This window comes from Lissotriton vulgaris, chromosome 5, assembly GCF_964263255.1.
Source record: "Lissotriton vulgaris chromosome 5, aLisVul1.2, whole genome shotgun sequence".
NCBI classification, from domain to species: Eukaryota; Metazoa; Chordata; class Amphibia; order Caudata; family Salamandridae; genus Lissotriton; species Lissotriton vulgaris.
In genome coordinates this window covers 1502796269-1503084626 of record NC_141693.1, presented here as the reverse complement: position 1 = coordinate 1503084626, position 288358 = coordinate 1502796269, and the positions used below count along the sequence as shown (strand labels likewise).

The 288358-nt window shown below is 46.4% G+C and overlaps 2 protein-coding genes across 3 annotated transcripts; one reads left to right on the top strand and one right to left on the bottom strand.

Annotated features, from left to right (window-relative positions):
- The first annotated feature begins 15265 nt into the window (after positions 1-15265).
- On the top strand, positions 15266-41035 carry BYSL (bystin like). Its single transcript, XM_086923522.1, has 7 exons — positions 15266-15684; positions 20110-20266; positions 33016-33154; positions 34336-34469; positions 34751-34911; positions 39692-39794; positions 40325-41035. Exons 1-7 carry the CDS (start codon positions 15408-15410, stop codon positions 40671-40673), a joined length of 1320 nt encoding a protein of 439 aa, XP_086779648.1. The 5' UTR covers positions 15266-15407; the 3' UTR covers positions 40674-41035.
- Positions 41036-107215: 66180 nt separating this feature from the next.
- Positions 107216-278763, bottom strand: CCND3 (cyclin D3). Of its 2 annotated transcripts, XR_015296027.1 has the most exons (6): positions 278503-278763; positions 265984-266199; positions 238250-238409; positions 230771-230913; positions 109713-112813; positions 107216-109650 (listed from the first exon to the last, which is right to left on the bottom strand). XR_015296027.1 is itself a non-coding variant. In XM_086923521.1 (5 exons), exons 1-5 carry the CDS (start codon positions 278698-278700, stop codon positions 112646-112648), a joined length of 885 nt encoding a protein of 294 aa, XP_086779647.1. In that variant the 5' UTR covers positions 278701-278763; the 3' UTR covers positions 107216-112645. The 2 variants fall into 2 exon arrangements, 1 of the variants encoding a protein (XP_086779647.1); XM_086923521.1 differs by having other exon boundaries at positions 107216-112813.
- Positions 278764-288358: the final 9595 nt, after the last annotated feature.

Sequence of the window (288358 nt, the reverse complement as noted above, 5' to 3'; positions counted from 1 at the left end):
AGTGGTGAAAAAGAGACGGTATTGGCATACGTCTTAAGTGACACGTTTTTGGATGATTTCACCCTTCCTGAACTCATCTTCACCCTCCAACCAAACAAAATGACTCCCATAGACTTTAATGGGATCCCTTCCCTTAAAATCTTCTGTTGAAAAGTAGAATTCAAAGATGACCAGAGGTAGCCAGGAGGTATAACACAAGTAGAGGGTTTATTGGTTGGTTCAATAGAAGTATGTTACAAGTTTCATAGAGGTCCCACCAGGAGCAGCAAGGTTGCTGCTCAGCCCACTCTCTCCAACTGTCACTCTCTCCACACAAGCAGGCACACAAACATTCCACTCTCTCTCTCATCATTGCATTCCAACATTCCACGCAGTCATCACATTCATTCTAGCTGAGCAGTTAAGAAGAGGATGCACTTGAGGGAATTAAGGTACAACATATCCCCTTCCCTTGGCAACAATAAACAACAATAATTGCGACATTGCAGCATAAAAATAAGAATGAACATGCATGTAACATCTCGCACAATAAATATGAAGAGTAAGGATGATAATACAGTGAGAGAGAAGTAAGACGTGAGTAAATAGCAAAAAGCAACTAGAAAAAAAATCAACTTGAATGAAGGAAGTGAAAGTTAGCAAAGATTCACGTGTGAAAGTTAGCAAAGATTCGAGTTCGAAAAGATACAAGATAGCACTTCCAATTCCCTTGGGAAAAGCAATAGAAAAGGTTAGAACATTGCATGTAAAACAGCGTGTAAAAGCATTCAAGTAAAGTATGATGAAAGTAAAGAGAGAGGAAAAACAGATTATAAGGGGATAATAAGAGAGGGTAGAGAAAGCAGAACAATAAAAGTAAGTAAAAGGTGCAAGGCGAAAGCGTAACTGAAAGCTGGGGAAAAGGGAGACCAAAAGGTCTAACACCCCAACTACTTTCTACACACGCACAATAGAGGAGATAGTGTAGGACTGGGAGAGTGAAGAACTCCAGGAAGATGTAAATACCTATGCACTCATCCTCTTTTGCAGGCCTCATATACTAATATACTAATGTACCATTGCGCATAACAAACGAAGAGTGGATACAGTGCCCATTGCGCATTTCAACTTAAAAGTGGGTGCACAGCCCAATTGAAGTATGAGTACACTGCCCATTGCGCATTGCAAATAAAGATGGGTACACTGCACATTGCGCGTTGTAACTAAAGATGCGTACACCGCCCATTTCATATTTCTACCTAAGGTACTATTGCGCATTCCAACTAAAGATGGGTACACTGCCCATTACGCATTTCTAAATAAAGTATGGGTTCACTGCCCATTGCGCATTTTAACTAAATATGGGTACACTGGCAATTGTGCATTTTAACTAAAGATGGGTACACTGTCCATTTCATATTTCTTCATAAGGTACGATTGCGCATTCCAACTAAAGATAGGTACACTGTCCATTACACATTTTAACTAAAGATGGGTACACTGCCCATTGCGCAAGTAACCACTGCTAGATAACAATCTAAATGGTAATGCAAGTGTAACACTACTACTAAGCACAAAAGACTGTGTAGGGTGAAATCAGTGTAAAGGGTGTGCGCACTACCCCCACTGAAGAATGAAAATAAGTGTAAGAAGACCAGCTCCTAAACAACAAATACCCTAAAGAAAGTGTCTGATACCCTGAAGGCATCTAAGTCGGGAAAAACCAATAAGATAAACTCCCAATGGCGCAAAAATGAGATTTAAAAAATTGACCCTTAAACACGCCAAATAACAATAAGGCGAGGCATAACTTTCTATGAGGTGTCACAGGAAACCATAATGTAAGTATTAAGAAGAGTGAACAGCTCACTGCTGTGAGATGTCACTAACATTGTAGTATAACTAATAAAGCATACATTACAGACAAAGAAAGCATGTAAACATAGGAAGTAACCACAGTGCAAAACACGTCAAGAAACACTGTCCATTGTAACACAATTAACTGAAACAAATAAAGTTGTCACTGTAGTTCCATTTTCAAGGATACTTCTCTGCAATTGTTGTAAGCTAGTCCCAAAGGTGTTTTGCTCCAGTGCAACATGTCTGTTTATTAAGCTGCGCTACTTGATTTCCACAGAGCATCTGAGCAGGCAGGTACTTGAAGAATTAGCAGGATACGATGTCCTGATGTTGTTCGGAAAAACTTTATTGTCCCCCAAAAGAAAAACAAACGTGGTTGGCAGAAGCAGCAGCACGGAGTGAACACCAGAAGATAGCGTGGCTTAGGTGCATGACTCTGGTGGAAACACAATATGGCGGCACGCTTTGTGACGCCGCGCCGGGTGGCTCACAGTGCGTCGGTGCACACAGGCGTCCAGGAGCAGCTCTGACAGGCATGGAAGCAGAGACGCCTCGCGAGGAAATGCAGTTGAGAGGATGCACTTGAGAGAATTAAGGTACAACAATGTTGAAAAGTAGAATTCAAAGATGACCAGAGGTAGCCTGGAGATATAACACAAGTAGAAAGTTTATTGGTTGGTTCAGTAGCAGTATGTTACAAGTTTCATAGAGGTCCCACCAGGAGCAGCAAGGTTGCTGCTCAGCCCACTCTCTCCAACTGTCACTCTCTCCACACAAGCAGGCATACAAACATTCCACTCTCTCATCAAGCATTCCAACATTCCATGCAGACATCACATTCATTCTGGCTGAGCAGCTAAGAAGAGGATGCACTTGAGGGAATTAAGGTACAACACCTTCCTCATCCTCCCAAAAGTATTTCATCCTATTGATTTAATGGGCGCACCATTAGAAATGATGGGGCAGATTGACAAGCCCCTTGCGCCACTTTTCCCATGTTAAAAATGACACAAAAGTGTTGCAAGGGGCTTGTAAATCTACCCCTATCAATCTTACCCTCCATGGAGTCTAAAAGATCGAGAGGGGTTGTGCAGCGGTCTTACATGACTACTTCGGAGACAGCAGACCATAATCCCTGTATGGGAGGGTCAAATTTATTCTGAACCTTAAGAAGTTCAATACGAGTCTCAAGGAGAAAGGTAAGGAGTTCAAATGGACTACTTTTTGTATACAAAGGGTATTTACACCACAGTCTTTTGAGTTTGTGTGGGAATACTAACAATAGACATAGGGCAATCGTAGGTTCTCTGAGTGTGGAAATAAATTAACAAGGTAGTCTGGTTCTAGACATTTTCATGTACTACACAAAATGTCTTGAATTGTGATGGCTCCTTTAACTGAAGCTTGTCCAGGCACTTCAATGCATTCTAGATCTGCCCTCAAACCTTTTTACTTCTAAATGTCCATAATGCAGCTGAACAAACGTGTCACCTTTGTGTCCTAAGATCAAACTGTTTCATTTGACTAGGTATTCATTTTTGTGTGTTTAAGGGTAGCTTCCATTTCTGCTGTCTTCATATATTTCTTTTGCATACTCGAGGATAGAGTTTGTTTTGGCTTCCTCTGTTCTATCTGTTTTTGTATGAGGGTGGGGTTAAAAGCCAATACTTTGTCAATTTTGTGTATATGAGGGAAGCTTGAACAATTGCTGTCTGCTGGACCCATTATGTGTCTGAAAAGTTTCGATTACTTACAGGGCTGTATCCTTTAGGTGTGAATGAGGGATATCTAGGATGCTTTTTCCTGACTTATATGTGAGTGAAATCTGCACAACTCCACTATTGGAGAGAGAGAGAGACAGAGAGTGTGTGTGTGTCTCTAAAGGAAGTCTGCTGCATGGGCGTAGGAAGTGTGGGGGGCGCAGGGGATATATCCCCCCCAGATTTAAGGAGTGGGGGGGGACACTGGCGGACAAGGATGGGGGGGACAAGGGGACAAAAGAATTTCCCCTCTCCCTTCTGTTATTCACAGGGCCATTAGCGCGCGAAAGCGCTACCTAATGGCTCTGTACTTGACTTGTGACCTGCCTGCAGTCAAAGAGGCCTCCCGCCCTCTTTGTCCTTTGTTATGCTGCAATAATTATTGGCCGGTGGTCTGGGGGGCGGGGGCGGGGGGTGGGGGGGGGGGGGGGGCAGAGAAGGAAAACAAACTCTTGTCTCTTTTCCTTCATGCCCAGAGAAGGCAAGAACAGTGTCCGCTTCTGCGCTGCCTCTAGCAGCTGTCTCGTCCCCTCTCTCCATCTCTTTCTGTCTCTGTCTAGCTCCTCCTTAAGTGCTGATTTCAAGAGACAGCTGTTACGTACTCTCTCTTGACTCTCCTTTTCTTTATTTGTTCCCTGTTAAATGGATCCAAAAACGAGAAGAACACTTTGCCTGGAAATGTCCCCATTTTCTGACCGTTTCCTGTTCCAAAGTACAACCTCGGGATGGAGAGAAAAATAGTATCAAAATATGAAAAATAATTATATATTCAAATAAAACAATACAGAGTGCTCGCAGACAGGCCAGATTGGTGTTATTCGCACCCACACACATTAGCACCACGTTAAATAGTTTGCCAGTGAAGCTCTACTTTCTTTTTATCGTCTTTCTTTGACTAACATTGTTTTCCCAGGGTGGGGAAGTGCACAATTCCTAAAGGGACTGCAATGCCTTGTTGATGGGTGGAGTGGAAAGCGTTTAATATTGTCGTTTTCAACTGTTTTAATGATTTTAGCATATAAAATCTGTACCGCAGCTCTGTGTTTAGAAATGTGGTCTTTTTTAATCCAAACTGCTTACATTTTGTAAGGATATAAGCAATCGACATTGAAACAGGTCCGTTCCTGGTTCTGTAGTAATGTCCAGAACTTATCAGGCAAAATCACTTACTGATTTTTGAATATTGAGTTTAAAACTGTTACGGTAACCATGGTGTTCCTGCTTACATTTCACATGCTTTGCTCATCCTTTCATTCGCTATGCGTGTTTGCTTTTTTCAGGGTGTTATAACTTTTTCAGGCAGCATTTTACTCTTGTCTAATGCATAAATTGAATTGAGTCGCAGCACAATTGGGTTGTAGCTGAAGGCAGTGCGAGTTTCTCCCAGTTGGGCAGTATGGTGTTCAGTGTGGGAGAGGATGTGGCACTCTGGCCAGAGCTGCCAAATTTGGAACTGGAGAACCATGTTCAGCCTTCATGACCAGTCCACCAGACCACCGTCCTGACACAGTGCATTACGATGCTACACCTTAGAAGGCCCGATAGACCGTAGAAGCCCTGGTGTTTAAGCACCAGCAGGTGGACCCTAACGGTGGCAAGTTAACCTTGACGGCCTGTCCACCACAATCCATGCAGCTCACCTCCAGTCTTGTGGGCAGGCATACAAAGAAGCACACACTAGAGTGACAATGACTGTCACTGAGGTCACAAGACCTTTTAGGCCAGTCCACCTTACCCATTGGTGCCTCCATTGGCCTTTTTCGGCATAGTGCAACTTACCAGGGGTTGGCAATGTAGGATTTGCATGCACACCAGACTTAGGGGGTGATTATAATGGAGGTGGAACTGCTACATCACCCGTCAGTGATGGTCCCACCTCCATCAGTGATTGTATCACCGCCCACCATATTACAATGGCAGGTGGTTCCCTGGCAGTCGGCACGACGGATCACCACGCACCGAACGGGCTACTTGAGCCCTCCTGTGTGGCAGAGGGGCTCGTAGTTCCTACAATGCTGGTAGTGCCTACCAGGCACTGCAGTAGGGATTATGATGTCCTTTACCCACCAGCCTATCCATGGTGGTTCGCCCGCCATAGAAAAGCTAGTGGAAAAGGACATTGGGGGCCCGTAGCGGACCCCTTTACCCCCAGCACCCAGACATGGGACCTGAGGGGCACCTATGGTGCCCCCTACATATCACTGCACCATGTGGCACTGCCACGTAATGCAGTGATATACGTAAGATGTCCCATTTTTTACACTGCGACGGGTGATGCAGCCAGCATCGCCTGCCCCAATGTAAAAGATAGGCATTGCGATCACCATAGCGGCAGGCGCATTAAAATGCCTATCGTGAGGCCTCCGTTTTGTAGGCGAGCGGTCCCATTCTCCAATTCGATGGCGGGTGGACTGAGGTCCGACTGCTATCGTAATCAGTCCCTACGTTTTGGGTAGAAAGAGGGCAGGGACTTTGAAATGAGGTTGACCATGTGACCCTTATTTTGGTCATATGTAATGTTTCTGTGCTACGTCATGGGGAAGAAAAAAGGCTTGAGTCCTTGTGTCTTGCAGAAAGGAGAGAAAAGGTTGTATCTGCTTTTCAGGAAGGATATACAATGCAGAAAGGACCAGACTAGCCACTCTGGCATTTCCTTTGTGGGCTGCAAGCTAATGAAGCGTAATTTAAGTTGGTGTCTGCAGGTGAGGCCCAACTGCATTATTTGTTAGAGACCGGTACATTATTTAAACCATCAGACTGTAAAACCAAACAAGAGAGAGAACGGCATCAAGAGTTGTGGGCAGAAGGAGGAAGGGAAATATGGAAAACCGAGAAAAGGGAGAAAGCAAAGATGAGAAAGAACCTGGAAGACTGAGATAATGTGGAGTGAGAGTATGTTGGTGGATGAAGGAGGCAGGAGCTGAAATCAAATAGACAGCCTTGGTACTCAACAACCCAGCTCCGCCACAGATTCCCTCACTACCACTCTTTTATAGTGCTGCTCGAGTCTCCATAACCACTCTCTCAGATGCATTTAATTCGTTATATAGCGCCACTCATACCAGTGCAGGGTGTCAGTACATCACTCACACTACACAGAGGCAGTCAATCATAGGTGTGTAAATCTGTGTACAGGACATGTTACATAAATCTACAGGGTGTAGGAGTCACATGTCATCCATACTTGTAGACAGTATTGTTTGAGTGTTTGGTCTGGATGTTGGAAAGTAGGTTAATAGTGGGGGCAAATGTATATCTGTCCCCGGAAATAAGGCCACTACCTCAGCTCAGTACCTGTCTTCGAAAATTATTCCCATGCTCAACCCGTGGTTGCTTGGCTGTGAGTAGGCGGGCTTAACTTCAAAGACAGGTATGTAAAGCATTTAAAAACACACATTCAGTAAATAATTAAGACACAACACACAATAAAAATCCAACACCAATTCATAAAAATAGGAAATATTTTTCTCTTTAAAAGGAAAAAAATCCAATGTGGGGAACCTGGGATGTGACTTTTTAAAGATTTAGCACTATATAACACATAGAAACTTATAGCCCCTTTTGATACATCTGGTCACGTTAGACCTGCTCAAAGTCAAAGTTTCAGGCTTACCGCGATGACGCCCTGCGGGGCTACTCCTTGCGGTAGGTCTCGGTCAAAGTTTTTACCTTCTGAATTAGAAACTTTTCTGGAGCTTTTCTTTCCGGGGTCCCACGTAGCTCTCACCCAGCCCTGATTCGGTGAGGGTTCGCCGGCTTGCCTTGTGACGAGCTCCCGGTCAAACTTCTGGAATTCCAACCTCCGAAGCTTTCCAGCGGTATGAGCCAGGGATCCAGGCTGGCACACAGTTGATGGTGGGTGGCTTGGCTCTTGTGGTTGGTCCCGGTCACCTTTCCTACGTTCGGAATTAGAAACTTTTACAGAGCTTTTTCTTGCGGGTCCCTCAATGCTTTTCACTAGGCTGGATTCGGTGAGGGTTCGTCAGCTTGGGTTCCCGCCTACGCTTGATCAAACTCTGGAAGTCAGACGACCCCTGGAGCTTTTCAGCAGAAGGAACCTGGATGGCAGGCCAACTCATGGTTGATGGTTGCCGGCTTGGCTGGCCAGGGTGAGCCGGTCCACTTATGGAGCTTTTTTCCAAAGTTGCTCCAAACTTCTCCAAACCTCTGGAACTTCTTCCTGAAGTTTTCCAAAGGGTCTCAACGTGTCCAAAACTTACTCCAAGGGTCTAGAATCTCCAAGATGGTCCTTGAAAGGGACTTCCATTCCCACAATCCACTTGGACAAAACTCTTACAAATTCACTTGTAGTTCTCCAGGCTGGGGATTCTTGGTGGTGGTGGTTCAGGTGAGATCTGTTAACCTTCAACTTGCAGGGAGTCCACTCTTTAATCCTTTTGAAGCAAGGTAGTCCACAGGGCTGTAATTCCAGATTGTGCAACAGGTACAATCTTCAGAGTCCAGGGCCTGGCTGGTGCAAATCAAACTCCTCAGCAGGGACCCTTCGTCTCCCAAGTTAGAAGCAGCATCATCTGAGAGGCTCTGTCCCTCTAAGATACTTATTCCAAGTTCTCTGGGTCAAGAAGGAGGTCACTCCTGTCCAATGAGGTGCAGGGCAAAGCTCCAGGGTATGACCACATCCTTTAAAGTATGGCATTATTTTCTCACAGAGAGCACAATTTCTCCAAAATGTTATCATGGCTGATTTTCCAGCAGAGGGAGCAGAACTAACTAAACCAGCCTACAGGATGGCTTCATCTACCTAGGTCCACCCCTCTTACATCTGGGAATTCCTCCTTAATCCCCCTATCCGGCTGTGGGGCCGGGAAAAGAGGTGTAAATGAAAGTGATTTCTCCAGCTTGTCTCCTCCATCCCTTGAAGAGCATTATTTACTACCCCTCTCCCTGGCTCTGACATTCCCATGCCCAGCAACCTCTCCTCCCAGAAAGGCTTCCTAACTCTAGGTGTCATTTATCACCTCTTCAAATAGCCATTTTAATCCACTTACCTCGGACCAATCAAGGCAGAGCACTAGAGGGCTGAATTGTGGCTTACAGACAAGAAAGTCGTATAACTTCTTGTCTGTACATTTTAGAATACATTCAACAATACCACCTCGTTGCATTTATCATTAACATTCTTCTGAGTCCTTTAATCCTAGTTTTATGGCTTTCCTTTCTCCTGTTATTAATTAATAACCTCTTGCAATGTTAACCTATGGGCTGGAGAGCTGTAATGGAAAAATGACCCGGCCAATTTCTCCAATACCAGGGCCTATATAAGGACCCTGCTTATACCCACAGAACCCCCCACCCCTGGAATACCCAAGAAAGACTTTAGGGGTTCTAGTTATATCAAAATATTGCAGAGCCTCACTTCACAGTGCTCCTAGCACAAAAGTCAATTTTGGAAAGCACTTTACTACAATGTAGGCAGTGAAATGTGCAATTTCACTAAACCCAGGGCATATAAAACTCATTTTATAAGGGTCCTCCTTGTAGATACCCGACCCCCACCCCTGGGACCCCTGAGGGAAACCCTGGGGATACCTAATATGCCCCAACATTGTAGTTTATCAATTTGTAAGTGCCCCACACCCAGAAGTCAAGTTTGGGCACAATTTGCACTTTAAAAGCAGTCCTGCAACACAGGCCTGTTTTTAAACTGACCTCAGGCTTCAGCAGTGCACACATGCAAGTGCAGGAAGGGCCCCTGGCCTCTACATTGCCATGCCCTAATATATACTAGGGACTTAAAGGTAGTTTTAATCCCCATGCCCTATTATCTACAAGGGCCTTGTAGGAGAAGTCATGCTAATCATAGGGGTAACCTAACCCATGGTGCACCCTGGTGTATGTAGGTGTTTTCACTGTATTTGTAAGTGTCTCTGTCAGCATAGCACTGGCCCTGGCCCTGTGCCTGGTTAGGCAGAGCCCAGGGTCAGTCAGAGTCAGGTACCACCAGTACCGGTCAACAAAAGGTTGGGGAGTGCCCAGGACACAGGATGGCTTTGCAACACTAGAGAAGCAAAAACTCAGAATTTAAAACATAACACCATGGTTGGGGGTTCTCTTTAATAATCAGAATTGATTTCCATCCTAATTAACCCATTTTCCAACATTAGGATAATGAAATACTAGGTAAAAAGCATAATGTTCTAATCTATACCTTGCATTTTTCATGCTGCTCTTTGGTGATGTAATAGCTCACTGTTCAATGTTAGGATTTTAACTGATAAACTGCAAATAGCAAAAGAACCTCTCAGACAAAAGCAGTAACTCACTGACCTATTTACATTATAATCATTTTGTGATCTGCATGGTACACGTTCTTTGTAGCAGGCTTATTAACACACGGTGGCTACCTTACCATGAGTCAAAACTTCCACTAGCCAAACCTCTGATCTCTCTCAATAAGGAACATTAATCACTGAAGTTATCTTCAAATTTTTATTGTTGCCTGAAAATTGCTGGTGACCAGAAATGCAGCAGCAGGAACTTTTCAAACCATAATGCACTTGCAAACATGACGCCCTCACCCGAAGTCGGAACCTTTGTTTGCTTGGTGTATGAAGATGGAAGATTCATATACATGTTTTCTTAACATTTGGTCTGATTACTATGTGAATGTAAATAACAATAAAGCATACATGCAAACTGTGACTACATGCCTGCTTATCTCAATATTTCACGTCAGATATAAGCGATTATATTTGTTTAACGGACGGTGATTTGTATAGGGTCACTTGAAAGTCCACAAGGTTGTCCCTGTCCCCCCCAGAATTTTAGTGTCTCCTACGCCCCTGGTCTGCTGCCAATTCCTGTACCTATTTTGAGTGTGAAAGAAGTTTGCATTACTGTCACGTGTGCTTTACATGTTGTTTGTTTTGAGAAGTTTCCATTTCTGCTCATCGCGCTGCTGCTATGTGTGTAAAGAAAGCTTGCAGTGCCAGTGCTGTATACGTTTTATGCCAGTGTAAAGCTTTCACGGCTCTCCAAGGGAATCTAACGTTACTGCTGCTCTGTTTTACCTGTTTGCCGTGGGAAGATATTTTCCATACCAATATTGTGTGTGCAGGTCTTTAAAGTGAGGCATGGCAGCATGGGGTGCTGCTACGCATGATACAATATAACTACATCCAGAGAAATGCATTCCCATTCCTGACACAAACCTTCCAGAGTTATAGGGCAAGTACGAAGTCCAACAAATGTATCCAATATAGATGTACCACGGGAACGTAGGTACGTTCACTCAAAATGCTTCATGTCTGTAAAGACGACTCCATACTCAAGCTGTCGTCAATAACTTTATTCTCTGTCAACAACACACCAGGGGCATGTCTGCTCGGCAGGCAGTCAGCCCGTTAATCACCAACTGTCAAACACAGCCCAGCTGTCAACATTCCAGCTGAGGGCTGTCCAATCACGCGCTGGGAAGGCACGCGCAAGGCAGGGTAATGGAAAGGAAGAAAAGACCAACACAACACATCTCCCTCCCTAAAAAGAAAAGAGGGTTAGACAACAGAACCCCCCCCCCCCCAAAGCAGTAACATTTTCAGAATTGTCAGTCAAACACGAAGTCTTTGTATTTGCTGGGTTTGCACCGAACTTGGCCATAACTGCTGGTGTTTTCACTAGCTTCGCCGACATCTTCCATGGGCCAACTACCATCATCCATGGTGGATGCGCGTTCCTCATTAACAGTGTCATTCGTTTCCTTTGAGTGGGCATCACTCTCCACCGTCGCTGGTTTCATATTCCGAGTCGGTGCCACTTGTTGTTGCCCTTACCCGTGGCTCCACAGGGTAGTCAGAGTTGAGTGTCCTGTCCATTCCAATATATTCTATTCCTTTCCGATATTTCTTAGTCGTAGTACCTGTACTTCCCTTGGGCGCACCTATGTTATTGTCCTCATCTTCCTCCTCTTCATCCGACCAGTCCAAGTGGTGTATGTCCATCTCATAAATACGCTTCCTTTCCTTATGTTCCATTTCTTCAGTTCTGTGACACATTGCCATCCCTGAAGCATGCCAAACTTTCCCATCACTGAGTGATGCAGTTACCAAACACTTCTACCACCTCCAAGGGCGAGGAATATCTGTCTTCCTCTTTGACTATGTGTCCACTTCTTTTAATCTGCACTTTGTCCCCTTCTTTTATGGACATTTCTTTGCAAAGCCTGCTCTTCTCATGTGTCTCTTTGAGAATAACTTGTGTGTTCTTAATTCTTTCCTTAATTGTTTCCACAGACCATCTTGATGTTCTTGCTTGTTTTAACCATCCGATATTGTCCTTTGAAATGGGTGTTCTTCCTCTCATTACTTCAAACGGGCTTGCTAATGTCTTTTCGCCCGGAGTAATCCTGTACCCCCATATCATTTCCTTTACTTCCTTCCTCCAACATTTCCCACTTTTGTTAGCAAGTTGAATGGTTCCTTTTATTACTCGATTAAACCATTCCACAGCATCATTTCCTGCTGGATGATAAATTGATGTAGTTTTGTGGTTGATGTCATTTCTAGTAATAAACTCCTTGAATTCCTCCGAGGTGAATTGGTTGCTATTGCCACTTATGATAACTTTCGGTATACCTTCCCTGGTGAACACATTGTCCATGAACGTTATAATGTCAGACGTGCCTACTTTCTTGCACACTTTTACTTCTGGCCATTTAGACAGATGGTCCACCATAACTATTATGTACTCTTTTTCATCCTGCCATCTTATTGGACCTGTTATGTCCACACCGATCCTCTCCCAAGGCATGATTGGGCACATCAAAGGTTCTAATGTTGGTTGGGATGTAGTTAGTGATATATAAGCACTTTCGCAATCCTTTGGTTTTTCAATTTCTTCTCTAACTTCATTCTTTTGCGTTATAGGTATGTTCCGTACCTTGTGTAAGCAGGGAATTGCATTCTCATTAAGTTTAATTTTGTTTTGAAATTCTCTTAGCTTACCGATTTGCCCATTGAATTCACTTGGGTATCTTTCTAGTATCTTCTTGTCTCGAGCTATGTCTTGTTGTACTACTAATACTGGCTCTGAACGATTTGGGTCATGGGTAATGTCCAACTTTCCCTGATCTCTCCATCCTAATACTGACGGACCAGTAGCTGCCACATACAATTTACTGTTCATTTCTCTCTCCTTGAAGATGAAGGGCACCTCTCTGTATCCCAGAAGTCCAACAGTCTACCCAGTAAAAGTTTTTAATGTAATGTCTGGTTTCTCCAACTTATTACTCAAAACTTTTTTAAACTTTTCATCCCACACTTTGTGGTTGACAATGGTGCATGGTGACTCTGAGTCTGCAATTAATTCTAGTTCAACTCCTCCTATTGCTACTTTGCAAATTGGTTTCTTCATGTCCCTTTTATTTTCTTCATTGCTTTCCGTTGTCTCTGTAATATTTAATATGCAAAAATTATACTCCGACTCCTCAGATGAGTTTTCCTCTTCCTTCTCTTCCTCCTGCGCACACTTTACTTTCATAATTCCACTTCTTCTGCATGCTTTTTCGAAATGTCCTACTAGCCCGCATATGCTACACTTGGTGTTCCTAGCTGGGCAGTTCCAGTCATTAGCTAAATGCCTGTTACTGTTACAACGATAACATCTAAGGTCACCATAATTTCTCTCCTTTCTGAATCTTCTAGTAGTGTCTTTATCCTTGCTACTTAAATTGGTCATTTTTTTCCTCGTTGAACTCACTTTTGCCATTAGACTAGACTCTTCAGTTTTTCCTTTACCCTCATTGATTACTTCCTTTGCGCATCTACCAGTGAGTTCCGCTTTTTTTACAATGTCTATTACTTGTTGTAGGGGTTTCTCGCCTTTAGACCACAAGGCATCCTGTATGTTTTGATTAGCTGTACACATAACAATTTGGTCCCTAATCAGGTCATTGTGTAAAACCCCAAATTTACATGTGAGTGCTATGTTTTTTAATGCTGCCACATACTCATCAACGCTTTCCTCTTTATTCTGCTTCCTCCTGTAGAATTTGTACCTGTGTACTGCAACACACACCAAAGGCTTGTAGTATGCATCCAAATCCTCCATGGCATCCTCAAACACATTCCTGTCAGCCCCCTCATGGCCCTTCTTTGCAATGTTATTATACACTTTTAGACCACCTGCCCCTAAACTGTGTAACAATATTTTTTTCTTTTCAACTGGTTTTAAAGTCTCTTCTTCTTTGTCAAATGTAGTTATGTAGTTGCAAAAATATTCTTTCCATTCCTCCCATTTTATTTCGGGTGTACCTTCTCCTTTCAAAAATGGTTCAGGTGGCTGGCTGTAGGTTGTACATATTGCTGCTTGCCATGCTTTAATGTGTTTGTTTATTTTCTTTTCCTTTCTTTATATTTTAATCTGTCCTTTCCTGCACAAGCTATTATGACAGTTACTTATAATTAAATGTACTTATCACTCCTTTTTTTTATTTAAACAAAAAGGATACATTATTTTAAGCTTCCAATGAGATCCGCTTTTACAATCGATGTATTACGCGTTGCACGCATTAGATAAGCGTGTTTTTCATGTCGTTTATGCACTCAAGATGGCGCCTAGCGCGATGTCGTCATACGCGCCGCAACGTTGCTCGCATTCACCTCACAAAGCTTATCACCTCAAACGATGTCAGTTTCAAAGCGAGTTTACTATTAGTTGACGCCGTGTTGGATTTGTGGTTTCCTACTCACGTAGTTATTTATTCCTCTCATAATGTTCTTGTTACACTCGCTCCTTTAACTATTCACAACTTTTTTCCTCTTCAGTTCATAGCTCAGTAGACTTGGCACTACTTTTAAACAATCGTTATTCCGCTCACAACCACTGCCTGAAATTAATGTCGTCAATCACCATTTCCTTTCAAGTCAGTCAGAACACGGCACTGGATGCGAGTGTAACCTTCCCTTCACTACTAGTTAAAGGTTCACTGGCTTTAATTAGTTCAGTTGAGTTGCTCCGATTTTCTTTTCTTCCAATTAGTACTTAAACATAACATTTCTTTTCACGTTTCCTTAAATTATTCCTCAAATTTGCTTTTATTCCTTATTTACATTTCTTATCAGTACCTCAGATAGGGTTAAAGTGTCCACTTCCTTCCCTTTGATCTGCTTATTCTTATCTTCTCCGTGCTACTAGTCACGCAGTATCTTTTATATTCAATAAATTAACGCAGGTTCGCTGGCGTGCTGTCACCTCGTCGCCAAATTTATAAACACGACTCCGTACTCAAGCTGTCCTCAATAACTTTATTCTCTGTCAACAACACACCAGGGGCATGTCTGCTCTGCAGGCAGTCAGCCCGTTAATCACCAACTGTCAAACAAAGCCCAGCTGTCAACATTCCAGCTGAGGGCTGTCCAATCACGCGCTGGGAAGGTACGCGCAAGGTAGGGTAATGAAAAGGAAGAAAAGACCAACACAACAATGTCCAATACAAATAAGCATTTGCAATGTATGCAATAGGTCTCGTATTTACGCGAGTTTAAGCGATTGGCATTGTAAATGACAATGCGTTTTATTTATGTTTCAAAAACCAAAACAAATAAAATGAATTGTCATTTACAATGCCAATAACTCAAACTCCCTAAACGCGAAACCGGTTGCATTGCAAATGCTTGTTTTATTAGAACGCCGAGAGTTTTGTCAGAGTCGCAGACATGCAGGGGTGTGTTTCTTGTCTTGACGTCAGTGCTGTGGGCGGGATTAGGAGGAAGGGAGGAATGATTCGCTGTTTGCCGACAGTGACGTTATCAGAGAGCGCAGGGCACGTGTGTTTAACTGGGGCAAACGAAGATGCCGAAGGAAGGCCGTAGCCGGGGTAGAGGGGGCTCGCGGGCCGGCGCCGCCGTGCGTGGCCCAGGCCTAGACCTTGCCCAGCAGATACTGCAGGCCGAGGCTCCGCGTGAACCGCGCGCCGGCCGTTGGGCCCAGCCCTCTGGTCCCGAGGAGAGCTACGTGGATGACAAACTGAGTGGACGCATCTTGCGCCAGGCTAGGGCGCAGCAGAGAGAGCTAGAGGAGGAACATGGCCCAGGAACAGGCCCCCCCGCGAGAAGAAGCACAGTGCTGGGTATGTTACTGCTGTGACTTTATAATGTAACAGTTACTTTAAGATGGGAGCTAAAAAGGAATGAGGAGATATTAGGGCTTAAAGAGGTATGGCAGAGCTGAACACGTGTTGCAGATTTAAGTTCTACTTTGAAGGCAGACTAGAGAGGAGGATCAGGGGCCAGAGGGCTGAATATGTGATTCGGAGATAACTCGTCCACTGTCAAGTGAGCGTCCCCATTCTTTAAGAATTCTTACCGTGCATGAAATGTTTCATTGTGAGAGTGTTGTTGTGCATTATTTCTGTAGTATGTAAGTTGCTTAGCAAGGGTTTTATAGTCGGAAGAGAAGGTGGCGTTACCGCCAGAGCTGCCAGCTTTGAAACTGGAGAACGAGGTTCGACTCTCCGAGCCGGGCCAGTACCCTGTGATTCTGGGCAAATTACTTAATCTACAAGTTGAGGAGCACAAAGTTTAGAAAATCTAAAGAGATTTTTTCGAACTCTCAAAGTTTATATATTATTTATAATGGAACATATGACAGCAAAAACGTCTACAGATTTTTTTCAGATTGTTTTTCCATTGTCTTTATTCGCTCAGACTTCAAGTGTTTGGATAAAATAGGATTACATGTCTGTCCAAAACAAACAATCAGGCTGTTTGTTTTGGACATGCCAATCTGTTTTATCTAAACACTTGTTCCATTATAAATAATATATAAACAATATATAAACTTTGAGAGTTCAAAAAACTCAATTTAGATTTTCTAAATGTTGTGCTCCTCAACTTGTGGAGTTGTATGTATTGATTTAATTGTTTTTTTTCGGTTGATCCAAAGAGTGAGCCAAACTCAGACATTTGGGATAGACAGCGTGCAGGCGAAGTTTAAACCATAACTGTTTTGCTGCTGTGATATAAATCGCCTAATCTCCCTGTGATTAATAAACTAATGTGACCTTGTGTAATGTAACCAGTGTTCATGCAAAATGCACAAGTATCTTAGGTTGAGTTCGTGCTATGAACAAAAAGGGAAGAAAGGGTGGGGTATCCAAAGAGATGTGGTCAAGAAGCTAGGAATCCTGTTGGAGGGGTATCATTTAAAGCATGTTAACTGAAGTCCTTTGGCTTGGTCAAGTTGTATCCTGACCACTCTTTGGGCACCCCTCTGAGTTTTGTTATTGCGTTCAAATATATAAACCAAATAATAACCATGCTTCTAAAAAAACATAAACCTATTGGTTTTGCTAAGGCTTGTTTCTAGCAAATAAAGGCATAAACCATGTTTTTTTAAAATTAGAAGTGAAAATGTTTCAGTTAGCAAATATGAAACTAAATTAACAATAGGGTCTATGCATTGGACTAGTGGGCTTTGAAGTTGCTCAACTTTCATCTCTTGCTCTGTTTCACAGCTGTCATCATTGTCTTTTCACTGTAGACTTCTTCATGTTCATTTTTTTTAGGTCTCGGCTAGACAGCGTATGTGCTGTCTCAAAGAGACGTGTGATATATGTGGGCTTACAGGCTGCCCATTTCCTACCATTTGTAAACTTCAGTGTCACTCTCTTTTCTTTTGAAGCAATTATTCATTCAGGCGTCATGTCCTCTTCTTTTGTTTGGCCCTCTCATAGCACATGGACCAAATACATGTCTCCATACTCTATTTTGCCAATACATGTTTTTCTCATTGTTGCTTACCCGCCTCCCCATACCTGCCTGCTTGACCTGTCCTCCCACTACCTCCCTTGTTGCTGTTTTCTTTTGTGGACGAAACAATGGTATTGGAATACTTGTTCTTTCCTCCATATTGCCATAGTGCTAACACCAGCCAACGGCATTGGAGCGCTTTCAGTGCTCACCAGTTACATTACACTGACATTCCTTTTTGTAGGCGTGGGGAGCACAAGTGATTTGCACAGAATAAAATTGTTCAGCCAACCCCGAGATTCGAACCTGGTTCCCTTATCGGTAGCTCTGGCTGTTATGCCAAATCCTCGATTCACTTCAAAGTCCCTCAACTGTTTCTCACCCTCACTTACACATTTGTCCAGCAAGACCCTGTCAACACTGAACAAACAGATTTTGGCAATGCCCGAGTGATTGGCCTTTTTAATGTGAATGTCTTTTAGGCTTGTTGTGTAGCAGAACACCTGCCGCTCAGCATGGCTGATAGTCACTGAAAAAAGTTTTAGGATGCCAGTGCAGGCCATGTCGTAGCGCTTTGTTGTGTTAGGAGGGGCGAGACAATCAACTCAACATAGGGGACGAATGGACTTTGCGTCTGCTCAACATCCTTTGATTCTGGGCTTTCAGTAACTTTCAGCCATGTTGAACAGCAGATGTGCTGCTAGACAACCTGGCTAAAAGACAGTTACATGTTTAGTCACTTTTGACAAATTGATGAGTATTTTGCGTGTTCAGTTAAGGGTATTAACATAGGGCCCTTTAAGGACCAGTTTCAAAAGAATTAGCTCTGGTGTTAACCCAGACCGTTTGTTGATTTTACTAAAAGTAGACCTGAGAAGACACACTGCTGTAAAGCCCTCTCTTTAGTTACACCAGAGTTGAGTGGTGTTGCAGCATAAGGATACATTGTCAGAGCGATTTGCTAGACAATGTGAACATTTGTTTCAGTAGAATGCTTAACTGTCCCTCAAAGATTTGAAGAACCATTATTAAAACTGTTTAGGTTCTTTTTCCAAACTTTGTCCCTCAAGAGAATTTGGTGAGTCTGCGCCCTGGAAAAGATATGCAAGCTCTTTTATTGAGATTGAAAGTTGTGGCCTCCAGCAGGCACATTCATTTACAACTCCCCAACCTGCCCTACGTGGATTGTAGAATGTTGCTGGCTGGATAAAACCGATCTTGTTGGAAGCAACTGTAGCTACCTTACTGTAAAGCGGTCAATGAGTGGAATCTTATTGCCATTGTAAAGTGCATCCTGCAAGTTACTAGCTTATTTCTGCTACAAGAGCATTAACCCACCTGGCCATATTATACTAGTGTTAGATATTGTGATCTTCAAATTACACACAGCTTTGGCAGAAGTGCTCAGAACCCTATGTTACTGTATTGTGCTGCAGCTTGAAACCTGCAACTTACACAGTTCTGAACAAAAATAATCTTAACTGACTGAGAGATTTCAAATGTATCCTAGGCTTCTTACATACAGCAGTCAGTTGTCTCAGTGCTTGGTCTTCTTCCTTTGCTTGCATTTCCTGTTTATACGTGTTTCTTCCCCTTATCCCTCCTTTACTGAGTCTCCCTCTCACAATCACAACCTACTTTTCCTTTCTCTTCTTATTCCATTCCTTACTTCCTATTTTCCCATTTCTCATCAGTGCACATCCACCCTTCTCTACCCCTTCCCCTCACCATTGTTCACCCCTGCGAAAGAAGTGAATAGACAGTTCATGAATGGGAGGTGAGACTTGGGATAAGAGGGGGCAGGAGAAAGGAAGATCAGTCTTCCATCCTCCTACCCTCATCCCATATTTCACCTCCCTTTCATGCGCTGCCACTAGGTTTCCATCCATTTACAATGCCCTCTTCGGCTCCCTTGCTTATACAATACCCTTTTTTCTGTCGCTATCAATACTTGCGTCAATCCTCTCTACCATTCACAAACTTCCTCTTCTGTCCCTTCTTACCTTATTTCTCTCCCGTTCACACCCAGAACTTGCTTTACCCGTCCCACTCATACCCCATTCCCCTCGTCATGTGTTCCTACACCATCCTCTAATCATCCATCATGTGCCACATTCTTTATCTTTGTGCAGCTGCCAGTGCCCTAATATCCTACAATCCACCATTGTAATCTGCAGACCCATGGCAGACCCATGGTGCCTGTTACCATCTGTCTCCAACCCAAGCTGTGGCTTGGAAAAGTTGATGTGAAGCAGTGACTGGTGGACTGGGGAATGGGAAGTAGTTGGTTAGTTACCTCGTACATGATGACCAACCTAATTTCAACATTTCATGTCTGAGCTAGGCTTCTCTATGGGGTCCCCATGCACCGTTTGCTTTATAATTCCTGGTCTGGAAATGTCTTGTCTTCCTGTCTCCCTATTTCATTTAAATTTTGGGCGACGGGGCCACCCTCTTCTCGCATGCATGTCCTAGACAAATGTAGTGGGTGTTGCTTGAAAAAAGAATCCTGGAACTCCAACTGCTGTACTTTGCTGCTGCTGTATGTGCCCCTTTTCCCAGCATCAGCCCCGGGCTCCTTACTGTACATCGGCTGTCTTTAAACTGGCTGAAGACTGGCGAGATTAATGCAGAGTCTGTAATCTCAGTGGTTCAATAACCCCTACCCCTCTGATATTTATTGACCACAATGTAGGACCCGCATTAGATATCAATCCAACACTGTCGTACCTTCCTATAGCACCCCGTCTCCATGATGTATAATCCCTGACTTTTTTTATAGTAATCCTTGGCTCATGTTTCAGGTACTGGGGCGAAAGAAGATTCTGACTCAGATGATGAGTGGCCTTCGCTGGATAAAGCAGCAAATATGGATCAGGGGGATTACTGCGAGGACCTGCAGGTAAACCCCGAAGATGAGGCTGCCATCGAGATGTTCATGAACAAGAATCCACCTATCAGGTAAAGAGTAAAATATTTATTTTGTGTGTGGTGCTCCATATTAAGCTTATACACTTCCAGATTCTGCCCATTGTCTTCCAAAGAGGATCATTCTAAAGAAACCTGTGATTTCCGCCTCAGAACCAAATAATTCTTGGAAGACCTTAGACATAGTGTTGCCAACAGGACATGTGCAAAAACAACAATTGATGGACGGAATGTTGCACAATGGCAAAACATTCACCTCCAGTCACGATCTGGGTTTAATCCATTGTTATTTTCCTCACCACACCACCCCAGTTCAGACATGGCCATATGCAAATCAGTCTTGACCCTGTGCCTCATGGGAACAGTCCAGCCCGAACTGCCAAGCCATGTCTTTCCTGGACCGGAATCAAGCATCCTTTGACCGTGTAAGCGGGACTGAGGAAACAGCGGAGACGTTGGGGTTAGATAATCTGGGTTTTATTGGTTTTAACAGTTTTTTTTTTCTTAATGGACTGGGTCGGTAATACAGGAGTGACGCTTCCTGTTCTTTCTCTGGAGATCCTCTCCCTCGTAGTCCTCCTTTTCGTTGCCGTAGCCTCTCCAGGATGTCCCCAGGCAGGTCGGAAATCAGTGTATGGTGAGAAAGAAACAAAGACTGGTCTTAGTCAGGAGTGAGAGAGAGTTTTGGGGGTATTCGTCAAGGGGGGTCCCAAAACGTGTTTTCCCCATGTTAATTTCCATAGATCGAATAGACTTGGCTAACGGAATTACACCAAACTTTGCAAAATTGTAGGGACTGGTACGCAGAAGTGCCTTTTCAATATTTGGTGAAAATTGCTCCAGTGGTTTTTACGAAAATTAGGTTCAAAAACACATATATATCTATATGCGTGCTTACCAGTACGCGTACCGGGGAGCGCACCCGGCGCAACACGGAAGTTCGCGAGCGGAAAGCTGATTGGCTCTCGGGTGTATGTGAACATTCCAAACGGTCCGGAGAGTCTGCCATCTTGTATCTCAGTAGAACAGAGACACAAGAGGTGAAAAACAAAAGGGGAAAACTATAAAAGGGGGCAGAGTAGAGACCCCCTGACCCCCTAGGTTTTATCAGGGCGGCCTAGGAGGTCCCCGAAGGTCATAAAAACTAATTCTTTTGGTGAAAATTTCGCGGAGTACGTGCTGGGTGCGATGCCATGTACGCGTACCCTGAGCGTACCATGGGGAAACCCCCCCCGCCCCCAAAAATTCTATTCGGGCCCCCTGAGCAGGCCTAGGGGGTCAGGGTCAACACTTCTAACCAGGAAGTGTTGGCATTCATCTTGTGCTAGGTAGACCGAGGCACAAAAGAAGCAGAAAAACAAACGTGTAGAATGCAAAAAGGGGGGCAGGGTAGAAACAACCTGACCCCCTAGGGCTGCTCAGGTGGTCCCACAAGGATAGTAACATAATTAAACGTTATCCGCTAATAGAATTAGCATTAAAAAAACCTTGCGAATTCACTGAAAAAAACATGGGTTTCAGGCCTTATATAGTTAAGAATTAGCATTAAAAAAACCTTGCAAATTCACTGAAAAAAACCATGGGTTTCAGGCCTTATATAGTTAGGAATTAGCATTTAAAAAACCTTGGAAATTCACTGAAAAAAACATAGGTTTCAGGCCTTATATAGTTAAGAATTAGCATATAAAAACCTTTGAAATTCACTCAAAAAACTAAGTTTTAGGGGTGTTATAGTTAGCTGGACATTTCACTCATACAACACCATTGAAATTGCTCCTATATAGTTAGTTGTACTAACTATATTTCGCGCACCCGCAATGCACTGCTGATGATGTCACATATTAGATCATTCATGACATGGTCAGTGACATCACTGATGACATCATCCAGTGAATGTGGTTTGCTTCGTTATTTAAATATGCATTATATATATAGCAATTTGCATTGAAGAATGAGTGGATATATATATATAAATACATATTTGGATGGAGGATTTAGTAGCAGTGTAATTAACTGTTTACTTGACTATTTTATAGTGTCTCACCCCTAAAACTTAGTTTTTTGAGTGAATTTCATAGGTTTTTTAAAAGCTAATGATCTATCTATATATATATATATATATATAGATATATAGATATATCGATATATAGAGATATAGATATAGATATATATATATATATATATAGATATATATAGATCTATCTATATATATATATCTATATACAGTGCATGGGGTTAAAACCTTTCCTCCCTGCCCAGCCCGCTATACGCGAACGTACCTGGGAGAGCCACACTTCCTTGAAGTGTGGCTGGGCGGTGCGCCGTGTCGTTGGCCTCCTGGCTCCGGTAGAATTCGGGCTGGTTCCTTCCTCTTCCGTCCTTCTACTTTCAGTCGACTCTTCCAACTCTCCGTTTTTGCCTCCTCCGGGTGTAAGACACACCTTGTTCTCTGCGCTTCATGGATTTACAGGGTCAGCTGCCGTTGCGTCATCAAACGGGGCCGGACTTCTGGAAAACTCTGCCCAATTAAAGAAACAGGGTTCTGTTTCGGCTTCCGGCCGAAAGAGAGGAGGGTAGGCCCGGTTCCAGTTCTCTGGCTGCTGTTGAGAGAGAGGTGAGAGATGTCTATCGATGGTCTCTAAGGGCAGCATTTTCTTATCCTTGAGACCGGGCCGGTGCTCCTGGTCACACACTACCGCCCCCTGGATTCTCCCGATTGGGGAGAGGAAAGCGTGATAGGTAGTCAGCATTGCTATTCTCTGTGCCTTTACGGTGACATACTGTAAAAGCAAAGGGTTGGAGAGATAAAAACCACCTCAGGACTCGGGGGTTTTGGGAGATGTTGTGGCTCATCCACTTATGAGGAGCATGGTCTGTGTATAGGGTGAATGGGTGTCCTTCCAAATAATACCTTAATTTGTCCACAACCCATTTTATTGCGAGACACTCTTTCTCGACTGTTGGATATTTCAATTCCCTGGGAAAGAGTGTCCTACTGATGTAAATTATAGGATGCTCTATTCCTTCAGGGGACAACTGAGAAAGGACGGCCCCTACCCCATACTCTGATGCATCTGTGTGTAAAATGAAGGGACGGGTAAAGTCCGGTGATCTTAACACGGGACTTGTAGTGATGGCCCTCTTTAATGAATTGAATGCACTCCACATGCCGGAGGTGGGATATTGAAATGTCTTAGGTTTGGCATCTTTTTTTAGGGTGTCTGATAAAGGGGCTGTTTTTTCAGAGAAGGCGGGGATAAAATGACAATAGTAACCGATAAGCCCTAAAAAGGCTCTCATCTCCTTCTTGTTTTTGGGAAACGGGGTTTCAGCAATGGCACGGACCTTCTCTATCTAGGGCTCAATCACTCCGTGTCCTAGTAGATACCTGAGATATTTAACCTTCTTATAGCCTATGTGTGATTTCATAGAATTTATGAGCAGTACCGCATCTTTTAGGGCATTCAGAATGATATGCATATGCTCCATGTGACTTTCCCAGGTTGGGCTAAATATGATGATATCATCCAAGTACGCTAAGCTGAAGGTATGATAGTCCCGTAGGACTTCGTTCATCAGGCGCTGGAAGGTGGCGGGGGCATCATGTCAGCCGAAGGGGAGTACATTGAACTCATATAGGCCGTCTAGTGTTGCAAAGGCTGTCTTTTTCCGATCTTCCTGTCTTAGGGGAACTTGCCAGTAGCCTTTGGTCAAGTCTAGTGTACTGCTGAATTGGGCCTCTCCGAGTTTTCAGATGAGCTCGTCAATGTGGGATATTTGGTATGAATCAAATGAGATCTGGTTTAAGGCGCGAAGTCCATACAGAACCTGGTGCTTCCGTCTGGTTTCGGAACCATTACTATCGGAGAGGACCATTCGCTTCTAGAGGGTCTGATTTCCCCGAGCCTCAACATTTCCCGGACTTCTTTCTGTACGTCCCTTCTTTTGGCTGCGGGTATCCGATAGGGTCGTTGTTTTATCCCGGAGTTGTCCCGATTTGGTGTTCGATCAACAACGTTTTTCCCGGGAGGTCGGAGAACAGAGGGGAGAAAGGCTTAATAACTTTCTGTAAGTCTTCTTGCTCTCCCTTTTTTTTTTTTTTTTTTTTTTTTAAGACCTTTATGGAGAGTAGCTGCAGAGGTGATAAATACAGTGCAGGGCCTACAACCCACAGGGCCGGCCGCTTCAAACATACCCGCCATCAAAATTGTTCGCTTGTACACAGCCTTATGGCCGACACCCTGGGGTCCGGCAGTGTACCATAAAATCGTATCCTATATATCACACTCCAATCCGTGTTTAACAGTTGTTAGGTCTATTATTTTATTTTTTCTGTGTCATGAACCATAACTCGAAACTGTGGTCAAGATGAACATTCACACTCGTTAGCTATTTCCATGTCTGCTTCTTCCCACTGGTTAATGCCATTCGCGTATAGTGATGTAACCAAGAGTTGTGTCACAAGTCTGGTGCAACACTTAGTCCCTCTTTTGAGCTATTCCACCCACGCCCTCTAGACACCCTCCTCTTCTTCATCTGAGCACACATTGTCATCTTCCGGCAAGGGGTCACATAACTCTCCTCTGTACACATTCCAGGCGGACCACACTTTGTTCCATTTACGGGGCAGGCCCTAAGCACAACACCGCCCTCTCCGTAAACATTAATAAGTCCATGTTCCTACTCCACATGGACACCGTGGGTAGTTCTGAGGCGCCCCACTTTTGTGCAATGTCTCTTTTGGCCACCATGACAGCCAAAGTGGCCCATATGAGTCCATACCTAGTCAGATCGTTCGGTTCCCAAATATTTAAAAGGCACTTGCGTGGTTCAGGTAGGAGGGAAATTTGAAGTGTTTGTGAGACAGTGCGCATAACTTTCCGCCAAAATTCCATTATGTGGGGGCAGTCCCAAAGTGTATGGAACAGCGTACCCTCTTCCCCCGCAGTCGCGAAGACAAAAGGGGTGTGGCTCTCTGTGTATCTTGTGGAGCATGCACCGTGTTTAATAAATGCGATGTAGGATTTTGAGTTGTGCTTATCTAAATTTCGCCGAGATGCCCACTTCTTTCGGGGATGCCAGCGCCTCATTCCACTCTGAGTCGTCAATATCGCCTACATCTCCCACCCACTTCTCTCGCAACGCCAGCGTGAGGTCTGTCAGATTATTGAGCAATTTCTTGTATGTGAGGGAGGTTTCACCCTGCTGCATGTAATCAGTAAGCAGTCTGTCTTCCAGTGGTGAGGAATCTGGTACTTCGGTGCCTAACGGTATCGCCTGCAGTAGCGCATGTCTGATTTGAATGTACCTATAGGTTTCGTTCGGGCCTAATCCATATAGTTGCTGAAGCTGGGTGAACGCGATCACAGTGTCTTTCTCCCACAGATCTCCCACCGTGGAGATACCAATACTATCCCACTGCGCAAATCCCTTACTGTGTCTCAGGCGCCCTAGGGCTTTCGTGTCCCAAAGAGGGGTTAGTTTGGTGATCTTTCCCTTCCATCCCAGCTTTGCCTGTGCTGCGTGCCATAAAGTGGTCATGTGTTTTGCAGGCCCTACCAGTCGCGAGATTTGTTGTTTATTGTACAGCGTTGACAGCATGCAGTCTGTTCCTAGCTGTGCCCAATCGGCTCTATATGCAGGGTCATCTCTCGGCGCGTGTATCCACTGGTTTACAATTTTGAGTTGCGCCGCCCAATAGTATAATTGTATGTCTGGTAAGGCGATACCCCTCTCGTACTAACTTCTGGTCAATTTGTCATGTGCAATGCGTGCCGGACCATAAAGTGGAGACCAACGCTTTGACTTATTTAAAATAACGCGGCGCGATCAGGTATGGTGTATTTTCCAGTGCGTACAAAAATCTTGGGAGCGCCATCATCTTGTATAGGGCCACGCGTCCAAGAAGGGTCAACGGCAGGGTCGCCCAGTGCTTCACGTCCGCTCGAAGACGTTCCAGGGGAGGTCTCAGGTTTTTTTCGAAGAAATCTAGGGCGTTATCGGTGATGTGGATGCCCAGATACTTAAAGGAGCCCGATGTCAGCGTGAGTGGGCAGTCCGGTGCCAGCACAGGCCTCGGCCCTCTCAACACGTAAATCACTGACTTAGACCAGTTCAATGTATAACCCATCGTCTTCCCGTGTGCGTCATAGAGTGCTAAAAGCGCCGGGATGCCCCTTTCGGAATACGTTAAATAAATCGGCATGTCGTCAGCATAGAGGGACACACTGTCCTCCCAGCCCTCCGCCCATCCTTGCTCTCCATTTATCACCCGAAGATCCAGGGTAGATTCAGATGAAGGTTTAGTAGGTATGGTAAGATGGTTACTTTTATGGAGAGGTCCTAGCCATTTTTTTAAGGTGTTTATATGGTAGGTCTGGACCTTCTGGGGAGTAACTGGGATCTTGTAGCTCGTTCTTCCTATTGTTCCTATCACTTTATAAGTCCCCATCCACTCTGCTTGGAATTTTTTTGTACTGGAGGGAAGCAAGACCAAGGCCCAATCACCCACTTCGAGTTTCCTCCAACGTTTACCCTTATCATAGAGTGCCTTTTGTTTTTCCTGGCTTTTCTCTAAGTTAGAATATGCCAATTGCCGAAACTTCCCTATTTGGTTTTTCAAATTTTGTCTGTAATCCAAAATATTGCGCTTCACCTGCTTCTTCTGTTTCCCACGCTTCCTTTGTCATTTCAAGAGGAGTTCTTGGTTGTCAGTCTTATAAAATTTCAAATGATGAGCAACCAAGGCTGCTTTGGGTCTGTCCTCGGATAACGTAAAGAGCTAGGGGAAGTATCTGGTCCCACTCCGTTCCATTCACTGAAAGAATTTTTTTTAGAGTGGATTTGAGCGTGCCGTTGTACCGCTCGACCAGCCCATCTCTTTGCGGGTGGTACACTGATGTTTTAATGTGTTTTAGGTCCAACCGCTTGCATACCTCTCGCATCAGCCAGGAGACTAACAGAGTGCCCTGATCTGTTAAGATCTCTTTAGGAAACCCCACCCGGGAGAATAATTCAATAAGCTTTTCTGTTATCACTCGGGAGGTCGGGGTTTTCAGGGGAAAAGCCTCTGGAAATCTAGTAGCGTAATCAACAATCACCAGAGCATAGAGATTACCCTTCTTGGTTCTTGGGAGGGGGCCTATAAAATCCATCCCCACTCTTTCGAATGGGGTACCTATGATAGGGAGCGGTTGAAGTGGTACAGCTGGTGGGCGGTGAGTGTTCTTCCTTTGGCAGACATCACAGGTCTGACAGTGGTTTTTGATTTCCTGATCAATCCCTGGCCAATAAAAATGCCTCAAAATGTTCTGAGTGGTTTTCTCACTCCCTATGTGTCCCGCTAAGAGGTGAGTATGTGCATAAAACATGATCTGTTCCCTAAAGCATATGGGTATCAGTAGCTGCAGGGAGCTCGTGTGGGTACATTGCCTATAGAGAAGTCCTTCCCTAATAAGGAAGCGAAGAAAACTGGGATCTGAGGAATCTTGTGTACTGTGAGCCTGCTCCCAGGCATTGAACAGGGTCCGGTTGTTTGCTTGGGCGAATTTAAAACTTCTGTATGTGGCCCAAGGTTCAGGGGATAGCAAGGCTGGTGCGGTATGATTACTTCTACCTGTCTTTTGTTTACCGGGAGGCAGTTTGAGAATGTGAGTGAATAAATCTAAGAAATAAGGATTATCCGTTCTGATGATGATTTCCTCGGGAAGGGTCTCTAGCACTCCTACCCTCACCGTGCAAATGTTTCCCCCATCCAATTCCTACGAGACATTAGCTATCTGGTAAGCTTTCACGTCCCCATGGACACATTTTATGTATACCCAGGAATTAGGTATTTGGTTAGGTTCTACAAACACTCCTTTTATTACCGATTGTTTACAACCAGAATCGAGAAGGGCTTTAATCTCCTCCCCGTTCACCCTCACTTTTACATGGTATGCTCCTCCTAGCTCAGCCGAATAAAAGACAGTTTTGGGGAGGGATCCCACTTCCATGGGTTCCTGTGTAGTTTTTCTTTGGGGGCACACTCGCAATATGTCCCCAGGCCCCACATTCGAAGCATTGTAGGCCTCAAAAACTGGGTACCTCCGGTTTCATTGGGCGAGGGGGGTATATTTCAGTCCCGGGTCGTGCTTTCTTTTCCGTTTTATCGGCCGGTGGACGAGTAGGCTTCTCAATTTCCTAAGGGTGCGGTCTGGGCTGAGCTCTGGCCAAAGAAGTAGCCGTTTCTATAGCTTGGGCAGTGGTCAGGTTGGAGTGTTGTAGGGCAGCGCCTCCAGATACTGCTCTAAATATGTCTTGTCCATGATGTCTTCCAAAGAAGAAACTGAGGGGGAAAGCCACTTATCGGTAGCCATTTTTAGGCGAAGAAACTATGTCCTGGGATTTTCTCCTGGGGTTCCCCTCTCTTTCCTAAAGCGTACTCGATAAGCCTCTGAATCAAGACCTAGGTGATCGAGGATAATCGTTTTGATTGTAGCATATGGGGTGTTCCCCGAGGCATTGGCCACCTGATATGCCCCCTGGGCCTCTGCTGACAATAAGGGGGGGCGGCCCAAAAAAAACGGCAATTTCTCTATGGGCCAACCGCACGCCTGGGCGGCCCTCTCAAAATTGAGTAGGGACGCGTCGGGGTCTTCTCCTGGGATATATTTTTGGAGGGATATCCCCGAAGGATGGGGGTGGGGGTTTCTGGGTTTCCAAAGTGTGGGGGTCAGAGTATCCGTTATCATCTTTTGTAGATCCTCGATTTGGGCTGCAATCGTTGTTTTGAAAGTTTCTCTATCGGCTTGGGCGGACGCGAGCTGTTGTTCCACAGCCCAACCCAGCTGCTCCTGGCCCTTCACTAGATGTTGTAGTAAGTCCTCCATCTTTCCTCTACAGATGGCTACCTCAGTGCCCGCATTCTCCACCACTGTAAGCAGGACCGAGGAAACAGCGGAGGCGTTAGGGGTTAGATAATCTGGGTTTTATTGGTCTTAACAGTTTTTTTCTTAAGGGACTGGGTCGGTAATACGGGAGTGACTCTTCCTGTTCTTTCTCTGGAGATCCTCTCCCTCGCACCCCTCCTTTTCCTCGCCGTAGCCTCTCCAGGTTGTCCCCAGGCTGGTCGGAAATCGGTGTATGGTGAGAAAGAAACAGACTGGTCTCGGTCCGGTGATATATATAGAGGGAGGCCCCCGCGAAGCTTGATAAGGTTCTTTTAATGAAACACGAGTACTTGCCAGCAGTCACCACCAAGTAACAGGCTTCCAGTTTTAAGACGTTGCCAGACGCGTTTCAGGATAAACAATCCTTTCTTCAGTGGCTTTTTGCAGGAATGAAACATCGCGCTAAACAGTTTTGATTTTAAACACCTGCCCATGTGGGCGTGGCGCTCCCACTACCTCTTGGTGTTCGTAGTTCATTACCCATGTGGGCGCGCTGTTCACTCCTTCATATTCACAAAATAAAATTAAATTTAATATATATATCACACACACACACAGGGTGAGGAGTCACACGGTGCAGCAGTGACTGTGACTGGAATGGCGTCTGTGAGGTCACGGTGGTTTAAAACCCTTCCTCCCTGCCCAGCCCGCTATACGCGAACGTACCTGGGAGAGCCACACTTCCCTTGAAGTGTGGCTGGGCGGTGCACCGTGTCGTTGGCCTCCTGGCTCCGGTAGACTTCGGGCTGGTTCCGTCCTTCTCCTTTCAGCCGACTCTTCCAACTCTCTGTTTTTGCCTCCTCTGGGTGTAAGGCACACCTCTGCGCTTCCTGGATTTACTGGACCGCTGCCGTTGCGTCGTCAAAGGGGGCCGGACTTCTGGAAAACTCCACCAAATTAAAGAAATGGGGTTCTGTTTCGGCTTCCGGCCGAAAGAGAGGAGTTTCGCCCCGGTTCCAGTTCTCTGGCTGCTGTTGAGAGAGAGCGAGAGGTGAGAGATGTCCATCGATGGTCTCTAAGGGCAGCGGTTTCCTATCCTCGAGACCGGGCCGATGCTCCTGGTCACAGACCGGTTTCTGGCTATCAGCCGTCATCAGCCAGAATAGCTTGATTCCAGTGGCATGGAGAGCACGTGACTCACATCTGAGCATACCCGTCCCACTCTGGGTGACAAATGCAAAAACAACAATTGATATACAGAATGTTTCACAATGGCAAAACATTCACAGATCTGGGTTTAATCCATCGTTATTTTGCTCACCACACCACCCCAGTTTAGACATGGCCATATGTAAATCAGTCTTGACCCTGTGCCTCATGGGAACAGTCCAGCCCGAACTGCCAAGCCATGTCTTCCCTGGACTGGAATCAAGCGTCCTAGGACCGGTTTCTGGCTATCAGCCGTCTTCAGCCTGGATAGCTTGACTCCAGTGGCGTGGCGAGCAAGGGACTCGCGTCTGAGCATACCCGTCCCCCCGGCCTCCAATTTACTGAAACGTGTTCCGTCCCCCTCCACCCACCCCAAATTAATAACAACCAGGAACAAGGTTCATAAAATGGTTCCTTGTATCTGGTCCGACGACATGAACCCCTATCCTACATATAGACAATTGTGTGGGTGAGCAAAGTCTCACTGGAACTCAGCAGACAACTGTGAGGGTGAGATACTTTGCCATTGTCGGCTGGTGAAAAAATAAAATCGACTGAGGTGTAAAACAGAAAATAACCAACAAAAAGTTTAAATTAAAGTATGCAAAAAGTCTAAAGGAGTTTTGCTAGTTTTGGTGGAAGGAAAGGGGTTCAGCACATTAGATGGCAATTGGATGCTTGAATTTCTTTTCATGTTGAAATCATTTTTTACTAAAGAGCACTGTAAACCGATTAAAATTGAGGAAAAATCCCAGTCATTCCCCGTAGTTAAAATCAATGACACTGCATCACAAAATAGGACGCTAAACGCTGTTAAGCATTTAACTCTATGGTGAGTGGCCTTAAGGGTCCTCCATTCTTGATTACTTTTGCAGACGATTCTCGTTGTGCCTTCACACTTGCACCTTTGCTCCATACCTGGCTATTCCGTTTTCAACAACTTCACAAAGGAAGGATTATGCTGCTGCAAACTGAACAAAGTCTAAGTGTTTCACCACCTGCTACCAGGTAGGGAATCATAGACTCCATTGTTAAGATTGCTTTATATACTGAAACCAGTTTATGCAGAATCTTGTTGAGAGCCACTATCTTTCTCTTATGGCCCTCCATATTATTTCCTGTGGAAGACTCGAATGCCTCCGACTCACTTAGGTGTTGCCTACTAGACATTGCATGCGCTGTCTGTTGCATGACATATTGCTAGCTTACAGTGGGTTTAGACCCTACTATGGATTACCATTGGTTGTCATTAGTGTCACTCATTTATATGCTTCTTATTTGTCAGTTTCTGTGGGTTTTCCTTCGTCTTTTGTTTGTACCTCCCCTGGAGTATGAACACATTACTTGGCCTACCCACTGCTTGCTTTTCATGAACTACTTTTTTCTTTTTGTTTATGCTGTCCATGAGACTACAAGTTTTCCAGCTGTTCCCGTGTACTTCTCCCCTGCCACTCTCCATGTTTCTCTCTCCTGTGTGATTCTCCCTCCAGCTCTGCTCTGCTCTCTTCCCTCTGTGTTTGCCTCTGCTTCCATCTGTGTCAAATCTGCCACCCCTTCGTGTTGCTTCAGCCCCTTCATACCTTGTTTCATTCTTATATCTTTAAAAAAAAGACCGAAACTGTCCCCCCAGTTTTAGGTCTTGCCTAAGCAGCGCTTGCACTGTCTTTGAGACATGCTATATTCAGGATATGGGCATAAGGCTCCGCCCACTTTCCACCCATCTTTTAGTTAGCTCTTTTCCCTGTCCTTTGTAAATGGTGGCCTTTTGTTGGTCAATAGGCTTAGTAGTCCCTCCTTAGTACCTACCGCCTTGTCTCTACTTGTAACCTCCTGTGAGGACTCCCCTTTCCATGTGTTACTCCCTAGGTTTTAATTAGTCTCGGAGCACTATTTTATTTAAAGGGCTTCAGGCAGGACACATGCTTGGTCCTGCAGTACCATATGTGGCCAAAAGAAGTCCCAGGACCTCTTTTGGCCACATAAGGTACAGCACCATTTAAACAAAATCATTCCTGCTGTACAGACGCAAACAAAAAGCGTTTATTAAGGAATCGGACATGATTCTTTGAGGTTTGATCTAGCTCTTTCTGGAGATGCATGTACTCTGGCACAACTGACAGTTCCTGTATATAGTAGGAACTGCACCCATCCCAGTAGAGGACATCGAGACGGTCCTAAGAAATTGGAGGATCTCGGAAATAGTGAATTAAATCATTCACTGACTTGGTAACCCGATCAAACCTCTGATAATTCATATGTCCTGAGGAGAACCGCTAAAAAGTCTTTCACTTCTTTACCACCTCTGTATGTACAAAACGTTATGAATATTTAATGACTCACTTGTATTATATTTGTAAGTTGACTACCTTGCTTAAATGATAGCACATCACTAAGCTATTGTATGGCATTTTGTAAACCAATGCTTAATGTTCTTACAAAGAGTAAAACTGAAAGACATGTCAGTTAGGCACCACTGTTATCATGGTTGCTAGTTCCTTGAAGAAATAGAGTTTCTACACATTAGGGGCAGCAAAAACAAAGGTTGCTCTATTTACGTCAAAGAGAAGCTTCTCTACTGACCTAGGGAATAAAACCAGACTCCTCTTAGACTGTGATCAATGCTACAGGACCAGACAGGAAGGCATAATTATAATTCATAACTCATAGATTTATATAGTGCGGCTTATCTCTTTTCTACTACAGGCGGACGCTGGCTGATATCATCATGGAGAAGATAACAGAAAAGCAAACTGAGGTGGAAACGGTTATGTCAGAAGTGTCCGGGCGGCCAATGCCACAGCTGGACCCCAGGATACTAGAGGTCTACAAATGTGTAAAGGAGGTAAATAACTCGAATATTGGAAGAGAGTGGCTCTTAGTCAAGAGTTTTTCAGTTGACTGTGTGACATTTGATACAGGTGGTTAGTAGCATTGTAGTGGTTGAGGCCCAATTCCTCTCGACCTTTCTTGGGCCACCCTCTTGTCCAGCTATGTCTTTAAGCCATCTGCACCGGACTTTTTCCCTTGGTGGCTGTCATAGAAGAGCTGCACATGAAAGAACATGTGATCTGTGGGTTTCATAAATAGAAAGCCATGTTTTGTTTTCTATAGGAACATAGTGTGTTATGAAGATTTGTAGAGCGCAGTATCACCTGGCAGGGTATCCTGGCGACGAGTCGGTGAGAATTTAAGCACACCTACGGCCTAGTGGGACTACTCGAAAAAATAGGTCTTCAGCTTCTTGCAGAACTCAAGAAGTGAAGAGGCTCTTATGTGTAGCTGCAGGTTGTTTCACTCTTTAGGAGCGATGGAGGAGAAGGCTCCAGGAACATAGTGTGGGTGCTTTGTAATTCACAGTTTGGGAGCAAGGTCTCATATAAGAGGATCGGGATATTCCCAGACATCAGCGAGGTTAAGTAGATGTGGTGTGCCAAGATGTGGTGGGGAGCAGAACTAATGCAAGTACAAAAAAAACAGCCTGAAGAAAGTTGGAGCTAGAACAATGAAAGAAAATTAAAACGGTAGAGTGTAAATTGAGGCAAGCAGAAGCTGCAACTTAGTATTTGACCTGTTTTCTTCACCTGCATCGTTACTAGGGACTCTTAACAATAGGTAGTGTGGGTTACATTTTTTTTATATATATGCTGTTACAGTCCATCTTATTGTAGAATTGAACTTCTTGGGCAATGTCTTCCCAATTGCATTGTGCTGGATTCTTTCGCATTACTAGCCATTGCTTCTAGGTCAGTTTCTAGTCAGGAGTGTCTTTTGATTGTTTGCATTTTTTTATCGCGATACCATGGGTGTCTGGTTCCAGATTTTTTTTTTTTTTGCCACTTGTAGCCACGTCCTACTGGGGACCAGGTTGGTGAAGATACAACTTTTCATACTGGTTGGGATGTGCCGCTATCTTCTTGCTGAAAATGTATTCCTTTCCCCTTCGGTAATGGAAAGTGCCTCTTCTGCAAATGTCAGATCATATTTTTGTTTTCACCTTCGGTAATGCAAGGCCTTTTTCTGCAGGTGCTTTCAAAGTACAGGAGTGGGAAACTCCCCAAAGCCTTCAAGATAGTGCCTGCTCTATCCAACTGGGAACAAATTTTGTACATCATGGAGCCAGAAACATGGACAGCCTCAGCGATGTATCAGGCCACTAGGTGAGTATAAAGGTGTGTTGCAGTATGTCTTTTTATAGTTGCTGCTCTAAACATAGAAGTGGCGATTCTTGGCATACTTTCTGTGACACTTCTTCCCCTAAAGTCCTTTCCTGGTCCTCCTAATACTTGCACATTTTTACATTGGTTTGTTTCTCCAACACAGAAAAGAACCGAGAGCTTCCTTTCGAAGTATAGTTTAGTAACATGTATAATACTCCAACAAAAGTCTAGAAATCCTCTTTTATAATGTGCACATCATTAACTTTGCTGCTTTCTTTTAGGATTTTCTCTTCAAACCTGAAGGAGAAGATGGCACAGCGTTTTTATAATTTGGTCCTGCTCCCCCGAGTGCGGGATGACATTGCAGAGTACAAACGTCTCAACTTCCACCTATATATGGCCCTCAAGAAGGCACTTTTCAAGCCTGGTGCTTGGTTTAAAGGTTTGTTTATGTGAAACCCTGCTTCTGAAGTAGTACTGTTGAACATAGTTCCCAGTCACTGGTTTTCACACATCTAGCACACTTAATTAGTGGCCCTTTTAAATGTCCTAGTATTGTTGTTTGAAAGAAACATGAAATGAGTCTATAGTGCGAATTGATTAAAATCTAAACTTCTGAGCTGAAACTAATGTTGTATGGACAGAAGACCTGCTGCTGCAGTTTTGGTGTTGAACATTCATGCCAATTATATTAAATAGTGCACAGACTCTCTTTTTTTTTCTTTAAAAAAAAATATATATATCTTTATTCGCATCTTATTGTTCTAAAAGTCTTTTCTTCCTGTGTCCAACGGATTTCGGCCCTTAACAGAGACTTCTTGCTTAGTATAATGTTGGTATACGTATCAGCCGAAGAGACAGAGAACCTTGCCAGATACGGGCTCAGAGGCCTGCATATGCTTGGACACGACTTGCTGCCGACAGTTCTGAAGAGGGAACAGTGGAATTTTGACATTTAAACATAAGATATTCCTATATTATTAGGACTAGACACATATAGCACAAGAGGACATGGTAATTTTGAAAGTTCAAAGAATGCTACAAATCTTGCTAACTCACGGAGTTTCTTTGGCTGATACATATGCCAACATTATACTAAGCCCTGAAGAAATTTCAGCTAAGGGACGAAACACGTTGGCTACAGGGAAGAAAAGATTTTAAAAGAACAAGATGTGAATAAAAATGTTTTTATTTAATTTATTTTGTGATGTCCATATATTTAACTAGATGAATTGTAGGTGCTGACCATCTTTGTAGTTTACTTTATGGAGCTGTGTTCCTGTGTGGAAGATTAGGAGGTAGATCTTCCAGATCGATGCACCACTAGCTTTAACTAAAAACCTTACTCAAGTGTTAAGTGTGCATTGATTGCTGCAGCCTTATTTTTAGGTCTCGCCTGTCGATGCGCATGCGCATCGAGCAAGGCGAGACTATAGCGAGTTATCCACACTTTATCTGCACTGCAAGGAATCGTGGCGATTCCTTGCAGTGCCCGTGACTTTTAAGGTCAATGCGCATGCGCATTAAGCTTATGCGCATGCGCATTGACCTTAAAAGTCACGGGCGCGTGCATGTCCCCTCTCCGCCCCCTCCCCCGTTCCGCCCCCTCCCCTGTTCCGCCCCTTCCCCTTCCCGCCGCTCGCCATATGTTCGCTCGTTCCCTCCCACTGGCAGCCTGCGGCCACTGCTGAGAAGCTTGTTTTAACTTACAGATCCGCCTCTCAGTCTTGCTCGCCTTCAACATTCATTCTCTCCCCGCTCCGCCCCCTGCCCGCCCCTCCCGCCGTGTCGCATTTCTCCTCCCCCTCCCCTCTCTTCCTTGCGTCTTCCGGGCCGTGTCGCACCTCGCCTGCACGTTTTCGGCAAATCTCTTTTCTTTAAAATAAGGTTGGTGCAAACCCTTCTGGTGCAGGACCGTGTAGACTCGTCACTTTAGGACTACATGAGCATTGTTTTCATACCTTCGCTAGGCTGCCGTAACCATCACTGTTCCAGGACCCTCTTACCTTCCGTCATCTGCGATCTGCAGGGCCCTTCTATGATGCCGGTTCCCTTGATTGAACTAGTGGCCCTCCTTTAGTTGCTCCCAATGTACAACTTCTCATTACATGGTACGCATGACCGTCTTGAGGATCGAGCAGAACACAAATCCTAAATGCATCAAATGATGCTCAGAGCATAGTCTGCATTAAACCCAAAATTGGAGGGAAGCACACATCCCAGACTGCCCACAGTGCAATGAAGCCATTCGATTCACACCAGTGCTAGTAGCATAGCATGTCTATCCTTCCAGTGTGCGAAACTTGCTTGGTGGGCGTTGCCAGTGCACTCCTCTGGCGCACAACACTGCTCTGCGCCCTGCGGTGCTACAGAACTCAACTGCTACGACAGCCCCTCTTTCGTCTTCCTGCCGTGTCGCACCTCTCCCCTCTCCGCCCCCTCCCCTGCCCGCCCCCTCCCGCCGTGTCGCATTTCTCCTCCCCCTCCCCTCTCTTCCTTGCGTCTTCCGGGCCGTGTCGCACCTCGCCTGCACGTTTTCGGCAAATCTCTTTTCTTTAAAATAAGGTTGGTGCAAACCCTTCTGCTGAATCCCCTCTGCCTTTTGAGCGTTATGCCTAAACTCCTCATGTGGTGCAGGACCGTGTACACTCGTCACTTTAGGACTACATGAGCATTGTTTTCATACCTTCGCTAGGCTGCCGTAACCATCACTGTTCCAGGACCCTCTTACCTTCCGTCATCTGCGATCTGCAGGGCCCTTCTATGATGCCGGTTCCCTTGATTGAACTAGTGGCCCTCCTTTAGTTGCTCCCAATGTACAACTTCTCATTACATGGTACGCATGACCGTCTTGAGGATCGAGCAGAACACAAATCCTAAATGCATCAAATGATGCTCAGAGCATAGTCTGCATTAAACCCAAAATTGGAGGGAAGCACACATCCCAGACTGCCCACAGTGCAATGAAGCCATTCGATTCACACCAGTGCTAGTAGCATAGCATGTCTATCCTTCCAGTGTGCGAAACTTGCTTGGTGGGCGTTGCCAGTGCACTCCTCTGGCGCACAACACTGCTCTGCGCCCTGCGGTGCTACAGAACTCAACTGCTACGACAGCCCCTTTCCGTACAGAATTCCACCGATCAAAATGGTTACCCCTATGCTATGGTGCTCGGTCACCTGGCCAAGCTTGTCCCTGTGTCCCATCGTTGACCATGTCCATCCCCCTGCTGTAGAATAGAACCCTCAGCATTCCCGCGGCCAACACCTGTTGCGGCCTTGAACTCTCAACATTACCATGTTCCACCAGCTTCCTTGGTACAGAACTCTCTGGATTCTGTACCAGACTCATTTATTAGTCAGAAACTCACACCCACCCACCCACTCACTCTCACCCACCCACCCACTCCACCCACCCACTCTCACCCACCCACTCTCACCCACCCACTCTCACCCACCCACTCTCACCCACCCACTCTCACCCACTCACTCTCACCCACTCACTCTCACCCACTCACTCTCACCCACTCACTCTCACCCACTCACTCTCACCCACTCACTCTCACCCACTCACTCTCACCCACTCACTCTCACCCCCTCACTCTCACCCTCACCCTCACTCACCCTCACTCACCCTCAACCCCTCACCCTCACTCACCCTCACTCACCCTCACCCACCCTCACCCTCAACCCCTCACCCTCACTCACCCTCAACCCCTAACCCTCAACCCCTCACTCACCCTCACTTTCACTCACCCTCACTCTCTCACCCTCGCTCACCCTCAATCACCCTCACCCTCAACCCCTCACCCTCACCCTCACTCACCCTCAACCCCTCACCCCCTCACCCTCACCCCCTCACCCTCAACCCCTCACCCTCACTCACCCTCACTCACCCTCAACCCCTCACTCACCCTCACCCACCCTCACCCTCAACCCCTCACCCTCACTCACCCTCACCCCCTCACCCTCACTCACCCTCACTCACCCTCAACCCCTCACCCTCACTCACCCTCAACCCCTCACCCTCACTCACTCACCCTCACTCACTCACCCTCAACACCTCACCCTCACTCACCCTCACTCACCCTCAACCCCTCACCCTCACTCACCCTCAACCCCTCACCCTCACTCACCCTCAACCCCTCACCCTCACTCACCCTCAACCCCTCACCCTCACTCACCCTCAACCCCTCACCCTCACTCACCCTCAACCCCTCACCCACCCTCAACCCCTCACCCTCACTCACCCTCACTCACCCTCACTCACCCTCACTCACCCTCACTCACCCTCACTCACCCTCACTCACCCTCACTCACCCTCACTCACCCTCACTCACTCACCCTCACTCACTCACCCTCACTCACCCTCACTCACCCTCACTCACCCTCACTCACCCTCACTCACCCTCACTCACCCTCACTCACCCTCACTCACACTCACTCACCCTCACTCACCCTCACTCACCCTCACTCACCCTCACTCACCCTCACTCACACTCACTCACCCTCACTCACCCTCACTCACCCTCACTCACACTCACTCACCCTCACTCACCCTCACTCACCCTCAACCACCCTCACTCACACTCACTCACCCTCAACCACCCTCACTCACCCTCAACCCCTCACTCACCCTCAACCCCTCACCCACCCTCAACCCCTCACCCTCACTCACCCTCAACCCCTCACCCTCACTCACCCTCAACCCCTCACCCTCACTCACCCTCAACCCCTCAGCCTCACCCTCACCCTCACTCACCCTCAACCCCTCACCCTCACTCACCCTCAACCTCATGCTAAAGATTTACAAAAAAAACCATTAACAATTCTAAAAGCACTAACTCTAATGCTGCGAGACCTATTGCATTTCTAATGCTTGTTTTAAATCACTCCTTTACAATTATGTTTCTGTTCGGGAAAATTGGAGAATGTAGTTTAGCCATGATTTTTCCATTAGTTAGTAACTGGTTTCATGGTTATGCTGTATGTTTTTGTTTTTTTGTTCATTGTGTGTAGATGGACTGGTGAGGTGTACTGTTCTTTTGTAGATATTGTGGTAACGTGAAAGTTGAATCTAGTGGCTAAACTGCCAGGAAAAAGTATGGATAGATTATACTATGTTTAGTCTGTTAGACTGTAATGAATTTTACCAGTTCTTCCACTGTTAGTACACTCTGAAACTTCCAGTAGAGCTCACTGAGTTACTCTTTTCCTTTGCAGGTATTTTGATCCCCTTATGTGAGTCGGGCACCTGTTCCCTGAGGGAGGCTGTGATCGTGGGAAGCATACTTACCAAGTGCTCTATCCCAGTCCTGCACTCTAGGTAATGACCATGGTTCTACTCTTTTCACCCTTATTAATGGAATTGGCACCTTGGCCACCTTCAAAAATATCTCCCCTCCGAGAAACCGTACTCCTAATATACAATTGCATACAGGGTACGAAAGTACACACATGCAGTGGTAAGAGCAGCATAGGCAGTATGTAGTATTTTTAGAGAGACTTGGTAAAGGTGTAAAGCTGCTTGTTTGTGAACTGGCGTACAGACGTTTACTAGATACTGGTCTGGAGAGCTACTAAAATTATGTAATTAATCTTTCTCTTACATGTGCATATGTATTGAGGTTTCAGCAGTAATGATGAGATTAGAACAAATATTATTGAAAATGCCTTAAACATATATAGCTTATATCTAGGTTTGGTGGGTGTCTCTCACTTGTTTGTAAATGTGGACATGCTTGGGCAGACAATCCAGTGCCAAGTTTATTTCGGTGTACATTGGTCCCCCAAACTGGTAGCAGGAATGATGGGGTCTGTATGCTAGTCGTAATGGCTATTTTCTCCCTCCCTCAGTGCTGCCATGCTGAAGATTGCAGAGATGGAGTACAGCGGAGCCAACAGCATCTTCCTGCGGCTCCTCATAGATAAGAAGTATGCATTGCCCTTCCGTGTGGTTGACGCTTTGGTTTTCCACTTCGTGGCTTTCCGTTCAGACCAGCGGACGCTTCCTGTTCTTTGGCACCAGTGTCTCCTCACTTTTGTGCAGCGCTATAAGGAGGACTTGTCATCTGAGCAAAAGGAGGCGCTACTAGAACTACTACGAACACACTCCCACCCAACAATCTCTTCTGAAGTGCGTCGTGAGCTGGTGAACTCTGCCTCGAGAGATACAGAAGGTGCCCAGCCCATGATGTTTGAGTGACCAAAGAACTATGTGCCTATCAGACTGCAAACTGATCCATTATCTTCATGCTCTTTGGCGACTCAAGCTCTTGTTTGTGGTGGATTTGTTGAGCCGGCTGACCTTGATCTGACTGCTACAGAGCTTCGACCTATACTCCTGTTGATATTTTGAGATAATAGCCGTTCTTGGGTACGAAGTTGTGCCCCATCTGTGCGTGAGGTCATGCTAATGATTAAACCAGCAGAAGAGCTAGTCGGGGAATCTGTCTTATCTCATTGTACCCGGTTTGGTTTTGCACATTTGATGTATTCAGTTTTGCAAAACAACTTGTAAGATCTGTGGAAATGCAATGAGGCAATAAATGTTTGGACTGTTGGTAAGAATGGTGTCAAGCAAGACTGAATTCTGGAATTAGTGAAAAAAACAGGTTGCGTGTTGGGGGGCAGGAGGTTACGCTGTACAGGGATCAGTTTCTCGCCTCCTCTCTTATATAGCCCTGCATAATTTCTCTTGTATACCTCCCTGCAGCATACTCCTTTTTTTTCTTCTTCTAAAAGGCAGTGTCGCAGAGGCAGCATCGCTCAATTCTGTAGCTCGGTTTTCTCTTTCACCACCCCCACGTTACCCTGTTCCATTAATTGGAAAGCTCTAACAAATCACTGTAGTTCTGTTTTCTACGAAGGAGTTCCTGCAAAATAGGAGCTGTAACTGTTTCGTCTATGCACATAAATAGCTTAAACTGTAGGCTAAGGTTCTCGGCTAACTCCACCCATCTAAAAATGCTTACAATTTGACTTAAACACTGTCTTGGGGCCAGATGTATCAAGCAGTTTTACCCATTCTGTCTATGGGAAAATGTGTTCATACTCCTGGCCCTTGGTCCTAGAATGCAGACCAATTCAGGTGAAGCGTATATAGCCTCAGCCTTCCTTTATTTGTCACATGTGGACAGACTTTTAATTGGTTAGTGTGAAATGTGTTTGTTAATTAAACTGGGGTGGAAACGAAAGCTGGGGCCATTTTATTGAAAATGGTATCACAAATGTCTTTATTGTTACAGTATGACCCTGGAAGCATTGCTTGTGATTAAAGATCAATCGGTGACTAGTTTGAATAATTAGACTGATTTTATATGTGAATCTAATCAATTGATGTGAAAAACAGTTTGTTACAAGGGAGGTGAGTTCAGAAAAAATATCAGCGTTTAGGGTTATTCTTTGGATGAGTGTTAGGGTGAGAAATGCACTTTCTTAACTCTTGCATTTGAAACGTGTCAATTCTGTTAACACCGGTGAGAATGCCTTTTCCTTTATTTTAAAATGCAGCATCCTGTTCAAAACATCAACACACAAGTAAGGATTGGGAGTCTTTAATTAAAAATCATAACATGACCTCAATTCAGCAGCCAGTCTAGAAGCCCCCTCACTGTCAACCATTTGTTCTCTTTTTGCTGGTAAATAATCACGTGTTGAACTTTTCACCGCGCAGTCACTCTTGTTTGATTTCAATGCCTTTTTAAACAAATATCACAATTCAATGTCTGAAACCTATACGACAACCATTTTTAAGAGACTGTCCAGCACACAACAAAATTAGTTTTCGATTCAACGCAATATCTTAAACTTACTAGAACTGAAAAATTTCAGATGTGAAAGGTAGGCAATCTTATATTTCAGGTCTGGGTGCTAAGATTTATCACAATAAATAAGATACTTGCTGTAATAAAAATAGATTATTGATTTTTAATAAATATTATCCAGGTTAGACACATTATTGAAGTAAAATTGCTTAAATGTGGATTTTGAAGACCAGTCCGAACATTTCATAAAGTCTTCTAAGTGGACACCAGCTAGTATGGACTTAAAAGCCATAGCGCCTCTCATTGAATGTGCAGCATAGATAACAACATCATTGCTGGCTTCTGACATGATCCACCTGGCCACAGTGGATCCCAAATCCAGGGCGAAAGCGCTTTGAAAATAAATAAGCAATTGTTTCCCATTGCTAGTTTTGTACTTACCTCAGCATGATTCACGCTGTGAAGCATTGTTCTAGGCATACGTTCTGGAAAACTCTAGTATGAGATGGATCTAGTGATTTTTTTTTTTTTCTGCTAGCAATATTGAAGATTACCCCCCTAGGGAGAGAAGTCTACCTTTTTAATATCCCGACCCAAGCCTGAGCTCAAACACTCAACAATATGAGATTGAAGACTGGCAATTTTGCTTAAATTTGCTTCTTGTGTAAGTTTACAATGACTGGCCACTGATATGAGAAACGTAATACTATATACGTGTGCCACAATCTATTGTATCTTGGTTCACGAGGCATGTGAGACGTTTACCAACTATGGATGTTGCCCAACAGGAACATAAGAACTGTAATTATTTAACGTTCTGTATTCTATTCCGGCTTATGCCAGTTCTGAAAGAACATTTAACTTGATTGATGGTGGCTTTAATTCAATCGAAATCCTGTCCCAGACACCAGCTTTGCCAATGTCTCTAAGCTGAGCTGTAGCATTAGCAGGTACTATCTGCCCAAACGTATTAGATGTAAGAGACCTTTTATTCTGAAATTTGCCATCTACTCCAGGTAACCAGCTGAAGGTGCTCTTCTAGAATTAACAAGTATTTCACAGAAGGAGGGCTGGGCAGTTACATGAGAGCTTTAGAAGTATCTGGTACCACACCTCCACAGAGGGACCACCAAGACTGCTTCTGTTAACTGCATGTGAACCTGAGCTGTACCGCTTAAGGAAGAGTATGTCTGGTAAGACTTGTTCTGGTCTGTGTTTGGACCCCATCTCCGCTCAGGGCACTTCGCATTCCTCTCACTGCGGCCTTACTTTCCAGTACCTTTCTCTGCCCACTAATTTACCTACCACTTTCTCCGCTCCTCCCAATGGGGAACCAAGACTTTTAATGTCATGTGTGCCTATCAGTTAGACGTTGTTAGTTAAGAATGCCTTTGCCTTCCGTGAGTTTTTAGAATGTGGTCAAATTGATTTTGCTTTTATAACGGAAACCTGGGCAGATGGTTCCTTGGACCCTGATCTAGTTCTGGCCATAGCAGCAGGTTTTAAAATTCACAAAGCAGGTAATAAAGGTGGCGGCAGCAGCATTGCTCTAATTTTCAAATCAAGTTTTAAAGCTTGTATTTAAGCGCTGCTGGAGTACCGAGATTGTGAAGCACTGTAGTTTAAAATTAATTTAGATAGACAACACTCATTTAGCGGCATTTTACTCTTATGGCCACCTAGTCCTAAGGCCTCTTATATTGATAATCTATGTCTCCTAGCTCGCAAAGCTGTACATCCCAATTTCTCTGTGTTAGGTGACTTTAATTTTCACTTGGATAATGTCACCGACCCGGACACTGAAGTGCTTATCGATCAGATGGCCAGTGTGGGATTATGCCAACTTGTAAAGGGTTCAACACATACCGCTGGGCACGGTTTATATGGGATCTTCTCTGATGATCCTCATCTAACATGGATTAGATCCATGCCTACGATTTGGTCCAATCATAAGTTCATTCTCATTGCTGCATAAGAAATGCCCTAATGTCCTCGGTGAATCCTTTGTCAATTGTTCGTGGAATAAACTAGAGGCTAAATAGCGAAACCCCCTTCCTTTAGAAACCCTACCATCTAAGGCCAGTGACCCCAATCAAGCGGTAGCTAACTACCACTCCTGGCTTGACTCGGCTATTATGCAATTATCACTCTTCCCCCCCCCCCCCCCCCCCCCATAGCCGATATTCAAGGTGTTCACCTTATGAACCCGGGTATAATGACACTCGTAGAGCTCAAACAGCAAATCAACTTCATCACCTCTGCCTGCTTTTTTATCTTTAAAATGTCAAGGAAGATACTTCCCTGAATACATATGGATTTAAGGAAAATGGTGGCTTCAGTACTGATAGCATCTAGATTATATTATTGTAATGTTCTTTTTACCAGCGCCTCTAAACTTAGCATCCAAAAGCTGCAAACCGCTCAGAATTCGGCAGCAAGAGTTCTCCTATGTATCTCCCACTTCTATTCTGCTTCCTCAATTTTATCTCATCTGCATTGGTTGCCGGTAGCTAAACTAATTCAGTTTAAATCACTTTGTATTGTCTTTACATGGCTGAACAATTTGGGGCCAACGCATCTGGCAAACCATTGTAAGCCTTCTACTCCAGCAAGGCCCCTCATGTCAGCTGAGCATGGAAATCTTGCCGTTCCTAGATAAAATAATTTTTTAAAAATTAAATACATGGTTTTTAATTTACCGCTGTGCTTGGCATTCAATGAAATTGGGGATATTAAGCTATTCATTTTACTGCATTTTTACTTTTAAGGGTCAGGTGGGGTGGCAGGAGCTTCACATCTGTAACAGCTAAACTGTGGAACTCCTGACAACCTCGCTTAAAAAGGAGACTAACATGTTAAAATGTAGACCGCGTGTAAAACATGGCTTTTCAAGGCATCATTTTCCAACCTTAGTCCAGTTATATCTGCACGTTTATGGCAGCGCCTAGCCATCCAAGGGTATTTGTCGCACTTTATATATTCTCCATAATCATAAAGACCCAAAGAAGAGCAGTCAACTGGTTTTGGAGAAAAACATCATTGCATTCGCCTTTGGATTCAGCCTCCAGATGAAGAACTGGAGCAGTTGCCTTTTCATGTGTGAGGTGAACCAGTCATGGTAGGGAACCCTTTGGTTCATTGGCCCCAAGAAGAATTTTTGTTACAGTATCCAGTCACTGTTGTCTTATCAATATTTTGGAATTCACGTTGGAGCGTCCCTGGTAAGTGTAACACCAGATAGACCTCATTTAAATAGAGTTTAACCATCCAGTTGTCTAGTCAAAGGTTGTCCCTTCTAATTTGAAATGTTACTTCAGTCACGAATTGAACTCCCTAAGATTTACACCCACCCTGTGGCTTTCACCATTCTTGTCACCTACACAGATATATATTAGCGTCGAGGGTGGGAGTAGGATACCTTATTTAGCTCAAACCTCAGCCAAAGGCATGGGAACCCTTTACAGGGTAAGCACACAATAATAACATGCAGTACATAAAGGGTAAATAGTAATGGGGGAAAAATGCATACAGTATACAATGGAATATAGAAAAAATAGTAGCACATACCAGGGTTACATAAAGTGCCAATCGAAATAAATAGCAACAATTGTATAAAGGAGGAGTCCGAAGGACAGTAGGATACAAGGCACTGAAAATCCTGAGGTAGATATGAAATTAAGCTGCCGTGGAAGGGAGAGTAGATGCATAGATATGTCTGAGGTAGTGAAGGTACAAGGCATCTTGGGGCTTGTATTCAGGGCAACTAGTGCTATACAAAGTAGGGATGATATCAGTAGCACAAGGTACTTGGTGAGGAAAAAATAGTACACAAGGAATAGTGGGATGTATGAGCAGAATAGCAGCGATACCCGAGCTACGTAAAAGTGTAAACAGCCTAGCAGCTAGTAAAACGAAGAGTGTGATCAACGGTGTGCATAAAAGTACTGAGATAGTTAAGGAGGGAGGAATCCAGGTGAGGGGACTAGTGGCACAGTTATCACGGAGGCAGCGATGCGTAGAATAACTGGGGGTGGGGGCAGTGAAGCAAAGGTCCACGAGTTATGGCAGCGAACTGAATGGGGGGAGCGAGGGGCGTGGCCAAGTCTTCAGAGAGAGGAATTTGTTGGATAGGAATTTTTTTCACTACTTTCTTGAAGAGTGCTGAGGATGGGTTGAATCTGATCTGAGTGGGGCGAGAATACCAGCTATTAGAGGCCATTCCGGAGATAGTAGTTTTCTGCTTGAAGTTTTGTGGTTTGGGCAGTAAGGAGCTCGTACTTCTGGAGGATTTGTTCCTGCCAGACAGGGACAGTTTCTGGGACCAGTACGAAGGGGTAATGAAGTAAAACTATCTCAATCAATCAATCAATCATGCATGCAATTTTGACGTGCATTCTGGTCTCAAGTGGCAGCAAATTCAGAGCACGTAGGTCAGGGGTGATGTGATCACTTTATTTGGATCCCGTACTGAGCCTGAGTGCAGAATTAAGGTTGGCCTTAAGTGGAGCAAGTGGGGTTTTCGGGAGGCCCACCAGGGTAGCACTACTGTATTCCAATTTCGAAAGCACAAGTGTCCGAGTCTCCTTTATGAGGTCATCCGTGGCAAGTAAAGGTTTTAGTTTTCCAAGGATATGTAACTGATGGTTGGTTCCTCTGGTGATGGCGCTGATGTGTTTATGCATTGAGGTCTTTGTCCAGGGTGATACCTAGGAGTTTGACAGTCGATGTGTGGGGTGCAATTAACGGCAGAGAGAAGGGGCTTATATTCTTTGATGTTGGAGGTGGCTGCAGCGATCAGTAGTTTTAAGGACATTGAATTTGAGATGATTGCGCATCAGCCATTGTTGAGTTAATTTCAGGTTGTTATTAAGGGTGTGGATGTCTTCAACGGAGGCTATTCTCATGTAGAGATGGCTGTCATCGGCATACATGTGGTAGCAGATGTGGGAGCATTCGAGGATATTGGTTAGAGGTTCTATGAAGAAGTTTGAACTGGGTCGGTGAAAACATAGAGCCTTGGGGGATGCCCAGCGATAGTGGGGACTGCTCAGATAAGGTGTGATAACAAGGAAGCAATGCGACCTGTTGTGTAGAAAGGAGGAGAACCAGTTTGGCACATGACGGAGAGAGACCCATCCTATGTTGTAGAATGTCGAGCTGGGTTCCAAGATTGATGGTGTCAAAGGCTGCTGACAGATCCAGTTGGATCAGGAGGCAAGAGTCATTCCAGTCAAGCGAGTGTAGGGCATCCTTGATGATATGGACCATGGCAGTGTCCTTGCTATGACCCGATCGGAAGCTAGATTGGTACTGGTCAATAAATTGGATTTGCTCAATGTGATTGAGGAGCTGTAAGTGCACACATTTTTCTAGGTGTTTGGCCCGAGTAGGTATGCTTGAGAAGGGGCGGTAGTTGTTAGGATCGACCTGGCCAGAGTTAGTTTTTTTTTTTTATTGGGTTAGGGGTAACCTGACCAATTTTGAGGCAGTCTGGTAGGAAGCCCAAGGAGAGAGAGGCATTGCTTACCTTGGTCCACAGAGGGAATAAGAGGTGAATGGATTCATTTAGGAGTTTAGTTGGGAGGGGATAAATGAAGTGGTTAGAACATTTCAAGGAGGTCAGAAGATTGCGTGCCAATCTCCTCAACTGTTGTGAAGCTGGACTAGGAGGCATTGTTTATAGGTGAGGAGGTGGCTATGCGTGAGAGCTTCCTTGTCCTTGGTGGGAGGGAGTCATAGGGGTTGGGGCGGTAAAAGACTTGTGTCTCCTCCTTTGAGTGTGGGTTGGATGTCATTGGCGATTATCGTTTTCTTAGCGAAAAAGGAGGCAAAAGTTTCACAGGTGGAGGGGTGCTTCGGTAGAGGAAGCAGGATCGCTTTTGCTGGTGGATTTTCTGATGATTCCGCAATTAGTATCCATGTAGAGTTAATTTTGGAAGAACGCTGCTTCGGAGTACCTAATGTGCCTGTTGGGGTCTGGGGCCACAAGGGTGTGCAGAACACAAAGCCACGGGGTACAGTCTCGGTTAACTATTTTTATTGTGCCTGGTCAGCAAAACAAAGTTATAACAGAGTCTATGGGGTGGGGTAGACTAATTCCTCGTCCTTCCGTATCGTGCTGTCCTTGTCACATGGTCAGTTGTCCTGCTTGGTATCGGCCTATGGCTCCCGGGTCTCTGGGCCTCAGAAGGGAAACAAGAAGGTACAAGGGTCGGGATCAGTCTGTGCTTTGATACGGGGTTTAGTGCTACCGCCACCAATCAGTGTGAGAAGGAGGGGTTGGTGAGGAATGATTTAACCAAATGACACACCCCCTTTAAGTGCCTTACCTCCCGCCTCCCCCACACGCCCCACCAAAACGCCCCTTGTAGCGGCACTTGCCTTGAGCCACGGCCCGTTTCTCGGACCGCAGAGTAGGGACCAAGGGCGTCTCCTCCTTCCGCTGGCCCACCGGGTTTGAAAACGGTGTATACAACACTCTCCTGGCTCCTGCGTCTCTCCGCCTCGTCTGCTGGTCCTCCTCCCGCTCCTCGGCACTCCACTCTCTCCTCCACTGTTACTCCTCTGCTGGTCACTCGTCCTTCTCCCGTGCTCTCCTCCTCTTTGGTTCGATTCCCCACTCCGCCCTCCAGGTGCTCGGTTCTCCTGCCTCCAACGCTGCACACCGTCCGTTCCTCCTTCTCTCCTCTTATTCTCCTCACTTCCGCTGGTATGTGTGACTCCACCCCCTCCAGTCATCTGGTGACTAGAGTGCTGGTGATTTCCGGGTTTTGCTGTTGTGGCATGGAGGAAGTCCACATCTGTTCTGCCCCACGGGTGTCCTCCTGCTCCTCCTCCTCACAGTGCCTATTGTAGGTCTGGCGTTGACGCAGGAGTGTGAGGTTGGATGAGGAGGGAGTGCGTCTCCATGCTCTTTCAGCAAACCTAAGGAGATGCCATTCTTCATTAAGATCACTGTTGAACCAGATGTTGGATGGTATTCTTTTTATTTGTTATGGGTCAATGGTATCCATCATAATTGACATAGAATTGAAGTAGTGATCAGTGAAGTCTTGGACTACTGTCATGGTAGGCGGTGGAAGCAGGGTTTTAATGTGCGCAGTAAAGAATTCATGTGACTGGTGTAACAGGTTCATTGTCTGGCTTTCTTAGGTTGGCCCTTGGAGGTGACTGCTTTTTTATTTAGGGAGTTGATGCAGTGATGGTTGGTCCAATCACAAGAGAATAGTCAACAAGTAAGGTGTTCTTGTTAGCTGTGATGAGGTCAAGGGTTGCTCCTTTCTCATTGGTCAGACCGTTGCTGACTTGGTTGTGGTCCTCGAGGAAGGATTTGAGGCCATTCACGAGCGGGTCATTGGTATTGTTCCAATGGATGTTGAAGTCACCAAGGAAGATCTGGTTGGTGTGATCGTCATTGGAGGTGGTAACCTCCATGATCTGTTCGATAAAAGAGCAACTATCACAAGGGGGGTGATAGAACATGAGGAGGGAGCATTTGGAATAGATGGTGATGAAGAGGTCAATCTTAAGATACTCACAAGAGGGCAGAGAAGAAGTGGGGGATTGTTTCACAGAGAGCGAGGCTCTATAAATACAGTCTAGGCTATCCCCCAGTGTGTTTTGGGCTAATGATTCCATACTTGGGATGGACCCAGATACCCAAGGAGTGGTTGGAGGAGTAATTCAACCAGATTTATATGATGATGTCGAGGTCTTGGTTGAGTATAAAGGCGGCTGTGTGTTTCACAGCAAAACAATTAAGTAGTGCACGTTTCAGGGATGGTTTAGAAAAAGCCACGTTAGAGAGTGTGAGTGTGAGAGAGAAGGGGCAGAAGGGATGTCCATTTGCAAGCAGTGTCTCAATTGGCGAGTGTTGTAGCCACCGCCGCCATTATTTGTTCACATCAGGGCCTGCCGGGGTCCTCCAGTATACCAAGTAGGCCAACTCTTGGGGTTAGGTCTACCATCTGCCTAAATCTTGGAATAACATTTGCTCAATGCCCTGCCAAAAACCTGCCATCAGGGGCCATACAATGTGGAAAAATATCAGACTTGTGGGAACACTGGAAACCGGTGGGTAAGGGGAGTTTCCAACTTTCCATAAGCATTTAGGAGTAAAATAAGTGCCGTGGAGGTGGTGCAGTTGGATCAGTCGCATCCTGGAAGAGATGGCTATTTTGCAGGGAGCCATCCATGCATCCCACCAGTCCACGTCCTCCAGGAGGTCCACCCATCCTTCCCATTTCTGTTTGCGTGACAGGAACACCTCTGGCGCATTGTTCACCAATGTATGGTATATCTGAGACACAGCACCTTTACAGAGGCGGCCCATGTGGAGTTTGGCTTCTAGGTGATTGTGATCGGGCAGTTCAGTAGGGACCTGGATGTGATATGATGGAGCTGTAAATACTTATGAAACTGCAGGTTAGATGGGGAGAATTGTCGCTGAAGCTCTGGGAAGGATTGTAGGTAATCCCCATTTCCACACATCATCCAAAGTGGTACTCCTAATCCTGCTACTGGGAATGTCAAAGGGGAAATGTTGGCGAGTATACATAAATCTGGGCAGGAGCATCATAACATTTTTACTAGACCCGCAGGTCTAGTAACCTAAATAATCTACTCGACCTAACCTGTAATACACTTAACCCGTGAACTGGTCTCAAATTGTGTGATCCTAGGCAAATATTTTGTCTTATGGAGCTGCCTTTTTCTTTATTATCACATTAGAGAGCACCTTCAAATATGCAAGTTCAGTATTTCTGCTGTACAAAAAAACTACAGACTAAATGTTTGCTGCATGTATAACTAGAATCGAGCCCATATATAGGGTACACGATTCCTGGCTTGCCTTTTAGTTCACTAATAGCATTGTCATCTGGGCAGGAGCAGTAATAATTCCTAGTTCATGTTTAAAAACTCACTTTTCATAAATATATTACTAAAGGATGATGTGGTAGTGCACTATCATTTACAGATAGCATATTTTCCATTGAAATGGCCACAAAACTTTCCCACTGACATGTAGTTTTCTTGATGATAACGCATAAACAGTTTTTGGAAATTGGGTTTCAGCAAACAATTTTAAAATGTGTACATCACCAAGTAAAGTGTTCGAAGTTGTCTTGATCCTATAAAAAATAGTTTTTTTCATCACAGAATTACAACAAGCATTAGAAATGCAATAGGTCTCGCAGCATTAGAGTTAGTGCTTTTAGAATTGTTTATGGGTTTTTTTGTAAATCTTTAGGGTGAGTGAGGGTGAGTGAGGGTGAGGGGTTGAGGGTGAGTGAGGGTGAGGCTGAGGTGTTGAGGGTGAGGGTGAGTGAGGGGTTGAGGGTGAGGGGTTGAGGGTGAGGGGTTGAGGGTGAGTGAGGGTGAGTGAGGGTGAGTGAGGGTGAGGGGGTGAGTGAGGGTGAGTGAGGGTGAGTGAGGGTGAGGTTTGAGGGGGAGTGTTCGAGGTTGAGGGTGAGGGGGTGAGGGGTTGAGGGTGAGTGAGGGTGAGGTGTTGAGGGTGAGTGAGGGTGAGTTTTTGAGGGTGGGTGAGGGTGAGGCTGAGGGGTTGAGGGTGAGTGAGGGTGATTGAGGGGTTGGGGTTGAGGGTGAGTGAGTGAGGGTGAGTGAGTGAGGGTGAGTGAGTGAGGGTGAGTGAGGGTGAGTGAGGGTGAGTGAGTGAGGGTGAGTGAGGGTGAGTGAGGGTGAGTGAGTGAGGGTGAGGGGTTGGGGGTGGGTGAGGGTGAGGGGTTGAGGGTGAGTGAGGGTGAGGTGTGCAGTTGTTTTCAGCACTTTAACAGACACCGCATCAAAAAAGGGTAGACTTTTAACAGAGAGGCTAACTGGTACCAAATTTACCTCATTTTGATGTAAACGATACGTAGATAAAACCAAGCATTCCTGTTCAAATGATTCCAAATAGTTGCCCTCCGACGCAGAAGCATGTAAGGCAGTAGATGAATGACAGGTGGGATGAACCAGAGGAGGACTCTTGAGCTGGGGTGGGGGAGAGGGTGGAACATGGGACAATGACTGTCAGAGGCTAAGCCTGAAATCTCGAGAGGAGTTGGGAAAACGTGTTTTGTGAACAAAGTGCATGGATTAGCATTTATGGCCAGAAGTAGTGATCACATAATGCTCCACTTGAACGAAAGGCTGCCCTGGTAATCGGCAGCAGCTATGGCCTATAATACACTGGCAACTCTACCTTTAAGAGCACAAGATACAAAGCATTCGCTAAGCTAATAGGTCTAACCTTGGAGACCAATTGGCTTTGTCAATGGATTTTAGCCAGGCTGAACGGCACCATGAAATGTGCAGCATGGCTAAATAAAAAAAAATACCTTGATGTGACCAGTTGCATCATTTAGTTGCTGTGCCCGCACACTTGCATGCCTACAAAATGACGCAGATAGTTTCAGGTTTTTTTTTCCGTTGTTCTTTTTATTACTGATCCGAGCTGGATCAACAAGTTAAAAGAAAATACGTATGCAAGTGTTTTGTGATTTTTTGAAGTGCAGGTGGCGGGAGCTGGTGTGGCAACACAGAGTGCAGGTGAGGGGAAGCAATGGGGGGTGGGCAAGAGAAGCAACAAGTGACAACAAAGGAGGGCAAGGTGGGGAAGCAACATGAAGGGCCGGGTGACAAACACAGAAAGCCGTGGTGGGAAAGAGAAGCAGGGGGCAAGTAAGCAATGTGGAGTAGATGGGGGAGAAGCACACGAGCAAAAGCTCAACGGGGAGGACACAAGAGTGTGTGCAAAAACATGGAGGCGGGGCAGGGAGAAGCACACAGGTAACAGATAACTACAAAGACTGCAGAGGGATAGAGGTACATGACGGAGACAGGTGGAAAACACGTACACTCTCATGGAGTGCTCAACCAAAAAGAAAAAAATAGTGCTTGAAAAGCAATTGGGGTGGGGGCAAAAAATCCAATCAAAAGAGATGGTAAAGAGACTTGGCTTCATGAGAGGGACAAAGACACAAATGACAAGCTGGGACACAAAGACGCTGAAAAACGAGGGTGACAGGAATGCCAACAAGTGGTAACCAACGGGCAGGCTTCAATCCGATATGTATTTTCATAGCAAACCAACAATAAGTCTTTTGCAACCAGAAAGCTACGATGTCTGGCAGGCACGACCAAAAACCGGAATATGATTGGAAAAAAAAAAAAAAAAAAAGTCTGTAACAAATGCAATACCGGTTGCTCATTTGCAACGGGCCATGGGGAAACTGGTCGGGTTTCGACATTCAAGGTGCTTAGGAAAAGAGCAGCCAGGGAACATAGAACCATCTCAATTCTTTCGCGCTCACAAACAGGCAGAGAAACACACGCAGAACCGGAGCTTGGCCCGTCTCAGCATTTATCACACAACTGCAGCAAACGGTATCAACTTCTTGTCATAGACGGAATAACAGAGAGTTACCAGAAGCCAGAAGGTACACATGATTGGTGGAAATGTTGGAGCCCGTTTCGGCCGCCGTCCTCGGATGGAGTACCGCGAGCTAGTGGGATCTCCGTCTGTCCTTCTCCAAATAGACACGGAAGCGGAGAAGGACACAGAGAGAAGGCAGGTGGTGACGGAGGAAAGCGCCAGGGTGGACAAGAGGAATGGAACGAGATGGGGCACACGGAAGAGGAGAGGGAGAAGATTAGCGGGAAAAAGAAAGGGGCAGAGTATTAAACACTGAAAGTAGCAAGAGAAAGAGGAAGGAAGGGCAAAGAAAACAAGTAGTGAGGGGGCGGAGCTGGGGGAGGGTGCGAGAGAGTAGGCAAGGCTAGCGGCAGGCAGGGGAGGAGAGGAGGAGGGGGGAGGTGGGGGAGGGCGGGTTTGGAATGACGAGCTCGCGAGGCGGTGTTGGCGGGGAGGGGGCGGAGCGGGGGAGAGGGTGTGTGTGAAACGAGACGGAGGGGAGAGAGGGGAGGGGGAGGAGAAAGAGAAATGCGACACGGCGGGAGGGGGCGGAGCGGGGGAGAGGGTGTGTGTGTGTTGTTAGGAGACGGACGTGCACGCGCACGCGCTTTTAAGGTCAATGCGCATGCGCATAAGCTCAATGCGCATGCGCATTGACCTTAAAAGTCACGGGCACTGCAAGGAATCGCCACGATTCCTTGCAAGTTAGATAAAGAGTCGATGAGCCCCTATAGTCTCGCTTGCTCGATGCGCATGCGCATCGACAGGCGAGACCTAAAAACTAGTGAAATATATTTGAAATGTTTGAACAGTTTACTTTTTATCTATTTCAGTTTTAGAAAAAAGCCTCACATCTTAGTCTTTCATTTAACATGCTTTGCACAGTGCAGTTGCCACACAGTTCACTTTACAAAATCCTTTAACTTAAGTCCCAGAAAGAAAAATAAATGCAATAAGGCAAGCTGACTTTTGACCTCTCTCTCTTAAAGCCAGCAAATGTGACAAGATAAGATTTAATGTAATTTTTGTATTGCTCTTTCACTTGGTGAGCAATAAAGATGCCTTTAAATCTTATCTTGTCCAATTTGCTCTGCTTTCAGAGACAGAGGTCAAATTTAAGTTTGTCTTCCTGTAAATTAAAGGATTTTCAACTCGCCATAAAGGGCGAGTAGTCCCTAAAAATAGCTCGTCCTGAATAACTCTCGCTAAACAATTCGAGTGGGTGAGTGGATTTTTCGAGCCCTGGTATAGCCATCTTGCCGGGCAGATTAATTGGGAGTTTCTCATCTCTGGAACTCCTGTTTCATGTTGGAAATATGGGTCGTAAGGTTAAGACTCCAGGCAAGAGGTTTGTAGAGATATAAACACCCACATATTGAAAGCTAAGCTTCCGAATAGGGATCGACTGGTGCCAGGTGACTACACTTTGATCGCCATAGAAGGCAACTAAGAGTGATTTGGGTCAACTCCCTTGGAGGCACAAAGCTGCTTCTGGGTAAGTATCTCTAGGGAGCGGGCCCCAAGACATGAGGATTGGCTAGAAAAAGGGTGTCATCCACATCCCATCTTCCATATGTTCCTGCCACTTCCACACATGCATCACAACGGAAGAGCTGAACCAAGGGTTCAATGGTTTGTGAAAAGCAGCCCAGAGACAGTGGGCATCTCTGGTATATTGGGAAGGTGTCCGACATTGTTCTGTTCACCCGCACTTGAGCAGTGGGGGCATTGTATAGCCAAACCCCATCCTCTTCAGAACCTTAAACAGATAACACCAGTCGAGTGAATCAAAGGTCTTTTCAAAATGTATTAAAAAGAGGGCACAAGGACCTGTAGTGTTGACGTGTAGGCCAGAGCTACTAGCACGTTTTGTATGCAGACCTTGTACTTCGGGCGGGCATGAAGCCACATTGGTCCGGGTGAGCTTGCTGTAGCCTATTGTCCAGTATTTTAGCATATATTTGTATCTCTGTATTAATCTGGGAAATTAGATGAAAAAAGAGCAGTGTTCGGCTCTGCTGCCTTAAGGAGGATCACTATTGTAGAAACATAAAGTTCAGGATTCCCTATAAAGGGCCAAGAGGTGGGGACCGACCTGGTCTCGATATTTATGGTAGACTCTTGTGGAAACCCATCAGGTCCCATGTTTTCCCAGGTCGGTGATCGCCTCAACAAGCTCCTCTAGTGTGAGAGGCTCCTCAGTCTGAACAGAGAGCCAACGGGAGTATTGGCAGCAGAATAATGTTTAGTGTTGCAATTACATTTATATTGCGCTTAATATTCCTAATGAGGTGTCAAAGTGCTATTCAGCGAGTAGCACGCTACTACGGAATCCAAAAAGGAGTAGTGGTGAATTACAATAGGGAAAGATTATTTAATTTGATCGGTGGGCATGTAAGTTGGATATGGAGGGATAGAAGAAGGAAGGGTCTGGAAAGTATTACTTTGGGGATCATAGCAGTAGGAGGTGGTTTGGGATGAGTGAAGGAGTGATGGGGAAGACTAAGTGGATTAGGGAGAAAAAGGAGGTATCAGATGTGTCTAGGAGGGATACATAAGGGAAGGGTTTAGAAAGGCTTGTTTGGGAGATCTGAATAGTAAAAAGGTTTGAGATTATGCAAGAAGGGATAGAGGAGGGAACAGGCCAGAAAGTGTTATTTTGAGGATTATAATAGTAGAATGAGGTTTGGGATGATTCAGAGAGCGAAGGGAGAGGATATATTGAGTGAGATAATTGGGTAAAACATTGGAAAGTCTGAATATATATATATATATATATATATATATATATATATATATATATATATTTATATTTAACTTTCTTTTTTAACAGGTGTACATTTATAAATATATAGATACACAAGTACATGAAAGGGATATGTCTGAGGTCCCCAATCTGTGGGGTGCAACCTCCAGGGGGCCTTTGAGTTCTGGGAAGGGGGGCATGCATTCTCCAGCCTCACTTGTGCTTGGGCTGGAATTCAAAACATTTGCTTTCGTTTTGGAAAAAGACAACAGTCCCGGTTAATTTTGATCATTAAAATGCTTCAGGTGAAGTTTAATTAATTTAGTCTCCTGTGCTGTGAAAAGCCTTAAGTGTTAGGGTGCCTGCTTGCCTGAAGGAAATGTAAATTTGTGCTATGAGTTAATCTGCAAGTGTAAAGGGTGCTTGGTAGCCGGCGCAGGCTTTGATTGATTAAATCACTCCAAGCTTTGTGATGACAAAATGTGTTTTTCTTGAGTGGTAGTGCAAAGAGTTAACAACTGGGCTGTGTAGTGCGTGCTTGTAATTGTATGTACACAGCCCTTAGTACCCCTAAGGAGGTGTTGAAAGGATAGATATGTAAAAAGAAATTGCATTACAAACGCTCTGGTATTACTAAACTCTATATTTTTGAAGCACCATTTTATCGTAAAACTATTTGCACATTTTGTATCAGTCTATCTCATACTGTGTGTAATGCAAGTATAAAATAATGATTCATTTTCACAGCGCTTTCTGTCAAAGGCTGTGACACCGTAGCAACAAAAATAACTCCAGTCCCTAATCTCCACTGCACCAAGATTTAATTCTGTGGCTCTCTGGTTACACACAGATCTCTGCAGTGCATTAACTACTAGAGGTTTTATAATGTACTACAGTGCATTTCCCACTGAGTAACAACTCTTTTTTTAAATTTATTTTTCATTTAAGCAGCACATTATTTTATATGTAGCTACCTGATGGTGAAAGACCTAACAAACTTACAGAATATTTTGGGACTTATTTACAAGAGGCTTGCGCCGCCATAGCATCACATTTTTTCGCGCTCTTTTGGCACAAGCATCTCAACCATACCTATGAGGCAGTGCAAAGTCACCCTGCATGGCCTCATAGACATGGAGTCCAACAAAGCAGCGCCAGTCACTGTGTTGGCTTACTCTACGCCAAGGAGGCATTCCATGAACGTTGCGTTGAGGTTCCCACACAACAGCCATAGATTTTGATGCTCCCCACACTTAAGTTATGAGGCAGCGCAAAGTCACCCTGCATGCCTTTGCATGGCCTCATAGATATGGAGTAAGACAAAGCAGCGCAAGTCACTGCGTTGCCTTACTCTGCGTCACATTGCATTGCCGTTACCGCGCAACACCTATAGATTTTGATGCTGCCCCAGGTTTACAAAATCATGTAAACCTAGGGTAACACCAAAACCTTAGGCTCCCCAGCGGCGGCGTAACAAGAAGACATTTTTTCTACCCTTTCTTGCATAAAAACAATCCGGCCTACATTGGTGCTAGGCAGCAATTTGTGTGCCAGCGCAAGGGGAATGGATAGGAATGCACCGTATTTCATAAATACGGTGCATTCCTGCCCTTTTATATTGGTGTAAGGCAGCGCAGCAAGAAGATTTGAGGCGCTGCCCTGCGTCAATTCCTCATAAATGAGGCCTTGTGTTTTTAGCTACACCTTTGACCACACTCACTCATCTTTGGTTTGCTAAACACTTTAATATTATTTCCCCACTGTAAACTTGATTTTCTGTGGGAATTGGGGGCGTTTATGGTTGTCGATGATGAGAAGTACTAGGTTCTAGACATTTTTGTCAGGAGGGGGTTCTTACATCTAAAATATTTTGACAAGGGTTCTCGGCATCAAAAAGTTGGAAGACCTCTGGTATATATGTATAGGGACGGTAATACATCAAGATTTCAGATGTATTTAATAGACTTTCAAGTGTTGTTGTACTTTAAACAAATTTATTTGTGTTCATTTATTTATATGTGTTTTTTCTTATTTATTTTTTCTTTAATAGTTCAACAGTGAAGCAAGCAATTGTAGATAGTTATCCTAAAAATTAACATATTGTGATGGATAGATAAACTGGGAACCATAAGCATCAAATAACTAACATGAAACTATGCGGTGACCTATATACATGTTAAGCATTGACTAATATAACCATAAGTAATACGTTCATTTGTTAAGTACCCCTAACGAATATCTATGTATTTATAAACATAATTTTTTATACAGAGGAGTACACATATCTAGACACATACATATAAGGAAATTAAAAGCTTATAGACACAGGGTATGCTGTACATCTATGTTTCAGTATGTAGGAAAGAAGCAACTCGAGTAGTCTTCTGAAGATGAACTAGTTATCAATGGATCTTATATTTGGTGGTAATGAGCTTCATCGTTGTGCTGCTTGAACAAAGAAGGATGTGCCACCTATGGTTAGGTCTCGCCTGAGCCAGGGCAAGTGCTGCTCTGGCGAGGCTTTTAGTGAGTGGGCATTCAAAAATCCTACCACACGCTTTATGTGTGACCTCAAGCGTGCGGTTACGCGCACAGTGACGAGCAGAGTATCAGAGCGTACCTGTATTCGGGTCCTTGCACAGGAACAGAAGACGACAGTTCCCAACGCCCCCTGCAGGATTCCCCAGAGTCAGTTGTTAAATAAACTGGGCTCCAGTAAACCCCACAAAGGGAAAGGGGAGTGGATAAAATAATAAAGAACAATGCACAGAAGAGACTGCACTGGACCTGTTCCTCTGCTCCTCTTGTAAGCCTGCCTGCAGACTCTATTCAGAGGAACCTGTTATGCACACAAAAAGATTTGGGAGAATACATTACACATGACCTAACTACTCTACTTCTATCTAACTTGGATTGCTGTAAATTTTACCTAGTTATATCCAGTGTCGAGCTACTCTTCAATTTGCCTGTTTATGTGCCTTTTTTCCTTAACGATGAATACCTGAAAGAAGCATATTCTTTACTAAATGTCCTCACTGTTCTACACTGTATATTACCATCTAACGGAATGACATCTTACCTAGTTAAGATTCTGGGCACACTGTATCTTCTTCTTCACTGTTGATAATCCCAATATTGTTTCTTCTTAGAACAACCTCTCTACACTACCTACAAGAGCTCTTGACTAATAAAGTGTATACAAGTTTCCAGACGGCTTACTAGAAGTGGTGACTGAAAACTTCTCCGTTGAATATCTTGAAACAGTCTTGGTATTTCATTACATAGAGATTCTGTAAATTATATTCTCTTTCTTACAGTCTATAAATGGCTAGCGTTTTGAATATCCACTTATCTCAGTTGAAGTATCGTCGGTAATTCTTGAATTGCTTCCAGCTGAAGAACTCGCTCTCTTTATCTCTGCTCTCCGCGCTCTCTTCGCATTCCTTCTTGCGCCACCTGCAGGGTGAAGGAATTCTCTCAGGAAACTGAACGCGTTTACTTCAAAAACTTAAACCGGGCTCTGGTATCGTCTTGGCTCCGCTCGCGTATTGCCTTCATACGCAGCGGAAAGTCTTTTCTCTGGAAAACTGGACGCGTTCACTTCAAACGTGAACAGGGCTCTGTATTGACTTGGCTCCGCTCGCGTATTGATTTCATACGCAGCGGAAAAGTATTTAGTTTAACTGAATTCAAGAATGCAGGGAAAACGCAGCCTGTCAGGGAATTCAATTCGGTGAAGTGCGCAGTAATTTTCGCCCGCGCGCATCACCTGAATTCAGAACACCTGTAAATCCTTGGAACACTAGAACGCCCACAGTTGTTTCAAAGCGGCGGCCATGTTGGAATTCCGCTTCCTTATTAGAACAGTCCATTTGTTGCTCTTTGGATAAGTTTGCAAACCAAACACAGCTTCTCTGGACTCACAAACTGCTATTCTATTTGCATGATGCAAAGGAGTTCTGACACAGAGGCGCCATCTGTCTTACCTCTCTCGTCATGCGCTCCACTGGCACACAAAAAGCGTGTGAATGCTGCAGCTGCTTTCACTTTTGCCGCTGCACACCCACTCGCTCCGCCCTCTCCGTCTCCTTAATGAAGACCGCTTGTTTTTTTCTTCTTGTAATCTTGCTTTCTCATGAATGAAAGAACCACACATTGCATGAGTAGTAACAGCGCCCGTTAGTCTGCACATATCGCCAGGCAGGCAAAACATAAACAAAACTAGCTTTCTTTGAGAGCAGCACAGATCACTTCCATGGTGTAATCTTAGTGATCATATTAAATGAAATAAACGGCACTGTATGTGGTGGTGCATAATATCCACTGCTTGTATCACAGTGAAGAACTTTTGAGGTCGATTACACAGAATCACGTTACATGAGAAAGAAACAGGGACAAGGAAAGACACATTTGTGTCTTACAGGGACAATTACTTCCAGACCTAGTTACAACCTTCAGCATTTTATTTAAAAATGAGAGACACATACCAAACAAGGTGATTATCTGGCCGTTACCTACACGGACTGTCCGCATATTCAGCCAAATATCCGTTGTTGATCTGTTAATGGATGTCAGTACTTCCAGGTCGCCTAACTACCAATCCCATGCCAGAACGTATTCTAGATGTCATCTAGGTGCGGATCGTAATGTGTACCGTGACATAGGATTGGAGCATAGGCTGCACCTAAGCCAATCCTAGCGTGCAGAACAGAATTTGGAAGTGCTGATTGGTTGTTGTTTTTTACATGCCTTTGTCCGATCTTCTGTAGCATTCTTCCAATAATTAAATCACGTAGACTCGTTAATTTGAACTTAAATTATCTTCTTGATTTTAAACACCCCGCCCCCCTAGCGAGAATGTGGTCTGACGGCTAGACGGGCGACTTTGGTGTTGGAAACTAAGGTTCGAGCCTCGGGGTTTGCTTCCACGTCTTGTGATTCAGGGCAAATCACTTAATCTCCCTGTGCCTACCAGAATAAACCTGAATGTGTCCTTATGTAACACGACCGGTGCTCATGTAAAGCAGAAAAGCTCTCCAATACATTTGGGTCGCGTTTGTGCTATATACATCAGCAAAAAAAAAACAGCATTGGCATAGCCATTAGGTATCGCCTTTGGGACCTTATAAGTGTTTAGCCATGCAACACTTGATGTTGAGGCACCAAGGATATTGTGCTGAATAACTTCAGAACAATATCCTTGGTGCAACAACATTAACTGTTGCATGGCAAAACACTTATAAGGTACAAGGTTTAGCCATGCAACAGCTGATGTTGCACCAAGGATATTGTGCTGCAAAACTAAATACGTATAAGGTCCAAAAAGCGAGACCTAAGGGCTATGCCAATGCTTGTTTTTTTCTTTTATGGTGGGATTTTGAGGTGATGTTCCAATCTGGAGTGTAAATTCCTTTGTTGAATGCATTTGGCGATTTTATTCCTGACGAACAGTGGCCCTGTTCCATGTATTGCTCTGTGGGTGATTCGAAGCAGCTGGAATGTGGATCTTGGGATGGGTTCGCTCCGCTTGGGGCCAGGGTGGAGTGCTGTACAGGTTCCAATAATACTCTGTAAAACTGACTCCATTTTCGTCAACTCCTGCCTGAAAGTGCCAAACCAGTCAGCAATTTCAGGACAATACTGGAGGTCATCTTCCCTGATGGCTAATCAATAAAGTAATTGCCCGCTCTTGATCTCCCCACTAATATACCTGTTGCATGGAGGCTCTACAGCAGTGCCTGGCCTCCTTTAGCGAAATTTATCTTAAGGACGCCCTTGAAATATGGAGTTAATGGTCAAGGATTTCGGAGAGGTTGCTCCCAAATTTGATGCTGCGGGTCTATCATCTGATGCTCTAGCATGGTAATTTGACTGTTTGGCTTCCTCTTGGCGTCTTAAGATACCTTAACACCTAGCCTCTAATAGTAGCTTTCCCAGCTGCTCACAGAGTCCTGGCAGTAGAGACTGTGATCTTATTGTGATCAAAGTATGCTTGTAGTTCAGGCGACAAATATGCAGAAGATGCAGTGTGCACCAGACTCCAGACTGAGCTGTGGACAGCATCCACCCATGCGAACTGAGCCATTACACAGGAATGATCAGAGATTCCCTGTAGGAGGATACCAGCCCTCATCAAATGAAGGAGCTAAGGGGCAGGAAGGAGAATTGTCTGTGAGTGAGGATGTATGGTGAGCTGCTGAGGTGTGCGTATACTCCCGATCTCTGGGGTGCCCTACACTCCACGCGTCACATAGGCCCAGGGAATCCATCCATGCCTCAAGCTACTTTGCTCAGGACACTCAGTTCATCGGGTCTGGGGATGCATTAAAGTCCATTAAAGGAAGTTTTATAGTTGGCCTTCCAAGAGACACACCAGCCCTGTGTCCCCTCCATGGTAGGAGCCCCCATCAATGGGAATGTTTTATGGAGGAGTTCCATTCTCAAGAAAGCCGAGGGTGCCCCGATTTACACCTGGATCAATGCTCTAAATATTCTGCCTGCATTTCCAAGATAGATTGCTTGGTAGAAAGGAGATGGGAGACCGTGCGCTTGAGAGAGGCCAACTCGCTCTATAGGGTGAAGACCCCACCCTCCACTTCGGTCACCCTTGTTGCCATATATCTCATATCTTGGCATAAAAGGGATACGTCGACCCGCACCAATTCTAGGCTCCATTGCTTCTTTGGAGGATTGGATAACCTGCAAGATAGTGTCTAGATCAGTGGAGGAGGGTTCCTGCTTCAGTGTTGAGACCTCTGCTGCAGGACCAAGCCCACTTGCTGGTTGCATGGTAAAAGCGTCCATCTTTATTCGATCATATGTATTGGGCATCGTGCCTTACCTTGTCGTTGAATGCAGTATAGACTATAGACCGTGACACAGGAAGTGGGGCCAAGATGTTAAATCTCCAGCCCCCGTAAGGGAGAGAGAGGGAAGCACACGGCCTCCAGTCAATGCCCTCCTTCGGTATCTGCGGGCCAACCCTCAGCACCCCATATCGATCAAACTGGGGCACAGCAATGGCAAATAGATTTAAATGAGATGCGGGATGGAGAAGAAAACCGGGAAAGGGGGTGAGAACAAAGGGCCGCTGATTGATGCTGTTTCCCTGTCTCTCGTAGCGAGTAAAACGCGTACGCCTGCTTGGCCATGGCCCCTGCGAATCCATCTTGCGTGTCATCTGATGCATTTAGTCTTCAGCTCCATAGGCCCATTTCTGGATTTGTGTCCTGTTTTACCTAATCTCGTTATGGAACTAATCTGTAAATCCAGGCACCTATCCACTCTACTCAAATCTTAAAAAAATAAACACACTGGTGCTTTTTCTTCTCTCTGTTGAAGCCCCTCTCTCCCAACTCTACCTTTTTTCCAAAACTCTGAAATATATATTATTTAATTACCTCACCGTTTCATACCACACCAAACGTTTGTAATCGCCTTCAATCAAGGTTCCAATTGTTTCACTTTACAGAACTGCCCTTTTTTGAGTGTTTCATTAACCCTGTCTACCATAAACTCTCAGCTTTTCTCATATTGGTTGGTTTTATTGATTTATTTGCAACATGTGATACTTAGTTTGATTCACTGCACTCTAGCAAACTTTTCATGGTTGGTATCACTGGTATGGCACGTGACTGTTTTGCTGATCGCATCATTGAGCTCCTCATTCTCCATTTAGACTTCCATCCCTGAGGAAGGTTCCACAATGTTCACTCTTTGACCCCCCTGCTCTTTTCCCTTTGACATATCTTTACTCTTTTTTTGGATCCTCTTAGCAGCTTTACAAGGTTGATACACAAATTGTCTTCTCATTTCCTACTTTCACTGCGCACCACCAATCTTTGCCTGCCTCGCAGCCACCTGCCAATAGATGGCTCTCCACTCCCTCAAGCTTAACTCATTCAAGATAGAGATAATTTACTTTCCTGTCACTTCAGCATTTTCCTCTCTTCTTAACCCTATCCATTTTATCCCAACACTCTGACACCTACTCCATCGACCAAAAACCTTGCCGTATTTTTTAACTCCGCCATGCACATGTATTCTTTCATATTGGCTCACCATAGCAGCCAGGTATATAGTATGACAAACACAAAACTAACCAAACATGAGCCTCCATACGATTAAGACACTAATCTCCATACTAGTCCTAAGCAACCTCAACTATTACAACAGTGTACTTGTGGGTCTCCCTAAAAAACTCCTCAAGGCCCACTTCATGACATTGGGGTGTTTGTCAAGGCCTGGATTCCTTGGCAAGACACAAACACTTCTTGAGGGAAGAAGGGCCACTTCCTAATTCCACTTCCGAGTCCAGGTTAGGGCCTGGATAATGTGGGGCAATAAAGCAGATCTAGAAAGCTTCAGTACCTTAGAGGAAATATCTAGAGTCCAGAAAAAAAATCTATGTTAAGAAGCAGATCTAATTAGCAGGACAGAAGACAAAGAATTAAGGGGCATATCATAAAGGGCTGCATCGCCGCTTTAGCAGCACTTTTTGCTGCTAAAGCGTTGATAATCTTAACGCCCTAACAGCATGGAGACGTTTTAATGCCTCTTCGCCATTTCCCTGAACGACCAGCTATGCATCTCTAATGAGAATCAAAGTGGGCATTCCTCCCCCAAATAACATGAGAAATGTAGCTAACCGACATTACTCCTATCAGCAAGCTGCTCGCTAACCTGTGTAGCGATAAGAAAAGTAGCGCTAACCGCGGTTATCGCTACTTTCCTTACACCTGCTTTCAGTCTGACTTAGCCATTATATCCAATGGAAGATGGATATAATGGCTAAATCTGCCCTGCACTATAATCAAGCTATCGCCAAACGTTGTGCGATTATCGCTGGATTCTCTGCAATAATCGCACATTTGGTAGCTTGCGCATGGGATTTTATCGCTTTGGAGATAAGCGTAGCTGAAACCACGCTATCTCAGCGAAAAAATCCTGCGATAGCCGGCGATAATTATCCTCTCACTAAGCGATAATTATCCCCAGCCCTTGCTGATATGCCCCTAAGAAACTTTGTGAGCGAAAAACAAAGTTAAAACAGCGAAGTTACGACACATTAGACAGTTCACCATTCCCTTATGTAGTATTGAGAGTTCAGAGATCTGGAAGAGGAAAGGAAGGTGTGACAGGAAGCAATATTCCCCTATTATGAATTGGAAGCGCTCTGTAGAACATTATTCTGTTAGATAGTTTAGCCTAAAGGAAAACTTGGTAGTAGATTAGTATGGCCACAAATGTACACTTCAAGGTATTTAGATTTCTCATTTTTTTTTATTGAGCCATGTGGTGTGAAGCGAGATGACAGCAACATAAAACACGTAAAGCTTTTTGTGCAATTCTATAATCAAACTCCAAAGGTAGTCGTGCCGCTGCAGAAATTTAGATGGAAGGATTTTTATTGCCCGTCACCGCAAGGAAAACCCTGGCAGTAAAAAAACGAGAAAGGCCCTCCTCATCATAGGAGATGACTCCCATGGCGAGGAAGGCATTGTTTTTTTTAACCATATAAAAAAAATCTAATTTTCTTTTCGAAAAGAGAAAAAAAAAGTGATAGCTGTACGTCAAACTTAAAGGAGCATTGACAGGAACCGCTTTGATGGCAGTTCCTGCCAATTCTTTAGAAATGACAGCTGGCTTGGTAGTCATTTCTCAATTTAACGATCAGGAACTCAGTCAGAGCAAAGGAGTAATTTAATTTGCACGCAGAAATAGAATTGTGCCCATGGTCGTAACTAGTCCCAAATATCCTTCATGACATAAACACACAACCGTACTCCGCAAAGATAGTTGGGGAAGAAGACGCCCCTTCCTCATTAACAAACACGTATCCAATGATAATTCATTCCTTACCTCCCAAAAGGGATACATACCGTGGTTCGACTTCTTTTCAGGCCCACCATTACTAATTACTTACTTATACACTCCAAAATAGTGTCCTTCAATGCAAAATTCCATTCCTCCTCACTGATACCTTGCAACTCTCCTCCTCCTAGAACTGCAACACAAAATTCATCCTGTTCACATCTAAGAAATTCAGCCAGTTAGTTCCTTGCTCCAAGTATGTATTGTACCTCATAATTAAAATCCAAGAGTTGTAAAGATAATGTAGCAATTCAGAGTGACGCATTTATCAAACCTTGTATGGGTATAACCTTTATTAGGTTTCTAATCACAACATACCAACACACTGGAAACCAACTAAAACTGCTGGAAATGGTTCAAGCACTGCACATATTCCAAGTCCCTGTAAATAATTGAATACCTCTTTTTTTTTTTTACGAGTCATTTGCTCTGGAGGCAAAATCAACAACTTTATTTCCTTTTCAATCTAGTTGGGATTAAACAGCATCTAATCCTTTCCTACTTGCAGCTGTTTTTATTGCACCAACACCTGGTTACAACGGCGCTTTACATATGTCCTTTTGATGTTGTCAAAAGCTAATTGGCATTCAGGTGGCCAATCAAACTTTCATCGAATTATCAATATTCTACAAATATGATACACCTTCCCTGAAAAATTATTCACAAATTTTGCATACAACTCTGCTAACCCAAGGATGCACAAAGATCATCATTATTTTGAGGTACTGTTGCTAATCTAATGGCTTCAACAAGATCTTTCTTAGGTAAAATACCTTTGGAACTTATTTCGTGACCCAAATATGTAACACTATCCTTGGAAAACTTGCACTTGGCAAATTCTGCTGTTAACCAATTTTTTCCAAGAAATTCCAAAACGTAACTCGGGGGTATGGGTGGATCTGCGGTTCAGTCAAGGAGCCAGGTTTTGAGGTCCTTCCTGAATTTCAGTAGTAATGGTGATAGCCTGAGGTACAGAGGAAGGGAGTTCCAGGTCTTTGCAGCGAGGTAGGAGAAAGATCTTCCTCCAGCAGTGGTCTTGCAGTTCCGTGGGATAGTGGCCAGGGTCAGTTCAACGGAGCGGAGATGTCTGGTGCGAGTGTAGAAGGAGAGGCGGTTATTGAGGTATGCAGGTACAGAGTTGTGGAGGGCTTTGTAAGTGTGCGTGAGGAGCTTGAAGGTACTTTTTGTTTTGGTAGGTAGCCAGTGAAAGTTCCTCAGGTGGCCGGTGATATGGCTCTGGCGTGAGATGTTCACGATGAGTATGGCGGAGGCGTTCTGCAGTTTCCTTTGGAGTTTCTAGGTGGTGCCAGCATGGAGTGTGTTTCGTAGTTGATTCTGCTGCTTATGAGAGCTTGGGTGACCGTTTTCCTGGACTCAGTTTGGATCCACTTGAAGATGAAGATCCTACTAAGTAGGTGGAGCATGAGGAAGCAGGAGGACGAAACGGCACTGCTTTGGCATTTAATTGAGAGCGAGATGTCCAGGATGATGCTGAGGTTTCGTTTGTGGTCTTTGAGTCAGGAGGGGGAGCAGAGGAAGGGGTTCCAAGTGCTGCGGGCCACCAGGAGCCATCCCAGGCGTTGGGGGTGGAGCCCAGAGTGAGGACTTCGGTCTTGTCTCTGTTAAGCTTGAGGAAGCTGTCCTTCCTCCAAGTGGCAACTGCTTTCATCCCATTGTGGAAGTTGCTCTTGGCAGCTGAGGGTTAGTCTGTGATGGAGAGAATCAGCTGGGTGTCATTGGCATATCGGACGATGTTGAGTCAGTGGCTTCTGACGGCTGCAGGCAAGGCGATGTATATGTTGAAGAGGGCGAGGCTCAGGGAGGAGCCCAGAGGCATTCCGCACCTGATCACTGTGGCTTTTGAGTTGAATAGTTGGAGTCTGACTCTTTGTGTTTGCCCTTGTGAGGAAGGATCAGATCCATTCCAGGGCTTTGACGTGGATGCCAGCGTCGTGGAGTCTTGCATAGAGGGTGTGGTGGGAGATGGTTTTGAAGGCGACTGAGAGGTCCAGGAGAATGAGGGTAGCAGTTTTGCCTCGGTCGAGTCTGCTGGGGTCAGGAGCCATTGGGTGCGGTGGCTGTGGGAGGGTTTTGGTTGATAATAAAATAAGAATAACTGGAATCTGCAAGCAACATTACGTTCAACCCTCCAGCTACTATGTCACAAATATTTTTTTTCCATACAGTGCAGCCTACCCATAAAACTTCTCAATGTATACTCAACACATATGCCTCTTCCATACTATTCTTAGAGTTATCATCCCAATCACCTGACCCCTTTACAAAACATTTGATTGCCCATACTTTTTTGTTGTGATATACACTTACACCACATCCAGAACGTTTGTAATCCAAAGCTGGACATTTTTAATCATGTGTGAAGTGATCTGCGCTCCACATCAGAAACAACTCCCCTTTTAACACTTGCATTCTTCGTTTGGTAACACTGAAAATCTCTCTTTGTTGTCTCTGCTGTATTACATTATTTTAATCACAACGTACCTATTTTATCCTTATCAGAATCACGGTTTAATACAAATCTACTTGTTAAATCTGCCTTACTATTTACAACAGACCTGTGCACACCTAATTCCAACCGGGTCAGGGTCTAGGATGTTGAGGAGAAAGTCTTGTGCTGAGAATATTGGAAGACGGTGGTCGATGAGGAACAATAAGTCCTCCAAAGGGCAATGTTTGTGGGGCTAAAGTGACCAACCAATCTTCTAAGAAACAGGATAAGTGTCGCTGAGTTATGAATTGAATATGTCCCCATATCACGGCAGCGATGCGATCAATCCAGATTGATCGCATCGCTGCCTATATTCTCAGCACATTGACAAGTGAAGTTTATTCTGTTCCTGATACCCCACTGATGTGGATACAACATATACTTCTCTCCGCTACTCTGAATCTACAATACAAATCCATCATCAGTTGGGGACTCTTGACCTGTATCTCACACAAGACTTTCTCCTCAGCATCCTAGACCCCGACCAGGTTGGAATTATCACCGGTATAGGGAGTACACATAATGTCTATCACGACTCGGCCCTGAAGAGTCGGAGATCACTGTTTCTCTGACGAAACACGTGTCTGCTGGCTGTTCTTTGTGCCAGCAAGTATTAAAAGAAACAAGAAAACTCACAGCGATCATTGTGTTTATGTGCAGAATATAAACATGCTCTATTTTTGACTTTGTGTGCGCACAGGTCTGTTGTAAATGTTATATGTGGTTGGTGTTCCAAACACAAAGTAAGGGGATAGTAGGGTCACCCCTTTCCTGTTAGCACCATAGTAACTAGTTCTATGTTCATTTGACCTCTGTATACCTTGCAGAGCGCCACTGGTTCCTTTATACTAAAACCCTTTCTCTCAGCATCACAAATTCTGCCTTACTGACAATCGTCACAACTCTGTTCAAGTCCCCCTCCCCATTAACTTAAAATCTGCCTTGTATATTTGTGTTATTACAGTGCATTATAATCTGGTCCCTGATTTCTTAAATGCAAATATATAGTTCTCCACTTTTTCATTGGCACCCTGTTTTCTATGATAAAAACGGTAGTGATCGATAGCTAAATATATAGTTGGTCAGAAGTATCTGTCCAAGTCTTCCAAGGCATAGGTAAAAAAAAAAAAAAACATTCCCTTCATCTGCTGACTGATCTTTGTTTTACCCAAATGCAATTGTAGACTTTAAGACCTCCTGGACTCAAACAATAAAAATGTAATAGGATTTCTTTTTCTTCCAGTCGGGTGAAAAACTGTCTTCTTTAAAGGGTGACAAAAAATTTACAAAATATTCTCTCCATTCGTACCATTTTATTGTCTGGTCACCCTCCGTAACCATAATGGGCTGTGGTGATGTAAAATTCAAGTTGCTCATCGTAGATGCGAGTGAATAATACAGGGCAATAAAACAAAGTATGTTTTCCTATTTTATAAAAGAGAAGACATTTCACTTCATTGGTTGTTGTATAGACCCCCCCCCCCCCCCCCCTGTTTTTTTGCCATTTAGTGAATCACGTATCTAGCACAACATTTACTCAAAAGTGCAATGCCCGCACATTCCTCCTCTGGTGCAGCGAGAAAAACTAAAACTCTCTCAATAAGGTTTTGTTTCCTGTGAACGAGCAGCAGAAGATGTGCTTGAAACAATGCTGGTATGAGGCAGCAGAGATCTAGCCTAACTCCTCACTGCTACTGGATTGGATTCCCTAGGAGAGGCGTGAGAGATTAAGTCAGGTCTGTCTCTGCAGTTTTTCCATGAAACTATTTAGAGAGAAGGGTATGACACACAAATGAGGGCTCTTCCTGTTCCGGGCCATGGTAAAGAGATCCACATATGAAACGACAATCTGGAGAATAGTATCTCCATCATTTCAAGGTGTAGTTTCCAGCGAGACGACAGAGCATCGGCTGGCACATTGAGGGCACTTGCAAGATGAGCTGCAACTGGGAAAATTCCCTATCACTGCACTCAAGGCCACATGTGAATCTCCTCCCAAACAGGGTTTCTTAGATCCACACTGCCCTCTCTGTTGGTTTAATGGACAGTAGAGGCATTGTTATGTATTTATTAACGCGCACAGCTACTCCGTGGAGTGTCCCAGCGCAAAACCAAGAGGGGTAAAACAGGTTGAACTAAACCAAGAGAAAAGTTTTCAGGTTTTTCTTGAAAGCCATGGGGTCTTGGGTGTTGCGTAACGCAAGGGGCAGTGCGTTCCAGGCCAACGCAGCTTTCAGGGCAAGAGAGCTGCCACCCAACCTTTGACGCTCAAAGCAGGGAACCTGGGCTAGAAGTTCAGACGCAGAGCGCAGATGTCTTGTAGGGGCATAGAAGGAGAACCGCTTCTGAAGGTCGATACGGCCTAGGCCATGGAGGGCACGATGAGCAAGGACTAGGGATTTAAATTTGATGTGTTCTGCCACGGGAAGCCAGTGCTGTGAGCGCAGGTGTTGTCTCACGCTGTTTCTAATAGGGATGTCAAGAAGAAACCTGGCTGCCGCATTTTGGACCACCTGTAACTTATTCAGCAGGTAGCCAGGGATGCCAACATACAGAGCGTTGGCATAGTCTAAACAGGATAAGATAAGAGCACGGATAACCGGTTCTTTTACAGCCCTAGGAAGAGGGAGAAATTTCCTGAGGGTTTTCAGTAGCCCAAAGCAGTTACCGGCAAGCTTCTTGACCGGAGTGGAAAACGATAGATTCTCCTCAAACCAACCTCCCAGGTTCTTAAAAGGTTGAAGGCATGGATAACTCGGGTGGCCAGATCGTTTCTCTAAAATTAGGTGGGAATTTTCTGTAGAGAAGTATCTCAGACTTCTTCTCTTTGCACTTGAGTTGAGCAGCAGCTAGCCACTTAAATACAGAAGTCAAACAATTTTTTGTGGAGGAGACGGAGTGTACGTTTTTACCCCAGGTAAATAGGAGATGGGTGTCGTCAGCGTAGGCAATGATTTTAACCCCCAAGTCCTCGGCAAGTTGGAACAGTGGGGTAACATAGATATTAAAAAGAAGAAGGCTAAGGGAAGACCCCGGGGGGACAGCTGTGGCCACTGTCCGAGGGGATGAAGAGAACAGCGGAAGCCAGACCTGTTGCATCCGCCCCTCCAGAAGGCCTTAAGCCAGCCCCAAGCAGTGCCAGACACACCAATCTCTGCAAGTCGAGAGAGCAGCAGTGAGTGTGGAACAGTGTTGAATGCTGTAAACAGGTGAAGCAGAATCAATGCTGCACTCCTGCCGGCATCCAGACACTGCCGTTGGCTTCTGAAATTTCCACCAAGGCCGACTCTGTGATATAAGAACCCCTAAACCCTGACTGGGCCAAGTGCAAGAGGCCCGAGCTTTCGATAAACTCAGTGAGTTGTTTGGTCACCACCTTTTTGCACACCTTAGCCACACTAGGCAAGAGGGAGATGGGGTAGTTCCCAGGGCTAAGAGGTTCAAGAGATGTTTTTTTAGTAAGAGAAGAATCTTGGCCTGCTTCCAGACTTCCGGGACATGGGCCTCCTGGAGGGACATGGGTCTCCTGGAGGGACATGCTAATGATACTATTGACTTCCAAGTTGATAGTCTCTGCAGCAGCTACCCGCAATCTGGCTGTGCAGGGGTCAGATGGAGAGCCTGATTTCAGGCCCTTTAGAATTTAAAGAGAGTTGGGAAGATCAATGTGAGTAAAGGCAGGCAGGGAGTGCATAGGATTAGAAAGTGAAGACGCCAGGGGCAGGGAACCAACTGTGGCCCCACTGCAAGAGATAAAAGCCGCCTGAATAGCGTGGATTTTATCCATGAAGAAGCTAGAGTAGTATCGCACCAGGCCTCTGAGGATGGAGACATGCTCAATTGGGCTGTGGGGCCCATGAAGTTCTGGACGATCAGCATCACCCCATGGTTTAAGAAAAGCCTCAGCAGGACCGGGAGGCCTATATATCAGGGAGTCTTCCAAGGTAAAATGTGCCAAGAAGTGAATGCTGAAATCAAGGGCTTCGCATTCCCCCCATGAGCTAACTTCACTTCTATGGAGGTCCCACTTATCCTTATATGTAATAGACACCCCCCTCCCCTCTGGGCAAACCACTATAGAGATCCTATAGCCATCAGGAATGGCCATGGTGACAATAGGATCAGATGTGGCATCTAGCCAAGTCTCCGGAATAAACAGGAGGTCCACTGGTTTGTCCGCAAAAAGGTCAAAAACAGCAAGATGGTGTTTCCTGAGTAATCAATCAATCATATAATTTGTAAAGCGCACTACATACCTGCAAGGGTTCCAAGGCGCTGAGGGGTACGGAGGAAGGGGGTCCTGTTGCTACTGGTCGAACAGCCAGGTCTTGAGTTGTCTCCTGAAAGTTAGAAGGTCTTCGGTTTGTTGTAGGATGTGGGGGAGGGTGTTCCAGGTCTTGGCGGCACGGTGGGGGAAGGATTTGCCTCCCGCTGTGGTTCTGCGGATGCATGGGATGGTAGCCAGGGAGAGGTCTGCGGAGCGGAGATTCCTGTTGGGTACGTAGGAGAGTTGACTGTTGAGATAGGCTGGGCCTGTCTTGTGGAGTGCCTTGTGTGCGTGGATCAGGAGTTTGAAGGAGATTCTTCTATCGACAGGGAGTCAGTGCAGGTTCTTCAGGTGGGGGGTGATGTGGTCGCGGCGCGGGACATCGAGGATCAGGGGTACAGAGGCATTCTGGATTCTTTGCAGTCTGTTGACGAGCTTGGTAGGGGCTTCGGCGTAGAGGGATTATGTTGAGGTCGTGATGTCGGGCGATGCGTGCGAGAGGCGCCATGTAGACGTTGAACAGCGTTGGGCTGAGGGAGGATTCCTGCGGGACGCCGCAGATGATCTCAGAGGCTTCGGATCGGAATAGGGGAGGCGGACTCTCTGGGTTCTGCCGGAGAGGAAGGAGGAGGTTCAGTCCAGGGCCTTGTCTCGGATCCCTGCGTAATGTGCGATGGCAGACGGTATTGAAGGCGGCGGAGAGGTCCGCCATCTCGCCGCTGTCCAGGAGGATGAGGGCCACCGTCTCGCCGTTGTCCAGTAGTATCCTGATGTCGTCTATGGCGGCGATGAGGGCGGTCTCGGTGCTGTGGTTGCTGCGGAACCCTGATTGGGAGGGGTCCATGATGCTGTTGTCTTCGAGGTAGCGGGTGACTTGGATGTTGACTATCTTCTCGATGACCTTAGCTGGGAACGGAAGCAGAGAGATGGGCCGGAAGTTTTTCAGTTCACTCAGGTCCGCCTTGAGTTTCTTCAGTAGGGCGTTGATCTCCGGGTGTTTCTAGCTTTCAGGGAAGGTCGCGGTCTGGAAGGAGAGGTTGATGATTCTGCGTAGGTGGGGTGCGATGGAGCTGCCGGCTTTGTTGAAGATGTGGAGTGGGAAAGGGTCATGTGCCCGTGGTCTTGATTGTGTCTTCGATGCTCACGTTGGCCCAGGTTGTCAGGGGGTCGTCGTCGGTGGGGTGAGGTTGTTCTGACGTGTTGGGGCCTGTTAGGGACATCCGGGGGTTCAAGGTATCATGGATGTTGGCGATCTTGTAGTAGAAGAAGGAGGCGAGGGAGTCGCACAGGGCTCGCGACGGTGGGGTGTCGTTGGGGTTGGAGAGTTCCTTCACGACGTTGAAGAGCTCCTGTTGGACTTGGCCCTTAGGGCGGGTTCCCCCCTAATCTTTTTGCTTTTATTTGTGACCCTGTGTTAGTGATTTTTGGGTCTCTGCGCACTTTTCCCTGGGTCCCAGAGTGAAAGTGCGTGCGTGTAGTATGGCTGGCCTGCCCTTCCATAGGAATGCATGGGGAATGTGTGTGTCCCTGGTAGTTCCTGATGCGTGGGGAGTGCAGGCTCGAATTTAGTATGTGTAAACTCGTGAGAGTGAATGCTGCGAGATGGTGTATGCGGCATGTATGTGTCTAGAAGGGAAGTGCTACTTCTGGACATCGAGATATGTGTGCAGTGAGGGTGCTGGAGCGTGATTGGCTGGAGCTGGCTGGCAAGCCTGGCTCCAGGAAGTCTGGATGGGTCTGCCCGGTGGTGAGTGGGAGATTAGCATGAGTGATGTGTGGGAGGAGTGTACCTGTGTCCTGGATGGGCTGGGTTTTCCCCACACAATGCTGGCTCCGCCCCCCTGTGGTGTGTCTAACGACCCTAGCCTCCCCAGTGAATGAAATGGGTGGTTGGGCCATCAAGAGTGCTCCAGAACCAGCTGCGACTGGTTTCTCCCCCACCCTGCACCCTTAGACAAAGGATTTACAGAATAAGAAGGGGCTGTGTCCCCACTGAAGTTGTTCTCTTTTCTGATCCTGCCAGAGGGGGCTGTTGCTGCTGCTGGGGCCAGGAGGACTACCACTTGGACTGTCTACCTGCCTGGAGACCCAGTGTGCTGGCTCTGGCCCAGCCTTGCCCCCCTGCCTGCCTCCAGCCCCTGCTGGAGCTGGTGCTGTGCCTACAGCACGGAGAGCGCTGCTCTCTGCCCTTCAGCGCTGGGGAGCGCTGAGATTCATTGCCTGGCGCTTGAGAGCGCTTTATTTGGCCCACAGCGCTGTGAGCGGAGCGCCTTTCTCTCGCTGCTAGCGCTTCGAGCGCTGTGATTTTGCTCATCGCCCTGAGAGCGCTGCTCTCCTGTCCGTGGCACTTGAGAGCGCTTCATTTTGCCCGTTTTGAGGATTTCATTGGAAGCCGGTGCCCACCCGGCATTGCCCCGTCCTGGGATTGTAATTGACCACGAGGGAGCCCACTCCTCGGATCATGGGACCCCGCCTGCCTATCTGAAGCGAGCCGCCGCGCTGCCCGCGGCGACCTGGAAGTGTTCCGGCCGGCCAGCCAATCACAGTGCGGCCCGGGAGAAGCAACCGGAAGTCCCGCCTTGCCGCCGGGAGAGAAGCGGCCCAGCAGCGAGGAGAGGCGGCGAAAAGGTACAGGCGGGGCTCCATTGCAGTGAGGAGAGCCCCGCCGCCCAAGAAGAGCCCCGGACCGTCTCTACAGGACCCGGTGAGTGTGGCAGGGCTGGAGGGAGGGGTGCTGGGACACATTGTCGGTGTCCGCCCCCCCCCCCTTTCCGGTAGCGCGAGATAGCGCTAAATTGCAGAGTGAAGCCACGAGAGGCTCTTGGGGCTGTGGCCCCTGCTCTGAGTTCCCCGTGAGGGACTCCAACAAAGCCCCCGTCAGTGTTGAGGAGCCCCGAGGCTCCTGGGGGCATTCCGTTCATCGAGCCTGAGAGGCTCAAGGCCATTCCTTTGTTCTGGAGCCCGGAGAGGCTCCGACCCGGCCTCATTGGTCGTCGAGCCCTGAGTGGCTCTCCAGTTGTTCTGGGGTCCCCTGAGAGGGGCCCCCCTGCCCACATTCGTGACGAGCCCCGAGAGGCTCAGGGGCACCCCTGTTCTTCGAGCCCAGAGAGGCTCTTGCCCCCACAGTTATTTTAAGAGCCCAGAGAGGCTCTGAGAGTGCCATTTGCTTTGCGAGCCCTGAGAGGCTTGAGTGCCCATTCTTGTCTGAGAGCCTGAGAGAGGCTCAGGAGGGCCAGTTCGTTGTTCTAGAGCCCAGAGAGGCTCCGCAGTGCCACAGTGGTGGTTCTTGAGCCAGGGAGGCTCCAACGTTGCCCTAACTTTCCCTGTACCAGTTGCCCAGCACTTTGTGGGCAACTGCCACGTTTAGACCCCCTGACTTTGGGGCACAGGGCGTCCTAGCCCTAGAGAGGCCAGTCACAGGTGGTGACTTATGTGATTCTGGCGCATTTATGAGTGATGTGCCAATGTGAGTTTTGCGCAATTGTTATTGCTACACCTCTGAATGTGTTGATACATCATGTGTTTTGCTTCTTTCCCTTTGCTATGTGTTTATGCTTAGGTGAGTGTTTTTCCTCCCATAGGTCCTGAGACTAAGGTCCTAGTTACCTGCGTGATTTGCCTAGAGTGATTAGGGTTACGTAGGAGGGGTTTACCCCTTACCAGGAAGTCCTGGTTGTGTGCTACATGCGCTATTTTGATGCTAAAGTCATTTTATGATTTATGTGCTGAGTATTGTTTTTGTTAAGTATTCTGTCTACAAGTGCTAAGTTCTAAAAGTGCATACCCCTGACAGTGGTCCAGGTGACCCTGTCCTGTACATTATCCCCTGTAAATTCTGCCCGTGCCCCTGGCACAATGTAAAGTGTGTGTTTTATCTAATGTGTTTTTACTATAATACAAAGGCTATTTTTATATATAACCTTGTGTGGAGTTTCCTTTGTGGTGGGCCTTGGGTGTTGTTGCTGGGGTGCATGCGTAAATACTTAACTCATATCGCCTCCAAGTTTAGCCTTGCTGCTCGCGCCACGTTACCTAGAGGGTGAGCAGGGGTTATCTTGGCGTGTAACTCCCTTGCCCTGACTTAGGAGTGGTGGTCTCTGACTGACTTTGGCGAAAGCCCTGGCCAGCCAGGGATCCCATTTCTAACATTGGCGGCAAGCGGTGAGGATAAGGATTTGTGTTTGCGCTGTACCACAGTGGCGACAGGCCACACTTCAAAGCTCTACATTTTTAGATAACCACATTTTGGGGATTATTGTGTTTTTGGTGAAGTTCCATTATTGCTTCTCCTGAAGAGTGTCATTTGATAATTGTGTCCTGTACATTTGTCCCCCGCCCTGCTTCCAGAGTTTGGTACCTGTGTCGCTTTTGGTCAGGTTGAGAAGTCAGGGGTGGTAGAAACTGCCTTACCGATCCGAGGGGAGGGTGTGTGTGGATGAATGGTGTGTTTTCCGGGACGCATGAGTATGAGTTCTCTTTGATAAGGAGAGTGTTGAAGTTTTGGAATTGTGTACTCTTACTTCAGATTGCTAGGTCCCTTGTGTTGCACGTGTCTGTGAGCATCCTGTCAAGATGGAATCTCCTTTTAACCTCTGTGGCCTGTTTAAGTACAGTGTGCATGAGTTGGTACGGTTTTGTGAGGAGAGAGACATCCCAGTGAGTGAGTCAGACACCCAGTCCAAGCTTAGGGATAACCTGATCCTATGGCAGAAGGATGACTGGGAACGTGAGCACAGTGAGAAAGAGAGGGCCCGGGCCGGACGCCATGTGGGTGGTGGGTCTGTGGGGAGCCCTGAAGAGTCTGATGTGGAGAGTGAGTTTGACAGTGGATGGGCGCCAGCAGAGAGCGAGTACCCCCTAGATAGGGAGTCCCTTGCTGGGTCCAGTGTCAGATGTAGCACCCCATCCCTTTCCCTGTCCCCAGAGGAGTGGTTGGATAGGAGAGAAGAGCGGGAGCACCAGCTGGCTATGGAGAAGCTCAGGTTAGAGCATGCCAGAGAGATGGCGCAGCTGGGTGTGAATGAGCGGACTGCAGAGGCTGAGAGGGTCTTGGCCAGGGAGAAGATAGCCCTAGAGTGTAGGTTATCCCCTGACCGCAGTCATAATTTTCTGGATCCCCCAGGGAGGGTTGAGTCCAGTGGTGGCAGCTATTTGAATCTCAGTGCAGAAAGTCCCAGTTCCCATAGTATGGTACCTGTTTCCCCAGAAGAGGAGTATAGGCTGAAGTTCAGGGGCAGTAGGAAACTGTCTCACCAGTCTTGGGAGGATTTTGCAGGGGACTGTCAGTGTGCGCTGATTGAGTGGTTAGAGGTTCCCACGGGACCTGATTATGACAAACTGTTTGATCTTATTCTCAAGGAGCAGGTGCTCAGTCGTTGTTGGTCGGAGTTGCGGCAACACTTGTTGAGGTGTGAAAACATGGATCCTTGGGAACTTGCAAGTGAAGCAGACCGCTGGGAGAGTGCCAGAGGTTCTGTAGAGTCATTAGAGAGTGAGTCCAACAGTAGTGGTACAGGTATCTTCCAGCCCAGCGTGGTGGAAGAGGCTCAGTGTAGCCCAGCTAGGTCCCAGTATAGTGAGAGGGGTGAAGGGGCTGACTACCTGGCTCAGTGGAGCAGGAGTCAGTGGGAGGCGGAGAGTCCCCAGAGGCCCGAAGCCCTATCTCAGAACCTGGGTGGTTTCTTGAGGGAACACCAGTTTGGGAACCTAGGCTGTCCTGTTAGTACACTTGAGGAGAATCTCCTAGTGCCTAGGGAACCTAGAGCATCTGTAACTAGAGCTCCAGGGGTTCCAGTGTCCGGCAGTGTCGCTCCAGTTGGGAGGGCACAGAAGTCCGAAGTGAGGAGTGATTGGGGGATGAGTTTCCCAGTGGATGCACCAGTGGACCAGGGTCTAGCCAGTTGGGCTAGATCTTCTTGGGGGGACCCGGGTGGCGCCACTTCTGGTCTGGGGGATCGTCACGCACTGTCAGGTGGACAGGGGACGGGAGATCTGCGCCAGACAGACAGTCACACAACAGATGTGTCATTTGTTAGCCTCAGGGGGATTGTGTGTGCATCCCCAGAAGTCCTGGAGTGCCAGGCAATTGTTCCACCAAAGGTTTTAGACCGGAGGTTGGGAGGCCAGGTTCAGCCTGACCTGAAGGGTAGGACGACTGTAACCAGTGTCCTGACCGGTTCTTCTTCCAGAGGAACTTCTCCAGTTGGGAGAGGGCAGACCTCTGGAAGGGGGTGCAGAGGGTGGGAGAGCCCACCTCTGACCCCGGTGCAACCTGAGGGGTTAAACCCTGGGTTGGAATGGCGTGCTAGGTGTACCCCTCGCCGGAGGAGGAGGAACCCTAGGAGAAGAGTTAGGGGGAGGAGAGCCTTCCCTGAGACTCCTGGTCCGCTTGAGGTTGTAGACCCTAGGCTGGAAAACCAGTGGCAGTCTGGCCCTGTCTTGCAGACTGGAAGAGTGGAGAGTGGCTACTATGGGCCTGGGGTTACTACCCCCCACTACTTGAGTAGGCAGGAACCAGTGGCACCTGGGTGGCCTTGGGCCTGGTCCTGGCCGCGGACAGCTGAGGAGTACCAATGGGGTAGCCCAGTTGGTCCTTACCGTAGCTTTAGGAGGAACCCTAGGGGGTTCACCGTGGCATAGAACAGGAGGGTGTCCCGGCAGTGGTGGGCCTGCGTCCGTGTTCTATCGCCCCAAGCAGGGAAGTCCATCACGGTGGTGATTGTTCTCCCCTGCGTTTTGGCTGGAAGGGGGTTGTGTTGGACTTGGCCCTTAGGGCGGGTTCCCCCCTAAACTTTTTGATTTTATTTGTGACCCTGTGTTAGTGATTTTTGGGTCTCTGCGCACTTTTCCCTGGGTCCCAGAGTGAAAGTGCGTGCGTGCAGTATGGCTGGCCTGCCCTCCCATAGGAATGCATGGGGAATGTGTGTGTCCCTGGTAATTCCTGATGCGTGGGGAGTGCAGGCTCGAATTTAGTATGTGTAAACTCGTGAGAGTGAATGCTGCGAGATGGTGTATGCGGCATGTATGTGTCTAGAAGGGAAGTGCTACTTCTGGACATCGAGATATGTGTGCAGTGAAGGTGCTGGAGCGTGATTGGCTGGAGCTGGCTGGCAAGCCTGGCTCCAGGAAGTCTGGATGGGTCTGCCCGGTGGTGAGTGGGAGATTAGCATGAGTGATGTGTGGGAGGAGTGTACCCGTGTCCTGGATGGGCTGGGTTTTCCCCACACAATGCTGGCTCCGCCCCCCTGTGGTGTGTCTAACGACCCTAGCCTCCCCAGTGAATGAAATGGGTGGTTGGGCCATCAAGAGTGCTCCAGAACCAGCTGCGACTGGTTTCTCCCCCACCCTGCAACCTTAGACAAAGGATTTACAGTATAAGAAGGGGCTGTGTCCCCACTGAAGTTGTTCTCTTTTCTGATCCTGCCAGAGGGGGCTGTGGCTGCTGCTGGGGCCAGGAGGACCGCCACTTGGACTGTCTCCCTGCCTGGAGACCCAGTGTGCTGGCTCTGGCCCAGCCTTGCCCCCCATGCCTGCCTCCAGCCCCTGCTGGAGCTGGTGCTGTGCCTACAGCACTGAGAGCGCTGCTCTCTGCCCTTCAGCGCTGGGGAGCGCTGAGATTCATTGCCTGGCGCTTGAGAGCGCTTTATTTGGCCCACAGCGTGAGCGCTTGATCTTTTACCCTGGCGCTTGGGAGCGCCTTTCTCTCGCTGCTAGCGCTTCGAGCGCTGTGATTTTGCTCATCGCGCTGAGAGCGCTGCTCTCCTGTCCGTGGCGCTTGAGAGCGCTTCATTTTGCCCGTTTTGAGGATTTCATTGGAAGCCGGTGCCCACTCGGCATTGCCCCGTCCTGGGATTGTAATTGACCACGAGGGACCCCACTCCTCGGATCATGGGACCCCGCCTGCCTATCTGAAGCGAGCCGCCACGCTGCCCGCGGCGACCCGGAAGTGTTCCGGCCGGCCGGCCAATCACACGCGGCCCCGGGAGAAGCAACCGGAAGTACCGCCTCGCCGCCGGGAGAGAAGCGGCCCAGCAGCGAGGAGAGGCGGCGAAAAGGTACAGGCGGGGCTCCATTGCGGTGAGGAGAGCCCCGCCGCCCAAGAAGAGCCCCGGACCGTCTCTACAGGACCCGGTGAGTGTGGCAGGGCTGGAGTGAGGGGCGCCGGGACACATTGTCGGTGTCCGCCCCCCCCCCCCCTTTCCGGTAGCGCGAGATAGCGCTAAATTGCAGAGTGAAGCCACGAGGGGCTCTTGGGGCTGTGGCCCCTGCTCTGAGTCCCCCGTGAGGGACTCCAACAAAGCCCCCGTCAGTGTTGAGGAGCCCCGAGGCTCCTGGGGGCATTCCGTTCATCGAGCCTGAGAGGCTCGAGGCCATTCCTTTGTTCTGGAGCCCGGAGAGGCTCCGACCCGGCCCCATTGTTCGTCGAGCCCCGAGTGGCTCTCCAGTTGTTCTGGGGTCCCCCGAGAGGGGCCCCCCCTGCCCACATTCGTGACGAGCCCCGAGAGGCTCAGGGGCACCCCTGTTCTTCGAGCCCATAGGCTCTTGCCCCCACAGTTATTTTAAGAGCCCAGAGAGGCTCTGAGAGTGCCATTTGCTTTGCGAGCCCTGAGAGGCTCGAGTGCCCATTCTTGTCTGAGAGCCTGAGAGAGGCTCAGGAGGGCCAGTTCGTTGTTCTAGAGCCCAGAGAGGCTCCGCAGTGCCACAGTGGTGGTTCTTGAGCCAGGGAGGCTCCAACGTTGCCCTAACTTTCCCTGCACCAGTTGCCCAGCACTTTGTGGGCAACTGCCACGTTTAGACCCCCTGACTTTGGGACACAGGGCGTCCTAGCCCTAGAGAGGCCAGTTGGCCTAGGGACAGTCACAGGTGGTGACTTATGTGAGTCTGGCGCATTTATGAGTGATGTGCCAATGTGAGTTTTGCGCAATTGTTATTGCTAAACCTCGGAATGTGTTGATACATCATGTGTTTTGCTTCTTTCCCTTTGCTATGTGTTTATGATTAGGTGAGTGCTTTTCCTCCCATAGGTCCTGAGACTAAGGTCCTAGTTACCTGCGTGATTTGCCTAGAGTGATTAGGGTTACGTAGGAGGGGTTTACCCCTTACCAGGAAGTCCTGGTTGTGTGCTACATGCGCTATTTTGATGCTAAAGTCATTTTATGATTTATGTGCTGAGTATTGTTTTTGTTAAGTATTCTGTCTACAAGTGCTAAGTTCTAAAAGTGCATACCCCTGACAGTGGTCCAGGTGGCCCTGTCCTGTACATTATCCCCTGTAAATTCTGCCTGTGCCCCTGGCACAATGTAAAGTGTGTGTTTTATCTAATGTGTTTTTACTATAATACAAAGGCTATTTTTATATATAACCTTGTGTGGAGTTTCCTTTGTGGTGGGCCTTGGGTGTTGTTGCTGGGGTGCGTGCGCAAATACTTAACTCATATCGCCTCCAAGTTTAGCCTTGCTGCTCGCGCCACGTTACCTAGAGGGTGAGCAGGGGTTATCTTGGCGTGTAACTCCCTTGCCCTGACTTAGGAGTGGTGGTCTCTGACTGACTTTGGCGAAAGCCCTGGCCAGCCAGGGATCCCATTTCTAACAGCTCCTTGCTGTTATGTGCGTTGTTGTCGAGGCGGTATTTGAAGGAGGTTCTTTTGGCGATCCTAATGAGGTGGTGGTGGTTGCGGATGGCGTCTTTGTGGGCTGTGCGGCGACTTCTCGCTGAGCCATATGTTCTCCAACTTCCGACTAGTGCGCTTTGACGCTAGGAGTTCTGGGGTGAACCAGTTGGCTCTCTTGCTGGTGTCTTTGAGGGTTGTTTTTTCAGCGGGGCTAAGGTGTTGGAGCCGTCGTCTATCCATCGTCGGAGGGTGCGCGCACCATTGTCGGGGTTGGTCGGTGGGTTGAGTGCGAGGTTAGTCTGTAGTTGTACTTTGATGATTTTGCCCCAGCAGCGACGGGGGATCTGTAGGGTACGGTGATATGAGACGGGTTTCCGGAAGGTGAAGTGGATTCAGTGGTGGTCGGTCCAGGTGGGTTCGGAGATGTGGCTGAAGGAGACGTGTGGGCTAGAGGAGAAGATGGTGTTGAGCTTATGTCCGGCGATGTGGGTTGGCGATGTGACCGAGCTGTTCCAGTCCGAGGTTGGCGAGGTTGTCTATCAGGGTGGCGGAGTTGCTGTTGTTGTTGTTCTCCAGGTGGAAGTTCAGGTCTCCGAGGAGGGTGTAGTCGGTGGAGGTCAGTGCGTGCGTGCTGATGAAGTCGGCGATGGCGTTGCAGAATTGCGGTCGGGTCTGGGTGGCATGTAGATGAGGGTGCCCTTTAGGGTGGTCCTGGGGTCCGTGTGGATCTGGAAGTGCATGTGTTCGGCGGTGCTGAGTGTCGTCGGTGTTTGTTGTGACCCTGATGGTTTTCCTGTGGACGATGGCGATTCCTCCTCCAGAGTGCACTTCAGAATGTTTGGAGACACACCATCGCTGTCTGAGCTGGTAAACTGATTTGTCATATGGTCTACCAGGTTGAGAACTTAAGTTTTGCTGCTTTCCACAGTGCGCAAATATATCAGTCTAGGAGACAGATGGCATTTTAAATTCGGAGGGAGAGACTGCCAGGAATTAAAACTTTACGGTCCACAGTCTAGTACTTTCAACTCTATCTGGTGGTATTATGGGAAAGACATAGGTTTAGCTTTGAGGAAGAACTTGGACTGCCAAATTTTCCTGTAAAGGCTGCAAGACAGAAATTGTGGGATAACCAGGGCTGGTCCATGACATCTGGCTATTTGTCTATAGAACCAGTGACCACTGTTTCTGTTCTTATATTTTACGGAGGTATGTTGGACCGCAAGATTTTTTCTTTATTTATGCTTGCTTATATTTGCATTTTCATTTGTTTTAATTGTATACTTATCGAGGTTGCCTGACCTCACTTATTTTCAGTTGATTTATTATTTGTGGTCAGTATCTTTGTTATGGGCACTTCTCTTGGTTGGCCCTTTTTGACCTTAGGTGGGACCAGTAAAATCACTTCCTATCTCCTGAGCTTGAGACACATCCTGGGTCTATAAAATGGCAGCCACAGTGGTAAATCCGAATCCCAAATGGAATCGAGACAAAAGTACTAGTCAACATTCCTCTTATTTTTTTGCAGGGGTGTTTCGACCTGAAGATCCTTTCTTTACATTATCTGGCTTTAACATATTTTCTTGTAATCTTATGAAGGTTGTCGTGCATCACCCATTTTCGATTTTACTTGATGCCTGTATCTTAGATTTTGCCTTTTTTCCTGTTGGCCTGTCTGTTAGCTGGGGCCAGTGATTTCACTTCTGGTCTCTGAAGCAAAAGACAAAACTAGAGGCCGAAAAAAGGCAGCTGCTTGCAGCAGGAGTGCAAAAAGACAATCTTGTCTTTGCTCAAGCACAGCCAGGGGTCAGCCCCTCCCACAGCTACATCACCATAAGTTTACTCTAGTGAGTCCATTTTGGAATGATTCTTCGGAGCAAATATGCTGAAAAAAGAAGCTAAAGCCAAATTCTTCACTGACAAATTACTCCGTTTGAAGATAGCGTCAAGTGGCTCCCTTCAAACCTAGCATTTCTAACCCCACAAAACTAATAATCAAAATGAAATCAAGATTAGGACTAATGGGATATTTACAGTGGAAAACTGGGATATTATTAATGCTTTAATTACAAGCAAAAACCATCATGTGCTATTCAGAACAGTGATATGACCTTCCCCAGACTCCGGCCCTATTCTTGAGGACAATGAGCCAATCTCAGTCATAAATTATATTCAATTGTAAGGGCCTACATACATTAGTAGTACAGGATTGATTATGTCATCTTAAATCTGCTAGTAAATTCAAGGCCCAAGTTTGCTGAACTACTTATCTCTTGGCCTTGAGATCTTAACCAAATCTTTTAAAATGTAGGAAACATCTTAAGACCTGGCTTTGTCACACTAGATCTCATCCACTATCAATCACGCTTGGGAATCTTATGCTACATGTCCTGAGGCAGTATATGAGCGAGAAATCAATGGGGGAGAATGAACCACTTGTCCTGTGTTTCCAGGGTCTAGGATAACGTGGAGCGGGCCATCTTTGTAAAAAAACCCTCATATGCAAACACAGGCGTAAGGCGGTATATCTTGGTTCTCCGCCATTCAGTGTCGCAACAGCATTAAAATTGGGTCTTTTCCTTAGTATGTTATGCTGACCTCCACACGGAGGAAGACCAACTGGTGTAACAGTAGTGGCCAGAAATCAGAATAAAAAGAGGGTGTGTTTGTGCTCGGTGGGTGAAAAAAATATATTAAAATTCCTTATACCTGGACTCTCGTATTTTATTCTACAAATCACAGGTATAGGAAGTTAAAAACAGAAAAGTGTGTCTGCAGGCCTAGTTACTAACCTTACGCACTGGAGAGTATGATCAACATGTTTCAGCCTTCTGGTATCTCTAGAGGCTTTCGTCAGGACCAATATTTTAAGAGCCAAATGTGGCTCCTAGTTATGTAAAAGTGGGCTACTAACCACTTTTGAGGTTTGTACGGAGATAAATTATATCTGTACCCTAAATCATTGAGACTTTTGGCTCCATCTCGGAACGGGGCCAGCTGGGCAGACCGGTGCTGCTGCTACTGGGACTTGTGCTGGCTCTGGTTCTTTGGGTCTGTATATGAGCGACAATGTGCTAGATAATCAAACCAGAATAATAGAAATGGAAGCAAGGGCTCTGCTCCCAAGAAAGAACGAAGTTGTAATAACTCCGTCAACAAGTTACATCTTTTTCACAGAGCGCAAGCTCAATTCTAAAGCTGCAGCTTTTCGTACCACAGCGATGAATGAAGAGTTTTCCTCTAAAGAAGACCAGCTGGATAAAGGATGCCTCATCCTGGTGAAAAGTCCAGGCCACTCGTTCTCAAATTCAAGATACAAGCGTTAATCAGTGTTATAGTATGAGGGTGTGAGGTCATCAGCCTCCGAGTGGTCATCATATGTGCAGCCACAATTCTTATCAAGCACTTCAAGAGAATCAAAATAGGAGTCAAACAGTTGATCCATTTGGGCAAATTTCAGCCTCCACCAAAGGTTCATTACTGAACATACCTTTACTTTAAGCTTCGCAATAAATAATCTTGGCCAACTTTGAAGGCTCTGAGGGTAGGCACTGGTGTCAGAGCGGAAAGAGGCTCCAATCAAATAGGAGATGGTGCCTTGCAGGTTTTGACTTTTTTATTTTATTTTTAGGGCCCTGAGCCTGTGGAGGTGCTACTTAAGGGTCAAAACCACCAAGCCTGCAGCATCATGCTCACCCTTGGGGAGTGGTCTAGATGGTAAAGGAGATATCCTACAGGTTAAGCATTGGCAGCTGGAAAGCCTTGACCCATGCAGAGTTCACCAATGGAGCAGGAATTTCTGGTCTTAGTGTCAGGATCTTGACCAACAAGCAGAAGTACGTTGTCAATACTCTAAACAGTCTAGGGAGCAGTACCATTTTCACAAGGTAGATAAGGACTTCTTTCTATAGTGTCTTTTTGGCAAGATTTTGGAGATTGTATGCCTGTGGGCCTGAATGTGAAATAGCCTGGCCTCAGCTCACTGATGGCCTCAAAGAAGATTTGCAGGTCTCATCTGCATGTGGTGTTCAGGATCGGAGCATGTCAGGCATTCCAGCCAAGGGCATTTTCTTGTAATACTTGCCACAGGGGTTTTGGAGGAGACATTTGACTAAGTTGCTGTTAAAATGCTGAGGACATTTGACAGTGGATCACCAGGAGCTCTGGACAAAGTCGATGAGATACAGAGAACGAGGAACAGGTGCCAGAGTACTGGTTACCCTCAATTATACTTGGACGTGGCCATGTCTAGTGGGCTGAATCATAGCCGACACCACATGGCACTACCCTGTAATTTCGCTCATGTGCCCTTCATTTTGCTTCTTTTAGACACCATGATTTCATATTAGTGGAAGTACACTGCAGCTATCTGGGTTGGAACCTTAACTGTGGCCTATGACAAATCTTCAGATTGGGGATATATAGGTGTGGTCCAGCGACGGCTCGTGGAGGGAGTTACGGTGGGGCAGGAGGGTGGGGAGGGGGAGGGGCAGGGTGGAGGTTCCTAAAAACCGGCATATGGATAATTGCAGGTAAGTAAACAATTTAATTAATAAAACGAATTTCGTAGTGCGCCTTGCATCGCAAAATGCAATGCAGTGCGAGCTACGAAATTCGTTTTATTAATTAAATTGTTTACTTACCTGCATTTATCCATATGCCGGTTTTTAGCAACCTCCGCCCTGCCCCTCCCCCTCCCCGCCCTCCTGCCCCACCGTAACTCCCTCCACGAGCCGTCGCTGGTGTGGTCGGTGAGGGATCTGTAGTTAGACAGAGTATCCACTAGAAAAAGTGTTACTGCAGGAAATTAACTTTCTTCTCTAGGCTACTTCTACCTGCAAATTCCTTACCATTTGAATCAATTCCAATGAAGAACCCCTTGTCAGGTGGTGGGTCTGAAGGAACGATTAGACGAGGGAATTCTGGAGAACCTGCTTGGGCAGGGGACTCTGGCCCGCTCATGATGATTTCTGCTGAGAATATCCGCCTACTGCGGAGTCAGGTAATACCTTGCCGTCATGGCACACTGGATCCTCTTAGTGGGCCTTATCAGTGCCCCTCCTGTTTTTTTAAATTACCTCTACCGTTGCCCATTAAGAGTTTGCAAGCTAGCTCGGTAACGGCCTGTAAACTGGACACTGTTGTAGTCTCGCCTACTCCATCTTCTCTTAATATTTTTCATTTAAACGTCAGATCACTATCTTGCCACGCCCTTGAAGTTTTTACTTTGATAACGGACGAGGCTCCGGATATCTTTTTCTTCACGGAAACCTGGCTGCATGACCAGTCTATGGCGGTTATGAACCTAGCCTTGCCTGTGGGATATACTATGCACTCCCTTCCCCGTAACGCTAGAGGTGGAGGTATAGCAGTTGCGGTGAAATCATGCTACCCCTGCATTTGGAAACCCATCTCATTGCCAGGATGTGAGAGTGCCCTTTGTAACATCTCAGTTAATCCCCACTTCACGTTTACGGGACTTCTGATATATCGGCCCCCTGGTCCCGATGGTGCCTTTCGCCAAAGCCTCCCGGAGGTGATCTCCTCCCTAGCTCTGAAAACGGCGAATTTTACAATCCTAGGTGACCTTAACCTCCATATGGACGTTCCACTCTCCAACTCGGTACATACCCTATTGGAGGATCTGGAAGCGCTCCAAATGACTCAACTGGTCCAACTACCGACCCATACGGGAGGCCATATACTAGATCCCGTTATAACGAATCTGGTAACCAATATTTCAGTGCAGCCTCCAAGACCAATGGCATGGACTGATCACCATTTGATTGAGATCCTTATTGCCACTACTTCTTCTTTCCCGGAAAAGAAGAGTCCAGCTAGTTTCAGACGTCCCTGGAGAAATTTGAATCTAGAGCATTTCCATCAGCTTCTGATGAAATACCATCCTTCACCTCCTACTGAAGTCTCCCGGGGCTATGATACTTTCTGTGAATGGCTCAATCAATCTTTAGATAAACTCATTCCGGCCAAGTGGTGTAAGACCAAGTCGAGCCCTTCAAACCCTTGGTACGATGAATCTTTGAAAGCTCTTAAAGTCTCCTGTAAAAAAGCAGAACGCGCTTGGCGTAAAGCGTATGATACTGACCTCAAGGCGGCCTATAGGGCTTGCACTAGAGTGTATCATCGGGCCGTTTGCACTGCTAGGGCTGCTTTTTACGCTCAGGAGATAAAAAATAGTACAAACCCCTCCAAGGTCATCTTCAGGGTATGTAAGGACCTTACCAGCAAGAGGACGGACACTGTTATTATTGAGCCCTCCTTGGCACATTGCGAGGATCTAGCCTCGTTTTTTGTTGAAAAGGTGGAGGCCATCTACAGGTCATTTTCTCAGCTTCCCATCAGGGAGGAAATGCCTACATCTATGGCCCCAAAATCATTGCTAACCATCCCTAGCCCGACCTGGGATGAGTTTTTAGCTCTGACAACAAAAGTTAAATCCGGCTCTCCGGATGATCCTCTGCGACCTGCTCAATTCCGGGAACTTGCTGAATGTTGCTATCCTGCCCTTCATGATCTTATCAACATATCTTTCAGCTCCGGCAGTGTTCCCAAGGCCTGGAAACAGGCTATGGTCATTCCGATCCTTAAGAAATCTACCCTCGACCCGACCAAACCAGAACACTACCGGCCCATTTCCCTTCTTCCTTGGCCAGCCAAGCTAGCGGAAGCTCATGCTAACCGCATTTTATCTGCTCACCTGCAAGAAACGAATCTACTGGATATTTCCCAGAATGGATTTCGTGCAGGTCATAGCACCGAAACAGCGCTCTTGGCTGTGGTGGAACACATAAGGAAGATTTTGGATCAGGGTCAGACGGCGGCACTGATCCTTTTGGATCTCAGTGCCGCTTTCGACACGGTGTCCCATCAGATTTTATTACATCGTCTGATGGAGGCTGGAGTCGGAGAGGCGGCACTTGAGTGGTTTCGCTCTTTTCTTAAGGATCGAGGTTTTAAAGTGTCCACCCCCCCTTTTGTTTCTGCGTCACGTCCTATTCTTCAGGGTGTTCCCCAAGGTTCGGCCCTTAGTCCCACTTTATTTAATTTGTATGTTCAGCCTTTGGCGGAGGTTGCCCATAGTTTTGGTCTCTCCTTAGTGTCATACGCCGATGACACGCAGCTGGTGGTGGCACTGAATGGAGACTCCAGCATGGGCGCCTCCACCTTCCAGTCAGCGCTAAAAGCTGTCGCTGGTTGGATGGCGGACAACCGATTACAATTAAATGCCTCTAAGACCGAGGTCATTGTTTTCGGTAAGGAAAGTGGTCTATGGGGAGATCAATGGTGGCCTACTGATCTTGGCCCTGTGCCTACCCCGGTGAGTGAAGTCAGAAACCTTGGGGTGTGGTTCGACGACAAGCTTTCATTCATTTCCCATACCAAACGCGTGGCTGGCGTATGTTTTGGTACTTTGCATGGTCTGAGACCCATTTTTAAATTTTTCGATGCTGAGACGAGACAGATCATGGTCCAGGCTCTGGTTCTTACCAGACTGGACTATGCCAACTCTCTGTTTTTGGGCTTAAATCAGGCCGAACTGTCCCGTCTCCAGAGGGTTCAGAACGCGGCGGCTAGGATGCTTGTCGGCCTCCCGAAATTTGTCTCAGCTCGCCAAACCATCCGCAATCTTCATTGGCTTCCGATTGAGCAAAGAGTTAAGTTTAAAGCCCTCTGCTTAACTTTTAAAATCCTCAACCTAGCCTCTCCCCCGATCCTTGCACAGACTATTCTGCACTATGCTCCTGCCAGAGCTCTTCGCTCTGCTAGTCTTAACCTTGCCATAGTGCCTCGTTTTAAAAGGGCTAGAGTGGGTGGTCGCTCGTTTTCAGTGCTGGCGGCCGCTCTTTGGAATTCTCTTCCAGCTCCACTCCGCTCAATTTCAGATCTGCTTCTTTTCAGGAAGACCTTGAAGACTTCTCTTTTCTCCATAGTTTAGTCTGTCTCATGTCCAGCTTTCTTAACCGTGTTGTGTTATTCAGATCTCCAAGCGCCGGGACGCCTCTTGGCTGCGGCATCCGCGCGCTATATAAAAAATAGTTAACATAACATAACATAACATAACCAAGCATGCACAAACAGCCATTTCTTTTAACCTCTGAATCCAATAAATAATGTTTGGCAAAGGTGTAACAAGAAGCCACATGACCCCTCCAAATTATCCCCCCCCCATCTCCAGTTATAATAAAGGTGGCGGCTCTGGAGGTTGGAGTGTAGCACCTTCTCAGACTGTCAAAGGAGGTCCATGCAGAGAGGAAGGTGAAGTAAGGGACACGTGAGAGGCTCAGGTATGCCTCAATCACACATATCGAAAAGTGTCCCTCAAACGTCCTTGCAGCAGTTACTGGAAGGCACAGAACTGCGGACAGAGGCATAGTCTTGAGTAGCAAAGAGATCACTTGAGAGATTCGACACAATGGAGGCTCCTTTCTTGGTCAGCAATGATGACACCAGCTGAGGCGGTCAGCTCTGATGATTTGAGATATGGTGGCTAACTGGTGTGCCTAAGCCCAGAGCCTCTACCCTTTGACGCACAAGATGAAATCCCACTCTTCCCAGCTTTTTTATATACATTGAATTCATGTAGCCTGTCAAGATCTGGATAAACTGACTAAGGAAAGGGATGATGGCTTTGAGTGCCACCTGAATCACCCTTAGTTTGAGCAGACTGAAGTGCAATACTTGATCTTCTGGAGACCAGAGTCCTCTCTGATCACCAGCTCTTTCTGATGAATAACTCCACCGGAGGATGGATGCATTAGTCATCATAGAAGTCATGGGTGAGGGGGTGTTGGGGGGAAAAAAGGTGCTACTCCACCATTCACTAGGCCATCTCCCAGTTTTGGAGCCACTGCCCAAGCAGGCACCAGCGGATAGCCCTCATGTGAAAGTGTGTGTTCGAGGCCAGGAAACAAACAGATTATGTAGATGAAGAGCCATTAGGACTGGATCAGAGCTCCATCCTGAAACATTGGGTTTCTAGCCTGAATGTACTGGATCCTGTGGTGGGTGGCGAGTACAGATGTTTCTAGTACTGCCTCAATGAACAGGAGGTACTGAGCGGGTTCTAGGTGAGATTTTGGCACGTTGATGAAAAATTTCAAGCCGAACAGCAGGGACGCTGCAACCAGTTGCCCAGTTTCCAGGTACAAGAATACAGAGACCTCATGAGATGAGCCACAGCCACCATCTTGGTGAAGGTTTGAGGTACTGGGGGGTTTGGAATCGTAAACTGGTAGCAAGTGGACCCTACTATGATGCACAGGTACCCCATGTACAAATACAGGATCAGTATGTGGAAATAAGTATCCTGGAAGTCGAGGTAAAAGTTCAAGAGCCTAAGGTCTAAGATTGGACAAAGACTGCCACCATTCTCAAGAACCGGAAAGTCCGAAGAATAACAACCATGCACACTTTTCTGTTCTGGTACCCACTCTAATGCTCCTTTGTGCAGCGAGGCTTTCACCTCCTGTTGCACTATTCAAAGATAGTCCTCTGCCTTAAGGAAAGAGGTCTTCTGAAAGAGTAGGGCAAACTACCTTTTAACAATCCAACCCATTAGTCTGATATTATGGACTTCCAAGCCTATAGAAGTGAGGATACCCATCCTGTCATAAACCGCACATGCTCTTTCAAGAAGAAGCTAAAGCAGCTTTCCAGCTGGTGCGGAGTAAAAGGAGGAGGGCTGCTGTTTCCAATGTCCCCTCTGTTTGCCCCTGCCTGGCTGTAATCTCCCTCTGGTGACTTGAGATCCAACAATTGGGCTGTAGCCATCCCAGTTTTGAATCTTTCCAAGGCAGCATCAGCTTTGTGTATAAAAAGATGGGCGCCACCTAAGGGCATGTTCATAAATGTGGTTTGGACATCTCATGAGAAGCCAGTCAATCTAAGTCACAAATGCCTGAGTGAGGCCAGCCCTGGTGGAGTTTATTGATGAGTCATCACCATCATGGGCAACCTCTGAAATGCTCCTTATGGTGGTCCAGGAAATTCAGGAAAGCCATGGCTGCCATAAAACAGGAAAATATCTCCCAAAGAGACAGGTTGCAATAAGGGAGCGGAGAGCCAGTCTACCTACCAAGAAGAGCTTCCCTATAGCCTCTAAATTTCTGGACTCCTTGTCCCAATTTTTTTATTACAGGATGAGGCTTGCACCACCAGACTTTCCGGAAACGGTGCATTCTCAAGAATGGTCGATCACCCGGAGCTGGTTTGTGTCTTGGCGACAATGAGTTTCACTTCCATGACTAATGTGGACTTTTTCCGCATATCCCTTCCTAGCTCCATCAGTGACTCATTTAAAAGCAATAATGACTCCGCCAAGGAGGAGGGCAAGGATCTTTATATGAATATTGGATTTTGACTACACAGAAAAATGGGGGTTATTCTAACACATAAGCTTCAATGCTAAGGATAACATGAAAAGAAACCACACCCACAGAAACTCGTTCCAAATATGTGGGAGGGGCATCAATATCTATACAAGACGAAATGTCAAGTCCAATCACAGTTTGCAATGTTAAGTAGTCTGCGGCATCAGAGGAAGTAGGGTGGCAGCAAACTGGCCGCCTCTGTGTCATGTGGTACCCCTTCCTTCTAGCATCTGCAAGTGATCAGAGTTTGGATCCAAATATATCCATGCATGGTCTGCCAGTAGAGCTGATGTGATGAGACATGAGCAATGCTGTACATTTGCTTCTCCTGAATCTGCTGGGCCTCTCCAACACTAGTGGTGAAGGGCCTACAGTGAAAATAAAGGGACACTGTGGCAGGTGAGGGACCTCCAGCCAAACTTCAAGTGTAGTCCCAAACAGTCCCATGGGAACAGAGGCACCCCAGAGGGGCCAAATGCAAACCAGAACATTGCTATGATGGGATGGAGGAAAAGGGCTAAACTAGCCAATGGTGCTGCACATTAATAACCTACAGTAGGCACCATAAAATGCCATCAGCACTGTAGGGCCCAGCAGGGGCGCTGGGACCATATGCAATGCTTTGGGCAGAATTATATCCAGGACCTATGGCTCAGAGGACATAGTCACTGGAGGCAAAGTGGGTCGAGCAGACGTACATTTTGCAATAGACTGATGCAACTCCATGATTCCTCTTTTTTTATGCATTTCATCCACTTTTCTTTAGAGGATTTAGAAGTCGAGGCATGCGATCTCGAGAGAGACCTTGATCTGAATCATAAATGGGACAAATCCACACATGCGTTGAGGGCCATAAAAAAGGAACAGTTTCTTACCTATAACTCCTGTTCTCTTGTAGGGGTATTTCCATGATAAGTCATAAGCACTTGAATAGTTCCGCCCACGTGCGGGGACCCCAGAGCACTTCTTTAGATATATCTTCTTACGCTGATTTTTTTCGCCTTTCTTCTGGAAGGCCTGCAAAGACATTTAAGATATAGACCATAATGTAGCCTAAATACATAGGCTACACTGGCCACATCTTCATCAGGAATTGCAAAAAGGTAGTCAGTATACTAAATTTGTGTAGTTGGTTGTTGTATTAAACACACAGAATAATCTTCACAAAATCCCTTTTTCCATGATGGAGTTGAAAGGAAAGGACAGAGTAGCCCCACAGGCTGCCACTATAGGTCTTTGAAAATAGAAGCTGTGCCTTTAAGACCCAAGAGGCCACCAGTATCCCATCATGCACAGCCAGTGGCAATTATTTCAGTTCTTTTGAGGGCGATGGGAAGAGAATGTATGCAGTATGTTATGGATCCCTGTGTCTATTCCACCGGGGAGGAGGGCGGGTTGCTTATGACTTATCATGGAAATACCCCTACGAGAGAACAGGAGTTACAGGTAAGAAACTGTTCCTTCTCTTGTGGGGGGGGGGGGGGGGGGATTTCCATGTATAGTCATAAGCACTTGAATAGATTAGCAAGCCCATCCCTGTAGAAAGCGGTGGAAGAGACAGAGAAAGATATGTAGATTTAAGCAGACAGGTTTCAAAAGGAAGCTTGCCCCACTTGAGCATCTGCCTTGGTATCAGAATCCAGGCAGTAGTGCTTAGTGAAAGTATGAATTGTTTTCCAGGTAGCAGCCTTGCAAATCTCTGCAATTGGAATATTATGAAGCAAGGCCACAGTAGCTGCTTTCCCTCTAGTTGAGTGAGCTTTAGGTTTACTAGCTAAGGATTTATTAGCTTTTTGGTAACAGAGGATGCAGGAAACTATATATATATATATATATATATATATATTTTTTTTTTCTCCAATCCTGTCGATCTGTGCTAGAAAACAGGCGCTGACTCCGTGGGGTCGTTTCAGAAACAAGTCTATTTTCTTATATATATATATATATATATATATATATATATATATATATATATATATATATATACTAGCAGCCCGTCCAGACGTTGTCCGGGTATGAATTGATGCCGGCCAGTAGTATATTGTTTTGTAGGATTTCGTTTTGATAGCATTTCTTATATGTGACAGGCCTGTGAAACGCTCCGATTCACAGTGCACTGCTGATGCACTTAAGAGTGCGCGTTCAGTAGTGTGTGAACTCGAGTTACCCTACTTTATTTTTCCTTGCAATATTATATAGCGCAAACTCGACAACATGGCATGAGCCCAATTTACATTACAGAAGAACACATTCATTTGTGGTAGGCACGGGAAGACAAAGCGATTTGCCTGGAATCACAGGATATTGAGCTGATGCCAATATTCGAACGTAGCTACCCAGCTCTAAAGTTCGCAATTCTAGAACTTGTGGCGGGAGGTGTGTCTAAAAGTGTATGTAGGTGCTGGCCATCAATGAGAGAGACCTGTGCATTTTTCAAATGGGTGGTGAAAAAATATGAGTATGTTGCTAGAGATGTGGGCCGCCGTGCCACCAATGTACTTACCGGGGGAGGGTGAACACCCATTATTCCGCAACTTTCTTTCCACATACCATCACTCTGCATACTTTCATTACGAAAGTACCATGACTCCGCAATGCCATTATAACGCATGGCATTACATTTTATCTGCTTTTACCACACATACATTTCCAACGAAATTCGTTGTAAATGCATGAATGGTAAAAGCAGTTTTTTTTTGTTGGGATAAGGTAAGTATGGGTATAGGGGTATATGTTTTGGGGTACTAAGGTATATGTTTTGGTGTTTGGGTATTTTAAGGGTTCAGATATAGTTTCGGGTTATGGGGTACAGGGGTAGTTTTAGGGTTTAGGGATAGGTATGGGTTTTGGGGTATAGGGGTATTTTTAGGGTTCAGGGGTAAGTTTAGGTTTTAGGGAGAAGTGTGGCTCACTGGTTAGAGCAGGCAGACCCTGAAGCAGAGGTCAGACCCGGGACCAGGGTTCAATTCCCGACGCGGCAGGGTCTTGAGCCCAAATGTCCATGGACTCGATAATTCTCGCTTCGGTGCCTGATCTAATCATGGGTTCACACTCTGCAACTCTGGGCATTAAGCTTGCTTAATCTCCACAACGGCCCCCCTGCGGCGGGATGCCTGTCTTTCACTTTGGGGATGCCCTGTAGGGGCTCTCTCACAGGGAAGAGCCAGGACGGGTTCCCAAGGCAAACGCAGAGATACCCCTTCGGGGGTCGATTCAGGCGCTATATAAGAAACATAATAGGGTACAGGGGAATTTGAGGGCTCAGGGCTAGGTTTGAGTTTTAGGGTACAGGGGTATTTTTAGGGTTTAGGGCTAGGTTTTGGGGTACAGGGGTATTTTAGCGTTCAGGGGTGGTTTTGGGGTACAGGGTTATTTTTAGGGTTCAGGGCTAGGTATGGGTTTTGGGGTACAGGGGTATTTTTAGGGTTCAGGGGTAGGTTTGGGGTACAGGGGTATTTTAAGGGTTTAGGGCTAGGTTTGGATTTTGGGGTACAGGGTATATTTATAGGGTTAAGATGGGTTAGTGTTTAAGGGTGTTGGGGTATTTTAAGGAGTAAGGGTGGGTTTTGATTATGGGGTGCAGGGGTATTTAAAGGGAGTAGGGTGGGATTAGCACATATGAGACATGGCATGAAGGGCGGACCGTACCACACGCCCCCAGCGTTTGTCACGCCCACAGCACAACGCAGACACGCCCACAAGGGACTACTTTGCTGGCACTGTTCTTTTACCTTTTAAATGTATATGGTGGGCGTCTGCATAGCCTATGTCCTTCTGCTGCAACTGCCCTTTCCAATGATGTATTGGGTGTTGTGATTGGTGCTGTGGTTCCTGAGATTACCCGCCTCAAAGGTTTGGGCTCTCTCTTTATTATATTAGTATGGATATATATATTAATGAGAAGTCTGTGAGTCAGTTTTTGAGTGTTCAGAAAATTGGCGCACAACTTGTTACGGTAGGATTTATTTGAAAGGATATTCTGGTAGGTGCTTCTTGGCCAGAGGAAAACCTTAACCTCTGTAATAAAAAGGACAAAGACCTCCTTTTCGTTTAATTTAGGCAAAAAAGGTCCAGAGCACACAATTCTGTATCTGTAGATTGGTTTATCTTAACGTAGTGTTGGTAGGGATAGACTGTACAAAGTGTATAGTTTTCAAAACTTTAATTCACCGACAGTGTTCCCCACCAATCAATCAATCATCGCATTTATATAGCGCACTACTCACCCAGAGGGTCTCAAGGCGCTGGGGGAGGGGGGTCCGCTACTGCTCGAACAGCCAGGTCTTGAGTTGCTTCCTGAAGGCGAGGTGGTCCTGGGTCAGGCGGAGGTGGGTGGGGAGGGAGTTCCATGTCTTGGCGGCGAGGTAGGAGAAGGACCGTCCCTCTGTGGTGGCCCTTCGGATGCGGGGGACGGCGGAGATGGCGTGGCTGGCCGATCGAAGCTGGCGTTTGGGAGCGTAGAAGTTGAGGCGGCTGTTGAGGTATCCTGGGCCTTGGCTGTGTAGGGCTTTGTGTGCGTGGGTGAGGAGGCGGAAGGTGATTCTTTTGTTGACGGGGAGCCAATGCAGGTCTCTCAGATGTCCGGAGATGTGGCTGTGTCGTGGGATGTCGAGGATGAGTCTGGCTGAGGCGTTCTGGATCCGCTGGAGTCTCTTCTGGAGTTTGGCGGTGGTTCCGGCGTAGAGGGAGCTGCCGTAGTCCAGACGGCTGGTGACGAGGGCCTGGGTGACCGTCTTCCTGGTCTCGGTGGGGATCCACCGGAAGATCTTACGTAGCATGCGCAGGATGTTGAAGCACGACGAGGAGACGGCGTTGACTTGTCTGGTCATGGAGAGGGAGGAGTCCAGGATGAAGCCCAGGTTGCGTGCGTGGTCTGTTGGTTTGGGTGCGCTGCCTAGGGCGGGGGGCCACCAGGAGTCGTCCCAAGCGGCGGGTGAGGATCCCAGGATGAGGACTTCCGTCTTGTCCGAGTTCAGTTTCAGGCGGCTGTTCTTCATCCATTCGGCTACCTCTTTCATCCCTTCGTGAAGGTTGGCTCTGGCGGTGGCGGGGTCATTGGTAAGGGAGAGGATCAGCTGGGTGTCGTTGGCGTAGGAGATGATGTTGAGGTTGTGCTGGCGTGCGATGTCTGCGAGGGGGCTCATGTAGACGTTGAAGAGGGTTGGACTGAGCGAGGAGCCTTGAGGGACGCCGCAGATGACTTCGGTGGCTTCAGATCTGAACGGAGGGAGGCGGACTCTCTGTGTCCTTCCGGCAAGGAAGGAGATGATCCACTCCAGTGCCTTCTCCTGGACTCCGACGTTGCTGAGGCGTTGTACTAGGGTACGGTGGTAGACAGTGTCGAAGGCCGCGGAGAGGTCGAGGAGGATGAGGGCCGCTGTTTCTCCGTTGTCGAGCAGCGCTCGGATGTCATCGGTGGCTGCGATCAGGGCGGTCTCGGTGCTGTGGTTGGCCCGGAAAGCCAGACTGCGAGGGGTCGAGGGAACCGTTAGTCTCGAGGAAGGCAGCCAGCTGCTTGTTGACGGTCTTCTCGATGACTTTTGCAGGAAACGGGAGCAGCGAGATGGGGTGGTAGTTCTTGAGGTCGATGGCTTCTTTAGTAGAGCGCTGAGTTCGGCGTGCTTCCAGCTCTCCGGGAAGGTAGCGGTGTCGAAGGAGGTGTTGATGATGTCCCGCAGGTGGGGTGCGATGACAGCGTCGGCCTTGTTGAAGACGTGGTGAGGGCAGGGGTCGGTCGGCGATCCGGAGTGGATGCAGTTCATCGTGCGGACGGTGTCTTCGGTGCTGATCGGAGTCCAGGCGCGGAGGGTGGTGGTGGGGGGCGGTGGTTCGGTCGTGGCGTTCGTCGGTTGAGTGCTGAAGCTGTTGTGTATGTCCGCGATCTTGTTGTGGAAGTAGGAGGCGAGGGAGTTGCAGAGGTCTTGCGAAGGGTTGATGTCGTTGTTTCCGGCGTTGGGGTTGGAGAGCTCTTTGACGATGTTGAAGAGTTCCTTGCTGTTGTGTGCGTTGTTGTCCAGTCGTTCCTTGAATGCAGTTTTCTTGGTGGCGTGGATGAGTTGGTGGTGTTTTCGGGTGGCGAGCTTGTGGGCAGTCATGTTGCCCGGTGTTGGGTCTCTGCGCCGGGTTCTCTCGAGGGCTCGGCAGTTCTTCTTGGAGCTCTTGAGTAAGTCGGTGAACCATGGGGCTTTCTTGCTACCGGGTCTGCTGGGCGGGGTCCTCAGGAGGGCGAGCTCGTCTGCGCAGTCGCTGATCCACTTCGTGAGGTTGGTGGCCGCCTGGCTAGGGTTTGTTGTGCTGGTAGGAGGGTTCATGCTCAGGGAGGTCGCGAGCTGGTCGGCTGTGATCTTGTTCCAGCTCCTGCGTGCAACCTGTTGCTGGTGGTGGTGGATCGTGGTTCTTCCGAAGCTGAAGTGGACGCAGCTGTGGTCCGTCCAGTGGAGTCCGGTGGCGTGGCTGAAGGCGATGTCCTTGTTGGAAGAGAAGACGGGGTCGAGTGTGTGTCCGGCGTAGTGGGTGGGGGTGGTCACCAGCTGCTTGAGTCCCAGGTTGGCGAGGTTGTCCAGCAGGGTGGTGGTGTTGCGGTCGTTGTTGTTCTCCAGGTGGAAGTCGAGGTCCCCTAGGAGGATGTAGTCAGCGGAGCAGATGGCGTGCAGGCTGATGAAGTCGGCGATGTCTTCGCTGAATTGTGTGCGTTGTCCCGGGGGTCTGTAGATGAGGGTGCCTCTGAGGGTGGTCTTGGGGTTGATGTGGACCTGAAAGTGCAGGTGCTCGGCGGTTGCGAGGGTGTCGTCGGTGTTGGTCGTGATGCGGATGGTGTTCCTGTGGACGATGGCGATGCCTCCTCCGGTGTGGTTGATGCGGTCCCTTCGGATGATCTTGTAGCCGTCTGGGATGGTGATGGCGATGTCGGGCGCTGAAGAGGCGTTCATCCAGGTTTCCGTGAGGAAGGCGACGTCTGGTGATGTTGTGTCGAGCAGGTTCCATAGCTCGATGGCGTGTCTGTGGACGGAGCGGGTGTTGAGCAGGATGCACCTCAGGTGGCTGCTGCTGTTGCTCGTCGAGGTCTTGAGCACTGCTGGAGTGGTGCAGGTCCGGATGCAGGTGAACTTGCAGGCGTTGCAGCAGAAGGGTCCGTGGGTGCGTCTCGGGGTGGCTCGGTAGCAGCCCGGGAATCGGCCGGCGTTGAGTGCGTTGAGTTCGGTGGCGTCGTAGGTCCGGCGGGTGGGCTGGTGACTGCGGGGGCCAGGGGTCCTGGCACTGGGCGCGGTCCAGGCACAGACGGGCTTACCTTCGGCGCTCAGTCGGCGCTCCCGCTGCGCGCGTCCGCTGCGCGGTCGCTCTGGGGGCATCATAAGTAAGGAGCCGGTGGGTGGGTCAGCTGGGTGGCGGGAGCGGGGCGGCCAATGGGCTGGTGGTGGGCGGGGCCGCAGGGAGGCAGCGGCGGGACCTCTGGACGGCGGGTGCTGGAACGCGCTACCAGGGTCAAGCGGGGTAGATCCGGGCAGCCCAGCGGCGGCTGGGTCGCTCACTACACGGAGGCAGGCAGCGGCAGGCAAGAGGGCGGGAGGAGAGGTCCGGGCGGCCCAGCGGCGGCTGGGTCGCTCTATCCAGTCACAGGCACAGGAGGCAGGAGCGGCAGGCGTGGGGAGCGAAGGGGGTGACCCGGCCTCGTAAAAGGCGCAGCGGTCACTCCCTAGCTGACCCCGCGGTCCCCTTAAGTAAGCAGCCGGGTGGGCGGGTCAGCTGGGTGGCGGGAGCGGGGCGGCCAATGGGCTGGTGGTGGGCGGGGCCGCAGGGAGGCAGCGGCGGGACCTCTGGACGGCGGGTGCTGGAACGCGCTACCAGGGTCAAGCGGGGTAGATCCGGGCAGCCCAGCGGCGGCTGGGTCGCTCACTACACGGAGGCAGGCAGCGGCAGGCAAGAGGGCGGGAGGAGAGGTCCGGGCGGCCCAGCGGCGGCTGGGTCGCTCTATCCAGTCACAGGCACAGGAGGCAGGAGCGGCAGGCGTGGGGAGCGAAGGGGGTGACCCGGCCTCGTAAAAGGCGCAGCGGTCACTCCCTAGCTGACCCCGCGGTCCCCTTAAGTAAGCAGCCGGGTGGGCGGGTCAGCTGGGTGGCGGGAGCGGGGCGGCCAATGGGCTGGTGGTGGGCGGGGCCGCAGGGAGGCAGCGGCGGGACCTCTGGACGGCGGGCTGCTGGAACGCACTACCAGGGTCAAGCGGGGTAGATCCGGGCGGCCCAGCGGCGGCTGGGTCGCTCACTACACGGAGGCAGGCAGCGGCAGGTAAGAGGGCGGGAGGAGAGGTCCGGGGGGCCCAGCGGCAGCTGGGTCGCTCTATCCAGTCACAGGCACAGGAGGCAGGAGTGGCAGGCGTGGGGAGCGAAGGGGGTGACCCGGCCTCGTAAAAGGCACAGCGGTCACCTGGGAATCACTGCAAATATCAAACAAGCCGACACGTGTTTCGTCACAACATGTGGCTGTGACTCATCAGGGCTGATCTAATGACCAAGAGGCGGGGTCGGTGAACCGGTGATAATTCCAACCCGGTCCTAATCAGGTGTTGTTTATGTATGAAAAGGTGGCAGCAATCGCGTTGATCGTGTCGAAATGTATGTGGGGATTTGTTCAATCCACAAAATATGTGGATGGGAGGCCGTGGTGAGCCTGAGCAGTTGCGTTGGTATCGGTAGGTTGCCGAGTGCGGCAACCTACCGATACCGGCGCAACTTCTCAGAAACCACCCGATTAGGACCGGGTTGGAATTATCACCGATTCTCTGGACCTTTTTTGTGTGTGTGTGTATATATATATATATATATATATATATATATATATATATATATATATAGAGAGAGAGAGAGAGAGATAGACTGCTTAGAAGTCGCCTGACTAGTACGGAGGGAACATAGTTTACAAATAACTGGTCAGATCCCCATAGATTCTTAGTTTTATCTAAATAGAATTTTAACACCCGTCTAGGGTATGAAGAGATCTCTCCGCTGGAGTAGAAGGATGCTGGAAAAAAGTAGGCAAGGAGATTGTCCTCAACCACTTTCAGTGTATGAAAAACTGTGTATGGCTCTTTACATTATAGTGCCTGGAGTTCGCTAACCCTGCGGGCAGAAGTAATAGCCACAAGTAAAGCCATCCTCCATGACAGATCATGAAGAGATGATATATGCATGGGCTCAAAAGGTTCTTGCATAAGACGTGAAAGTTCCACATTAAAGCTCGCAGGGAGAAGAAGGATTTTTAAATGGGAGGAAAAATCTTTATCAAACCCTTCAGGAAATCTTTAATGACAGGAATTCTGAAAAAGGAAGTTTGTGAAGGGCATTTCCTGTAGGCAATAAGGACTGCCAAGTGAACCTTAATGAAAGAAAATTGAAGACCAGATTGTGCCAGAAGAAGCAAATATGGGAGGATGACATCTTCCTTGCAAGAGGTAGGATCCTCATTGTTTGATGAGCACCAAATACAGAATCTCTTCTATTAGTGAGCATAGTCGGACCTCGTGGATGGCCGCTTAGCTTCTTTAAGGATGTCCATGCAGCTCTGGGGTAAGTTCAAGTTTCCATATTGTACTATCTCAGGAGCCATGCTGCCAAATTCAAAGAGGAGAGGCTGTGGTGCACCATCTGGCCTTTGAACTTCGTTAGTAGATCTGATCAGCAAGGAAGCCTGAGATGTGGACAGATAGACCGGTGAAGGAGGTCCGTGAACCACCGCTGACATGGCCACTCCGGGGCTATGAGAATCATTGTGGTCCGCGACTTTGCAAACTTGATGAGGACTGCCGGGATCAGGGGAACTGGAGGAAAGGCGTAGAGAAATCTGCCTGACCAGTTGATCCATAGGGCATTCCCCAACATTCCCGGTTGGTAGTACTTAGACGTGAAGTTTTGGCATTTGTTGTTTTCTGCCGTGGCGAACAAGTCGACCTCCAGAGTACCCCATATTCCAAAGATATTGTGGACCATGTCGTTGTTTAAGAGCCACTCGTGGTTTTCCTGCAGGAGTCTGCTTAGAGAGTCGGCCTGAGCATTTTGAACACCTGGGAGGCGAGTTGCTGTTATGGTCAAGTTTCTGGCCAGAAGCCACTTCCAGATCGTCTGGGCTTCCCGAGACAAAGGTCGGGACCTCGAGCCTCCCTGCTTGTTGAGGTAGCACGTTGTCGTTGTATTGTCTGTCTGTACAAGCAGGGAGTTGGAGCAGAGTGATGGACGAAAGGCTTTCAACGCCATGTGAACTGCTCACAACTCTAGGAGATTAATGTGATAAGTAGATACCATGTGTGACCATTTGCCCTAGGTTTGAAGTTGACCTGTATAGGCTCCCCATCCCAGGAGAGAGGCATCCGTGACTATGGTCTGAAGAGGCATCTGCTTGTGAAATGGGATCCCTCGTATGAGATTGGTGGGATAGCACAACCATTTAATGGACCGGAGGGCGTGTTGAGACAGTTGAATCCGGTCTTCCCAGTCTCCTGTTCGTTGATCCCATTGATCTTCCAGGCATTCCTGCAGAGGTCTCATGTGGAGATGTGCATTCGAAGTGAGAAATATACAGGATGCCATTGACCCCAGAAACGAGGATACCTTTCTCTCAGTTGGGCGAGAGTGCCATGAGAGCCTGAGCCTTCCGAAGGATCAATAAGAGTCTCTCCTCCGAAGGACATACATTTGTAATAGGAGTATCCAAGGAAGCTCCCAGATATTGCAGGCATTGTACGAGAACCAAAAAGGATTTCGCCTGGTTGATATGAGGACCCAGCCGAAGGAGAAGATTGGAAGTCCAATTGAAATGCATCTGAGTTTCCTGAGCCGTGGATGTCTTGATTAGCCAATCGTCTACATATGTGTAGAAGAACACTTTGTGCTTCCTCAGGCCGAATGGAAGCACAACGTATTAGCAGTGGTTGTGCCCCACTGTGAACCTCTAGAATTTGCGATGCTTCTCTAGGATGGGAATATGGAAGTATGCATCTTGAAAGTTGGGGTAATGTCTGATACTTCCCACTACCGGAGCGGGTAACGGAAGAGGAGTAGGACAGGATTCAGGGTTTTGCCCCAACTGCCATCTTGCCTCCTTGAGGGGGCTGCTGGCCTGATCTTCCTCTTGTTTGTTTTCTCTGGTACGGCTGAGAGGAACGTTGATACTGTGATTGCGTACCTTGCTCGTGGCCCTGATACGATCGAGGGGTTTGAACTGTCTGTGTAGAGAATCGTTGTTGAAAAGGACGTAAAGATTTGCGCTGCTCCTTAGACCTCTCGAGGCCTGAAGCTTTTAGTGACTCCTCGTCAGCGGGAGTGCCAAAAAGAGTTGTAACTGAAAAAGGGAGATTCAGAATGCACTATTGCGATTCAGGCTTAAGTGACGTAAGGTGTAATCACAAATGCCTCCATAATGCCACACCATGGCAATGCTCATGTGCAGCAAGGAGGGAAGTGTCTGCTGCTATACTTCTAATTTGATTAGAAACCATCAAACCCTCTGCAAGTATCTCATTAAAATCCTCTCTCTTGTCTTTAAGGAGGTAGTCAGCAAACTGTTGTAGTGATTCAAACAGTGCCCTGTTACATCTTACCAACAAGGCTGTGGCGCTAGCGGCTATCATGATAGTCGCTGCTGTGTTGCAATCTTTCCCCCCCGCCGAATCCATTTTGCGACTTTCTTTATCTGGTGGTACTGTCGAAGTTGGAGCCGTGGCATCTTGCTGCTTGGCAGCCACCACAATTACAGATCCGGCAGTAGGTCTATCCTAAGAAAAGCAGGACCCTGCTCTGGAGGCTGGTATTTTTTTCTGCAGCCTGGAAAGAGCCGACTTAATAGTAGATAGTACCAGCGATTGAGCTTTTCTTGATACCAACAGTCCTGGCACCAGAGGAAGCAAAGGACGTGACACCTGTTTATGTTGCAAAGTTTCAAATACGAAAGAAGTAGTAGGAGTGGAGACTGGAATGTTTAACTTTGAAGCACTCCACACTAAAACCTCTTGTAACGTTGAGATGTCAAACTGGTGAGACCCGTGGGGGAAGCGAATCCTTCAGTGTAGGTGAATATCTGCCAGTGCTTGAAGAGGATGCGTCCATAGTATGTCTAGAATGAGACCTCAGTCTATAATGACCTGAATGAGTAGAGAATCTAGGACTACGAGAACAATGGCTCCTGTGGGATCTAGACCTTAGCCTTCATGGTGAATACGGTGGAGTAGGCGGCGGAGATCATGGCTCCACATTTGGAGACTGCTGATGAGATGCTGGGGAAGAGAGCCTAGACTGTGACTAGGTTCATGAATAATCCGAATCCGACGTGTAAATACATCTCCTCCTCTTACGCGCCACCTGTAATTTTTAAGATGGAGACAAAGTTCCTGAGGAGGTTCTTTGAATCCCTCTCGAGGTCAATATACTCGTCGACGGCGACCTTAGAAGTCGTCTCGATAAAGGATCTCTCTTCGACATCTCGCGCCGCCCTCTCGGCATCGACCAATGGTGGGAGTGTGCCAGTGATGGCTCAACATCAAGCGACTTTGCGGGTGAGACATGGTTCTCAACGGCGACCTACGAGGTGTCACAGTCGGCAGCAGACTTCCTGACGCTGACCGAGGTGGAATCGTCGTCTTCGAAATTGATGATCTTTTTCTCGACGTTGTTTGGACCCAGATCCCTGGGTCGATGGCGAACAGGTCGGCGCTGTACCTCCTATCAACGTCATCGGCCGGCACAGTTTTTCAGCCCTTCTACTGGGGTGTCCCCTAGAGGCGGAAGACCGAGGATTTTCTCTGTCACGCAGAGTACGTTTTGAGAAGGTTTTGCAAATGGAACAAGCCTCAAGAACATGGGAAGCAGGAAGACAAATTATGCACAATCTGTGAGGATCAGTCTTGGCTTTCTTCCTACCAGAGTGTGGGCACTTATCAAAAAGAGATGGCATTTTTGAGTTAAAAAAAGGCAAAGTTTTTGTCAGTAAAAAACAAACACGAACAGGAAGACCAAAGACTTTGAGTGAAGCAGTTAAATGCTAAATTCAGAAGTGATTTTGAAGAGAAACACTAAATTGGTAGAGCTCAAGGGTAATGAAAGCAGGAGACAGAAAAAAACTGAAGTTACTGCCACTGGCTGTGCATGATGGGATACTGTTGGTCTCAGGGATCTTAAAGGCACGTCTTCTATTTTCAAAGGCATATAATGGCAGCATACTGGGCTACTCTATCCTTTCAACTCTATAATGAAAAAAAGGATTTTGTGAAGGAGATTATTATGTGTGCTTAATACTACTAAAACTACACACATTTAGTATACTGGCTACTTTTTTGCAATTCCTGATGATGCGGCCTGTGTAGCCTATGTATTTAGGCTGCATTATTGTCTTTCTATCTCTTAAGTGTCTTTGCAGGCCTTCCTAAAGAAAGGCGAAAAATATCCACTTAAGAAGATATCTCTATAGAAGTGCTCCGGGGTCCCCGCACGTGGGCAGGACTATTCAAGTGCTCATGGCTATACATGGAAATCCCCTACGAGAGAACCTTGGCCTCATGCTCCTTTATGACCTTGGGTGTTAATACTGCAGCACTGCTCACAAGAAGCCCTTGTGAGAGTCAGTAATGGATATTGGTTGTCAAAATCATGACAAGACTTGAAACAGACTTTTTTGGAGGTGACATTCCATGAAGTACTGCACTGTAAAGATTTTAGGAGAGAAAATGCTTTCAGGAAATCATTAAAGTGATCAAAATCGAGAAAAGCTTTGGACCCAAGTTGAAGGGTGGAAAAAAGGGAACCGATGTCTGTACACCTGGGTGTGTAATGTACGTTTTAAGGAACATCACTGTGTTGTTGTTTCCAGTTCCAAATAGGTGGCAGCACCTAGGCTGGTGCAGCAGAGCTATGGAAATTTTTCCGGATACAGTGCGACGCCTGTGGATATTAAACCGGTATGGAACTTGCGATAAGAGGTACCTTCAGAAAAGCAGGTTTGAACACTGTTACTGGAATTTTCCCCAATTTTTGCGATTGCCAAATTATGTTCTGTGGTACACAGAGTAAGCAATACATACCATAAAATGATTCAGAGTCCAACATCTCACTTTCCATCCATAAACTCAAAGTTAACACCTGACAAAGAAGATATTAACTTATTGCATGGAAAAAATATTTACAGACAAATGTGTTTTTTTTTCCAATCCAACTTTTTTATTTGTTACAACCAGTTATCAATATGTTGCAATGAACTTACTTATAACACTAAAGGAAACATGGCCTTTCTTTTATCTGAGTTTGCATAAACCAGGCACCACACAATAAATTAACTTACATTGAATTTCAAATAAGAAATATTATTGCAGAAAAACAGACCGTCACCATTTGTGACGTCCAATGAACAGGTGTCCTATTTGGGAGAACGATAGCAACTTTGGGTATTAACAGACCTAGACCTACACCTGCTCCAGACATTTGGCAAAAATCGGCAGGCAGTTAGATATTTACTTGCTTCTATAAATGTTGAACAAATATGGATTTGTCTGTTGTGAAAACAGGATATTTCTTGGCAAGCCATCCTCAAAAACCATCGAACTGCAGAAAAACGACCACGTCAGACTATTTTTGAAGACTTGTGCCATCAGGGAAAGTACTCTACTTCCCGGAAAAACAGAGCACCTCTGGGGGTAATTCCTGAAAGACTGATTACTTTCAGTTCCTTCCCATCACCAAAAGTGCTGGCCATCTGTTGCAGACAACGTGGCATTCCATGCCTGTTCTACATACATACAAATTATAAAGTGCTTTAAATTGGAGTGAAGTTTGCAAAATCAACGACAGCTTTGTGGAAACATTAGCTTTTTTCCTTCTTGCCTTTTATTGAATTCCTTGAATCCATAGCTCTATATCTTCACTTTGCTTTACAAATACAAAAATAAACCCACATTAACACACATATAAACAAAAATGCCTTAGCTATGGTTTTCCAGGAACGCCAGCCCTAGAGGTCTCTGGAGCGGTGGTCTTCAGTGTGGGAAAAAGTACACTTCTTTTATAATAGAGGGACGAAGAATAGACTACAAGGCCATTTTCAAATCCTTTCTCCATTCACCAAAAATGAGGATGCAATGCATTGGATTGGGTTTGGTGAAAAGCTTTTGGCACCAAGACAATTTGCCAACCTTTTCTTGACTGATATCCTACCAATATGCTGGTGCCATTTTTGATCAGAAGGCAAACTCATTAGGGCCAGCAGAACTGCGATTTACAAATTCATTAAAGGTGTGTTCCAATTCTGTTCACTTGCATGGGAGCATTCTGTGGCTTGTCGACAACTGGGAAGGAAAACACTATGGACTTGAAAGGTTCTTCCCAGGAGTGAAGATATGTGCAAGGTGCATCAGGATAGGCCCACACCAAGCAATGGTAGGCTAGACTGCTGGTATTACCAGCGTATCTCAGCTTGGAGATACACCAAATAAATAAAAACAAAACTTACTAGACGGCATCCATTAAAAATAAATGAAGCTGCCAATTGCAACTGTTTTATGCTCTGGAAAGGCAATCATGCGAGTAAGAATAATCTAGTTCAAGGCTGTAGAAGTTAGTTTTTCTTGCTGCTTGAGGCAAAGCAAGGTAAAAAAATAAAGCGTAATGAGTGCACCTTATCGTACTGTCAAACAGGCTAGAACAACAGTAATTCGAAAGCTAATCATCTCATGCAAGAAGCAGCCAATATGCACACTAGCAAGCATTTCCTGCAATCATCAATGTATACATCAAAACTTAAATAAACTGAACAAACAATGAAAAGGACGTACATCTGATGAAAAAGCTCTTATGTCCAAGAGGTCATGCCTTGGCTTCATGCTTAATATACTATCCCTTCTTTAAGTGCTGAAGAGATTAATCCCTGGTTGCAGCTGCTTAAGCAGCTTTGACATAAAGCAGCCTTCAACACACAAACATATGTGAGACATGAGGTGTTAAGCACTTTCTTAAACTTACTGCGAAGGATGCAAAAGATGTTCTAGAAGACAGTTAAAAGGAGACCTTGTGAATTACTGGAGATCTCACACTCCAGTTTGACAAACCTCAACAATTTAAGGCACTTAAAAAGAGCGAGAGCTCCACTGACCAGAGTCAGGAAAACCTCAAATATTTTTTCTCATCGTATTCAGTAAACTGTACATCTCATGAGTACCATACAGAAGAGATGTTCACGAAAATATGACAAGGATATGTCCGCCCCTTCTGCTAACGGTCATTACTTTTCCTTTTTTTAATAATTTTTTTTCTGCAGTTGTATTTCATTGACATTTGAGGTTATCTGTTGCACAGCATCGAGAAGACACACAAAAGTAAGAGCTGTAGCAACCCGGAAGGGGTTTAAAGAATCATATTTCTGTCGTCACCGTGGACATCTAGGAAAGCATAACAAATATGGCAACAAATTGGGCGAGATGAGTCTTCCTTGAGAATGGATATCTTAGAATTTTGGGATCCCAGGGCGGGAAATGAAGTAAACTTGAACAAATGTTAGATGTTCAGCAATTGATATACGATCAAAACTAACATTTGTCATAATAGCACCCTTTTTCGCAAATAAAGGATATGGACGAGAAGCTGTTGTAATTGAAGAAAACGTAACCCATCAAATTTGATTGGGGTTGGAGATTTGCAATTACATTGTGGACATTGCGGTGGGGGTTTCGCTTCAGGCTACAGAAATTGTTTTACTGATAGTTAGATTATATGTCGGCAGACTAGGCCATGGACAATCCTATTCATAGGTCTGGATCCATCAGCTTAGCAAACAAGCATCCAACAGACGAATATCTTTTTATGAACTTGTAAAACAAGTACACCCAGGCCCACTCCAAGGTTACCACTCCTCTAAAGCTCCCTTCATAACTTCTTACCTTCACAGGTCTTGCTATCATCACGTCTCATAAATTAAGACACCATGGAGAAGTTAATGTAGAAAATATATAGGGGCATAAAACAGAAGCCAGAAGAGTGCATGACCACTAAAGGACAATAGAACAGCAGCTCCAGCAATAGCAGCATCTCTCTCAGGGTGGGGCTTTTTTGTACACTTGACAATCGATGAAAAAAATGTTCCTTTATGTAGAAAGACACAAAATATTCAGACACATTCACAAGAACCCCAACGAGAAAAGGCTGTAAACGATGAAGGGAAATTAACTCTTGGGAAACCTTCCTGAGCAAGCAGCAGGAAAAACCAGTGCCAGAACTGAGGGATAAAACCCTCCCATACACACAAAGGTCGACATGCAGCCAGTGATAGCAATAGAAAAACAATAGGGATCTTCTGGAATAATTCAGCAACATACACTTCGTCACCCAGCATTCTTGCCAACAACACCCATCAAACATGATGGCCCGCCACCTGATAAAGAACATTGAATTAAGAATGGTAGCTGCCTAGAAATACATCCCCAAAGGCACACGTGGTTTAATATATTTTTTAAACACGTCATAGTTTGTGTTATAAAAAAAATAAAAGCACAAGACTGTTGGAGCAGTGAAGAGCTGTGAGCTGCAGGTATTTCAACTTCATGCACACAGAACATCGATGAAGGCTACATTTTTCTCTGTTTTCGGACTCAATGTTTTTTAGACAGACATTGGTGAAGTAATATAAAGCGCCGTTTTCATGGTGTTGTAGGTTCACCACGAGTCCCTTCCCAAGTGTTCGCAAGAGAAGGTGTGGCGAGCTCCCTTTGTATGATTGTGCTGACATGTTAAGAGCTCCATATCCTGCAGGTTATTCTGCCAATAATTAAAGTGCAATTTTCAAAGCAAGTCATGGTACCTTTAAATTACTAAACCGACCATGAGGCACTCACAGGTGGTACTTGCAAAATACGTTAATAAAGCCCTCCAGAAGCCATCCTCCACAGAGGTTGACAGAGATTTCAGAATTTCATCCCTAACGGGTGCCAGTAAACTCGGAATGTAATCTTGCATAAATGCTGGGGTACTACTGGTTATTTGTTTTCCAAACAAGCTGTGAACTCTGTATTTTTTCTTTTTAAAGAGATCTGGGGTTTCCTGGTTCACAAGGACAAAGAGCAGTAAAAAGGTTTGCAAAAATACCAAAATGTTGCATGCACAAAACTCATCTTCAAGAGTCGATGGAAGGTGCTTGGGGACCAAAGAATCACTGCTATTGAAAGTATTCTATGCCACCTGGTTTGCCAACAAAGAAGTTATGGCCTAGAGTAGCTAAATCATTGGAAAGAGTTTCTCCCTAGGTGCCATCAGCAATTGGGTGCTGCATATGTGGAGCTCCCACAGGCTCACTGCAAATCTTTAGAAGACGAAGTCTAGGTGAATGAGGAAAAAAGTCTGTAAGAAACCACAAATGCCCATTTTCTTAAGTTTGGGGCCTAGGGTGTATTGGACAGTTTTTTGAGATGGGCTGATGCTCAGATTCACTGAAGAAAGCCAACAAGCTCAGCAGCAGAGATGGATGGAGTTATGGTAGCCGCTAAACAAGTTCATACCTAATCACCTTCATAAAACAGTTTGTACAAAATGGCTCGTCAGTAACAATGTCTGCCAGTCAACTGAGGACTGGCTGAAACATGCAGGTAAAAAAGGGGGCAGTGTACTGCATGGAAGAATGAGAAGTACCACTACATCTAGCACATTTGGAGAAAAGGGGAATGCACAGATTAGTAAAGGGAGGACAGCCAGGAATGCAGTCTTTCGGAACACCAATTGTGGGAAAGGATTTCTCTGCCTACGACCGTATGTGTGGCTTGTTTATATTCATAGGAATTAATAGATCTACACTAACTCTGGTTTCTGATCTTGACATCATGGACGGGGAGAGGTGGGTGATTGCTGATCATCAGCCATAAATAAAATGCATGTACTCAGACATCAGATTTAATGAGTTTGTGGATAAATGTGGTAGCTTTTCTGACAGGTGGAAATACCTGTATTTCTTGGTCTGAATCAGATTATGTAATGGGAACAATTTAGCCAGTCCCCCTTGCCTTTAATACGTTTATTTCCACAAGAGCCAATTTTCCAGTGTGCAAAACTGCTTAATCCAAGTCTTTTTCCTGAGAGTACTTTTGCTAGCACGTTTTTAGGCTAAAACTTGCATACCAGTATGACCAACAGAATCTCACTCCCCAGGGATGTTCTGGGCACTAATTTGATTGCACGCCCAAAGATTTTAAGGTGAGACTTTCAGGCAGCAGGGAGATCTCTTTGATTGAGAGATGCTCTGATATTCTGGCAGTCAGAGTACTTCTTAGCTGTATCGAACGAATACTGAAGTGTACAAATGGAGACTCAGACCCTGCGGGACAGAGATGCAATCAGATTCTACAGCTCGACTGTTAGAAATAAAACGGCGGGGTGGAGCACACCATAATTTACCAAATGGCAGGCAGTACTCGGATTATGTTTTAGGGAAGGCAAATAAAGTTATTGCTCCCAGAATGATTGGTCTGCCTTTAAATGGTGAACACGTGCAAGAGACTGGGGTTTCTTTCCAGACTGGGTCTCAGACGAATAGGGAAATAGAAAAGGCCCCTATTTTCCTTTAAAACAGAACGACATCTGCAGGAAGAATGATTCATGACAAGTTCACATCCAAAACGTCTGTAGGAGTGTTGGTGGAATGCAGAGTTTGGCTGGAATGGCAGACAATCTTGGAAGTGGCCAGATCTTGCAAGCAGCCACCCTGCTTTAGGCTCTGAAACAGTGCAGCTTCGATCTGCTCCTGACAGCTTTTCAGACAGTCCTGTGGGGAGAACAAATAGAGTTTATTTTCAGAAAGTACCGCTCTGGTCTCATAGAGCTGAACACTGCAAAGCGTTATAGGAAGAAGCTAAACATACCCAAACTCGCAAATAAAGAGAACATACCCCCAGATGCATCAAGCATCCATTTTGCGATTCCTTATTAGCGAAAAATAAGGAATCGCTAATAAGAACCAGCAAAATGCTATGCAAGAAGAAATCACTTTTAAAATAGCGATTTCTTAAAATCCCTAAATTGCGACTTGCAAATAGCGAGTCGCAATTGAGGAATACATCCCCATGGGCCTAAAGGCCCATAGGAATGAATGGGAAGATATTCTCAATTTGCGAATCGCAATTAGCGAATCGCAAAATGAGAATGTGATTTCAAGGGTGCAGGGGTGTCCAAAGGACACCCTGTTGCACCCCTGAAATTGATCTGTGCACATATGTTGCGCACACACATGCCCTTAGGGCATGTGTGTGCGCAACTTGAAACTTTGAAAAATGCACTTTAGTGCATTTTTCAAAGTTTTTGCAAATTACCATGAAGTTGAACTTCATGGTAAGTTGCGAGCCCTATTAGCGAAATCGCTATTTTTTAAACTTAAATGCATTGCATTTAAGGAATCTCAATTTGAGATTCCTTAAATGCAAGTAATCGCAATTTAGCGAATTCTTAGTTTGCGATTTTTGCATTTGGGATGATGCATCCCAAATGCAAAAATACCGGTGGCAAAGGGGCAGATTCGGAGGATCTGCCCCTTTGCGAGCGGATTTATGCTTGATGCATCTGGGCCATAATACCAAACGGGCAACAGTTACACAGGTAGGATTAGCACTCATCCAAACTCGCATCAACCAATGATCCCAAAATCTCTGACCATAAACATCTCTGATGAGGATTCTACTGCGCGCAAATTTCAAGAGGTTGACCAGATCCAAGAACACTGCATCTGAATTGCAAATGAGCTATTTTTGGACTTAGCATTCATCAATGGTGTTCAATACTTGATGGTACGAAATTCTGAAATTTTAGAGTGGGCAAGCAGGATTATTTTCCAATGCAGTAGGTTAGTTTTATCTGGTCTTTTAGAGCAAACAGGCACATCTCTTTATAAATTCAGAAGATGCACAAAAATAATTTTACATAACTCTGTAACTGATCCTTCATTGCCAAAGCAATAATGCATCTGTAACACAGGCTCATAAAAATAGTTTGAAAAGATTAATCTGCAACGATTTCATCATGTGTGCACATGTAGGCATCATGTGTTTGAGTTTATTAGCGAAACCGAATGCCATAAAATGCTGGTCTGAACTGGAGTGGCGAAGTGAGCTAAAGAACGATAATGATTTCAGCCCATATCTGTGACTGGGGTGAGTGTCCGAAAAGTTTCAGCTCTCCGTCCATCCTCTCCGTATGTTTGTTTGCTTCAGGTGAAATCCTAGGTATTAGGTCAAATGCGCACAATCCATGCCAATTTAATTTTAAACTGAATTCCTGCTTTTATCCGAATTAACCATACAGCATAAAGATAATGACAAATCCCTTAAACAGTAACTTGTTCCAAATCAGAGCGCAATATACTATATGCCTCTGAAAGGAGTCTTACCCCAAGGCAATTGCACAAGGGTTTGAGCCATGTCTGCTGCGGCTTGGTACCCAGGGAAATTAAATATAACATGTTGAATGTCCTCCCTTACACAGTTACAAAACTGACATCCCACCGTCATGGATGAATGTGATTTCCATTTGCTTGTAAATGAATTCGCTAACAGTGTGACCAGTCTGAACTTATAAAGTGAACAGGCTAAAGGTGGTTTAATATCATCTAGATAGGGTTCTGTTGCTGGGAAATGTTTACAAGCTAAGAAATCATCCTCCACCATGCCCCCAGAGTGTTTTTTCCAGGTAATAATCAATAACATTCCTCTCACAAAAAGCCTTTTTGACTATGCACTTTGCACCAGTCCCCATTGTGGAAGGATTATTCCAATAATCTCCCAGGCCAAGATCTGGGAAAGGAGTGGACTTTACTCAAGGTTAGTACTTTTTCCAGGACCAATCTATAATGTCAGAGCTCTTTGGTAGACCACAGACTATCCCAATATAAACATCGCCAGGTCACCCACTCTTTTTAGGTCAATGTCAAAAGATAAAGGTAACACAGGAGTACTCTGGAGCTAGGAAAAAAGAGATCTTATGAAATTATTTTCCTTTCTGACCAAGCTACTAACATTGGAAGCCCCCATACTTCTGCCCCATCACAGTATCACCCAACACTGCCAACTCACTAGCCTCACTTTCCCTCTAAATGGGTATTCTTGACAGACACTCTGCTCCATATTGCACTCACCAGACAGACACTCTACTTAGAAATAATGCCCCATCAACTCCTCCATCTATCTCCTGATTCTTGGAGTCAGATGATCATGATCCCTGCAAATAAAAATCTGTACCAATAGACGAAGATCAGATCTTGCTACGAAAGGAATTCCCCACAAGTAAAATCTGAAATGTTGTATCACCCATGCAACCAAGCCTCTTGCTCTATTACGAAGTATCGCTCCTCTGCTCCCTTCAAGGATCGGGAGACAAAAGCTACAATCCTGTGCTCCCCTTCAACAACTCGCAACAAAAACGCACCAAGACCACCAAGGCTTCTGTCAGTTGTTAGTATAGGTTTCTTACACGCATCAAAATGTCCCAAAGCAGGCAATTTCCCAACATATAATTTGACGGACTGAAAAGCCGTTTCACACTCACCCGTTCATGAGAACACCACATCCTTTTTGCGCAAACTTCTCAGTGGTTGGACTACACTCCCAAACTTCACAATGAATTTCGAACAAAAACACAGGTAAGCCAAGAAATGATCACTTAATTTGTTTTTAGGGGTAGGAGATTCAACAATACTCTTAGCCAGATCTAGTTTGGGACCCATTCTTTCCCCAGAAATCATATGCCCGAAATACATGACCGCTGTAACCCCAAAACTGCATTGGTCTTTCCTGAAAGTCAGTCTGGATTCTTGCAATTTCTCTAAAACGGTTTCAAGGCTTTATCATGATCATCCTTCTCTTTGCCAAACACCTAAATATCATCCTGTAAGAATAGGATTTGTGGAATCCCTTCAAAACACCTGCTTTATTACCCTCTGAAAACTGGCCGCCGCAGATGCTAACCCAAAGGGCATTCTTAGGAATCGATGGGCTTCCAGAAGCATGACAAATAATGTGAAAGGTCTTGATTCTTCATGTAGGGAAACCTGAGGGTAAGGTGAGGCAAAATCCATGGTTTTAAACACTCTAACTTCGTTAAGAACTGCTACAAGCTCATATATATTGAAAAGAGGTTGGCGATCGACCCAAATATACTTGTTAAGTCCCAGAGAGCCACATACATTGGCAAACATCTACCACCATCTTTAGGAGCAAGGACCACTGGTGTTAGAGGATTCAATTTACTCAATGATAACCAGTCTCGATTGTTGTAACAACTCAACTTCAAGAGGTTCCCTCAAATTTGGCACCTTCCTGTCCTTAAACACACAAAGCACAGCATTCTCTTTCTACACGATCTTGTGTTCAAAAGCGTGCAACAATCTCAACCCCTCACCAAACACTTTGGGAAACTCGCACACCACATCATACTCATTTACATTGTACGCCAACATCAAAATAGGCTCCAAGGTATTCGGCCTAAGATTGATACCCATATCCCTTTATGTCACCAACCCAAAAAATTGTTGCTGCGGATTGCTATGCACACTTTGCCCAGTCTCTCAGTCACAGAATTTTATTTTTATAACTATGCCCCCTAATACATCAATATTTACTCCACCATTTTCTACAGGGTTGATATCAGATGGTAATAACTCAATATTTTTTAGCAAAGTTTTCACTCAATGCTGGTCACCCACTATGGCGTACGGAGACTCCGAATGAATTTGGACCTTTAATGTCTCACCCCTATGTCCACAACATCCACCAGCATTTTCAAGCAACCTCCATCAACCACACCTTCATCTGTTACTGTACACCACTTTGCTTCTAATCTTCACAGTTTCCTCAATAACATTTACTCTCCCATTCTTACACACCCTCGTAGAGTGTCCCTTCGTTCCACACTACTTGCACAGCACATTCCTGGCATAACAATTTAAACTGTTAGAAAGGAGTGCTGGACTATCACACCTGAAACAATTCACATCCTTACTGTCTAGGTTTGTTTGAGGATTTCTAAAATTCTTTGTAGTCACATCACTACTTTCCCTGACGCCACATTTCTTGCATTTACTATACTTATATGTTCTTTTCATCAGGCTTCACGGAACTCTCAAACCCAAGTGGAAGCCTTCCCCATAGCTTCCACCACTGCTATTGCTTACTTGAGGTCAGGGTCTTGGGCTAATAGTTTCTTTTACTCTCCGATCATTGGTGCACCTCACCAATTGGTCTCTGATCAGAGAGTGAGTCAAATCTCCAAAATCACACCTACGGGTAAGTGTGATGCTATGGAGTTTCCCCACTGTTTCCACTTTGCCTTGTACCCTCGTGAAAAACGATGTTTATCCTGGTGCCAAAAACTTTCCCTAACATAATCATTGCCATTTTAAACGGATCCCTTGGCTCTCCATCTGAGGCACGCAATGGTAATTCTTTTAAGCTATCCCTAAAATTCCTTCACTCCAGCCAAAGATTGTGTAGTAACATGGCTTGCTCCCTAGTTGCAAAAAATCGTTCTCCACCTATGGCAACTAAGTAGGAGTCAAATAGTTTTCTCCAATGTTCACATGATAGTATTGGTTACCCTTTTCTGATAAGAAAACTAGAGGCTGTGACATATTGGAAGTTGAAAAACACAACACGGGCCCTTGGGTCTAGAAATGTATTTATGGGGTCTGGAGTGTCCCTTTCTGGGTCAATTCCCCTCACCCACCTGTGGGTGGCATGCTTCATCATTGGGGATCTCCTCGCACTATAAACCTATTAGTTGTGCGGGCTACAACCCCCTCTCAGAGGGAGGAGCTCAGGGATGTTTTAATGGAGATGAGGTATACTAAAATCTCTTGATGAGCTGGGTGTGGTGAAACGGGGCAAGATAAAGGTGTAAGTGATTAAAACTGACTCAATGGTGTGCTAATCAACTTTAATCTGGTATCCACAGGTCAGGATTAAAACAAGATTTGATCTATCAATGCAATCAGATGGCTAGCATGTTTCAGCCTAATACTCCCCAAAGGCATGTCGCGGCTTTAATCAGGACCGAAGTGAGCTAAAAGAAAAAAAAGAGTGCAATGTCCACTTAGTTGAAGTGGAAAATAGTGAACATTAACAAATACATATACATACAACAAGTAATTGGAGTGAAGGTTCACTCAATTGTAGAGTGTACTGTTCAGGAAACGCCCTAGAATGAGAAACAAAATTGTGCTTTTATAAAGAGCATAAGCTCACCACCATGTATAACTGGCTCTAAAAAGAGTACATATTATAACATCAAATCACATATGGTGCGGAAAATAACCTACCTAAATCGTTGGGCAAGCGAACGGACACCTATAACCTCGGCATTGCAAACTCAAGGCGGTATCCAATTCCGGTTTTGAAAGCATAAAAGGTGGTTAAAAAATATGTAAGACCGTAAGACAGTCATTCACAAACAAAATACACAGTTGACAATGCCATGTTAAGGTGAACCACTAAAAGTATCTCCTGGAATCTCGCATGGGGTATGTTGTGTGATGTAAAAAACAAACAAAATACACAGAAGTGTTCCTCATGGTCAGGAATCTCAAAAAAATGAAGCTAGTCCTTAAACCCAGCAACACTTGTTCGAACCAGATAAGACATAACAGCAAATAGTTAAACTAGTGTTACCTTCGTGCAGCCTGTCACTAGTTATGTCGACTACCTAGAAAAGTTGGGGATCTAAGATTCTCCAGACCCAATTGCATCAGTTATAGAGCATCTTAACGCTACCACAAACGAAAAACAAAGGCAAAGAGGCCGTCGCGTGAGGCTAGCACAATGTGCCATAACACAGCGTACTAGCATTTCTCGGACACAGCTGTTGAAGATATGTCAGCAAGCGGGCAATCTACTGTTTTTATGTAAAGCCCCCAAGCCCCCCCCCCCTAAAAAAAATTGTAAAACTTGAGTCACCTAAGAGAGGGAAGTGGCTGAAATGGTCAGAACTCAATACTGCCATTTTACGGGCAGCCTAATGCTACCGTGCACGTGCAGTCATGGCCGGTGGGCCGTTATGTAGCCAATAGAAATCTCTGTGTTTAAGTTGCTCTGTAACAAATGCACAAGTTACTACTTGTGTAACGATCTAGCTGTAAGAGAAATTAGTTAGTGATAGATTCCTTACCTTAGAATATGCCCAGGCGTCATACTGGATCCGGACATTTTTGCGTAGCAGTACCCTTGCGCGTTGGTTGGCGTAGTCTGCGGCTCCGCGTCCGTGGTCGGCGCCCTGATGACGTCGGAGTACTTAGACGCCGCCTCCGCGTGCTGACATCAGTTCTTAGACACAGCTTTTCCGTGCCAGAAACACAGAGCTATGCTAAAAACCAACCCTGGTGCCATTGAAACTAGGGCCCAGAAAGGGGATGACCTTAACCCTAGATATCGGTTTGCAGAACGGGGAGGATGGGTGGGTCAGTAAGGATAAGTTACTTACCTGTAATCCTAGTTCTCTTCCAGGGGTATCCTCATCAAAGTCATAAGCACTGAATATTACCGCCCATGTGCGGGACCCCGGAAACAATATAAAAATATATATGTATAAAACACATATATCTCGCTCCACATATATGTATGTACATATATCATTTTTCTCACATCAATGCAGCCCCAAACTGAGGCTAAACAATGCAAACACATATACATGAACTGCAATTAGTAAGGAATCAAAAAACACATTAGGTCAAAAAATCCTTGAACTTTGTGTTTTAATGAGTCAAACCACTCATAAATCCTGAAAATTGCTTATAAATAGACATTGTTAGCCCTCAGGCTGCATTGCAAAACAATATCATAGAAAATGAAACAATTTTCACAAAAACTGGCACCGTGCCTTTAAGGCAGCCATGACCCCAGGCTTCCCATCATGCCTCAGGGGTGACAGTTAGGTCAGTTGTTCTTTGCATAACCCTGAAGACAGGGCTCAACCACAAGATTGAAAACAAAACAGTACCAAATCTCATTTACCTGGGGAGGCGGGTGGGTTGCTTATGACTTTGATGAGGATACCCCTGGAAGAGAACTAGGATTACAGGTAAGTAACTTATCCTTCTCTTCCAGGGGATCCTCATCAATAGTCATAAGCACTGAATAGAATAGCAAGCCCATCAACCACCTGCAGGTAAATGAGAAGTACATGATCCAATCAAACATAACAGCCAAAAGAAACTCTAGCTGTTAAACAGATTTCTCAGGGAGGCCTGGCCCACCTGGGTATCTGCTCTCGTATCAGAATCTAGACAGTAATGTCTGGTAAATGTATGGACAGACCTCCAGGTCGCCGCTTTACAAATCTCAGACATGGGCACATCCTGCAGGTAAGCCGCCGTGGCTGCTCTACCTCTAGTAGAATGCGCCTTAGGGGAACCCCCTAAAGTCTTCTGTGCCAATTGGTAAGCAAGCTTGATACACGAAACGATCCACCTGGAGATAGAACGTTTCGAGGCTGCATGACCAGTCCTGATCGAACCGTAGTTAACAAACAATTGATCAGAATGTCGAATAGACTTGGACCTGTCCAGATAGAACTTTAAAACCCTTTTCAGGTCCAGAGAGTGTAACGCCCTCTCAGCTGGAGTAGAGGGATTAGGAAAGAAAGTGGGTAAAGAGATAGACTGATTGACATGAAAATCTGATACCACTTTAGGCAGGAAAGAAGGATGCGTTCTAAGCACCACTCTGTTCAGATGAAAAACCGTATACGGTTCTTTAGTACATAGGGCCTGAATTTCGCTCACCCTACGGGCTGACGTAATCGCTATCAAAAAAGCTGTTTTCCAGGAAATATGCTGTAAAGAAGCTTTATGAATAGGTTCAAAAGGAGAACCCATCAATTTTGATAGGACTAAGTTCAGTTCCCAAGGCGGAGCAGGAGGCCGAACAGGAGGGTACACTTTCTTTAGACCCTGCAGGAAATCTTTTAGTGCAGGAAGCTGAAAAAAAGAAGTTTGTGAAGGTGATCGCCTATAAGCTGTAATAGCGGCTAAATGCACCTTAATGGAGTTAAACTTCAAACCTGCTTTAGTCAGGTACAACAAGTATGGGAGAACTGCTTCTTCCTGACTTTTTACCGGATTGTGACCATTCTGCATGCACCACATATAGAATCTCTTCCACTTGCAAGCATACGAATGTCTAGTGGAAGGGCGTCGTGCTTCTTTCAGAATGGACATGCAGTCCTGTGGCAGCCCTAGATGTCCGTACTGTATGACCTCAGGAGCCATGCTGCCAAGTTCAGTGACGGAAGGTTGGGATGGTGAATCCTCCCGTTCATCTTCGACAACAGGTCCTGCCTGCATGGAAGCCTCTTGTGAGGAGACACTGATAGGTGAAGTAGGTCTGTGTACCACCATTGTCTCGGCCAGTCGGGGGCAATCAGGATCATCGTTGTGCACGAGTAGTTCAGCTTGCTCACCACCTTCGGAATCAGCGGAAGGGGTGGGAAGGCGTACACAAACTGCCCCGACCAGTCCATTAACAGAGCATTCCCTCTCGTTCCTGGTCGATAGAACCTGGAGGCGAAGCTTGGGCATTTGGTGTTTTCGTCGTCTGCGAAGAGATCTATTGAAGGACGACCCCAAGCTTGGAAAATGTCGTCTAGCACTTCGAAGACAGAGAAGACTGGGTTCTCAACGACGAAGTGCCGACTTAGAGCGTCCGCCCTCACGTTCTGCTCTCCTGGGAGGTGGACTGCCTGAACAGACAACTTGCGAGCTAGAAGCCAATGCCAGATGCGCTGAGCTTCTAGAGACAGAGTCCTTGAGCGTGTTCCTCCCTGCTTGTTTAAATAGTACATCGTGGTGGTGTTGTCCGTCTGTACTAGAACCATTTTCTCTTGAAGCGAGGGAAGGAATGCTTTGAGAGCCAGGTGAACCGCTCTCAACTCCAGCAAGTTGATATGATAAGTGCTTTCCTTGGGAGACCACAGACCCTGCACTTGTAGGGGTCCCATGTGCGCTCCCCATCCCTGCAATGATGCATCTGTGATGATCGTTTGAGTTGGAGGCGGTTGATGGAAGAGGACTCCCATCTGCATGTTCTGTCTCTTTGTCCACCACTGGAGGGAAGATTGAGCAACCTCCGACAAGGTGATCCGATCGTCCCACTGATCTGAGTGTTGATCCCATTTGTCCTCCAGATCCTGCTGAAGAGGACGCATCCGAAGTCTGGCGTTCGGTACAAGGAAAATGCAGGAAGCCATCGACCCCAAGAGTGAGGCTATCTTCCGCACCTTCTGGGACTTGTGGAGAAGAACTTGATGGCACTTGAGGGCAATCGAAAACTGTCTCTCCTCCGAAGGAAACACTTTTCCTACTTCGGAGTCTAGAAGAGCTCCTAGGAAGTGGATCTTCTGAGTCGGTTGTGAGACAGACTTGTTGAAATTGACATGTAGACCTAGACGTTGACAAAGTTCTATGCATGTCTGGAATTGATTCCTTACATTGCCTGGAGTTGGACCTTTCAACAGCCAATCGTCTAAGTATGGGTATACGAAGACTCCCCTGCGGCGTAGAGCTGCCGCCACCACTGCGACACACTTGGTGAACACTCTGGGAGCCGACTTCAACCCAAACGGGAGGACTTTGAACTGGTAGTGAGAGGTCCCCACCCGGAATCGAAGGAATCTTCTGTGATCTTGCCGTATTGGAATATGGAAGCACGCATCTTGAAGGTCCATCGAACACATCCAATCCCCCTGCCTGAGATGTGGATATATCTGATGAAGCGCCAACATGCGAAACTTTTCTTTTCGTACATGCAGATTGAGTGTTCTCAAGTCCAGAATGGGCCTGTATTCTTCCTTCTGGCCTTTCTTTCTGACCAGAAAATACCTCGAGTACACTCCTTTCCCCCTTTGGGACACCGGAACTCTCTCGATGGCTTCTTTCTCGAGGAGTGTAGCTACTTCTGCTTTTAACCTTTGTAGCTGGTGACTTGATGTTGACATCGGGGAAACGTGTGGAGGTAGACTATGGAAACGAAGACAGTATCCATTCTGCAGTGTAGACAACACCCATTGATCTTTGGTGATGGCCTGCCACTCTGTCCTGTGATGCGCAATGCTTCCCCCCACTGGAGTGGGTAACGGCGCTGGGGGAAGTGAAGACTCATTGCTTCTGCTGCGCTTTATTGAAACTGTTGCCTTGGCGCTGATTTCCATTTCCCTTGGAATTGCCCTTGCCTTTGTACTGTGTCTTTTGCTGGCCCTGCTGGTTCTGGCCTTTCTGCCATTGAGGGGGTTTGAACCCTCTGCTTCGAATAACCCGTGTTGTTCGAACGGAATTTCTTCTTAAATTCCTTTTTCTTCTCGAGTCCCACCGCTTTGAGAGTGTCCAACTCGGTCTTCATCCTCTGCATCTCCTCATCTGCACTTGCTCCAAAGAGAGATGTGCCTGAAAAAGGAAGGTTCAGGATTGAGCCTCCGGTTTTAATGCTGTGAGGCGTAACCAAGATGTTCTCCTTGCTGTAACTCCGTGCACATAGCCATGTGCCGCCAGAGTTGCCCCATCTGCTGCTGAACCTATAATCTGGTTGGAGACTTGACTTCCCTCCATCAGAACCTCCTCAAAGTCTTCTTCAGGGAGCTTTGCGGTAAATCTCTGAAGTGAGTCCCACAGAGACCTGTCATACCTGCCGAGCAGGGCTTCCGCGTTAGAAACTTTGAGGAAAGAGGCTGAGGTGTTACACACCCTTCTCCCCCATGAGTCCTGCACCTTGCTATCCTTATCCGGAGGCACCGTGGATGAGGAAGCCACCGCATTGGATTTTCTTGCCGCCGTAAGGATTACTGAATCTGGCGGGGGATCAGCTTTGAGGAACAGAGGATCCTCTTCCGGAGGACGATACTTTTTGAGAATCCTCGCGGGAACGGACTTCACCGTTGCCGGAGTGAGGAGGACTTCGTTCACATGTTCCATTATACCCGGAACCAGAGGCAACAACGGTTTGGGTGCTGATCTATGCTGCAGGGTTTCGAATATGACAGTCGTCTTGACTTGTGGAGCTGTCATTGGTACTCCCAGTTTCAGAGCTCCTCTGCCCAAAATATCTTGGAACGAGAAAATATCCTCGGAGAAACTCTCGAACGTGGACTGTTTGTAAGAGTCGGGGAGTAATCCCTGTGAGATCGTGTTCTCGACGAACTTGAAGAACTACTTGACCTCCTAGACCTAGTTCTTCTGCTAGAACGTGTCTTGGAACGAGATCTCTCTCTGTGACGAGAATGTCTCTTGCTTGAGTGCTTAGAACGAGACCTTTCCCTGCGGGGAAGAGGTTGGTCTCGATATCGCTTTATTCGCTCTGCCGTCTCCTTGTCTTTTGCCCAGTGGTGAAGAGGTCTATTCCACCTTGGGGAAAGATGAACAGAAGGAGACTTGTGTACAGGATCCTTCTCAGGTGTACGCGACCGTTGAGGTCGATCCGTTCGATCCTGTTGCGATTTTGCAGGGGATTCGGACCTCCCCCTATTAGATGCGCCGCTCCGTCCATCCGAGGAGCTGCACTCCGAGATGATGAGGATGATGACGACAGACTCACCAGAGATCCAGAGGGAGACCTTGAGCGAGATCTGTCTTCTGCAAGTCTCCGTCTCTTGGCGGGGGGATCCTGCACTGGAGATTGTTCCACCTCCGCAGCCGATGCTGAGCCTGGAGACCCCAACTGTGGCTCTAGGGCATGAGTCTGGACCAACAAGTCACTTTCCTTGTCCCGAACCACCTCCTTTGATTTTGTAGGAGTAACGTTCTTTGTTTGTGAAGAACTTCCCTCCCTGGATCTTTGCTGATCCCTCGACGGTGGTGGTATCGACGCCGAGCGCCGAGCAGGAAGAGGCTCCCTCGACGTCGACCGTGATTTCTCCGTCGACCTCGGGTGGCGATGGCTGTCCTTCGACGTTGAAGGCTGTCTGCTCGACGTCGATGGAGGCTGTTTCGCCGCCGATCGCCGTTGATTTGACGGCGACTGGGCGTGCCTCGACTCCGAATGCCGCTCCGACGTCGAACGCTCTCGTCCAGGCGTCGACGTTGGCTGCATCGACGTCGACCGATGATGTGTCGACAGAGGCTCCCTCGACGTCGAACGACCATGGCTAGTCGTCGACGGAGGATGGCTTGACGTCGACGGAGGGTGGCTCGACGTCGAACGTCGGTGGACCGACGACGACGGAGAATGCCTCGACGTCACAGCAGGACGATGCGGTTTCGACGTCATACGGCTCGTCGTCGAGCTCTTCCGCTGCGACGGCGACCTGTCCCTCAACGCTGACTGAAGCGGAGGTACCTTCAATGTAGACGCTGAAGACATCTTCTTCGTCGCCGTCGACTGCTTCTCCAACGCCGATCCCGACGTCGAATGTGAACCAGTCGGGGCTCCTCTCGACGTCGACCGCGTCTTCCGACTTTTCTGCTTCTTGGGAGATCTTCCTCTCTCAGAAAGTCCATAAGCTCTAATTCTCTCTCGATCCTTAAGAGTCCTGGAAGACAAAACCTGGCAGTGTTCACAGGTTTTAGAGGAATGAGAGTCTGGTAGGCACAGGATACAGACTGAATGAGAGTCAGTCTTTGCCTTTTTCCTTCCACATGAAGGACAGTTGTTGAAGAGAGAAGGCATTTTTAACAGGAAAAAATACCTCTTTTAAGCACAAAAAGTGTTCAAACAGCACTCTATGTCTAAAAGACGTCGAGTGAAGTCAAAAATTCAAGTAAAAGCTGAATATTTTTTGACAGAAAGTCAAAAAGAAAAGGAGCTGTTTCACCAGGGTCCTGACTGAAGGAGCCGGAAAGAACAACTGACCTAACTGTCACCCCTGAGGCATGATGGGAAGCCTGGGGTCATGGCTGCCTTAAAGGCACGGTGCCAGTTTTTGTGAAAATGGTTTCATTTTCTATGATATTGTTTTGCAATGCAGCCTGAGGGCTAACAATGTCTATTTATAAGCAATTTTCAGGATTTATGAGTGGTTTGACTCATTAAAACACAAAGTTCAAGGATTTTTTGACCTAATGTGTTTTTTGATTCCTTACTAATTGCAGTTCATGTATATGTGTTTGCATTGTTTAGCCTCAGTTTGGGGCTGCATTGATGTGAGAAAAATGATATATGTACCTACATATATGTGGAGAGAGATATATGTGTTTTATACATATATATTTTTATATTGTTTCCGGGGTCCCGCACATGGGCGGGAATATTCAGTGCTTATGACTATTGATGAGGATCCCCTGGAAGAGAAGGAATCATCACTAACTAATGTCTCTTACAGATATATCGTTACACAAGTAGTAACTTGTGCATCTGAAAGAGACACGTTAGTGATAGATTCCTTACCTTCGAATAGATACCCCAGCAATACCAACCCCGGTGGTTGGCCTGCGAACCAATAATCACACCAGAAAGTCCTGGAGGACGGAACGGCCAAAGAAGCCATCCCTCCGGACTTGGCTGTCCAGGCAGTAATGTCTTGCGAACGTGTGCAGCGAGGCCCACGTAGCTGCCTGACATATGTCCTGAAAGGGGACTCCTCGGCCCAGGGCAGTAGTAGTCGCCGTGGCCCGAGTGGAACTGGCGAGTGCGATCCAAATAGAATGAAAGCGCACGTTTTGGGTCCAGACGGTGGAGCCGCTCTTCCTCCTTTGAGGGATGCGGAAAGAAGGTGGGTAAGGTGATAGACTGCCCGATGTGGAAGGCTGTGACTACCTTAGGCAGGAAAGAGGGTTTTGTCCGCAACACAACCTTGTACGGATGGACAGAAAGGAAAGGAGGTTTAGAAGATAAGAGCCTGGAGCTCACTCACTCTCCTGGCAGAGGTGATGGCAACCAGGAAAGCAGTCTTCAGAGTAAGAAGGCGGATAGGACAGTTGTGAAGTGGATCAAAGGGAGCGCACATCAGAAAAGTAAGAACCAGGTTCAAGTCCCACTGAGGCACCACGAAGGGAACAGGTGGAAACGTGTGTGTGTGTGTGTGTGATGCCTTTCAGGAATCGATTAACAACAGGGGACTTTAACAAAGAAGGTTGATCAGGCAGCCTTAAAAAGGCTGAAAGGGCAGAAAGGTAGCCCTTGATAGTGCCCAGAGCAGAGCCCTGCTGGGCAAGAGAAAGAAGGAAGAGAAGAACCTCAGAAAGAGGGGCAGAGAGGGTCCACAGCCTTTGCTGTGCACCATGCCACAAATCTGTTCCACCTGCAGGCGTATACCAACTTTGTGGAGGGACGCCTGGCTGCCAGAATGATGTTACAGACTTCAGGAGACAAGTCAAATGGCCTCAACTGTCGCCGCCAAATCTCCAAGCATGGAGGTGGAGACTGGACAGGTTCGGGTGGAGGACCGTCCCCTGCTGCTGCGACAGAAGGTCCTCCTGAAGAGGCAGACGAACCGGGGGATCGACTGACATACTGAGTAGCTCGGGATACCAGTACCTTTGTGCCCAGTCCGGAGCGACAAGGATGACTTGTGCCCGGTCGCGCTTGATCTTCTTCAGCACTCTGGGCAGAAGTGGTATAGGTGGAAAGGCGCGCAACAGACCGCAACTCCACTCGCGACGAAAGAGTCTCCGAGCAAGTGCCGCCTTGGAAATTCCAACGCGCAGAACTGATGACATTGCGCGTTCTCTTCGGTGGCGAATAGATCTAACCAAGGTTCTCCCCACTGCTGAAAGAGGCCTTGCGCCACGTCCGAGTTTAGACGCCATTCGCGATTCATCATGCACCGGCGGCTGAGTTCGTCCTCCCTGGCGTTCAGAGAACCTGCCAGGTGTTGAACCACCAGGGTCACACACTAATGTTCCAGCCACTGCCAAAGGCACAGAGCCTCCTGGCAGAGGGTCCACGACCCCACCCCGCCCGGTTTGTTGCAGTACCACATGGCGGTGGTGTTATCCGTGAACACCTGCACTACACTCCCCCGGACAGAGGGGAGGAATGCCTTCAGTGCTAGACGAATCGCCCGCTGCTCCAAAAAGGTTGATATGGAGCCGGGACTCCGCCGGAGACTAGAGGCCTCTGATCTCCGCCTCTCCCATGTGGCCTCCCCAGCCCTGGCGGGATGCGTCCGTCACAACTACGTGCTCCGGTTGGGGAAGGGAGAGGGATCTGCCGCTGACCCAATCGCAGTCCGTGAGCCACCACTTCAGCTGTCTCGCAGTGCCCTCCGAGATCAGGACATGGTTGGACAGGTTGCCCTGATGCTGGGCCCACTGAAACTCCAGGTCCCACTGCAGAGCCCGCATCCGCCAACGGGCGTGTGCACCAGAAGGATGCAGGAAGCCATCAGCCCCAGAAGCCGCAGGGTCAACCTGACCGAAACTCGGGATAAAGGCTGAAAGGTTGGAATCAGAGCCTGTATATCCCGAATCCGCTGGTCGGGTGGGTAAACCCGAAACTGCGCCGAGTCGGAACTGCTCCGATGAAAAGGAGCTTCTGAGAGGGGCACAGGGGTGACTTCGGCACATTGATGGAGAATCCCAGCTGGTGCAAGAGGTCTGCCATCGTCTGGAGGTGGCTGACGACTGTCTGGGGCAAGCCCGCCTCCAACAACCAGTCGTCGAGGTAGGGGAAGACTGAAACCCCTAACCTGCGCAGATGAGCTGCGACCACCGCCATCACTTTCATGAACACCCATGGGGCGCTGGTAAGATCGAAGGGGAGCACGGTAAACTGAAAGTGCTCGTGATCTACCGTGAACCGCAGGTAGCGCCGGTGGGCCGGCAGGACGGGGATGTGGAAATAAGCGTCCTGCAAGTCCAACGCTACCATCCAGTCTCCTGGGTCCAGGGCAGCTAAAACGGGAGCCAGAGTCAGCATTTTGAACTTCTCCTTCCGGAGGAAGCCGTTGACGTTCCGTAGGTCCAAGATAGGGCGTAGGCCCCCTTTGCCCTTCTTGGGTACCAGAAAGTAGTGGGAGTAGCAACCAGATCCTACTTCTGGCCCAGGAACGCGCTCAATGGCCCACTTGGCCAAGAGGGCCGAAACTTCCTCCTGCAGAAGCCGCAAATGATCCCCCGATACGCGGTGGTGTTGAGGTGGCATGGCTGGAGGGGTTGTCTCGAAGGGGAGGGAGTAGCCCCTTCGGACGATTTGCAGCACCCACCTGTCCGATGTGACAGTGCGCCAGTGGGAGTGGTGATGGCGAACCCTGCCCCCCACTGGCGTCTCATGGGCCGAAAAGCACGAACTAGGAGGATTTTGAGGCGGATGCTGCGGGGGAGGGTGTGGACTGGCCTCGCCGTTGTCCCCCACCGCCTCCAAGGCGATTTCCACGGCCGCCACCGCGTTGGATGTTAGGCTGCGGTGCGTGGCTGGCAGCACATGTGGGGGCACCCCTTCCTTGGCCACGAAAGGAGCGAAAGGCACCCGTTTGCTGGCGTGGGGCCGAGAGCCCCAAGGACTTTTCCATAGCCCTGGAGTCCTAAAAGCTCCCAAGCGCATGGTCTACCTTGTCGCCAAAAAGGCGACGTCCATCAAACGGCATGTCCGTCAGTGTATTCTGGACATTGGCAGAAAAATTGGCGGACCTCAACCAGGCGTGGCGATGAATCGCCACCGTCGTTGCCATCACTCTGCCCAGTGAGTCGGTGGTATCCAGCCCACACCGGATAGAATAAGGGCTTGGCCGAGTTTGGCCCATACCTCCAATGGACACTCTGGCAGCAATTCCGTGACCGTGTCCCACAGAGAGTGGGTGTAGTGGCCCAAGAGGCATGCGGTGTTGGAAGAACGCAGTCCCAGACTAAGGGATGAGAATACCTTCTTGCCGTACTGCTCATACCTCTTGGATTCCCTGTCCGGCAGAGCCGACGGGAATGCGGTCTGTGAATTGGATACCTGGATGACCAGACTCTCGGGGGTGGGGTGGGTGGACCGGAAACATAGGTCGCCCGGGGCCGGGCAGTGGCGTCTGGCCACGTTTCTATCTACGGGCGAACCCGTAGCGGGCCTGGACCAAGTGCCCACAAGAACGTCGGTCAAGGCCTCTTTAAACGGCAGCAGAGGCTCGGCCGAGATGGACTACGATTTAAGGACCTCAGTGAGGTTAGTCCTCACGGCTGCGACGGGGAGCTCAAGGCCCAGGGCCTTGGCCGCCCTCATTAACACCACACTGTAGGTTGCCCCCTCCTCCGTAGCCACGGTAGGAGGCGAGACAAAGCCAGTGTCTGATGAGGTGTCCAGACAACTGGCATCCCCAAGTCCACCTGTCTAGTCCTCTTGAGACTGACACTCTCGGGTCAGAGGGTCCTCAGACCCCTCTTCACCCATCCCCTGATAATCAGGGTTGTCAAACAATGGGGCCGGTTCATAGAAGCTAAACTCCCCAAGTGGCGTCGAAAGCGGCATCCGCCGGAACCGGAGTGAGGGTGGCATCGGGGACGGCGCCGGAGGTGACACCTGAGGGACCGGCGCCAGTGAGGTCGTTAGGTCAACCGGCGACGACCCGGATCCCGAAGCGGATACAGTGGGGTCCTGCGGCACCGGACCCGAAGGCGCCGGTTGCGTCTAAGCCCCCGACCCGCTAGGGGCCCCAGACGGGTCCGCTGGGCCCCAAGGCGCCGCGGAACCAGTCGGGGAAGAGAGGGACCTCACGGCCATGAGGAAACGCTCGAACTCCCCCGGCGTCGCGTCCTGACCAGGGACTGGAGGGTGTGGAGCAGCCCGCGACTCCGACGGAGCCGCGTGGGCAGTGGCACCCGAACCCCCGGCCGTGTCGTGCGAGCGTCGGGGGGAGTCAGAGGAACGAGGACGTCTCTTCGACTTCTTATGCTTACACGACGACTTAGACCTGGAGGAGTGATGTCGACTCTCGGAGCTGTGGTGGCTCCCACCCCGCGACCTGTCCGTCGACCTCCTGTGGGACCGGGACCTCTCGCGGCGCGGCGCGGGGACGACTGCCGGAGTTCGAGTCGCTTGTGGGACCACTCCCGCCTAGCTTTCGAAGTCAGGGCCCGGCAGTCGGGGCAGGTCTTGTCGTCGTGGTCGACGCAGAGACAGTGGAGACACCGACGGTGAGGGTCGGTGACCGACATCAGTCGGTCGCAATCCTCACAAGGCTTGAAACCTGGCATCCCTATCGGCACCGTCCGGAGTCGCAAGACTCAAGAAAAATGATCAAAAGGGATTAAAAAGTCTAGTCAAAAAGTGACTAAAGTACTGCTTTTTCCAGATCTGCGCTTGCTGGCGCGGAAAAAAGAAGAACTGACGTCAGAACGCGGAGGCGGCGTCTAATTACTCCGACGACGTCATCACGGCGCTGACGACGGACGCAGCGCCTACCGACACGCAAGGGTACGCAAAAATTTCTGGATCCAGTCTCACGCCTGGGGATATTCTAAGGTAAGGAATCTATCACTAACGTGTCTCTTTCAGATGCACATACCTCAAGTAAAGGAGACCACAGCCCTTCTGGTGACCTGGAGTAAGTCGGCTCCGAAGTTTGTTTACTGATATGTTTTACTGCATAGACGTTACTTCCTCCCAGGAATTGCAGATGCAGTGCGTGACACGTCATGCAAGTACAGCGTGCACTGCAAGAGCGCCTAATATCGCTGGGAAATGTAGTGCCAGAAAAAGGTCCATTAGTAAACTACATGACCCAATTGATAACATACGCCAGCTATTGTGTTGTGAATATGAAAACATGCATACTTAGTTATCAGCATCTCGGAGTGTAGAAATGCAGGTGAACAGGCTAAGTAAGCAATAGAAACGCAGCTGTACCAACACTATGACGCATGTCTGCATTCTCTCCACAGGCGTGATTAGAGATAAGGTGTAAGAGAACTGTCTATAGGATGAAATGAATAACCTAAATACTAAATTAAAGGGTAATAAACGAAAGGCACTGGCCTCAATGTTGTAGAAAAAGACTATTCGACACAGATGCAGACAAATCAGTGTGTAATACAATATGTACACATTACTGGTGGCACAATTTTCCAGAGGAGCTAGCCACAGGGTGCTGCAGCAGAGTTATAGACAAGACAAAGAAAACCATGGAATATCATCATTGAGGCCTGTACTGTCACTCTTAAGTCTGTACACCCAACGTTGTTCCTTGTTAAACAATAACTGTGTAATGTTTGTTATTGGGGAACAGCTGGTACACATTTTTACTTTTCTGGAGGTCATCTCTACATATATAAGGCCACAGGGACAAGTAATTAGATTGATCAAAATACAAGACTTACAGTTGGTGTGTTGTAACACCCAGGGTCTTTCTGTGCCTATATCATTGTGTGTTTAGTCGGAGTACAGACACTGCAAAAGCCACACGGAAAGTGTCCTCTGACTTGTTGGAGCTCCCAGAGAGTGTTCTGATGTATTGTGGTTTGGAGCTGTGGTCTAGTGCGTACAAGTATGTCTTGTCGATTTTTACGCTTAAAACGTTAACTGTACAGACTCCAAGAAATTCAAGAACCACGTTCAGATCCTAGAAAGACAACTACTGGTTCGCCATTATCCTCACAATCTGATTAAGAGGGCTGTGAAAAGATCCAAGAACAACTATTGAGGGACTCTTTTAGAAGCTCGACCACAAAAAGAGCAAACTGATCGGTTGATGTGTGAGCACTTTCAGCAACAGGTCCAGTTTAATCCAAAGGTCTATCAAGAAGAATTGGAAGATTTTGAATAAAGGAAAATGTTCACTGCCGGAACCCATGCTTGCTTTAAAACGGAGCTCGAATTTGCAAAACAAACTTGTACACACTAGGCCACAGCTCCAAACCATGATACATCAGAACACTCTCTGGGACCTCCAATCAGTCAAAGGACACTTTGCATGTGGCTTTTACAGTGTATGTACTCAGACTAAACACACAACACATCGATATAGGCACAGGGAGACCCTGGGTGTTACAACAACACACCAACTGTAATTCTGATAATTTGATCTGATTACTTGTCCCTGTGGATTTATATGTAGCAATGACCACTAGCAAAGTAAAGATCTGTATCTCTGAATACAAGAGCACCATCTGCTGCAATAAAACTAAAACCAAATTAACAACACACTTTCACGAAATGAGGCATGGAGCTAATGATCTTACATGGACTGTACTAGACAAATCAGCTATTCCCCAAATCAATCACAAACATTACACAGTTCTTGTTTAATAAGGAACAATGTTGGGTGTACAGACTTAAGAGTGAAAGTACAGTCCTCAACGATATTACATGGTTTTCTTTGTCTTGCCCATAACTCAGGTGCAGCGCCCTGTGGGTAGCTCCTCTGTAAAATGATTGTGCCACCAGTACTGTGTACATAGTGTACTACACACTAAGTTGTCTACATTTGTGTATGAATATTCTTTTTCTCCAACATTGGGCCGGTGTCTTTTATTACCCTTTCTTTACGTTACTATTTAGGCTATTCATTTCCTCCCATGACATTTCTCTTACACCTCTATAACGGATACAATTGAGTCTTGAGAATCCTAGATCCCCCAACCTTTCTAGGTAGTCGACAACTAGTGGGAGGCTGCATGTAGGTAACACCAGTTTAACTATTTGCTGTTATGTCTTATCTGGTTCGAACGAGTGTTTCCGAGTTTAAGGACTAGCTTCATTTGTCTAAACTTTCCTGACTATGAGGAACACTTTTGTGTATTTGTTTTTACATTACACAACATATTCCATGTGATGTTCCAGGACATACCTTTAGCGGTTCACCTTCTTAAGATGGCATTGTCAACTGTGTATTGTGTGTATGAATGACTACGTCTTACGATCATACATATTTTTTCACCACCTTTACGCTTTCAAAACAAGAATTGAATAACGCATCGAGTTTACAATGCCAAGGTTATATGTGCCCGTACGCTTGCCCGACACTTCAGATAGGTGATTTTCCATATCATATGTGATTTGATGTTCTAATATGTACTCTTTTAAGAGCCATTTATACCACGATGTTGAGGATTTCAAAGAGCAAGCGTCATCACTCGCTTCCAAATTCAGAGAACGTGGGTACCCAGAGAAAATCCTTAGGACTGCAAATTGGAGGATTCTTGAAACAGGCAAATTGGATTGGGAGAAACCGCTGTTCTCATACAGGAAAGCACGAAGTCTGAAAGAAGGCCTAATTTCTACACACCCACGGACCAAAGTACAACTGACCAACACAGTTCTTAACGCATGGGGACTACCGAACGTCACAGGGCATTTCCCATGCAGTAACTGAAGTGTCTGTCACCTGATCAAGACAGAAAAAACACTCAATCTGGAAACCGGGAAGATATGGCACCTGACAACATACTTATTGTAACTCATGCAATGTGATCTGTCTAATCACTTGGCCGAGCGTACTGCGCTACATCGGCATGACAAGCCATAAAATCGAAGTGAGAATCTGTGAGCACCAGAGTAACATCAGATGCAGGCGCAACACCACAAAAAGGACTGAATCACTTTTCGTCCATTGGACATACGACCAATGACCTCCAATGGGTGATCATTGAACAGTTGGACAAAGGCCTTGCCAACTTACAGAGCTGCCTACTTGAGAACGAGCAACAATGGGTCTACTGCCAGTCAACCCATAAAAATGGCCTGAATGCAAACATTCCCTGGAATGCACGCAACAATGGTTAACTACTCATTCCCTAAAAATACATTCTGACTTGATTATACCCTATCTGGGCCAGGCATGGCATCATTGCTTCACTTACCGTAGGTCCTGTGATACCTTTCGGTAAGTTTTGCACGTGGGCCCCTTTCCAACACAGCTATTCTGCCTTGGGTATGTTGCATACTTCTTGCGACTCAAAATGAATGTACCTAATCTTCACATGTCCGGGTCCTGCAATTTGAGCTCCCCGGCCCTCTCTCACACGTCTCATTGGGCTGTTGTACCCATCCCATTGCTGTAAGTGGCATCATCACCAAACACTTTTCGGTGTGGGTAGCGTGTACCATTTTTGTTCATTTTCCTGCTACAAGGGCCACATATATGTACTATTTTTATACATACCACACTGCTATTTTCGGCAGCAGTCATGTGACCGTATGGAAGGCGTTGCACTATTTTTACCGCACATACCGCATCATAAGTGGCCGTCACGGTCAAGTCGAATATGTGACGTTACAGCGCCACATATCACATAGCGGTAGGTAACAACACGGACGTTACATCGTCCGTGTTGTTACCATGCATGGCATTACAACGCACTCCGTTTCTACTACTTGTACTAGATGGAGCAATGGGCTTAGGAATAGTATAAATTACTATTCCTACTCCAGTTAGCGCAACAGTAGGGAATGTGTTGAATTTAAAATCCAACACATTCCCTGGTGTTGCATGCTATCTAAAGCAAGTCGTTGAAAGGACTTGCGATGTAATGCCATGCGTGGTAACAACGCAGATGATGTAACGTCCGTGTTGTTACCAATGCGCGTGGTACTGACAGTGTTGTAAATGCTGTCTCCCGTCTGATCTTCGATTTTCAAGCACGTTTAACGTCACCACGCCACACGCCACTTTTGGCGTCTCCCGGGTTCGGTCCCCTTTTAATCTACAACCATGATGCCTCAGCACCGCCAGGATCCCGTGCTGGACCAGAATACGTTCTAAAGTGGACGGACTACCTTGACGAAGTAAGCTGTCTATTTCATTTCCTGGATGGGGGTTTCTCGTGCTATTGATAATATATGGACCCTGTCTTAACTCCCGACTTAATTTCCATAGTGTGTGACTACAGGTGTCCGTCCCCAGCAGGGATGGAGATAACTGCTTAATAGCTGTCTAAGTAAGATCTATTTCCTTGATGTGACGTTTTTCACTAACTGTATGGGTTTTCTCGGTTCTATAAGACAACAGATTTTTCTTGTTGGGCTGACAGAGCCCCCCTTCTATTTGTAGGTGTGGAGGCTCTTTCCTTTGTCTTTACCAGGAGGCTGATTTGTTTGTGCATACGATTCACTTTGTTTATCTCAAACCTGCACTTAGTGTGCGTATTTCACTCTTGCATGCAACAGGGCCCCCGCTATCGGTGGATGCAGAGGCCCTTTCTTTTGCCTACAACTAGAGGTTATTTTATTTGTGCATGCGATTTGCTTTGTGTATATTTAAGCCTCCACTTGGTGTGTGCACACAAGCTAGTCTCTGGGCCGATCATTGGGAATCCACTTGAATGGCCTGTTGGCCAACCTCTACACTTGGTTATGGTAATTTGGGCTTCATTGAACAGAGCGATTGAGGTTTATTTACCTAGCTGATCATCATCTGCTCCAGATTCTCTTATATGAATGTTTCTCATGCTCGGTTTTGTTTTTCCAGATCTTATACATGCCGGTGTGAACCGTAAGTATGGCAACACCCCCGCACTCACAGCACACCTTAGGGTGTGTGCAGATGCCTCACAAGGCCTACTAATTTGGCCCCACTGCAAGGTCTGGTCCTGAAGAAAGCCTTTTGTATTATATCGTTAGGCTGAAACATGTAGACCACTATTTAGGATATTAAAAGACCAATATAGTCTTTACAGTATCCACCTTTCTTCATTTTTCCCCTTGTCCCGAGACCTCGAGATTAAAGCTATTTATTCTACCTCGACGGGGGATTTTATTCAGCACTTTGTTATTACCACTTCACAAAAACCACCTGCTCTGCTGTAATCAGGCGTCGTAGCACACCTGGGTTGCATTCAGCAGCTCAGGTGGGAACCCAAGGACGCATGCCACCAACTAGGTTGGAGGGTGATGTTTTTTTTTAAAACCTAATGTTTTTTCTCTTCCCACTTCTCTCTATGTTGCAGTGCTTTGCATTCCCCTTTTGGGTCCGTTCCTTTTGTTGTTTGATTATTTATCTGGGGATAAGGACGTACCAGTCCATTCCTCGCACTCCCTTTATTTTTTCTTGTCACTCCATGAAGCCAGAAACATGTCTGGTAGTGACAGCCTGCAGTAGAAGTGGCTTACCTACACCTTATGCAATGTATGGGAAGCATGGCAAACCATGCATGGGTGCCGTGTCGACGGGTGTAAATGCTGATCATCTGCCCTAAAGAGATGCTTGTGCTGCCAGGTCAGACTGAATTAACCTGGGGCGAAATTTGATTTTGAACAGGGTGCTACCCGGCCAAAAGCTAACTCAGGGTAACAGCCCGCCCAGTCACGCCGCTCAGTAACCTTGGTCTTTGCTGTCACTGCCACGTGTAAAACAAGAAAACCGTTAGCCTCGTACAAGCCAGAGGGCTGGTTGCTCATGAGGAAAAGGCATTATTTGCGCAAACGAGGGCTTGCGTCGCAATTTAGACTTCCAGACTCTCATTTTTATCTTTATCTTTTTCAGTGTGTGGGGGCATTTCGTTTTTAATATAATATTGTGCGCAATGAATTTTTAGCATTCTGCTCACTTATCGCATTGTTCCTTGCTGCTTTCTCCACGCTAGCCGCTCCGACCCTGGGGGTACCCGGAAGTTGAACGGGATCGCACTGCACCGGGGTTGGAGTGCTAGTTGTTTGGCAGACAGCATAAAGGGCTCGATGGGGCGACCGCGCTGCGGACGCGCACAGCGGGCGAGCCGAAGGCAAGCCCGTCTGCGCCAGTCTGCGCAAAGGAAGCGCCCAGCGCCAGTTATGCTCCCCTTTTCGATCGGGCTGGGGACCCCAGTCAGATAGTGGGCTCCTCACATTATTATTCTAGAGAGGCACTGCTTCATATAGGAGAGTGCTACGCCAACAAAGGGACCCTTTGGTTTGCTGAGCCAGCCTACCCATTGGGCGATTTCCTTGTCGGGGGCCTCCTTTCGTGTGGACTTTTTAACGTAAGGTCTCTGCCAAAACACAGCGTCGAAATTCAACTACAGGTGGAATCACACGAGCTCGATGTCCTGTTCATGACGGATACTTGGACTCGCCCAGATTGTCAGTTTGATCCTGGTTGTGCGTGCCCGCCTTGTTTTAAAATTATCCACCTTCCTGGCCGAATGGAAGAGGTGGTGGGGTGGGGGGTCATATATAAGGCCTCCTGGCAGATTGGGACCTTGGATATGGATTCGGTTAATGGATTGGAGCTACTCGGCCTGTCCATAAAAAGGACTCTGGGCTCATTTTTACTGGGGTTATCTGCTATAGACCCCCTGGAGCCTTCAGTGTTCAGCAGCAACAATTACTAGCATGGCAGCCACTCACAATAAACTGATAATTCTGGGTGATTTTAATTTGTGGCCAAATGGCTCCCTTGACTCTGGGTTTTTTAAATTACTTCACTCATGTGAAGGCCTTGGCCTCTTCCAGCAAGTCGCGGAAGCCACTGACAAGGAAGGCCATCAACTTGATTTAATTTTTTCTGTCCCCCATCTGCTTCATATGGGGGAAATTCTGCCCATGGATTGGACAGACCACATTAAATTTTATGTGAACACTAATGTGGCCCAGACTTGGGCGCTGCATTCTACTATGGAATTTCCATCTAGAGATTGGAAGGCTCTTGCTCGGCAGAGGACCTCTGACCTGGTGTTCAAGGTTGGAGATTGCTTCTCCTTGGACAAGCGAGTTGATGAGAACTATGCCTCGCTGTGCCTTAAGATTACCTCGGCTGTGGACTCTTACGCCCCCCTTAAAAAACACAGCTGCAAGGGTAGAGTTTCTGCCCCTTGGTTTAACGACTCCTTGAAAAATCTGCAATTAGCTTGTAAACAGGCTGAGAGAAAATGGAGGCGGGGATATAATGATTCAGACAGGGTGCTTTGGAAGCGCAAAATCCTGGAGTATAAGACTTTGACTCGGAAAGCCAAAGCTGACTATTTTTTCTCCGCGATCTGCAACGCTGTGAATAGCTATAGTAGCATCTTTAACATACTTAATAGTCTCACCAGTCCTGACTGTTCTAAGAACTCGATACCCCCCTCGCAGGAACTCTGTGAGAACTTGGCTAAGTTCTTCAGAGAAAAAATGTAATTGATCATCAAGGATCTTGAGGGTTCCTCTAAGTCCAGCAGCTCCATGGTCCTCGGGGATCGGGCCTCAGAGGGTATAGACAATGGCCCCATCTGGCAGATTGCTGATCAACTATCGGAATTTCCGCCTCTATTGGAGGAGGATTTCAGCTCGCTGGCACGGGGTATCTCCTTCGGTTCGCCCATGGACCCGGTCCCACACAAGATCTGGAAAGAGTATGAGAAGGAACTTTTCCCTACTCTTCGCCTGATCTGTAACCAGTCACTGGCCAGTGGTATAGTCCCCTCTCACTGGAAGCAGGCCCTGGTATCCCCACTTCTGAAAAAAACATCCCTGGATCGCTAGTCTTCAAAAAACTACAGGCCGATCTCCTTACTACCTTTTCCTGCTAAAATTGTTGAACGCTTGGTTAGCGTATCTCTCTCTAAAAATCTGGAGCAGCATCAGTTGCTGGAGGAGGTGCAATTTGGATTTCGGCCTACCCAGGGGACCGAGACGGCCTTGGTGACCGCTATGGATGAGCTTCAAAGGCATGCAGACAGGGGACAGGCAGTTGCACTGATCCTGCTCGACCTGTCTGCCGCTTTTGATACGGTTAACCACGAGATTCTACTGAGAAGATGGAGTAACGGCTGGGGTGAGAGGCTGTGCCCTGTGTTGGTTTCGATCATTTTTTTGAAGGATAGACAGCAGGCGGTGTCCCTTCCACCTTTTCAGTCTGCTTTCTCTCTTGTGCCTCATGGGGTCCCTCAGGGTTCGGCAATTAGTCCTATTTTGTTCAATCTTTACCTAAAACCCTTGATTACGGTCATCAAATCCTATGGGATTAATACCATAAAAAATGCGGACAACACTCAGTTAATCCTCTCCTTTGAGGGTGAGGATTCGACACCTTTGGAGGTGTTTCATGAGTGTCTGCGGGATACGGCCGGCTGGCTACAGAACAACTCCCTTCAATTTAACATGGCAAAGACCGTGGTGCTCTTCTGTGCAGGGAGTAGGATTCCTCGACATTTCCCTGATGATTTTTGGCCCCTGAAACATCGGTCATAGTTCGACCAGTTAAAGCTGTCCGCAACTTGGGCATTATGCTGGACAGTAGACTTACCATGGAAGTTCAGGTCACGAAAACAACAACTTGCTGTTTTGCAATCATTAGGTCCTTTCGGAAGATCCTGCCTCTACTACCCTCTCATGTCCGTGCTCTTGTAGCTAGATGTACAATCTTGAGCAGGCTTGATTACTGTAATGTCCTCTTACTTGATTCCCCTAGCTTCCTGTTGGACAGGCTTCAAAGAATTCAATCAGCTGAAGCTAGATTAGTTCTAGGGCTGCCTAGAAGATCGTCCGCGTCAGCAGCACTGGCTGAACTCCACTGGCTCCCTCTTAGGCAGAGAGTACAATTCATGACAGATTGGAAGATGTTGCATCGATAGAGCTGCCGGCCAAAGATACACTTGGTTGTAGGCATTGAGCTGTGTAAAATGCACTAAATGCAAATAAAGGTTTAAAAAAAAAAAAAGAAAAGCCCTTCACGGGCTAGGACACCCAGTAATGCAAACAAAATTTGCTTGGTACTCTCCCGTTAGACTGCTTCGTTCGTAATCGTCTAGACTAGTGAGTACCTAGATTTAGAAAAGTCAGGTAAGTGGGTAGATCTTTTGGGGTGGCAGCGGCCAAACTGTGGAACAGCCTCCCTTGGGAGATTAGGCAAATTAGGGAACTTCTCCCTTTTAGGAAAGGTGTGAAGACCTGGTTGTTTCCTAAGCCATAGCCTCTTTGCTTGACCGACTCATATTCTTGCCCTCATGTAGCCACCAGCGCCAGGATGCCAGTAAGGTGACAGTGCGCTTTACAAGTTGATTAAACAAATAAATAAATAAATAAATAAATAAATCTGGAGGGAGAGGAAAGGCCAAACATTTAATAATAAATAAAAAAATAAAAACATTAAAACATCCATTTGCCACATGTACAACAAATCTCTACATACTCGGAAGCGGTTGGCATAGGACAGCTGTGACATACATTGACTGCAGTTCCCTCTGTGCTGATAATCACCAGCAGCATTGGAATTCCCCTAGCCAATCCCGGTAACATGCAGCGCTCGCGTCCGTGGCATGTGCCACAGTACAAAGCTACGTGGTCTCCCAAAAAGTATAGGGCAGTTCAGCCTGACTACATGGTAATTGCAGCCTCAAATGCAGGGTTAGCACCCAAGAAATTTAAACCTTGCATCTTAAATTCTGGGTGAATACAATATTTGTTTTCAATTGGCATGACTAAATGTACAAGTCTTAAAAAAAAAGCCTGATTGTATACAGTATTGCTTTCATACGAACAAGTTACTTACCTTCGGTAACGCCTTTTCTGGCCGTGATTATCTAACCACAGATTGCTCATCTTGTGACTTTCTCCAGGTTGCTAGACTATCCACAGTTATTTTAGGGGTCGATATGGTCTGTACACTTGAGAAATTTGGAGAAAAATAATCTGTCAGGAGTTACTGATACGTGGCGACAGGCAGAGAAAGAAGTGAGCTGAAGTTGCACAAATACAAATATAGTGGACCTGAGGCGCAGCCACATAATGCCACCTGTTGACGTGGGAAGGAATTGCTACAAAAGTTTTCGGATCCTTTACCTGGGGAACACATTACACGTGGTGAGTTTTCCTTCATTCCGCGGGTGCAACTTTAATAAGGTGCGCCTGGTGCAATGAAGGAAAATGCTGTGATTGCGCTATACTTGTTTCAACAAAGACAAAGGAACCCAATAAGTAACCAAGGACCCTGGCTATCAATTATTTTTTAGAACAACAGTCCTTGAGTAAGTTATATATGGGAAAAGATGACATATAGACCTTGATGGGTACTATTAATTTTCAGTGTCCAGCCGGACAGAGAATTTAAATAAACTATATATTGAAGGATTTATGTACAAATACAAAGCAACACATGTGATGACAACGGACACAATCCTGCATCCGGCATGTGGAAAGAAAGGGGGTTACATAGAAAGCATAACAAATACAATACATAGTGTTTTTTCAGGCGACAAAAGAGCAATGGTTGCTTGTTACGGTCATAGAATCAAGCAAGCTAACCATCAACAGTAGCCACAACTTAATTAGATGCAGACAGAAGTGGTACTGATAAATGTTGACGATGTTTCGATGCCAGGCTCTTAAAGTCAGGGGGATCATCATCAGGACTCCGTCACAGCCATTCCCTCACGCGTCGACCAAGTGGCTTTGTGTCAGGTCATCCAGCTCCGCGCATGAAGTCACGCCCAGTACATATGCACCACCTCCGTGAGGGTGTGTCGGTGCAGAATCTGGGGTTGAAGTCTCTACCAGATAAGTAACTTGTTCTTCTGATAGAGACCGACTGCAGGTTCCTCACCTTGAGAACAGATACCAAAGCAATATCTCGCAGGTGGTGGGTCTGTGGAATAGCTCAGACCATGAAATCCTGCTGGACAGAGTGGGCAGTGCACCCATACCACCAGACATGGCTTTCCAGACAGAAATGCTTTGTGAGCAAGTGGAAGGATGCCCACCTAGCCACCTGATAAACATGTCCATGACTGGCACACTGCAGGCCAGTGCAGTGGTAGCAGCCTTCGCTCTGGTGGAATGAGCGCTGAGTATTTCTGGGGGCAGCTTTATGGACAGCCAAAAGCAAACCCTGATGCGTAGTACAATCCATCTTGAGAAGGTCCTCTTGTCAGTGGCGGCTGGTGACATTTGAAAGTGGTGGGGCGTACATTTTATGTAACTGTGCACTGTGGCAAGCCTTCATAATAACCATCTACATTAATAAAGAAGAGGCACAAACTAACATATGCCTAACAAACACCTTCGCAAATCCAAGCCGCGTCTAAGTCCAAGCAGTAACCGACCCCCTCAAGAAGTGCTCTGTGACGTGTCTGCCACGCAACGCGACCCGCATCAAACAATCAGTCGCATGAGCCCAGCAGCTCTCACACGACTAGTCAGCCGAACAAGTTGCAAACCGAAATCTATTCAAACCGTCCATTCGACTAATTAACCACCGAAAACAGAAACACCCACACGACCGACCACTGGTCTGGATGAAGCTGCCGCCATCCCCTCGATCTGCGCGTTCTCTGGCGTTCAAATGCAGTCACTTGTTAGAGGTGTGGGTAAAGGTGCGTGCGTGTAAAAGCCTTCACGTTCCATTCACCAAGCAATTCCTTAGACACACAGATTCTGTTCTTTCAAACATTAGAGGTAGATTTTGCCCATGACACTGATCTGCATTTAATAGCTGCTTGTTCGCAGATCAAGGCCTCTTAAGCAGTTTACAACTCCACGGACCTCAAATATCAACCACAGACGGCAAAGTACGACCTCTTTCTCAGGGATGTTTAGAAAGGGATTGTGCGGCGTTATTAATGTCACTCGGCCTGTTTGCCATAAATCCCAGCCCCACGATGAAAGCTCCACTTATATTTCTCTAGGAACCGAAATCAGGGAGAAGGTACCCGGCTCGACTATAAATAACTTTCCTTGAATTATTATGTATATTTCACATATGCTGCGTTATCCTTGCGTCAGAGTTCAGATAATGGGTAATTAAAAAAATATAATCTGTGCAATAACATGTGACATTGCCAACATCTGGGCGACACACATAATGAATGGGAAAGGCAGCCCAAGAAGGAGAAAGTGCATCTGAAAACAATGAAACAATGTTCTGTGTGTAAATGCAATTGTGATTTCGATCCATATCTGCTAGGCCGAACTACTGGTTCACATGGATTGTGGGTAGCCGAGGTGACACGCCACGCACCCCTACCTTACACCCCTATCCTTGTGACTGGGCGATATCTGTAAGCAACTATTCCAAAGAAAAGCTGATCTTTTTTATGCCCATTCAGTTTTCTGGCCCCTTACTGCGATGTCTCAAAGTGATTCTGGTTGTGACTGAATTGAAAGGGGCGTGTATGCTATCCCACGTACGCCATCACCCCAAAAATGTTAAGAAATTACTTTGATCACCATCAAAATATGTCGGATTCAACAGTGCAACCTAGGGGTGAACGATTCTATCAAACTCGTGAAATTATTGACCCTGTCTGTCCTCGAAAATCTCTTTCCCATTGAAGAAAATTGTAGCTTTTAAGCAAAAAAATCTGAACTGCTGTTCAGTTCTGAATCCTATCGCACAGGGCTCTGATAAGAAGCTCCTTCGAACCATGCAAATATTGTGCCCTTTGAATCAGTGCGCTGGGAAGATTTTGTTGAAGCCGGGCCTTTTGTGGCTATTGCTATGAAGTGTGCATTTCATTCAATGTAACAGAGAAAAACAATTTTTAAGCTAATAGTAAGCTTTCCATCAGTAGCAGAGGAATTGTATGGGATGATGATGCTAGCTGTCTTTGAAGGCACTCAAGTAGATATTAGTATTCTCCTCACGCGCCACCCTGCAGCTCGCCACGCGGGAAAGAATTTAAAAAATGATGAATTCACACGTGTCACCTGAGGCACTTTCAAACCTGGAGATCTGCGCGAAGCTCCGCATAATGCTCTGCTGCAATATCACTCGCTGTTTTAAAGTCTACTCGAGTTTTATTCTTCGCTGCCCATAACGATAAAATGCACCGTGTGCGCCTTGTTGCAAAGTGTGCCATCCGCACTTAATCAGAACTAGAATTAAAAGCAAATGCAATTACATGCTGTACCGGGAATTTAAGAAAGAAAACTTACCTGACCGCCGGTCAGCGTCGCATCTTCTGGGACCTTGGCGCCTTCAACTGCTGGAGCGGAAACCCCGACCTCCGTCCTCAACCAATCCTGGGGCTGCTCCGCGCCAGGATTGACACAGGGCATGGCTGCTTTCTGCCCGCCTGCACATTAGGAGAGCGAGGTTTCGCTCTTCTAATGGGCATGCGTCAGCCGAGCAGGCACAAGTACGCATGCGTGGGGAAGGGTGAAAAATGTGCCTCCGTCCCCACATATGCGTACCTGTGTGTTGCTGCCTGCCCCCAGACAATGCCTTATGCCTGTCAGTCAACATGACACAGGACCGCCCACCCCCTTCAGACTCTGAAGGGGGTGGGCGGTCTGCATCATGCTGACTGACAGGCACTGTCCCTCGGCGTCTTTGAACTGAAATAAACTGAGTTTACTTCAGTTCAGAGCAGTACGTCAAGGGTGCGGGCGGGGGGGCAACGCCCCAACGCCCCCAATGGACGCACCGCCACTGCCTCTTGTGCACTGCTTTGTCTTTTTTCGCCCCAGAGAAACAAATGAAGAGTTTGTCGTCCTGTTGGCAATCTCTGGTCCGGTTCATACAGACACTAAGTGCCCATTTATGGTTAAGGAAATTAAGCCGTTCTTTGGAGGGGTGAGGCAGTGCATAGAAAGCCGATGAGGGGATTGCCTTCTGCAGAAGGGCGTGACTACCTTGGGTAGGAATACCGCTTTTTTTTTCCAATTAACCAATTGTATGGGAAGAAAGATGTATATGGGGAACCATGGACAATGCTTGGAGTTTGCTCACTTGCGTGGGCAATGTTATTGAAATGAGGAATGCTGCTTTGATGGTAAGAAGACAAAGATCAACTGTGCATAGGCTCAAGGAGAGTGCACATGGAATAGGGGAGTCAAAATTAAGATCGCACTGCGACATGACAAATGAAGTTGCGTAAAACATATGGAACAGACCCTTACATTAAATTTTTTAAACACAATCACAACAGGTGACTAAGATGGGATGGCTGGTTAGGTAAATGCAAGATGGTAGAAGTGGCCGAGAAGTAACCATTAACTGTTGGAACAGCAAGACTATGCTGGACTAATGACCAACATAACAGGAGAACATTAGGTAATTGTGCTTTCAGGGGTTGTAGGGCTTTGAGTTCCAAGACTGCTAGCTTGGCTCTCTAGTTGCAGATGGCATTTATGTTCATTACAGTACAAACAGTGCTGAGTCGTATTTGGAGCAGAGGCCCTATAGACAAAAGTTGTGGGTATCGGTCATCAACATCTGCTAGTGACCGTCTCAACAGCTTAAACCCTGTTATTTTAGGGGTCGATATGGTCTGTACACTTGAGAAATTTGGAGAAAAATAATCTGTTAGGAGTTACTGATGCGTGGCGACAGGCAGAGAAAGAAGTGAGCTGAAGTTGCATAAATACAAATATAATGGACCTGAGGCGCAGCCACATAATGCCACCTGTTGACGTGGGAAGGAATTGCTACAAAAGTTTTCGGATCCTTTACCTGGGGAACACATTACACGTGGTGAGTTTTCCTTCATTGCGCGGGTGCACCTTTAATAAGGTGCGCCTGGTGCAATGAAGGAAAATGCTGTGATTGCGCTATACTTGTTTCAACAAAGACAAAGGAACCCAATAAGTAACCAAGGACCCTGGCTATCAATTATTTTTTAGAACAACAGTCCTTGAGTAAGTTATATATGGGAAAAGATGACATATAGACCTTGATGGGTACTATTAATTTTCAGTGTCCAGCCGGACAGAGAATTTAAATAAACTATATATTGAAGGATTTATGTACAAATACAAAGCAACACATGTGATGACAACGGACACAATCCTGCATCCGGCATGTGGAAAGAAAGGGGGGGGTTTACATAGAAAGCATAACAAATACAATACATAAAGGGTTTTTTCAGGCGACAAAAGAGCAATGGTTGCTTGGTACGGTCATAGAATCAAGCAAGCTAACCATCAACAGTAGCCACAACTTAATTAGATGCAGACAGAAGTGGTACTGATAAATGTCGATGACGTTTCGATCCCAGGCTCTTAAAGTCAGGGGGATCATCATCAGGACTAAGAAAGTACAGTGCCTGGTATTTAACAACAATGCATACGGGGGAAGGAAAATGGACAAAAGGGGGGGAAAACAGAATAAACTGTCAAGATAAGGGGTAATTTGTGCAACAAGACAACCTTTCCAACCCACAACAAGGACATGCATTTAGTACTACATTTTACAGTGACTCTAGGTGACCAGGTATACCGCGTGAGCAAATAACATTTCAGTCGGCAGAATTTTGACATGCATTTTGTGCTGAAACACAATGACCCGTTACGCGGGATCGCGTCTTGTTCACTGGTGTGTTTATATGTAAAGGGCCACCATCTTGGGTGTGGGGATAGAGAGTGAAGACCGACTAGCGTGAGTAGCGAGATTAGCAGTCGAGGGCTACAAGGATAACTGTGCTTTGCAAAAGGAGACGGGTGAAACGACAATGGCTAAGTGTGACAATTAGGTGGTTAATCCCTTCGATGCTTGTGACAAGGTCAACTCGTCATGGGTGTTACCTGCGCTGTGCGTTTGACGAGTTGACCTTGTCACATAACAAGAGATTTTTAAAATTGCAGCACAGCACGGGAATTTGCTGTAGCAATGATGCGGTTAATTGTTATTTAAGGAAAAAGGAGAGTGTAGCCGCCTAGTGGGCATTTCAGAATTTGATAAGGAATAAAGTAATTTAAGCAAAAGCTGGTTACTTGACAATAGCGCATCAGCGCTAGAGAGCAGGTAAAAATACAAACAGGTAAAAATAAAACATATTTCAGACTTAACCATGTCATTAATTGTCAATAAAATTGCGTTTTTAGAGACGTTCGTGCTTTTGGTTATTTAGGACGGGCACATTAGTGCTTTGCAGTTCAGAAAAGTCTTGTTGTGATCATTTCATAGTAATGTGGCCCAGTCTTCATTTCTGTTAAGGCCATTCCTGATTGAATCAAATGTGGTTATTGATTTAGTTCCTCTCTGTTCAGGAGTTGGCTCATGTTTCCACCTCTCTGGGGAAGTTTCAAAACTTTCAAGATTGTCCATTTTATATCATCCTCATTGTGGTTTGCCAATGTGAAGTGTTCAACCAACGGGGCATTCAGTGTCTTGCATCGAACTCTGCTTCTGTGCTGACAGATCCTGGTCTTGATCTTTTGGGTGGTCTGTCCAATGTATATTTTCAAACATGGACAGTGAATCAAGTAAATCACATTTGATGTGTTGCAATAAGAGAATGAACGGCAATTTACTGTTACATTGTTAAAAGTGAATGATTTACCTTCTTAAGTAAATTCGCACACATTGCAACTACCACATTTGGTGTGTCCAATCACTGGAGATAGGCTCCACAAGGATTCGAGTGTGGAAGGTGGGGTGGGAGCTGGGAGTGCGGCCCTCATCAAGTGATCCTTGAGATTGCAACTTTTGCGAAAAATGAAGGAAAATGCGCCACATTATGGGGAGCCACAAACACGCTGCCCCCAGGGCAGCACATTCATGTAAAATACGGAGCAGCAGCTTTATAGCCGTTCCATGTTTCATTGTACAGGCGGCAACCGGCCTACACTTTTCAAAGAGGAATAGAAATCCCCTTGCAGGCGGGTGCAGTCACTGACTGCACCCGCCTTTACCTCCTGCTGAGTGCTTCTTCCCTTTGCACCCATGTCGGTAATACAGCATGGGTGCAGAGGCAAAGGGATTCCCTCATTTGCGTGTGGCTCGCCCCCAAGCAAATGCGGGAACGCCCCCTTGAAGATAGAGCTGGCGCTTTATGAGCTTCAGCGCTACTGGTATTACAGAAGGGGCTGCACAAGCGTCTGCGGCCCCTTCTGTAATACTAAAGTGCCCCGGTGGAATGCAAAGTTGGCACAAACGCCCGTTGTGCCCCCGGGGCACTTTATGTAATACAGCCCCTGGGGAAATTCACATGGTGAGGAATCAGTGTATACATAGATGGTATTCATAATTATAATGGTCTGGGCAAAATCAGTCTTCCTCATAGTCTTTTGATGTTTATGTGCCTTAAGCTTTTAAATGTTCCAGAGGGGTCTGCCCGTTTACTGTAATCTTTTTCTTTGTAGTGCTGGTGCCATATGAAGGCTCCTTCAAACTGCTTGGGTGCATTAAGGGTGGGGTTCCAAAAGGCCTGCAATAATTGTCATATTCTGGAAATCGGAAGGTCCTCTTCAATAGGGATCGTAATCTTTAGAGTGATTTGGGGCACCTTTACAGGGATTACCTACACTTCAAGAAGAAATGTTCGAGAGTGTGTAGCACCCACAGCCATTTTCTGGCATTGGAAAGTCGCGATCCCTCCTACCTGGTCCTTCTTGGCATCAGGACCTTTATCACTGGGCACAGGCCAAAGGAACCTCCCTACTTAGTGACGAGAAACGGGGTCTCCACATCGTACCCATTGCAGACCTCTCGGATGCCCCGGTTCCAGCCCACAGCATATTGGTCTCTAATGACTATCTCCCACCCTGATTGGGTACTTTACTGCCACACCAAATTATATAAACAGGAGAGTAGCGGAGGGGCATCTTTCTCTGGTCCTGTAGGCATTTGGATATGCTTAAGAGATAGGACATGCGGTGTTGACCCTGGATAAGGAGGCAGAGTAGGTCAGTTGGACCCATGTGCCGCATGTGAGGTCCAATGCTATAAAGCTTCAACACCTCTAGCATATATTCCCAGCCTAGGATATCAAAGACCTGTTATAAGTCAATGGAGATGCATGGCTTATATTGAGGTAGAGATTAAACCATTTTGATTTGGGTGAATGCGGTGATGAAGGAGATGAGGTCGATTAGTATTTTACTCAGGATTTAACGTACACCAAGAATGGATAATGGACAATAGGAGGACACATCAGTGGGATCTTTGTTGGGCTTGGGTAATGAGGCAACAATCGCTTCTTTAGTAGTGGGAGTGTGGATGCACAGGCGGAGGGCTTCCCTTTTGCCAGGGTTCTTATTGCTTGACGGATCTCTTGCTACGAGATGGGAGATGGGGGATGGGGAGGGTTTGGGGGGTAGTCAAGATCCTGAACGGTCTCTGGTGAAATATGAGGAATGGTTAGTCCCTACAAGAATTGTTGGAAAGCTGGTGCACTCAGCAAGGGGCCTGTTGCACATAAATCTCTGTAGTAACGCACAAACGCCACATTGGTGTCATTTTGTATATATACTAATATTCCCGACTCATACTGACTGAATGTATTGGGGAGTAGCTGTCAGGGGGTTGTATTAGGCGCCCCTGACAGCTTTGCATACATTTTCTCAGCAGGCCAAAGAAGCCCTGGGAACAAAAATGGAGGCCACCTCTCGATCAGACCCACGCCTGGGGGTACACTGTGGCCAGAAACAAAATAGTTAACCACACAGTCTTCAAATAGCTCCCAACTGGGAAGAACAAAGCCAAAAGGCTACAGAGCAATAAGCAAAAAAGAAAGCGTTTTTTCACTTGTTGGTCAGCAACAAGAGAGAGAGCAAGCCACCGGCCAGCCAGCAACTCCTTGATGGTTGAATGGGTGCAACATGCAGGCAATTTTGAGACAAAATTCAACGGCCCTCCAAGTAGCCTAGATTCCACCATCTGAGGTGGAATACAGAGAAGTTGCCTGTACCAACAGGCGTGGGGCAATCCAGGGTATCTGATAGGTGAGGAGAGGGGCCCCAGTCCCCAGGTGCATTCTCTACCCCAGGTCGTCAGCAGTCTGTTGTAGACCCCTAGCAGGGGCAAAGGAACACAGAGATCATTGAGGAGGATGTCGCTGCTGACTCCTCGCTGAATGAGGAGTCAGGAGCAGATCTGTGGGAGTTACAAAGTGTGGCATCTGTGTCAATTAGCGACCTGGTGTTTCGCCTGTGCTTGGGCACGCAAGGGGAGGGTATGCACCAAGTGTCTCCATTGGGGTCGAGACCTTTTCTGGGGGTTTTGCCATTGCTGCCACCAATTCAGTTTCTTGGGTGGCTAAGAGATCGCCGGGACAATGCGTTTCTGCTAACCAGGCCTGGGCGTCTTTGGCTTCTGTGAAGAAGAAAGTTTGTTTGCCAGATATCCCTTTCAAGCGGGCGGGATATAAGAGCGTACATTTCAAGGACAATTTCGGAACCTCGTTTTGACTGCCAGGACAATACAATGGGGCTGGTTACAAGACGTGGTCCTGGTTACTGTACTTCAAGAGTTTGACCACTATCAGTCTTGGAAAGGCAGTCTAGTGGGCACTCGGGGCACCTGTTCCACCACAGCAAAACACACAGGATGATGGACGGAATGTTGCACAATGGCAAAACATTCACTCCCAGTCACAGATCTAGGTTTAATCCATCGTTATTTTGCTCACCTCGCCAACCCAGTTCAGACATGGCCATATGAAAGTCAGCCTTGACCCTGTGCCTCAAGGGAACAGTCCAGCCCGAACTGCCAAGCCATGTCTCCCCTGGACCGGAATCAAACATACTAGGACCAGTTTCTGGCTATCAGCTGTCATCAGCCAGGATAGCTTGACTCCAGTGGTGTAGTGAGCACAGGACCCACGTCTGGGCATAGCCTTCCCACATTGGGTGAACAGCAAAACACACAGGATGATGGACGGAATGTTGCACAATGGCAGAACATTCACTCCCAGTCACAGATTTGGGTTTATCCATCGTTATTCTGCTCACCACGCCACCCCAGTTCAGACATGACCATATGCAAATCAGTCTTGACCCTGTGCCTCAGGGGAACAGTCCAGCCTGTACTGCCAAGCCATGTCTTCTCTGGACCGGAATCAAGCATCCTAGGACCGGTTTCTGGCTATCAGCCAGGATAGCTTGACTCCAGTGGCGTAGTGAGCACGGAACCCACGTCTGGGCATACCCTTCCCACATTGGGTGAACAGCAAAACACACAGGATGATGGACGGAATGTTGCACAATGGCAAAACATTCACCCCCAGTCACAGATCTGGGTATTCATCATTATTTTGCTCACCACGCCACCCCAGTTCAGACATGGCCATATGCAAATCAGTCTTGACCCTGTGCCTCAGGGGAACAGTCCAGCCCGAACTGCCAAGCCATGTCTTCCCTGGACCGGAATCAAGCATCCTAGGACCGTTTTCTGGCTATCAGCCATTATCAGCCAGGATAGCTTGACTCCAGTGGCGTAGTGAGCACGGGACCCACGTCTGACAATACCAGGGGCACTTTGTGTGTGTCTTTTGCTTTCTCGCCCCAAGTCCTGCCGAGGCAATGCTGGTTTAAATCCATAGCTCAATGTACAATGTGGAATGGAGTCCCTTCCTTCGGCATACCTATAATCCGTAGTTTATTACAGAGTGATCGACCCTCCACATCTACGGCTTAGTCTTTCAAGGCCCAAACAGCTTTTCAAGTTCCAGTATGCAGCATATTGAGGGCGAAGTTCCTTCTTTCATTCATTCATTTCCAACTCAATTTGAGTTTCTTGGACCTCTGTAAGAATCAGATCCAGCTTATCAGTGTGGGATGGACGGTCCCAGTCTGGTCCCAAGGTGAGGCACAGTGCTGGGAGAGCCATATGAAGGCTCCTTCAAACTGCTTGGGCGCATTAAGGGTGGGGTTCCAAAAGGCCTGCAATAATTGTCATATTCTGGAAATCGGAAGGTCCTCTTCAATAGGGATCATAATCTTTAGAGTGATTTGGGGCACCTTTACAGGGATTACCTACACTTCAAGAAGAAATGTTCGAGAGTGTGTAGCACCCACAGCCATACCTTCTTTATAGCAGAACGGAATCATTCCATCAACATGCAGAGTAGGCAGCCCCCACGATACGTTGCAATCTAGTGCCACTGTGGTACTCAAGAGGCAAGATTTAAATATTGCAGGTCTGTTCGCCCCTTACTTCTGTTCTTAGGGACAATGGATGTATTCACTCCGGGTACAGAAGTGGGGAGGCGAGGGGGGAAGATGTCTCCCCAACCAGGAAGGCGCTGGAACGTGAGCTGCTGTAGACCACAACCCAAACCAGGTAGTACGTTGTGGTATAGCACTGCGCTGAGAACCTATGCAGGCCTCAAACATCAGAAGCCAAAATAAAGTGGGACTCTCAAGCAAGTGGCTGAGGGGACCAGTCGGCTGTGCAGGTTTCTCGACTCTCTCCCCGCGGAGTCATTGATCTGGGGTGATGTGGGGCAGGGGGCTCTGGCAGCAGTCAAGATCAGGGGGTGAGCCTCCCAGTATTGCCTCTTGTGGCTGCCGCCGATGAAGGCCCGGACACCGCCTAGTCAAGACGAACCTCATCCTGTCCGGACCCAGCCGCCAGGCCCAGGAAGAAAGAGCCCCCATTCAACGTGCAGGGGTTCTGTAGCGCCTCATCGCCAGTGCTAGGTGAGTTCTCGGCAGGCCCAGAATCCTCAAAAGGGTCCACCATCCACTGTGTCCACAACCAGGAGCAGGAATGGGATCTCCAGAAGGGAAGGAGGGGCCACCACGACATCAAGCCCCCCAGGAGTACAGCACTGTCAGGCTGTAAGCCCCCCACGGATCAAACACAGCCACATGGACCTTGTTCTTTGTCTCCTGCCCAGGTAGGCCAGCGCCTCGTGGAAATCACAACTCCAGGCCTAGAGGAGCCAACAGCTAGCTGCAGATGCATCACAGGCATGGGGGCAAATGGGAGCTGTATCAGACTGAGGTTGTAGGCTCCAAGTACAACCTGCCAGCTCAGATATTTAAAGATAAGCGGGCACGAAGTAGCCTAAGAACGGGTCCGTTATCTTTGCTTGCTGGCCATTCCCCCCGTCCCCCTCCCATCCCCCATTGTGGATTTCCAAATTATATCCCTTCCATCCAAACTTTCCAATTTAGTTATAATAGCTGCTCAATCTACTAGATCTCACCAAGGCAATCTGTAATTTTAAGGTAATAGATCATATGGGAAGTGATCATTAGGTGACTAAGGCCAGTCTAAATTTCAGTGAAGCACCAGGACTACAGAAGGCATTACTACTTGCTATAGATTTTTCCAGGAGACCTACTACTCAATCGGATCCTCTACACCGTGCCACGTATTTATCTTTAGACAGCATTTATGTGGATCCTGGGCTGTACGAGGACAAAATTACATGGTATACTATCCAGACAGACAATGCATGATGTATTTGAAGTAAGTTAAATCAGAATCCATCAGGTGCATGGTGAGGTTCAGGTGTACCTCCGCAGTTGTACGATTCATCCTGTAATAAATTAAACAAATTGCTGAAAGCTCAAAAATACTTAAGACAAGGTTTAACCTCCATCACTAAAGAAATAGTCATCAGGTTGAAAAGTGATTATAAACAGCATATTAGGGAAAAGAAAGTGTAGTACCTACGCTTATCAGGTCAGAGCACCTCGTGGGTCATTCGGTCTAATGAGAGAATGTGGATGTCATGAAATATGTCATAGGAGGGCCGAAAGAAAGTTTGTTGACAGGGACAGCTGCTCCAGCTGCTTGGTGTGATGGAGGAGATCTTCTCTGAGGAATAAACGAACAGCATTAAACCATCCTACATATCCTGGTGAACTTATTTTATCAGATACCACACTGGCAGCAGGATACTCGCAGGAAGATCTCAACACAAGGGGGAGTTTTGAAGATCGGCAGATCGGGCAATAGCAGGCTGGTGACCCTGTGACAGGGGGTACACGCCTGTAGCTGAGGAAGCAGCAGTACTCATTTCACTGGAAGAGACATTGATTTCAAGATTTTTAACCAGCGCTCCGCCGTACAAAGCGCAGAGGCGCGCTTTTAACCCCCGAACTTTTCCTGTTCTAATTTCATCTCCGGATTCCAGGACGCTTACCTTATCACTCCTCCTGAGTGCACCGGCGGCCGGCTGAGCGCTGATCGCTTCGGCGGGCTCTCAGCGGCCGGGGGCGCCATCTTGGGCTGGGTTGCTCGGGTGAAGCGAGGCCAGTGACATCATCGCCACACCCCCGAGTTCCGCCCCTACTTAAATGGTCCATCATGTGTCAGCGCAGCGGACGAGCGCAGCGGGCGTGAAGAAGGCGCGCCGGAGTTGCGTCTGAGTTAAGCCCGTCTGCGCCCGTCCGCGGCCGACCGGGACCCGGGCCCACCCCCCCATGCCAATTTCTCAAGTACTCGCCTTTTGAACTTCAAAGCCTGCGCTCTCACATACCCCATGGATCTTGCCTGTACTCACTACCCTTACATACATTGACACGCATTCAACAGCTAGGACTCTCCTCCTCCCCCTTTCCAGTGACGACGCTCAGCCTCTTTTACCATCTATTCCTGAGCTTCGACCTGCATCTATTGTAACTCCCAATCTGTGTTGTTACTATCTCAACACCCGGTCCTTGATTAAAAACCAAGTCGACATCTTTCTATTCCTAAAGGAGGCAAAACCTGACATCCTTTTACTTACCGAAACTTGGTTAACCCCTCACTCCCTTCCCGATATTCTTGTAGCACTTCCCTCAGAATATTATATTCTGACAGCCAATCGCACATCCGGGAAGGCGGGAGGCGGTGTAGCAGCTATTATCCTTAAATCCCTCCACTTCAGGGAATTACCCTCTCTGATCATTCCGGACACAGAGAATCTGGTGATCAAGCTCGATACTGAAAGTGGGGCCCTTATCCTGGTCTTGATATACCGCCCTCCCCAATACATGGCCAACTATCCATCTCTTTTGGCAGAGCAGTTGGCTTCACACGTAGTCAGCTACTCTAAAACCATCTTAATTGGGGACCTAAACTACTGGTTCGACAGCATAGACACAGATACCCAAGCTGCTGAACTAAAAGACCTGCTCACAGACCTTAATCTAACCCAGCACATTCACTCACCTACCCACCATAAAGGTCATAGTCTCGACCAAATCTGGACGCACAACCTACAATCAATCAATCAATCAATCAATCAATCACAGACATTTATAGAGCGCACTATTTACCCGGAGGGTCTCAAGGCGCTAAGGGGGGGGGGGGGGGGGGGGGGGGAGTACTGCTACTGCTCGAATAGCCAGGTCTTGAGCTTCTTCCTGAAGGAGAGGTGGTCTTGGGTCAGGCGCAGGTCGGGAGGGAGGGAGTGAGTTCCAGGTCTTGGCGGCCAGGTAGGAGAAGGACCTTCCTCCTGTTGTCGTTCTTCGGATGCGGGGGATGGCGGCGAGGGCGTGGCTGGCTGATCGGAGATGTCGTTTGGGAGCTTAGAAGTTGATGCGGTTGTTGAGGTAGCTCGGGCCTTGATCGTAGGGCTTTGTGTGCGTGGGTGAGGAGGCGGAAGGTGATTCTTTTGTTGACGGGGAGCCAATGCAGGTCTCTCAGATGTCCGGAGATGTGGCTGTGTCGTGGGATGTCGAGGAGGAGTCTGGCTGAGGCGTTCTGGATCCGCTGGAGTCTCTTCTGGAGCTTGGCGGTGGTTCCGGCGTAGAGGGCGTTGCCGTAGTCCAGTCGGCTGGTGACGAGGGCCTGGGTGACCGTCTTCCTGGTCTCGGTGGGGATCCACCGGAAGATCTTCCGTAGCATGCGCAGGATGTTGAAGCATGACGAGGAGACGGCGTTGACTTGTCTGGTCATGGTGAGGGAGGAGTCCAAGATGAAGCCCAGGTTGCGTGCGTGGTCTGTCGGTTTGGGTGCGCTGCCCAGGGCGGGGGGCCACCAGGAGTCGTCCCAGGCGGAGGGCGAGGAACCCAGGATGAGGACTTCCGTCTTGTCTGAGTTCAGTTTCAGGCGGCTGGTCGTCATCCACTCGGCTACGTCTTTCATCCCTTCGTGAAGGTTGGCTCTGGCGGCGGCGGGGTCGTTGGTCAGGGAGAGGATCAGCTGGGTGTCGTCAGCGTAGGAGATGATGTTGAGGTTGTGTTGGCGTGCGATGGCCGCGAGGGGGCTCATGTAGACGTTGAAGAGGGTGGGGCTCAGCGAGGATCCTTGGGGGACGCCGCAGATGACTTTGGTGGCCTCTGACTTGTACGGTGGTAGACGGACTCTCTGTGTTCTTCCGTCGAGGAAGGAGATGATCTATTCCAGTGCCTTCTCCTGGATTCCGACGTTGCTGAGGCGCTGCACTAGGGTGCAGTGGCAGACAGTGTCGAATGCCGCGGAGAGGTCTAGGAGGATGAGGGCCTCTGTTTCTCCGTTGTCCATCAGGGCTCGGATGTCATCGGTGGCAGCGATGAGGGCGGTCTCGGTGCTGTGGTTGGCTCGGAAGCCAGACTGTGAGGGGTCGAGGGATCCATTTGTCTCGAGGAAGGCGGCCAGCTGCTTGTTGACGGTCTTCTCGATGACTTTGGCTGGGAACGGGAGGAGCGAGATGGGGCGGTAATTCTTGAGTTCGGTGGGGTCCGCTGTAGGTTTCTTTAGTAGGGCGCTGAGTTCGGCGTGCTTCCAGCTCTCCGGGAAGGTGGCGGTGTCGAAGGAGGTGTTGATGATGTCCCGCAGGTGGGGTGCGATGACCGCGTCGGCCTTGTTGAAGACGTGGTGAGGGCAGGGGTCGGTCGGAGATCCGGAGTGGATGGAGTTCATCATGCGGATGGTGTCTTCGGTGCTGATCGGAGTCCAGGCGCGGAGGGTGGTGGTGGGGGGCGGTGGTTCGGTTGTGGCGTGCGTCGGTTGAGTGCTGAAGCTGTTGTGTATGTCCGCGATCTTGTTGTGGAAGTAGGAGGCGAGGGAATTGCAGAGGTCTTGCGATGGGGTGATGTCGTTGTTTCCGGCGTTGGGGTTGGAGAGTTCTTTGACAATGTTGAAGAGTTCCTTGCAATTGTGTGCGTTGTTGTCCAGTCGGTCCTTGAATGCAGTTTTCTTAGTGGCGCGGATCAGTTGGTGGTGCTTCCGGGTGGCAAGCTTGAGGGCGGTCATGTTGTCTGGTGTTGGTTCCCTTCTCCAGGCTTTCTCGAGGGCTCGGCAGTTCTTCTTGGAGCTCTTGAGTTAGTCGGTGAACCATGGGGCCTTCTTGCTGCCGGGTCTGCTGGGCGGGGTCCTCAGTGGGGCGAGTTCGTCCGCGCAGTTGTTGATCCACTTCGTGAGGTTGTCGGCGGCCTGGCTGGGGTTCGCTGAGCTGGCGGGGGGGTGCTGGCTCAGGGAAGCGGCGAGCTGGTCGGCTGTGATCTTGTTCCAGCTTCTTCGAGCAACCGGTTGCTGGTGGTGGTGGATCGTCGTTCTTCTGAAGGTGAAGTGGACGCAGCTGTGGTCCGTCCAGTGGAGTCCAGTGGCGTGGCTGAAGGCGATGTCTTTGCTGGATGAGAAGACGGCGTCGAGTGTGTGTCCGGCGAGCTGGGTGGGGGTTGACACCAGCTGCTTGAGTCCGAGGTTGGCGAGGTTGTCGAGCAGGGTGATGGTGTTGCGGTCGTTGTTGTTCTCCAGGTGGAAGTTGAGGTCCCCCAGGAGGATGTAGTCAGCGGAGGGGAGGGCATGCGGGCTGACGAAGTCGGCGATGTCCTCGCTGAATTGTGTGCGTGGTCCCGGGGGTCGGTAGATCAGGGTGCCTCTGAGGGTGGTCTTCGGGTCGGTGCGGATCTGGAAGTGTAGGTGTTCGGCGGTTTTCAGGGTGTCGCCGGTGTTGGTCGTGATGTGGATGGTGTCCCTGTGGATGATGGCGATGCCTCCTCCAGCCTGTTTGACGCGGTCTCTTCGGGTGATCTTGTATCCCTCTGGGATGGCGATGGCGATGTCGGGTGCTGAGGAGTCGTTCATCCAGGTTTCCGTGAGGAAGGCGATGTCAGGAGCTGTGGTGTCGAGGAGGTTCCAGAGTTCGATGGCGTGCCTGTGGACGGAGCGGGTGTTGAGCAGGATGCACTTGAGGTGGTTGCTGCTGGTGTTCGGCTTGGCGGGTGCTGGTGTGGGGCAGGTCCGGATGCAGGTGAACTTGCAGGCGTGGCAGCTGAAGGGTCCGTGGGTGCGCCTCGGGGTGGCTCGGTAGCATCCAGGGATCCCGCTGGTGTTGAGTGCGATGAGTTTGGTGGCGTTGTAGGACAGTCGGGTCGTCCTCCGTCGGTGGGGGCCAGGGGTCCTGGCGCTGGGCGCGGTCCAGGCGCGGACGGGCGCAGACGGGCTTATCTTTGGTGCGCCTTCGGCGCACAATCGGCGCTCCCGCTGCGCGTGACCGCTGCGCGTTCGCACGGTCGCCATATATGGCGAAGTGCGAGGGAGGGCGGAGCAGCTGGGAGGCGGGAGCGGGGAGGGTACAGAAAGAAAAAGGGGGCGTGGTTAGCGCACTACCTAACCCTGTTATCAGTCCATGTATTTGGTCGGATCACTTCGTCATTCAGTTCACGTTGGAAATACGAGGGAATGTCAAGACCAGATCATGCGTGGGCAAAGAATACTGTAAATGGAAATCTATGGATCTTCCTGGATTCATTGACGTTTTAAGTAAATCTATACCTCTGCCGCATGATGACCTGGACTCTGGCGAGAGATCTCTGTCAAACTGGCTACGCCACGCAGCTGACCTTTCAGTCCCCCTTGTACTGGTCTCCAGTATTAGAGGGAACGACGCCCATAAATGGTTTACCCAAGAATTGAAAAATCTTAAATTAGGGGTACGACAAAAGGAACGGAAGTGGAGAGCAAACTACTCCCCACAAGATAGAGAAGTGTATTGCGCTGCTAGGAAGGAGTTCCAAAAAATTCTGCACCAACACAAAACCAATTACTTCTCCCCAAAAATTTTAACCTCTTCCAACAAAACTAAAGATATATTTAACATAGTTAATGAGCTCTGCGACGATGATAGGACAGCCCCCTCAATAGTTCCTACTCAGAAGTTGTGCGACTCTCTGAATGAATACTTCAGAGAGAAAATTGTAATAATAAAACGCAACATTGCAAGCTCTCCTACATCATCTCCCTTAGATGATATTTTTAATAATCCCGCCACGTTAGATGCCTTCCCTGCCATAGACTCTAAAACCTTTTCCGCTCTCCTGGCACATGTCAAGTCTGGTTCACGACGACATCTGCCCACACCACATTTTTACAGAAATAGGGCAATCTATCCCTCAGGGGATCCTTCCTCTGCTAAATGATTCACTTGATCAGGGAAAGGTACCTGTAGGGTTTAAACACGCTCTACTCATTCCCTTGATTAAAAAACCTGGCCTGGACCCCCACGATCCATCGAACTATCGTCCGATATCCTTGCTACCATTCCTTTCAAAAATTCTGGAGGCACATGCTGCTAGCTGTCTCTCTAGCTTTGTTGAATCCACTGGATATCTGGAACCTAATCAAGCTGGGTTTCGACCGGGGCACTCCACCGAGATGGTGACACTGGTGGTCCAGAATGTACTCAGATGCAATGCGGACAAGGATATTCATCAAGCACTAGTACTTCTTGACCTGTCGGCCGCGTTTGACACGGTCGACCACACCATCTTGGTCGACCGTGTCGAGCAGGCGGGCCTCAGAGGCTCGGCCTTGAGATGGCTGAAGTCATTTATCTCGGATCGTACCCAGGCAGTGAGACTAGGAACCTTTACAGCCCCTAAAATTAAAAATGAATGCGGAGTCCCTCAGGGATCGTCCTTGTCCCCACTTTTATTTAATTTGTATTTACGACCCCTGTTGTTTTCACTAAAAAAGTTTAAAGCTTTAATTTTTAACTATGCTGACGACTTGCAATTGATCTTCCGTCTGGACTCCCCTGGCGCTGCCACCGAGTTTCGGGAGGCCATGGTCCACATCCAGAGATGGACGAGTCTAAATCCCCTGAAACTCAACCCAGGCAAAACTGAATTGATTTTGCCTGGGAAGAGTGAACTGTACTGGGGGCCACATTTCTGGCCTCCAGAAATGGGAAATCCTCCAGCCAAGTCCCAAACAGTAAAAAGCCTAGGGGTTACTTTTAATGAAGACCTCTCTCTTAAAAGTCAGGTGGGGACGGTGGTATCCTCAAGTGTTTTTCAACTCCGTAAGATCAGGAAGATTGCCCATCTGTTAACCTACTCTGCTCTGATCGAAGTCATCATCGCTCTCGTGCTGTCCCGCCTGGACTACTCCAACAGTTTGTATTTGGGTCTTCCAGCCGGGCAGCTCAAGAGACTACAACTGGTTCAGAACCAAGCGGCCAGGTTGATTTGCAAGATACCCAAGTGGCAGTCCATCAGGCCGGGTCTGGCCGGTCTCCACTGGTTGCCAGTAGCACAGAGAGCAACCTTTAAAGCTGGATGCATTATCTTTAGGGCTCTATAAGGCAAGGGCCCTGGATTTATTAGCAGCCTGCTTGCCAGGTACACCCCCTCACGCGCTCTTCGCTCGGGTCACAAGAACTTGTTAGTTGTGCCTCGAATTAGGAAACCACCCCAGGGAGGCGGTTCTTTTCACTTTCTAGCCTCCTCCCTATGGAATTCTCTGCCACTGACACTGAGACTCCATGAAGACCTTTTGGTTTTCAGACAAGCTTTCAAAACTTGGCTTTTTAGGCAAGCCTACCCATAGTTAACTTCTGCCTCTTTTTGTTGTTGTGTTATGTCTCTGCAAATCTTCCAATAGCGCCATGAAGCCTACGGGCGTACGTGCGCTCAATAAATTCTATTTAACATAAGATAACAGTTGATCTGTTCTGTGCGCGTCTGGACACGGCCTGCTTATTTGAGGAGATCTAACCAGTGAAATAAAAAATAAAAAAAACCTGATTCATGTGTGTTGGTTGTGCCAGCCTTGTGAATTTAGACAAAGGCGTGAGGCCTGTTAACTGGTACGGCAGCAGCTTGTGTTCTTAAGTTCACCATGCGTGACGCGCTCTGCCTTGAGTGCAGGGAAGGGGCCGCCTGCTTAGGTTACGTTTTCCTTGTGCCAACTGTAACACTCTTGTTTGTGTTTGTAAAGAGCGTTTATTCCGCCTGGATGCAAGGGTTGTGCTGACTCATGCATTTAACCCCTTCCATGCTCATGACGAGCTCAGCTCGTCATGAGGCACAGTTGAGCTGTGCTGATGACGAGCTGAGCTCGTCATAAATAGGGCCAAAGTGCAATTTCCAGCACAGGGGAAAAATAACCACAGCAGCGATGTGGTTAAAATATCTGCCGCTTGATGCTTTCATATCCTGTGTTGAGAATTTATATGCTTTCTATTGTTCATTACGACGTGACACCTCCTTGCATTGGTGAAGAGGAGAGAGAAAAAAATAATTCTATTACAGGACTGGAGGCTCCGGATTATGCTTTTCTCTTTCTATTTATTCGCACTCGCAGCAGCCAATGAAAAACGTTTTAATATGTAAATAAACTAAATTTCCCATGATGCATATATTGCACATCACATCCTGAAAGACCCTATAAGAGCCACAATAACCAGATATCCTCCTCTTTCTTTGCTGCTCACCCAGGAAGTTAAGTGCCCAACGAATTCCCTAGGTTTATGAATGTTAATTAATGTTTGCGCAGAGATTGTTATACATTCATGTATATATTTTGATTTTAAAGGCATCGCGCCACTACATTAAGTTGCTCTGACTAGAACGCGAGTAACGCGCTAATGATTCAGGCATGGTTTATTTAAGGGAGCTGTGCCTCATTATTCAGTTAGCTTTCGGCATTCAAAAATTGCCTACGCGCGATTACGCTGAAGCTCTTTAACCTGCTACCGGCAGGCGCTAGAAGTGCGATCAGATTTACAACTTCAGAAACGCTGTGAGTCTCCCGCTCTGCAGTGGTGAGTCGCGCATTGCGGGGGGACCCTATCGGGCTTTTTTGTCATGACTATTAAAACATATACCGCGCTGCTGTCGTGAGTTCATTACCTCAATTGCAAACGTTACAGGCTATCCCTAATCAACGGTGCGTTTTTCTTTGAGCCTCTTTTACCGATGGTTGTGCGTAGCCCAATTGGGCTCCTTTTTGGTAGGATTGGGCTACGCACAACGTATTCAACCCTGCAATCACTCCATCGATCATTTGCTCGGAGTTTCTTCAGAACAAGAGACTTTCTACGCCCGAGGTGCCTGAAATAGTGATCTGGCCTCGGAGTGTGCACAAACTCCTTTAATTTTTTTGTACTCTTGGTTCTCCTTACGCCCTGTGGGCTGCAATGATATTTATACAACTTTTGCTGAGGAGCTAGGTACTTTGGCGTGTGTGCTGTGGATTGGCTCCCTCCTTACTCCTCTTCTGCCCATTACATTTATAATTCTGCTCTGCCATAGAGGACTGGGTCAGCCATGAGGATGATAACCTGTATGAGGAGGAAGTTACTACCCCTTCCCTGGAAGAGAATATTGTGGAGGCGCTGGACGCTACTATCCAGGAGTCCGTAAATAAGGCCGTGGAGAAGGCAGTCCCTGGGACTGTGCTGCAAGCGCTGGCTGCTGCATTGAAGCCGATACCTAAACAACTAGAGCTATTTGCCAATCGTCACAGGTTTACTACCCCGGTTGAGCCAGCTCAGGACACCACAGTCGGTGGACAGCAGTCCAAGTTTCTCTCTTTTTTGCCTCCTTCTGGTAAGACCAAACGTACCGACACTGATACGGACCCAGACACCGATACCACAAGGACTGACACCCCTGATGAGGCTCCCCCAAAACAGAAAGCTAGGAATTCTAGGCAAGTGGAGCAAGACCTATCCCAAACTCCGTTCACCTTCTATCCTGCAGACATTGTCCACCCTAGGTCTTCGGACTGGGCTCCTGCACCTGAAGTCGCAGCATACTTGCATGATAACCTCCAGCGGAGTTTTGACAAGGAGGTGCCCAATTGATTACGTTCTGAATGTCCCAGACCTGATATTCCGGACAAGGTTGCAGAGATCCCGGACATAAACGCAAGCCTACTTACCTTCCTCAAGAATTTTGCTAAGCACCCAAAGAAAGGTATTTATCGGGACTGGCGAGGCGGTCAGGATAAACTCCTGGACGTGGCAGGCCCTCTCGCCAAGATTCTAGAAATGGCCCTGGAGGGGCAAAGCTCGGGCACAGCGGTGGACCCGGATGTATTGGCAGGATGGACCCAGCAGGCCATATTCATACTTGGCTATGCAAATTGCGCCCTATCTACAGAAGGCCGCAAGTTGCTCCTCATGCAAATGTATTCCAACCTCACTGAATTGGCGGCAGCGGAACTGGGGCTGCTGGCGGAGGGCAATCTCTTCGGAGAACGCTTTGTCAAGGATGTCTCCAAGTACGTGGACACCATGCTGGATAAGGCCCAGTCTGGCATCAAACGAGTCTTTCAGGCTGGCCGTTTCCGACGGGCGGGGCGGGGCGAGGCAGAGGACACTCGCCAGGCCGTCAGTTCTCCCAAGGTCTACGGAAGGGGCCGCGGAGAGTGTAATTCCACTCGTGGAGGAATCTTCTACCCCACCAGACAACCCTTCAACCAGAGGCGTTTCCACAGAGGTGACCACCGCGGAGGCTTCCAAGCCCCAGACTCTGCAGGTAAGTGCCCCCGACAGTTTTCTAATGCCTTTATGGGGTCACACTCAATTTTTTTTATCACAACTGGTTTCGAATTTCCCAGGATGCGTGGATCTTGCAGACAATTCAAGGGTTCCACTTAGATTTCTATCAAACTCCCTATTGGGACAAAAGACCCAGACAGCTTTCTTTTTGCACCAACTAGAATGCAATTTTATCAATTCAGAACTAGAAGAATTGTTGCAGAAACTCGCCATAGCATATTGCAACGAAGGCCCTAGCGGTTTTTGCAGCAATATTTTCTTAGTGCAGAAAAAGAGCGGAGGTCACAGGTTAGTTTTGAATTTGAAGGCATTTAATCAGTTTATGACCTACAAGCACTTCAAGATGGAGGACATCCATCTTTTGGCGGATCTTCTCAAAGAAGGAGACTGGATGGTCCAGCTGGACCGGAAGGACGCCTATTTGTCAATACTTATCTTTCCTCCTCACCGCTGTTTCCTCCAATTCCAATGGCGGAACCGGTGGTTCGAGTATTCGGTCCTTCCTTTCGGGCTGTCCTCAGCACCATGGTGCTTCACCAAGGTGAAGAAACCAGTGATAGCTCACCTACGGGAACAGGGTATTCGCATGATAGTTTATCTAGATGACATACTCATCTTGGCGCAATCTCCAACACTAGCTGATCAGCATTTACAACTGACCATAGCTACTTTGTAAAACCTAGGGTTCGTGATCAACAAAGCCAAATCGGCTCTTGCTCCCTCGCAAACTATTGACTTTCTAGGGTTCGTCATAGATTCTCGGTCGACACAATTGAGTCTTCCCCGCTCAAAACTGAAAACCATCAGGAAGGCACTAACTGCACTATTATCCAAACAAACAGTCTCACTCAGAGTACTTGCCAGGATCGTGGGTCTTCTGGCAGCATCCATACAGGCAATCTTCCCGGGCCCCCTTCATTATCAGGCCCTTCAGAGGTTAAAGATAAGACCCCTTCAGAAGGGTCTTTCTTCCACGGACGTCATTCCCCTTTCTCAAGAAGCAAGGGAGGAGATACAGTGGTGGTTAAGCCACGTAGAGGCGTGGAACAGGAGGGACATTTTCGGCTCGCAGCCAGGAGGTAGTTATAGAATCCGACGCCAGCCGCTGGGGCGCGCTTTGCAGACATATCTCAACGGGCAGGCGATGGTCAATGTGCAAACTCGATCTTCACTTCAACTGCCAAGAACTCTTGGCGGGATCGTTCGCGATCTGGACACTGTCACCCAGACGAGACTCATGTTGCATCCTGCTTCAGATGGACAACATCTTGGCTGTCCGGTAGATCAACAAATTGAGATCCTCTCTGCTTGCAGAAATAGGGAAGGACTTCTGGCATTTCTGCCTAAATCACCAGATAACTGATTGCAGAATATATCCCGGGGCAGTCGAACGTGGTAGTGGATTGGAATTCCCGGCATCTCAAGGATTACAGCGATTGGCAACTACAACCCCAGATAGTCCAATGGTTGCAAGCAATCTGGGGCAGTTGCAAAATCGACCTTTTTGCGTCCACACTGAATCGGTACTAGACCTATACGCCCTGTTGGTGTGGTCCAATTGCTAGTTGCATTGCAGAAACCCGATAAGCCAGTGTCCGCGGCTATTATAGCCAGATGGTTAAAACCGGTCATGCAAGAAGCAGGTATTGATACCCAAGTGTATAGAGCGCATTCTGTGCGTGGAACTATGGCCTCCAAAACATTTATGTTGGGTTCTACTGTTCAAGATATCATGCGTTCTGCTGACTGGTCTTCAAAATAGACTTTTAAACAGTTTTACTATAAACCGGTGGGTGATATAGCTTCTGTTGTATTTGATAAGCGCTAAACTAGCATAATCCGAAGCCTCCGGTCCTGTATTAGAAAAAAAAATTGGCTAGCATTTGCGCCAAGAATTTTCAATTCTATTAAGGACACGGAGGAGAGGATTATCCCACCCGGTAATATTACTGAAATTAATGGTTTACCCACCCGTATGTATTTATATTCTGTCTAAGCAAAAGTTAAGGTTTTTTTTTCACTGTTTCATTACTTCCAGGTTCTGAGATGAAGCTGGAATAAGAGTACTTCTGGTTAAGATGATGTCCCTTTCCAGTTGGTTTGATTCTTCCAAGTTGGAGGATGTTATTTGGACTAAAGTTATTGTTTTTCGACTTTTACTGTTCGAACAAAGAAAGAGGAAGATTTCCGGTTATGGTGGCTCTTATAGGGGCTTTTAGGATGTGATCTGCAATATATGCATCATGGGAAATGTAGTTTATTTACATATTAAAAGTTTTTCATTGGCTGCTGTGAGTGGCAATACATAGAAAGAGAAAAGCATAATCTCGCCTCTGTGTCCTTAATAGAATTGAAAATTCTTGGCACAAATGCTAGCTAATATTTATCCTTGCGTAACCATTCCACACGCTTTGGAGCACGCTATGCTCTTCAGCTCTGTGTGGCCAAGTTTATTGAGACAACTCTGTTCTGAAGCCCAGACTTGATTGGAGTGGCATGGTGTGGTCTTCCTTTGCCATGCAGGTTGCTGGTGCGCTAACCATTAGATCGTAATCCTCTATTCTAAGGTGCAATCAGGAGAGCTCTTCTACTGGTCTGCTGGTGGGCTATTCTTCAGTGACACTCACTCTGTTGAAGTCTCCTGGTGTGTCCTGGTTCTCTTTCTTTCAGTGACACGCTCACTTTTAATATTTGATGTTCCTGATCCTGCACCATTGCACTATTTAAATCTCCTGGTGTGTACTGCCTATTTATGACAGTGATACTCACAGTAGCTTCTTTAGTATGTTCTGCATGATTTTAGGGTAACACACACACTACTGATCTTTGTGTGTCCTGCATTATTTTATACAGTGACACATTGTTCCTGGCGTGCGGTTTTGTCATAATTAGCAACAGTGGCCGCACACTAATCTTCATGGCATATTTTACATGATTTTGCACAGAGGCGCACACTGCTGAACCTTGCGTGTCTTACAGCATTGAATACAGTGACACGCATACTGTTCCCCCTCGATTATCTTACATTGGTGATTACAGTGACATGCAGAGTGTTGTTCCTGGCGTGTCCTATAGTATTGACTACAATGACACACACACACACACACACACACACACAGACACACACACACACACACACACACACACACACACACACACAGACACACACAGACACACACACACACACACACACACACACACTACTTCCAGAACATTCTGCGTATCACAACAGTTCTGCTTTACGTTAATATAATACCTAGTGTTCGTGTCAATTAGTCGCGTATGCAGAATATTACAGCTCCACCTTTCTTTAGATCTAATCCAGGCACACCTCATAATAAGTGGCAAAAATGGTTAAAAAAAAAGTGTTTGATAGGTATGCCAAATTGTGTGGAACCTCGTTAGGTGCAGAGAGGAAGACGTCTTTACTTTTACTCTGCCTGGGTTCAGAGGGCCAAGAATTATTTAATCATTTTCCAGACCTTTTGGTACTGGAAGCTGAAGATCTAAATGAATATGAGATATGCATTAAAGTAAATGGGCAAACACTTTCTGCTAAACATCAATACTATCTTAGAAAGATACCATTTTACCAGGAGAACACAAAGGGAGGAAGAGTCTGCTGAAGACTATGTAACATATTTAAGGCAACTTACAACTTTGTGAAAATATACAGCTTTAATTGAAGAACAAATATGTGACAAGTTCATGTTTGGATGTAACATGGAGAAGGTGAGGTAGGAACAGTGGTTACGTGATGAGCCAACTCTTTATGAAGTTTTGTTAGTAGCTAACAGGATTGAACACTACATGTTTTGTGTGGTGATAATCAAGAAAGATAGTGAAAAGGACCTTAAAGTGCAGGTTGTAAACTAAAATGTAAGATTACAAGTGAAAGGTCATGGGGAGAATGAATGTCCAAAAGCAAAAACAGTTGCATGCAGAGGTTATAGGTGCAACAAGATTAGTTACCTGGCCATTGACAGAAAAAGTCCAGGTTTGAAATCCACATGTACAAATTGCAAAAAGAAGGGGCATTTTGCTTTGTTACGTTAAAGGTACTTCTAAAGCGCACGTACACCAAACGGTTTCATGGAACTAGAGTCCAAGGGACACTGCAGCTAAGTGAATTACTCATATGCCTGCCAGCACAGCCAGGTCTTTAGAAATTTCCTTAATTGAGAACAACATGTCAATGACCTTGTATCCAGAGGAAAGAGTTCCAAATTTGAGGGGCCAAGACCTTGAATCTTAGCCCCCGCACCCCCCAATTTCTCGCGTTTAAAGAATGGAGTAACAAGACGATTAAGATGGGAAGACCTAAGATCCCGAGAAGGGACGTATCGCTGTACCCAAGAAGATACAAACAACGGGCAGTTGCCATGATGTGCTTTAAAGGTGATGCAACCCAGTTTAAATGCGCTGCGTTCAGCTGCCGGGAGCCGGTGTAATCTTTTCATCAACGGTGTGACATGGTGCCATTTAGGCTGGTGGAAGATTAGTGTGGCAGCCTGATTTTGTACTAGTTGTAGTCTTTTTGATTCATATACTGGAATAACAAAGTACAGCAAGTTGGCATAGTCCATATAAGAAATTAATAAAGCCAATACTACTTGGATCAGGGCTTCAGTGGTAAGGACTCTGCTGATTTTCCTGATCTTTCGTAGCTGAAAGAAACCAACATCCCAATCTGGGGTTTCATAGACAGGTCACGGTCAATTCTGATGAGCAAGCTTTTGGTTGAACTGGAAGGGGGGAAGCGGGGGGGGGTTAGGAGGGGGAAGCGGGGGGGGGAAGCGGGGGGGGGTTATTCCCAGTTTGGTTGTCCAGAGGTTGGAATTCCAGGGGTTAGATGGAAAGGGTGTTAAAGAATACTAATGGCATATGCATCTACCAGGATGATATCCTAATCTTTGGGAGGGATGAGGCGGAGCACAATATTTTTATGAGAGAAATCTTGGGGAACTTGTGTAATTGTAACCTCCCAATCATAGTATAAAAGTGCAAATTTCACACCGATACCATTAATTATCTAGCTCATAATATCACTGGAGAGGGAATTAAACCAAAAGACGAGCTAGTTTCCACCATTCAACACATGAATTCTCCTTCATCCAAAGAAGAGTTTATGAAGTTTTTGAGAATGGCGGAATATTATAGCAAGTTTGTTAGGAATTTTGTGGACCTTACTACAAATATGAGCAGTCTTTTGAGGAAGGGTGTGAATTTTGTATGGGAGTGTAGTTGTGAGAACAAGTTTCACATGATAAAAGAAAAATCTTGCTGATGCACCCAATTTGAAGAACTTTGATCCTACAAACAGACCTATCATAACCACTAATGCAAGTCTAAAAGGATTGGGTGCTGTCCTACAAGAGCATAGTTCTAACGGCATGAACACCATGATATCATGGAGTCTAAGGGAAGTGCAGTCCAGTAACTCTGTAGTGGAAATGGAAGCACTTGTTTATTGGGCGGTCAAGAAGTTAAAAAACTTTTAGTGGGGTGTTTATTTTGAAATTAGAACTGATCATAAACCCCTGCTCGAACGTTTTAATGAGAAAAAAAAAGACTGGGCTTAGTTTCTGGGCATATTACAAAATGGGTCATTGCACTACAGGAATACAGTTTCACTGTGAAATACATTCCTGAGGTGGAAAATGGAGAGGCATATAGACTCTCAAGACTTGTTCCTAAAGACGACTGTACGTCATGGATAAAGATCTGTTGGAGGATGAGTGGGTGGGTGCATTTTACGGAAAGTGAGGCCATTCATGAGCAGAGATAGCAAGAATAAATGAACACGACCAAGTAATATCACTTCAGCTAGTATTTGATCAGCAAAGGCTGGCACAATAGAAAACAAGGGTTAGAACTCTCTAAACCCTTTTGGGGTGTGAGTGATGCCTCTGTGTAATCTCAGAAAGGAGTTAATAGATGCAGCTCATGGCACACCAGGATGTCCCCAAAACTAAGGAAAGGTGAAGGGCATCTTATTGTTGGCTGGTAATGGACAAACAAGGCAAGAGGGTCATACATGATTGTCTTCCTTGTGCCATGAGTGATAAGTCCAAGAACCCATGGGTGCAACACAGTTATTAGAGAAAGTCTCACACAGCCTATGTAAGATATTGCACTGGACATTAGGCCCATTGATGGAGGTGTATAATTGTAGTCAGACACTTACAATGGCCAGAGGTCTGCTTCACAACTACTATAGATACCAGATAACTCCGGTCTAGAGAGGAGGCTCCAGAAACCATTCTGACTGACAATGGAGTTCAACTAGTTTCTAAGAAAATAGAGGAATTCTTTAAACATAAAAGGCATACAGCATACAAAAATGTGCGCTTTATCACCCAGAGACCAATGGAATGATCAAGAGGTTAAATAAGATGCTCAAAGAAACAATAGGCATGGCCAAGTGCAGCTCATGGAACTGGAGGAAAGATGTCCTTAAGAAAATTGGGATGTACAGATTCACACCACACAGCACTACTGGGAATACTCCCTCTGAACTTTTTCAGGGGAGGCTTCCCAGCACCTCTGTTGAACCACCATGGGTAAGTAAACAAGAGATATTAAAAGGGAAAACTTGTGGTAGGTGTAACTTGCAAACTAGAGAAAAGTGAAAGGTGGAGAGCAGGAAAAAAAAATTGATAAAAGAAAAGCAGTGAAGAAAACAAGAGGTTGCGGTAGGGGATCTAGTAATGATAAAGCGCCCTTCATTGTGTGGGGGTGGTTCTAAGTTTTCTAAGCCTGTATGTGTGATTAAGATCTTTACTAATGCCATTAAAACTCAGGACTGTTGCATTTGAAATCTCAACAGGGTTGTAGTATTATTCAAAAGGAAAACTGATTCACATGAAGTTTTGGACAAGGAGGTTGGTGTGTCTACATAGAAGGAGAAGAATTTTGAAACAAGAAAGTGAGAGTTTTAAAACAACCTGCTGATCTAAAAGACTAGGCTTAGTTTTTCTTTCATTTTATGTAAATACTTTCTCTGTATTTATTTAAGGGGGGAAAGTGTGTGGCACATAATCTTAGCAGCTCCGAGCATCTTGTGGGTCATTAGCTCTAATGGAAAGCGGTGTATATCATGAAAAATGTCACAAGAGGGCTGAGGAAAAGAATGTGTTGACAGTGACAGCTGCTCCAGCTGCTCAGTGTGATGGATGAGATCTTCTGTGAGGAATAAACAAACTACATTAAACCACCTTATGTATCATGGTGAACTTAATTTATTTGATACCACAGAAAGATTTAAAAAAATTATAATTGTTGGGATGAAATGATATAGGTAACCCTTCAGGCGTCGGAAAGAAATTTCAGAAAATAGCAAATGACGTTACCAACAGTTATACCAAAGTACTACCCCCTGTATGATTGCAGAAGACACTTGGATAGCATACTTAAAACATTTGTATTGTCCTCCTACCATCCAATTAGTCCATCAACCTTATCGGAGTGATGTTGCCCAAATAAACAGGTTTTCAGTAAAAGATTCAATCAACAATTACAGCCCTCAAATTAAGTAGGGTTGCAGGTCCAGAAAACATTCCAGCTGTTGTCAACAAATACAATAGTAACTGGTGGGCAAGATCATATGTGCACCTTTTCTAGTGGGTAGTTAAAACTGATCTATTTCAAGATACATGGAAAGGCTTGGTAGAAAACCTATTTTTTTTTTAAAAAAGCAACAGTGGCCTACCATCAAATTATAGATTAACAAGCCTGCTGGATGTTTCAGATTAAGTATTCACACAAATCTTATTTAATGACATAGAAGCATGGATTGAGGACAATCTTCTGCCCATTGAACATAGTGGATTCACGAAGGGCCACTCAACCATGGATTACCGTTTTGCCAAGAAAGCCCTGAAAGTAAATCAGAGGCTGTGCTGCTGTTTTATTGATCCAGCACCACATTTGACAGTGGAAAGAGTGGCTTTGGGATACAATGTTAGCTTTGAGCAGCCTCTCATGGTTGCTATCATTAATACAGGCACTACATACTTTCAAGTGGACACAGGCAGAACTAGATAAGTCAGGACACCTCAAGGAAAGAAAAAAAACAAACTAAAAATATTGAATGGCCGGTGTCCTGGTGCTCTCTTAGTCCATATGCATCAAGCCTACCCTCTGCTCTAATGCAACAACGTCTTTCTCCCCCAAAAAATAGACGCCATGCATATTTCATGCCTTCTCTACGCAGAGCTGATTTGCATATCGCCATTGTCTAACCCAGGGTGGTGTGGAGTGCAAAAAAACGATGGATTTGGGCCCAGATCTTTTGACTGGGGGAGTGTGTGACATTGATCCACATTCAGTCCATCACTTGTTGTTTTTGCAATTGCCGCCCTAAGTGCGCTGGGGATGCCCAGACGTGGGTCCCAGGCACTCCACACCACTTGGAGTCAAGCTAGCCGGGCTGATGAGAGGTGTTACCTCGAAACCGGTCCGGTCCTCGGATGCTTGATTCCGTTCTGGGAAGGACATGGCTTTTGTAGTTCGGACTGGACTGTTCCCATGGGGCAACAGGGTCAGAGCTGATTTGCATATCGCCATTGTCTAACCCAGGGTGGTGTGGAGTGCAAAAAAACGATGGATTTGGGCCCAGATCTTTTGACTGGGGGAGTGTGTGACATTGATCCACATTCAGTCCATCACTTGTTGTTTTTGCAATTCTCTACGCAGATGACAGTACTTCTGACTACACTGCCATAGGACTCCAAAGGAAAGTTGGCACGCTTTCTGGATAATGTAAGGGATTCTAATTAAAAATAAATTCAGATAAAACATACAAGGCCCTTCACAACACTGGACCCGCATACCTGAACAACCGCCCTTCTCCTTCCACGCACCCAAAAGACACCTCTATTCAGCCCAGCTCTCTCTGGCCACCGTCCCACGTATCAACAAGACCAGAATGGCAGGAAAGTCCTTATCCTACCTCGCAGCTAAAGCCCGGAACATCCTCCCCTTCCACCTCTGGCAATCTTTCACATTGCCCGAGTTCAGGGAGAACCTCAAGACCTGGATCCTCAGGGGCCCCAGTACTGAAGGAGAAAGCCACCTCCACCCCCCAATGCCTGGACACCCTCACAGGTACCAGATTGAACTAGTAAGCTCCTACAAATCTTTCAGACTGCAATTTTCTAAAAAGCTGCAATGGGAGGACCATATGAAGACAATAAAAGGAAAGGCCTTATTGCAAACAGTATTTTTGGTGTAATTCAGCCATGTATATGGAGGATAGTCTATAGCCCGACTTCTTTAAACTAGAGGTGTAAAATCTCCCCTTGGCTCTGTATGGAGCAGACATTTTGAGTCTGAAACATCGGAATATCTGGGAGCCTATTGAGTGCAGTTTTTAAAGGTGTACTAAGTTTACTAAAGGGTATCATGATCCAAGGTATCTGATGTGAACCAAACCTTTGCATCACCTGGCTGATAGAGGTTCTTAAATAAGCTACCCTTAAGTTACCCTTTTTCAAAAATAGTCAGAATTTGTTGGGAAGAACTTGATACCAGTGAGAGGAATACATGGAGAGCCAATTTGCTACTGTAAGAACATAGTACTCTTCCCCAACAAACACTCTTTGAGAGGCTACTAAATCAGTCTAGACAGGAAGAAATGCGTTACTTACCTGTAACAGCAGTTATCCAGTATTGGTGTCTTTCATAGATTCACATGCCTGAATCATTCCCCGTCGCCGAGACGGGAGCCTCCGGTACATAAAAAAGTAATGTCCTATAGACATACATAGAGAAAATAGGCCTAAGGGCCTCCCCTTAGTAGCCTTTCCACGTCCTTATATAAAAAGGACCAAACTCTCATCGTTAGCCAATCAGCTCCGACCTCCCTCTAGAACCTTCCCGGGAGGAGCCTCAGTCCCTCAGATTTTCGTACGCACCCAGCTAGGTTGGCGTAATATAGTCATAGAGGTATGTGAGTCCTTACCGGGGAGGCGGGAGGGTTGCATGTGAATCTATGAAAGACACCAATACTGGATAACTGCTGTTACAGGTAAGTAACGCATTTCTTATCCAGTATTTGGGTGTCTTTCATAGATTCACATGCCTGAATCAGAGTAGCCAGCAATTATACATGCATAGTTGTAAAGCACATTTGTAAAGCAAGCAGTTCTGCAGTCATGTCAGACAATATGAGAATCATCAAAAACATGGTAACAACAGCTTAAGCAGAAACCATAGTATTATACCATCATAATGAATGTGCATACCTGGATGGCGGGATGTAGTAAGGCTCACCTCACTGAAAGAGATGGCGTAGCACCGCCTGTCCCACTGCTGCGTCCTTCTGCAGTTCGATATCCAGGCAGTAGTGCCTGGAGAAGGTGTGCGGAGACTTCCAGGTCGCCGCTCGGCAAATGTCCAAGACTGGCACTCCAGCGAATAGCGCCGCCGACGTGGACATCGCCCTGGTGGAATGAGCAGTAACACGATCAGTCAAAGGCCGTCCGGCCTGGTCGTGGCAGAATGCAATCGCCGAGGAGATCCATCGGGAGATGCTCTGTTTTGTAAGAGGTAAACCCATGCGTGGGCTGCTGTCGGCCACGAATAGCTGAGTAGACTTTCTGAGATCCTTGGTTTTATCCAAGTAGAACTTAAGGCATCGCTTGAGGTCCAACGAATGCAGCGCCCTTTCCGCCGCCGTGGAAGGGTTGGCAAAGAAGGACTTGAGGACAATCGGTTCGTTGAGGTGAAAGTCCGAAGGCACCTTTGGTATAAATTTAGGGTCGGGCCTGAGCACCACCCTGTCCTGTCTGAATTGTAGATACGGTTCCTGAATGGACAGTGCTTGAAGTTCGCTAACCCTCCTGGCCGATGTTAGAGCGAGCAAGAGTGCCGTTTTCCAGGAGAGATGTTTGATAGACGCTCGGTGGATGGGCTCAAACGGATGTCTCATGAGTTGGTTGAGCACCAGGTTCAATTGCCAGGTTGGAGGGACTTTCCGAGGCCTCGGAAAGGATCTGTAGAGCCCTTTCAGAAATTGTTTGACCAGTCTACTTGACCACAGGGAAGGCCCCGAGAAGGTTCTGGTGAACCTAGAGATAGCCGCCAAATGAACCTTAATGGAAGCGTGAGCTAGTCCTGACTGTGCCAGTAGGAGGAGGTACGTCAATATCTGTACCGGGGTGACATCCAGTGGCCGCAGACCCTGGTCCGAACACCACATGCAGAACCTTTTCCACTTGAGCGAGTAAGTTTTGTTTGTGCTGCCCGCTCTCGCTTTCGCCAGAACCTCTCTGCAGTCCTGTGGGATATCTAGGTCTCCGAACTCTCTGTGCTCAGGAGCCAGGCCGATAATTTGAGCGAGCGGAGGTTCAGGTGCTGTACCTGTCCGTTGGACATCGTCAAGAGGTTCGGGTGTTGCCTCAGGTGAATCGGAGGTCTGATGGAGAGGCGAAGCAGATCCGAGAACCAGTGTTGTCTCGGCCAGAACGGAGCAATCAGGATTATGGTGCAAGGCTCCGCTTTCATTTTCCGGAGGAGCCTCGGGATCATTGGAAACGGAGGAAAAGCGTTCGCAAACACGCTGAACCAGCCGATGGAAAAAGCATTTCCCAACGACCCCTGTTGGTGATGCCAGCTTGCGTAGCTTGGGCATTTGGCGTTCCTTCCGGTCGCGAAGAGGTCGATTTTCGGGACACCCCACCGAGAGAAGATGTGAGCCAGAGTGTCGTCGTTCAGCTCCCATTCGTGGGAGAGAGAGCTCTGCCTGCTGAGGGCGTCCGCGATGGTATTGTCCTTTCCGGGAACGTAGTCCGCTTTGAGCGAGATTCCGTGCAACACCAGCCAGTTCCAGATTTTCTGCGATTCTCGTGAGAGAGAGACCGCGTTCCCCCTTGCTTGTTCAGGTAGTGCATCGTCGTGGTGTTGTCCGTTTTGACGAGCACCGGGGAATTCTGGATGCGTGGCAGGAAGGCTTGCAGGGCCAGATACACTGCCCTCAGTTCCAAGAGGTTGATATGGAGCAGTTTCTCCTGGTCCTCCCATTTTCCGCTGATCCGAAGGTCCTGGAGAACTGCGCCCCAGCCCTCCAGGGAGGCGTCCGTCGTGATTACCAGAGGGGCCGGCGGAAGGAGGAACGTCAAGCCAGCCACCAGATGCTTTCGACGTCTCCACCACTGCAGGCCTGTGGAAATGGCCGGAGTTATCCTTATTGTGTCCTCGAACGAGCCAGTACTCTGGGTCCATTGCCTCGTTAGCGCTTCCTGCAAGGGGCGCATCCTGAGTCTGCAGTGAGGGATGAGGAGTATGCAGGAAGACATCATTCCGAGCAAGGAGGTGAAAGTCCTGACTTTGAGGCGTGTTTTCGCGGCCACAGCCGTGGCCAGGGACAGTATCTTGTCCGTTCTTTCGAGGAGAAGGCTCTTGCGCACTCCGTGTCCAAGGTAGCCCCTAGGAAAGTAATCCTTGTTGACGGAGTAGTGCAGGATTTTTTGAGGTTGATGGTCAAGCCCAGCTGTTGAAAGAGATTGGTGCAGGCGTTGGAGGAAGCGGCTGCGCCACCGGGAGAGGGTGCCTTCACCAGCCAGTCGTCGAGGTAGGGGAAGACTTGGTGACCCCTTTGACGTAGGAAAGCCGCCACCGGTGCAAGGCACTTTGTGAAAATCCGCGGCGCGGATTTGAGGCCGAACGGCAGGACCCTGAACTGATAATGTCTGCCTGCTACTTCGAACCTCAGGAACTTCCTGTGACGTTTGAGGATGGGGATGTGGTAGTAGGCGTCCTGCAAGTCCAGGGAGGTCATGAAATCTCCCTGTTCCAGCGCGCCCAGGATTTCCTGGATCGTTACCATCCTGAACGATTGGCTCCGTAGGAAGGTGTTGAGCGCCCGGAGGTCCAAGATGGGTCTCCACTTGTCTTCCTTCTGTCTCACCAGGAAGAAGTGGGAATAAAATCCCGTCCCTTTTAGGGACGCCGGAACCCTTTTGATCGCACCTTTTTGTAACATGACGGTGACTTCCTGGAGAAGCAGGCGTAGATGTTTGTGAGCCCGTCTCAGGGGAGGTGTATTGGGAGGGATGGTGGTGAACTCGAGAGAATGTCCAAATTGTATCATTTGCAGTACCCACCGGTCCGTGGTAATTTTGCGCCAATTGGTAAGGAAATGGGTCAGCTTTCCTCCAATTTGAAAGGATGGAGACGGTGGTAGGACTGGCCGGAGTAAATGGTCACTGGCGGCCGCCAGTGCCCTTCTTGGCGGTTTTGCCTCTGAAGGAAGATCTGCCATAGGAGGATTGTCTACCTTGTTGCTGCCTGTGTTGGAACTGATTTCTGTTGTTGTACGAGTAGGAGGACCTGTTCTGGTAGGAACCCATATAGGAGGATTGACCCCTGGAGCGGCCACCACGAAATGACTGGTTTCGAGACTGTAGGGTGCCCAGTGCTCTTGCAGTATCGGTATCCTTTTTAATGGCCTGCAGTGCCTCGTCGATCTTCTCTCCAAAAAGATACTGGCCTTCGAAGGGCATGTCCAGCACCTTCGATTGAACCTCCTGACGGAAGGACGTAGCTTTGAGCCAGCCTTGACGGCGGAGCACCGCAGCTCCTGCTAGTTGACAGAACCCAGTCATGGCTGCGTCGATAGCACAGTCGATGATCTCGGCTGCAGAATTCTGACCTTCCACAAGGAGAGCTTTAACTTTGTTCTGGACTGTATCGGGCAGGTCTTGTACGTAGGGGGCAATGTCCTCCCAGAGTTGGCGGTTGTAGCGCCCCAGCAGGGCGATGGAATTTGCCACCTTAATTGTCATGGCTGACATGGTAGTGAATCTTTTCCCTATTGTGTCCAGTTTCCTACCATCCTTGTCCGGAGGGGCGGACAGCGGGGAGGATGGGTTGCGGGAGTGTTTCTGGGCCGCCTGAGTCACCACCGAATCTGGTTTAGGGTGGCCATTGAGGCAAGCCGCCGCCGTGAGCGGGGCATTGTATTTCTTGTCCAGGCGCGGCACCACCGCAGGCACAGAGGCGGGCGTTAGCATTAATTTCTTGCCCTGGTCCCATAGAAAGTCAATTATCGGAATAGATTTGGCCGACTTTTGGCTGTGCTCTTTGAAGTCATGGAGAAAGCATTCCGTTTCCGTCGACTCCACGGCCATATGAAACCTCTTAGCCGCCCTGTCCACCAGTTTGTGGAAACCACCAATGTCCGCCGGCACCGAGTCCGCTTGACGCGGGCGTGGCGAAGCCGGGGACGATGAATGCGGGGATGACGCCACATCGTCATCCTCGTCCGGCTGGTCCGAGTGGACGTCCTGGACCTCGCCTTCCTCCAATTCATCCTCCTCCTCTTCCTACTCAGAGGATTCTTCCACCTGAGGTTGGACTCTATCACGGGGTCTCACCGTCTGAGGCCGGTTGTGTACACGGCTGTGGTGAGCGGAAGGATGAGGGGTGGACGCCGGGGCACGTGTGACCGGCGTTTGAGACCCACTGTCGGCATCCGGGAAACGTTGTTTGTAATCTTGTACCAGGTACCGCAGGTCATTGACTAGAGTTGCGGGCAGACAGATCATCGGGGTGGCCTCGGTGCGGACACTTGCGTGGACTGAATGCTCTTGATAAGTGAACTCTTCATGCTCCTCATCCGTACTTTGGCATTTGACATTAAGGTCCGAGATAGAGGTCGCGGGACCTGGCTGGTCCTCCCCTTCAGACTCCTCACTTTGTAAGATGTCCTGAGGTGGCTGTTTTTCTACTCTGCTCGGGGACGTTGACTCCGGGGTAATCTGCACCCTGGGTTTGCCAGGCGCGGATGGCAATCCTGCCGCGGTGGAGGGAACCGTTGAAGGCGGAAGCGAGAGTGCCGAGACCTCGACCAACTTGGATTCCTTTCATGGCGCCGTCGGTGTCGCCTCCGGTTCCATGGCGCCGTCGGTGTCGCCTCCGTCGACGACTCGCCCTTCTGGGATTGGGTGGACGACGGTAATGTTCTCGAAGACGCCGCCTTCGATGAACCGGTGGTGACGGCGAGTCCGTTTTCGTCGACACCGCCGTAGTAACCGGTGTCTCCTGCGTCGACGACTTCCTCGTGCTCGAGCCGTCCGTCGACGACTTCGGCGACGGTGGGTTCTTCGTTAGCGACATAGACGGCTTGGTGCTCGCCGACGAAGACGTAGTCTGTGGGGACTCAGTCGTCGGCAAGGTCTTCGTCTTTCACGATGATTTTAGAAGAATGATAGAGGAAACAGGTGTACCTGAGGACGTGGATGTAGTCGTGGTTGCCGCCGCTGAGGGCGATGAGGCTGTCGTAGTCGACACGGTGGTCGTGACTGAGGTGGTCCTCTTGGTAGATGGAGCAGGCCTCTTGAACTTTTGGTCGTCTCGAACAGACACTGAAGAAGTAGTGGATCGTGCCTCCGAAGGTTTCCTGTGTGCCTTCTTAGGAGGAGTGTCTGTATGGCCAGGGGACTGCACCCTGGGTCTCTTTTTCGAGACTTTCGAGGACACGGAGACACTTCCCTCTGAAGATTCCAGAGTGTCTCTGTCCTTAAGCCTGTCGAGCCATGTGAGAAGGCGAGCCTCTCTTTCCTTCACAGTCTTTTTAGGGAAGGCTCTACACACCCTGCATTTGTCAGAGACGTGGTCAGGGTACAGGCAATATAAGCACAGATCGTGCTTATCATCCGCATGGATCCGTTTCTTCCAGCAAGAAGAGCAGGCCTTGAAAAGGGCTTTCTTCTGCGATTCCGACATGGAAGAAGCCTTTTTATGCGATTCCGACATGGAATAAGGCAGTTGAAGGTAATTATCCTTTCGAAGAAGAACTTCCAGAGAAGTTTGATGATGTCGAAGAAAAAAAACCTGAGGAGCTCAGGTTGGAGACTCCCTAGCACAACGTGCGGTAGAAAATCTGAGGGACTGAGGCTCCTCCCGGGAAGGTTCTAGAGGGAGGTCGGAGCTGATTGGCTAACGATGAGAGTTTGGTCCTTTTTACATAAGGACGTGGAAAGGCTACTAAGGGGAGGCCCTTAGGCCTATTTTCTCTATGTATGTCTATAGGACATTACTTTTTTATGTACCGGAGGCTCCCATCTCGGCGACGGGGAATGATTCAGGCATGTGAATCTATGAAAGACACCCAAATACTGGATAACTTCCCATTTCAGAAATTGTTAATTATGTTATACACAATAGGTCATGCAGATCTTTTACTCTGAATGACTCATCTACCCGATCCTAAATCGCGCATAGAGGTACTCAAGATACAACTTAGTCATAAACCTATTTTCGCTAGTCCTGAATGGTATGAGAATGCACAGGGGGAAAGATGTGTTTGTTTTTTAAAGACCATTTGTTCTATTCACCTATTGTAGCATTTCGCATGCTTTGTAATCTCAATCCAACAGAGGCACACCATAGGTTTAAAACTCCATGCTAGTACACTTTGAAGATGTATATTGCTATTTATTATTCATGTTGTTTTGTTTTATGGACAGCGTTCTAATGAACTTCTATTTTACATTTCAATGAAGGACGTCTAGCTGTAAGTAGGCATCCTCTACCTCAGGCAGAAAACCAAAGGAACTCATCTGTTGCTGCTCAATTTCCATATATGGAGATGTAAGAGTGCAGAGATTCAGGTATATGACCCTCTCATAGAGGTAGCCAGATCAGAGGGCAAATGTTCAAGCTCAAGAGATCTAGATAACACACCCCCTAGCCCAATCCAGGGCTATCACGATGATTTGAGCCTGGTCTATCCACACTTTCTTGGGAACTCGACTCAGAATGATTCTCCCAAAGACTCTGTGAGGAAGCCCTAGCACACAAACGGTTTTGACACTGCATGTTCTTAGCAGTGACAAACACATTCAGATAGAGCTGTTTGAAGATGCCCAGGGCCACCTCTGGATGGAAATGCCATTCACAGACAGCCAGCGGACCACCAGGTTGGCCATCAGAAGGATCTGATGGATCTCAAAGGCACAAAGCCGCCTGGCACAAATCCAGGGCCCTACACTGCCCTGCTTGCTGTAGTGCCACATGGCATAGAATATAGAAATACATAGAATAGGAAATCGGCGTTTTCCTTCAGCGCCATCTTGGGTGTAGGGACTGGCTGCACTTTCGGGGTTGCGCTCTAGTGGTCGGGCACTTGCCAGCCTATTTTTGAGCAGGCTGAGCAAGCGCGCGGCCATCTGGATTAATGATCTGACATCAGACATCAGGAAAGCGAATGAATTATTTGCTCATAATCTAGGAAAATACTTGCAGACTTTTTTTCCTCTGGTTTTTGGGAAATTTGCGATAACAGGAGCGCTCTCGTTTTAATGAGCAAACCTCTTTTTAATTTTACTCTATTCACTTCTTAAATGTTTAGCTGCTTACCCGCGCTGTAAAAATTGCTGCACATCATCTCGCTAGTTTACTGAGAATAGAATAGGAAACCGGCGTTTTCCTTCAGCGCCATCTTGGGTGTAGGAACTGGCAGCACTTTTCGGGGTTGCGCTCTAGTGGTCGGGCACTTGCCAGCCTATTTAAAACAGGCAATGCCAGCACGCAGCGGGCGCGCCGGAGGCAAGCCCGTCTGCACCACAGTCACGCACAGCACTAGCCATGCTGCCCGTGGTGGTCAAAAACAGAACAGGATAATTTACTCCAGGGAACAGTTACTTGCCATAGGTAAGAAGGATGAAGGGATGTGCACACGGCTCACTGCCATGGGCCACTGTAAATATACTTTAAATTATGGGATGATTAACTGCAGATCACTGGTGAAACACTACCAGGTATCCGACATGTTCGAAAACATGGATTTGAACGTCCTCTTTCTAACAGAAACATGGACCAACACGGAGTCACTGGTACAAATGGAATTTTCCTGCCCAGACGGATATAAAATCTTTCATAAACCCAGGACTGTTGGGAGAGGAGCGGGAGTTGGGGTGATTTTTAACAAAAAAATGAATTTTACACCTTTACAAGTAGACGAGGTCACTCGGCCAAGAGCTAGGCTTCTCACTGCAAGAGACTAAAGGCAGGCTACTCACAGGAGTGGTCTGCTATAGACCCCCGGGTGCAGAAACGCAGTACCAAGTTTTATTTAATTCCATTACGGACCTGAGCCTAACCCATTTGAGAATGATTATATTAGGGGATTTTAATCTATGGGACAACGGTAGCCTAGATAACCATTTGAGAGACCTAAGGTATACCTGTGAGAATGTTAATCTACATCAAATGGTTTCAGAACGAACACATCTAGGAGGACATGTTTTAGCTCTCCTATTTGCGAATCAGACAGACCGAGGTGATCGCTGTTCTGCCTCAAAGCTGGACCGACCACTTTTTTTTTTTGAAAACCTTTATTGTTCATTTCAATAACATTACAGGCATGGGCCTACAACCACAGGGGCCGGCCGCTAATCAAAAATAGGAGCAAGTATACTACGGTATGCCACAGCTCTTCAGCAGACATCCCTGAGGTCCGGCAGCGATTCAGGATAAAGTTCGTATTAAATGCAGAATTAAGTCACAGAATAGGATAAAGGTTTTATTTTTAATTGAACTAAATAAACGTATCTGGTGTCACACAATCGAAAATACTAATACAGTGGCTAGGTGGAGCAACAGGATATGCAGGTCAGGAACAGCTATAATTGAGACACAGGCGTTAAAGCATACTATCCAGGATATAAAACCATACAATACACAGTCTACATCAAGCGCCAGTCCTCAGAGCCCGCCCACCCAAAGATCAGGATAATGAAGAAAGCAAGAGCACCCGATAGGGATAAATGATACGATACAATCAGAACGTTTCGCCAACTATACTAATAAAAGGAAAGGAAGAAAAAGGCCATAGAAACAAAATAAAGGCAAAATAACCCCCCCTCCAGCCCCCCACCCTGCACCCGGCTACAGCCTAACCCCCCTAGCAGCGTGCCTGCCGCCCCAAATAACAAACCCTAAAAGTAGGAAAAAGTGGAGGAGGAGAAAACGTATAAGCACCCGGTCTCCTTCTCCCCGGCCGGACACAAACCACCCCTACGAATAGCACAGATAATACCAGGAGATATGACAGTGAAAATACTGGGGAATCACTAAACCCCGCCCGACCTCACTCTAATACCAGATCCAAGTCCCATGTCCGCCAAGGCCCCAAAGTCAAACCCATCGAAGCAGTCTCATCTTTGGCCCTTCCGATCTTGCACGAAAACACCATCCGGCAGCAGCACCGCAGTCATTGTAGATCCAGGATACGAGAGGAGTACCAAGGAGGATAGTCCACAGTGAGCCCGAAAAACAAAGTCGTTACCAGCCTCGATCATCAACAGGCCCTCTATCACCGGCACCCTGTCCAAGCGATGTTCCCTCCACAAAAGCGGCACAGCAAACGGGGAAGGCAGAGATGTTGTGGCAACCCAGTCGGCTCCAACGGGAAACTCCAGGATAAAGAGGCCAAACAGAACCACCCCAGGAGACAACAATGGCGGGTGCGACCAACTCTCCGGGGAACCAAGTTCACTACTCTGTCGGTACACAACACGAGGGCTGCACCAGATCATTTTGCCCTGGGCGGTCACCAGTGGCCCTCCCAGACCTCACGGGAAGCGTCGATATTGGCAGACGTAGTGGAAGATCGGAGCCCGGTTCCAAACAGTCCAAGTCAGGCCCATCGGCAAGCATATTATCGAGTTGAGATTCAATATGCGCTTGTAGCTCCATGACGGCGGCCAGCACGGTCCGCAATGTCGGCCCTTTATTCGTCAGATCCGCCTCCGCTCTTCCGATCACAAGCATAGGGGTAGGCCCCGAGAAGCCCGGTCCTCCTGGGGGGGCCATGACAGAGCGGAGCGGGTCACAACTGAGGGCGTCCTGTAGACAAATTGTCCCTGGACAGCAGGCGAGGGCCCCACCCCGGCGATGTCGAACCAGGTCCCCGGGCCAGGAGTCCCAAAGCCTCCACAGACGCTCAGGTCAATTGTCCGACGACATCAAGGAAACTACATTGATCGCCATCAAAATCAGATCTAGAGATTTCCACTGCTGAGACCGGACCCTGTCGTAGTCACACGGCCAATGTTGTTCAACTACGTCCCGGCTGGGCTCAAACTCGAGGCCCCGGCTTACAAGCTGCTTTAGGCCAGGATCCAGAGGACGACATAACTCCGTCAATTCTGGCGACAAAAGTCTGGGGATTGAACCAAACGATTCAGCAAGGCTTCATCTCCCTGGAGGTCCGGTGTGATTTCAGGATAAGTTGCAGGATCATCCGGCTGGAAACGGAGGTCGGCGGAGCCGGGCGCCTATGCGGCCATCTTAGTTGGTGACGTAGCTCCTCCGGACCGACCACTTTTTAATCCATTTTCGCATTACAACACCTAATGTAGAAGATCGTAATAACCAGCCATTGACCTATCGAAAAGGAAGAGAATGGGCCAAGCTGGAAAATAACAGAGCCCTGTCGATCTTTCAGGATCAGAATCTTAATACTCCCTCTGCCCCTGTAGGGGGGAACTCTTCAGCATTGTGAAAAACCAAACTTCCTCTGCAGCCCCGAAGGTGATTGCTACCACTGAGAGATGCGAGGAAATTGCCAACTATTTTTCTGAAAAAATCCCCAAAATGGATCAATCCTTCGCCATAACCCCCATCCTTCTTAACCCAATACCCTCAGACATTTCCTCAAATTCTCCTTCACTCTTTACGCTCCCTCAAGACTCCTTATCAATCCCTCTCATCTTCCCTATTCTTGAACCCGGCCCCATCGTACTTGAACTAAAAAATAATGCTTCTTGACACAACTTACATCCAATCACTGAACTTTATGTCCTTAACGTCATTTCCAGACTGAAATCATCATCTCACACTAAAGATCCTCTCCCTCCCAACCTTGTACAAGATCTAAAACAGATCATTGCCCCCTATTGGACCTCAATCATCAACTCCTCCTTTACCTCTGGCTGTGTCCCTGCGTCCCTCCAACTGGGACAAATCACTCCCATCATCAAAAATCGCGCTGGTGACCCTAATGACCTAAATAACCTTCGTCCTATCTCTAACCTCCCTCTTCTCTCAAAAGCCCTTGAAAAATGCGCCCTGCTCCAACTAGATAGACACATTGATTCTTTCAATCTTCTAGACCCGCTCCAATATGGCTTCAGAAAGGGCTGTAGTACAGAAACAGAAATGCTAAACATAATTGATGACATCTATCACGCCCTCGACAAAGGCGAATCCTCCCTACTCATTCTCCTTGATCTCTCCACTGCTTTCGACACTGTTAATCACTCTACGCTTAACACACTTTTTCCAACATAGAACCCAGCAAATTAAAATCCACGACTGCCTTTCTAAACCTCTGCCCGTCTCCCTAGGGGTCCCACAGGTCTCTATCCTCTCCCCCCTCTCTATTTAATCTATTCATGGAATCCCTCACCCTCATCCTTAAACAAGCGGGAATCAATTACCACCTATATGTCACACAACTTTACTATAAGATTCAATCCCGCTCAGACGTCCTTCACCTCAATGATGCCTTGAGTAAGATTCAAGCCTGGTTCCACCACAACCACCTCAAACTCAACCCAAAAAAAGACTGAAATCATTCTTTTCTCCCCTAAGAACAACTCTCTCCCTATTCTATCCTGGATCTCTGACCTTACAGCACTCAACTGCTCTCTCACTATTTCTAACTCAGTTAAATCCCTCGGTTTTAACATTGATCAGAATCTAACTCTTATACCCCACATAAAAAGCTCGGCCAAAAGTGCTCTCTTCACACTCCATCACTTAAAGAAAATAAAACCCTTCATTCCAGCTGACTACTTTAAATTAGTTGTCCAATCGCTGGTCCTGTCAAAAATTGACTATGGTAATGCCATCCTCGCTGGTACTCCTAAAGCCCACCTCGCCCCAATCAAATCAGTTCTGAACTTTGCAGCTAGGCTCATTAGCGACCTCAAACGGTTAGATTCTATCTCCCCTGCTCTTAAAGCCCTTAAGTGGCTGCCTGTTGAAGGAAGAGCTTCCTACAAGACAGCTAAATATCCTGTATTGCTGATTGAAGTAGTGGTCTGGCAATAAAAACAAACCATAGTACTGTGGTAAGATTATCTTTAAACTTGGTCAAACTCCGAGGCAGCCCTTCCTCCAAAAACTCTAGATTAGACAAAGCTCACATCAATGGGACGCCTGGACGAAAATATAGTTGCTTACCTGCATTGAAAAGTTTGTGGGAGGGTGCGACTGGGCTCCCCAACTTGGTCTTCATTGCCGGTGCCCAGGTATGGGGTCCTGGGCTCCCTCCAGCTTCACGGGGAGGGCAAAGGCACTCCCCCGCTTTGCTTCAAGGTCGGGCCCAGGGATGGGGTCCTGGACCCCTTCACGGGAGTGCAATGGCGCTCCCGGACTTTCTCTTCTTCTGTGGGAGGCCCCCCGAGACCTGACCCACCTCTGGGGCACGTCGACAGCAGAACCCCACACGCTTCGTCGGCTCTGCAGAGGTCAAAGGTCGCCTACCTTCACAAGGTAGGCGACCCATAAGACTGATTTTGACAATCTAGGTTTCTTTTCTCAACTAGTGGCCAGTACTAGCCACCTGGAGCACTTTCATTGGGCCTTCTGGCCTGCAAAAGGACATACCCGGCAGGGAGCAGGTTCCACTAGCTCCCTGCACCAGTCTGTCACCTGGTTACCTCTTCAGGGCTGCTCTCCTTGCGCAGAAACCCAGGCTTTAACTTACTGGTCCTCGAGTCACTCAGAGTCCAGAGTCCTGGGGACAGTCAGGGTTTCTCCTTCCAACAGTCCATGGCGTCACCCTCTAGTCCCAGTGTTCCTCAGCAAAAACACACCCCAGAGAGAGCTCTCCCCTCTGTGCAAGACCTTTTAAGAGAGGGGAGGGGATGGGGTGGGGGGGGGGGGGGGGGGGTGGAGAATGGCCATCGCCAGGAAGGGACTGCAGGAATGCACATCTGGCCTATACTGTTGTGCTACATCACCTCTCTGCCTCCGTTTCCACCTTCCTGCACAGGCTTCTGGGATACTTCAATAAGGCATCAGCCAGCGGGTTATATTCCACGACCTCTGAAACGCCCACTTCCCCACTCACTGACATCCTAGCCAGGGCCTGTAATAGTCCAGGTGCCTGGCACTTGGTGACCGCAGACTGCTTGATGCCAAGCAGCTGGGCCTGTCTCTCGCCCCTGGTCAGTTGACCTGAGCTCAGTGGAATGCTTGCTTTGAAGGACTATGCAATTGATGCTACAGCTTGGGGACAAAAGTAATTAATCTAGCCTGGCAGAGTTACACAAGGCCAGGGCTCTGGTTCTGAGCGGAGCCAGAGGAATATGACATATCTCAATGACCCATAAGTGGTACAGATATGCTTTTGGACACAGCAGATTTGGGTTTTTCAAATAGTTTACGATGTACTTTCATGTGCATCGGGAGTTCGTGGGTCCAAGCGAACTGAAGCTGCACCTTAAGGCTGCCTTTTCCATGGGAATATAATGGAGTGGTACTACCTTTCAGACAGTAAAACATACTGACTTCCCTACATGTGTACATGTCAGGAGTCCCCACGTGCAGCCCTCATATGGGTGTGCACGTGTCCCAATGTAACAAGCCCAGTGCCCCTTACCCTGGCTGTGTCACAGCTGCCTGATCTCACAAGACGGACAAGGGCGTTAAACACATGCAGTCCATTTTATCATGAGTTTTTCCTGGGTGCGTCCCAATTTATGAGGCTCTCCCACAATAAAAGGTCAACAAAAAAAAAAATCAGGTGATCAAAAAGCAAACAATCACCGGCGCCTCAGATGGTAAGTACCACCTTCTCAAAGTAGGGTGATAACTGATGCATGATTGTTGGAATTTTTATATTTCGGACTTGTAAGATGACCAAGTTCCCCCAATTACCAAACAATGGTAACAATACAGATAAAACCTGCCTCTGGAGTCGGTTTCATTTATAGCTGCTCCAGTGTGGGGCATTTCATTATGTCTCATCTTGCTCACATTTTTATTTCATTACACAGGATTATCCAAGCTTGCTGACAAGGAAGAGATATTAAAGATAGTATGCCAAAAGTGAGGTGGCGTGTTGATTAGAAAGTTGGCGATTGGGTTTGTGGAAGGAAACCTGGTTTTGAAGGAAACTGGAGTCTAAGCGGATGTACATTTGTAGGACTGTCAAGGTAGGGAAGTGTCATGTCGTCAAAGGTGAGAATATATTGACTAAAGATCTCCTGGTTATGGTATTAACTTTCTCTTAGCACATATGGGTGCAACTATTTAAAGACACAACAAACATTCTTCTGCCACTAACGATTTTGTGGCTTTGGTTGAAAAGGAATTTATCACCAGAGATGTACGCCTTCCACAACTTCCTCTGAAGTTTTGGAAGACAACTATTTGTACACAATTGTAATGCATGCTATGAAGCTAGCACTGCTCCACAGTGTGGAAGGCAAAAGCTTCATCAGGCACAGTTGTCTGGAGTCACATGCACTGAAGCGAATCTCTAAAACTGCTGATTAACTCATCTACTTCATTTCTTATTTTGTGAGAATTCATGACTTCGGGATGATACTCAGCAGCACATGCCGTACAGGCAATGACCAGAATGGGTCTAGTTTTCTGTACTGTTGCAATAGATTTAGAGAGCATGCAGTAGACTCACAACTGCAATTATTGGAGTTCGGAAAGAATTTTCTGTTCTAGTTTTCAAAGTTTAAGTGTTGAACAAGTTCCGTTAGCTACATGACAAAAGAGTGAATGTCTCGTCAGGTTTTCGTACTGTGGAGAGTAATATGTAGCATGTTTAGGTGTCTTTTTTCTTCAAATGGGAAATAAATCATTACGCATTAAGACCAGAATATGAATGTCAGGATTTCAACATAGGAACAAGGGGGTAACGTGGTATCTCGCAGGGAAAAGTAGTAATTTTATTATTCCCAGAGGGGGTTACAGAATCACCCGATACACATACAGACAAGGTTGGAGGCTATGGAAGATAAGACAGGCACTTAACAACTAGATTGCTATTAACCGTGGTGATGAGAACTCCCTCGGGTGAGAGTCACATCAGACTTATCACAAGCAGAGCATTATTTAACACCACCGGAAACATGGCTCGGTGTCTAGCATCATCTTGTATAGTTACAAGGGCTCTACTCCCATATAGTTCTTCTAATCAGCCCTGCGTCCAAACATTTTTGTTGTGCTCTTTCCTCTCGACTCCCTATCAGTCTTGTCCCTGCCCTTTTGTTTGTGGCTTTGTCTCTCTGGTTTGCGGATTATTGTTAGCCTGTCTATTTGGTGCTATTCAAGTCTTCCTGTTCTCTAGCCTCCTGTGGATCAGCGATGGAATCTTGGTCGATGTCTGGTCTCAACACTGTTTCTTCAGGCTTGGAGCAGGGTAAGATTATTGCAATAGTCACAAAAGACGTTATAGTAGCTCATACTTGCCTAGTTCACAACTTCGTTGCTTGCACGCTTTACTCAACACACTCCATTATACCATTCTGGACGTCAACACCATTCTGGTATGGGTCTTACCAACACCATCCTGCAAGAGATCATGTGACTGTTTCTCTTCCTTTTCCCAGTTTTCATTATCTTTCTCCGATGAGGGGGGAGTGTTCAACACTTCTAGAGACAGTTTGGGAAGGCTGGGATTCGCTGCGAGTCCAAATCTCAATTTGAAGTCCGACAATGAAGCCCTATTGCGTTCTTCAAACAGAGTTGACACCACAAGGCTCAGAGCCAATGCAGTTTGTCAGTAGGCACCTCACGTTCGGGATACCTAAAGCTTCAGTTGAAAACTCAAAACCACTTATCAATTGGCACCCTGTGGGGATCATGGGGATAGTAACAGAGAATCTCAATGGCAGAGGGGCACTTGCAGAGAAAGATTTGGAGTCTGCAGATATTATTAGCTGCACGATATAGTTCGGAATGCCGGGGGAAGCACAGTCGCAGACTAGTCTTCCCCTGGGGTCATTCGCGCGGGATAGGACAGGAAGGGGAGGAGTTAGGGGGTGAGTATATAGGCGCAGGGGAGGAAGGGAACTTCCTCTTCCTGCGCCTGGCACCATCGGGAGGGAGAAAAGAAAGGGATAGTGTGTGCAGGTCAGTGTTAGTGTAGGCAGGGGTGATTTCTTTGAGTTGCTCACGTCGCGTGGCTGTCAGACGGCAGCAGGTTCAGTTTCTCACGCCGGCCGCGTGAGAATTTTCAATGTCGGGAGTTTCGGCGGAGGAAGTGCGGGCGGCCCTGTTGCTGCTGGCACGCGCCGGGAGAAAAGATCTCCTTCAGCCAGGTGTGTTGGGCCAGTCTTGGGTTGGGTGCTCTAGGACCCCGCGCGCAGCCTCGGCAAGGGTCGCGGCGGCGGTTATTATTGCATGCCAGGAGGACGATTTTGCGGGGCAGGGTGCGGCGACTGGGCGCGGGGGGGCCAGGGGGGGCACCGAGGGACTCAGCACGGGGCAGGAAATGAAAGAGCCTGCCCCTGCGAGTCTTCCCCCGCTCCAGATCATGCCCGGGGCTTCTGAGAAGGCGACGGGGGCGCGGAGCCCCCTGCTGAGCTGTCTGACATGGCCCAGGAGAAGGTAGAGGTGGGGGAGGGGGCTGGGCCGGGCACCCGGTTTCCTCCTCCAGCTGGTGACCTTTCTGGGGCAGAGGGGGCGGTTCAGGTCTGTGAGGAAGGGGATCAAGCGGAGGACCTGCCCTTGGGGTTGGGCCCGGCTGGGGGTACAGGGTCTAGGGTCGTGGGGCAATGGGATGATGCCCCCATCGACCTGTCCACGAGTTCCAGGGCGCCCACCTCCGCCCCTGTGGGACGGGAGTCGGCCGGGAGGCAGGTAGAGGAGGGGGTGTTCCCTGGGCCTGGTTTTCTGGGTGTTGGAGGGGGAGGGGGGGTGGGTTCGGGCCCCGGGTCCTTCCCTTGGGGGTTTTTCCCGCCCGGGGTGGGTTTTATGGGCTACTGCCCGCCCCCACCTCCGCAGATCTGGGGCGCCATGTCCTGGGAAGATAGGAACAGGGAGCAGAGGATTCTGGATCAAATCCGGGAGGTCAGGTGGGCCGAGGAGACCAGGGCCAGAGTGGGAGCAGTGTGGGGGTCCGAAATTGAGGGGCCTCCTACCCCAACCTCTGAGGAGGAACGGGAGGCCGAGCTAGAAGAGGCGCAGAGGAGGGTCAGGGCCAAGAAGGCAGTGGAGGGGTCCCCTAAGAGAGTTATGGCTGGCGTAGGGACGGCCAGGACGGCTTTGAGGCCCGATGGTGCTGGGGCCCAGTCAGGCTGGAGCGACCTGAGGGGTGGGAGGGGATCCAAGCCGGCGGCTGTCGGCAGAGCCCGGGGGTGCCTGGCGGGGCGCAAGACGGCTCCAAGACGCAGGACAGAAGTAGCAGGGCAGTCTGCGGCGGAAGTCCCTCCTCCAAGGGCTCGGGCGGCGTGTGTGGAGACTGGAATGCGTGCGCATGGGGGCGTGCAGAAAGGTGTGAAGAGAGCGGTGAAAGGTGGAGAATGCGCGGGTGGATCTGGAACCGGTGCTTGAATTGGATTACGGAGCGGAGAGTGATGAGCTTGAAGAAGGGGAGGTGTGGGATGACGCAGCAGGCTTAGGGGGCGCTGCGAACAACGGCGACATTGGTGTTTTGCAGGCCCCGACGGTGACGAAGACCAAGGCCGGGACGGCGGCGGTCCAGGTGGCGGTGCCCAGGAGGACGGCCCAAGGAACGGACCACGGCACTCACAGGTGAGGGATCCTGGTGGGCAGCCTGGGATGACTGTCCACGGGGGGTGGGGGTGGGGGGGGGGGGGATTCGGGAAAGAAGGGACGTAAGAGGACTTGCAGGCCAGTGGGAGTTGGCGATGGTTCACATTGCTTTCTTGGAATTCTTCCCTTTGCTGGTGGCACTGGAAGTGTGGGGGGGAGGAATTTCGGAACAGGTCGGTGCTCTTCCATGTGGACAACATGACGATGGTGGATCTGGTGAATCATCAGAGGGCAAGGGACCTGAGAGTGCTGCGGCTGTTGTGGAGGTTCATGCTGGCCTGTTTGCAGTTGAATGTGGTGTTTCGAGCAAAGCATGTCCCTGGGGCGAATAATGACATTGCGGATGCTTTGTCTCGTTCGCAGTGGCAGCGGTTTCGGCACCTGGCACCGGGAGCGGATACTTGCAAGACAGAGCTGCCGGCTGGCATCTGGGCCTTGGGGGAGTGAGGATGATTGGCCTGGTGGAGGGTTCTGTAGCAGACACAACTAAACGGACGTATCGTTTGTCATGGTCTGAATTTAGTGCTTTCATGGGTTAGAATCCGGATTGCGTCATGGGGGTTGAGGTTGAACAGGGGCTGAGACGGTTTGTGCTGGACTGCATTGATAGGGGTTTGACTGCGGCCACGATCTCTGGTATATTGGCTGCGATATCCTTTTACTGTGCTTTGTTTCTGGGTTTTGACCAGACTAAGGATGTGATCGTGAACAGGATGTTGCGGGGTTGGGGCAGGGAATGCAGGAGTGCGGGGGGGGGGGGGGGGGGGGGGTTAGGCTGCGGGAAGCGGTTATTTTTTAGTTGTTGGTCCAGCTGGTTGAGGTGTTGCTGGAATGTTGTTACGACCTGGTGGAGGTTGGCCTTTTTCGATTATGTATGGTGTGGATGTTTTTCGGGGCTTTCAGGGTGTCTGAGTTGCTGGGTACGAGGAGTATGGCTGGTGGGTTGTTCGAGGAGATTCGAGTGGATGGTGGTTGTTTGGGTATTTGGTTGCGGTGCTCGAAGACTGATCAATTGGGCAGGGGTAAGTGGGTGTGGCTGAATGAGACGGAGGGTGGGGGGGGGGGAGTATGCCCGGTGGTTGAATGGCGGACTTTCCTGGGGACGGTGAGTGTGGCGCGTGGGGAAATTTTCTGTCATGCATCGGGCGCGAGACTGACGGCAAGACAGTTGTTGGCTGTGTTGCGCAAGGCTTTGCGGCTGTTGGGGCTGGATGCGTCTGGTTTCGGGACTCACTACTTCAGGATTGGGGCTGCGACAGCTGCGGCCAGGTTGGGGTGGTCCTGGGATAGGATTAGGAGATTGGGCGGTGGAAGTCACGCTGTTGAGAGGTATGTGAGGAAATCAGTTGGTCCCAGTTAGGCTTTTGGTTGATTCATGGTTGCTGTTCTTGTTTCGAACATCTTTTTCTTCGTAGGTTGAGTGGGTGGACCGGGCAGTAAGACGGTGACATAGATTGTTGGGCACACCTTCGTGCATTGGGCATCCAAATATGCGGAGCAACAGGTTTACGGCCGTAATATGCGGAGCAACAGGTTTACGGCCGTAACCTGGGACTGAAATGACACTTGCACGAGGTACAATGGTGGGGCAAAGGTGGCATGCAATGGGGGGCACTACTGCCCTGGCTCGCGAAGATGATCCCACAAAGGGGATGCCCTGATTTGTTGGTAATACATCTGGGAGAAAATGACCTGGTACAGCTGTCAGGTTTGGCGCTTTTACAGCGTATGCAACGGGACCTGGACTGCCTGGACAGAGTTGGTCCCCAGGAAAGTGTGGAAAGGGGCAATGAAGCATGGGGCGATCGAAATGGCACGAAGGAAGCTCAACAGGGCAATGAGACTTTACTGTGGTGACAAGGACATCAAGTGATTGCACACGGAGGGATTCGACTCGAGGAACCTTTAGTTTTTAGGGACGACGGAGTACACTTGTCACAGCTGGGCAATGCTTATTACATGATGGAGATGAGAGATGTGGTGAGCAAGTTATGGAATGAGGCTATCTGGTGTCGCAGGGAGTGAGTGCGAGTGTGCTTGGTGCGGGCTGACAGACCTGAGAGGAGGGGTGGGGCAGGGAACCGCCCTACAGGGGGTTCCCTGGTTGGCGGTACTTTGAAGGGACAGGGGGGTCAAGAGAAGGCACACCCATCCCTGGGGGGGGCGGAGTTCGAATGGCGGATAGAGGCATGATTGGAAGGACGCAAGGAGTGGGCTGGATGACAAGTGATTGAGGGGCAGGAATAAAGTATGGTATGGAGCTTCTAGGGGTTTGTGATGAGGTGAAACGAGTGAAACGAATGAGAGGGGAGTGTGAGTGGGGGTTTGATGTTATTACCGGTTTATGTTTATTGTTATGTACAGATTACGCAGCCTGGTCTAATAAAATGGCCTTTTACGCTGACACTGCGTGGTCTGTTTATTGCGCGAAAGACTTCCCTCACTCTGAACTGCTGTTTTTCAGACGAGGAGCAGCACCCAAGGCCTCAAACTGCTTTGTAACTTAAGAGCTAGCTGGAGAAGTTGACATCAGGAGGATTTATTTACTGGCAATATAAAACAGACGGTATCACACATGATGTACGTTTGCATGCCCAACGAGGTCCAAATATTCAGACAGTGAGGGTCAATACAGGACCTGTGTATCTAGGGAATGGGTGAAGCCTCATCAAACTGCTGCTCCGCCCTATGTCCACCTACCCCAGGGTTCCTTCCCAGATAGAGTGGTAAGATGTCAAGATGTCACGGGTCATCTGAAGTGATGTGCCTATCAGGCACAAGCCACCACTCTAACATCCGTTATACACTTATGACAAAAACAGGCAAAATGGATTTTTTGCACATTCTTTTCACTAAATGCATCTCTCCGTTTTTAGGTCGAAGGCCTAAAAGGCTGCGCTTGCGCAGATTTAGGTCTGAGATTTAATGACTCTCAGTAGCGCAGCAGGTCCCGCCTCCCTGCCCTGTCTCTCCTTCATTGGCTGGCTTCCTAAACGGAGGCCAGCCATTGGAGGAGAGATCAGTCACTCCGATGTAGCCCCGTCCTTTTCGGATTTGGGGGCGTGATTTTTTGCGTTCTTTAGACAGTGACGTTGTCCGTCACTCAGAACCACAAAACCACGCCCCCAAATCCGAAAAAATCTCGGAGCTTTTTTCGGCCATTTTGAAGCTCGCTTCTCGACATCGGACGTCTCACGAGGTCTGCTTTCCGTCCTTTTGCCCCGCTTTCCGTGTCCTGCCCTCCTATGCTGGCTCCCTCCCCACCCCCCTCCCTCTCCACTGATAGCCGTTTCCAGGGCCAGGTAAATGTATTAACCCGCTTGTGTCCGCCCTCCTCCCGCTGTCCGTGTATTTTTCCCGCCCCCTCCCGCTGCCTTTTGCCCCGCTTTCCGTGTCCTGCCCTCTTATGCTGCTGCTCCTAGCAGAAAGCAGTTTCGTTAACTCAGATGATACTGTGTAAACATTGCGTTTAATTTCTTGATATTACCTCGTTGCCTTTGTTCTATCGTGATATGCGCTGGCTTTTAACTCATTCTGTGCTCTGCAGTCGATGCCAAATTTCAGTCCGTCTTTTGTGTTTGTAAAACATGTCGGTTTTTGGGTTTTCAAGGCCTGGTCCCTCTAACCATAATGGGTGGCGATCTTGGGCCGGGAGTCAGTGAGGCAATGTACAGAGCAGACACGACGCCCCCCGCCGACGGATTCTTCAAGGAAGGTTACGTCTTCGTTTTAACCGTGTAGCGCCCTTTTCACGCTTTGTAATTAATCTCTCCATCCGCTTCCCGGCGCGGTGTGGCTGGGCTCCTGCCATCCGTCTCCCTGCTCCGGATCGGTCAGGCCGCCAGCCGCCCCTCGTTCCACCATCTCACGGTAAAAATAGCAAAGCGTCCCCTACCCCCGCCTCTTGTGGTACCTCCTTGTCACTCGTCTGCCACTGGACTGGACTTCTCATAGGGTAGGGCTAACCGCAGCAGAAGTGCAATGCTATTTCAATTATAGACCCAACTCCACACAGGCACCCCCTTCCAACACACACTCGTGCCCCCCCTTCACGTGCACAGCCGGCAGCATCAGGGTGAACCCCTGCAGTGCACGACACACACAAACAGAACTGGCTTTACATAAACCATCATCTACCCACCTATCAGGTAGAGCACAGGCAGCAGCGGCGCAGGCAGAGGCACACTGGATGTGCAGCACAAGCAGAGCACGTTCCTCCACGACAGTAGCAGTCAGGGCCACCTTTGCTCAGACAACGCTCTGGGGGCACCCCATTTGGTGCCCTGGAAGCTCCAGCTGGGTAACATAAGGCAACAGGGGGGCCTTTGGTGTTCACAGGTGTCTCGCTGATCACACCAGAGCAGGGACTCTACTCGGAGCACGAATATCCATCCAGCGAGAAACGCGTGCCATTTGCCCGCAAGCGTTACCACCGCATGCCTTAAGCACGCATATGTGTGGAGAAGGCAGATAGTGCTCTGGTGTCCAGATGGGCCGGGAGCGGAAGAGAAATCATCGGAACAGGAAGCTCTGGACGCATACAGGTAAGTAGGGCTGGGGCCGGGTTTGTCCAGGGCCTGGTAAATGTATTAACCCGCTTGTGTCCTCCCTCCTCCCGCTGTCCGTGTATTTTTCCCGCCCCCTCCCGCTGCCTTTTGCCCCGCTTTCCGTGTCCTGCCCTCCTATGCTGCTGCTCCCCCACCCCACTCCCTCTCCGCTGATAGCCGTCTCCAGGGCCTAGTAAATGTATGAACAGGCCGGCTCCCCCCCTCCCTCCGCCCGCAGCTCTTCTCAGGCCGGCTCCCCCCTCCCTCCGCCTGCAGCTCTCCTGTGTCCGGCTCACCCCCCCCCCCCCCCCCCTCCCTCCGCAGCTCTCCTGTGTCCGGCTCCCCCCCTCCCTCCGCCCGCAGCTCTCCTGTGTCCGGCTCCCCCCCCCCCTTCCCTCCGCCCGCATTGTATGTAACCAGCATGTCACAGGCATGTATTTACATACAAGATAGTACAGTGGTTTCATACACTCGTTGCAGAGATGCTTGTGTGGTACGTAGGTACAAACGTGGTGAAACAGCTCAGGAGGTTATGCACTCGCTGGAAACAGTTGGCGTAACATGAATAGCATATGTTTGACGACTCGCAGATTTGTACTCATTCATTCATTCATTATTCTGATGTTGATCAAACGAGTGGCACTGAGTTAGGTAGCTGCAATAAACACATACGTCACAATAAACAAATGATTGTATTGTCTTCTATAATATAAGTGGCGTTCATTAGCATACCGTACAAATAGTTAGTTTGAGCAATGAACCCACTATTTTAGCTCCTTGCCGACTTTTGAAGCGACACAAGGCGCAGGCTGTGTTTTTTTTCCCATTTACTTGAGAGGTTTGATGTGTCTGTCGGCCAGGTGTAAGCAAGCAAGGGGGCTCCGCTGGAAATGTGACACCTCCCTCCTGCGATGACTTCTTGCCACGCGCCGTCCCTCACCTCCCTGTGTAGTGACACTACTCGAACAAAAGGAGGTATTACATATCCTCTGAATGTGTCATTCGGAGCTCTGAGGCCGGAGAAACATGGCCGCGCACTGGATGATTCACAAGGCGTGCCAGAGATAAGACTCAGCCATGAAGTTGTTGTCAGGAGCTAGAGGTTCCCATCAGGACTGTGTGTGTGCGCCAGTGTCTAAGGAGACACTACATCCTGCGAGGGCTCCAGTGCGTCTCATCCGCTGATCTCCTAAATATTGGTTTCAGCCTCCATTAACACTGGGTCTGTCATTCTGTATTAGTTTGGGCCTTTGTTTTGCAACTCACGCAGGAAATACACGTCTTGCACATCTCTGAGCTTAATCTTCCTTTGCCGCAGCTCCTTAGGTTTCCCCAACCTCTACAGCAGGCATATTAACCACCTCCGCTATCTCACTAGGATGTAAACCTCTGATGGTTGGAACTGATGGTTACAGAAGGCATATATCCACTGAGCTGTCCCATGGCAATTGAAACATGTGACCTGACTTGCGGGTGGCTTACACTGGATCTCTTGAAGCAGGAACATTAACCTGCTGAGCTATGTTACTGGAGTTTGCTGCCATGTGGTACAAGTGACACACAGCTATGGTACTAGGTGATTAACTTAGTGAGCTATTTTACCAGGAGCGGAACATGTGGCATGTATGTTCCACACACATCTCTTCAACATGCACATTACCGACTGGGCTGTCTTTCTGGGATTTGGTCCTGAGGCTGATAGTCTACACATAAAAGAAATCTACAGGGGACACAAAGTCCACTGTGCTGTCTTCCCAGCTTCTCCTGCCTCTTTCTACTCCTGAATGTTCCGGCAAATTCATGGCTTTGAAATAAATCTCTAGTCTTTGATCCTTATTTAATCCAAACTCCCTGTAATCACTTACCACGGGAATTCTGCCTCCGTCGGCTGTGGTTGGAGAACTGTATATTTTCAAGGGAGGAGGCCTTTTCTCATGTTGTCTTTCTTTTCAGCTAGGCGTGCTAGTGAACTACCAGCTAGGCCAAACTTCATTTGAGTTATTTTAAGAATGTACCGCTTTTAACATCTTACATTTTTTTATTGTATGTATCTAACTCTTTGGCATTGCACTTCTATGAGTACAACTTGTATTCGAATTAAGTATTGAATTGAGTTCTTCCATTGGAATCAGAAAGAAGCCATTAGTATTTAATATGTTTAGCATTTTAAAGCGTGTTTTGTTTTTGTCCTAACTCCGAGCTATTCGTCCTCTGAGCCTTAGAAGACTAAAAGTCTCAGACGTTCACAGTTAGTGTGTGTGCTTTGTAGGTTAGCCACACGACACTCCCTGAGAGTGCGTAAGAAGATTGGAACCCCTGACATGAGGGCTACACATGGATCTCTACTGCAGGTGCATTAATTCACTAAACTATCCTACTAAACTCTGAAGCTGTTAGAGTCAGATTAAACAAACATATCTGCAGCCACTGTGTTGACTATATTAACTATTTGGCCAATATTTAGACCTGTCTGTCACCTGTAGGCTACAGAGAAATCCTTGCAGGAGGCATTGACCACATGAGATATCTCACCGTGACTTACAGGGCAATACAATTTGACATTCTATGACTTGTTATGTAAGTGTCAAAATACAATTGGACAGATTTGCTAGGCGACAGGGACGGAGCATTGGCAGATGGGGACTTGTAAACAAGAACAGGGGGAGATTTCCTGACACCGTTTTTATTATGTTCATTAGCGATATGTTTTAGTGATGAAGCTATTGGCAATGTAAATGACAATGCCATTTATTTATTATTTAAAATAAAAAATTCATGAGCAATGCCAATAGCTCTACCTTTAATGCTGCCGAGACCATTGCATTGTAAATGCTTGTTGCACTTATATTCCGGTTTTACCACATTCCCGTGGCATGGTAGCACCCGCGTTTTGTTGCTGTTAACACAGAGCAGAAGCCTAGACGTTGTCACTTTCACTAATCTACTTTGAGGCAGGGCGCACTACCCAAGTCTTTGGCCAGCCTTCTGAGGGACTATGAATCGACCAGGAGGCGGGAGATGGCATTGTTGGGACATTCTAAGGGCTAATATGACAGGCAAGAAGTGAACACCGTTTGTGCAAATGTTAAAGTCTCAGTACCCATGACGACTTCTGCACAGGGAGATAATAACATGAGGCAAGGGGACTTTTTCCTCAGTGGTTGTTATTGAACCCTGTCTCTTTCCGCAGGTTTCGAAGTGTGCGCCGTGTCTGCCAGGCCTACGGGGGCTCTGTTCTGGGCAGACGGGCGCTTGGGTCGATAAGTCGAAGATCGTTCCCTACCTGCCGTACATCTTCGCAAGTTGCAGCCATGCAATAGTACGTGTTGATTTGTATCCTTAGGAGGCAGAATATTATATCTCTTGTACGGGGAGCCATTAAAATAGTTCTAAACTAAATAAAAAATAAGGCAAACGTTTGTCAAAGTTTCGCTGCTCACATCTATAAATCTAGCAATAATCATGGGATAATTAATCCCAGATGGTAACCATAAGACATCTGCGCCCCCCCCCCCCCCCGGATTCTGCGGATCATTCAATCGAGGCTGACTGGAAGCGCTAACATCTCTGGGGGCTCGGGCTTAACCTAATACGGGGGTGCTTCTTCCTGCCCTTTCTTCAACTTACTCATTTGCATTCGACAAGCTGGAGCGGTTTCTTATCTTTCGGCTTCACGCATCGGAAACCCTCTAACTTACTAGGAATTCACGAGTCATTCTTAGAACACGTCAGAGGATGTGGCTCCGAACAAGAATAGCAACACCCCTGCACCCCCACGACATTTCCAGTTAGTGAGCCTTCAGCACTCGGCCCGGTGAACAGGCCGCACCAAACTGACTTGTTAAGTGGAGGGCCCCGACGACTGGGGGAAGGAGAATCCTTAACAATGCATCAGATGGACAGGAAGTAAGAGAATGATATCGACACAAAGCCTTACATTTTCTCATTTGAAGTGGGAGACTGACATGTACAATCACAGGTTACTCTTTTAGCAACGGTCGCTAAAGTCGGTACTTTGTGTTTATATCACACCGATTTAAAACACAATTTAAGTCACGTGACATTTACAGCTATTTTTTTTACTACCACAAGTCATATTGTCCATTGTAAAGCACTTACAATAAATAAGCTATTGTTGCTGAATATGCACTTTTATTAAATGACTCGAATGTGCTCATTTGATAGACAGCGGATGGTGGACTAGATGAGGCAACTCTTCAAACATTCTAAATAGGGCACGAGGACCACCGCCACATTTCTGCATCAAAGTTTAGCACACCAGCGACCAATATGACCTTTCTGGCAGTACACTACAACCCATAAAGCTTTAAAAGGCAAGTAAAGGAGGAGCAATGCACATGCTCAAAGTGGCAAGTCGAGTATAAGAAGTCACTGATGTTCCCCCATAAAGCCATGGCCTCATCTTTGAGAACTTCGCAAATACACAGACAGATAGACACACACACAGTCTTCCACATAATTAAATCAATTGTGTGTGTGTGTGTGTTTTAATTTTAAATACACAAGACCCCAATGGGGTCATTTTGGAGACAGGTCACTGCTTGAAAAATATACCACGGAGGCTGAAATCCTTCTTGATTAACAGGAGCTTCCAAGTTCAAAGAGGGACTTTCCTCTCAGACAGGGTAATGCTTGAACAGGGGGTTCCTCAGGGCTCTGCCCTGAGTCCCACCCTGTTCAATCTCTACATGGCCCCACTGGCAGAGGTGGTGCAATCGTTCGGCGTGGAGCTGGTCTCCTACGTCGACGACACGCAACTTCTCATATCTCTGACCCAAGCCCCATCTATGGAAGCTGATAACTTTAATGCCTGCATGACCAAGCTGGCCACTTGGATGACTGAGCATTGTCTAAAACTTAATGGGACAAAAACGGAGGTCCTCATTATTGGAGGCAATGAGGTCAAATGGACGGCAGAGTGGTGGCCCAGTTGCCTGGGACCTCTGCCCTCTCCCACACGAGAGGCGAAGAATCTAGGCGTATGGGTTGACAATAAGCTGTCCTTTGATAGCCACATAAAGAAAACTGTAGGCAAATGTTTTGGGGTGATGAAAACGCTCAATCGCACCCTTGACCTGCTACCTATCAACTCCAGGCGTACCATGACGCAGGCATTGATAACTTCCCGTATTGATTACGGCAATGTACTGCTCATGGGTACATCGGAGAAAAACATCAAGAAACTACAGGTTTTACAAAATTCGGCAGCACGCCTGGTGTTAAGGCTTCCCCGCCGAGCCCCTTCACGCCCAGCTCTAGCAGCCCTCCACTGGCTACCTATTAGTAAGAGGATTGTCTTTAAAGCTATGCTCTGGTGCCATAAGATAATTCATCACAGAGCACCGGCCTATATGTTGGATCTGGCATCTGTGTAAGAACCCAACAGATCTCTCAGATCCAAAGGAATAGGTCTGCTCAGAACTGCCTGCCCCAAAAAAGCTAGAATGGGGGGCAGATCATTCCGCACCTTAGCGGCTAAGCACTGGAACCTCCTGCCTCTGGATATCAGGCTGGAGAGTAATGAATCCTATTTTAGGAAGAAGTTGAAAACCTGCCTCTTTACTGTGTGAATGGTTTCTCTCTCTACTTTTATACTCTCTCTCCACAGCGCGGGGACACGCCGGGAGGCGTCACCAGGCGCTTTACAAACTCCTTTAAACTAAACTAATGTAGACAGCATATTTTCTACTGCACATATGAACACAAAGTAACACCACTTGCTCCCAAGTCTTCTCTTGTGGGCCTTTTTCCTGGCCATTTAATTCTATTTATATTGCACACTCTTTGAAACTATTGATTTCAAAACATTCACCTCGACCTTCTTTCCAGCCTGGCCTTAGCCATTACAGCCATTGGATATTTTTACAATTTGTTATATGGATTGCAAAATCATGGGCTGGATCTTGAAGAGGAGGCTCCTGAGAGCTCTATTGGTTGAGGAGATAAGTAGGCTAGGTATGAAAGCCCTATTGTGAACTTAGTGGGCTTACAGCAAGCCAATTTCGTAGCATTGGTTGTTCTTATTGTTACTCATTTCATGGCTTATCGCCCTCTTCTTGTGTTCGTCCCTCCACTGGAGGGATAGCTAGCCTCTTTACAATCTTTTTGTCTGTCTTGTATCCTTCCACTGCTCACAATATGGGTGGGTGGGTGGGTGGGGGAGGTTCCTAGCTCTCTTCCTCAAGTACCGCTTTCCCCATTCTCAAATACACTCCCCCTGCTTTGCTTCTTTGCTTTTACAAACCAGCTGGGAGGAGTGGTGAGCAACAGTGATACTTATACTGTGGTATAGCTGAAGAGCAGATTTTAAAGGTTGTTTATGTTTTATCTTCTGCATTTCAAGTATTGCGTGAAAGCAGAAGCTTTGGCACACAAAAGCTTTTACAGTGCTCACTCATTTCTTGGAAGTCCATAAATCTGCTTCCTCTACTACTACATGGCCAAAAGGCTAAATCCTATGGAAAGTAAATTGAGCCTCAGCAAGTGTTTATCTTTACATTCTGATAATTATTAATTCTGTTCCGAGTCGGAGTGAAAAATATTGGAAAACCAAACAATGCTATTTATAAAGTTTGAAAGCACTATATTCAATGTAGTTTTGATATCCAATAAAATAGGCTTGATTTCGTCCAGTTTTTCTTTAAAATGTTTCTCTGACTTTTTCTTTTTAAACAACATTTTACCGACACAGGCAACAGCTTAGCTCTCATACTATAAAGGTGAGACCTATTGGCTTTGCCAAGGATTGGTATTTGAAGAAGTCAGTACTTCAAGGGTCAGGGTTTGCAAAGTGTACATATCCCCTGCTATTTGAACTTGCAAGTGGAAATGGGGGTTTGAGAACGAACAGACGGAGGAAGGAAATTAAAGTATTTATGTGTGGGATTTGTGGTAGTGGGTTCAGTGAGGCAGACTTTTACAAATTCATAGTTCTGGCAATTTTAGTCCCACAAGGGTGGAAGGGTCCCCTTTGTATTTTTAGCACAGCCGTGCTGCTATGGGAGCAAGTATTGCACAGCACCATAAGAGTTGGGCAAGGCAGGTAGCTCTAGCAGTAGTCAACAGATCGTTCCACCACAACAGTAATTCCAGTGCTGTGCACAAAAGCAAACCGATACAAGCGTGATATACACAATATAAACAAATAAAAACTGTCCCTTCCATAGCCCCTCCCTTGATTGTGGCGTGGGTTTTTCTTTTTGATGCGGTCACTTGTGATTTGGGAAGTCATCGTGCCTTCCTTGCATTTGTGTTTCGAAGTCTAGGGAGCTGGGTTTGCCCTGCTGAAGGGGCCCGGAACTGGTTGCTTATTATGTAGCCCAGCTTTTGTTGCCCTCCCACCCTTGCCTTTCTTTTTCTGCAACATGTATAATTTTCTATGTGTTTGAATTTAATAAACTGATATTAAACAAACCAAAAAAACATAACAATGTCATCTTAAAACAGAAGCCATGTTATGGCTGAAACCACAGTCAAGGCAATCTTTCCATTCTAGTCCTTCCATTACTTTGATGAAGGTCTTGCTTCAGGTGTTGGCCATCAAAAGTGATTCTAGTACCATAAAGTGGCAATGTATCTCTCCCCCTCCACCCAACCAGATGCTGGATAGTGGACCAGAAATGAACCCAATAGTGAAAACAGATCATGAGTCATTTGATGGATCCGCAACACAGTTTTCCAGCACATCAGCCATGTGGCACAGAATGTAGCAGTACAGTTTTTGAACCGAGAGGAGCACAGGGGACATAGAAGAAAAAGGGGTGACTTTGTGAATGGTGACTGTTACAAACGTGGCAGTGCTTCAAGGGAAAATGCCAACTGCTGCAAAGAAGGAGGAGCGGCGAAGACAGCTGAGCAAGGGATATAAAAAAAAAACCACAAAAAGGAATTGGGAGTTTGGAAAGAGTGGGGTTGTATTCACATGAGACTGATAAGCAATGGGAATGGTAGTCTGAGGATGGTGCAGTGCCTGCTGTGCTTAGTTCTGTGTCCCAGCACGTCTTTTGCCCCGCAGAGCTGTCGCCTGGTTACCTTTCAGAGACCATTTCCATTAGAAGGTCCAAGCCCGGGAGTACAGTGGTGCCTGTCCTGTCCTCCGAGAGCTGCAGAGTTCGCGGTTTAGGAGGTTGAGGTGGGTGTTTCTACCTGATGTGGTCACCGTACAGACCTCCCTTGGTGATTATTCTGACGCCCCCTTCAGAGGAGCCCGAGTAGACACTAGTTATCAGCATTATCCCCGCCTCATGGTGTTCTGCTTTCCTTGTACCCATGTCCTGACGAGGCCAGAATGACTGGGCCGAAACGAGTAGATCTCTTTTTGGACTAATTAAGAGGGTTAACCCATCATCCCTCTTGCGTGTATTGGACTACCTCATGGTTGAATTGCTTATAAATACATAGCAACCATTTGGTTTAAAGAATGGTTAGGAAGTAATTATTAGTGAATAGTATAGATTTGTCCATCCCCTAATGTTTGTGTAAATGTTCTAAGACCACACCCCGCCCCTTTGTGATTTATGTGTTTTATATGTAGTCAATAATGTTAAAAAGGATAATTATTAAACAATAATAGTTGCTCCAACTGGATTTGGAGGTAGTATGCGACTAGAGAAATTAACACAAATACATACTAAGGGACTGTGTACCTGCTAGTAGGAACTAATTCATTCTTTATCCTACTGAGAGGTGTGCAGTATCTATTAATCCACCTCATTCCCCTTCTTTAGCAAGGTGTTTATGGCCTAGATGTGGTAGGAGGATCTGGGCAAACCCCATTATTGTTCAAATAGCTCTGTGCCCACAGCACCCACCTGGCAGTACCTGATGCGCCAACCATAAGAATAAAGACGTACACAGCAATCCCACCCAAGCACAGGTCCAGCTTAAGAACCAGAGCTCCCTCAACTTGCTGGTCAACAAATGAATGGTGAAGTGCCTTCATCAGTCAGCACATGGACTCTTGAATTAGACTACAGTGGTGTCCAGCTCAACCTGAAGGAGACTATTCCCAACTAACTCACATACATACCCGTTACCTCCACATAATGTATCTCCTGATGTCTCTAGAGGAGAGTGGTCGACTGAAGCAAAATCTTCAATGGACAAACACATGTTCAAGGGAAAAACTGTAGCATGAATACATCATTCCAGGTCAACAGGCCATCACATGCTTTAGGTTTTCCATTAACAAATCCGTGCATTTCCAGTCTTGGTTTGCTTCAAATAAACCAATTACATAAATATATCCAACAATCCTTTGTAAAAAGAGAACCTAGGACTGGAAAGGTGAAGTCCTGGTGCTACGGAGCCCTAGAATCACTCCATCAGATGAAAGACCCATACAGAATTGTGCGGTGCACTTACCGCACATTATACCATCTGTCCTGCTCTCTGAAACACTTGGTAGCTGCTTAATAAATGCTTATTGTGGTGCCCCTAAAAACAAAAATCAGTCCATGTTGTTTTCCTGTGTTTTCCATAGAGTTTCATTTAAACATACTGTCCGTGATCAGTTGAGCAGGAAGTGAAGTTCACACAGCTCTGCACACTCTTCTCCAACGCAGTGTCGGTCAGTGTGCTGACTACCAAATCACCCCACCATTTAGATGCTAGCTTTCGATCGGTGGTAACATTCTTTCTACAAAAAAAAAATAGTTATACAGACTATGCTGCTTCATAATAACCTCATGTAAATTGGTCCTAATAGAAGCTGAAGGACAGGATGTAGCAAAGGAGCCCAGATGCCAGTACTAAGCTCCCAATTCGGCGTGCCTGAGATCTCTATAATCCTTCACAGTACTGCTGAAGTTTGGAACATCATACTGCTGCAGACCCAAATATAGCCAGGACAGAGTACCACAATTCTAGACGACAAGTTCTGTGCCTGGATCCACTTGTACAACATTGGCCAAAGAGAAGTTTGTGGTCGAGGGGAGAAGGGCACGTGAAGCACAAGTGGAGAGCCTTGCAAGGAGCAAGTGAGGCCTCTGGAAACTATAGCTGGGCGCTGGTGTACCTCTGGCTTTGGTGTGCTCACCTGCGGTGGCATGCATCCAGCAACTGAAATGATGAGCAAGAGGTCCACATCACAACTAGAAATTTAGAAGAGTAGCTGTGATAGCTTGATCATACTTCCTCACCACACCGATTCAGAGGTATCCCCAACACTGACCTCTGCTTCCGGGAACGAAAAAACATAGCATGGCATAAGAGAAAAACAATTGAGGATAAAAACCAACCAAAACTGGAGCCATTCACCAATCATTTTGATGCACAGCCCGGTTAAGGGGATAGTCTGACCACCAGGGAAGAAAATAAAAAATAAAAACAGATTGCATTCATCCACTGATGCGACTGTACAAGCTATTCAAGCAGCACAATCAGCTCAGAAACAAAAATCAGAGTAGTTGGAATGGATGAGACCTTACTTCAGCAGGATCTGCACTACGATGACAGATTAACAGACATGAAGTTAATCAAAAGGAGACTAGCTTAAGTAAAAAGGGTTAACAAAAATTATTAATTTTTATTTCAAAGGACTCAAGTATGTTTCATCAGGGGGTAATGGCACCTGGTGAGTGTGCTCATGAAGCCCTCACCCACCAACCTAGTTGGTGGCATGCTTCATCATCGGGCCCACCCAGTGACACCTAGCATGTCCCGGGTGTGCTTCGACGCCTGATTACAGCGGAGCAGGTATGTCACTGAGTGTGCGGTGAAGAGTGTTATGAAATGTGAATTAAAAACGGCTTGGCGGGGGTCCCAGTACCCGGAGGTGAATTAGACTTTAATACCTGGGCCACCGCCAGCGGTTAAAAATAAGGCTGTTGGATGTTAGAGGCGAGTTACGACCTCCCACATCCTTAGATGGGTCAACATGTTTCAGCCAGTGCCTTATGAATATGCTGGCTTTCTTCAGGACGAATTAAAATTATGTGTGTGATTAAAACTAGTGGGTGTGTAATTCAGACTATGTGTATACACGCCCTAAAGTGTTTTTCTATGTGTGAGAGGGGGATTCCCTTCTCAAAACACCTGTACATATAACATGTAAAGACAAAGACAAAACATACAAGGGGAAAAGAGAGTCACTTGAATGTATTGCATTATATACATCTGACTGACGACTTTATAGCGATGAGGGTGCAGGCTATAAGCAGCTACAGTGTAATGGTATTGGTGGTACCACTATGGTGAGGTTCGCACTGGAAGTTCGGGGGTGGAGTGGCTAAAACACGGTATTCACAACAATTGTACATGAGTGGTAAAAGAAAAGAAAAACGCAAGAATTCTTTCTTACGCTAGTTTAAGCAGTATTCTGCTTCAAGGTTGTGAAGTGGCAAGGGTTGGCCCTGTGGGGGAGAAAGGTTTTGGCACTTAGATTGAGGAGACCTGTAGGAGAGAAAAGCGCTTACCAGTGGTGGATCATCATACTCACAGAATTTCTGGGCAGAGCCTGCTTTGGACCTGTAGTGCCTCCTTCGCAGAACCGGTAAGTAATGGCCATTGCTGCTGGGGTTTTATACTGTGGTTGATTGAATAATTGTTTGCGCCTGCATTGTAGGGGAAAAGGTAGAGAGACTCGAGCTGCCGAGTCATTGCGCTTGCGAGGGCGCCCAGGTGCCTAGGGAAAGGTAGCGAGCGTTCGCGCATGCGTGGTGCTAGACGCTTGCAATGCGCATGTGCCGACGGTAGTGTTTTGTCCGCACATGCGCGTTGGGGGGGGCGGGGGTTTGTGCGCGCGTGTTGTATAGTCGCGCATGTGCTGGCAGATGATTGGTGCAGTCATGGCACTAGGGGCTTACAAATACAATAGAGTGGAATAAATATAACACTGGCGCATTAAGGGTATGATCAAAGCACCCTCGTGGCAAAGTGCCACAACGATACCTTGGTCACATTCATGGGTGGAGTTCCAAAGCCTCAGTGTTTAGAACTGTAGGGCTCTATCTCCAAGGAGATATTTGCAAGGGGTTCCTAGTAAGGTTGGCTGAGCAGGTGGATCAGGATGGTACTGGAGATATAGCCCTTGGGTCACGAGCATATCAGGGAGTTCCAGGGGATGGCGTAGTTGAGACCCTCAGTGGCTGTAGAAAGGCGATATATCCATCGCTGTTCTTTACCCAGAAGTTTTTTGTCATTATCAATTGTGATTTCAGGGATTTGCTCAATGATTGTCCAGTTTAAATCATTGGGTGTATGGCAGTGGGTGATGAAGTGGTTAGTTAGTCTGCTCACATTTTCTTGCATCTTGTGGTGCTTCGATGCTCAGTTATTCTGGTTTTAATTTTGCGTGTTGTCATCCCCACATAGCGGAGGCCACACGTGCAAGTGAGAAGGTATATCACATTTCGTGAGTTACAGTTGGTGTGGTTGCGTTGGGTCCAGATTTTGTTGGGCTCAAAGTTCAAGGTTTTGGGGTGTGTGTAGTGAGGTGACACACACACACTACAGTCATTGCAGGGGTAGTGTCCAGTGATCTTGGGCAGTCCCCATGCATTCAGAACGGTGTTCATTGGTTGTTTTGGTTGTGGTCTGGGTCGGGTGCTCACCAGTTGATCTTTTAGATTGTTGCATCTCTTGTACGCAAATCTTGGTGTGTCCCATTTTCTCTGCCCAGAGTTGATTATCCTCCAGTGTTTTTTAATGATTTGTGCTACTTCGTTGGACGCTGTGTTGTAGGTAGTAACACAGGTGATGGGTTGTTCCTGATCCTCCTTTGTGATGGTCTCAAGAAGAGCGTCGCGATTCTGATTTCTCGCCCTTTCCTGGGTTTTACGGATGATGGCTTTGGGGTAGCCACGGCTTTCTAGTTTAGTGGCCAGGTCCGCTGATTGTGATTTATAATCACTAATGTTGGTACAGTTTCTGCGTATGCGTAAAAACTGACCGAATGGTAGATTCTCTTTGAGAGGGCAGGGGTGAAAGCTTGTGAAGTGGAGCAATGCATTCCTCGCGGTTGGTTTGTAGTATGTTGTTGTAATCAGGGTCCCATCTTTGGCTGTGATGCCCAAATCTAGAAAGGGAAGTTGGTGTTTACTTGCTGTGCTGGTGAAGTTCAAGTATGGATCCCTGGTTTTGAGCCAGGTCATGAATCTGTCAAGGTCGGTCTGAGATCCCTGCCAGATTACCAGAATGTCATCAATATACCTGTATATACCAAAGGTACCAGAGGGTCTAAGGTAAGTATGCCCACATACAAGAAACCAAACCAGGACTCACCCTTACAACCAAGTAGTGACACAGAGAGCTCTCCGTGGATGAGGACAAGTACCCATCAGTCACCATTCGGATCCGCCCTTCATCATTTGGGGATTTTGTCCGTACCACCCGTCAGAGGTTTATCGGTGCTCTCTTAGGAGGTCAACCCGGTGGTAGGGGGTAGCCTCACTAAAATAAGAGGACGACAGTGTGGTATACCACTTGATGTAAGTAAGTGGTAAATGAAATGGGACTGGGGTGTGTAGTGCAAAAGAGAAAGTGAAGGAACAAAAAAACCAAAGGGAGTGGATTTAAAATTGGTTAGGGCTAAGCACCCAACAATGATTTTATTCCAATTGTGCTTACCGTACCAATGTTAAAAGCAATATGCCTGCTCACTGACCAATGATGTGGACAGCCTCAGGGCAGTGTGGTCGACTAGTTTCAGCAATTTGGCGACTTGTTATGTCAATTGCTTTCTTCAGGACCGAAAATATCAAAAAAAGCTACTACACCATGTGAAAGAAAGTGAGTAAAAGAAAGTAACACCCTAAAGAACACACAACAAGTGCAAACAGTCACCTGGATGTTCTGGGTGTCCTTACAGTCTGTACACACTATAGGATGTGGATGAGAGAAAATGGTTTACAAGTAATAGAGGGCCAAATAGTCTAACCATAAATATATGTTTTAGACTGCAACATTACAGTATATTGTCAATAAGCACTACCTTAGTGCAAACTAAGTACAAACACATTTGGAAAAAAGTTTTAAATGCCAAAGGTAGATAAACTCTTACCTAGACGTGTAAGGTAAGAGGGCCTCACCCCACCTGGCTGTGGCTCAGGGGAAGAATGAAGCACCGCTCTAGGAAACATGTAGAACACACATTAATACATCACTTGCACGAAGTAGAAACATAGACAAAGTCGCCCCTCAGTTTTTTTGGCAAACAGAGCACGGTCAGCTAGACCAGTAGCAGTGATAAGATGGTAAAAGAGCACTGCAGGGCACTGTTATTCACCCACTAGCACACACGTAAGAATCCTCCTTACCTAACCGTCGGTACTCCTGGCCGGCGTCCTGGCCATCTGGGGAGGTACCGACCATTGGCGAGGCGGTGTTAATATCCTCGCTCGTGATTGAGAGAGGTCACGTGGGGTAGCGCGCTGGCAAATGACTAAAAGCGTTGGAGCGGCGTCATATGGCATATGTTTTGCCGATTAAGCTTGGTAAACAGGGACGCCGCAGGGAGCTCTCGTCACCGCCCTGTTGTTAGGTGCGCAGAGATTAGACGCGCGAGCATCGCGTCTCTCTCGCGTATTACCATTGGACAGCGGCTCGGCTCATCACGTGGGTCACGCGCCTATCAGGAAGGCTGGAAGCTCGGCTCATCACGTGGGTCACGAGCCTATCAGGAAGCGTGTAAGGCGCTCGCGCCTGTCAATAAACTTGTAAGCTGCTCGTAACGGACCTGCATACTGTCGCCACAGCAACGGGAATAACAGAGAGGAGTAAACAAACAACTACTGTTAAAGGAGACTGAATAAGCGTGTGCTGGACATGCACACAAAAGAATAATGTTATTCATAAACACTGATGGTAAAGTAACATGGGATAAACGGGCTGCAGTAAAACGAAGCCAATGAGATTAAACTGAAGGTGTTGGTGGTATCAAAGCACACTATGCCATAAACCCAGAGACTGAACAAAAAAATTGCCTATCTCATCAAGGCTCAAATAGTGATAGGGTGACATGTCTCACTGGTGACATTCCTGTGGCTTATTCATACTGATATTAGCGTAAGTGACCTGAAATGTAGAAGATCACAAGGAGGACCACGGGATGTCATCGTTAAGTCCCTCTTTGTGTGTCTTCAATTTCAGGACCCATCTCTGTTCTTTTTTTAACAGATAATTGGCCACATCTGTGGTATGTGCTGGAATGAACGGCTGTTCTAGGACAGTCCAAAGGAATTCAGTGGCTTGGTGTTTCGCTTCCAGGAAGTGAGTAGTTAACTTGGTGGCTTGTCTGGCACAACGGATCGTGCTCTTATGCTCTGATATCCGTGTGCGGATCTTCCTAGTGGTCATGCCCACGTATCTATACTCACAGGGGCAGGTGATGAGATAGATCACGTGGTCGCTGTTACAGTTGGTAAACTTAACTTGCTTCCACGGTCTGTTGGTACCTATATCCACTTCCAATGATTTTTTAGTTTGTGGACAGACCTGACAATTCCCACAGGGATGATGCCCCTGCACTGGGGGAAGATTCCACAAAGTGCCCACTGCTCTGGGCATCTCCTCACGTGGTCTTGTATGGACCAATCTGTCCCTCAAGTTTGGACCCCTTTTAAATGAGACAAGTGGGCGTGGAAGGGTAAGACGTCCAGAGTTCAAAATAGGCCAGTGCTTTTTCACCGCCTTTTGAATGCCATTAGAAAGACTCCCAAAGGTATGAACAAAAGTGAGACGTTCTAAATCCGGTTTCGGAGGTCTGGGTTCCAAAAGTGCTTCTCGGTTGTTATTTTTAGCCCTTTTCAAAGACCTCTTGATAAGTTGAGGAGGGTATTTACGTGCCACGAGTTGCCTGCTGAGATCTTCAGAATGTTTTTCAAAAGCTGTCCTAGTCGAACAGTTCCTTTGTAACCTAAAAATTGGCTAAACGGAAGGCTCTCTCTGAGTGCTCGCGGGTGGTTACTATCGAACAACAACAGGGAGTTCCTTGCAGTAGGTTTCCTGTATAGCTCAGATTGTAGGCCATATGGTCCTGCTGTTATAAGAAGATCCAGAAAAGCTAGTTGTGTCCCTCCGATCTCAATGGTAAATCTAAGATGGTGATTCCTGTTATTAAGCCACCCCAGAAATTCAAGGCAGCTCTCACTCGAACCTTTCCACACGACGAAAACGTCGTCAATGTATCTCTTCCAAGTTATCAATTGGTGGATTTTTCAGGTTACAAAGGAACTGTTCGACTAGGACAGCTTTTGAAAAACATTCTGAAGATCTCAGCAGGCAACTCGTGGCACGTAAATACCCTCCTCAACTTATCAAGAGGTCTTTGAAAAGGGCTAAAAATAACAACCGAGAAGCACTTTTGGAACCCAGACCTCCGAAACCGGATTTAGAACGTCTCACTTTTGTTCATACCTTTGGGAGTCTTTCTAATGGCATTCAAAAGGCGGTGAAAAAGCACTGGCCTATTTTGAACTCTGGACGTCTTACCCTTCCACGCCCACTTGTCTCATTTAAAAGGGGTCCAAACTTGAGGGACAGATTGGTCCATACAAGACCACGTGAGGAGATGCCCAGAGCAGTGGGCACTTTGTGGAATCTTCCCCCAGTGCAGGGGCATCATCCCTGTGGGAATTGTCAGGTCTGTCCACAAACTAAAAAATCATTGGAAGTGGATATAGGTACCAACAGACCGTGGAAGCAAGTTAAGTTTACCAACTGTAACAGCGACCACGTGATCTATCTCATCACCTGCCCCTGTGAGTATAGATACGTGGGCATGACCACTAGGAAGATCCGCACACGGATATCAGAGCATAAGAGCACGATCCGTTGTGCCAGACAAGCCACCAAGTTAACTACTCACTTCCTGGAAGCGAAACACCAAGCCACTGAATTCCTTTGGACTGTCCTAGAACAGCCGTTCATTCCAGCACATACCACAGATGTGGCCAATTATCTGTTAAAAAAAGAACAGAGATGGGTCCTGAAATTGAAGACACACAAAGAGGGACTTAACGATGACATCCCGTGGTCCTCCTTGTGATCTTCTACATTTCAGGTCACTTACGCTAATATCAGTATGAATAAGCCACAGGAATGTCACCAGTGAGACATGTCACCCTATCACTATTTGAGCCTTGATGAGATAGGCAATTTTTTTGTTCAGTCTCTGGGTTTATGGCATAGTGTGCTTTGATACCACCAACACCTTCAGTTTAATCTCATTGGCTTCGTTTTACTGCAGCCCGTTTATCCCATGTTACTTTACCATCAGTGTTTATGAATAACATTATTCTTTTGTGTGCATGTCCAGCACACGCTTATTCAGTCTCCTTTAACAGTAGTTGTTTGTTTACTCCTCTCTGTTATTCCCGTTGCTGTGGCGACAGTATGCAGGTCCGTTACGAGCAGCTTACAAGTTTATTGACAGGCGCGAGCGCCTTACACGCTTCCTGATAGGCTCGTGACCCACGTGATGAGCCGAGCTTCCAGCCTTCCTGATAGGCGCGTGACCCACGTGATGAGCCGAGCCGCTGTCCAATGGTAATACGCGAGAGAGACGCGATGCTCACGCGTCTAATCTCTGCGCACCTAACAACAGGGCGGTGACGAGAGCTCCCTGCGGCGTCCCTGTTTACCAAGCTTAATCGGCAAAACATATGCCATATGACGCCGCTCCAACGCTTTTAGTCATTTGCCAGCGCGCTACCCCACGTGACCTCTCTCAATCACGAGCGAGGATATTAACACCGCCTCGCCAATGGTCGGTACCTCCCCAGATGGCCAGGACGCCGGCCAGGAGTACCGACGGTTAGGTAAGGAGGATTCTTACGTGTGTGCTAGTGGGTGAATAACAGTGCCCTGCAGTGCTCTTTTACCATCTTATCACTGCTACTGGTCTAGCTGACCGTGCTCTGTTTGCCAAAAAAACTGAGGGGCGACTTTGTCTATGTTTCTACTTCGTGCAAGTGATGTATTAATGTGTGTTCTACATGTTTCCTAGAGCGGTGCTTCATTCTTCCCCTGAGCCACAGCCAGGTGGGGTGAGGCCCTCTTACCTTACACGTCTAGGTAAGAGTTTATCTACCTTTGGCATTTAAAACTTTTTTCCAAATGTGTTTGTACTTAGTTTGCACTAAGGTAGTGCTTATTGACAATATACTGTAATGTTGCAGTCTAAAACATATATTTATGGTTAGACTATTTGGCCCTCTATTACTTGTAAACCATTTTCTCTCATCCACATCCTATAGTGTGTACAGACTGTAAGGACACCCAGAACATCCAGGTGACTGTTTGCACTTGTTGTGTGTTCTTTAGGGTGTTACTTTCTTTTACTCACTTTCTTTCACATGGTGTAGTAGCTTTTTTTGATATTTTCGGTCCTGAAGAAAGCAATTGACATAACAAGTCGCCAAATTGCTGAAACTAGTCGACCACACTGCCCTGAGGCTGTCCACATCATTGGTCAGTGAGCAGGCATATTGCTTTTAACATTGGTACGGTAAGCACAATTGGAATAAAATCATTGTTGGGTGCTTAGCCCTAACCAATTTTAAATCCACTCCCTTTGGTTTTTTTGTTCCTTCACTTTCTCTTTTGCACTACACACCCCAGTCCCATTTCATTTACCACTTACTTACATCAAGTGGTATACCACACTGTCGTCCTCTTATTTTAGTGAGGCTACCCCCTACCACCGGGTTGACCTCCTAAGAGAGCACCGATAAACCTCTGACGGGTGGTACGGACAAAATCCCCAAATGATGAAGGGCGGATCCGAATGGTGACTGATGGGTACTTGTCCTCATCCACGGAGAGCTCTCTGTGTCACTACTTGGTTGTAAGGGTGAGTCCTGGTTTGGTTTCTTGTATGTGGGCATACTTACCTTAGACCCTCTGGTACCTTTGGTATATATTGGTTCTGTTGGGGATAGTACCCAGAGCTAGGTCTTTAAATCTCCCCTAGGTCCTCCTCTACCGTTTTGTGTTCGTTGATCAATATACCTGTGCCATTTCAGGATGTGATGACTGAACGGGTTAGTTTCCACAGCGATGTTGGTGCATTCAAAATGGTGTACATACAATCCTGCCACGCTTGGGGCGATAACATCCAACAGCCTTATTTTTAACCGCTGACGGTGGCCCAGGTATTAAAGTCTAATTCACCTCCGGGTACTGGGACCCCCGCCAAGCCGTTTTTAATTCACATTTCATAACACTCTTCACCACACACTCAGCGACATACCTGCTCCGCTGTAATCAGGCGTCGACGCACACCCGGGACACGCTAGGTGTCACTGGGTGGGCCCGATGATGAAGCATGCCACCAACTAGGTTGGTGGGTGAGGGCTTCATGAGCACACTCACCAGGTGCCATTACCCCCTGACGAAACATACTTGAGTCCTTTGAATTAAAAATTAATAATTTTTGTTAACCCTTTTTACTTAAGCTAGTCTCCTTTTGATTAACTTCATGTCTGTTAATCTGTCATCGTAGTGCAGATCCTGCTGAAGTAAGGTCTCATCCATTCCAACTGCTCTGATTTTTGTTTCAGAGCTGATTGTGCTGCTTGAATAGCTTGTACAGTCGCATCAGTGGATGAATGCAATCTGTTTTTATTTTCTTCCCTGGTGGTCAGACTATCCCCTTAACCGGGCTGTGCAACAAAATGATTGGTGAATGGCTCCAGTTTTGGTTGGTTTTTATCCTCAATTGTTTTTCTCTTATGCCATGCTATGTTCTTTCGTTCCCGGAAGCAGAGGTCAGTGTTGGGGATACCTCTGAATCGGTGTGGTGAGGAAGTATGATCAAGCTATCACAGCTACTCTTCTAAATTTCTAGTTGTGATGTGGACCTCTTGCTCATCATTTCAGTTGCTGGATGCACGCCACCGCAGGTGAGCACACCAAAGCCAGAGGTACACCAGCGCCCAGCTATGGTTTCCAGAGGCCTCACTTTCTCCTTGCAAGGCTCTCCACTTGTGCTTCATGTGCATTTCTCCCCTCAACCACAAACTTCTCTTTGGCCACTGTTGTACATTAGGAAAACATTCAGATACTAAACCACTGCAGTGGATTGGCACGGATTTCCAAATGGTGTTAAGTCTTATTCACGTTAATTCAGCACAAGACAATAATATTTCATGCATAACTTCAATAATCCATATTCTCCATAAGCTGTGTTTTGAAGATAATTCTTCATATATATTCACATTCTTCTTCTTTATTATAAAAAGGGATAACCACAGTAGCCAACGCAGTTCGTCCTGCTGGACTTCTTCAGGGCTCTATTCACAAATAAATTCCTATTGAAGATGGTAATCATGATGAACTTTTGAATTACTGAAGTTGTACATGAAATATGGTTTTGAGCTGAATTACCGTGAATAATACTGAACACCATTTTTAAATGAGTGCCGAACCACTGCATTTATTTAGCATGCACATAGTGCCTTGGTTTGAAAGCACCTTTCGGGAGCCCCTCATAAGAAAACCCTGAATTACAGACAAGACTAAATCTTAAAACAGCCAGAAATACAGAACATGTCATACTCTGCTCATTACACAATCTTCCGATTACACTCTACAGAGGAAGTCGTTTGAGGAAGTCAAACAAAATATGAAGAACATGAAAATTACTACATGTAGAGGTTTGTGTTCCTTGCCAGAAGGGCATTTTCAGCTTTTAGCCACTGTTATTTGAGATGCCAGAAGAAGACCGGGACTGAGAGAGACAAAAAAGACCCTACGTTCCACCCAGAACAGTGGACCAAGAAAAAAACATTGAAACCTGCATGGACATTAACCACTAGAAGACAGTGCACAAAGCTCCAGGAAAAAAAATAATACAGAGGTACTTCAATGGGTGAGCAAGACATGGATGGAAAGGAGCCTGACCCTGGGATCTGAATATCAAAGGCTGACATGAAGCCTGTGCAGTGGAGAGGAGTAGAACAGAATGACCTTCAGCCATAGCAAAGACGTAGAAGAGTTGTTAGTCTTTAATTCACAACAATGCAGCCAATGTTTCAAGTTGGCATAAAGGTTACATCCTGAGTACATGTGCACCAATCCTTGATAAACTAGCCACTCTGCCAACTATGCTAGAACACCTTTTAACAGACCTAAAACAAATATTAACTCTACCAGCACTATCGAAACAAACAAGGGACATAAGGTTCCAAAAGAAAGTGCCACAGGCCAGGACAAAAGAGTAGGTAGGACCCAGAACGGAAGAAATCTACCATCGAGCCTAAACCAATTAACAGAGGCACCCATTGCATACACTTCTACTGAAGAGAAAGCCGGTATAATAAATCCTAAGAACAAACAAGCTCTCCACCAACAAAAAAGAAAAAAGTAGGAATAGGAAGTTAGAGCTTACAGGCTACATTAGGGACTGCTCTCCCTCAAGCAGTTTCCTGGACCCTGAGGACACTATACACGGGGGGGCGGACTCAATACCACTGACAAACTACAACTGGATCCACCTATGGCAAACAATCAAGGTCGACCATACCCAAGTACAGGAAATCCCCCCCATTCTATTCGATCTCTTGGCCAGCAAAGACAAAGGACCCAGAGTTATTAAATTATTTAAAAGCATTCAACGTTATACTACTGCAAGAAAACTGGAAGGATCAAGCATAGAATGACAAGAGTTTACATCGCAACTGGTTCCTGTGACAAAGGGTCCAAATACGGTCACGGGTCAGGCGGTCTGATAATTTATGCCTCAATATCCACAATAGAAACAATCCATCCAGTAAAACTGATTTTAGCAGTCCCAAGTGCTGTAACAACAAAAACTAACTTCAACGAAGTAGAATGGGCAATCATAATTATCAATACACACTTACACCCGAACATTAGGTCAAAAACTGCAAAGAACTAATCAAAGAATTAACAAGAATCTCAGAAGAAGGCAACACAGAGAACATCATACTAGCAGGATACATCAATTTTCACCTTCTTGGCACCACAGGTGAAGAAGAGCTACTACGGGAACTATCCATAGAGTGGAAAATCCCAAGCCAGGGGCCAAATTACTCAAACCAGCAAACTAGACCATCAACTTATTTACTCCAAGAGCTCTAACATTTCAACTTTAGGGCCCTAAATGTCAGTTCACTGAGGACTATCCCTTGGCCCCAACTTTTTATTCAACCACCTCCCACCTTGATTTCACCTATGTTACACTCCCCCCTGCTTCACAACATTTTTTTCTCATCAACTGGGAGATACCGAGCAAAGCGACCACTTACTGCAAGAGGCGACACTCAAAGCAAACGCCAAATACTTAATGGTGGTGAGCAAAAGTATTGGGCACAGAATACACCACTGACCTCAAATGGATAAGGTGTAGCAGCCCCCCCCCCCCTTCGGTTGAGGAACTATCCGAATTGGCAAAGATTCTTCTTTGCCAAGAAAATGACATGACGACCCATTCCCTAACTACACGGGAGAACTTCACAAAGGCCCTTAGGGATAAATGTGCCACCAGTATTGGAACGAAAACAGGAGCAACAGAGATTGTACCATCTGTAAACATAATCATTCCACAGATCAGAAGGTTACATTTTTTTTTCAATAAACCAAACTTTATGGCAGTAAGGCAGGAACCCTCAAAATCGAGGCCTGCAAGGCGACCTGCAGAAATTGAAGGCAACACTACAAAGAACAGAATGGGACAAAAAAAGGCAAAGAATCAAATTACTTTGGGTGGGGTTACTGGTATGTTAGGTTGTTTTCTATAGCGCATGGCTACCCCAGCAACAGGGCGTCCCAGCGCTCAACGGACATGCATGACTGAATGGTTTGTGAGGCTGTGCGGGGGAGAGAGAGTGTAATACCAGCCTCCACAGCACGGCGAAATTATATTGATGAAAATAGCCACGTTTTAATTAGCTTGCGGAAACACTGATGATGCGTAGTGGACCGTGCTTGTATATGGATAGAATTCCAAGGTAGTGGAGCCTTATGCTTGAATGAGCGTCCTCCCGCTCTACTCCTTCGTACCCTCATAGTACAGCCCCCAAGTAGCGATCTGCGGAGCGAAGATCACACATCGGGGTATAGAAAGTGCGAAGTCCCTTCAGGATACGAGGGCCCTGTCCGTATAGAATTCTGTGAGCTATACATAGGATTCTCTGTTTTACAGGAAGCCAGTGTAACCGAACGAGAGCCTGTGATACGGAACAGTGTTCTGGCAGGGTGAGCAGAGTGCGGGCTGCAGCATCTGATTGGTGCGGAGCAAGACAGTCTTTGGTAAATTGAAGAAAAGGTGGTTTTGTAGTAAACGCCTGAAAGTCACTGCATCGATTTGAGGAAGTGAGATCCAGAAGTAGAGTAGTTTTCCAAGTAATGTATTTAACCCCTTCGATGCTCATGACGAGCTGAGCTCGTCATGTAAAAGGGCATTCTGTAAATTTCAGCACAGGAGGGGGATCTGCTTAGCAGCCAAGGTGTTAAGATCGACTATGGATTGGGTCAAACAGGGTTTCATGAGCTGTGCCAATACAATGTTCAAATGCCAAGGAGGAGGTGCTCGACGAATTGGTGGAAACATCCGAAAAAGACCCCTGAAGAATTGTTGAATTACTCTGGAAGAGTAAAGAGAGTTGGAGTCATCTTGACGAAACCTTGAGACTGCTGCTAGTACAACGAGAGTCCTGATTTTGCCACGTGTAAAAAGAAAGGCAAGAGTTGCTCCGGTGTGGAATGAATATGATGTACTTGGGCATCATTGCACCAGACAAAATCTTTTCCACTTGAGTTTGTATGTTTTCACAGTTGAAGCTGCTCTAGCCTTAGCCAGGACCTCTGCAATCTAAAGGAATGTCCAAATTTACAAATTAATAGTGCTCAGGTTCCAAGCCGCTAAACGTAGAGATGCTGGGTCGGGATGACAGACTTGGCCCTGATCCATGGTCAGAAGATTCGGAAGAGGGCGAAGAATGATCGGGTTGCACTGTGACAGGAGCAGAAGTTCCGTAAACCAGACTGGTCGAGGCCATTTGGGGGCTATTAGAATAATGTGCCAGGGTTCCTTCCTCATTTTTCAAAGAACTCTGGGAACTAGAGGCATTGGTGGAAAAGCGTAGGCATATATTTTCGACCAGTTCATCCAAAAAGCATTTCCGCATGACTCTGGTTGGAAAAGCCAACTTGCGTAGAACAGGTATTTGCGGTTTAGAAGTGTTGCAAACAGATCTAGAATCGGAGGACCCCATAATTGAAAAATGTGATCCAGTGTGGGTTGATGAAATTCCCATTTGTGGTTGGTTGTGGAAGATCTGCTCAGTGAATCTGCAAGATTGTTTGATGCTCCCGGAACGCGCACTGCTGAAAGGACGACCTGATGTTGAATCGCCCAATCCCAAATTTGTTGAGCCTGATGGGACAGCAGCATGGACCTTGTGCCTCATTGTTTGTTTATGTAGTGCATGCATGTTCTGTTGTGTTGACCATTCGGATCAACACCGATGCTCCCTGTATGATAGAACGGAAAGCTTTTAGAGCCAGAAAAAAGGCCAGTAACTCAAGTGATTGATGTGCCAGGATTTTTGCTGAATGTTCCACTTTCCCTTTACTGTTAGTCCCTGAAGATGCGCACCCCAACCTTCTAGAGATGCATCCGTTGTGAGTGAAACTTGGAGTGTCCACCAGGAATGGACGACCTGAAGAGACGTTTTTCACAAGAGTCCCCCACAGGAGAGCTCTTTTTATCCGAGATGTGACTTTGACCAAATCGTTGTAGGATCCTGAGACTTGAGCCCATTGTTTGTCCAATTCCTCCTGAATAGGTCTAATGTTTAGCCGGCAGAGGGGGACTAGAGGAATGCAGGAGGACAACATCTCCAGGAAAGATTTCAACTGACGGACAGAAGCAGACTCTTTTAAAAGGAGGGAGATCGCTAGACTTCTTTCATGTGGCACAAAAGCCTTTGCTAGCTTGGTGTCTAGGATGGCTCCCAAGAACAGTCTGTTTTGAGCAGGGAGAAAATTTGACTTTTCCATGTTGAATGTAAGGCCCAGGGATTGGAAGAGGGACCTGCAGAATAGAGTGTGTTTGGAAGCCTGTTCGAACAACCGTGCCTTCAGCAGGCAGTAGTCTAGGTATGGAAATATTTGCACTCCTTGTAGGCAAAGGTAAGCTGCCACCGGTCCGAGGTCTTTGGTAAACACACAGGGAGCAGAACGAAGGCCAAATGGAAGAAATTTGAATAGAAAGTCTTTCCCGGCCACTCTGCATCTGAGAAATTTCCTATGTCTCGGCAGAATGGGAAGATGACAATAAGCATCCTGAAGATCCAAAGTTGTCATACTCCCCTTGAGATAGTAGAGGAAGTACCTCCTGAAGGGACAACATGCAAAAAGTTTGTTTGTTGATGCATTTGTTCAGGGCATGTAGGTCCAGAATAGGGCGCCATTCTCCCGACTTTTTCTGTATGAGGAAAAACCTTAAATAAGATCCACTGCCCTTTTGTAGCTTTGGTACCACTTTGATCGCGCCTTTTCATAGTAAAATTGTGAGTTGGTTAAAAGTTCTTTCAGGTGGGCAGGAGGTGGAGAATTAGGAGGAATCTTTACAAACTCCAATGAGTGTCCTTTGCGCACAATGCCCAGAACCCATTGATTAGTAGTAATCAGTGACCATTTGGAGTAGGAGTGAAAGATTCGACCTCCAACCCTTGAAAAAGCGGGAGGAGTCAGGGACGTGAGTGATGAAAGTCATTGTTTTTTTGGAAGAGTCCTTTCCTCTGTAAAAGGATTTACCTCTGTATTATCTGTAGGACAAAGAATGCTGTTGCCTGTACGATTGCTTATTCTGGGAGGAGTAACGTTGTTGCCTTTCTTTATATTGATTGGAATTTCCTCGGAAGGAAGATGTGGAGCCACGACCTCTTGCGCCTCAAAAAGGGTGCTATTTAAACTGGAGAATTCCGAGAGCACAGGCAGTGTCCGTGTCTCTTTATTGTTTGAAGGGCATCGTCGATATGTTGTCCAAACAAAGATTCGCCATCATAACGCATGTCCAATATTTTCGTCTGTACTTCTTGACAAAAGGACCTGGCTTTTAACCAGCCTGGTCGCCTGAGGACTGCTGCACCAGCCAAAAGACGGAAACCAGTGGAAGACACATTCACAGCACAATCAATAATTTCGGAAGAAATTATTTCTCCTTCAAGAAGAATTTGTAATGCCTCTGCTTTAGAAGCCTCTGGTATTGGATCTACCAGGGATGATATGTCTGACCACATTTGTCGGTCAGAACGACCAAGGATAGCCAGAGAATTGGCCCCACGAACTGTAGTTGCAGCCATAGTGGGAAATTTCTTGCTAATAGCATCAAGGCGTCTACCTTCTCGGTCCGGCAGTGCAGATAATGGAGATGAAGGATTCCTAGCCCAATGTTGTGCTGCCTGAGTAATAATGGAATCAGGCTTTGGTTGAGAAATAAGACAAGCAGGTGAATTTGCAGGGGCTTTGTACTTTTTATCCAGCCTCTGCAGAACAGCTGGAATTGAATTGGGGTTTTGCATGAGCTTGAGGCCTTCTTGCCAGATAAAAATCGATGGGAATAGAACAAACTTGCTTGAGGCTGATCTTTAAAATCATATAGAAACAATCTTCCTCCCCCAATGTCAAAATGCTTTGTCGCTCCCAGTGTTTCCACATACCATCCCTAGATAGATTAGGAAACAACCCAGAGAGCCACAGGGGAGTATGATGATTAAATCTTGGAATTTTCAAGCATTTCTGAACCAGCGACCAGATTACCCCATATAGCTTCCATTGTCTTACATCCCATTTTCTTATAATATAGTTTCTGTTTTCCTCAGTAAAACACCAATTGCCTCCCTACTTAATATCAATTCATATATTGTAGGGGAGTTCTCATTTCTATAGGAGCTATTTGGTTCATTCACCCCAGGATCAAACAGGATTGCCATTTGGGTGAGTAAGCAGGACCAGTGATAATACCTTATATTGGGTACCCCTAGACCTCCCCTTTCCTGTGGCAGTGACATAAATTTTAAGGATCTTCTAACCTTGCCGTACTGCCAGAGGAAGTTCATAAAAAGAGCTTCTATTGATCTAATAAGTTTTTCATCAATTAAAAAGGGGATGGCTCGGAACAATTATAGTATCTTTGTAAGCATAGTCATTTTGAGGACGTTCGCGCGCCCTACTATTGACAGGTGTAATGTATCCATTCTTTTCAAATCTGTTTCCATAGATTTCAGTACTGGAGTAAAGTTGTGCCTGATGATATGAGCGGGTACAGCGGTAATCGTGATCCCTGGGTATACTGCAGATTCAACGAATCTCGGATCGGTTTTAACTATGTTCTGTGAAAAAAGTACCTGGGTCTTCCCTTCATTTAAACGGTACCCTGAATATCTACTGAATGCCTTAGTAATATCAACCACGGCCCGGAAGGCAACATCCGGTTCTACTGTGATGACTGACAGGTCATCGGCATAAGCCAAGATTTTTGTTTCAAAGCCCTTTGTATTCACTGGTTTAATGATTGTGCTATCCGTTGTATAGGGGGATCTATATAGAGCGCAAACAGAATAGGTGAGAAGGTGCACCCCTGGCGAGTCCCTCTTGTTATATAGATCTCGTCTGAGCTCTCGCCCATCATTTGGATCCTTGCGACTGGATCTAAATACATCGCTTGTACAACCTTCCTAAATCTTGGCCCAAACCCTCTGCCCTCCATCAAACACCTAGGATAATCCCACCGGACACGGTCGAAAGCTTTCTCTGCGTCAAGGAGGATCATTGCCACCCCCCCTCCGCCCCAGCATGTATATCAAACAAAGTAATTGCGCATCTTATATGGTCCGTAGTTCCACGGCCAGGGATGAAACCATGCTGCAAGGGAGAGACAAGGCCCCCAATGATCCTCCCCAACCGGATTGCGAGAATTTTTGCATAGATTTTATCATCTGTGTTTATTAGAGAAATTGGTCTATATGACCCTGGATTTTCTTTTGCCTTCCCCTTTTTATGAAACACCACTATCTCCATGAATCAGGTATTTTCCCCAGTATTTATAATCCCATTAAATAGATCCAGGAGCATTGGGGCGGTCTCCTCTAATACCTTTGTGTAAACTTCGAGGGGTATACCATCGGGGCCTGCCGCCTTGCCCAAAGCTAGATCTCGTATGGCTCCCAATAATCCTTCCATCGTGATGTCCTTATCCAGAGTTTCCCTATCCCCCTGATCTAATCTAATTCCTGGCTCCACCAGTTCTTCTAATGGTATTTCTGCAGTTAGGTCTTCCTGATATAATTTTTGATAGAACCTTTTAAAAACATTCAAAATTTCCAAAGGCTCCACAAAATCCTGACCCTGCTCTACAATTCGAGTTATTGCATTTTTAGAAGCGACCTGTCTAGTGCGAGTGCCCTTCCCGCCTGTTCGCCTGTCTCATAGAGCTTGCCTCTCTGCGCTTAATACTCCTGAGCTGTTTTTATTGCCATTTGTTTATGGATTTCCGCTTTAATGGAGCATTTGGGGATTGACATTGGGGGATACAATGGTCAGGGAAGAGATTAGATCCCTGGATCATCTTCAGCAGAGGTATCCCCTGCTGGGGAATCAAGAGTTTAAATATGCACAAGTCACTCACACAATCAAATCTAAGAGGCCACGTATCACTCTAGACAAAAGGTGTAGTATATTGGATTAACTTTTAGGGGGAGGGCGTAGAGTTAAAGGTATCTACGGGATATTACTAGAAGAAATACAGGACAATATAGAAAAAACTGAGGTATCTTGGGCCACAAAACCCTGATGTCGACTTGGATAGAGCACTAGTTTGAAGTTTTTATTAATTTAGAGCAGTTACTTAAAACCATTGCTATAAAAGACAGCATTAGCACATTTATAAAAATCAGCGGTGGCTCATTTGTCATTAAAAAACAAAGCTGAGAAACAGCTCTACTGGCTTAGTGACCATTATGCTTATAAGGAAAACAGTCTTTTAGTTCCCAATGTAAACATTTTGCTAAGCTGGACAAAAATGAAAGATGATTAAAACAAAAGGTGCTAAACCACGGGGGCAAAAAAAATCTGTAATGAGTTTTTGAGAGGGAAGGGGTAGGAGAGCGGGAACCAAAGAAGGTGACAGAAGATTGTCCAAGAGTCTCACAAATTTTCCAGACCTTGCAAGCACTTGAGTGTCAGTAGACATAAAACAAAGGGCCGAAGCCTCCCAGCTTGTCGTAATACCCCATCTTGATAGAGCACTCTTCTGGATTAAAGACTTCTACGCTCCTTTAACTTGAAAGCACAACAACATTTTAAAACACTTTTTAATCTATATTATACACCCTCTAAGTTATTTGATTGGGGGAAGAAGGGGAGGGGGGGAAATAACAGATGTCCCAGTTGTTCAGAGGGCCCGGGGGACCTCCTACATATGTTCTATCAGTGCGATAAAATCCAAATGGTTAAAAAAGATTGTGGCATTCTGGGAGGGGCTGCTAGGCATTAAGATAAGCCTATTCCAAACATTGATGATCTTAGGCTGCGATAATAAGTTGGCCTTAAATTCAGACACAAAGGCTTTGGCTTTTATCTCAGTCACAGTACTCCGCATCCTGATCTCAGCTGCATGGAAGGATACGGAGGCACCATCATTCCTGATGTTGTTGATGAGGTATGCATAATATAGAAGCCGCTCTTTATGAGCTAAAGGGCAGAAAAACACGGGAGATGGGTCTAAAGATGTGGGCACCTGTAGAGCTTTGGAGGGCCAATAGGTTGCAGCAGTAATCAATTATAAGATGCAGAACGGTATAGAGGTGTATATAATGTCTGTCTTCTCTTATACCCGTCTCTCTCTCTCTCTATATATATATATATATATATCATATAATACTTGTATATATAACTGTATAAATTGTCTCTCTAGGTTTTAAGCTTTTATAGGATCTTAACTTTTTTTAATCTCTTTGAATGCCGGATGATTTATGATATTTGTTTTGTTGTATAATGAATTTAATGTTTTATATTGTGTCAAATAATTCTCAATAAAAATTTTAAAAAACTAATCAAAAAAAAAAAAAAAGAAAAGAAACAATCTTCCTCTCTTGTGGTCATAGGAAGGTGGAATCTTTTTGCCGCTCTTTCCATGAGTAAATGAAAACCACCTATGTCCACTGGTGGAGAATCCAGAGGAGATGGAGTAGTGGGAGACTGTTTGAATTAGGTAGTTGTCCCATTCAGAAAGAAGGGATCTGTCATCCAGCTCACCCTCCTCCCTGTCATCGTCGTCATCATCATCATCATCATCGTCGTCCTCTTCCATGACCTGAGGAGCATCCTGATGTTGATCCTTGGTTTGACACAGAAGGTGCGGCAACTGATTTTTTTATTAGGGGGGAGGTTGAAGAGGCGTTTGAGGCGCAGGAGAGGCCTGTAATGAACTTGGAAAACGGCGGTAGTAATCATCCAGCATGAATTGGAGGTTGGAAATTAGAGTTAAAGGCATCTGTGCCATAGGAAGTTCCGGCACAGGTTGCATGTCACAAGTAGAAAAATCTTCTAGGTCCTCACCATCATCAGAGTCCTGACATTTTATAAGAAGTTCAGAGGGACTGCAAGCAGCCCGAAATCTTTTATCATCCTCAGATTCCTCATCATCAGAAGAAAATAACTCAGCTTGAGGATGAGAAGGAATTTGAATTGGCATTAGGGTATCCAAAGAGGAACGTCGCCATTGAAGTAAAGAGCTTGAAGATTTCAATGGTACCAGATCCATGGTTGCAGTTATTGCGGTCATCGTTGACAATAAACGCACCGTCGACGAATCCACCGCAAAGTGCAAAGGGTCAACAAAATCTTTTTCTGTGCGCTTGACACGTCGAAGAGGTCAAAGGCATTGTAGACTAAATAGGTCTCACCTTAATGGATACAAACGTCGACGGTGAAAATGCCGACGACAGGATCATAGCCGTGGAAGTCATCGACGTAGACGCGACAACTCTCGCCGACGGGGAAAGCGGCAACGAGCTAGTCGACGAGATGGGCAGTTTCTGAGATAACAACTGCGCAGATAGTCTTTGACGCCCGAGAATCAGATCTCGAAGGCGTAGAAGGTGCAGAAAGACCCTAAAGTTTAAGGTTGAATAGTGGGCTTATCCACCTGATGTTCCTTCACCACTTTAGGTTGTGGTGAAACCTTTTGATACTCACTGGTTCTCTTCAATGATGAAGTCTTGACTGATGACTCTTCACATCTGAGAGAGGGTTCTCTGAAATCTTTAACTTCTTTAGCCACAGAAGGAGACACCCTTCTCTGTCCTTCAGAGTCTTCTGAGAGAAGGTTCTACATATTTTACAATCCTATACCTGGTGTTCAAGATATAGGCAATATATGCACTTTTTATGAGGGTCTTCAGAATGAAGTCCCTGTTTTCCACAGGTTCCACAAGGTCTGAAGAGGCACTTCTTGGTGGTAGACATCATAAAGTTGACTTTGAGAAAAAAACTGAGCTGAGCTCAGGGAGACTCCCTTCACACGACGTGGTGTAGAAAATCTGAGGGCCTGAGCCTCTGGGGAGAACATTCTAAGGGGGTGCGGACGCCTGATTGGCTGGAATTTGGACCAAACATAATGACGGATATATTTTAGAAGTGACAAGTTGTCTATCTATAATTACTCTGTTTTTTTCCTTTCATGTATATATATAAGTATCTTATTACTACATCGCTGTTATGTGACACTGCCCGTAATAAACTCACCAGTAAAGTCATAGATTTAGGGTTAGTCCTAGCTACAAGAGAGATTACTAACCATTGGAAAGCTGTCACTATGCCTAATGCAACGAGATGGTTACGGGAATTTATAAAGTGGGCGGACTGTGAGGGGATCTTCCGATTATAAATGGCTCGGAGAACCAATAATAACAAAATGCTTGAGGCAGCTAGGGCCTGGGTGGCGTTGGTGGACGTGCTCCAGAATCCGACTGACAACGGTGACTGACCTTCTGAAAGGTGGGACTTCTCCTACTGCACTGAAGCATTACCGTTGTAGTGTGGGTGGGAAGGATGATGGGTGAGGTGATTGTTGCGAGAGCATCCCCCCCTCGATGGGGCCCTGATTACCGACACACTGCTTTGAATTGGATGGCAGGAGCAAATGCTGCGTGACATAGGAGAAGAGGAGGGGAGAAACAGGTCTGACTGGTGGGGGGGGGGGGGGTGTATTTTTTAGTTGCTTATAAGATGGGAGGAGGAATTAGACTATGCATAAGCCTAGAGCAACATGGACTTGACGTCCAGGACAGAATAGAAGGTTGTACTGGCATAGACAATTATACTGAATAGACAACATTCATGAAGAAATGATTGCCGAGGATTAGGACGGAGATAGACAGACTATGAAGTTGACATATTAGGATTACCATCTATGAAACATTGTATGGTGGAATGTACTGTGAACTTGAAGTATAATGGTCTAAATGATTTAAAATATGAATAAAGTTGGTTAAAAAAAAAAAAGAAAATCGCTATGTTATGTACTGTGGGACTCCAACTTCGACGACAGGGAATATTCAAGCATGTGAATCTATGAAAGACACCCCAATACTGGAGAAACAGCAGCTACCTACGATGGGGCATACATAAAAATCGGGCATAAAATAAGAGGAGCAGAGCAACCTTTGGACCAAATGGTCATGCCATAGAAACTCATCCCATAGAGAGTACCTCTTTGACACTCTACCGGATCTAGGTCTAACTAACTGGTGGGTAACCTCTGAAACCCATCAGAGTTGCAAGAAGGCAGTAACAAATGCAACAAAACTATATATCCATAATCGAAGACAAAGAAACCATGGCTACAAGGCTGGTCTGTGCTGAATGATTATAGAGTTGTCAAACCACAATCACATTTAAGTGCAGGTTTCAAAATGAAGACAAAAGAAACAGTCTTAAGAATGCGCCTCAGCATTTTACTGATCCTCTTGCACTTACAAAACAATTCAGTGGATAAACGTATTCTGAACCACCATTTAGGTACCCTGTGAACAGGTAAAGGTGGCAAACCGTCAAAAGGAAATATGGGGGATGGGGGTCTATGCAGGAGGAACATTGAACAGCTCTTTTAAAGGTTTTTATGGTTCTTAAAGTTGTACCAGCTATCCAATTAAAGGGGAATGGCAAGCAGACATTAAAAGCTCCATATTGGGACACTTGGAGAAAGGGGAACGCCCGTTTTTTACAGTATGAGCTGGAGGAAAGAAAAAAGCTTCCTTAGATTATTGATTTTACTGAACGAATGTTCCACTTAATATTTGCATAGAGGGAAAAAGAATATAAAGCTTGAGCACCTTTTTACTTTCTCTATTTTCAATATTTATAATGTAAACAAACTTGCAAAGGTTTTAATTAGTCATGCAATTTAAGTCCTACTACATGTTGAGGCAATCTGCTGTTGCCTTGATAGCTGGTGATCTAAAATTATGCCTAGGGTTTTTGCAGTGTAGTGTAGGGCTCGAGAGCATAGCACTTAAATCTTGCTAACCATACGAGCTGATTTAATTGCTACAAGAAAAACTGCTTTCCACGAAAGATACTGTAGGGACACCTTCAGTATAGGTCCAAAAGGGACCTGCGTGAGATGTGAAAGGACTATGTTAAGCTCCCAGGGAGGGGGAAGGCGCCCAATAGGAGGAAAAACCTTCTGTAGGCCTTCAAGAAAATCCTTAATCACTGGAATTTCTGCAACAAATGGCGCACGTGACCCAGATAAAAGATCATACATGCACCAGTCATTTTCACATAAATCCCTCTCTCGACTAATTTACCAACCAACTGCCAAGATAACATGCATAAAGAGAATTCAGATCCTCCTTAGAGGAAATTTGGATCATTCTCCAGTGGAAATTAACCTGGGTAGCGACAGAATGCAAATGCTTAGTAAAGAGCAACTCTATGTCTGGCGAAATATAGATGAAGAATGTACCCAATAATTGAGGGCAGAAATAAAAGAATTCCACAAGTTAAATAGTAGCTCAGTAACTTCTGCGATTACTCTCCGGAAGACAGTCATGTTCATTCCAGGGTATGTTCAAGATTTTCTATGGATTACTGCGATCTAGCACAAAAAGTGTCTATAACTGCCAGATACAACCATCTAAATGTACTCAAGCAGCAAGTGACAGACTCCTCTACATACAGTTCTTCAACTTCCCTTACAACAGGAGCAAGTGAGCCGATGTCTGTTACAAAGAACTAACTCTCCTCATAGGCAGACAGATATCCGTGCTTAACTCCTAACAGACACAGACTCAAAACAGCTTCATTCCATTTCTACAGGAATGAGATCTCTTAGTAACAGTTTACTCACCACTTCTGTGCCAGTGACACCAGCCAGCAGTTCTGTCACCGCCTCGCCTGGTCCACACTGGTCCAAAATATCAAGCCCATGGAGAGCTGCACCAATGCTGCCCGTGGCTATCATCGATGGAGGGTACAGAATAAATGAGAACTCTGGAAACAAGCGTGGGAAAGGGGATCTGTTAAGTTGGATAATGGACTACGGGTAGGACAGCAGTAGGGAATAAGGAAAAAGCAAGGCCTAAAGCAATTGGACATCATGTTTGTATGAGACAAAACAAAAACAAGAATATGTGCCTTGGCTTTGTCTGGAGAATTAAGAGAATGCCATATCCAACTCAGAGCTCATCGAGGGGTTGGTGGTTTTCTCCTCCATCACATCAGGGGAACATGGAATAGCTTCTCTTTGGTCAAAAAGACATAGTCAGAAAAATATGTGGTCTCTTTGCAGTAACTCCACTAGAACAGAGGGCGTACTTTCTAAGTTGCTGCGTTGGCAATAAGAGCCTGACTCCTAGTCAGCAGACAGCAAAACTATAACAGGTTCTTCCTGATGTGCTCACCAATGCAGACCATAAACCAATAGGCATGAGAGAAATGGTAGACAGGGGAATACAGTTATCACATGCCTTTACAACTCCTTGTAAACTATCCCTTTTAGAAGGGAGTCATATTTTTAGCCCTTTTATTTTTTTATTTAGCTGTCCTAAGTCTGTTATCCCATGATGCATATCCCTTTCTCAGACAGCCTAACTCTCCACTTCTTTTTCCTCCCCCAGTACCACCTGGCAGTCTTAAGGCAAGAAAAGTGCAATACAAGCAACCATTACATAACATGTTCCCATCTCCTGGTTCAACTTTACCTTCAACCTAAGCATCAGACTCTAGACAATTGTGTCAAACGAAAGTAAGCACGGATTCCCAGGTTTATGCCTTGCATATGTCCACGATGGGGATAAGTTCAATCCAGGCAGTGGCTGCAGCTTTCGCTTGTACAATAGACTACCGGTAATTGGTCAGTTAAATATCTGATAGAAATACATGGTACTATCCACCTAATAATGGGCTGTTCCGATGTAGCTAGACAGTCTATTGTGATCAGAATTCACAAATAATGGTTTCGAACATCATTGGTACCAGAACACCCCCCTGATGTCTAGTGAATGATTAGACCTCTATGCTGGTGACAGATTTGGGAGGAAGGTAGCAAGAGAAACATGAAAATCAAACATGAAAATCAGAAACCACTTTAGTTCAAAAGGCTGTGGGGGTTTGGGTGGAGAAGGAATACCCTACTGCCATGAAAATGTGTTCAGGATTCGACAGCTAATCAAGCCTGTAATTCCCAAACACTTCTCGTGGATGTAATTACAATTAAGAGAAGCTGTTCTTCATTAGAGATGCTGCAAAAGAGCTCAGTTTATAGGCTAAAATATTTGGCTCATTCGTGTTCACAGTACCATGTAACGTGCCCATGGAGCATATTGGCTTTTTATTAGTGGAAGACACTCGTTGAGAACTTCCAGAATGTTTAACCGTTGGGTTCTTAAAAAGGAGGACAATTGCTACAAAGATTATCTTTAAGCAGTTATGACTCCTACTGAAGACCTTTGCAACTTTGATTTGGCTATATGGAGTAAGTAAGGAACATGGACATCTTCCCGGCCTGAAATGGGATTGTGATCCTATTTAGACACCATATGCAGAACAGCTTTCATTTTAATGCACAAGTTACCTGTTTCGGTATCTCAATGCAATCAGAGGGCAGATTCAAATGGCCGTAATGCCTGACCTCAGGATCAATACAGCCAAATTCTATGAAGGCTAGGCCATTGGATCAGGCCTGCATGGCAATCTGTGGTGTATTAGAGACATTTGACGATGGTCCGGGTACTACCATCGCCACAGGCAATCTGGTGCTATCAAGATACTCTTCAATTTTCATGGTTTTACTATTCCCATTACCTAAGTGGAATCTGTGGAAAGGGCCAGATAAATGATAAGAACCAATTGATCAAAATGGTATTTCACACACAATTTTGCTGTGATGACCTGGTCACGAAGTTACTTCATTTTTTGTCCCATGGTGAATAGGTCCACATACCCCATTCTGCCAAAGGTTCTACGGCTGTCGCTCAGAACCCACTAGTAATTTTTCTCTTGATGTTAATTGAGGAAATCCACCTTCTGATTCTGTACCTCTGGGATGTTTATCACGGTCAGCAATACATTTCTGGCCAGGTCTCAATGCCACATTGTTTGTGCTTGCAATGATTGCCGTTTGGTTCTTGGTCCTTCCAATTTGTCAGTAGAATGGATGGTAGTACTGTCTGTTTCGATTAGCGACAAAAAAGGAAGGAAAGCTTTGAGTGCCAAGAGCACTGCTCTGAATTTGATATGATTGATAAGACTTGTCAATAGTCTTGATTTGTCATATGTTCCATGTGAGCATCCCATCAGGATAAGGAGGCACCCGTGACTATTGCTTGCGTCTGGATTTTCTTTTGGAATGGAACTCAGACTAGCAAATATTTTAGTTTAGCACCATGCCAAAGAGTTTAGTACTAATGCCATGAGATGGTATCTTTCCAATTGACTCTTTTCTGAAAACATTGATCTGAGAGGCACTGCTGAGGGGTCTCATGAACAGCCTTGTGATTGATAAAATGAATATGGAAGATGCCGTGGATCTTACAAGTAAGGCACTTGACGATCTATAGATTGCTGGTGTGTACCAGGTCCACCCATTTGTACTTACCTGTTAATACTCAATCCTCAAGAATATACACCTTTTCGTTTAAACAGTTTATTTTAGCTGCTAGATTATGTTAGGCATTGTACTATCTTCGATGTTGATGTGTTCATCTTGTTTTGGAGACCCAGCTTGGATAGTAGGCGTGCTATGGCTTTGAAATCCTGTGCTGGTTTGGGCTGAGAATCTGCTTTACCAGTCGTAGAGCTAGGAATAACCAAAGATCATACCTTACTCCCTAGAAAGGCTGCAACTACTGCTGTGCACTTCAAGAAGGTTCGTGGAGCTGATTTTAAGCCGAACTGTAGCACTGTACTGATGATGTTCTTTTTCTACGGATCGGAAAAATTTCCAATAATGTGATAAAGGATTGTGAAAATAAGCACCTTGAAGGCCCATAGCACAAATCCAGTTTTCAGGAGTCTGTTTTGAGGGGTTGGGGAGTTGGCGGGACACAGGCTGTGAAATAGCCCCTCCCCCCGAACCAGAGTACCCAGTTTGAATTGGGTTTACAACCCATCTGTCCGTGGTTCATGATTTCCACACGAGTGGTTAACCACTGCACAGGGGCGAGAGCAGTCTTAGCTGACTCAAAGAGTAATGTAATGTAATGATGATACTTGTAAAGCGCACTGTTACCCCATCTCGGGGTGTCCTGGCGCTGAAGACCGCTGGGGAACCCATCCTGGCTTTCCCTGTGAGATGGTCCCTTCTGGGTATCTCCAAGGTGAAACCATGCATCCCCGGCGTCTGTGGGGGCCGTTGTAGAGATGAGGCAAGCTTAATGCCCAGAGTTGCCGAGTGTGATCCCTGGTTAGAGTAGGCACCGAGGCGAGAATTATCGAGTCCGTTGACCCTGGTCCACAATCCTGCCGCGTCGGGAATCGAACCCTGGTCACGGGCCGTTCTCTGCTTCCGGGTCTGCCGCTTCTAACAAGTGAGCCACACCATTCCACTGAGTATCCTTACAGGGATTCACACAATTAAAAATCTGTTGCTAGGGTAGGCACAAGGTGTATACCCTATAAGATATTGCTCGAAAGGGTGAATGTCACATATGTGAGCACCTATGTATGGTAGTAGATAAGAAGGAAGGTATTGCACAATGTGCAAACAGTTATTGCAACTGATGAGCTGGTAGAGGAAGTAGGCATATGTGCCATCTGATGGTTTAATATAAGGTGCATATAACTTTCCACACAGACCTCATGTGCATATCATTTGTTCCATTTGTGTGCAGGGAATGATTACATTTTAGTTACACGAATTTAGTCATATGTGCTCCATTATTACATAAGGGACCATTGTGGAGCCCATTTAGAGAACTCTACAGACCTAGGACATATCCAACTGAGAGTTAAACATTTATCCCGGTAGGTGCATAGTTGGCACGGGAATAAGCCATGCAGGCTTTAAAGAAGTTTATAGGATTAATTTTCTATGTGAATCGTCAAACTGATTTTTTGTCCTGATAAGACCCATGTAAATTATCTGTGGGTTGAAACAAACACTGGAGAGGGGATTGTCTAAAACAGAAATGATTTATTATGTCTGGATAAGCAAAAACTTTGGACAGAATATTGTATTTGTGAATACCCACATTGTATTTATGCAGAATATTTAATTGGTTCTCACAACTGCATTTATGAGCACTGCGCCAACTGCAATTTACCCCTTTAGCACTTTTTGGGATGAACATTAAATGTAAATCAAGCTAAACATGTTACTTTAGCTTCATGGGTGATTTCGCTTTTCATTCCGAGTAGCCCTATTTCAGTGTTTTGTTCGAACAGCACGGACTCTGATATAAAGGCAAATTACTGATTTTCAGTTGCACTTCCGCCTTTAAGGATGAAAGGCGTAGTCATGAGCATCTCCTTAAAGAGATTCCTTGTCAGTGGCTACCTCAGCAGAGTCTACCCCTGTGCTTACTACTAGGTTGGAAACTACGGATCCTGCTTAAATATTTCCATAAAGTCATGTTGCCCATGTCTCTGTAAATCTGAGACTTAGAATGTCATTCATATTCCCCCATGGCATCTGCCCAGTAAGCCTTTAGGACAGGCCTATTTCTAATAAGTGGAGGCCGTACTACACATTTTATCTCCTGTCACATCCAACCTTTCGCTCTCTCTCGGGTTGGGCAACAAATTTCGGTTCGGTAGCACACTTTCTGACCAGGACTATGGCTGAACCCAGCTTCGGATCAGTCATAAGATATTCCAGATCATGCTGAGGTAGCTAACATTTGTTTTGAAAGTGAGGGGTCACCACCTTGACAGTTGCTGGTGGCAAAAATATTTCTTCAGCAATGTCGAGTAGGCCAGGGAAAAGACCAGAAAAAATAGGTTTAGAAACAGCCCTTTGATGGAGTGTCTCGTAGGACTGACACTGCTGGCTGATGTGTCTCAAGGAATGTTTATCAATACATATAATGGGGTGACCCTGTAACCCTCAGAACCTGGGTGGGTAATAAAGCAATAATGGTTCCTTGGGACAGAAATACACACTGTTTTAGTATTTCAATGTTTCCTTTAAGTCTTGTACCTAACCAGGATATTAAGACAAGTGTGCCAATACATTCACAAACAAAACACACTGACCATAAGGAAAAAATGTAAGCAAATTTTACTCAAATACTTTCACATGTGAAAACAGAATACTTCAATCACTTTCCCTAACAAACATTTTAAAATATATAAGGCACGAAAACTTTGTGCTAAAGTAATACTAAAAACAGCAAGTAAAATGTGTTACTTCATATACATTTGGGTTAAACAACTATACATGTACAATCATCCTGTAGACACATAAATTAAATCTTGGATCCTACAGGATTTTGAATAGTTTGTTCACGCCAAAAGAGAGGATTGCGTCGATGTTTCGACCCTGGGGGGGGGATGCAGTGTTTTCACGCATCAGGTGCAGGTCTTCATCAGGACTGTATATAAATATATGGGACAGCCTCTTGCAGACCTAGCTCCGCATGGAGTCCTGGTCTCTTCCTGAATCGTATTGTCGGTCCGTCTTAATCAGGCCGGCTAGATGTTCACTTCTACCTCGCGCGGGTCGCCTCCTTCACTTTCCGTTCGTGCTGTCATCTCGAATGTTTAGTCACACCACTTCTATGGTAAGATCATCATGGAATCTTATAACATAATCAACTTGAAATACTCGTGGTGGAGAATGAGATGGTGAAGTAGTTTAGCTGCCTTGCGTATTTTATGTACTACTAGCGAGATGTGGATATTAATAGCAACTGCCAAATATCTTGGATGGGCATGGTCGATCAGACGGAGACTGCTAGTCTCTTGACTATTCTCTGTCTAGGTGCACCATCTGTTTACATCCATCCATGATATTTTTCTTTTTAGGAAACTGAAAGACCTGATATTTTTCATTGTAGGAAACTGTAAGGCCAAACCTTTTTTTAAATTTTCTAATGGTCAATTATTGATATGATATTTTTAAACTTTGAATTGTAAATGGAGTCATGAATTGTAAATATGCTTTTTATCTCCTTCTTTTGTATTTGATTGTTAATTGATTAGTATTTTTAAAATTGTTTCTGCTTTTATGAGAGAACTCTCGAATAAAGCATATTTTGACTTTGAGATGGTGAAGAGAGTGTAGGATTGTGAGTGAGGAAGACGGAAATCGGGAGTGTGGTTTGAGGCTTCTGGTAACAGCCCTGCTTAGTGGCACTGCAATAGTAGAAGAGAGCTTCCACTACCTTTCTGGAGACATGGAGGTTCTTTTAGAGGTCTTCTTTGGTGGGAAGAAACCCAGAGCTGTCTGGACTAGATGTTCAAATGGTATTATCAACCTCAGGGAAGTTAAGTGACTGTCTCACTTGCAGACAATAAGAGTGCTCTTATTTGCTTTACCACACAAAGGGGTAGGAGTGGCAGAAGAGAATGGAATAAAGGTGGATCTGCTTATAAGAACAGACATAAGAGCTCCTCGTTACCATGTCAGACAAAGCAATGCTTAACATGTATTCTACAGTGAGAAATGGAGTTGGAATTTATCTGGTGTAAAAGGGTGACTCAGGAGTTGGGCTTCATCCGTAGCACACAGTGGAGGATACGGGGAGGAGGCTAGATATTATTTGTTACAAGGAGACCGATTGGGGGTCTGGAATTTTCAGCACACATTCTTAATTAGGGTAGTATTTACATGTAGTGCCTCTACTTAACAGGAAAAAGAGGACTCGTTGCAGTTGGGGGCCAGGGGAACTTAACCTTCACCTGCAGTACACAGGCTTTTTTTTGTATTGCAGGTGGGTGCTTGGTTTAGTTTTTAGTTCTTAAACAAGGGTGGAGAGCTGAGAAAGGAAATGAAGGAATGCTAAGCCTGTTGAAAAAGTCAAATCTAGACAAGTCTTTACTGTTAATAAAGAAAGAGTGGAGGAGAGTGAGCTGCAGTTTAATTGTAGCCGGTTCTCTGCATGCATCTACCTTAACTTAGAGTGTTGGGCTTTATCTGCCAGTGCTCCTTATCTCCCATTATCCTAGCAGGAATTTAGTATAGTCTTCATCTCTCGTACAGAAGCAAGCCTATGGCTCAGCTCAAATGAAACACTGCTCTCCAACTGTAGTACCCAAGCATGAATTAAGGATAGATATTTAATTGTACCCAAAGTTAGGGATTGGGTGGTAAACTCTGCACCTGCATACTAAAGCCATGGCTGGTCTTTACCTAAATGATCAGACAAAATGGAGGGCTAGTCTTTACCTGTAGCACATAGCGCTATGAAGGTATGAGTATGCTTCCTCACTAGGGCAGTCTTGTTGGAGGGCAGAGAAACACACTGTATGATGTGTTCAATAAAGTCATGAGCAACCACGGCAGCAAGGTCCCATTTCAGTTTCCCAAGGACAATCACTTCCCAAGCCTACGATAGAAGAAAGAAAGCATTACCAACAACACAAGCGAAGAGGAATCTCGAACAAAGAGCGTAATTATACAACAGCTACTTAAGTTATGCACAATTGTTTTTTTAGGCAATCTGCATCTATTTTATATTCTAGAAAACAACCCCCACAAAAACACACTGAACACTTTCCAAAGCAGAAAACACAGAAGCTCAAATACCCGTGGTGTCCTGCACCCTGGTTCCCCTCACCTAATTTATATACATATTTATTTAGTGTGGCCTAAGCAGGACGATCCCAGAAAGAGTTACTTAGATCATTAGAGAAAACAATGCCTGTCACAAAATCAAAACAGCAAGTCTGACATGCATACACTTTAAGATTGCAGCTTAGCGACTTTCCACAAGGGTTCCCTCAATATGCGAGTTCTCAGGAATTTTTTTCAATCCTGTTGGGTGGAAGATAGCCTACGTGGGCACAGGTAAAGTGGTGCACAATTAGGGACAAGAATTGAGAAAATGAGTTTCACACTTTTTGATTTTGACTCTGGTCCGGTGAATTCAAGCACGTGAGGTTTGTTGTTGTCTATCTGTAATAATAATAATAAAGACATTTATAAAGCGCTATGGTTACGCCCTCCCAGCGTGTCCCCGCGCTAAAGAGAGAAGGAGCTCACCAGAGGAGAGGTCAGTACATGGCCAGAAACACTAATGTAGACTTACAAGAAGAACAGGTGTGTTTTCAGTTGACGGTGGAATTCTGTAAATAAGAGTTTGCCCTAGAAGAGCGATGGCTGAGCTAAGTATATCCTCCAATAGTGGATTCTTCTGAGACCATCTAAAAAACTAGTTACTTACCTGTACACTATGGTTCTCCAGTATTATCTTTCATAGATTCACATGCTTGTATCTTCCCCGTCGTCATGGTGGGAGTCTCCTGGTAAAAGAATAACCACAGCAGTAAAAGGAAAAAACTGCCTGGAAACCATAGAGTAGCATATCCTTCGGTAACCTCTCATCCTCATTATGTGGTCCAAACCACAGCCAATCAGCTGCCAGCCCTGAGATACACCATCCCCATCAGAGCCACCATACCTCAGATTTTCAACAGCCCAAGAGGGAGCTATGAAAGAAACCAGAGATAACGGCGGTCTACCTAAAAAGAAACAAATATGCTACTTACCAGTATGCATCTGTCCTTGGCATGTAGGGCTGCTGACATTCATATCTGTGCATAGATCGCCGCCTAGTGTTGGGTCCGGATGATTGCACATTGTTGTCCTGGAAGAGTCTAAGTATCACAAGATAGGTGGCTCCTCCCCTGGACTACAGTGCGCATGGGCATCGACTCCATCCCCAGATTGTTTTTAGCCATTGTGGCAAAGATGGAGTGTAACACCGTGAGTGATGACCATGCTAAGAGTAATTCTGAGTGCTGCAGCTGCTACAGGCGCCGGGGAGGAGGGTGGGCGATATGAATGTCAGCAGCCCTACATGCCGAGAACAGATGCATACTGGTAAGTAGCATATTCGGTTCGAGGAATGTGGGCTGCTGAATTCATATCTATGCATAGAATACATAGCAGTCCCTCCATTAGCGGCGGCTGCCTGTGCCAGCTGCAGCAGTTTGAAAAAGTGTTTTTAGAACAGCCTGCCCTACAGCTGCCTGCTATTTGGAGTGCACATCTACACAGTAGTGTTTTGTAAATGTGTGTGCGGTAGACCATGTGGCTGCTCTACATATGTATTCTAAAGGAATATTTCCAAGGAAAGCTATGGAGGCCCCCAACTTTCGGGTGGAGTGGGCTCGTGGGGTGATCGTTAAAGTGCGCTTGGCTTTTTGATGGCAAATTTGAATGCACTTAACGATCCACCTGGCTATACCTGCTTTGGAAATGTGGTGAAAAGGCAACAAATAGTTGTTTTGTTTTCCGAAAATCTTTGGTCCTATAAATGTAGTACATTAAGGCTCTCTTGACGTCTAGTGTGTGGAGCATCCTCTCCGCCACTGACTCAGGATTTTGGAACACCACAGGCAGTTCTATAGTCTGATTGATATGGAACTGTGAAACCACCTTAGGAAGAAACCTAGGGTTAGTGCGAAGCACCACCCTGTTGGATTGAATTCGTATGAATGGCTCTTTGATAGATAGTGCCTGGAGTTCACTAACGCGTCGCAGCGATGTAATCGCTATCAGGAAAGCCACTTTCCACGTCAAGAACTGAATCTCGCATGAATGTAGAGGCTCAAAAGGTGGACCCCATCAGTCTGGTGAGGACCACATTTTGTTTCCATTCAGGAGCTGGTGGGGTCCGGGGAGGAATGACTCGTTCGAGTCCTTTCAGAAAAGCTTTAATGGCAGGCACTCTGAAAAGTGAGAGATGCTGCCTGTTTTGTAGATAAGCTGCTATTGCGGACAAAGGTATATGAATGGAAGCATAGGCCAGATTGCATTTGTATAGATGTAACAGATAACAAATGATTTTGTGAATAGACGCGTCTAGTGGGTTGATGTTGTGGTCTGCACAATAAATGACAAACCGCTTCCATTTTGCCGCATAGCATGCTCTGGTGGTGGGCTTCCTTGCCTCTTATGATAGCTAAATTCTAAGACCTCAGGAGCCAGATCGCCAGGTTGAGCTGTTGCGGATCTGGGTGCTGAATGTCGCCATGGCTCTGCGTCAAAAGCCTGGGTGCGAGGTGCAGCCTTCGATGCAGTACCACGGATAGTTCTAGAAACGTGGTGTACCATGGTTGGCGTGCCCACGTCGGAGCAACCAGGATGAGTGTCATCGAGTGTTGCTTCAGCTTGCGTGCCACCAGCGGTATTAGAGGTGCTGGGGGAAAAGCGTACGCAAATATGCCTGACCAGTTCATCCATATCGCATTGCCCTGCGACTGTGGGTGTGGGTGTGGGAACCTGGCGGCAAAGCTTTGGCATTTGGCGTTTTCCTTTGTGGCGAACAGGTCTATCTCTGGATGACCCCACTGCTGGAAGTACGGGTGGAGTACTGATGGATGTATCTCCCACTCGTGCATTTGGCGGCTGTACCTGCTGAGCAGGTCCGCCATCTGATTGTCTTTGCCTGGGAGGTGTTCCGCCATGAGGAAGATGTTCCTCTGAATGGCCCACTTCCACATGCTCTGAGCCAGATGAGACAGCTGTGGAGAGTGTGTACCTCCCTGCTTCTGAATGTAGTACATGGCTGTCATGTTGTCCGTCCGGATCAACATGACCTTGTTGCACAGATGTACTTTGAATGCTTTCATTGCCATGAAGATGGCCATCAGTTCTAGAAGGTGGATGTGCATCTTCTTTTGCTGCGTTGTCCATAGTCCCTGCACTGTGTAGTGGAGTACATGAGCTCCCCATGCCTGGAGAGATGCGTCCGTTGTCAGAATTATCTGTGGCACTGGCTCCTGGAACGGTCGGCCCCTGCAAAGGTTTTGTGGATTCCACCAATGCAGAGAGTTGTACGCACGACCGGTTACCAACACTAAGTCTTTCAACTGTCCGTGAGCCTGATTCCACTGACGTGCTAAGCACTCCAGAAGCGGACGCATATGTAGTCTCGCGTGCGGGACTATGAAGATGCAGGAGGCCATAATGCCTATCAACTGCATGAACACTCGTGCTGGAAGCGAGTGTTGCGGTCTAAATTTTTGTATCAGCAATTGAATGCCGATTTTCCTCACTGAATTTGGCTGTGCTTTGGCTGCCAGAGTGTCTATTGTCGCGCCCAGATACTGTCGTACGGCGGGTTGAAGATTGGACTTTGGGTAATTCAGTGACAATCCCAGATCGTGAAGAAGGTGAATGGTGTGGGACATGTGGGCGGCACACTGCTTGGCCGACTTTGCTTAGATAAGCCAGTCGTCCAGATAAGGGTAGGCGTGAATATTTTGTCTCCGTAGGTGTGCTGCCATGGTCGCCAGGCACTTTGTAAACACCCTGGGTGCCGTCATCACTCCGAAAGGGAGGACCTTGAATTGGTAATGCGGATTCTGAATGGTGAATGAGGTATTTTCTGTGTGACGGGTGTAGCGGAATATGAAAGTATGCATCCTTCAGATCTAATGTTGCGAGGAAATCTCCCTGACTGAGCAACGGTAGAACCTGCTGCAGTGTTAGCATGTGAAAGTGTTCTGATAGAATGAACTGGTTTAGGGGTCGGAGGTTCAGTATGGGTCTGAGGGACCCATCCTTTTTTGGGATTAAGAAGTACAGTGAGTACACTCCTGTACCTCTTTCTTCCACAGGCACGAGTTGGATTGCTCCTTTTTGCAGCATGACGAGTACCTCCTGCTGCAATAAGTGCAAATGCTCTGTGGACATAGGACGGTGTCTTGGGGGTATGTTGGGTGGGGTGGATGTTAACGCCCTACAATAACCGTACTGGATAAGCTTCCTGACCCACCTGTCTGTCGTGATGGATTTCCAGACCGGCAGGAACTGTTGTAGTCTCCCCCCAACCGGTGTTGTATGGTCGGGGGCAGTGACAAGGCGTCACTGTTTGTTAGTGGCGGAGGATCGGGAGCTGTTGTTTCCACGACCTCTGCCTTTGGCGCGGTTTCCACAATAGCCACCTCTACTTTGTTTGGTGTATGTGGTTTGCGCACCACCTTTATTGTACTGTGTTTGCTGGGACAGCTGGCCTCTGGAAACTCCTCTATTGTTTGAGCGACGAAAAGAACCACCCCTGAATGCTGCGACTGGAGAGCCCCCATAGACTTTGCAGTTTGTGTCCTTTTTAATTTTTTCCAAGGTGGTGTCCACCTCTGGGCCAAATAAATGATCAGGGTTTACGGGCTGATTCAGTATGGTGGTCTGTATCTCTGGCTTGAACCCGGAGATTCTGAGCCAGGCATGTCGCCTCAACATCACACTTGTGTTAATGGCTCTGGCCGCGGTGTCTGCTGCGTCCAGTGCACACTTGATAGAAGCATTTGATATGAGCTTTCCTTCCTGGATGAGCATCTCTGCTGCCTCCTTATATTCATCTGGCAAGTGTTGTAACAGGGTCTCAAGTGTATCGTAATGGGCCCCGTCATATCTGGCTAAGAGTGCCTGAGTGTTTGAAATGAGCCAGATATTGGCCGCTTGAGCTGCCACCCTTTTCCCTGATGCTTCTAGCACTTTAGATTCTTTGTCAGGGGGGAGGAGCATCACCCGTTGTTTGCGAGTTCGCCCTCTTCCGGGCATTGGAAACAACCAGAGAGTCCAACGGCAACTGTCCCTTAATGTAGCTAGGGTCCCCAGGCGCCGGTTTGTACTTTTTTCCAATTCTGGGGTTTATCAGCCTGGCCCTTGTGGGCTCTTTAAATATGTCTCCAGCATGTTTTAAGACACCCTTAAGCATTGGCAGAGTCTTTACAGGCCTCTCTGAGGTGGAAAAGGTGTCAAATAGAAAATTCACTTCAATAGGGTCAGTGTGGAGCTGGACATCATGATTTTTGGCTGCCCTTTCAATAAGTGCATTAAACGCCGTTGAGTCTTCAGTAGGCGATGTTTTTACAGCATACACATGACTGTCCGGGGCAGTGTGTGGATCTCCTGGGTCAGCAGCGTCTGCCCAGGGTTCATTGTGATCTTCTGGATCAGTGTCCACAGGATAGCTGTACTCCTCATTGTCACCTTACCCTGTCTCCACATCCGAGTAAGTGGGCGAAACAGGAGCAGTGTCTTGGCCACGTGGAGATATAGGCTCGACAAGAACGGGTGTTGTAGTGGAATCCCTCTTCTTTTTCAATGGGATTCTATATGACTCCATAGGCTGTTCCGGGGCGATCTTTCGTTTGTAAATTGAAAGTCTACCCGTGTCGGCATCGATTAATTGCTCAGACTGCTCTTCAAGCGGGGGTTGTCGATGCTTAGTGACCAGTACCGCAGTTGTGGGCTTCGGCCCCGTGGACACCTTCTTGGACGCTTCGACAGCCGTCTTAGGGGCGAATGCCTTAGCTACCTCTTTCGGTTTTGCAACCCGTGGCTCCTTAGAAGTGTCCGAAGCCAGGCCCGAAGGAGAGGCTGTAGAACCCAGTGTAAGATCTTGGGTAAGGTCATGTGGCGATCCCTCGACCTGAGCCTTATTAAGTGTCTCGCCCCAGTGTCAACATTTGGGCCTAGCTCCTCGCTTGAGCTATCTTCCATGGCCCCATCGTCGTCTCCTACCTCGTTGACGACGTCTTCAGTATCGACCATTTCAATATCAGCATCGTAGCTGGAGTCGATCTCCGATGTGGGATCAGACAGATTCTCTCGAACCTTCTGCTCTGCTCCCTCATTGTCCTCCGCATCGAAGATGTTCACCGGGTCAGGTGCCGTCTGCTGGGCTTCCTTGCGCGCTGCGCGTCGAAGTCGAATCGTCTTCTTGGAGCGGAAACGAGAACAAGCCATACAGCTGGCTTAATCGTGTTCCGGCAACAGGCACTTGTTGCACAGCGGGTGGACGTCGATGTGAGGATATTTGGAGTTGCACACGGGACATCTCTTGAACGGGCTCCGTTCCATGATGGTTCGTCGATAAGGCCTCTGGCGTCGACCGGGCCTTTAGTGCTGAAAAGCCATGCGACTCCTTTATCGATTCCGAACTTGAGTTAACAAATATGCATGCAAACCCAGGCTGTTCTAAAAACACTTTTTCAAACTGCTGCAGCTGGCACAGGCGGCCGCCGGTAATGGAGGGACTGCTATGTATTCTATGCACAGATATGAATTCAGCAGCCCACATTCCTTGAACCGAATATGCTACTTACCAGTATGCATCTGTTCTTGGCATGTAGGGCTGCTGACATTCATATCGCCCACCCTCCTCCCCGGCGCCTGTAGCAGCTTCAGCACTCAGAATTACTCTTAGCATGGTCATCACTCACGGTGTTACACTCCATCTTTGCCAATGGCCACAATGGCTAAAAACAATCTGGGGATGGAGTCGATGCCCATGCGCACTGTAGTCCAGGGGAGGAGCCACCTATCTTGTGATACTTCGAAGACTCTTCCAGGACAACAATGTGCGATCATCCGGACCCAACACTAGGCGGCGATCTATGCACAGAAATGAATTCAGCAGCCCGCATGCCTCGAACCGGGGAGGTGGGCGGGCCGCATATGATTCTATGAACGATAATACTGGAGAACCATAGTGTACAGGTAAGTAACTCGTTTTTTCTCCAGTATTGAATATTTCATAGATTCACATGCTTGTATCAGAATCGATAGCAGTCCTTATGCCAAACAGCGTTTCTAGACTAGACCCCTTTGTCTCAGGGCTCTGCTTTGTCCTCTTTTTTTTTTAAACACTATAATGTATGGTTTGAAATTGCTGTAAGAAAGGACTCAAAGAATCATGAAACAGGTTCTTACAATTGAAAAACCAAAATTTTTATATATTTACACACACACACACCCACAATCACATAATTAACAAACTATATAGTGAAAGACAAGGACCGTAGTGAAATAGGTGCCGCAGAACTGATTGACCCACTGCTGAATCTGCTTTCCACTCTGTGTCCAGACAATAATGTCTGGTAAACGTGTGTACATTTGTCCAAGTTGCCGCTCTGCAAATGTCTGGAAGCGAGACACCTGCCAGCAATGCTGTTGAAGTTGCCATCTTTCAAGTGGAATGAGCATGCACTCTTGTGCACAAGGGTTTTCCTGCTTTTTCATGACACAAAACAATGGCGGATGCAATGCATCTAGAAATGGAAGTTCTTGAGGGCCAAACCTTTCCTGTGCCCACTATAAGCTATAAAAACAGTTGATTTACGAAATAACTGTCTTCTCTATGTAAAATTTTAGACATCTACCAAGTGTGAAGAGATTTTTCTGCAGTAGTGGAAGGGTTCTTGAAATATGTAGGCAAGACAACTGGTTCATTGAGATGAAGTTGTAGGAATTTTAGGAATAAACTTTGGATTTGTTCTGAGAATTACTTGATCTTGTCTGAACTGTAGGAATGGCTCCATAATCGAAAATGCTTGGATCTCGTTGACTCTCCTGGCTGAAGTGAGAGCAAGAAGTAAGGCTACTTTCCATGATATAAACTGCAATTCAGCTTTGTGAATCTGCTCGAACGGAGCTCTCATGAGTTGAGACAAAACCGTGTTGAGCTGCAAAGGAGGCGGTGGATCTTTAATTGGTGGAAACTGCCTGAACAAACCTTTTAGGAACTCTTTAATCAGCCTTTGAGACCAAAGCGATGGACAATCTGGAGTTCTGCGGTATCTGGAGATAGCTGCCAAATGTACCTTTATTGAAGCATGAGACAGTCCGGATTTGGCTAGCTGAAGCAGGTATGGAAGTATTTGCTCTGGAGAAGAATTAAGAGGATGTACATTTTTCGATACACACCAATTGCAAAACCTATTCCATTTTGCTGTATAGGTTTTGTTAGTAGAGACTGCTGTAAAACTTGCAAGTATTGCAACATTCTTGAAGAAAATCTAGTGACTGAGTGTCAGGTTCATAAGGTTCCAAGCTGACAATCTTAGAGAGGTCAATTGCGTGTGTAGAACTTGACCTTGATTGATGGAAATTACATTCTGAATTATTATTGGAAAATTGTATTCTGGGTTCCACAGACAACTGGAGAAGCTCTGTGTACCAAAACGGTCTCAGCCAAGCCGGGGCTATCAAAATTATGTGGCATGGTTCTGATCTCATTTTTCTCAGTATCCTTGGAATTAGAGTGAATGGGGGAAACGCATATGCGAACATCTCTGTCCAGCGAAGGTGCAGAGCATTTCCCCTTGAACATTTTTTGTGGGAATCCGCTTGCATAATGTTTGCATTTCTTGTTGTGTCGATTTGCAAACCAGTCCAAATTCGGTTTGCCCCATAGACCGAATATTCAAATAAGTTTGTCTTGATTCAGTTCCCATTCATGGCAAATGGAAGGTGATCTGCTTAAGGAATCTGCCCTAGTGTTGTGTACTCCAGGAACATGCTCTACTTGCAGAGCAATGTTGTGTTCCAAAAGCCAATTCTAAATTTCCTGGGCTTGGACAGGGACTTTGGCTTTGTGCCACCTTGTTTTAGAAGATAAAACATTGTTGTTGTACTGTCGGTCCTGACTAGAACCAGCGAGCCACGAATTCTCGGAAGAAAGGCTTGAAGACCCAGCAAAACTGCTTTCAATTCCTGAAGATTGATGTGCAGAGTAGCCTCTTGAGATGACCAATGACCTTGAATCTCTAGGTCTCGCAAGCGCACTCCCCAACCCTGTAACAAAGTGTTTGATGTCATTACATAACTGGGAGATTGAGGTTCGAAAAGGAGACCTTTTGTTAAGTTGTTCTTGATGCTCCACCATGAGAGTGCACGTTTGATCCGAGTGTTGAAAAAGAGTTTGTCCTCGAATGAACCTAGGGCTTAAACCCATTGCTTGTCTAGGGATTCTTGCAGTTGTCTCATGCGCATGCTTTCACTTCGTGAGTATTTAACAGTGCCCCGAGGAATTAAAGTGACTGTTGGAATAAGGGTAGACTTCTCTCGGTTTATGTGAAGACCTAAGTCTCGGAAAAAAAACATGCAATTCATTAGAGACTGTTGCATTTCCTGGCACGGTGCGCCTTTTATCAGCCAGTCGTCCAGATATGGAAACATTTGGAACCCTTCCTGCCTCAAGCGATTGGCGCCATACACTTTGTGAAAACCCTTAAGGCAGATCGGAGAACGAAGGGCAATACTTTGAACTGGTAATGGCGCACTGCCACCATGAACCGCAGATACTGTCTGAGCTTTTTGTGAATTGGGATATGGAAATAGGCACCGAAGAGGTCTAATGAAGCCATGTAATCTCCTTTGCGAAGTAAAAGGAGGATTTCTTTTAAAGACAGCATGCAGAACGAGATTTTCTTTATGCATTTGTTCAGATCTCTAAGGTCCATTAACTGCCTACATTTGGTAGATTGCACCTTTTCCTGAAAAAGCAAATAGAATCCTTTCCCTTGTTGTTCTGGGGGGAACTTCTTCTATTGCCCCTTAAACAATGAGAGATAAGATTTCTGCCTTGAGGGCTGAAAGATGGTTTTGTTTTCTGTGAATAGGTAGTGGATTTGGAGGTTTTTGTAAGAATTCCAGGGTGTGGCCTTGTTTTATGATATCCAACACCCATTTTTCTGATGTTATTGACTGCCAATCATTTAGAAAATGAAAAGTAATGGAACTGTTTGAGATGAGACGGGGTCCGCGGCGCCTGAAGAACGTCACTGACTTTGAGGAGTCTTGTGTCTTTCCTCTTGCAGCAGGTTTCCTCCTGTCCTGCTGTGGATATGATGTGTTAGAGGACAAATACTGCTGATTGTTGGAGAACTGATAGTACCCCTGTTGATGGTAAGGTGGTACCTGTTTGATTGAAAGGAAGAGCGCTGATGGTATTGTTCTCTATCCTCTGCCACGAAAAGATTCAAAACGGCCCTGTTGTAAAGACCCCAGAGCTCTAGCAGTGTCCAGGCCTGCTTTTATTCCCTGAAGCGCTTCGTCAATATGCTTCCCGAACAGGCTATCTCCATCAAAATGCACGTCCATGATCTTTGCCTAGACTTCAGGTCAAAAAGATGTTGATTTCAGCCATTCTTGCCTACGAAGCTACACCGCTCCAGCCATCTGCTTGAAGCCCATTGACACAATGTCCATAGTTATATCGATAGACTCAGACGCTGCTCTGGCTCCATCTTGAAGAATTATAGTTGCTTTCCCTTTTTTGTCATCCGAAAGGTGGGACAGAATTGTTGTGATGTCTGACCACATCTGCCTATTGTATCTACTGATTTGTTCCAGTGCGTTTGCTGCCGCCATTACAGCAAAGTGTTTTCCTAGACTATCCAACCTTTCACCTTCTTTATCAGGGGGGGCCTAATAGGCCGCAACCGGATTTTTGAAACGCCTGTGCTGCCTGCGTAACAACGGATTCCGGACGTGTATGTCCAATCAGGCACGCTGGGGAAGTCTCAGGAGCACGGTATTTCTTATCAATTTTTGGAATGGAGGCTAGTACTGAGGACGGATTTTTCATTAATTTCAGTCCTTCATCCCATATATGCTGGATTATTGGGATAGCTCTTACAGATTTCCGAGACGTCTCCATAAAATCATAAAGAACACATTTGTTCTCCCTAACAGGCATTGAAAGCGGAGACCTTTTTGAGGCTTTTTCTATTAGATCATGGAAACTGGCAATGTCCTCTGGCGGAGAACTCGCTTGAGGTAACGGTGATGAAGGTGATGTCGGAACAATGTATTGATCCCAATCATCCCCTACTATGTCATCTTGGGGAATTTCTCCTTCCTCTGCTTGGTCTTTATGATCACTTTCCATTAGGTCATCCAGAGTAGTTATTTTCGGGGTGTCTACTCTTTGTACTGGAGGCGGAGATTTAACCACTGGTGTTTCAACCACAGTGAGGAATATTTGTTGAAGTTTAGGCCAGAGCATTATCCTCTGGAAAACGACGATAATAACGGTCTATCATGTGCCTTAAATCAGATATTAAGGAAAAGGGCAGTGACAGACTCCTCCTGGACACTGGGATGCACTTCCTCCTCATAATTATATGCTTGATTGAATGACTCATAACGCCTTGTACCCTGTACTGGGTGATCTTTAAAAGAATTGTTCATGCACTTCTTGAAAGTCTTAGTCTTCTAACTCTTGACTTTTAATGTGTAGCTGAGAGGGGCTATAGGCTACTCCATAAGGCCCTCAGATTCCTGACAATCCAGAATAATGGATGGGAGAAGCAGAGACATTTTCGGTGTTTAAAACTCTGCTTTCTTGCCCGTCCACAAAACAAATTGTTTAATCGATATGAATGTTGAAGATTTCATTGTCGCTCTGAAAACCGTCACAGTCGACGGCTTGTTTGTCGACGAGGTGATCAGACGTCGATCACCCTCACCGACCTCACACTCACCGACGACGGAGCCGTCGTATTCGCTATCGACGATGCAGTCGTCGTGGACGAGATCGTTGTCGGGAGTCGTAGACGCCTTAGTCGGCAATCTGACAGGAATTTCCTTAGAGTTCGATGGCAGCAACGATGACAAAGTTCTTTTCCAAGGTAGTTTTGTGAGAAGTTTGAGGTAGAGAAGATGACTCTCCCTCTTTAAATTTTCCTGATTTCTGTTTTTCCTGTTCTCCTTTCTCCTCAGAAGACTTTGTTTTCTAGAGGTATGTCCTTTAGCATCTCCATCAGACTCAGTCTGTGGCTTTCTTCTTTTGACCCGAGTAACGGCTCTACGCGCACCAGAACGTCACTGTGGAACTGACCGGTATATACCCCCGGGGTTACTATCACATCCCCCGTATCAAACTGAACTGCTTCTGTGGTCTTCCTTTACTATTCCGAAATTTTTGTTCAATCCTCCGAGATTTGAACACCTCATACAATTGAGGCATGGATTTTAAATGTCCTGATGATCCCGCTATGCCTTAAAGGGGATCGAAAACGCCGTCGACTATTTACACTTGATTGGATTGTATTATTAGTTAAAAATCACAAAAGTGTACTTCTTGCAATTGTCTGCAAAACTTGGATTGTATGCAGACTGTCCGTTCTTGCCTCACTGGTTCGTATATGTCACTATTGTCTCTATATACAGTAGTAGGACAAAGGCTGTGTTCCACCTTGATATTGTACAAGATTGACTGACTACTTCTAATTGTATTATTAAACCCTGTCCGGCTGGACAGATTATTTGGATTTCAATTTTGATCTACATTTATTTTTTCACTATCCGCCAACTGTTGGGACCATTGTTCCTTGAAATAGTTTCTTCTTTTGAAGCCATAGTAACAGACGTGCTTCTCTGTCCTTAAGAGTCTTTGCAGAGAAAGTACAACAATGTTTGCAGTCCTTTGGAACATGTTTGTGGTACAGACGGTACAAGCATTCCTTGTGTGGATCCTCAGAAAATAATCTGGCTTTTCCACAGTATCTGCAAGATCTGAAAAGTCTCTTTAGAGCTTTCAGACATTTTGAATGAATAAAGATGGAAAAAAAAATCAGTACCTCACTTCCAACAGTTGAAGGTTAAAAGTTCAGCAAAGAACAAACTGAGCTGGGCTCAGGGAGACTCCTTCTCACACCAAGGCGGTTGGAAATCTGAGGTATGGTGGCTCTGCTGGGGATGGTTATTCTTTTACCGGGAGACTCTCACCATGACGACGGGGAAGATACAAGCATGTGAATCTATGAAAGATTCAGTACTGGAGAATGTAGCTTGATAGAGAGATCAATGAATTGTCTAAGTTTTCAGGCAGGAGTCTTATTGCATGAGGAATCACTTTGAGGGACCGTTGCGGTCATCAAGATGAGCTGCCAGTGCATGGCTCAATAATTCTAATAGAAGACTGAATTTGTGGCAGTCAGCAGTTGGTATACAATTTTAGATTGGCCACTTGAATGCATTTCTATCAGTAAGGAATGTGAAGGATTTTTGCTTCAGCCACAAGCGTTAGTGCAATTCCTAGTGGTTAACATTAGTTCTGCCACGCTTGTATGTTTATTTTCTGACCAACTATAAAGATGGAATTTTCCCTCTGCTTTAGTGTAAACGTAAAAGCGGATATTGTACTAAAAAAAAAAAAAAAAAAAAAAAAATGAAGCAGAGGTTTTAGGTCATCTTGTCAGTAGAGTCTGGTGTCCTCTTCTTATCGATTGACCCCTATCTTCTACTAGAGGTACCATTGGTAGGTAACAGTATTGAGCCTGGAACACAGTATAGTTCAGTGGAAGGTCACATGGCAAGCAGATTTGTATGAAGTAGAATCTGTCCTTCAGAATCAATTTGAATGAATTTAGGATGCCTCAATCCTAAAAGAAACCAATTCCTCCTGGAGGTCCTCCATTCTAACAATGCTGATGGATCTTTGAGGGGATACATTACCACGGTCTATATCATGCAATGCTGCATCAAATCCCATTAGGTGAGGGTTTTCATACCGTATCTTTGGTGTAAAGTCTTAGTAAGTTACAATAGTAGTATTGAACTTTAACAAATTAGAAACTACAACCCAACTATTTTTCTACAATTGTATTCAAGAATGAGCCATTCAAATGGTAGCTCGTTGTTTTTAATGGCAGGGGGGCTTGTTATGGCATGTGTAGCACACCATAACTGGCGGATTTCAAATTTTGCTTTGGAACTTTGTCAATTAAGACTGTATGACACCATCATTATAGACCAATAAACCCTCTACCACACATCCACAGAACCAATATCATATGTCAACACAATCATTTGTACACATAATCCACATCATGTACTGACACTCATCACTACACTCCATCAGGCTAAATGCCAGTTTTGGACATAACCAATATCCTACAACAACATATCCACCATCAGATGTTACCAGCAATAACAGTTCTACACCCCCTCTCAATCATACATCAACATAACCACCAGATGCCACCACAACAAGATACATCTGCATCCTATGGCAAAATGGCCACACACCAATTTACACAGCACATCCATCATACGTTCACACATCTACCGCCATAGGCCAAGAAACGCACCATCATAATACAACACAGCCACCTTCCAGTGCTTAATTTGTAAAATACATAAGTGCCAGAGACCGCGTCAGGAGGCCACTTCAGCTCGCACCACCCATAGTCCTTGCTTGTGCTGCCAATGACAATACAAGCACAACTACTATCACACTCCTACAAGTGTGACAGTTCAAACGATTCCAGGCACCCAAAGCTATAAGAATGGCTCCGACAGCGAGTATTAGTTTTTTTTAATGTATATTGAATTTATAAACAACTGTTGTGCTCATCTCGAAGTTAAATAAACAGTGCCACCATGTGGCAGACTGTTATAGGTGCCGGTGCTGACAATTAAGTGCTGGTGCCCAGCACCGGAAACCAGCGGCTCAAGTTAATCACTGCCACCTTACTGCATGGATCAACCCATCTTATGGCCACTCACCGATCATGTATGATTCACAAGTTGTCCTCATCACCACCAGTATACAGACACAACCTATACACCAACAAACCACACAAACTATGTGTGCACTTATAAGTCTATGTCCACCCGTGGACAACCAAGAAGCCACAATCATATGCCACATATGATGCAAAGACCCAACATCAAATGACTACACAACGACTATCATATGCCAACACCCATCCATCATACAAAAACCAAGCATCATAGAGAGAATAAGCATTTCCAATGCTCCACAAGGTCACTCAAAGAGCTCAATTACATCACCCATTCTTTTACAAAACTATTAAACAGTCAATGATTCTCTAAAACACAATGATGCAAGTAGGTTTGTGTGCTGGCCACAAGTAATTAGGTGAGCTGTTTTTCTGTGTTAACAAATTGTCACTAGCAAACTGAGACAGTAAAAGGTATTTTCCTAGTGTCAATTTTACTGTACTGTGGAAAAAACCTCACATTTGGCCTTTGCACTGTAGTATTAAATGTGTGAATGCACACTTCTTAGTAGTTACTCTAAATCGCGTATTATGGGGCTACATTTACTTTCACTGCTATGGCGCATATTAAATAGGAACATACAAACGTACACACAAAAACCAACATGCGCATTTATCAAAGTTAACATTGCATCCGGATTTGAAGTACCATGCAGATTGATTACAGAGAACGTGGCATAGCTCTTAAGGCTGTTTTCGGATTAACTTACTAGTAAGGAACCCATAAAACAATACAGAGTACAGATCATCAGTGAGTTAAAAACACCTATATGCTACTTTAATGCAAGATCTGTACCTAACCACAACATACAAGTGTGGGACACAATTTCTAGTTAGACCCCAGATCTACGGTGGATTATGGAAACTTGGCTTAGTGCCTCAAACCCAGAAATCTCTATTGCAGTCTTCATAAAATGGGTGGAGGGCTTGCTAGGATTTTAAGACTATAAATACTAGTGTATTACTCTACATACCATTTGCGCCACCAACTATGACATTATTTTGTTTAGTACGTTTTTCTACTCCTTGCTGCTTCTGGGAAGAGCTTTGATTTACAGACCCTCTACCCAGGTGTACCACAACAAAAAACTAGCTCCACCCTAACAGATATATTGTTCCCCTAAACCATTAAGTATGACAAAGTCCTTGTACTAGGAGACCTCAATTTCCATTATGAAAACATGGGGTATTTGGCCCCACTCATTCCACAGGACCCGTGAGCCGATTTGGTCTCCATTTTCAATGCTGAGGCAGTAGAATCCCTTCCTGGTACTTACCTGTACAGATCATTACCTACTTAATTACTCGATTGCTTTAAGTCATGGACTCCCTAAACCTCCTAGTTATCAATCCAAATCCTGGAATGTCACACACAATACCTTGACTAGACTAAAGGTTTCCTCTAACCAACTTGGGGACCAGCAGATAACCTCAACATAGTGGCAGCTACATAGAATTCTGCCATTGAGGCCATAGACAATATAGCTTGTAAATCGTGCAGAAGATCTACTGTTGCTAGATTGTATGCCCTGATGTGTGAGAAAGTGCCCTCTTTCTGCATGGTAGCCCCCACTTCTTTTTGCTGATGTGCTTTGACAGAGTGTGCCCTGGGCTCCTGCCAATCAGGTGCCCAGGGCCCATGTTCTTTTTCTAAACCTACATTAAAAACAAAACCCAATTGGCATCTCTAGCCAAACGTCATCCCCTTGTAAATGGTACCACAGGTACCAAGGGCATCGTGACCAAGGAAGACCGCTAAGGGCTGCAGCACTTATTGCGCCACCCTTAGAGACCCTGTACCATTACACTCACACTGCCTTTGCAGGCTGCGTGTCTTGGTGCAGAACAAAGTGAAGAGTCGACATGACACACATCCCTGTGTATAACTAAGAAGTGAAACTAGAGGATCTCTAGTGTCATCCCTTTTAGGCACACAGATAATAGTCTTTCCGGTATAGAAAAGACTTCCACTCGTTATTCCTGTTGTGTTATTATCTTTTTTAATTCATTTGAATATCATTCATCATTTTCAGGTTGATTACCGTTTCTTGTACATTTGAGCCATATATACATCAGGCAAGGTCATATCAATAGATCCAATGCATTTCACTCATGCCCTTCATCAGGGAATCGACACTGTAAACATAATTAGATAACTGTTACCATTATGTAACAAATGAGCATTGTAAACATCATAAAAAACAAGATATGGCAACTGTAATTAATACACGTGGGGGTTGGCAGTAAGGAGTAATGCTGACAGTAGTGAGTCTAAATGGCTAAGTGCAGTTGCATAGTGAATCAGTAATTAAAAAAAACGGAGTCTCACTTACAAGCCTTTTCTCAGAAGTTTAACCATCTGCAACAAAAATGGTGAAAACCCGGTCAACGATGTAGGTACGGCGTTTCCGTGGGGCGCTCAAAAATACATTAACTCCAATCAGTTACTATGAACTAACCTGGGAAGTTGTATACTCGAATCTGTTAACAATCTCCAGAAACGGCGGCACAGGCGAGCTCTGACCGCGCACTATAATAACACATCCCTGTGTGCCATGCCTACAACTGACTGCCCTGGCATAGATCAGTTACCCCACTAGCCAGACCCCCCAACATTTCGCGATTCACGATATTACCGCGAAATCGTCAAAAGAGCGCGATTACCGTGATTTTTTCCATTATGGCCACGAAAAATGGTCTCTCGGCAGTTAGCAATAAAATAAAAAATGGGGAGTTCCTATTTGCTGTACTCACACACGTCATTACGTGCGCCCGTACAGCCATAACAGCTGCTCCCTGCTACATTGCAGTAGATCACTACCAAGTATATGTACTTTCAGCATTAAGGATGAGATGTTTAGGGATAGGTTGTCACCATACAAAAAGAAGGGCCCAAAAGGAAGCGGAGGTGAATGAAGGGAAAGTGCGGGCACTTATTAGGAAGATGAATACAAGACACTTCTCCCCTTTGCATGTATTTCTCGGGCGTGTCATCTGTGACGAAGAGTTTGAGACCTTTACATAACAGGACAAGTGAACACGTGTCTTCCTTAGATATCCCAGGCTGTGAGAATGTGAATGAGAAGGGGCAGGGAGGAGGCCTCAATCGAATCTTCAGATGAGCGCTGACTTTCTCATCATGTCCTACAGGCACAGGTCAAGCACTATTTCTATTTTGAGTATTTTTTGGGAGGGGGTGCGAGGGTCCTGCTTTGCATTGTCCTGGTCATCCACCCTGTTGGTCGATTGTTGCAATACAACTATACAATAATGCAGCATAAAAACACAACAGCGCATAATACGAGCAAAACAGATGACCACCATGTGAAAATGCAATATATATTGTGAAAATATTCTTTCCACGCATTGCCACCTCCACAAATCTTATTTGCTAATGCGGCGGTAAAAGGTGCTAGCACCAGGCACTGCATTACCACCAAGGACTTGGAATAGAGCCAGTCTCGTTTTTTGTGATCTGCCCCTTTTCTCTTTGAACACACACCGGCAGGCTGTGTATCTCCACTGCACTAACCAGCATATATCATATTTTATTTCTGTTGCTGACAGCAGTAAAATAAGCAGAGGTTCCCACCTCAAAAGGAGCTTTTCTATCTTCCAGGTTTCATATTGATTTAATAAACATTTATAGTGTGTTGTGTCCTTTTTAGGATCAGTGTACATTTTTATGATCGTTTAAGATTAGTGGCATCTTGATGCTGGAGGAAGCTGGCCTTCGTTCTTTAAAGCTTGTTGCCGGTCTCTCTATTTTGCACATATCTATAAGGGTGGTATGGTGTGCCATAGATACAGTACTACAGCGCTAGCACCAGGCAACAAATTAAGGGCCTAATCCTGATGGACCCACAAAATACAGATGCAAATTGCACACCTGTTCATTTGAGTTAACTCGGGGTGCACATATTAGTAAGTGCGCAGTTTGCTTCGGAATAAAGTTTGCGTTTTCAGAACTGTGGATTAGATTGCACAAGATTCTACCAATTAGCGGTGTGCTAAGTGACATTTTTTAGCAGTCCGCTCTAGTAGTCTATACCATTCTTATCCTGATGCAAATTTCAGGCACAAACTCCTGAGTTTAGTGCAGTTTGTCCCCAATTCGTAATTGTATTTTGGGTGCAAACAAACGTTTTTCCCCCAAAACAGGTTTTTCAGCATGATCATAATCAGATCCTCCGTAGGTGGCGTTCCTAGCCTTTTTTTCTCTGGTAGTTCCAAACTGTCATAGGTACAATGTGTCACACATCAAGTTTGGGTGTGAGACAAAATGAAGGTAAATGTTAAAATCACCATGTTTAAGAAAAGCAACCGGTTTCAAAAAGGAGTTAAACTAGTGCTTAACCTGAACGGTGGTGCATGTGACCCCACTGGTACTCATTTCTATGGGCGTGGTACTTGTTTTCCATCATCAACAGAACAAGCGAGAGATATGCAGAAAGGTGGGCTGAAGGAGCAAGAGAAAAATGAGAACAGTATAAAAGCCATGGATTAAAAAGAGCATGCAGAATTGAGGTGGGGGGTGCACTGAGAGACATGAGGTTAAATTAAATAGAGTAACTTGCTATTAAGCAACCAGAACATTAAACAACATAGGCAGCGGGATCTTAATGAAAAATTTGGACACCGGCACTTACTCTTTTACAAATTTGCACAGGGTCATAGCGAATACAATAGCAAATATTATGACGTGTTTGGGTCTTGCTGGACCTCATTCATGGGCTATATCTCGAGTCTGCACTCAAGCATTCGATCCTGCACCTTACTGCAATACAAATACTACTAGATCCAGAGGAAATATTGTAAGCTGGTTTACGTAATTACTACACCAAGTGACTCGTTTTTCAACACTCTAAATGAAAGCCTTTTATCAGACCCTCCAGCATTTTGTGATTTTGATTCCCAAAATCAGTTAAGAAATACAATGGCTGCTATATTTCCAATTATGGCTGCGAAAAATGATCTCTCTGCAGATAGCAAATAAATGGGGAGTTCCTATTGCCTATACACACACACACACGTTGTGTGTTCAGTGTTTTCTTGTTGGACCATCTCCGAGACGATGACTGCTGCTTTAGTGACATTTGAACTTCTAAACATTTGCCTATTGAGGCATTTCAGAGTTAAGTTGATGTCTGTAGTTTATGTGACGTTGGTGCATAAAAACTGTGCACAGCATCTGCAAGCTTCGTAGGAACCGTCCCACATCTCCAAAGTCAGGGGTGTCTCACATCTCCATGGTCAGGGGTGTCTCTGGCATTTCTATGGTAAGGGGTGTCTGACTTCTCCTTTTCCAGGGTGTCTATGCCATCTCTATAGTCTCAGGGGTCTCTGATGTCTTCCTGGTCAGGTGTGTCTCTGGGGTCTCCATGTGCCACCGTCTCCCACTCCATCCTTCTTTCTGCCCTGAAGTCGGTGGCTCTGCACTTGCCTGGATTTCCAATTTTCTTTCAGATCGCACTTTTCAGGTTTTCTCCCCCTCCTCTGTTCATAATTCCCCTCATGGTGTTCCCCAAGGTTCTATTCTTAGTCCTTTGTTTTTCAACCTTTAGGTTAGACCTCTTGCTTTTCTTGCTGAACAATCTGGGTTATCTATTTTTTCTTACGCAGATGATACTCAAATCATCTTTTCTCTCTCTTCCAACCAACACTCTCCCTCATCTTCTCTTCGTTCTGGGCTTATTGATATCGCCAATTGGATGCGGACTAACAAACTGAAGCTGAACGGCGATAAAACGGAGCTGCTATTGTTTGGGCCGGACTCCGCTCTCTGGGGCCCACAACATTGGCCTCAGCAAATGGGACCGCTGCCAGTCCCAGCAACAACAGCACGCAATCTTGGGGTCCTCTTTGACAATCAGTTATCTATGAGGCAACATGTGGTCAAAGTCTCAGCCACCTGTACTACCATCATCAGGTGGCTGAGGAGGATCACATGGATGCTTCCCTCAGGCACCCAGAGGTCAGTAGTCCAGGCCTTAGTGCATCTCGGCTGGACTACGGGAATGTACTTCTACTAGGTGCCTGCAAAGAGGTCACCCGCAAGCTCCAAGTGGTCCAGAACATGGCTGCCCGATTACTCTGCAATCTGCCTAGAACTGCCCCAGTCTCCGCTTCCCTGCGCAGCCTGCATTGGTTGCGCATAGAGTCTAGGTCCAAATTTAAAGCACTATGCTTCATGCATCGCATCAAAGCTGGAAAATCCCCTCATTATCTATCCTCCTTAGTCCATCTCTACTGTCCCTCCCGCACTCTCAGATCCTCAACTCAAAGCAGATTGTGTTCCCCGTTTCAGGCGGGCTAGAGTTGGTGGGCGCTCGTTCTCCTACTTGGCGCCCTCTCTCTGGAATTCGCTACCCGTCCCTTTGCGGTCGGAAACTTGTTATCTCAAGTTCCACAAAGGAGTGAAGACCTGGCTGTTTTCTTTGTAACTTTTTTCCTTCACACTCCTCTGCTTTCCTAGCGCCGGGAAACCTACGGGTAGCTGCACGCTGAATAAACTCATATATAATAATTGAGCTTGGCTGAACCTATGCTCCAGAATGTTACCACAAAAGAGAATATAGCAAAAAAACTTTGAAAGTGTATAATGCCTATTTCAAAGTTAAATACTCTCCTAAATCAGGTTACATTTATTTAAGGCTGAAAAGGAAGGATTAAGAGTAAAAATAATGTGCCGCAAAATTTCCATTTTTGTGCCGCTAAATTTCAATTTTTGTGCCGCTAAATTTTCAAGTCTATGCCGCAATATCCTGGGGGGTCTGATAGCTGGGTGCACTATACCAGTGGTGAGGGTACAGGTGCATGAGCCCTGTACCCCTACAGTGTCTAAGTCCATTCTTAGACATTGTAAGCGGAGTGCTGCCATAAAGAGTATATGGTGCTGGGAGTTTGTCATTAGAAACTTCACAGGACCATAATGGCTACACTGAAAACTGAGAAGTTTGGTATCAAACTTCTCAGCACATTAAACCCACACTGATGGCAGTATGAGATTTAATGAAATATTGACACAGAGTGCATCTTAGAGATGTCCCCTGAAAAACGACCTACCACTAGTGTCCAGGTTGAGTGGCTGAGTTCAGCTGCCACCACCAGACATGTTTCTGGACCCTTGGGTCGAGAGGCTGCTGCTCTCGGGGGCCTGAAACAATGCAAATCCTGGTACTAGGTGCCAAGCCTCCTCCCCCAAGATGGGCAGGGTCCACAAAGGGGAAGCTTCAAAGGCTTGCTGCCTTTGAGAGCTTCCCCAGGCCACTTGCTTTCAGCAACTGGTCCCCACTGGTTCGGATCCCCACTTTGGGCAGGAGAACCGGCGGGAAAAACAAGTGAGGAAGAGGTGAGCCCACCTCTGCCAACTCCACCCCTCAGGTGGGGGAGGCAAGGTGAAGCACAGCTCAGTCCCCGCCATCTTGCATATGGGGGAACCCAGCCAACAAGGGAAAGGCGTATGCCCCTCCCACTGGAGGATGGCATAATAGGGGGTGGACCCACCCCAGGGAAGATACCCATTGGTCCCAACCTTTTACCTACCTGTAACGCCCCTAAATCTAGTATTTAGGGCCACTCCTGAACCTTGCTTCCTCATTCAAGAACCTGCAAGAAAACAGAGGACCGAACAGCTTTGCCGAAGCTAACGAGGAGGACGCCCACTGACTCCGCCCCAGCCTTACTGGCCTGCCCAAACCTTGAACCTGCTCCACTGAAATCCCTGTGTCCTGCAGCCAGCAACCTCGAGAAACCCGGAGGACCTGCCTGCCTTCAATCTCAAAGACTCGGTCTCCTGTGGATATGGAACTCCCTCCCCATCCACCTCCGGCCAACCCAGGACCATCTCTCCTTCACGAAGAATCTCAAGACCTGGCTTTTCGAGCAGTAAAGTACCCCTCTCCCCCAGCACCTTGAGACCCCTCCGGGCGAGTAGCGCGCTTTATAAATGTCATGATTGATGGATTGTGAACACCGGATTTGTTCAAACACCAGACTCCAGCTCCGCGTGAGTTTGCACCACTCTACACCAGACACCCACGGCCAGACTTAGAGTGGCCCAACACCAAGAGGTCTCCTCTGCGATCCTGACCAGAGATCAGGAGACCCCTGACCTGCCTCAAGCTGAAACCTGCCGCCTCAAATCAGCAGGTCCCCCAACCGCGACCAGGAGCTGGTAATAAGATCCTACCCAAAAAGTCACCCCTGCACCCGACACCCCACGGCCTTGGGTGGCCCAACAGACGGTGCCTAACCAACTCCCAAGATCCCAACTTACCTCTCCAAGTGGTGGTCGCACCTAGAAGACCCGAGTCCCCAAGCCTGCAGTGCTTTTGCAAATCGTGGACTTCCCACTTAAAATCTACAGGCCACCTGAACCCAAACAGCACTCTGCACCCGGCCCCCCAGTGCCGCTGAGGGTGCATCTTTTGTGCTGGCCTAAACCCCCCATTTGCCCTGAGGTTAACTCCAAGAGCTTTGCTACCACAACTCAGTGGCATGCTTGTCATCAGAAACCAACCGGAGTTCCACCTATCCCCCATTGGGCCTCAGCACTCTGTACCTGGCCGCCCTAGTGCTGCTGTGGGTGTAACAAGAGTGCATTCTTATCCCTGAGGGACCTCTGAGTCCAACCCCAGAACACCAACTCACACAACAAAGTACTTCCCTTTAAACTGATAACAGTATTTTCCTACTTAGGATAACATTGACTGTTTTTCTATTTAAAGTTTCCAAGTGTGGAGTTGGAAAACCTAAAGAAATTCTTTTAAAAATTGTATGAACAAAAACGATTTTACTTGCCAGTTAACAGGAAATGTCCCAGTGTAGTATCCAGGTATACTACACTGTGTAAGAAAAGTAATCTGAAAGTAAGGTACTGTTCATTTTACTAAAACGCCCATTCAAAGTATATGTACTGCATTTACAAAGCATTACATTTCTCAGTAACAATACTGTAAGTCAAAACAAAGTGCATATACAATTACAGTTTGGATTGTATTACAACTGTAGATTTACTGCAAAGTATTTATCACTTACCTTTGCCAGGCTTGCTTGGTTCTAGGAAATAAAATAACTAAAAGAATATTTTTATACAAAAACAATTGGTCTGAAGTTCAGTCTTTGAGTGTGTGAATTAATTTGCTGACAGAGTGTGAACAACAAATGCTTAACACGGTCCGCTGATAAAGCCTTACTGCTAGACCAAACCCCCCCAAATAGAGAGTGAGGTGCTATCTACTTTACTTCGGACTACCTTTTGGGTTCCACGGACTGTGCACACTATACCTCACTTTGGTATAGCATATACCAAACCAGCTTCCTACACCTGAATAATGGGAAGAGGAAAGACTCGACAAGCAGAGTGAACGTACCTAGCGTCCCTACAAACTAGAATGACAAAACAGCTTGCAGAGTATCCCTTCGTGCTTATCACAAAGATATTTGGATGTTATCACAAAGATATTTGGATGTCACCCCAGAGCTACCTCACGGCACGCACTGAGTGAAACAAACACTCCTCTAGTGAAACTTAAAATTGCAAGTGTATTTACCCATTCAAATGTTTCCTCTCAAGCCATTCCTGCATCACAAGCACTGGGAAGCACCATCCAATTCCTTCCATGATGAAGTCAGAAACATCTAAACTGATTTCACTACCCGACCTTCAACTTCTCCCACCTCCATAGTTCCCTCAATGCAATTTTCTCCCTGGCTGGGTTTAGTATGCCAGAGGTGGAAACTGAGATGCATGCATTAAGCGGAGGAGCCGGATGACCCCCTATACTCCCACATATACCTGCCAACACCAGTGTGTTCAGTGCTCCCATGGCCAATCTATTTATGGTGCCCTTCTCGGATGCAGACGCCCTGCCAGCTTAGAAACACGCCAATGTTCTCCCCTTACTGAAACATCCCTCTGCTGACCCCTCCATTCTTTTTATCTACTGGCCCTTATCACTCCTTCCCCACCAGGTTAAAGTCCTTGGAAAACATTGACGTCTAGTTGACTTCCTAGCTACAGTGTAGCTACCTTTCAGAGCCCCCCCAGTCTGTCTTCTGGGCTTGCCATAGCACTGAAACATAGCCCATCTGCATCTGACCTAGTCAGTGGCAGCCAATAGGGAGAAATGTAGACTGTTGGGCCTCATTCTGCTAAACCCCTCAGCAGCATTCAATACGGTTGCATGCCATACCTATCCATTGAATGCATGACAATTTGCATTTTAAGTCCCTGCAATAGTTCCAGGCCTTTTCTTACAGACAGAATGTGATCCATCCAGCTTTCCCATCTTCAAATCAGACCTAGTTCCCATAAACCAGGTAGTCCGCCGAGAAACATCCCTTAGCCCGACCATCTTCAATGTTTACATGACACCACCAGCTGCCATTATTAGAACATGTGGCTTTGAAACCATCTCATGTTGATGACATTCTGCTAATTATCACTGAAGAGATGAGACCGGTTACTGGACTGCATATGAAACTGGATGAAGGACAATGGTCTTAAGCTTAACGGTGATAAGCCAGAGGTCATTCTTTTCAATAACGCAAACACCACTTGGGCTACAGATTGGTGACAAAGCAGTATCAACTGTCCTTTAAGTTTCCTATCCAAAGACCACCAAGTCATAAGGTTGGACCATTTCCCTTGCCAATTTGGACTGGGTCCAGAACCCAGTTTTAGCTTAGTTTGAAACTAGAAACTCAATTTTTGATCAAGCAATGCGGAACTCACCACCTATTTGCAGTCTATGGAAAGGAGATAGCAACTTAACATACATCTCACTCTCCCCTCCTCTACCCAGAAATATCCTACAGCAAAGATCCCAAAATCTTAAGAATCATCACCAGACCCTTAGAAGGAAGTGGGCAAGATGGTGCACTGAAACAATACCATCTTAATAGTATCCGCTTTCTTCCAAAGAGTCAAAGTGATGCTTTCATATGTCAATAAGTCTCTTCATATTCTGATAAACTAAAGAGGGGTGGTTTGGTAGAATTGTACTAACACTCACAGTAACACAGTGAAAACACCACACCAGTTTAGTAAAATAAAGTATCTTTATCTAAACTTAACAAGATTAAAACAAAAATCCAACATACAAGTATTAAGAAAAATGATTTTCAAAAAGGTTTTAGCAACTCAGTCCATAGAAAACTATGGATGCGTGATTTCTTGCAAAGTACCTGTTGCTGCGCCAAAATTCACCAAGCCAAACAGCAGCAGCAGCGATGGGAAGCGTCAGAAAACAGATGCGTTGATTCCCGAGACCTTTGTGGGTGCGATGTGACAGTTCCGCTGGGCACAGGGGAGCAGCGCGTCGAGGGATGTGATGCATTGATTCGGAGGTGACTCCGATCCGCGGGTGAGGAGTCGGGGAAAACTTGCCGCACAGGAACGATGTGTAGAAATACGGGGTCCGTTGGCGAACGATGCAGCAGTGTTGAGTGGCACTGTGTCTGTTTCTTCAGCCGCGATCCCTCGTTGCGCCGATTCTTGCAGCGGCGACAGGCGCTGCGTCTGTTTCAGCAGCTGCACAGGAAGATTTCTGGCACCACGGCGCTGAGTCGGAAAAACTGTCACAGAGCGAGGCATCGATTTCTTGTTGCAATGCTTTACAGCTCCCAGCAACAGAAACGACATTCAGAGCCCCCACAAAGTCACAGGCACTTCTTAGCAGGGCAGAACTCCCAGCAAGGAATTTCAGGGGAGCTTGGAGGGGGGGGGGGGGGGGGGGGAAGGAAGTCTTAGTGTTCCTGAGACTTCCAAACAGGAGGCAAACTCTACTCAAACACTTGGAAACTTTCTTCAAGCAGGGAACAGAGCACACAGCAAAATCTTTCACCTTTCGTTGGCAAAAACAGCAACTGCAGGCCAACCCCAGGCACACAGCAAGGGCAGTACTTCAGTTTCTCCCACACAGAACGTAAAAATTACCCTCATTAAAAGATGCATTTAAACATACCAAGTCCAGGCATACTAAACGTTCTTTTCCTACCTTGTTCCCAGACGCAGCTATATTTTTATAAGATGTTATAAACAAACTACCCATTCCGTCCTATGGCAACAGGTAGCCTTGCAATAGTGAAAAACAAAATTGGCATACACTGCACCCTGCCCACAGGGTTACCTCGCGCCCACCTTAGGGGTGACTGACATGTAAGAAAATGGAAGGTTAGGGCCTGGCAAGTGGGTGCACTTGCCAAGTCGACATGGCAGGAACTGCGCACAGACAATGCAGTGGCAGGTCTGAGTTACTGCTTCAGAACTACTCATGTGGGTGGCACAATCAGTGCTGCAGGCTCACTAGTAGCATTTGCATTTACCAGCTCTGGCACACTCCGTGCACATTACTAGGGACTAACTAGTAAATCAAATATGCCAATAATGGATAACCAATCATGTTCGCAATTTAAACAGAGAGCATATGCACTTTAGCATGGAATGTAAGTGGTAAAGTACCCAGAGTCCTAAAACCAACAACAACCGGTCAGGAGGAGGAAGAAGCAAAAGTTTGGGGTAACCCTGCAAAAAGGGCCAAGTCTAACACTGTTCTAATTAATAAATGTGTATTCACAGCTACAACAAGCCCCTTCCAGTTGACCAGCGGTAGTGAGCAGGGTTCTTACCAGCAGGTCCTGTGGGTTCACCGAGTTATCTGTGTAGATGCAAAGTTTCTCCACTGTGAGTGGTGTGGTCTCCCGCATCTTGGAGGCCAACAGCAAGCACACAGTCCCAAGAAGCTGCAAGTGACACTTCCTGGTGGGCACGCAGGACAGGTAGCGGTCTACATAGTTCATGGCCAAAGGAAAGACTTCTTCTTCACATTTCTGGTCTTCACATACCTTAGAAAAGAGGAACAGGAAATGAGTGAAACTTGCACGCACGAGAAACTTGAGAGCATGCAAGGAAAGGAGTGATGGTGATACTAGTCTTCTAAAGGTTGGCAATGGAGCCTCGTTAGTATTTGCATTCATGCATGTTTCAGGTTCTTATGTAGCAGCTTGAATGCCTCACCGCTTACAATTATATGAATACCCATGGATTATATATCAATACACTAATGAAAACATGCACATTTTAGTATCAACCTTTTGCACATCTACAGCTGCTTTAGCCTCAGCTGCTTTAGAACTAGGAAACGTTCTCTTACCTCCCTTAACAGCCAATCTGCACAGCCTTTAGCTAAGCAGTTATGACTGACTGCCTTTAAAAACACTCAAAAGCTTCTTAAATATCAGTTTTTTAATCCAAATTTTAAAATAAATACAGACACAAAAACATATGTTTCTCGGTCTATATATACACACACCTTCAAAGATTGAAAGAAGCTGGTGACACTGCAAACCAAATTTCAGACTAGCAAGTGCACTATGAACATCCCATGCCAATGTAATTTCTGGAGTTCAGTGGGCAGTTACCGGTGTAATAAACACATGAGATCCAGTTGCAGGTACTTAAAGAGGTGGAATCCTTGCAGTGCCAGTAAGCAGCACAGTTGGTTAATTCGGGACCTAGTAATAAGTTTTATGCAGCACTTTGGATGAAGTAAGCAGGTTGATAGGGCACTCTGATGCTGTTAAGGATGGGTGCACCAGATGTCAATAAGAAGGGGCCAATGCAGAGTTAGTCACTGCAGTCGCCTTTCAGAGAATTGAGAGAACTGCAGGCATCAGTCAAATAAAAAGGTTAAACAAGCATTGGCATAGTCAGAAGGTCTCGCTTTTGGGACCTTATAAGTGTTTAGCCATGCAACAGTTGATGTTGCACCAAGGACATTGTGCTGCATAACCAAATACTTATAAGGTCCCAAAAGCGAGACCTACTGGCTATGCCAATGCTGGTTTATAAAAGCAGGCAAAAAACACACTGACAACATACCTGTCAAAGATAAACATCTGAGTGCATGAAGCCGAAAGTAAAGTGGTTGAAAATCAAACTAAAATTGCCACTCATATGTTCAGAAGAGTTCAAAATATGGCAATAAGGACTGAACTTAAATTGTGGTAAACTCACACTCACACTTGCTGTCAGGGTAGTGAAAGAATTGTTCACTGGGATTTAAATGTTGGGTGTTTCATGCTGAGCGCATTCTTAGTGAAAAGGACAGCTGTGGTGCAGATATTGCTTGTTCTCCCTACCCACTAGCTGCTTACAATAGGTGAAGTTGTGTGCTCCGTTATAACTGTTTTTACCCACATAAACATTATTGTGTACACCTGGATAATTCTCAGACAGTGACACATACCATAACAATGTTGTGTACGTTCAACATGTAAGGCTTGCAGAGTGATGTTCCTGATGTGTGTGGCGGACTGAGCCAAGGATGGTTAGCGTGGCTGCGCGACTATGAGGAGCTCAGCGCCCACCAGCGGTTTTCTTGGAAATTTGGCATTCCCGTTTGCAGGTAATTTCTTCCCATGTATCTAGCAGATCAGACAAAGTTAACTCGTTTTGAAAGGTCCAGTCCCTCCTGTGCTCGGGATTGGGGGGATACGACCACCTGATGCAGACAAGTTGACACGTGGAGAAATACTTAACTCGAATCTGCGTGACCCTGAGTGAGACTGGGTTTCCACTTCTAGCGCGGCTCGCATCAATCATTTTGGTGTACTCAGTGAAGGGCCAAACACAAGGATTAATTTGTCTGCCTATATGACGGGAAGGTTTTGAAATATGGAACACTGTCTCTATTCCGGATTGTGGTATAAGGGTTTAAGTGTGAACTGACCAGCGTATTTGAATACAACGCCGTGGGCTTCTGCATTAGTTAGAGACCTGTGTAGTGTATTGTATTGTAGCCAGAAGGCCACAGCTATATATGTCGACTCCTCCCAGCACCTGTGAGAGGCAATAATTGAGAGGCTATGGCGTAACAGCCAGAATTGACGACTTTGGAGCGGAGGAAAAGGGTTTGAGCCTCAGTGTTGGCTCAAAATTGTGCCAAATCATTTAAACTCCTGGTGCCTACCAAAAATTGACTTGTTCTTGTATAATGTAACTGGTTCTCAGGTAAAGCACTCCAATACCTTGGGGTCGAGTTCGCGCTTTATAAAACATACAAAAAAAAAATTAACACCTACTCTCGGCACCTAAAGATAAGACAAATCTAGTGACGCTGTGGGTCTTCATGCAAGCAAAGACAACGGGCTCCCAGACCCAAGCCATAGCCGGTACTAAAGCATTGTGCCAGTCTCAGCACTGGCTTTTTAAAACTACGAGTGCTTAGCACTGGTAGGACCCAGCCCACTTAAAGCCCTGCACAGTACCTACTAAAAGAATAAAAGCCATACCCTGTACATATCTCAATTACTATGTTTATGAGGTAAGTAAATGAAGCAGGTAACACCATAGGAAACAGTAGCATTTTCTTACTGAGAACATTCAATTTGGAGCTTGGAACTTGTTTTTAATGTCATTATATTTTTATTGGTGTCTAATGGTATTGTGTGTTTCAGTTGATATTTAACTGTTAGAAAGTCCTGCTTTACTTCCACTCATATGAACAGATGTGCTGCAATGGGCTGAGCGGAAGCCGCTTGCAGTTTGTGAACAGCGATTCATGTAACGGTCTCAAGAGGGTTGATTCTTGGGCACCGTACGTAGGACACACATTGTACTATTGGAAAGTGTTTGTGGAATTTTCTTGACATGTTGTAGTTTTAGATTAATAATTGTTATAGTTGTAATCCAACATTGGGTATAAACAATGATACCAACAGCTGCTATTAGTGCACAAAAAATGATTGCAAGACAGAATGCAAGACAGAGAGGGAAATCATGAAAGCAAATAGCCATGTGAAACATCGCAGCAGAGACTGCGAATGCCACAGAAGGGTTTCTCCATCTTGCCAGACCCAACTCTCCTGTGAGCGAAAACGGGAAAAAAGTCTTTGAAAACAACTCGGTCCATATCAGTTCCGAAACACGAACTGGGTAACATGAGAGCCCCGTGCGCTGCACTCCCCAGAGATACCAGCCGCTGCTGTGCGCTCAACTTGAACCGGGAACACAATGGAAAGTCGTGCCGAGGTGCACCATGCTCCCAAAATTCTATCCTGGATTTCACCTTTCTAAGCACTCTTGGTGTGCCTGCACAGAATGTTTTCAGTGATATTACTGTAGAGTCTTTGTCCTGTACATATAATCTCTTTCCAAACGCCCTACGTGGCGTGTTCATGGTAGTGCTGCAGATGCAGTGAGAAGGTGCACGGTTTTCAACAAGTGACGCGCCCTCACTGAAGAATCTTTCAAGGTGAGGCTGTTTTTGTATGGAACAAGCCCGGGAGTTGTGTACGCGCTAAAAGGAATTTTTTTTTAAAAAAGCACGCGAGTGGTGCGCAAAAGTGAAAGCAGGCTGGCGAGTGGTGTGCGATGTGTGCGCACCATGACGAGAGAGGAAAGCCAGATGGCGCCTCTGCTAGTCATTGTGCGTGTAACCACACACTATGCCTGCCAAAAAGCGGTGGTAGGACTTTTAAAAGCCTGTTTACTAAATGTCTCGCAGAGTAGCGCATGCGCTGGCTCAGGCGAGACCTAAAAACACTACTGGCATCAGATAGATGAAGGAAAACGGGTAGAATTGCCAGTGTATTCTGCTAAAGCGCTAGGACGCCTGCGGGTAGCTATCACGCTATATAAAAACCTATTCCAATCCATTCCATTCCAGTGTGAGTTCTTTAGGCCCCAGAAAGGTGGTAGGGACTGGGCGTATTCTGCATAAGTAAAGGGTGCAACACAGCAGATACTTACGAGAGTCAGACGGGGCAGAGGAAACCGCTGCAAAGAGGCAAGTGGGGAACAGTACAGCCTGTCAAGGAGGACAGTGCAGCGGGCATGACAGACACTAGTGAGGACGGTGGTAAGGAGAGTATAGCAGTAGCCAGTAAGGAGAGTGGTAGAAAACTTACCAGGAACCAGTAATGAGCGTGGTCGGGTGAGCCCAGTAGGCGCTAGTAAGAAAGGAACAATGTTGTAGCCATGAAACATGCGGTGGGATACACCAGCATTAGAATAAATGAATGAATGAATGAATACACATTTGTATTGCGCATGGCTACCAGGAGGCATCCCAGCGCATTCAGACCCACATCAAAAGATGCTATTCAGGGAAAAAGAAAGGTCTTCAGCAATTTCCTGAAGGTATGATGGTTAGGCTCAAGTCGGATAGCATCAGGGAGCGGATTCCAAAATGTTGCTGCATGAAAAGAAAAGCGGCGTCCACCCATACGTGTCAGTTTTACCCTAGGGACTGTTAGCAGTTTTTATTGTTTGATCTTAAGGACCGATTGATCTTATACTGATGGAACATAGGGCGCAGCAATGCCAGGCCCTTCTCAGTGATGGATTTATGGACCATACACATGGCCTAAAACCATATCCTTTCCTGTACTAGAAGCCAGTGCAACTGACGCAGTGCCGCCTTGGCCGAGCTCCTTCTGATGACGTCCATGAGCAGTCTAGCCGCACTATTCTGAACGGTTTGGAGGACTTTGATCGTGCTCTGAGGTGCACACAGGTAGACTGCATTTGAATAGTCTAGACGTGATAAAATAAGAGCCTGAACTAACAGGCGTCTAGCCTCAAAAGGGAGAAGAGACAGGTCCTTCCTAAGAAGTCCAAGTAGGCCATAACGCGTAGCTGCGACCTTATGAGCCTGGACCAGAAAACCAAGGTTAGGGTCTAGCAATACGCCAAAGCTCTTGATCTGTTTTTTTGGGGGGGCGGTGGACCAAGACTTCCAGGCCACCAAGGATCTAAATCGATGGGTGCCTTATACCCCAACATCATGATTTCAGTTTTGGCGCCGTTAAGTTTGAGGAAAGAGGAGTCCATCCATTTGAGAACCTTACTAAGACAGGGGGTGATATTGTGATCCCCTGGGTTAATGATGTCGACCTGAGAAAGCGGGACCAACAACTGTGTATCATCGGCGTAGGTGACTAACTGGACTCCCCAGGGAAGCAAAGGCCTCATGTTAAACATGGTAGGACTGAGGGAGGATCCCTGGGGTATGCCGTAGAGCAGTGGGAGGGGTTTGGATGTTACTTCCTCATCGAACACAGTAAAGGTTCTATCGGCTAGAAAGGACTGAAACCACTTAAGGACAGTCCCTGTGACTCCAACCTCCCTCAGGCGATGAATCATGAGGTTGTGGTTCACCGTGTCGAAGGCTGCGCTGAGGTCCAAGATGACCACAGCGGCGCAACCTCCGGCATCGACAAAAGTTCTAGCTTCCTCGACCACAGCAACCAGGGCGGTCTCAGCGCCGTGTCTCCTTCTGAAACCTGTTTGAGTAGGATGTAGGGCTTCACTGTTCTCTAAGAATATTGATAGTGTGGTGTTAAAATGCTTCTCTGCTAATTTACCAAGCGTAGGCAGCAGTGAGATGGGGCGATAGTTGGCCCAATCCTCTGGATCTAAGCTAGGCTTCTTCAAGAGTGCCTTAACATTAGCCTGTTTCCATAGAGACGGAACCATTCCTGCCATAAAGGACGAATTAATGACATCCCTAATAATTGGGGAGACAATTGACGAAACCAACTTAAGTATGGACAGCGGTACAACGTCCGCCGGAGAGCCTGACTTAAGATTCCCCAAAAGTTGTTCTACGGTGTCCGAGTTGGGCATAGAGAAATTCTCCAGCTCGACCGGCGCAGTAATGGCAGCGGAAGGGGGGTAGAGCTCCAATTGATGGAACGTTGAGTAAATATTCGTCACCTTTGTGGCAAAAAAATTAGCTAGCTCATCACAGCGCTTCTGAGGATCTGATGAACCATTAGGGGGATCAGGAGGTGTGACCAGTGATTTAAAAACTTTAAAAATTTCCCTGGGGGAGTTAGAAGCAGAGGCGATCTTGCTTTGATAGTAACAAGATTGTACCGATTTTATTTCCTTTTTATAGCATCTTAAGGCTATTCTATATTCAATCTTACTCTCCTCAAAGAAACCTTTTCTCCATTTTCTTTCAGCCTGCTTACATACTTGTTTAAGTGCTTTTAGTTCTTGTGAGTACCAGGCTTTTTTCTTATAGCCGATACGATGGCAAAGTTCGGTTTTTGGCAGAGTCACATCAAGTGAAGATTCTAGCCAATTATTAAATGAGGCGTTCGCCGTGATGGGATCAGTACTACAGACTGGAGGGGACCTGTTCAGGTTCATTACCCATTTATCGAGGGAAAGTTTAGACCAAATCCGACTCAGTTTTTTTTGTTTTAGCCTGATGAGTTTGGTCATACGGTGTCCAAATACAGGATACAAGAGCATGATCCGACCAGGGAATAACACTCTTCCCATCTGATGTCGTGGTTAGTGAAAAAATGATCTAAAGTGTGGCCTACTTTATGTGTAGGCTCTACCACGATTTGATTTAGATGGAACAACCCCAGACTTCCCAAGAGGTCTTGCGAGGGGGGGGGGGGGCGGGCATCAGGTTCATCAAGATGAATATTAACATCTCCCAGTATTGAAAAATTAGAGGCAGAGTTAATAAAATTATTAATCGTACCTTGCAAATGCATACAAAAATTAGAGTGAGCTCCTGGGGGGCGGTAAAGAAGAATCCCCGAGAAGGTACAGGTGGGATGGATGGCGATAGCAAAAGCAACACTCTCACAATCGGCTAGATGACAGCTAGAGATCTGCAACTATAAATGGTTTTATATATGATTGCGATCCCTCCCCCTCGCACGATCATGCCTACTAGTAGCGTAGTTCGGGGGTAAAGCCTGGACTACCTCAGGGTCCGAGGACTCATTAGGTCATGTTTCCGTCAGGAAAAGGATATCAGGTTCCCTTTATTCCAACAGCATACATATCTCATTAACGTGTTTAGGAAGGGAGCGGCAGTTAGAGCAAAGGAAAACTGTTAAGAGAAGGTGGCAGTAAGCGTAAGGCGATTGGGAGCACAACAGCTGCTATTAACGAGGGGCACTGCAAGCTAACAGTAGGGAAGGTGAGAGACCTGCTGGCGCCAAAAGGAGGAAGGGGAAAGCGCACAGCAGGTGTGCTTAAAAAAAAAAGCTAGAAGCACTGCAGGTTCCTGAAAGGGGCCCGGGTACAGCATATGCTAGTAAGGAAGCCCTTCAGTCACAGCACTTGAGACGTCATGATGTGGCGGGTGTACCAGCAAAGGTAGGGCATTTCAGGCACCGGCAAAGCGGGGAGTTGCCATAAGTACAAAGGAGCAAACATTTGAAGAGCATGTCAGAGGATAAGCACTGGAAGCGCAAGAAAGAGGGAGATAAACATCTGGAGCTATCAATGAAAGCCAATGCAGACAGCAGTAAGACGGGGTGGTTAGTTCAGGCTCCAGAAGGGATGGCAAGGCCATACAGGAACCAGTGGGAAAATAAAGCAGCTCTAGCCCCAGTAAGATGGCGGGGAAGGAGATACAGGCATCTGAAAAGAAAGGGCCACTTCAGGCACAAATAGGAAAGAGGCAGTTACAGGTCACTGAGAATGTGGAGCACTTGAGGCATCTGGGGCGACCATTTCACCCACTCAGAAACGGGGTTATTCATCACGTGCCAGGAAATGGGGAAGGGAGGCAGGACAGTTCCGGTGCAGCGGGCCCTTCAGATGCCAGGAAGAATACACCAGCAAGGAGGAAAGCAATTTAAGCACTATTATGATAGTGTACATGTCAAGGACCAGTAAGAAAGGGTGACACTTCAAGCACCAAATAGGGGGCTGGAGGGCACCTTCAGACAGCATTAAAGAGTGAATCTTGAGCACCATTAAGGAAGGGAGCACGTACAGCACTAGTAAACAAGTAATGTATTTAAGACACCAGTAAATAAGGGAGGCATTTCTGGCACCAGTCTATCAGTAGAGGCACCTCTGACACAATAAAGCCAGTTTCAGGGGAAGGGACATTACAGGAATCCATAAAGAGTGGACATTGCAGGTGCCAAACGGAAAGGCGTGCTCCAAGTACTAGACAGGTGACGGGCAGAGCTTTAAATGGGGGTGGAGTCACAGATACAGAGTACTGGTTCTTTATTTTCTCCTCGAATACTAGAGCTTCTAATCTTACAGGTTGGGTTCTCATAGGGGCCCTGCAATGAGGCAGGTGCTACTGCGCTCAGCAACTCCTACCTTCAGTAGCACCTTCATTCCGCACATTAATGCCGTTCAAGCGTGCCTTTCAATCACGTGGAAGCCCGAGCAAAGCTGTTACAAAAGCGCCGGTACAGCAGCTCGTGTCTCCAAGACACAGGGACCTGCTTGTGCTGCAGTGGAAGCTATAGGGAGTTTCCTTTATTTTTGGACCTTGGCAGTGGGGGCAGAGTGGTGGTGGCGGCCGCGTTTATTCATACATGCAGATTCGTAAAGCCTAATGGGGGTCGGGGTGGGACCCATCGTTCTGGGCAGGTTCGCTTTCTGTCGTTCCTGTTTAAATGATTATACATCTTAGCCCATCAGCAAATTATTTGATGGAAACTATATTTACCAGTTTTCTGATTAAACTCACAGCTTAGATATAAAAAGCAAAACAAACTTTTTTAAAATATATTACAGTGGTCAGGCGCATCTCAAAACGGCAACTTCTGGTTTCACATGTAAACCATACATAAACCAAATATGACAGGAAGCTCCATCGATTGTGTGACACTGACATTTCTAAATGCCTGAATGCTTTGCCTTCTGAGGCGTGTGGTTTACTTTTCTCATATGTATTGGATTTCAAAAATGTCAGCATGCAAAGCGTGAATCGCAAAAATCAGGTACTTGTTGAACCGGTCACATAGCTTAGAACCACTTGGATGCTACTAAGGTTCACATATTTTATTCGAGTCTATATGTACCAAGCATGTAAACAAATATCAACAATGACCAATGCTTTGGATTGTTTCATAGGGCACTGCTTCTGGCATAGGCTTCCTGCATTTATCTAGGCTGGATGGGACACTGGTGCATGAAGGAAGTCACGGTAAACATGCTTTACGTGAATTCTTGATGCCTCAGGAATAAGGCAGAAGTCCATGTTCCAGGTCAAGTTTTATGCGGATTATTAAAAGGTCCGGGAATGTCTTAGTGCAAGGTAAACATTTATCCAACAGACAGAGTTCTTTGGATGTTTTAGTTGTGCAAAAGACAACTGGTTCGGGGGTAGAGCCCTGTCAATGTTTCAGTATAAAGGGATATCATCACTACACGGTGCAAGTTCTTGTAGAGGCGCTGTGGGAACCATGCTATTCTTTCAATACTGGAATATCACTCAATAGTGCAAGCTAGAGAGGAGAGAGAGGTAGTCTGAAAGCTGCACATGTGTCCCATTACTCACATCCTAATGCATACAGAGGTGCATTATGAATTCTGTGGATGTTTCATTTCTTGAAGACCAGAGTACTGAGAGAGTCAAACTAGAAGTACTTTGTAAAATCTTTGTGCATATGCCAGTACCGGTAATGGAGTACATTTCAGGACATGACTTCAGTTCCTTTTTAGAGTTCTTAGGATATCTCGACCCTGTAGATCAATGCTTCAGCATTGTGATTACAGTGCATGGTGAGGATCAGAAAAAGACATAAGGATTAGGATTCCACCTTATCTGGTGTGATAGTACCATGTTTCTCAGACAGCTCCATAAATATGCCTCAGCCACGTCATGATATTAGCTGGCAGAACATGGCACCCACAAGGCAACACTGATTGATGCCTGTATCTCCTTGTCCATTGACAAGTCAATACGCCACAAACAAAACCTGCATCGGCTGCTATAGTTTTGATATTGAGAAGCAAGCAAAGTCAAATCTGACGGGCTGGAGCACTTGCTTGTGCTAGACAGAGATCCAGGACCAGAGGTAAAGACCTGAGCGCTGAAGGATCTTCTCAAGGTAAATAGAAATATGCACTTCTCCACATCTTTTTATTTTCTCCCCCTTTTTAATTTAAACCCTGGTCTCTCCATCCTATCCTGCATGTTCACAAATGTCAGCTTCATTTGCCCCAAATCTCTCTTGAAGCCTTTTCTATCAAAGTCTCATATTCACCCTCTGTCTTACATATCATCCATTCACACCCTCCTCTTTCAAACTCATCTCGATCCATCATCTACAACAGTTTCTAAACCTTTTAACTTTCGTGGAGCACCTCTGAATGACCACTGGAAGCTAGGGAACCACGCCTATGCAATTTGAAGGATTTAAACCATAATCAGTGCCCAGTACGCAAAAACACAGAAAAAAGTACACAGGAAACCGATTCACAAATTCTGAAATAGGTGGTTTAATTCACAAAAGTCTTCTTAAACCTATTTTCTCTTTTTTTTAATTATGCCCCAAAGAATTTGGTAACAATGCAAACGTGACAGTAACTTTTCTGGATTACTTAATTTGTAATAACAGTCTGTGTTTCAAAATATCACCTGCAACCAAGATCTTTGTGCTCCCGGCAAGTTCCAGGGTACAATAGTGGATGATAAACTTGCTGCAAAGATCTGTGTACATTCTAGTCACAGGCTCGACTTCCCATAAAAAAAACATAGAGTGTCAATATTCCTGCTGTAAAGCACAGTAAGATAACTCAGATGGTTACTGTTTTCTTGCAGATATCCTTGTATTACCTCACGGTCGCAAGTTCAAATCCTTGTCATACAACTTAGTGAGTTATGACCCTGCATCAAGAAGCTGCATGCAAACTACAAGATTGGCTTACAGGACCTTTCAGTTTTAGCTCTACCGTTTGTTATTCAAACATTGCTAAAAAGGGTTATTTTAGTAGTAAACTGTTAGTAAGTACAGTTTAAAAGGTTATTAGTGCAATAACTCCTAGATTCATCTCACATTCTTACAATGCATGCAGATTTCTTGCATTCAAACCTTCGACAGGTCAACAACCTTGCTCCTGGTCCCCTTTATCCCCGCCCCAAACTGCAACCTCAATTCACGGTTCCTTTTGGTAAGTACTTGCAGTTAGCACCAGTAACGAAGATGGGGAGCTTGGGGACCCACTAAGCCAGATTCTCATTGGAACAGTTAGGCAGGGTGGATATACCCCTCCGGCATCAGAGGAAGGGCACTTGTGATACACTTTCGGCTGGGCATTTATAGAGGTTGAAGCCAAGTGAGAAGTGTAAAATAACCAGAGTTGTGCATTACACCATAAATGCCATTTTTTAATAGAGCTTTTTAACTATTTGTTATGTGCATTTGTAAAGTGCACTATCCTGCGAGAGTATCCTGGCACTGCAGTTTTGAACCCACCCACTGCGTTCCACTGACCCAAAGCTTCAGTTAAAAATGTACTGACACAATCGTAGTGTAAAACGGAGAAATCCCGACAAAACACCACACTAAAGGAGATAAAACTGTGGCAGATTCTAAAAGACACAGCAACATCATCTCCCCCGTACAAAATGTTACAGGGCACCTCTCCGACCAAAGTGGCAAATTTCAGTAAGAGGGGATATTCCACGACGTTGGGTTAGCACAGTGCGTTTCCCTGCAGAAGGTTTTGGATTCATTCCATACCGTCCTCGCAGCATTTCCCGCCTAGTTTTATCCGGCTCTTTCGAGTACCTAACCCACTCACCATCTGTTGATGTACTTAAGTCTGGTTTCAAGTTATTTGCCTAGATTAGTCAAGTTTGTTTAGATCTCTGGGTTTGAGATTAGTACTTTCTGCACGTTCATGTAAACCGACAGAGGTCTCTAGTTGTAGGAACCAGTTACTGGTTTTGTGATTTTAGCACTTCGTTTTGTGGATGTGTCAGTTGTGACGGACTAAAGGTTACAGCCTATTGTTTTACACTAGTGTCTAGTTTGTGGAGTGTTACCCTCAGATATGTCCTTAATCTTGGAGGCGTTACACAGTCCCCCTTTTTGGGACGAGGTCCCGATTTTACAGTGATAGAATCTGGGTTCGGGATGTCAGTCCCTGTTTTTTGTGCAATGTCATGTTCTGGAATTTAGCTCCTGACTGAAGTTCAACGGATCGATGGCCTTCTGAGTCAGTCCCTGGATTTTGAGGGTTAGGTTGTAAACAGTTTCGAAGGTTGCGATAGTGTGGTGTGAGAGTCACTGAACTCCGGTTTTGGGTGGTTTCGCCCTCTGAATTTTAAAGCGTAGAGTGGTCTTTCCTTTAATTGTGACAGCGCTGGCTTCAGAGGTTCCGTATCCCTCTGCTGTTGAGTCCCCCCTCACCTCCAACATCCAAAAAGCCAGCATTCTGCGCATGCGTGGCCGGAGCTCGCGCTGTACGCACTGGAAATATGTCGTGGCTGGGCTGTAACGTTCTTCCAGCTGCAGAAGGTTCCGCAGGACCCGTCCGTCCCGCAGCAGCCGTGGGTCAGGGACGGCACGGGGAGGCCGGGCGGCACGCTCCACACACCACAACTCCATGGTGGCCCGCCCGGAACACTGACAGCTGCATGTGTAGTCATCGTTTATATAGAGCCCGCGCGCTTGAAACGTCAGCACGCAGCACAACGAGGAGCCAAGCCGGAACTTATTGTCCAATCATCGCGCTGATGGCTAAGGAGAGTGGCGGTAGAGTCCTTTTTGCCGAGTGTCATTGCTTAGCCACCATGTTTAGTTGAGAATATTTTAGTCAGGAATTTTGTTTTGCTATTGTTGTACAGTACCCGATAAAGAATAGAAGGAAACTGTAGTATATTTCAAGTATTTATTCACGTATAACAAGCTTGTGAGAGGGAAGGTGGAAACAGCTGTCAAGGGGAGGTGTAGAGGAAGAATGTTTTCAGCTGGGTGTTACGTCATATAAATACAGATACTAGCATTCCAATAAGCTTCATGTGGATGGTCCAAAAACAATGAAGGAGGAATGAATTGTAAGAGAACAACTAGACCTGCAACATCTTTTTTTTTAAAGGAAAGATAAGGAGTTAATGCAATTCATAATCTTTAAAAACCACAGTTAACTTGGATATTCTGGCATATCTGGTGCAGGTACCTTCCCAACCACCATGATACTCGGAGATACTACCACTAGAAGCATTAGGTGTGATGACATCTAGTCCGGATGCACAATTCATTTTCAAATGACACTTTGTTGTTTGTACATTTGAACCACAACTCAACTTGACTTCTCTTCAACTTTATGGCATCACTCTTATTACGCCACCCAAGATATCTGAGACAAATGGCACTATCAGAGACTTCAACAATTTCTTCAGGGTTAAAATATTTGGACTCTCCCTTTACTAGACCACTATGTTTTTTGATGAGGGCCCACTCTCCCTTGCAGAATTCTTTGTTAACAGCCCTATGTACTTTGTCATGATATTCTTTCGCTTTAACTTGGCAATCAACTATATTCTTCCTGGCCTGTAGTTGATCATCATTAATAGACACCGTATGAGGTAAGTGTGTCTCAAAACCAGTAATTTTTGGAACAATTTCATTATCACATCTTCTCCCTCATTAAAAAAAGGAGAAAAACCAGTAACTCTGTTGGGAGTGGTGTTGTACGCAAATACTCTTTCTTGAATGAATTTCTTCACGTGAAGTCTTGAAGCCAAAGTCAATTGGATACTGTCCTTAATGAAACTATTTACTCTTTCAATCTGCCCGTTTGACTTAGGTGAATACAGCAGAGTTTTCTCCTGACAAATGCCATGTAGGTTTAAAAAATCTGTCATTTTGTTAGAAGTTAGTTGCTTCCCATTATCCGATACCAGTATGCGTGGGCTTCCTTCAATGGTGAAGCACTTATCCAAAAGTCAATGACAGAGTCTGAGTCAATTGTATGAACGAATTTGTGATATATCCAATTGCTGTAGTAGTCACTAACAACAATTAAGAATTTCGTCTCCTGCTCCAACATCTGAAAAGGGCCGGCCATGTCAATAGCAATTTTATACCAAGATGAATTGGGAATAGGTACCAGTTGCATCTCCTGCACCCTTGGTTTCCAGTGTTTATCTGATCTAATACAGATATCACATTTGTCAACAAACAAATTTACATCAAGGTCCATTTGGGGCCACCAATACTGTTCCTTCAACCTTTTCTTAGTCATGGTGGAACCTAAATGAGACTTATGTGCTGTAGCAATCAACTAATTGCTAAGCTTAGATGGGGGAACGAGTAAATCACCTCTCATAAGAAACCCTTTAACTATGCTTAATTCATCAGACACTTGTAAAAACACCGTAATGTCAGAAGATAGATTGCGAACAGGAGGCCAAGTAGTAGACATGTAACTTTTAACCTTTATCAAAACAAGATCTGATTCCATGGCCTTTATCCATTCTTCTTCTAAAATAACATTGCATGAACTCTGAAAACTGTCTATAGCAGACACTACACATTCTGTTTCATCCTCATTTTGACATTCTGAAATTTCAGTGGGCAATCTGGACAATCGGCTCTGATATTGTCCTTACCTGAAATATGCTTTATAAAGAAATTGTACTCTTGCAATTTAGCAAGTAACCTCACCAACCTGGCTGAAGCTTTCCCATTACCTCTCCCGTACCTATCGAACATGAAAGTGAGAAGTTTATGGTCGGTTACTAATTCCAAATTTTTTCCCTATAAATACATCTTAAGTTTATCCACTGCCCAAACACATGCAAGAGCTTCTCTCTCGATTGCACTGTAGTTTTTTTTGGCGTCGGTCAACCTACGTAAAATGAAAGCCACAGTGTGCATACTCTTATTGACTTTCCGGGTAAAAACAGCGCCTATGCCCACCGAGCTGGCGTCCACAGTAATTATGTTGGAACCTTTGGTGTCAAAAATCTTTAAAGTGGGCGCATTAACAATTGACTTTATAATTTCTGAAAACAAATTGTCATGTTGAACATCCCATAGAAACTGTTGCCCTTTACGTAAAAGTGCTCTTAAGGGCTCAACTAAATTGGCATAGTTTTCTATAAATCTAGAATAATACTCGCTGAGCCCTAAGAACGACCTCAGCGAATCTTTGTCTTGTGGTTTAGGAGCATCAGAGATTGCCTTGACTAAATTCAACTAAGGTTTGATGCCTTCATGACTAAGAACATGACCCAAATATCCAATTCGGTCTTTAAAAATTAACATTTGTTCTTAGATACAGTCATTCCTTTCTTCTGCAACTTACCAAGTACAGAATCCAAAATAGCATTGTGTTCACTTATCGTACTCGCATGAATTAGGATGTCATCAGGGCACAAGTCCTAAAAAAAGAAGTGGGGGGGACACTGTCACCGGAAGTGACGTCACGACAGGAAGTGACATCACGAAAGGTGGCTCCGATCTCGTCCCAGAGAGGCCAAAATGGTGAAGTCCAGCTGTTTGGCAGGGGGGACGGTGTCACCCCTGTAAAATAAGTGGGGGGACACCGTCCACCCACGTGGTACCCCGACTCGATCCCTGGATGTCATCCTGAAATTTCAGGACACCTACCATTCCACCAAACATTTTTTCCATAAGCTTTTGGAAAACACCAGCTGAAGATGCTAGTCCAAAAGGTAATCGTATGTATCTGAAAGCTCCGAGGGGAGTGATAAATGTGGTCAATTTTTTTGATTCATCATCAAGCTTAACCTGGTGGTACGCTGACCTGAGATTGATGAGCGAAAAGTATTTAGAACCTGCTGTGGCAGCCAAAATAACTTGAATCTTGGGCAGTGGAAAACAATCCACTAATATGTTTTTGTTCAACGATCTCAGATCAGCACACAAACGGAATTCGCCATTTTTCTTTTTAATTAATACAATACCCGAAATCCATTCAGCAGAATCAGCTGGTTCTATAATCTCTTCCTTGACAAGTTTGTCTAACAATACATTTAACTCATCTTTGACCGATAAAGGTAGTGACCTGACTTTATGTCTAACTGGCATAGCATCTTTTTTGAGTATTATTTTATGTACAAAGCCTTTTACACATCCTATACGGTCCTCAAATAGAGACTCATACTTACTTAAGATAGAAGAAATTCCTTCATTGTCGGATGTAATAGAAGAAACATCAAAAGTTGATACAAATCCTTCATCAAGTACAATAGGGTCGTCTGCGCCAGGTTTCAATAATATTTTTAACTTGGCAAGATCTCTCCATCCAACAATATCTCTACCGCGTTCAGCTACATATATTTTAGTTTTCACACATCTACCTTTAATGTTTAAAATATCTTCAAAAAATCCAAATATGTTGATGTCAAATTCCCCGAAAGTCTTGGGGTTAATATCAGAAGATAACAAATCAACATGTGGCCAATGTTGTAAATAATTTTTGTCAGAAATTATAGTTATAGGCGAACCAGAGTCGGCCATTATGTGAAGTTGAACCTCACCAACATGGGCTAACCCTAAGGGGCCTTTGACATTTTTATATTCATCTTCAGTAGTTAATACTATGTTCGAACACATGTTCTCATCAAATTCTTCCACACAACTCACTTTAGTAGGTATGAAACGTTTCTGGCCAAAAGTACCACACACCCCCGCAAAATGCCCTACCTTCTGGCATCTTGTGCATTTCTTTCCAATTGCTGGACAACTCAACGAATCAGCCTTGTGATTATGAGAACCACATCTAAAACATACAATTTGAGATGTGTTAACATTAGCATTTGCTTTAAACTTGTTGCTTAAATAATTTTCTCTTTTCTTTTTATCATTTACTAAATATACATTGGAACTTGAACCCGAAGCCTTTGATAATTCCTTTGAACCCTCTAATGATCGTTCAATACCTTTGGCAATATCAATTGCTTCAGAAAGAGTAGGTCTTTTGCACGCTAACAAACGTTCTTGAATTTTGCGTTCATAGCAGTGGAAGACAAATTTATCACGTATATACTCATCGACTCTATCTTGGTAATCACATTTAGTAGCCAATACTCTCAAACTGGCTATGTACTCCTCTACGTTTTCATTCTCAGTTTGCTTTCTCATCACAAACCGGTGTCTGCCCACCATAATATTTTACTCCTAATCGAATTGCTTCTCAATCTTTTAACTGCTTCTTGGAACTCATCTAAAGGAATAAACTGACCAGGGGCTGGTTCATATTCGGGCAAACTGTCCATAATTTCTTGGCCAGCAACACCTAAAAGTCCAAAAGGAATAGCTTTCTTTCGTTCAGCATCAATTTTTTTTCTCCATTTATGGCAACTAAGTAGTTTTCAAATGCTCTGAATCAATTGCGCCATTTCATGACTCGTTTACCAGGTTCATTCAGGAATGCTGTTTGAGCACTAAAATTGGATTAAATGGCCATAACTTCCTGCTTTGAATCTGCAGTCTCTTTTTTAACAAAGTACTCAATGATGAATGGCCTGAATAAACTTTGCTTACTTAGAAATTGAAATATATAAACTGCACACTTTTTCAATAACTTTCATGTATTGCAAACTAGCGTGTACTTCTGCTTTGTTACCTTGCAACTGCACTGATTTTCAATTAGAACTATAATGAAAGTTAATATCAAAACAATGTTAGAATGAACTTGGGAACAAAACTTGAAGGAACCTTTGAAATTGTCGATAAAATTGTACCGATTTGTTTTTAGCCATAAAAAGAATATTTGTTTGTCATATCCAAGCCTTACATGAATTTTTTACAGAGAAAAAGAAATTGTCTATTCTTTTGAAAAACGTCAAACTGATGATATCCTAGACGTCCGGCTATGTGATTTTACATTTAACTATTTTCAAATCCAATATCAATCGTGATTAACCATACCTTTCCGTCTTTGCCACGAACTAAAACAGCTGAGCTGTACCGATATTATGCCGCTGTGAGGAAAACAGCAAAAACAAAATGGCGTCGCGTAACCTACGTCGACGACGCCATGAAGTATGCGCGTCCAATCACCGGCTGATGTACAGCTGCTGAGATCGAAGAATGACAGTTGAACTGGCTTAACTGTCAACGGCAACTGCACTACTTCACAGAAATCCAGTCACACGCTGTGGAAATTGTAAAGTAATAGTAACTTGCCTGAAAGCTTCCTTGAGTGTGTGTATGTCACATACGATCGCTGCTCACAGTAAACTTCATCCGTATAAAAGCACGACGTAAGAAGAACCTTAATTGTGGAAAATTTCGTAGCTCTAAGATATAATGGAAAAGAAAGTTACTAACAAGCAATAAAACTTATATCAACATGCAATATAAGCACTTGCCTTGAAACATGAATAAGCTGCTCCTATATAAATCTCTTCACAAGCCCGTCACGTAAAATCGTATCCCGAACTCGTCGCCATGTATGTTGTATAGTACCCGATAAAGAATAGAAGGGAACTGTAGTATATTTCAAGTATTTATTCACGTATAACAAGCTTGTGAGAAGGAAGGGGGAAACAGCTGTCAAGGGGAGGTGTGGAGGAAGAATGTCTTCAGCTGGGTGTTGGATGTATGACATTATAACGCATGCTTTTACAACGCATGCTGTTACAACGCCGGTTTTACTACGCATACCTTTACAACGCATTACACTTTGGGGTGCTGGATAGTGAATAGTTTAATTTACTATTCCAACTCCAGTCCCCGTGGACACTAGGGAAGGTGTTGGATAGTAAATTAAACTTATTTCCTATCCTAGAGCGCCCCCCAGTGTAATGCGTTGTAAAGGTATGCGTATTAAAACCTGCGTTGTAATAGCTTTGCGTCGTAAAAGTTTCGGTGTAAAGGATGTTTCCCGCTGGGTGTTACGTCATATAAATACAGATACTAGCATTCCAATAAGCGTCATGTGGATGGTCCAATAACAATGAAGGAGGAATGAATTGTAAGAGAACAACTAGACTTGCAACAGCTATTAACGCCGTGAACACTGTGCAGTGCTTGATTAATAGGTTTATAACATGCCGAAACAGTGCTTAAAATCGAAAAAGACGTGCAGATACTTGTTATTCACACCAGCGACAGACGAGATGCGGTTTATGCTGGCACACTCAAGCTCATGCCGGGACTGGGCAGCGCGTGGAGAATGAAAGGGGCTTTTTGCACCATTAGTCTAGAGTGAGCACGGTCATACCTGGCGTCCAACTGCAAGCTGGTTTAGACCGCTTGTCAGCACCTTTTGGACACAAAAAGGGCGACAGGATTCCAAACATGTCAACATTTTAAAACAGGAAAGTGTGAGAGTTTGGGGGAAAAAATCGGGGGAATGTATTTTCCCTATTGATTTATATTGAAGTAAAGGCAAGTTCAGAATGCTAGAATAAAGCGATTTTGGCTTCCAGGTTTTGGGGGTCTGCTGCCTGAATCAGGTCCATTTTGATTCACGGGATTCTCAAATCCAATCACATCAGCAAGATTCAGTAAGCTTGCATCATTAACAACCATTGCACACAGAAGCAAAGTGTAAACTAGGATCTTCAGCAACCGCTTTAAAACCTAAAGGGAGGGAGACAATAAGGTGCAAAGATCACTAGTTCTCCACAACACAGTAGAAGAAATATAAAAGTTGTTTCAGCATTTACAAGATACTGGTAATGATAACTACAATAATTAATGTCTAGCTGACTGAGGTATCTGATAGCCCTATTACAATGCCCCAAATCTCCAAGGGTAGGAGTTTATAGTATAGACCAGGCTGGCAGGCTGGCAGGGAACGAAGAAATTTATAGAAAAAAACTCCTCGTCACGCCACGGCTGCCTCCGTCGTGTCCGGAGCACACATGCTCCCCTGAGCCAATCACAATGCTGCAATAGAGTGTTGTGATTGGTCTGAGTGCTGTGGTGCGACGCTTAGATTGGGACAAGGGGCCTGTGCATGTTTCCCACCCAGGCTGTAATGCAGCCTGGGTGGCTGGCATGCAAAGTGTGCATGACTGTTTGGCCGAGACGGCCAGCCAAGCATTAGTGTGTGCTTAGTGTGCAAATTCCACTTCTCCTCCCTGAGCCACCAGTCCCCCGCCCTAACCCAGCCCTGCAGAAAGGAAAAATAAAATGATGATAACCTTGTTATTATACTTTTATTCTTCCCTTTTCCACTGCTCTGAGAGCAGAAGGGTGATGCTCCTCCCCCTTAGCGGAGGAGCCGCCCCTCTAGTAGACCCATGGCAAAGAACCCTAGTTATGTTTTTGGGAGACCCTCACCAACTATATCAGTGGCATGTTTCATCATCAGTTCTCATTTTGGTCCCTATAAAATAGGATGGCCTCAACCATGTTCCAAGGATAGTTATCCAACAAAGTCTTATATAATAACAAGCAATTGCAAAGCCAATAGGTCTCACCTATGCATCAGCTTTTGGCTTTGCCAATGGTTTTAGCCATGTTGTACACCAGCATAGCAGCTGTTCAGCATGGCTAAAAGTTAGTGGCGTAGAAAGGAGTGGCATAGAGTGGAGTAAAGTGTCGAAGAGTAGAGCGGGTTAAAGTGGAGTGCAGTCTAGTGAAATGACATGGAGTTTCGTGGAGTGACAGAGAGTGTTGTGGAATGTCGTAGAGTGGAGTGTAGCAGAGTAGAGTGGTGTGGAGTATCGCAGAGCTGAGTAGAGTGGCCTAGACTGAAGTGGCCTAGAGTGGTGTGGAATGTGGTGGAGTAGAGTAGAGTGGCAAAGAGGGGAGTGGAATGGAGTGGAGTACGCAGAGTGTCAAAGAGTGGAAGGGCGTAGAGTGGAGTAAAGTGCCAAAGAGTAGAGTGGAGTGGTGTAATGTGAAGTGGCATGGAGTGTCGTGGAGGGGCTTGGATTGTTGTAGAGTGGCCTAGAGTAGAGTGAAATACAGTGGAGTAGAGTGTCTTGGATTAGAGTGGAGTGGAGTGGAATGGAATGGCTTAGAATAGAGGGGCACTGAGAGGATTAGAGTGTTGTGTAGTGGCGTATTTTGGGGTATGCATGGTGTGGTAGCGCACTGCCATTACAGACAACACATTTGAATGATCATTACATTTGTGCATACCGTTTTATTGATAAATCCTTACAGCGCACAAACGATAATGTGTGGAAATTGCATCATCTAGTGTACTAATTTGTTGTGATCGTATTAAAATATTTGTTTGAAATGCAATATGTCTCGCATTTGCGAGACTTTGAAATATTGGCATTGTAAATGACAATGCCTTTTGTTTATGTGTTTTTAAAACCTGCAAGTGGAGCGTACCGTTTGCAGGTTTTCAAAACACATAAATTAAAGGCATTGTCATTTACAATGCCAATACATCAAACTTTCTCAAATGTGGGACCTTTGTGGCACTCGGGCTTTAGCTGTAAACATCGTAAGCTAAGGCGCGGGTTCTGCAATTGCCTAAAAGAAATAGAAAGCAATCTTTTCTATTTCTTTACCTTTTAAGCAATAACGGCACCCGCGTTTTAGCTTACGATGTTTACAGCTAAAGCACGAGAGCCGCGATTGTAACTAAAGTAAGCAAAGAGAAAATAAAATGTCGGCCACACTTTTTCCCCCTGTTTGTTTACTTTTGTTACAATTACAGTGTTAGACCTGGCACCTTGGCGTGAGTTTCCCTTCCACGTTTTGCTGATGTGCCTCCGATGTTTTGCTGGTTTTCCGATACTCAGGGCACTGCGCCACGGCTGACCCGTGCCGCAGTGCAAGTGCTCCCTACTGTAAATTGTACATGCGATTGGTATCCATGATTGGTGCATTGGATTTACTGTTAGTCCCTAGTAACGCGCACTAGAGAGTGCCGGGGCTTGTAGATGCCAATACTGCTGGTGGGCCTGCAGCGCTGGTTGCGCCACCCACCGTAGCAGCCGTAAAGATGTGTCTGGGAACTGCGCCCGCAGAACCCGCGTGCGGTCTCGTACTGTCACGCTAGCTGGGCAAGTGCACCCACTTGCCAGCCCCGAACCTTCCCTTGACTACATATTAGTCACCCCTATGGTAGGCCTGCGGGCAGGGTGCATTGTAGGTGCGAGGTAGGACAAGCCCTGATGTGTGTGGCATGTCCTAGTAGTGACTTACAACCAAAATCGTAGCTCACTATTGAAGGCTACCTGCTCCATTAGGCCAGACTGAGCTGTTGGAATTATTACATGCTATAATCCCAGCAGGCTCAAGGAGCATGGTAGCGAGTCATGTTTAGTATGCCTGAACTCAGGATGATAAAATATTTCTTGTAGTCAAGTTTGTT

Bases quoted from the DNA above. Each gene is read 5' to 3' on its own strand.
- BYSL (XM_086923522.1), top strand. From the start codon at position 15,408: ATGCCGAAGGAAGGCCGTAGCCGGGGTAGAGGGGGCTCGCGGGCCGGC. The intron at 15,685-20,109 runs GTATGTTACTGC...CTCATGTTTCAG, and splicing joins GAGAAGAAGCACAGTGCTGG to GTACTGGGGCGAAAGAAGAT. The intron at 33,155-34,335 runs GTAAATAACTCG...CTTTTTCTGCAG, and splicing joins TCTACAAATGTGTAAAGGAG to GTGCTTTCAAAGTACAGGAG.
- CCND3 (XM_086923521.1), bottom strand. From the start codon at position 278,700: ATGGAGTTGTGGTGTGTGGAGCGTGCCGCCCGGCCTCCCCGTGCCGTC. The intron at 230,914-238,249 runs GTAAAGACTAGC...GCTTGTTTCCAG, and splicing joins CATAGCGCTATGTGCTACAG to AGTTCTCATTTATTCTGTAC. The intron at 112,814-230,770 runs GTGAGTAAACTG...TTCTCCCCACAG, and splicing joins GTGTCACTGGCACAGAAGTG to GACTGTCTGAAAAGCTGTCA.